We start from the raw sequence: 287039 nt of genomic DNA on the forward strand, positions 1-287039 counted from the left end.
CTAATGCTACTGGTCGGGCAAGCCTGGTCTGGTGGGGCCCCTGGATCACCCATAGCCTCCCATACTGAGACTGCAAACTTCTGCGTGGTTTGTCCAGGCATTCCACCATTGGAGAGGACGACGCAAGGGCCCCATGTGGTCCACCAACCGCCTGGTAACCACCGGAGACAATCTTCCCGAAGTCCCACGTGCAGGTTAGCTCCGCTCACCCGTTGTCCGTCACCCGGGCTTGGACAAGGAGGCAGAGGACATCTTCCGGAGATGCGTCAGAGGGGACAGCGGTGCACCCTTGCAAGGTTCACTCGTTGAGCATGGGGGGGCCCACACTTGTGATGCCTTTGTCCAATCCCTACAATGGGGGAGTCGATGGCAGACCAACCAACCCACTTGCGGAAGCTTCCAACCACTCTCCTGCTGCGATGCTAACGCAAAGACTGACGGGCCTTTCCTGGCAGGGGGCTGTGCAGAACTGTGCAAGCCAACTGCACACGCCAGGACGTACTGTACCAGTCCAGACAAGTGCACCTCGCGCCTCCAGCCCTGCTTTTTTTTTCTTTAAGTTCAAAAACACGGGCTTTACACAACAGCGTTAAAACAATGCATAAGCTGCTTCGCACTGACGGTGCCACTCGCATAGGTGGCGAAACGACTCGTGGATAGTTTTAACGTTGTCGAGTAAAGCCCGTGTTTTTGGAACTTGAGTAATGTCCCCTGGCTTTTGGAACGTCTTCTCACATATTCCAGCTATAGGGTAGCTGGCTCACTGACGAGTGCACTCACCCCACTCACCACTCATGAGTGAGTGGTGAGTGAGCCTTGCTGTCGTTTAGGACTGGCGAGTGTGAGTGCGAGCGCCACTTGCGGGCCTTACCGCAATGAACACCGCTCTTGTGCTCGTACTCGCTGTTGGCTATTTGTAGCAGGAGCCGCTCGCTGTGATGGTTGCAATGGCGGAATTGCTTTTATATTTGGAAGTACTATGTAGTCACTGAGCTCCTGCTATGGTGCACCCTAGAATTAATTCTCTGGTGGTGTGTTGATTTAGAAATATCATTTGGGTGGCCTTCTGACGCCGTAATGCACTCCAATACTGTTCGGTTGCATAACTCGTGGAGGGTCTCCTGCGCACACTCGCATGCGAGGGGAGACCACGAGTGGCGAGCACGAGCGCGAGTGAGTGCGAGTGGTGAGCAAGAGTGAGAGTGGCCACGGTGAGTGATGAGTGTGAGCACAAGTGGGTGCGAGTGCTGGAGGGCGTGTAGTGAGCGTGAGTGTGAGTGAGTGGCGCCCAGTTTTGCCGAGGTACGATTCCACCCCTGATCGCACAGCCGTTCGGTGACCAAGATCAGCCTCGCTTCACCACCTTACGGAAGTGTTGCCATCTCGCAGCGGGAACGATTTGAAAGGTTATCGCCTTAAAGGGGGTTATGGGTTATCGGAAGGGCGGAGTTTCGCCAGAAGGAGCACCAAGTCCCCCCTGCAAAGTCGGACCGACACCCCTGACGTCCCCTCCCAGCTTGGCTTGGAAGACCGCACTACTGCCAGTGCCTCAATGGTAATTTGACAGTGGATTATAAAGGGGCACTACTGCCCTGGGCATTTGAAGCACTGCGTTTCGCTAATTGGCGGTTATAGTATTAGAGGGAAAAAAACCAGGGAAGAAGTTGATCATGGGTCATCACAGCCACCGGAGATGATAGCCAAAGGGACTAAGGGTCGCAAATGACTAGCGTAGGCGAGATGGTGCACGCCATCACCCCAATTCAAAGGGGAGGACATTAATCATCATCTTGGGTTGGCCTTGTTATGCACACCTCTGCCTCCAAGGCAACCAGACAACAGTCATATCTAGTTACTCCACATACGAGCTTTGAATGTGAAGGCATTGTGACTTGGGCATTGTACCTAAGCAGACTGAGAAATTTGTCTATTTTTATTTTGCATAATATGTGCAATCAGCTTTTTCAAGCAAAGGTTGAAATAACCGAATTGAACATGCAATGTGGTGTGTATGCTAAACACCGTACAGTAAAGCCCACCTTAATTAAGGAGTCCTGATGATGATGACCTGAATTCACGTTTACAGGCCACGGGTGATTTGTCCGGCCAAAGAGCAGGTGTGTTTGTAGGCACACAATAGTGAGCATTAAGAAAACACTAAAATTATATTTAAATATAAGAAAATGTGGTTCATATATAAACAGAAGCAACACTAAGCGCAGATGCACTTGTGAGGTGCATAAAATGAAGCTCAGACTCAGTTGTCATTGTGCCTTGCATGTTTACCATCAAGCTTTGCATTTTACATTTTCGTCAAGGAAAGGGAACTTTCATTTTTCTTCCAGTTATTATTACTCTTTATATGCTAGTAGCCAAAGTTTCTGGCCTCATCGCCATGGGGTGTAGCAAAGCAAGAGTGCTTGTGTGGTTTTCTCGCAATGTAGCAGCAGCCTACAAGCCATCCATACTTTACAAGCTGTTCACTTCAGTAAGAAGCAAAACACTACCACACTACATTAGCAGTGCATTCGAATGCATCCACACTGCGCTGGTTTCAGTAAACTGCACTCAAATTTTAGTTTGCAGCATTTATCAGCAATGGAATGCTGTCGAGCAGCTTGGCAGTCATTAATATAGAAATGACAAAACACCACGGGAATGTCAAAAATGTTTAATCGCCTCGTCATGAACAGAAAAACTGCCATGCAACTAAATGTAGCCAAAAAGAAGCCATGAGTTATGTTTAGCAGCAAGCATATACAGCGCTTCATTTAAACCTGCGTCCCGCACGCCATAACTTATCCGATGCCACAGGGTAACAGAAGTAACAAAAAGTCGTGACATGATGTGGACACTTGATCGTTGGGCTATGCAACCACCTAACAAACAAACAAAAAATGCCCTGCACATCAAGGAAAAGACTTGAGGCGCTATATCGACCACTGGCAACACATTTCGTAACTGGCCAAGCCGTGACTAAAAACGCAAAAATGCCTCGCAAGGCAAAAGCCTCACTTGTCCCATTACGAGGAAAGGCGGTGACAACCGCCATCACCGAAAGATGATCACAAAAATATGTTGTGAAACACGCGGAGTGTCACAATAATAAAACGGAAAAGTGTGCGCGTCTTTCAACTTATAAATGCTGCTTGAAAACATGTAATCAGTCCTAAATATGTCTGCCAAATTTTTCCAACACCTCCAGTATCAATCATGACAAATGTGAGCTATTGCACGTGACCACGTGGATTCAGTTTCACAAAGAAAAAAAAAAAAGAGGGGGGGGCACCGAAAGAATTACATGAGAAAACACCACTTTACGCATATCGTGTTGACTTCACAGATCTCCCTCTTTTGCATACAACAGTTGAGCAGAACAAAATTACAGAAACGTGTTGCCTTGACACGTTGACAACTGCCCACCCACACCTGGTAACCTACCCAACACTACACCAAGCTGACTTTGCACCTCTACGCAGCTTTCAGGGATGTACAAGGTCATAATTGACGGTACATTGCAGACAGCAGTACAGCATACGTAGTTTAGGCTGCCTTATGTGCAGTCATAACTTCGCAATGTTGTAGCAAACAATATGCACTGATCCGTAACAAAAGCAGTGTCTTCCATAAGTATGGCTTTTATGTCGTGGACACAAAGGTTCAGATGTAAGGTCTGAAAGCTAAAAAACAAAAACTTAGGTTAACAAGATGCTTTTCACAAAACTACATCCACTCTCTCGCCATTCTTGCTCGGCCTCTGAGGTGAATAGTAGCATCGCTGGGCTTTATATTTGCTGCAAATTAAACACAATAAATAACCTTTATTGTATCCCACAACTCGAAAGGAGCCGACCCTCTTCAGTCGACAGGTCTCTCCAAAAAGCACTTCATTCTGAATGTCCTTGCAACACAACCGCACGAACAGGTTGACCACACTGTCCCTTCAACGTTTAAAGTGCCCAAAAGAGGCGTAATCTTGGTGTTCGACAGCCAGCACTTCCACACAATTCCTCCTGACCAACAAAAACTCACTGCTAGAACTTGCCTCGCAAACACCTTGTCAACCGAAAATCCAAGCTGTGTAAAGTATGGCGGCTGGCCCTTAAAAAGACAGTATGTGAGGCCTTTTGGGCTTACAAGCTGAACAAAAAACACGACGCACTGATGGTGGGGATGAAGAAGATGATGATGACGACAGTTGTGTGGTAAGACTGCACTTTTTTTTCCCAGTCAGAGAGAAAAGTTCAGAGCACACTCGTCGGCAAATGTTTCCCTTCTGAATGCGGGCCCGTAGTTGGAGACAAGCCCTGCTCCTTATTCGAGGCTGGCCTCGTAGCTCCCCCTCACATCCCCAGGTTGCCGCTGGCGAAGATGTTCTGGGGGTCGACGCTCTGCTTCACCGCCCGCAGCATCTGCAGCCCCGTGCTGGATATCGTCTGCTCCAGCCAGCGCTTGCGAATCTTCCCCACTGGTGGAACGAACGAAAACGAAGCAGACGCAAACACTGAGCGCACTCTGCACGCGACACCCAGCCTTAGCTTCCCCTCGAAGCACACACATGTACGTCGTTCTCCTCGATCAAAACACTGCAGCACCAAAGCAGAACTGCGCAGTAATCACTGAAGTGATTCAAGTGGGACATCAGTTGGAGCCAATGTCATTAGGCTAGGCTCAGTGACCCTGGGCAAGTTCTCAACAGCGGTACAGTGCTTACCAGGCGCCCGAGATGTGTGCAACTTTCACTAATTTTCTGGTCTCTCATTTACAAATGCCATTGGGTTTATCAGCACTGGGGCCACACACTAGGCCTACTCTCATCTACAACACTCAACACTGTCCTCTTAAAGTTCGGAACTGTGATTACTTCATTTATGAACTCGAATCAAAATAATTTAATTTAATAACGACACAAGTTGCAAATACACATTCAGATTGCTTCTGCCAACTGCACTTTACGGTGGAAAATCCAAATGCTTTTGGAAAAAATTCGAAACCCTCTTTTTTTAGGTTGAAAAATAAAAGTAAGGGGGGGGGTTACCTCCGTGATGGTGGGAGATGCTGCCTCCACATGCCAAGATCTCTTCCCTGGCCGCAGCCTGCAAAGCAACAGCAACCCTTCATCAAGTGGTGTACCTAAGACACATTTGCTTAGTGATAAAAACAAAGCAATTTTAGATGGAACCTGAGCCATTGCGCTCACAAGCCTCAAGTCAACGGCCCCAGTCCAACTGCCTGCAAATTCACCTCCACATCAGGGATGCGTTACTCAATTGGACGGTATGGGTTGTTTGACTTGAGTGGGGGTCACCTGTAACTACTGTTCATCGATTGGTAGCCACACGTTCAGCAGCGTACCAAAGCAAATGTGTGCCAAAATCCAAATTCGGCCCTCCCCACCTCCAGAATACAAAGGCAGATTAATAAAGGAGCCTGTTAAGTTTGGGAATTGCATCACGTAATTGCAATGTCAATGCGGCGGTGGTGACCTATAGACAGACTGCAACACACTACAGGCCTGTTTTAAACTGGGTAATTCGGGGAATGACTGGAAACGGTGTGCTGCCTGGACATAAATTCTCCGGCCTACCCGCTGCAGAAACATGAATGGTGCGGCACTGCCGGCTATCTGTAAACAAACTGTGACACATATTGGCATGTGTGGTTTGTGGAATGTATTGCTTGTTGGGACCTTTGAGGCCACTCTGCAATCGGCGTAGCGACACGTCAAGACTTGGTTGGTTTGCTTTTTATCTTTTTGTGGCTTCCGGTGCGAATGTTTTCTTGGTATTGCCATCTGGTTTGCGTGGGAACAGGGAGGAAGCTTTGGAGAGTGTACGGGCCACGTGCCTAATGATGAGCTCCACCTTTTGGCTGCCACGAGGCCTATGAACATCCAGAAATGAACAGCCAGAACAGCCTCTGTCTCTTCGGTTCCGCGTTCCTTGGAGGCATGGTTCCTTCAGTAAAATCAAGGTGCTTTGTGTCGAATGGGAGGGAGAGCCATGCCTGATGCGGGCTCTCCTCGGGCTCTGATCTGTGACGTTGCCTCGTCAGTTGTAATTGAGCTGTAAATATTGTAATAACATGCAAATATCGTCGAGCAAACCGTCACCAGCTACGTGCCTTGGACCAGCGAGCCATCTCCAACATCCACCATCACTCGACCAATCCCCCGCTTGGGTGGGAAGCCTAACTGCACCTCAATACAAGTTAGGTGCATTGAACCATTAAGGTCCCAATAACAATGGTATGACGTGAATGCCAACACAATGATAACGCTGTTCTTAGTTTTCCCCCAATTTCACCACTGGTGGCATCATGTGGCAAGAAATTTGAAAGTTTTCCAATATTTGTCGCACTCTTTTAATGAAAAAGCAGCGCCCTGTGGGCTGGGAGCGGCCGAAAGGAGTGGGCACCTCGATCTTCTCGTAGGCGTGCACGGGGTCGGCCACGCCCGAGTAGTTGAAGGCGAAGTAGAAGTAGACGCAGGCGCCCGCGTCGTACGTCTGCGTCACGCGGCACGAGGCCAGCGGGGGCAGCGACACGCCGTGCTGCCGCGACTCCCGCAGGATCACGTCCTTCACGTTGCGGCACAGGTCCACCACCCTGCACGCAGGGCCGGCCGCCCCCACGAGTGAGGAGAAGAAGAAAAGGGCGGCGGGAAGGAGGCTGCACGACGCTCCCAAGGACAAGCCTTTTCTTAACTCAGAGGCGAATCTGCACTGATGTTACTTATAAGCCATGCTTCTGCGTGACTGCACGTTTAAACAAGCCGACCTGGAAACACGAATTGCTCTCAAGGAAAGAGTTCGGTAGACATCAGCATAGAGGTACTGCACTAGCGTAGAGGTACCTTACAAAAATGGAAGGGCCATTCGCCTGGCTCTAGTTCTTTGGTGCCACTACACTGCATGCTCGTTGCAGGGACAGGCATGGCGAATGAGAAATGATGGGGTACCCAGGTAACAACACAGGCGCTTTCACCCAGAGGCAACACCTTGCATGAAGATGACGATCCAGCACGGAGCAGCGGCAGGCACCACCACCGCTGTAAGCAGTTCGTGGCACCGAATCGCAACTCACCGGTCCCATGGCACAGACGTCTCGAAGGATTCAGCGACGACACTGAAATCCAGGCCAAGGTCCTGAAGAAGGGCAAAAAAACACAAAAGCGCTTCAGCCAAAACGCCATACCTTTCTCTCTTGGCCACTTTTTAAATTCCAGAAACGTCACATCACACGTATGCCATGATTGTATTTATTTATAAAACACTGCAATCCCTTTTTGGGATTTTTTGCAGAGTGGGTTGCAAGTCAGGAGAACATTTTATGCTACCAAACAAACAAGCAAAGTCAATACATAAAGACAAAAATACGCACAAAAAGAAATCAAAGCAGAACAAAGCACTAAAAATTCCACAGTAAAAAATTACTCAAACGTATGCGGGGTTACAGGGCTTTGATAACCAAATCAGAGCCTGAGATGACTTGGCAATTCAGCGGAACGTTTCGGTTCCACCATGAACGGTAGTCGTGCTGTTGTATAGTGAACCGAACTACCCGTATTTTTGTGGCAATAATAAAGCCACCTCTTTATTGCCAAAGTGTTGTAGTCACGCACGAGTTCTCAAACTTGTTCATGAGTAGGGTTATCACCTTTACGAGGAAAAAAAAAAAGAAGAGAAACCATCCCTTTGGGGGTGCGGGGTTCGGTATATAGGAGTAAAAGAGTTGAGAGTTGGGCGAGTTGGTAATGATGCATCTCGAAAAACAAACTGCGCACAAATTAATGGGGACAAGAAAACATGAAGACGGCACAAGCGCAGACTCGCAACTAGTTTATTATTGCACAATTCAATTCAATTGCCACGCTCCCAATGGGTCACAGTTCTCGGCGCACTCAGCCGAAAATACAAAAAAAAAAAAAGTAACAACAAAACCACAAAACGAATTTTGAGGCGCACGAATGGCGAAAAATCAGCAATGATAACCGCATCATACATGGATTAAGACCCCCTCTCCCACCCCCAACACGCATGCCCAGAAGAGGCACCGAAATAGCGCTCAATGTGCATCTAAATATGCGACTTCTCGATAAAGCAGGGCGATAGAGGGATGACTGATGCAATCAGAACCAGCTTTTATGATGTGGCTGGCTTCTACAATTTCTCCCGTTTGCTGGTTCTTATGCCGGAAAAGGATGGCTGTGCGCTCAAACACAGGGACGCAATCAGGTCTGCATGTGCGGCAATGAGAAGATAAGTGGCTCAGGTCACGTTTTTCCTTTGAATAGTTATACAGTGTAGACCGCTTATAACGTATGTCGCGGGAGCCGCAAAAATCCGCACTATAAGCGGTACCGCACTATAACCAAAACACGCGCGAATTCAACCACATCGCCACCTATCTCTCAAGTCAACCTAAATTTATCATCACTCAAACGCACAGCACTTAAAAACGAAGGCACGGTCTATATTTCGTATTATTATTAACATCAGCCGCTGCTGCAGGGCAAAAGCGCAGTCTCACAAACGGCGAGTGCGGCTTTAACTTCCGTTGTGTTTGTGTTTTGAAAGACCATGGCTGCGTTTTTAGCGTCTATGAACAGATGCCGCAAGATGTGATAAAAACGCCAGCGGGATTTTTTTTTACCCCACCTTGTGTTCACGATGCCGAAGGCGGCTGCTTATCAGCGCAACGTACTCTTCGGCTTCGCGAAGCCACCGCGAGCGCGGAATCGTCGATACGAGCACGAAAAAAACAAAACAAAACAAAAACTCACGCGCAACACCGATGTGCACGATTCGTGCGCAAAAACGGGCCATGCGGTTAACGATTAATAAAATCAACTTGCGGCGCGCGGATGGGGAGTCTGTCGCTATCTTCTGAGGTGCATCAAGCAAGGTCAGTTGTGGTTATCAGGTACGCACGAACTAAAAGGTGCCTATTTTTTTTCTTTGGGTGTCTACGTTAGAGGGCAAGGGGTGCACGCTGCGTCAGGTGGCCGATTTCACCCTTTCTTTTTTCTTTTGCTACCCTAAAACGATGCCTCAGCTGCGCCGGTCGATCAGCAGACCCGCCGAAAAACCGCACTATAAACGGTATTGTGCTTCGGCCAACCGCATCTTAAAGGAGCACTGACACGAAGATTTTATGTTACACTTTTATTGCTTTTATCGATGCTTAATGGCCTGGCGAACCTGAAACAGCACTTCAAATACTTCAGCGCGCGATAGTTATTTATATTGAACGGCCTGAAAATCGTTTGTTTCAAATTCCCGCGCTTTCATCCCGAACGGCGCATATGACAGAATCCCTGACTGACCTCACCGCTTTGTGCGGACATCACCGGCGCCCGCTTGAGAGGGTGTTGCACCCGCTCGCCGCTCGTGGGCCCGCGCGCGTGAAGTGACGTAACGAGTTTTTGACGAGCGCTTCCGCGTCACTTCTTTTGGCTTTCCCTGGATGATGTCACGCTGATGTCCATTCGCTGAGTGCCGCTCCGCGCGCTGCTCCGTCGGCGCGATAAATGAGATCCAATTAAACTATGTTCTTCGCGTCGCAGGCCGCTCATATTTCAGCCAGGGTATTCTGTTGAGTGAAGGAAGCGAACTGTGCAATAATATTAAAGCCGAAAATTGGTGTCAGTGCTCCTTTAAGCGGTATGCTTATGCATTGAGTTCTATGGGAGGCAAACCGGTGGTCGCAAAAACCCGCGTTATATCCGGTCCCGCACTATACGCCTCGAGCTTCGCGATCGCTGCGCCGCCTGCCGCCGCTTCTCCGCGGCGTTGACGGGATTTGCGCTGCGTGACTGATAGGGGCTCATGCAGTGTTTCGGTTCTATTTCGCTTCTTTTCGCCTTTCCGTGCACTAAAAAAACTTGTTATGGTGACGACTATAGGCAAAGAGTACGTTTAGGCCACTCAAAAAGCAGCTGCGTCTTCGTAGAGTACGCGATCGCCTGCAAGAGCTACCCGGGGACGCGGTTCTGCGCGCTTCGTCGCCGCTCATCCGGGCGTCGGCGACGGCAGCAACATATCACCCATGTCACCTCCAAAACATCAGGCACAAATGAATTCTACTGACGCCTAATTTATACCTGATACTGTCACAATGAGAGGTTGGCTTCATTTTGCAGCGTGGACAACGAATGCGGCTTCGTTTCGCATATATACGCCGCAGAAAAATATGTTTCGGGGATGTGATTACCCAATCCCGGACAATAACGTATGCCTTTAATAAGAATATAAACTATGCGAAAATGTAAAGTATATTCCAAGCCTGTGCGTCGTTAAATATGTGCCCACACACGCGATATAGCAAGAACCAAGGAAATGAAACCACGGAAAAATAAATGTTGTGCCAATGCGGAATTTAGAAACATATTAGCTCGAACGGAAATGAAAAAAAAACAGTGCAGCTTATGGCATGCTAAAGACATTCGTCTAAACTTAAGCCAGGTAGGTTCCACTAGACCAACTGTACGCGAAATACACTGCTATTTCGCGAGACATCGGTGAGGGGGGGGGGGGGGGGGGGGGGAGGGGGACGCCGTGTACAAATGCGGAGCGGAATCAAGCAATGAACGTTTTAGTAATCCCACACATAAATCTCGCGTTCACTTTCCTTTTGTTTTTCTACTTCAACGAAGAGCTGATCGTACGGCGGACGCATTTTTGGAAGTATACAGGGTAGGCTGTACAACAAGCGATGAAAGGTGTCGTTGGAAGAGTGTGGTATGTGATAAGGCCCTATGATTTCAGTTTCTGGTTTATTCTGCAGGCTCCCTGTGCCATATGACGATATTTCGAAGAAGCATTTAGTCGCGGACGCGAATTATATTGTAAGCCCGTCTCCGCGCTGCTCGCAGAGGGTATATGTAGCAGATGAAGGTCTGCGGGCGCTCACCTCACGACAAGACGACTCTGTCGTGTGCTGATCCCCGAGTATAATTATGCATTGTCCATCGTACTTTTGTTGAATATTCCCGAAATTAACACAGACTGGCTTGTAAATGGTGGTGATCAATATCTGAGGTATAATATTGGCAAACGTAACTGGTGTGCTGTCAGGTATGAGTGCTCCGCTGATTATGTAAACGCACAAAACCGATTTAAATAGTAGTGTACAGCCGTAGCATGAACATCTGAGGAACCGGTGGTTACGAAGACACGGCTAGTAAATTCATGTCAGTGTAACTACAATCGGCTCCATCATACGCCGGTTCCGCGACGCTGGCCTGTGACACACACCTGGCGCTTATACAGACCGAAAATACCACACTAAGATCGCGTCGGAAACATTTACACTCTCGTAAACACACCCCATTTGCGAACAGAGTGACTGCTCCACACAAACATGGATTTCAAACGCCCACAAACGGTAAATCTCAGTCGTGAACGTGCCGCAAAAGCAGCGGCGGCACTGGGGAGCGGGGCGCGGACTCCCGCGCCTGCTTTCGAAACGGGCTGCTAGGGGGATTTCAGTGGCGCCCCTACAGGCCGCGCTCGAGGCGTATAAGCGGTTACGTTATAAATGGTCTACACTGTATTCTTTAAGCCTGACATTCAAACACCGTCCCATTTGGCCAATGTATACTTTGCCACTTTGCCACAGGCAAGTGGTATCAAATAAACGACCCCCGTAGCACACGGTGCGAACTTCGTTTGGTGATTAATGCCACATGTCCCCTGACGGTTTTTTGCCTTTTTATTAACTCTTGCACAGATCTTCCCCAACTTATTAGGAGCCGAAAACACTACGCTCACGTCAGACCATCCTACGGGTACCGTGTACCGTGTGCTACGTAACGTTCGTACCGTGTGCTACACATATTGAAAGTTATGAGATTACAGAAAGTCAACACTCTCAGTGCTCGGGTCAGTGTACACTACTCAAGCACTTCTCATTGGCTAAGTCACAGAAGACTGTCAGGAGACCTGCGCACTCACCCTGATGTAAGCGATGACAAAGGTCAGCATGTAACCCCGCATGCCATTTTCCTCTCCCGCCGCCAAGCCACTGAAGAACAAGAACGCCCAACAGACAAAAAAAAGCAAAAGTCATTGGGGTCATGGAAACACAAATTTAAAGTCAAGCCTTCAAACACAATTTCGAAAGAACAGGCCAACCATTGGTTGGAGACACGAGCTTTGTAATCAAAGCAAAATTCAACTTGGTCTACGTTAAAGTAGGCACAGTTCATTGGTATTACCAAACTTGCAGCACATGAAATGCGCAACTCCATAAAAAAAAAAAAAAAAAAAAAAAAGAAGAAAGAGACAGAGAGAGAGTTCTGCCCAGCTCTGCACCAGAGCCACAACTCAAAGCAGTCATGATGGCTGAAGCTACTGCAAGGATTCAAAAAATCTTGTCTGATGGCTAAGGGAGGAAGATCGTTCAGGACATCTGCCCTAAAAACCCATCTCGGGCATCAATAAAGTCACCTCTCTCTCTCTTGGGGCTTAATGAGCTCAAGCTAAACCCGGGCTATAACGTGCACCGTTGTGGACAGCTCCAGATTGACTCTGGCCACCTGGGGATCTTGAATGTGGGCCGAAATCTTGAACACACGGCTATTATCGGTTTTCGCCTCCATCAGAAAAGCACCCACCACAACCAGGATAAAACCCGCGTCCTTGGGTTGAGCAGCACAGCGCCTTGGCCGCTGAGCCATCGTGGCGAGTAAATGTGCAACTTTGACAAGCAAGTACGTATGCATAAATAGAAAAAAAGAAATTCTCACCCATACTTGGCAGCAATCTCATAAACGCGCCTTTCTTGAATGTCAACATCCTGCAAGGGAAGCAGAACAACAACTCTTTGTTTCAGGACCACTCCGAAGGATTGCACAGCTATACTCCGTTACAACTCAAGAACGGCACCACCTCATGTAGTGTATAACTACGCCAAAGCGCCGGACACGTGACGTCAGTGCGCGCGCGTTTTGAAAGGGGTTTGCTATGAATGCGTGATATCGTCTGCCTTGTCTCACGCAGTTTGTTTGTCGTCACTGGAGTCGTTTATAAGCATATACGCCGTGTTGAAAATATTCCCAGTAACGCCCTACTTGCACCATGCGGAGAAACATCCGGCTACGGTGATAAGGCACAGCGGCAACTCCCGGTGCCGTTCTGTAAGTTGTCGCCGAGTGTAATATCTTGAAACAAAACAACAACAACAAAAAAAATCCTTTGCTCGCCAATAACACTGCTGGGCCTACAGTTGGGGTGTGTTAACGTTTAAAAGTTTCACATATCAAAGCCAGTGTTATGATATCCGATACGGCTTACAGTCGAACCAAACAGCACTTTTGGAAAACTTTCAACACTTTCAAGGAATTGTGAACTTCATAAACACAATTACGGACAGCTGTTGTAATGAACTAGGATATATGAAATTATGTTGCTCTAAAAGAGAGAAATGTCCCGCCAATGAAACACGAGAATGAGCCCCTGACATATCGCATGTTCAGTAGTACTACGATTGCCGGCAACATGTCCAGGCTTCCTGCAATAGCGACAAGAAGCTTTCCCCCCGTGCACAGGTGACGTGCAGCTGAACGGCCAGACAGAGGACTGTGCTTTGTGGAGCGGCTCTCGGTATCTCCCAGGCACTGGGCCAACTCTGCCCTGCTGCTGCTCTTTTGCCCTCGCGATAACGCGATACTAGCACTCAGGCTGCCCTGCCCAACACCCTCCACATAAGAAAGCCAAACGACATTTCTTTCTTTTTCTTTTCAAACTGTCGTGTCATTTCTCCCTGTGTAGGACATAACGAAGAGTGTCAAGCTTGTCTAGCTTTGTACGCCTCGGCAGAGATAAAGCTTTATTGACACGAAGATGTTCACACTGCTCCCCGGGCAAACCTACCAGGGACATCAATTACCATACACCAACCTTGGTCTCAACTTTCTGTAGGCTCACATAAGGCATGACATGCCCTCAGCAGCACCGGTTGTTACAGTTCATGTGTATGCGGGAGCGCCGCAGCCATTGTGTTAAAAATAACATTCGCACGTTGTCACTACTACGACAAGGACCCACAAGCAGGGGGTTGCAGAGCAAAGCCATGCCACAAGGGCATGCCTGGGAGATTCTATCATTCGGGCTAATTTTTGGAGGTCTTGGCTTGCCCCACGTGTTGAGTTGCCTACCTGGAGCTTACATGAATGTTGACCAAAATGTTACTTTCGTGTTACCTTCCTCCTTTTTCCCTTTACAGCGGAGCGGTACTAGACTAGGTTTCCGTCCATTTTTTTTATGTCCTCGCATCAAAATTCTTTGGCTCAGTGCCTCTGAGGTGCAAGGTGTTCCATGGTAATGAAAGAAAACGAGTAGTAGAGCAAGGCGTAGGAGGCAAAGCAAATTGTCTCAAGTTGCACGAGAATGAAGGTGCTCTGTTGAACACGTGGTGATACTAGCAATGCAAGTCCACCATTTGACTTTGTCTGCACAACAACCCATGCGGCCCAAACCATACTGCACCCCTTTTAGTCTGTAACCAGAGGTGGCTACTAGTCCCACACCGTGATCAGGCCATCAAAAACCAAGTTAGTGTTTATGCCCACACCTACAGGTGGTATGAATCAAACCAGCAGGCGTCGCTCAAGAAACAACAGCCTCTTGCAATCGCATTTCACAAGCCACATAACGGTGTTTCTGCATTTTTTGCACACAACCACCGAGTCTCCTTTGCTATCAGCTCCACTCTCACCGCAAACTGCTCAGGCTGCAATCATTGATTGATTGATTGTACGGTTTAACGCGCCGACGCAACGCAGGCGATGAGGCGCGCCGTAGTGGAGGGCTGCGGATTAATTTTGACCACCTGCAGGGGTTCTTTAACGTGCGCCGAAATCTCGAACACACGGGTGTTTTTGCTTTTCGCCTCCATCAGAAAAGCGGCTGCCGCAGCCGGGATTCGAACCCGCGACCTCGTGCTCAGCAGCGCAACGCCTTAGCCTCAGGGTGCAATCAAGCACTTATCACTCGCGTGCTCTGGTTGTCCCCATGGCACCTCCCAAACAAAATGGGCCACAGCAATGCACGCGAGTGAGGGTACCACTCCGGCACAATATTTTACACTGTGCATGCACTCATTGGGAATTCACGTTTCAGCACCACAGCACCAATGTCCCGCGTGGCTGCTTGCACAATCGTCTAGCGCACAGACACGAGGCAGCTAGGCAAGCACCGCAACTTGCCTGCTTGCTGCCCTCGAAGAGCAGCGTGGTGACACAGATCTGCTCCGGCTGGAAGCCCTTGATGCGCGTCACGTAGAACTTCTTGAAGCCGTCCCAGAGCGGAGCCAGCAGCGAGTTCGCCTCGGGCTTCAGAGCCTGGCCTGCCGGGGGTCGTGGTACAGGCGTGAAAGGAGGGCAAGAGGCGGCATTTTCAAACTACTGCTCTGTGGTAGTTGGAAGGGGGCAGCGATGATGGCTGGACAAGCAGACGCAGTAGACCATGGCCAAAAAGAAGTTGCCATTCATTGTGGAAAACACAATAGATCGATCACTTAAATTACGTTTTTTAACAAATTTCAACACCGCTAAATTTAACTATGCACACTCTGAGTCCCTTGAATGCAAACGTTATGCTACACGGGTAGTGTGCACTGCAACCGAGTTAAAAGAGAGATAAAAGGAAGTGTGGGACTTTGAATGAACCCACAATCTGTTTTTGTTGCTGCTGTATGCACTGCTTGCCACATAATGGTTTCTCCCCATTCGACTTGAAGAGATGAACCTTGTCTGGTACAGCCTTCAGAGACCATCTACTTTGCTTAGGACACAAGTGCTGCATGTCGCGGAGGCCTAACTGAAATGCTGTCCCATGTGGGCAGCAGTTTTACGTGATTACCATACAACAACAGTCCACGGAAAGTCTGCACAATTTTAATATTTCTCACGCATGGGTGAAACAGGATGCTTTGAATTTTCAGTGATTTGAGAGTTGAGGGAAAAAAAAAAAAGACTCCCACAACCCTATAAAGTGCAATAAAGGGCTTACACAAAATTGCTGCACACTTTGGCAACCTAAATTTGACAACTGCACTCCTTGAGGACACAACATGGTTCTGTTTTAAAACAGCCACAGAAGCAGTACAGCAAGAAGCGAGCTTGACAGCACAGCCGCATGGGCTGGTGCCCCAGGTAAATGTCCCTTTCTGGGCTCCTTCGTTGCACAGATAAAGGAGAACATTTTTATCTTGGCCGTGGAAGCATACTATGCCAAAGAGGCAAGGCAAAAGACAGCAGGCAAAAGGTGCCTGTTAAGGAGGCACAAACAGCAGTGCGCATTTCAATTAACCTATTTGCCATGCAGCCATCTTCCCTCACTCTTGCAGCAAAATCGGCCCTCGGTCGACAACTCGCAATTCTTAGCTGCATTTGTTTGAAATTCCCAATACTGGCTGGTCCTTCATTACCTACTTAAAGTGCTTGGGCAGGAGGAAATACTCAGATGTGTGGAATTATCGTTTACATCGAGTCATTTAAATATGCCCCCTTGAGAACTTTTTGGAAGCACTGTGCATTTACTTTGCTGGATTATCAACTACATCAAACTGTACTTCTCCACCCACTTAGGGTGAAGCATATCCCGGTTCAGCAGTATGTACCAGCATCCAGAGAAACGTGCACAGGTTTAACCTAACACTTAGGTCCGATAAAAAATTGACCCAGACTAGACCTCAATCCAGGAACTACACTGGCGCTCTGACCTGTCTTTTTCAGGGTGTGCGCTAAAGGGTGCGGACCATTAGCCATGTTCTTGCCACCATGATAGGCTGAATGTTTTCTCTGAACCCTCTACAAACACAATAATACTTGACAACACTGCAATGTGCCAGCCACACAACTGCTAGACTTCGCGTTTCAACAGTCTCTGCCACGAGTAACTCCATTTCACCCTCCACACACAGTCTCTGTGAACCTCGAAAGAACAGACAACAAAGCTGCAAGACTTTTCCCAAAACTACAGCCTTCCAAATACAGTACAACCTCATTAGAACAGACCATGATAGTGATCATGATTTCAGTCTGCTATAAAAGAAGTATGAACAATCCAAATACTGTTACTACAGACTTTTACGGAATCATGAATGAAGTCTGTTATAACAAGAGTTTGGACTTTTCAACTGTTAGAAACAAATAAAAAAACTAAGCTGGTCATTTCTCGAGATTCAGTTACAAATTAAACAGGTTGGTATTTTAGGCCAACAAACCTTCAGGATGAATTGGGTTTTCCAGCAGTTTCATCCTCTTGTGACACTATGAAGCACGTCACAAAATGACATGCATGACTCTTACATTTGCTGGGCTCATGAGAGGGCATACATTTTTTTGTTTTAATGAAGGTAACTTTCATATAATGATCTTATCTGTTGCACTATAGCACTGAAATTCTAAATCCTATTGCTTGATTCCCAGGACATCATACCTATGCATACTGCAAGTGGATGCAAGAAGTTTCACTTCTACTAATTCACAATTATTTTTAATTGTTTCAAATTGCTTTCATTTGATCACAACTGTGAGGCAGCAACACAAAAACTGAAAACATACGTAACAAATGAATGGTTGCCTGCACTTGAAAAGTCCGATGTAGAGATGCAAAGGTGGACTTGTTAACCTTTCAAACTGGTCTGTTATATCCGAATGTATGTTGTAACAGAATCTGCAGTAAAGGAAGTTTAATCAATGGCACAGATAGGAAGACCAACCAAGCATTGCAAATCAGTATGTTGTATCCAAATATCTGTTGTAAGCAGATCTGTTGTAACGAGTTTCCACTGTACCCGCTTTTGTAGTCTGGCAACAATTTATGTGAGCCACCTCTCTCGGTTTCCTTATGCAGGGCCGCACTCACCAAAGACAAACTGCTGATTGTCCATGAGACGTATGGAGGCAGGCCGGATGTTCTGTGAGCAACAGAAGAAGGGAGATGCAGCAAGTTTTGTTACGACGTAGCATTAAACGCATGCCCCGTCATTCACTGGCACATCACCAAAAATTTTTTAATTAAGAAGACACTTCAGGGCCATGCCTTAAGCATCTTAACCAAGAAAAATTTCCTGATAATCCACACATGGTAAGTGCTATGTCTCCCTAAGCTTGATTGTACTTTAGCATGGGCACGGTGTACTGAGGCACCATCTTGAAGCATTGCGAGACAGTCCAGCAGACTACACAACAGCCTTTCATAACCTCATCCTTTCCTTACCACAAGCAGTTGACCATTCTTGGGGTGTACAGAATTTTTTTTTTCTTTTTTCACTGTAAATTTCACTTTTGCACATTATCCAGCACATTAGAAGCAGGCGATTTAATGCTGTTCCTAAATAATAGGAAAACAAAAAGCTTAATTAAAAATTTCTGTGCAGTCATCATAAAGAATTATAAAAAGTTATAGGTATTTTAAAAGCAAGTGATAACCAAGAAATATTCAAAATTCTGCCAATATACATTTTAACAACGCTTCCTAGAAAAAAGAAATACATGAAGTTGTCTTTCACAGCTTAAAAAAAAAAGCCCACACCTAGGCATGCAGCAATGCCTCCTTCAGATGTGAGACTGCCCTTTTTTTTGTGAATTCTTCTTTGAGATAACTGGTGTTTGTTTTCCTGTTGGTGTCACCAAATATTTACAGAGTAATGCGAAACTTCTATCCCCTACCTATGTTCCATTTACGACCAGCACAAGATTCTTGGAAAACCACACAGGGGTCAGGAAACTATCAGATGCTGCACACGAAACTAGGCGACTGGCAGCTTGGCAAATTCATTTTGCCTTCACAGTTGAAACTGTATTTCGCCCCTTAACAGCACCCTGCCACGACTCACAATTGAAGCCCCAATAAATGAAATTGGGTGTGGACAAGCTAGAGTTGAGGCTAGCATGTCTCTTCAGAGCAGCTGTTGCACGGCGAAACTGGTTGAGTATGAATGGTGCATATGTGGTCACCGTAGAAATGGGAATGACGTCACGACTGTTAGAAACTTTGCGCGAACACCAGACCTCTAAAAGCAGCCTTAGGAGGGCACAACCCATAAGCATCCACAATGAAACTCAAGGTGAATGCTCACAGCTCCCGCAAAGTTTCTCCGAAAAACACTTTGCAGCGACCCACGCTGCCCAGCTGGCGCCTACCTGCCGGGTGATCTCCTTGAGGAAGGCGACGCCCGGCTCGAAGGTGGGGAACACGATGGAGCCGTAGCGGCGGCACTCGGGCAGTGGCCGCACTTTGAGCACCACCTGGGTCACCACGCCCAGGGTGCCTGCACCAGCCACCCCCCACAGGGGTCACCACCCTCCTCTCCTCCTCTGCCAGCCGCTCCACCACCGTGCCACCACTTCGACACCTCTCCTTGTTTGACACTCACATTTCCAGCATAGACAGCTAAGAACTTGCAGGTGATCACAAGGCAGAAGTTGACCGGCACTAGCACGGTGAGGGGCCCTGAAGATTACCGGTTGGAAGACAATGAATATAGTACGTAACAGTGGACCTCCTTGGCAGGCCAGTTTTGGCACGTGATCTCGTGGCAACACAACTGCAGTCGTAACATTGTGCTGGTTCTAGTACCGAAATTCAACCAGACTGGACATTCACACGCACATTTGTTTCTTCTACACCTCACAAATACTACTATAGATAACATATCTCGCTATGCGATCAACTTGAAGGCACCTCATGCAGTCGCACGTTGAGACGGCTCAAGATGGATTTGAATGGAGGAAAACAAAACTGTCAAGCAATTATTAAAGTTCCCCACTCTCAACTCTAGGGACCTCTGGATGCTGTAATTTGCTTCGCTGCCTGCCGACTCATTAAATACTTCAAAGGTCGGCTTGATTTTTTTCTGCGCAACACTTCCATAAATTATTTGTATAACATAAAACAATCACACATTCTCAGCTTAACAAGGCCGACATATGTACACGTGTGGTGCAACATTGCTACACCAAAGATGAAGAAGAGACAATATTACTTTCCAGTATCCATTTTCCATTTGTATTCCCAATAATCACTGAGGTGAGTTACAGTGACTTCCTCACATACATTAGTTTTTCGCTGCCTGTTTCATCACAGCGTGGCTTAACCCCTTGTGAGACCTTGATTACCTCAGCTCGTCACAAAAAATTGTGACAATCGAGGTTACCACTTCAGGGGTTTTTTGCCACTTTCTGAATGGCCTTCACTGAACGGAGGTTGTCAAAGGGCGTGTCTTCACTTACAACACAGATAGTCGTACGGTCTTGTTTTCATGCACTCTTACTGGTTTGTAACAAACTGCGTTACTGTGGCTTTCTATCTGAGCAGTACTATGGTCCACTTGCACAAACAGTGCTGCGCCTTGTGTTCTCCCCCACTTTGCAAGTGGTAGGGGCCACCGCTGCATGGGGGAGGGAACCGAATGCTACCGCCGCTGCCACCCCGAACGCCCCCTCACCCTCTGAGCCCAGGACGAAGTGGTGGATGTCGGGCCCCGAGGAGAGCCGGGGCACCTGGCAGCTGCGCTCGACGGTGCCCGCGGGGGTCACCAGCCGCACGTGCACCACCAGGTCCTCGATGTTGCCGTAGACGTTCTTCTTCATGCCCGACGCACGCGTGGCCACCCAGCCCCCCAGTGAGCTGAACTCGTAAGAGTCCGGCTCGTGGCCCGTGCACACGCCGTGCTCCGACAGCTGCACCCAGGGGGACAAGGGAGGACGTTACAAGGACGTTGCGAGGACATTCTGAGGACATTTCGAGGGTCTAAGGCGGTTAAAAGCATCTCATTTATGTAACACGATCTCTCTCTGTAGCTACGAAATCTGTGGTTCTTTCCACAGTTGGAACTCTTTCCTCTGGCTTTTGGTAGCAAACCACTGATCTGGACGACTAGTGGTGTAACCAGGTTTGGCTAGTGGTTTCTAGTGGTTGGCAACTAGGGTTGGCTAGTGGTGTAACTAGAGGAATAAAGATTCCTCTCAACAGCCAACAGAGCCAGCTTGCAGTCAACACCTTTCATGTTGCACTGTCGTCAGCAGTCAACACCTTTCATGTTGCACTGTCGTCAGCAGTGATTACTGAGGCACATTGATGCTTGAGTGTGCCATTACAAGATACTAATCATGGGGCTATCAATTCACAAAACAGCAGAGTAATCCTGCAAAACTGTGTTCTACATCCTGTAGCCACCTATAAAAGCGCAATCTTGGTCAGGGTGCGCCAGAATCACAAGTGAGCGAACGGGCCGTCTGTGTGGACCACAACACTCAATTTACCCGCCACCAGCAGTACACAAAACAGTTCACCCCAGTGATTCTTTATTTATCAGCAAACTAAGGGGAATAAGGATTGTCTTAACATTCTCAAGACATACTAATGACGATAAAAAGGGCATCACATTCCTGACTCTCTCTCTTACCTGCCTCTCCAGGTCCTGGCCAATGATGCCAGCCTCGATGTTCGCTGTCATGTTCACCTTGTCCACCCACAGGATACGATTCTGCAAGAAGGGCAAGCGTCGCTCGCTTGCAAACCAACACCACCTCACAAGTAGACAGATCTCCGAACTGGTACACCGGTACAACCGAGCCAGTCCTCCTTGGTACCACGCGGCATACCATTTGGGATGTGTCGAGGGACACAATCATCCTCGTCTCCCCGGACGGACACTCCAGGGCACCGGACACACTGGTACCGCCTTGCAGCAGCAGGAGAGACAAAAACGGGCATGCTCAGAAAAAAAGCGCGGCAAACTTCCTTTTAGTTTCAACAAGTTTGCTAATACAATAGAACTGAATCGCACCCTTCACTGCTTGGCTCTAGAACTGCAGCATGCAACTCGATTATCAAAGCAAATGCCACTGTTTTTCTGCAGACCTGCAACTGGCTGCACTGCCTTGATCTCGAACTCAAACTCTGGGTGCGTTCCAATTTTCTCTTTAGACGGCTTAGTTGCCGACTTCACGGACAGCCAGCCATTTAAATTAAGCACCGTTTCAATTTGAACGAAGCAGTCAACGAAGACTGCTTCGAGGAGACGGCATCAAAGTCAGCAACGATGCAGGCTACCTACCTGTCTAAGCTGATAGGTGCCGCCAGCACCACCTTTTTGCATATTAATGTTGGAACAAAAGCACTTGTTCCTTCATTTAAATATTTAGTATAATTTACTAGTGCTGAAGATGACTGTCTATTTTTCAAATTACGTAATGTTTGTAATAATAACGGTAATATTATATACGAAACTTGATGCTTGCGTTTCTCAACATGTCTGCTACGAGGCTGTCGTCTGCGTTGGTGTTGCATTTGGGTCCGCGGTGCTGTTCCAATTTTATTCCTTTGGACGTCTAGTTAGACTGCTTCGTAAGCTGTCCACCAAGCTGTCCACCAAGCTGTCCGCGAATTGGAACGCAGCCTCTGTAATAATGCTAAACCATGTTCTGTCCTCATTCCTGCAGCAACCGCCTGGTGAGATTACCAGCAATCCTAAGTAAATTATCTATTTTACAGTAACGTCATGAGGGACTGCGGTAGACCAAAACAAAGCCCCCGAACTCAGTAAGCTAGCACAGAGCACTCCACAGCCTTGCACTCACCGCCAAATGGGATGATGACGACGTTGTGACTGGCAGCCGACAGCACCAGGCTGACGACGTCCTCGTGAGATGCTAGCAGGGCAACAAAAATCACCATTACTATAACCACGATCATTATCATCATCATCTTCACCATGGTGAGGCAAGGCACAAGACGAAACTGCATAAATTGGAGGCAGCGGAACTCTGCCGGTGGACTCACTCGGCCACACAACCAGGTCAGGAATGCGCGCAAAAGAGCCCTCGCGTAGTATGAAGATCTCCCTCATGGTGTGACCTGGCAGAAGAGAAAGGTTGCCAGAAACACTGGTTTAAGACTTGTTCCGGGGAAATTTCGCGGCACAAGAACCAAATAGTCGCAGCATTATTCCTTTTTTTTTTTTAATCAAGCCAGGCCAAGAAACGTCGGGCATCAATGAAGCCACACTGGGCTCCTACTGCTTGTAACGTGTGTTGATGCAGTAGTTGACGCTGCCTCCTTTTTGATGGCTGGGACTGAAAACACTGCACTCTTTTGCACCCCTGACCGTAATAGTTCTTCCGTGTTTGTTATTAGGCAGTCTGGTGTAGCCCCCCAAACTCAATAGCTAGATAGAACAAATTGTTTCAAAGATTACAGTAGCAAGCTGCTGAAAGAAAAAGTTAACTAATCTATAATGTCGAAATGTTCAATTTTTTTTTACACAGAATGCTCTATTTGGATGGTTTCAAGTGAGCTCAGATTCTATGCTTCATTATGTGTAGTGTCTGCAGTGTTGCATCATTTGCCTGCCATTGTGACAGTAACACAATGCCGAGTTAATGGATGTTGCCTACATGGATAAAGTGCAATGTTGCTTAAACGAAAACTTTTCAGGGTTAAAAAAACAAAAATGAAAGGAAAGCATGTCCCCCCAAGACTGCACACTATCTTGCCTTCACATTTCCACAAAAAGATTGTTTCCTCCTTTGTTTTACCTACCAGTGATCTCAGCTGCAACACTCACACCACTACCTTGCAATAAAATGCCCCATTCTGAAAAAGACCTGCTTCAAACTGAGACAAGCATTGCCATAGTGAGTGCTTTACTGGAGGAAGTGCTAGATTTTTCAGCCCCCTAAAATGATCCGGGCAAAAGTTGCCGTCACTCTTGGCACCAGAAAAGAATAATAAAATAACAACTCAATCACCGGAATTTGTGAAAACCATGTGGCCTAGCTAATGAATGGTTGAAACCACGAATTCTTTAACACAAATTCCGACCGTAGCACTGCAAAAGCCGGTACCAGTTTGTCCGACAGAGATGTCCGACAGAACTGCCGACTGAACAAAGCGCAGCCTTTTTTTTTTTTTTTTTTCTCAACCAGGAGGTACGAGCACGCCCCCTAGCCCCAAATACCGCAAAGCGCAAGGTCCTGACCGTGTGCCCTGAACAGCCGGTCCTGGCCGTCGACCGAGTAGGCAATGCCTGCCTGCCGGACGTCATCGAGGAACGGCTGGTTGATGATGGGCGCTGGGAGCTCCTGGTCCGATGGCGGTTGCTGTTGCCGAGAGAACAGGGCGAGGCACACAGAGTCAGCATGGCTCCTAGTCCCGTGAGAGCACAGCAAAGCAGGGACGGACACTTCGCTTTTGTTGGCTCTCGCTCACGACAGCAGTGTCTCAAACCTTCCTTCGACTGCCAATTCACGGTGTGGGTTTACACCGTGTCAGTAAAGGAGAGGCTTTAAAAAGTGGTTCATCACATGCACTAGCAAGTGCTTTTCTGTTCACCAAACCATGCTGTGGTCATTCATCTTTGTTTGTCGGCAATACCTCCCAAAATTTCCCTTCGAGGAAAATAAAAAAAATGAAAAAGATTTAAAAAAAAAACAACAAAGATGAAAATTAGCTTTATGTATTTTCAAAAACCCTCCAGTGTGGTAAGTGAACTGCATTCAAGTCCAACCAGCATAAAACTTTTCCAAATGCATGTAAATTTGAAACCAGTAAGCACAGGTGAACAAAAAAACACCGGAAGCTTCGTGTTTTGCAACGTCTTGAAATATTTAAAAATAAACTCCACGACAGCTTTTCCCCCCCTTCCACAAACCTGCCAAGAGAAACTTGGGCGAGTAGCTCTGAAACGAAGGCTTGTGGAAGCCTCACAGTTTGCAAAGCACATTAGGCTCTGTGAATTAGGCCTCAGCTGCACAGCGAAAATTCCCCTGAACTGCGTCTTTCTTTCCCACATTAACCCTTGCGAGAAGGCTTCTGGCTTTTTTTTTATTTTACAGCACCAAAGTTGCACGAAAAAGGCTAAACGTTAACGATGCTTACAAATAGTGGTAAAGAAACCTTTGCGTTCTGAACTAAAAGTCGGCTCCCTTGGAGGCACTTGGGTACTTTCTACCAGCCCCACTGCACAAATATAGCTGCACTGCACTGGCTGAATGCCACAGAGAACATGAAATCTCGAGGACCCTCAAGCTTTGCCTATAGGCGTGGGACTCGATAGCATTTATGGGGCCTCACTTACATTGCATGCAAACTTTCAGAGCCTGTTTGCACGCCATCTGCTGGGGCAGCACCTCATGCTCTTGGGGGTTTCACTGCAAGCGGGGGCTGTGGGACTTTTCACTCACGGTCCACGCCGCTGATGACGCTCTTTTGCGACATGGGTCCCGTAACGCTGCGTGTTAACACCCTTCCACCTACTTTTTTTCTTGTCTTCTTCTGTCGTTGCTAAATGCCAGCTGATCTATGTAGTACTGCCCCATGTGAAATCTGCACTGCAGTACAATGCCAACGTCGACGCAGATAAAGTCAGGCGCAGCGTGCGTGTCGTCTACAGTTGGCACTGCTAACAACGTGCGGCCATCCACAGCGGACAGCTGCACTTCCGCTCCCTTCCCGACGGGTCCCTCCTCCCCCAAGAAAGGGGGCACTCACCCGGGAGCACAGGCGGATGGGGTTAACGGCCACCGTGGAGTGGCAGCCTTGCAGGGAGGGCAGGCTGCTCACTATGGGGCCCTTGTGGCCACAGCAGCAGCACAGGCAACGCACAGGCAGCAGCAGCAGCAGCAGCACGGAGGTGGTGGGAGAAGGAGGAGGAGGAGGAGGAGGACATGCACGAGACACGGGGCCACAGACGGCAGCACGTTCTCGCAGCTTCATGCTGGACAGCGAGCAAGGTGAGAGAGAGGCAGCAGGCACAGCACACCACCATCGTGCTTGGCACACCAATGCAAGCTTCCCGCCGGTCACAGGAGATGAGGAGGGCACGCATGCGCGTGTGTGAGGCAAGAGAGAGGGAGGGCGTGCAGTGCAAACGCTTGGTTCCTTCATCGGCTACAGCGCTGACCTTGTGCACAGCTGGTGACGGCGGGGGCAAGGCCAGCCCCCTCGCACCACCTTGACACGCACAAGCACAGTGCTCCTGGGAGCCATGGCGGGCAGAATGATGCCAGTGCAAAGGAAGGCCACATAATGACAGGCTGCACGGCAGAGGAACTGTTTGGGCCAATGTTTCCGACCTTTGGACAGCGTGGAAGATTACAAATGATAACACCAACTACTCAGCTGATGGCGATCCTCTGCTCTTGTAAAGTCTGCTCTTCAAGATCAAGTTTGTTTCCGGGTATTACGAACGGATCTTCACTGTTTTTTTTGCATGGCACACTGCCAAACAAACGAATGATCACACTCTTCGTCCGTTTCCAGTGATTGGACAGAGGCACCAGAAGGGGCACTGCTATCAGTACGCACACATTCTCCATGCCCCAAACGGATTTGCTGCATCTAACCTTATAATGTGCATCTCCATCCTGTTGGCTTTAAGCAACTCTAGGCAGACAAGGCTCGACAGAGTACTCGACTGTGCTACCAACTAATGCTTCTACGCCTCAAGGTAGACTCCAACTGACGTTTTCAGATTAGCTTTACCAACTATGAGGTTAACCAACGCTTTAGACCCAATCTAAAAACATTGACCCCGACAGACAGGGGGTGCCATTAAGACACACAGACAAGAAACGGATCACGACGTGTGTGCAGGACGGGAGGGCGGGACACGAGACCAAAGAAGCGAGCCTCTCACCAGCTGGCATCGAGTATGCCGGCACAAAGGCCGCAGCAGAAAAGGGAGAGAGAGAGAAAGGCACATGTGAGGCAACATCTCGATTCATGGGGCCTGCTCTCTCCCGAGCGTGCCTCCCTTCTGTCCCCCTCACCTGCGCTGGAATGAGCACGCTCAGGTCCACGCCCAGGGCCGACTCCACCCAGGCCTTGAAATGCGGCAGGGTCTTGTTCCCTATCTTGTACCTGCCTCAGTGCAGCGCCGAGAAAAAAGGGAGGGGGAAGAGAGAAACGACACAAATGGCAACGGACTTCGAAGGCCAACTTTTTGCTGTGTAATTCAAGTGTAGCTTAAATAGCATTTTTTTCACCCCTTGCTTTAGCGATGGCTATGAGGCAGTGTATATATGTACACACAAATACAGTGAATCATCAAAAAGATGGCCACAGCGGCCGCTTTTCTGATGGACGCAAAAAACGAAAACGCCCATGTGTTAAGAGATTTCGGCGCACGTTAGAGATCCCCAGGTGGTAAAAATTCATCCAGAGTCCTCCACTTCGGCGCACCTCATTGCCTTTGTAGTGTCAGTGCACTAAACCTCACAATCAATCAATCAATCGAATCTGAGAAGTTAACAATCCCTTCACAGGGGTTGACAGCCAACAAGCAGCACTAGATGTATTCGGCAATATTCAGACAACACACAAGATAGCCAATTAACGACTGACAAATATAGTCATTGCCACTCCCAACAGTTCTTTTTTTTTTTTTCCTTGTTCATTGCAGGATGAAGGTCTAATTGTTTCCTAATTGCAAACTTGCCATGGTAATCTGTCGACATTTGTCAGATACTACATCCCCCCACACAGCTCTTTGCGCGGTACCAATGAGGACAGTGCAGACACTTCATACAGCCTTCGCTTCATCAACGGCTCAGACAGCCTCTTCTAGTGTCTTGATCTCATTGTGACATGTGCTCAACAGCCTACCCGTGTTGCCTATCCTTGCTGTATGTGTGTTTAGGTGAGCTGCCGAGTCAATTTTTGCTATCTGTATTCACGCTTCTCATCATGAATTCCCATATGTTCCAAAATCCTGACAGGAAGCTTCCCACGTGGCACAGGTGTGGCCATTCTAAACTGGCTCACTGGGAAAACCAGTTGAACTCCCTCGGCAATCCAGAACTTGACCAGATGAGAAACAGGCCAACATCAAGTAAACACACTGAGCACCGGAACGCAAAGGTGAGGTTCAGAACTGCCGCTGAAATTCCCCAAAACCGCTAAGTTGAGCAGAACAACTTCCTACACTCGACCGAACCAGATTTGCCTAGGTACTCAACTTCAGCTCCAAAGTGCAGGGATTACTTGCTCTCCCTTTGCCCTTTTGTTGTTTTCCTTTCATTCCGCTGTCAAAGGAGGGAGGAGAAACTGTGCCGAACTCCCGTACCTGTCCCCAGTGAAGGAAATGTGGTGCGTGGTGCCATCGACCACAAACTTGGAGTCCTTGTAGCCCCAGCCGTTCCACTTCAGGAGGTCCTGCCTGCGGGTTTGAAAGAGAGAGAGGGGGGGTAAAGAGAGGATTGAGACTTCGTCCCTCTGATGAAGCATTCACCAACTACAGCTACCAGCCCAGAGAATGAAGCACACAAAGTACGTAAACGTCGAAACGCAGAAAAAGAGACAAGGGGTTGAAATTGCGAAAACGGGAGCTCCCACAGATGCTGTACATGGGTGCTGCTGCAAACTGATGCTTTTTATTTTGATACATGCATGCGCACATAGACACACTTTTTCTAAGTTGCCGTATTTTCACGCGTATAACCCGCACCAAAAATGCGGCAATTTCAGTGGTAAAGAAGGGGTGCCGATAATAAGCGGGGTATCATCCATCGGGCATGGTCAAATGCTACCCCCCATAGCAATGGCAACCATTATCTTCTCCCTTATGGTGACTTACAGTCAACCGTAACGAAATAGTACCCATACATAGTAGATACGACAACGTGCCGTCTGGACTCCTCTCCGTTGTGGTGCGCTTCACTGCAGTGCATTTCAAAGTCAAAGTCAAAATCAAATTTATTTTTGAGTACAGGTATACAAGCATATTAATATACAGAAGAGGGTCCCAGAGTCCGCAGACTGTAACGGGACCCTCTATAAAAACGCACAAAGTGAGTTTGTCGGAGCAGTGATTAAGAAATAAACATGAGCAAATCTACGGAAGAGAGAAGAGAAGTACACATAACTGCATAGTATTATGATTAGCAAACAATGGTTTAAACTAAGTTACATATAAATGCACAATATTTGAAGCAACAAAACACAATGTAGTGCAAAGCCGTAAATGTAGACGTATAGACAAGTGAATGTCAATAATAACCCCCCAAAAAAAAATACAGTGGAAGTCGATACTTGAAGTTAATTACAACAAAAAATTTTTCAAGGAAGTTTTAAAGCTTGTTATAGACGATAATGATTTTACGGCAAAAGGGAGGCTATTCCAAAATGATATTGCAGCGAAGCAAGTTGCCGTAATTAGTATGTACAGTCGGTAATAAGAAGTTGTTATTTGCGGCAAACCTGGTGAAATTTTTAGTCCTTAAACTATTCAGATCAATGGAATCGTATGAAATATAACTGTGAAGTAACTTGTAAAAAAAGAGGCCTAAATTGTAGTGAAATAAGTTGTTTACAGATAGAATTTTATTTTCACGAAGCAGAGCTGAAGCTGAGGAACGATGTGAACTGCGAGTGATAATGCGAATACATTGATTTTGAATGTGTTGAACTGATGAAACGTGGGAAGAGTAGGAGTTACCCCAAGAGGCAATGCCATAATTAATATGACTGTGAACAAAAGCAAAATACAGTGATAATAGTGCTTGATGTGGAAAAAAGGGTCTCGCCTTTAACAATGCACGGATGCCAAATGCGGTTTTTTGTTTAAGATGAGAGAAATGAAAACAAAACGCGAGACTAGGGTCGAGCACAATGCCAAGAAATGTGGTATGGTCACATGGAGCAATGGGGTAAGTTCCGAGCATTAGGTCGGGGACGATTGTGACCTGTTTCGACCATTTTCCTGTATCCGGCGTCATCAGAAGGCCATCATCCCTCACAAGATTCATACAGCAGAAATCGTACACCTGTTAAGCATTGACAGTGTTTTGAGCAGTGCACTATGCGCAGAAAAGTTTGTTTCTTTTTGTTTTTGTTTTTGCACCTAGCTACAACTTTCCAAGCTTCTGGTTGGTCGGCTTCCCCACTGGGGGGACTGCGGCTCGAGAACACCGAGGTGGTGCCTGCGTTAGCTGCAAATGCCTGAGCACATAGCGCGTATACGCAGTGGATGCAAAGATGTGCTCCTCCCCCGAGCTTAATTATGCCCAGAAACATGAAAAGCAGGCCCAGCCGACCCCGGAAAATAAAAAAAAACCTTTGATGCATTCGTGCTTCGACACTAAGAGTTGCAACACTGTTCAGTTGCTTTTACTACGTGGGTTTTAATTTGTTTTTTCTTTGCTCGGGGTAATAAATTTATTTAATGCACGTATACGTTGAAACGGTCATTCACTACCCAGATTTTCTAGGTTTCCTGTTTCACCAGCCCCTAAACAAACCTGGCTGCAGCCACTGACACAGCAGGATGGGGTGTAAAAAAAAAGAAAAAAAGAAAAGAAAGAAAGATACTGTTAAACAACAACTACGGTTCGCTGTCAAGTGGTGATGGCCATACTACAGTATTCGAGAAAAGAGATACATTTCCAAAAGATCATTTAAAAGAAGAGATACATTCAGAAAAGAGAGAGGAATTCCTGCGTACACAAGGTGCACACGAGAAAGAAAAGGAAGAGCAGAAAGGGTAGAATAGTTACAATCTGACATCCCATGGTCCCTCATTATTTAGGTAAATGAGCCTCCCCCACTACCTCCAAAAAAGATAATAAACAAAGGAGAGAAAGATCAAAAAACATCATCCTTATTTTAAGCGCTACAAGTAGCACAGACAAGTTGACGCTTTTTGATGCAGCCCAAGCAAAATAAGCACCGTACAGTCCCTCTTTCGAAATGGACGCTTCTGGACTGCCGCTGGCATGTGAGCCCACCGATCATCCAGCTCAATGTCCCCACCAGTGAGATGAGAAAAATGCACAGGAATACATCACAGCAGCCAGCACAACTGTCCCACCAAGGCGCTTCGCCAGTGCAGCAGACAGGGCAACGGCACACGGGCATGACAGAGGGCACAACCATCGAGCCAGATGCGGTCGCTCATGCAGGAAGTGCACAGGAGCAGTTAATCAAGCCGCCGCCGATGGGGGCACACAGCTGCAAAAGCGCCCAACTTTCCCGCTGCCCGAGCAAGCAAACTGAACATCAAATAAAGCGCAATAAATCAAACGGGTGCAGCTACTGCGACGAAAGGATGTCTACTGGTCTGCAGCATGCTAGGTTAACACTCCCATTAAATGCATTCCCGTTTATGACCGCTTTTTAAATGTAGGAGGCAAATATATGTGGTAGGTAATTGAAACAGATAAACAATTTGGAAAGAAAGAAAGTGGAGAAAAAATGCCCGCCTGGTGGGATCCAAACCCACGACCTCCAGAATGCCGGTCTGGTGCGATGACCACTACGTTACCAGCGGGGCTATTTCCCCCTCCACTTTCTGGGGTATTTATGTTAAGGTATTTTTGTTTCCTGGGCTTGTGGGTGGTAGCCAGCGCCACTTGGACTACTCGGGGTGAAGGGGACCTTCTTTTGAATTCCCGGGCCGTGACTCGAGTGTCTACGACATGCCGAGAGTGGTCGACCAGTGTTGAACCCTCTTAAGCTACCTTTGGCACCAAGACTGCCAGAACAGCGGCCCTCACTATGCATGTAGTGAATCAGAATAGGAAATGAGGGGCTCGTTGAAAATAAGACAGAAATAAGATTTGGCAGTCAAGAAAACCTCGGAAAGCAAAGGGGCAGGATGTGGTAGGTCATTAAAACAGATAAAGAATTTGTAAAGAAAGAAAGTGGAGAAAAAATGCCCGCCAGGTGGCGCTGGCTACCACCCTCAAGCACAGGAACCCAGCACTACTGCATCAGCTGGGGCTTCAAAACACAGCACCCTTTCTTTCACTTTAGTTCTCCAGTTATAAACACAAACAAAAATCGTTTTCTGGTACTAACGGGTGGTGATGGGACGCACTAAACATTATTTAACACTGTGAAATTAATTGTTTACCCATATTACAGAGGAAACAGAATGAGAAAGACATTGGCTCTGGCATAAAGCATGAACAGACAACAGCCAAAGCACATACAAGGGGGACGCTGGTTATGCGAGAGCTATACAAGACAAAAACCAATTGAATTTTATGCTTGAACCTATTTAAGGGCAATGAACGTTATTTCTAATGCAGGATGCGGTCTTGCACATGGTAGAATACATGACCATACGGAGCGTTGAACATGCGCCCATGCCTGTTTAACACCTTTTCAACATGCAACATAGAACTGCCACTCCTGCCAAAAGCGGAGGAAAGTAATAAATGTGTCGGCAGGCTGGACCAAACGGGCCCTGCAGAGGTATCCCAAAATTCTTCCTGCATGTAAATTTAGATACCTTCGGGGTTAAAAATTTCAAAGAAGATCCCCCGATGAATCCATTAGGCTGCATTTTTGTGTCGGGTGCTTCTCGTGTCACTTTGCTCTCCCTGAACCAACAAACGCAACACTAAATGGTCCCAAAACCTTTCTAAGAGTACAAAAAATTTTTAAAAATCATGACAGCTGGAATTGGAACACAGACCACCCATTTTTTATTACCGACTACACTGTCGTGCCATAACCCCAGATCAGCCTTGAAAAATGGAACGGATGCCGAACAGAACATTTTAGTACCGAGATTTGTAAAAGTGTATGAGTAGCAATTCTTTTAAACAAAAAATTCACTGGCATGTCTCATACTGTGCTGCAGTGTCGTATCAGAGTTCTTTTTTTTTTTCTCTCTTCCATATAACTCTGTTGGCCCCCGTGTCATAATTAGATGACACCACACTAAATATCCTCTGCTGCCTTAGGAACAAAACCAAAACTGCCAGTTTTCTGGGCAAAAGTTCTTCAAGGATGCCTCTGCGGTAGCCATCCCCATTGTTGCGTTTCCGCGGAGCTGGACGCTGTGAAAAAGAAAAAGCTCCAGTGGACACAGGATGGGAAAATGGGGCGGGTAAGAAAACTAAAATCCTGCTTTGTAAAAACATCTAAAAATCTGCAAATACTTGCACTGCCAGCTTTAAGTTTTTTTTTTTCTGTAGGCTCAAGGTGTCGTAGCTTTTAAAACAAGAAACAAAATTTTCCATGGAAAAGAAAAATGATGTCATACGTGTAAATTATTAAATACCTGCACCACCGCTCAATTTTTTGTCTACGAGGTCCAAAACTACCCGAAAACATTCCTTGCTTGAAACAAGAATTCCAGGTCTGAAAGGGGCATGACATTGGCATGAGAGGAAGATGACTGCCATGTTTACATTGGTTTTCATGGGACACCTAGGCAGTTCTAATAATTCCAAGTACATTGTGCTTCCCGGACAGTCATCCGCTGACCATGGGCGCATTTTTCCGGCAGTAATGTAGGACCCCTCCTTGGCTAAGGCATGCTGCTGAACAAGAGGACGCGCATTCGATCCCATCAGCGGCTGTTTTTTCGCAGGCAGCAAACGAGAAACTCCACGTGTGGAGACTGTCCACTATGGAGTGCCTCATGGTCCAAGTGTAGCTTCAGTGCACAAAACTGGAATTTTAGACAAGATAGCTTCGATGCTGGGCCGTATACCATTCGTAGTGGGTGGGAATAATCCCTGGTGGGGTCAGATCAGTGTAAGGTCAGTGTAAGACCAGGGCTGGTCAGTGTAAATAAAAACGACAGAACACCTACAAAAAGGTGACACACAAAAAAATGCATGTGTAGCAACAAGTGCGTGAAGTGTTGCTTTCGCGGCTTGTAGAAGATTTCTGCTCTGTTGTAATCATTGAGACATTGCTCACTCAAGTCGAGCCTTTTTCTAAAGTGCGCATGAAAACCAAAGTTGAGGGGAACCGACATGTGGGAATGCTCCGTCTCCACTGCCTTCAATTAGTATTGATTCAACCACGATTGAACAGGCACTATTGATTCAGCAACAGTCTTTCGTGGTGCCAAACGTACGAATAGGTGCATATCATGCGAACGCTACGTTATCCGGAGGGCAACTTATAGAGGGGTGCGGCTTATACCCCAGAAGATATGCTACTTCTTTTTGAAGTGGCACTGTAGAATTGTTCATTGCTTCCGTTCAGGCGGCAGCTAATGATGCCAGGCTCTGAGGACGACTTTGCTATATTATATGTTCTATATTCTGCTATATTCTCTGAATGTCCAGAGAACACTTCAACTCCATTAACAAATTTTTAAGAAAAAATAAAAAGACAATTTTTAAGAATCCCAACCGATACGACTTGTGTCCAGAAGAATATAAACGAGAGGCTCGTTGAATAGCGCGCCGTGACGTCGGCAGGAAAAAAAAAGAAAAAAAACTTTTGAAGTGCCGAACGCGCACAGGTGCTGGCCATTCAAATGCCTGTCACACCCGACGTTGATGTGCGCGGCCACTACGTGTAGCATCTGCACTTGATAATTGATGTGCGAAAACACAGTGGGTGAAAACGTAACGGGCGGACAGTGACACTGACATGACTACCTGCAGAGCAAACTTTGCCACTGCAATTTGGTAAATAATACTTCAAAATATTTCCACCGGATAATTAATGACCAATCCTATCAGTTATAATTATCACCGAACTGAAAAAATGTACTTAAGTAAACAAAGTACTCTGCGACTGAACTTTTCTCTTCTCTGTCTCCTGCCACGAAACGAGTAAAAATTCCCGGCATCCAAGAATTGGCATCTGTCCCTGATACAACGATGTGGCAAATCCCCAACACGGTTATTAAAAAAAAACACTCACAATAAAACCGAACAGGTTACCGAAGATATCCTGATCGACAAGATACATTACGCACACCCAGACTGGAAAGTGCGCAAAGTTACAGCAGCGGAAAGATAGCGCGCACATGCCGCCAGCAGCGATTATGCGCTTCGGCGAAAGTTCGTTAACCCCTTCGAGCTGGCCGCAACAATTTCGCTGGTCCAGCAAGTACCCCCAAGAACCAACGCCGAAAGAACCGAGCAGCCGCACTACAACACTGACGGTACTTCTTTTTTTCTTGTTTTGCCCGCTCACCGAAATCATATCTAGCGCCCCGCGCGCGATTCTGCACTCACTTAAGTCAATCGACACACGCTAATCGAACGCACTGAACGCGTGAGAAGTACATTTGGGCTTGCGCGCCCGCGGAACGTGCGAAGAGAAGAGCAAATGTGTTTTTCTCACCTCCTCCTGGGAATGGTCGTGGGTCTGGCGACTTGCAAGTCGGGGCAAACGCCCTTTTCGGCGTCGTTCTGGGTGCGCGCCTCGTCGGATTCGTTGCCAGCTGCTCCTTGTAGGTGCTTTCGGATGGTATCCAGTCGCTCTTTCGCCGCCATCGTCCCGGGGAGCAGAGATCAAGCACAGAGAACCGACCACTTGCCCAGGTGCTTTGGTAAACAGGAACAAGCGATCAAGAACGGGCGGCGGCGGCAGCGGGTGGATTAGCTTGGATTTGTGCTCGCTTCACGTACACTGAGCCATAGTTTGAGCCAAAGTGATGAACTTATTTCACTTTGCCTAAATTATAACATCATGCCAAAAAATTATAAAAATATCAATAAAAACAACATCAGGTAACCAAAAAAAAGTTTCATAATGTTTTCTTCACATATGTGCAAATAATGTGGTCAATTATTTTGTATTTTATATTAGCCTTAGTTTAGAAAGCTTTTAAAACGTGATGGGGTCGATACTACAGAGATAAATGCTAATGTTGAATAACTGAACAATATTTTCCGTGTTTGCGTTGTCGTGAACTTCAATCACTTCAGTTGCTTCAGTTGCATTTATCCATATATACCCACAAGCAACTTGACTGGTTGATCCAGCAGGTAGTACAAGCAGTACAAGTCACGTGACATTAGCGGCTGCTTGCCTTTCCGTTCACCTTCATCGGAAGCTGCAATGGCCATCGGAGACTACCCGCCCGAGTACAACCCCCGAGTCCACGGGCCCTACGACCCGTCCCGTTATTATGGAAAGCGTACGTATTCCATCCACGAGCAAGGTCACTGTATCGTGCGATCACGTCCATTCGAGGCATCAGCGTTGGAACTGTAGTTCGTGACCGACACCTAAGCCTCGCCGGTCGGCTATCTCACCAATGTTTTTCGGGATGTAGTTTACTTCTGGAAACAAATAACCTGAGATGTCTCGTGTTTCATGCCTCTGCCTCGTAGGGTTGGACTGAGAGGTAAACCTCCCAACTCAACTGAACCACCTGCTCAAGCCTAATGCTACTTGCCATTCACTCCTGGATTTCAGGGAACAGAAACAGGTTGTGCGGAAAAAAATGTGGTCGACTGAAATTTTTCTGTCTCAGCTTTACCGCATTTCAGGTTAACACTGAGCAGTTCCGCAAAGTTTTGAACTTCAATAGTCCATAACGGAGTAATTACGGCTTGGAATAATTCGCTCAACAAACGTAACTTGCTATCGTCGGAGGATCTTGTGTTGCGAGTAACTTAGGCCAATAAAAATAGTTATCAGCTTCGCACGTGCCTTAATGGAGCGTTTCAGGGCCTACCGTTAAACAATTTATTCTGCAAAAAAAAATCCAGCTTACAGCTTTGCCATTTTATTGCGGGCTCCGATGAGAGCGGTATGTGAATGCGAAGCGATTGAAAGTGCAATCGTGGGCGCGCGGCGTTTAGAAATTGAAGCAGAGTTGACGAGAAGGTCTGTTACCTCGCAGAATGGAAGCCTTGCAACAAGAACAAGTATGGTAGAGCTGTTCATTATCATGAACCTTATGATCGTGAACCTGTGCATGAAATACGAGACTTTCATCCCTTATTTCGGGCGTAATCTCTGGAGAGAGAGCGTATCCCCAATTTCGGTATATTTTGTCCCCGTCTTTTAATGAGACATGCTCCCAAGTGGTGTCAAATATAGTTAAATGTTTCTATTTCCGCCCCATTTGCAGGAAAGGTGTGCAGTTCTGAAGCAGAGGGCCATTTCTCAAAGTAAAGAGGCAGCGTGAAGGGTTGCCTATTCGTCGATATTGATGAGTGCGAGGTTTAACATATATTATAGAAAATACAGGCAAACCATTTAGGAAAGGAAATCTTATGTGTGTGCATCAGGATGGGCAAATTGGAAATGATCATGTGCGCATTAATGTCCACCTTGATATCGTTTATGTGCACTGAAACTTCATACGTACCTCTTTACTTTTGGTAGGAACAGAGTCACCATAGCCGGGAATCGCCCCCACCTTGTTGTGCTTGTTGTCGAATAGAGATCCCCTTAGCACTGGAGCTCTCTTCAGCTCACTCTGCAGCATGTTTGGTTGCTCTCGGTGTCGCCTGCGCTCAGTGTTGTGGCGTTGTGCTAATCGTCTGCTTCCTCCTTTGTGACCAGCGGACACCCCGTTCTCGGAGCTGCGCCTGAGCGAAATCGGCTCCTGGCTGGCGCGCAGGGAGAAGTCCCCCAGGGCCGTGGCTGGTCTCTTCAGCAGGGGTGAGTGGAAGCAACTGGGACACTGCTCTCGGCTGGATGCCGGTTTCGTAATTTCTCAGGCAGTAGTTGTAGGGGTAATCTGATTCTTTGCGTAGTCTTCCCAGCAAAGCAGTGGGCGTGGCTTCCTTACGTGGCCACCAAAGGTTTTGTTCAATTTCTCTTAAAGGAGCCATGAAGACAGAATACAAGTTTGTTTTATTCGAAAGATTTCGCGTTTTATAGCGCCCCCAGCGCTTGTCCGGCAACAAATGATGGCGTATTCACTGAGAAATTTATCAATTTAGGTTAAAATTTTGATTCTCCCGCCAAATCGTAGGTTTCGTAGTCACAAATGACGTCAGAAGCGCGTGTATTCACGCGAACTTCCACTGCGTCATTCGGGTTTGCGGCCTTGCTGTCCGTCAGCCCTCCCAGATGGCGCTGCTATAGTCATCCACGAACCGTTGTCCACCATTGCTTTGTTTTTGAGCGTATTTGCACCTGGCTTGTTTTTGTTACTGTAAAAAGTGATCGTCTCATGAAACCTGGGGTATCCTCGACAAACAGGGTCACGTAAGACAACGCCGCTTACGCCAATCGGCCAGTGTCCTGTAAAACAACTTCAAAGCGGCAGAGTGCTGTGCAGCTAAAAAAAGCATAGTGCGCCCAGTACCAACAGCAGTGCGCATCGGTACTTCTATGCTTACGTGCGCTTTTGAAACTTTCATTGTTTACCGCACCATTCTTACTGCTGTAAAATGAATATGCATTACACTTAAGCGCAAATAGTTCGTTCGGAAAGCCTATAAGCCGTGCCTAATTTGCGTTTACTTTTTCCGTCCTCAGCCAATCGTACAGCTGTGCTCATGTGACATCATAGGTTCTGTTGCGGGAAATGAGCTAGTGCGTCGCATGGCCATTCCGTTTTTTCCTAGTTTTGTAGCTTATTTGCAGGAAGTGTGCGTTAACGGTTGTTCCAGTATGTTTCTATCGAGGCAATCTTTCAAATGAACCGAACTTGTGTTTTCTCTTCATGGCTCCTTTAAAGCAGTGGCAGGGGTGGGCATTGATGACTACAGGTCGAGGGCTAAAGGGTGGGCACAGTAATTCGGGGCTGTCTCCTGCTGTTCGCTTTGTCTGAAAATCTCTAGTCTTCCTGATACGCATGTTGCAAAGCTCAAGTGGCAGGATGTATTGTGAATACAGGCCCCTTACTAAAGCCATAGTATGGCCAGTCATTGCAGACTGTTTTCACCAGCAAATGGCATCCTGACCAAAAAAATCTGTGTAAGTGTGTTTGCATTGCATGCAAATTTTGTCTGCCTGCTGTTCTGAGGAGCTTTCTGTGCCCTCACGAAAACTAGAGTGAGACAGCAACTTGGGAAAAGTGCTGCTACGTACACTCTCAAATGTGGGAGCAAGTTGGCCTGCGCCGCTGAATTACAGTGCGAAGAACACTAACGTGCCCCCTGTGGTGGCAGCAGGAACAGGACATGCCGAAACCCTGGACATGGTATTGCTTGACATGTACATTCTTCTGGTCTGTGACTTGCGAAACGTAAAGATGGATTGGCCGAGATAGTCCAAGCGTTGTGCCGAACGCAGCAGTAAAGTCAATGTGTAAAAATCTAAGGTGAATGTGGTCGGCAACTTGCACGCTTTTGAAGAGAGACCTACCACAGCATGTAGATACTACAAATCCGGCTGTGTTGCTTGAGATGGGGAGTTGCATTTCAGCAGGTTTCGACTTGAATCACACATTTTATGTTGGTGCACATCATCACTCCTAAGAATAGTACTGGCGACACATATACAGCAGCAAGTGGTGAGTGTGGCATTATCAGAAGCACGGAGGAATAAGCGGCAAGGCTGGCTGTTGGCAATGCCAGTGATGTGATAGCTGCACCTAACTGTGCCGAGAGGTAAATCTTGCTACAAGGACTCTGATTTCAAGCAATCTGCGCAAATCTTGCGCCAAAGCTTCGTTTTGCTGGGCTTCCTCGATGTGGTGTGCTCTTTACGCCACGAGCGTTGAAGAGGAGGGAATCTTGGAGTGTTTTCTTGTGAAAACGCGCTGCGCATGCCACAGGTGCGCTGCCGCTGCCGCGGAACACCCGCACGCTGCGCGCGGCGCGGCCGACGGCGACAACTTGGCGGTGGCTTCGGCTGCGAAGTGGTGTGGGGATCTTAAGCGACTGCGTCTAACAGCATTCTGAAATGCTGCTCAAGCCACACACGAAGTTGCTTGTGCGGTAAAAGAGCCTATAACGGTGGCAAAAACGGTACTATAAACCATCATCCGCGCTGCTAGTGAAAACGCCCATGCAATATCTGCAACTCCCGAGCCCTCTCTGGTGATTTCTCTATTATGCCACAGTGACTTGTTTGTGCGATTGGTGCTTGGCTACCAACAACCGCCAAGAAATGTGGCTGAGCTATTAGGGAGGCCTCTAGTTCCATGAATGGTAACAAGCAGTTAACACGCTGACAAGTACATTTTTATTTCTGTCCCATTATTATGCCTCTCCTGACCATATCTGAGATTTCGGCGCACGTTAAAGATCCCCAGGTGGTCAAAATTAATCCGGATCCCTCCACTACGGCGTGCCTCATTGCCTGCGTTGCGTCGGCGCGTTATACCCTACAATCGATCAGTCAACGCATAGTCTTGAAGTTCCAAGAAAGAAAGGTTACTCAGCTTTGACCTTCAGCTTCATGTGTTCTCATTTTGAAGTTTCTTTTTTACTTTGTCTAAGGATTCCCTGCCTTATTTCACTACTGACTTTTCCTCTGTTATTTCAGTCTTGTTGTGCACTCATGTGAAACGTTATGGTTGGAAGCTGTGTCACCCCTGCATTGCAGGAGTCACTCGGACCTTGTGGGGCCTTGCAAAGAACCTGCGCCTTGTAATATGGCCGTAAATGTTGCCCTTTGTCCTGTCCTGTCCAGTTTGGCTGCTCACTCGTGGGGGTGTTCCCTCTCTCTCCCCCTCTCCCCATTCCTTGCAGCATTCTGGCGCTGGCAGATGAAGTACATCCAGCCCAAGTACGCGGGCATCACTCCGGTGGTGCAGTTTGCCGTGGCCACCTCGCTCTTCTTCTACTACCTCAACTACGGCAAGCTCAGTGAGTGGGCCCTTCTTCACCCCGGCTTTTGCACTACGGAACGGGGTGGGGAGGAGGGCAATAGTGACCTGTGTAGTCGAAAGACGTGAAGGTTGCGGGCCGTGCGCCAGCCACGGTTACATCAGCAAATCTTATCCTTGTACAAATCAAGGAAACTGCGCAGATGGTTCGAAGCACCTGTGCCCGAGGATTGGGTTCCTGTTGGCATGCATGCGTACCACAATGGTTGCCTGTCTGTCCTTTAAAACCAGCTGCTCTCTTTGCACGGCGCTCCTGGTCACTGCATCTGTGGGCAAGGAATAGTGTGGTGTGCCCTTTGAACACTGCAACACACGTCTTTGTAGTGCAGGGATAAGTATATGTAATAGTGGGTGTACTGTTATTTGTGTTAGCCACAAATTATAACTCTAGCTAGCCTACTAAATGGACACTGAAGCACCTCGCACGGGAGACGTCGGGCAATTTCAGCGACATTGAGTGGTGACATGGTGCACCTCAGACCCCTGTACGTACACTCTGTTCAACCGTGGTGACGTGCTTGGAAAACCATGATTGGTGGTTGTCGGGCGGCCCTGGTCCTGCTCCTGTTAACTCCCCGTCTGTTTGCCGAGCAAGGATCTCCAAGACGTGGCTGGGTGCTGGGGTCAAGCTCAGTAGACTAATGAGCATGCCGTCCCCAATTGTATATCCTGTGCTCCCTACTAAACTGCACTGCCAAACGAGGGTGGTACGCACCTCTTTCAACTTGCAACGGGCACCTGGAGAAAGCCTGGCCGAAGTAGCTAGCCGAGAGCTGTCCAACAGCCTCATCAAGCAGAATGTCATAGGCTGTCTCCAAATTGGTCCACCCCCACAGACAATTCAAATACTCCGTGAGCATAATTTCCAGAATCAGTGTGGCCAAGGAAATGGAGCCTGAGTTGCTCAAAGGCATGTACGGTGAGGGTGTAGCACCATCAGACAAATTGCAATCTGCAGGGACAGCAAAGAAGTCCATATTAAACATGCCATATGCTGACGTGATCACAGCACTTTGCTCGAATTTACTTCATCTGGTTACGCGTCCTTCTGTATGCCTAAACTGCACCGGGTTGCACCCAACCCGTCAAGTGACCTGCAAACGATATGAAAACCAGCATCTGCTTGCGCGCAGAACATGTGTCCCTCTAGGGATGCGTGGCCTAAGGAGCCATATTCATTGCTTCAAGGAATGGCACTGATCGTTTCAGCATTGACAGGAATTACTCCCGAGAGTCGCAGCATCCAAGCACAACCAATTAACAATGCCAGATACAAAACACTGGAGTAACTCTGTCCGAATACAAAAGGAATGGCTGAAACCATCGTTTACCGACATTGCAGGGGCCTAATGAAAATTGTCGTGACGTATGCAACATCCTTTGGGTGCGTCAGCCTACTCCAATGTGCCTGCAAACGGCACGTTTGAACCCCGAAACCAACACAGTGCAGTTTTTAGAGAAGGCAGACCCCTGCACTACGCTCCTGTGGAGGTGTAGTCCTTGTTGTCTATCTGTCTGTTGCATCTCTGAAAATAAACGTTCAGACAAACTTCAAAGCTGTTAGTGCACTTGTGCTTGGTAGGTACTTAGCTCTGCTGCAGGACGAAGGCCTCTCTCATTGTCCTCCACCTGCTCCTGTCCTGCACTGCTCGAGTCCACAGTTTACCCCTGAATTCTCTCATCTCTCCACTGAGTCGGTGGCCTTCCCCTTCTTCTAGGCCAGTCTCTCGCTGTGTTGCCCTGGTGGTCCGTCGGTTGTCACTTAGTCTCGCTACATGGCCAGCCCAAGTTCGTCTCTTTCTTAATTTGAACTGTGATACCTCCTACCTGAATTTGTTCCCTGCTCCTGGACACTCGTTTTCTTGCCATGTATCTTACCTGGTCCTCAGCTACTAAGTTGATAATTAAAAAAAAAACTAATTGGCTGGGTTAATTATTATTGCGCATGTTGAGAAGGAGCCTTGGGTGGTCCAAATTCAGCCGTAGCACACAGCTATAGTGTGCTCCGTAACGGTGGCGTAGGTGTGGCTCAGAAAAGCTCAAAATTCTAAATAGACTGCTTGAACCATTCGTACTGACGAAACGTTTCAGTGCTCATCGTTGCCCTTGCAGGGTTAGTTTGCTAATGCTAAGTGCCAGCTAATAGAAAAGGCCTTGCTCTTCTCCAGTGCCTTGCTACTTAGCATGAGAGAACAGAGAGGACATCTGTGCTAAGGTGTGGTGGCAAGACTGTGTGGCTATGGGGTGTTGCTGAGTTTGTGCGAGAATGCGACAGCTTCAAAGGTTCAAAATGTCGTGTGGCAAAGCGCCGCCACGCTTGAGGGTAATTCAAAATTTAATTTGCAAATTTGAGTAATTGGGTGCCATTTCCTGGTATAGTTTGTTTGTTCCAATCCATGTTCTTAACCCTCTGTTGTTTTCCAAGGGGCTACCATAAATTTTGGTCGCCACGTTTTGTAGTCAGCCAGCAGAATAGCTGAAAGTGTGCTCCCAGAGTTGCTGATTAGCCAATCGGCACCTATAGTTCACACCACAAGCTGCAAGCAGCACTGCGGAGGCTACATTGTTGTCAGTAGAGCGCCCGATGAGGGCGCCTAATTCACCGTGAAGGGGGTTTTGAAAAGACCTTTCAGTCTCCCCTGTCGGCAGGTGGCACAGCAGGGCGCCGGCGCCTATTCTCGCTTTCCTTTGCGGTGAGTTAGGCGCCTTCAGTGGGTGTTCTATTGACAACAATGTAGCCTCCATAGTGCTGCTTGCAGCTTGTGGTACGAGGTATGTGCATGCAGGTTCAGTTGTGAGGAGGACCAGCTCCTTTGTGTGCCATGGATTGCCACCAGAAATCAGAGATGTGCTGTCAGAGTTGGTGTTTGTCCTGGATGATTTGCCAAGGAGAAAGCGGGTGCTTCTTCTTCTCACGTGTGCACGTTTGATTTTCAGAGCACGAGAGGCATTACAAGTACCACTGAGGTGCAGGAGGCCGGCCAGCGGCTCTCGTAGGGCGGACCAAGATCAGCGTTGCTGGCGTCTGCGACCCTCTAGATGAAAAGTTGTTTGAAAGTTGGCGAGCGAGTAAAGTGCCCCCGAAGCAAGCTGCACTGCCTCCTTGCTTGACTGACTTGCTCCCCCACTCAGCTGTGGGGGCCACAGGCATGGCCAGAAAGTTCCTTGAAAAACGGATTTAAAGGGACCCTGCAACACTTTTCTAAATCTTAAATGCTTTCAGGATGTAATCAGCAAACACATCCAGTACTTAGATTAGGGGGCCGCAAAGTACCTCAGCCTGAAATTACTGATCCATGCCCATCAGATAACTTGGAAACCAGCTCAAAAGATTTTTTGTTTCCAGAGTCTGGGCGATCTTTGAGTACTCGAGTCACATCATTACAGCAATGTAGCAGCTATTGGCCGCTTCGTGTCTGTTGCAGCAATAAGTGCATTTGATAGCCATCTTCGAGCAAATCACACGGTGCCGCTGCGTGCTGTTGATGGCTACAGCTTTGACAATGCTCCCAGACGCGAAGGGAAGAGTGAAAGTGTTTATCGAAAGTGTTGCAGAGTCCCTTTAGGTGCTGTTTCACAGAAACCAAAGACACCATGCACAATGATACCCTTCGAAATGCCTGTGCATAGAACAGAGAACGCTCCTGCTTAAGTCGCCGAAGACGTGTTATGGCCACCGTTTGCCCCCAGACACTGCAATCTCTATGGTCGTTCAAAACCGCTCAAACATGGCCATCGGGTGCAGGCAGTCCAAAGTTTGCCGACTCGCACGTCTCGGTTATTCAGGCTCTGTTGAACTGTTCAGAGGTCATCAGCCACTGGCAGCAACCGTGCTTGGTGGATTTTTTTTTTTTCGTGACAAAAGAACAAACTCTGATGAACAAAAACTGAGCAGTTTTGCCAGATAGTTTTTTATTGATACATAGGCATTTCTTTACCATGTCCTGTCCAAAGCTGCTGAAGTGGACATGGATTCTGCTTGAGAGCCACCTGTTACAAATTGATTGTAGATGCTAGGCTTGTATGTTGTGGGTTAGAGCTACTGGCGAGTATATATTGGAATAATTCCGAAGCCTGCGTTAATATAGGGCAATGTACCTTTTACTAAAACCATTACAAATCAAAAGTGGAAGTTGGTTTCCCTTGCAACACCACAACTGTCTAGAAGGCTAGGTACGCATAATACCTAACCGCAGTATGTGACAATAGGGGCATGCGGGGAGCTTTACACATTTTTTGTCCTCAAATTCAAGTTATGTAACAACAAACTGATTGCCCTAACTTCACTACATTTTAGGGTGCAAAAAATTTTAAGTTATTGGCGCGAAAAACAAATTCATCCATTTACGCACAGAAGCTTCGCATGCATGTGTCCCAAAAAATACTCCATTTTACTGGCCCCCCAAAAATTCACACATCTGCACCCGCCGCTGTTGCTAATTTCCTTTAGCATCAAAATGGTGGTTTGCAAAATGCATCTCTGCCTTTTCTGACAGTTCTGTGGAGCCTGGCTGACTGGATTTCAGCCAGTGTGCCTCGTAGCCTTGACGATCCCCAACAGTGTTGATGGCCCCCGGCTTCAGTGACCACGAGAGGATGCGTCTGTGCTTTTGAACCCAGCTGAGAAACAGAGCACACATTCTTGGGCCACACCTTTCTCAATGTCGTGCAGTGGCTAGCTGTAGCAAAAGTCCGATCAGGCATGGCAAGGGAATGGTTTTGAGGGTTACTCTTGCAAGGCCGACCAATGTGGACACCTGGCTGTAGCAGATATTGGTGGAGGGGGTGATTTTGGGAAAGACGGGGCTTTGTGTAATTAGTGAAGTGTCCGATAAACTTGCCCCTGTTAACTTTATTTATTGATTGATTGATTGTAGGGTTTAACGCGCCGACGCAACGCAGGCGATGAGGCGCGCCGTAGTGGAGGGCTCCGGATTAATTTTGACCACCTGGGGATCTTTAACGTGCGCCAAAATCTCGTACACACGGGCGTTTTTGCTTTTCGCCTGCATCAGAAAAGCGGCCGCCGCAGCCGGGAATCGAACCCGCGACCTCGTGCTCAGCAGCGCAACGCCTTAGCCACTGAGCCACCGCAGCGGGTAGTGGCGGTTAACTTTATTTATTGGATAAGTGCCCACAAACAGCATGATGCTTCCAGTGTGGTGCACAGAAGAAACAAAGGAAAGGAAGATGTGCACAATGGAGAAAAAAAGAGCATAGAAAAATGAAAATAACATCCGTCATTACATGGCCGACTCACCCACGATTCTACAACACAAAAGAACACACTCTCTGGCTTTAGACACATTTTTAACGGCTCGGACAAAAGTGCTGTAACGGTCAAAGATACTCAGATCAGGCGCTTCAAGTGAGTTGTAAAGGAGTCGCATTCTCTGGACAGGACTTTTATAATTGACGGCAGGATAAAATAGTGGCGAGGAACGGCATCGCGTGGGGACATTGAAATTGGTGGGCGTTAGCAAATCGGCAGAGTCAACAGCACCATGAATGAGCTTGTGAAGCAAGCACATATCGAGGAGTGTTGTTCTGTCACTCAGTCTGCTTACTCCAATGTGGTCAAGTATTTATATATTCTCCTGAAAAGGTAGCAATCGTAATAGATCATAACAATCATAGCAAGTCGAGTTGGGTAGTGTTGAGGATAGCAACAACGTTTTGATCTATCTCTTCTGGTAGTAACAGGCCCATTTTAGTGTGTGCAAAGCGAGTTTGCCAAATCTTGCTGTCTCGCACCACCGCCGATAGCTGCCTCCCAGCTGTAGCCCCCGATGCGAAGTCTTGCAAGTTTGGGTCTCCCTTGGGTGGTAGAGGGGAGGTGGGAGGGAAGTCGCATGCATGACTCTGTGGGCTGAACTCGTGACTGCAGGCACCCAGGCTGTGCGACACTGGGCAGCGTGTGTGTGCCACTTGAAGGGCAATTCCTGGCAACGACATCAGGTGCCAATTGCAGGGAAAATTAACCGTGCTCTCTGCGAGAGGTTCAGAGCACCGCAGACTTGTGATGCAGGTCTTCCAAAGCCATCACCAAGTGCCTCTTGCTTCGTTGCAAGGAGGTCTTTCTAAAATTAATTCGTACTTCATGTCACTGTTACTGTCACAGTTGTGACCAAATAGGTGGGCCTCTCACCAGGACGCTCTCTACATGTGGAGCAACAGGCAGTTCTGTGTTTACCATCAGATTTCGACTGTACATGCTGTTCTGATTGAGGTGACCCCCCCCCCTCCCCCCCCCCAAGGATCTATTCCAAGACCTGTACTCTCCAATTTGAGAATGCCTGAATGGCATACTTGAAAAAACTTGCCTGCTTGATTGGGGGCACTTATATGCATGCCTGAGCATATGATTTTCGCACGGCACAGGTTTTCAAGCTTGAACTACAAGTACGCTTTACCAGCCGCAAGCAACATCTGCTGAAATAGCACTAGACAAAACTGGACTCGGCTACTTGGTCATGGCATCGCTCCCATCACCCCTTTCGAATCCCCTCCGTCGGGTGTGTGCTGTTAAATCCCCATCATTACCGTGTACATAATCATGTCATTAAACACGAGAACCCCATTCCAGTCAGCCATGACACCAAACTGTGCTGCCTATCTCCTCTTGCCCTAACAACCCCCTCTCAGTCTACACAAACACCGCCATTTCCACTGAGCGGCCAAGTTCAGCTGCTTGGCATTCCAGGGGGAAGCTACTGTAGTGCTGAACACAGTGCACCTAGGTCCAGCAACAGCGGAGATCCTTCTTGCACCTGGCCAACAAGTAAGGAGGAAACATGACCCATGGTGCCCTGTTTGTGACCTCAACAAGACCCACCCAAAACTCCGTGTTCTCCACTGCAGCCTAGCGTACCATTACAGAGCTCCCCAAACATAATTTAATTACAGCCTCGCAGCAGGCAGCTCCACTCCATCCTGTTGATCTTGCCATGTGCACAACCAGGCAGGCTTCGAAAGATAACACTATTGTGGCATGAACTCGCACTTGTGGTACATACCCCATTGCGATACCTGACACACCTCCCCACTGGACCCATAGATTGCAGTACTATAAATGTAGCCACTTTGTTTCATGTGGGCCGACAGCCCTCTGTATTAACCGCCTCAACAAACTCAACAGATTCCGGGTAAATGGTGAAATTGACACCTGCACAGACGCCAGCATATGCAATCGTGAAGTTGGGCTGCCCTGGAATTCACTGCCCACACAACTTGGCACAACTCCACTCATCTACAATTCACAGCACTCGAAGCTAACTGCAAGCCAGTAGTAGGCCCCCAACCACATCACCCTGGACACCCACTGTCTCATATTAGTCTGCTTACCAACTCATTCCATTCTGTTTGTGAATCACGACCCCCCCCCCCACCAATCGCTCAACCCTTTTTTTAAAGCGGAGCTTTTCACCTCTACCCCCCAAGGGTTCTGTCGCAACCATTGGCGTCAACAGAAAACTCCCATAAACAAATAAAAGAAGTTACTGGAACCACCGGGAATCGAACCTGGAACGAACAGAGGAACAGGCAGAGCTCGTCTTACTGATTGAGCTACGAGCCCACGCGAAGATTGAAGGCACACTCATTGAGCGCATCCGTGGGTTTACCCCCTGCATTCTCGCTGAATGCCCCGCGATGGCGTCGCCTGACCTCTCGCGCCGCTGTGTGCTCCGCCCATGGCACGTGTAGTGGCCCTGTGCGCACCTTGCACATGCGCTAGGAGTTGTAAAAATTAAAGGAAGCTCCTATGAACACATGGCATCGCACTTGTCTTTCGTCTCTGCCACCAATCTCGTCGCCTCTGTCGGCAGTGACAGAGATGGAGGGGAAGCGAGAAGCGAACACCGGGTTTGAGCTCCCTTTAATTTTATATATATAAAAAAAAGTTCCCGCTCATGTGCTTCCCCAATACAAGTCAACCAACCACTGTTCATGAATCGTGCATTGATTTAACCTGAGAAAAGTATATCTCTTTGAAGTAATAAAGGGTGTGGTTAATCGCATTTCACCTGTCTGTTTTCACTCTTTTTAGAGCCACGTGTGTGAATTCAAGTGACGTCGCATGGGTAATTGTTGTGGGTGTCGCTTACAGCTTCGCTTTCCAACCACCTTCACAGGGTGGATTGGCGCGCATTTTTTCTCATCAAATATGCATACTGACCTGCCCCTATGTAGAGGGGTCCCTGGCAAGAAACCATCTACTGCTCCTTCACCTATCGCGAGATGCCACTGTTGCAGAGAAGCCAAGAAACAGATACGCCACTCCTCGGGGAACCTTCACTGATGGCCCAAACCAAAAATCTTCCTTACACGAAAGAAAATTTGAGACCCACCTGGAACGCAGCCGCATGGCTATAAAGGAAAGGCACACAGCTTTCTCGGAAACTTTGGAGTTGCGGAAAAATTCATCCCGGTCCACGGTATTCCTCAAAAGCTTGCCAGCAGTGCTGCGTATACTCTGTTCCAGCGAAGGAAATTCCCCAAACCTTCTTCTTAGATTTACATTCGGTGAAACGACACTCGGAGCAGACCTCAAATAGCGTTCACAGGGTTTCTGGAAACACGGAATAGAACTCGGCATCTGACTCTTCTCTAACAAGAGTGCCCCAGCACCGACTTTACCAACTTCGTTGACATGCCAATCCAAAATCTCAATAACCCTCTCCTGATTAACCTCCTCCTCCCCCCCCCCCCCAGTAAAATAAGCTACTACTGCTCTTTAGTCTTTGCCATACTGCAATGTGCAAAGGTAACTAAGGTTTCTGCTGTTAACCAAGCTTGAAAACTTCGATTCACCCTTTCTTTTCTAAACGAGCTCGCGCATTTTTTCTGGATAGCCCTACAGCTACTGCCGATTGCCATACTTGTATATGTAAACGCTACTGCACAATTACCAGATAGGACCAAAAACTTATTTTGAAGAACAGTTTAGGATTTCCAGAACGATTGGCACTGCATTTTTTCATAGTGTGAAGTATTTGGGAATAAATTTCTCATAAATTTTGGTTAACCTTATCAATACCCTAGCAAAATTTTTACGCTACAGTGACAAACTAACCACACAAATTCATCACCAAAATGCCCGTGCTCTTGCAGCGTACAAATGCCGAGTGATTAAAAAAAAAGTTGCCAGCACAAGCTTACTGAATCCTGGAACAGCAAGAATGCGAGGCAAAGAGTCAGCGTGATATCGGATGAACGACGGCAAGGGGCACAACATGCAGGAAATTCTGCAGTGCAGGTAAAGAAATATTCACAAGCAATCTTCAATAGCTGTTGGCATGCTATTCGCATTGTTGCTGCCCCCACAGCTCCTCTCATCTTCCTCAGTTTGAGCGAAGGCCACATTACAGCCTTGCTCCCTTCCCTAAACTTTTCAATTTGAAAGTCCCACCGCAGAAAAACGAAAATTCTGACAGACCAAAACAGACAAAACCACAGGCCAAAACTGGGAAAGCTAACCCAAGAATGCTAACTAGCAGTAGAAAAAATTTCATGCAAGTTTTTGCAATGACTTCACTGCCCTCACAGTCACTGAAGCGTGGAAGTTTGCAGAGGGTTTGAACATCTTGGCATTAAGATAAAATTTGCAGTCTTTTTTTTTATTTTTAAAAGAACAAGTAGAATTAACAAGCTCTTGAACGAAGTGGCTGTTTTTTTTTCTTGTTTGAGGCCCACATTACGATGTTACTTCCAACATTACTTCTTTGCTTGAGACAGCACTAGACGGCAGCAGCTTAGCAGCTTCATTCCACAGCAAGCCGTGTTCACTGATGCTTGCTGCTACAGTACTGTGTACCTTTCAAAATTACTTTCACACTAACATAACTGCCTGCGTCTCTTTTTCAACCACAGTACTTTGCAGTCAAAACACAGATTCCATGTAGCCGTCTAACCCAACACAGCATAAATAATCCACATGACCTGCAACTCAGCTGCTTGCATTTGCTGCCATGAAAGGAAATGGTAAAAGCCGTGTTAAAAAAAAAAGTGTACAATCTCAATGAAAGAAAAGCGGTACACACTAGGTGTTTCGTGTCAGTTTTTTTTTTTTTTTTTTTCCCGTCTACCTTTTTTTTTGTGCTGTACTCCCCAACGCTCCTCCGAGAGAGTAAGACGCAACACAGTGGCGTGATGTTTGATAAACAACCGTATAATTCGTTACAGTAACTGAACAATAGCGCAACATCTTGACAGACCTTTTTCCACGCGGTTTTGTACAGCATTTCATTCTTCCCGCCGCTGACGGCACGCCATAAACCCGGTGTTGCGTGCGCAAGACATCGTCCTCCTCAACGTTTGGGCAGCACACCACGACGCCACCGTTTGCGCACAAAAAGGAAAAGTTCTCCACGATAGGTGGGTCAGAGACAACCAGCTACAAAAAGTCACTGCTGCAAGCGCAAAAAACACGACCCAAAAAGTGTGTTAACGGACATACACTCCCGAGAGGAAAAAAAAATGCGTGAAAAAAAGTCTCCTTAGGAGATCTTGCATGCGCACACTGTCACAGTTCTCTGCACAGCCCCGTTTTCAAAAGGGAGGTGGCACACATGACTGCGCCCAGCTGCAAAAATTGCAGCACCAAAAACGAAACAAAAGTGACAAGGGTTGCGTTTGTTACATCTCAAGCATCATCACCTACTAGACAACTTAATTCATTACAGCAGCAACATGTGAATCGAGACAGCTCTACTAATTTCGGAACTAAAACATGTCCACATAAGATGGTTTGGGGTCTGCGCTATTAGATGCTTCATCTGATGGGCTGTAGAGTGCGATTCACACTTGAGGCAGACAGTATAAAAAGAACACTCATTTGTTACACACAACGCCCTTAACTGCGGAGGCAAAAAAAAAAAAAATCTAGCAGGGCTTGAGGCACAGAAACAACATGACCACAACACTGCCGGTTAAATAAAAGCGGGGAGAGATTGTGCACACGACACATTGAAAGAACTTGTCAAACTAAACACTGTTTGTTGAGTCAAGTTCAGATGCCTTGCCCGGAAAATTTTAAATATCGAGAGAGCAGCACACTTGCGACTTCCCTGACCCTACGTATTCGCTGCAACTTCGTACAAAGAAACCACCCTATACACGAGAGATGAGACGACAGCGGCGTCTTGGTAAAAGTTCCTTCCTTGGAGAGGCATGAGAAAGCATCCGCTGCAGGTGAGGTATCAAGAAATGTGCGGCAAGAAAGGAAGCGAGCTTCGTCTTGGGCGCGATCACGTGCAAAAAAACGCGCACTGCTTTCAAAGTTACGCGGCCAACAGGCATTGAGAAACTGTTCCACCCTAACATCGCTAGCAATAAACAATTCGGTGCAGCCGCAAGATGTCGCTGTTCCCGATGCGAGCTACACGAGGGAAAAGTTGTCATCAAAATGCGCACCAAAGGGGTTTCACTGCGCGTTAAAAAGTTTCCCCATCCGCATTCACACCTGCATCGCACCCGATTCCTCTCATTTGGCAACTGTCAGTCAGAGAACAAGAAACGCTTGCCACAAGGGCCTAACAGCAGCACACTAGGCCTAAATGGCAGCAGACGGCCGTAGCCGTATCCACACGCACGAGTTCCTACACATACTGAAGCTCCGTGCAAAGATATGTTCGGGCCTCTCAACTGTCGCGTATTAGCAAACACTCGACGCTGCAAAACACGAGCTCGTCGCCACCAAAAACAGAACTGCTGAGCCTTATTTATGCCAGCCGCTGCCTCACCCACCTCTTGTTGTCTGTTACAAGACTTATCACTCAGCAGAAATTCCAGCTTTCGACATAAAACAGTTGTGTGCAAGCACAGGCATTACCTACATCACGAGAGAAAAATTTCTTTTCTCAGAATCCACGGGAAAGTAATCCTTGCAAGGCCACGAGCTTCACAAGTGCTTTTCCTTCGACACAAAACGAGGGCTCATTTAGAGAATTTAGACAGATGATGGCTGAAATGAGAAACATTCTCAGAGAAATTATATTATAAAAAACTAGACAACTCAGTGCAAGCAATTTGAACAAGCTCACAAGATGGCTTGGCACCGAAAGGCCACTTCTTGCAAGCAGATCGCCATTGAGACGACGGAACAGTATTGCAATTCTTTCTGGTGTGAACGGGCAAAAGAATTACAGCATCAGGTGGACAGATGGCAGCTGCCAACGTTCTAAAAGCGGCTTCTGCATCCTGGCCAACAATATTCGTTGGCTAGGATGTGCACTGTAAACTAAACACACCAAACAGAGAGGGGTGAAGCTACCACACCGCAGCTCCTGCAACCAGCCCGCCATCGGAGACACACCCCCCGCAGGTGGGAACAAATTTTTAAATGGCCCGATCATTCATACACAAACGACGCCCGTGCATCTGCAGAAAAGGCCACACCCAGCGTGGTTAAGTTTCCTCTGCAGCCGACTTGCACAACTGCTCAAGTTTGCAAAGTGCCAAGTTATTTGCAAACGTTATCTGCACAAAACGTGCAGAAAACAGACATGGGGGTGAGTACAACCGGCCCACAAAGTAACTCGGCACAACGCAACCACCCCAAAGGCACCCGGCCAATTTTTTCCATGCTGCCTGCCAGCGATGTCAGGTGGGGGGGCAGTGAAAAACACACCTGCAGCCTGGCAGACTCCCGAAGTTGTTCACCGAGCGTTTTGTAGAACCGAGAACCGACATGTCAGCGGAGGAAATTACCAGACACATTCTACGAACGAGAGGGGAAAAGAAAGAGCGGCTCTGCCTGAGTTCTGTCCAGCACCTGCTCGCAATGGCAATTCTTTCGCGGGTGGGGGCAGCCACCACCACTGCCATCATCATCAGCTCAGCCAAATATAACGGGACGCAGAGCTACAGCAGCAGCAGCAGCAGCAGGGAGAGAGAGAGAGAGAGAGAGAGGCTTAGAGGAGGGAGCAGGGCCGGCGCTTCTTGGGCTTGGGCTGTGGGCAGAGCACGGCGCGGATGGCCTCGTCGAAGACGTTCTTGAGGCCCTTCTGGGTGAGCGCGGAGCACTCGAGGTACTTGACGGCCCCGATCTCCTTGGCCATGGCCAGGCCCTGCGGGTAGGTGATGGGGGCCAGCTTGCGGTCGCGCAGCTTCTCCACCGTGTCCTTGTCCTCGCGAAGGTCCAGCTTGGTGCCCACCAGGATGATGGGCGTGTTCGGGCAGTGGTGGCTCACCTCCGGGTACCACTGCGCCGCACAAGCGGGGGAGGGCATGGTCAACCACCGCTTCCAGGGGAGGCGCGCAACTCTGCGAGGCCCTGAGAAAGGGACGCGACAGCGCACTCACCTTTGCCCTGACGTTTTCAAAGGACGCCGGGTTCACGAGGGAGAAGCAGATCAAGAACACGTCCTGCAGGGAGAGCCCACAAGAGGAAAGGTGCTGTGTGGCAAGCTCCACAAACCAAACGGGATCGCAACCTCCAGAGCAGCACAAATCCTGCCGTGGTCCCTTTTACCAAACAAAACCCTTCCCCCCTTTGAAACACATCCTGAGCTCCAAAGATGGCCACTTGAAGGGCCAGTAAAGGCTCATTAAAACATTGTTTGGACGCCAATGGCAGTCTCGTTTCATTTTCTCAGCTTGTGCGCAGTGAGCACCCTCTCTCCGTCTAATTTCTGTCGCCTTTCACTGCCTCGTCTTTCGCAACAACTAGGGGGAAAAAAACAGCTCACCTCTCCCTGCTTTGTGACGAGTCTTTGGACATTATAAATTGACAATATAGCTGCACCCGTCCTAGCAGCAAATGCTCATGTTCTTCACTAAAAGCTGCTTGATGCATTCATGGAAAATTTGCAAGCCCTTATGTCAATGTCCGTCACAGCTCGCCTTCCACCGAGTTACTTGAACTGGTGGTGACACACAAGCCGCAGGATGAAGAGTGGTCGACTAGTGGCACCCGTAAAGTTTTTTGTTATGTGCCCACCTACCAAAAAGCACTGTGGCTGCTATGGGTGGCAAACTCGGCATGGTAGTCAGAGCGCTGTGAAAGGCTGGTTGCACCATCTGTGTTCAGCTTCATGAAGCACAGGCAGGAGTTGATCTAGCACTTACAAGCTGACCGGCACCCTTTTTTTTTATTGTCACTGCTATGACTGTTTTTGGGTCTTCCATGTATTGATAGTGAAGCGACCCACAAGGACTTAAACATGCCGAGAATTAGCTGCACAGTACTGGATGCTCAAATAAAAGGCTCTGAAGATGCCTCCGTACTTTCTAACCAGCTTGGAACATGAATAATGGCCAGTAGAAGGCCGCAGGGAACTGCTTTGAGTGGGTGCGTTTGACGTGTTAGCAACGTGGGCACTGGCGAATCAGCTGTGAGCCTCTGACAGCAGCTGCCATCGTCGCTGGGAAACTTCATCGAGCAGACATGTGAGAATTGTCAGTGGACATGTTGATGCAGCAGCCAAATAGGCATTGGTGAAGTGGCTGCGACCTTTTGACATCAGCTGCATTCAGTACTGAGTGGGCTGGTCTCCAGGCTCATGTTCAGCCTTAACACGTGGCCACCTCAACACTGACCTAACTACGGGCAAAGCAACAATAATCTCGTCGAATGTTGAGCCGCGTGTGTCAGTTGTGGCCGTTTTTATAACTAGGTCCGCATTCAGCCAGCTAGTGGTGTCAGGGATGCTGGCTCCAGTAGCGTTCCAGAGGCCCCGGGTTCAACTCCCATCCAGTCCTAGATTTTCCAGACTTTCTATTCGACCAAATTTCATCGCTTTTATTCTCTTTTCATCGGCGGCCATTTGAGGAGACGCCTCACTGCTGCAGTCGCCAGACAGTGGCCTTTGTCGTCAATGGAACAATACGCAGTTTTAGCATATCGTTACCGTGTTTGCGTTACCGTTTACCGTGTTACTGGAAGAGAGAGAAACAACTTTATTGACAGTCCGGCATGGGATGGCGGGTGGGGTGAGGCGAGCGTGCTAGACAGCCTGGGGCGGCAGCCTACTCATGCCAACCCGTGAGGGTGATGTTTTCGGCTGCTGTCTCGCCAGGATGTCCAGCACGTGCTGGACCAAGTCTCTTTGGTCTCCAGGGTCTTGGCTTGTGATCTTGCAGCGCATGGCAGGAGGCATTGCTTCGTCTAGTCGGTCTGGGGGGGTGCAGTTCCAGAGCAAGTGTCTCTGGGTGGCTCTTGCTTGTTGACATTGTTGACAGATGTCTGTTGTATATACGGTGGGGCATATGTGTCGTGCCAGTACGGGTGTCCATATAGCCTGTGCTTGTATTTGTCGTAGTGTAGTAGCTTCCTTACGGGCGAGGTCTCGATGGGGGGGGGAAAAGCATCTATTTGTTCTGTACCACTGGAGAATGTCTCCGTAGGAGGTGATGAAGTATTCATCATCATTGGACCGAGGTGTCGGGTGAATCGAGGGGGGGGGAGGGGGGTGGGGACCGGAAGCCGCTGGCGACAGTGAGGCCTGTGCCGGTAAGTTACCGTTTGCGGTACCTCTCGCGCTGCGCAGTCGACTCCTGCAAACACGGTAATGCTATGCTAAAACTCTCTAATAAATACTCTCACATTCAACTCCTACAGGGACTCCATTCACATGTGTTCAGTGTGGCCCCACGAGCACAAATGATGCTGACAGTGCCCGAGCACAGTACAGTGGCCAATGGTGGTCGCCAGAAGAATATTAATTATTTTGCACACAGGCAATTCTTTTTCCACTAGTGCCAAGGTGAAGCGCTAGGAAGACCCAGCAAGAAAGGCGATGTCGATGACACTGTCGCCGCCGAGATGACGATGATGCGATGATGATAGGGTGCACACCCAGAAGAGGGCGATTGTCCACATGCTAAAACATAGCCTGTACCGCTTCTCACAAGGCCTGCGGCTTTACACAGGGCTCACTTTCACCTGGAAGCATGAAGTATCGTGGTACTGTCTGATGATGATGATTTCAGGTTTAATGGCGCAAGGCCGACAAAGGCAAAGAGCGCCATGTCTGCTACTACACATATCCTGAAGCATGTAGTACCTTATACACATACCCGCCGCGGTGGCTCAGTGGCTAAGGCGTTGCGCTGCTGAGCACGAGGTCGCGGGTTCGATTCCCGGCCGCGGCGGCCGCTTTTCTGATGGAGGCGAAAAGCAAAAACGCCCGTGTGTACAAGATTTCGGCGCACGTTAAAGATCCCCAGGTGGTCAAAATTAATCTGGAACCCTCCACTACGGTGCGCCTCATCGCCTCTGTTGCGTCGGTGTGTTAAACCCTACAATCAATCAATACCTTACACACATCATTTCAAACAAAGCGACATCTTCCAAGAACTGACATGTTCAGCTGGCAAGACTTTATTTCTCTCACAGACACTGTTGGCCAAAAACTGACTTCAGGCTCGCTCTAAAAGCACAGCTAGCAGTTGTACTGCAATACAAGACTGACGCGAGCATTGGAAGACAGTTATTTTTTTCCGCGAAATGCAGTGCTACTTTCAGAAATGATCCCCCGAAATGCTGCAACTTCGACAGACTTTTTTGGGGTTTAGAAAGTCTTGAAACTGCTTTTTTCATTGTGTCTGGTAGTCGTAGCAACTAGCGTAGCAGTGCCCCCCTCGAATGCTGCTACAATGGCACACACTGGCCACGCTCACCGTCTGAGGGTAGGAGAGCGGCCGCAGTCTGTCGTAGTCCTCTTGGCCGGCTGTATCCCAGAGGCCCAGGTTGATCGGCTTCCCGTCAACCATCACGTTGGCCGAGTAGTTGTCAAACCTACACAACAAGAAAGGAAGAGGAAGAGGAAGATAAAAAACACCAATGTACTCCTTCCTTTCGAGAAGGACGCATTAGCAAGTCGACGTTTATACGCATTTATTTTAACACGAAAGTGTTTTATTCAGGGATACACAAAGATGTCACTGATGTTATATCCATCACAGAAATGACGGCAGTACAACGAAGCAAGCGGCCTGTCAAGGGTGCACCCCTGCACACAGGGTCTTCTTGCGGGGAAGGAACCTTTAGTACTAAAGAGTACATTATACTTTGGGTTGTTCGTTTTCGGGTTTTGTATTTTAACACGAAAGTGTTTTATGCCGGGACTAAGATTTCACTGACGTCATATCCGTCATGAAAACGACGCCAGTGTGCCTTTGCCGAAGTGGCCTGCCAGCAGGATGTCGCTCGCCAAGCACACCCACAAGACAGCCGCAGGCCCGCAAATCATGCTCAGCTGCAGATTTCGCTGCACATTTCACTTTAGTGTTTCACCGATTTTTATGACAGAGGAATCAAACACAGATTTTTTAATTTTTTCCCCATATCAGGCCGACTGCTGGACTGCTCACAATGGCAGGGGACAAGCAAACGACATAAAGAGGTTTGTTGAAAGCGCAAATTCACTCAGCTGAGAAGACAGTTGGACATGCCCTGAAACTCAAATTAACATCTGGAGGAACCAGTGCTCGCTGCATGCCTGTCCTTTTGCATGACCACTGAATAGGTTACTGATCCACAATGCACCTTGTTCGATGGGGTAGAAAGACCTTTGCTGCTAAGTGATAGAAAGCTTTTCATGCCCTCTGTAAGTTACATCTTTCCTGATATTTGATTATGCCTCTCGCTTTGTAGCTACTTCTGTGTCGAGATTTCTGGCAAAAAAGAAAAAAAAAGATTACTCAAATTTCCAGAAGTACTGTTCAACTACCACATATGTCACATTCAGGGCCAATTTTTTGTCTCAGAGTCCAGAGATTCAGGCCCAGACGTGACGCACACTAGCACAATGTGTCAAACAAAAAAAGGCGCAAGGGTAACTCGACACTTCTCGTGCCAGCACACACCTTCCCGGTGCCATGCCAGCTCCACTACCCGAAACACTCCGTGCCATTAACTTGGGCAAGGTCTCACACACGTCTGTCTACTGGACACCTTTTCCTCTCCGCACACTCGTTTCAAGAAGCGGCAGCACTTTCATCAATCGTCACCAGAGGAGGCGGTAAGAAGGCGGGCGGTGCCCGGCACTCACACTGTGGGTATGTACTCGCCGGGGAAGGCATTTGTGGTGTAGCTGATCAGCAGACAGGTCTTACCAACGGCGCTGCACAGGGGAGGCAAAACGGGAGGGGGAGAAGAGAGACACGCGCACGTTAGTCGAGCGAGAACACTCAAGCGATGCACGATGCTAAAGAGATTCGACCGCACAACCAGCACAACCAAAACAGAAAGCAAAAAAAAATATTTGCGCAAGTGACCGAGTCAGAATTCTTTCCAGGGGCTCACCTTCACACATACACCTCGGCACAAGTTTGCCTTAAAGCCCCCAGGACTTTTTATTAAATACCTCAGATCACCTATGCATACTTACAGGGCCACACTGTAAGGCAAATTAGCAATTATGGATAAACGGACAGATTTCTGTACCCAGGGAATATACTAGAAGGAACAGGTAACGCTGAAAATTTGCACACTAACTGAGATGACACTCTGCCGGCAAAGAAGAAACGCAGAAGCTGGAGTGGTAAAGGTTGGCACAAGCTGCACTTTCTGCCACTATTGAGCACCAACGGTGTCGGCTACACACGAGCTGTACTTGCAAGATTCTAGAAAGTTTGAACACGCAGTGTAGTACGGCTTTTTTAAATGTCATCTATTCAGGCATAACGTTGCCCCAGTGGCCTTTCAGGGGTGGATTACAGCACAGGAAACAGTTATAACAAGAAGAAATAAGACCGTGCCAAACAACACAGGCCCTTGCGTAGCAGCAGACGCGGCGCCCAATTACTGCCTTCAATTTTCACCAACTGAATTCTGCCCATCAGCTCAGTGCAAATCTATTGCACAGCATTCACAAATGTACCAGTTAGCTCCGAATGAGGTACTCCATTGAAGGCTTTGAACATGAAGACAAAGACAGCCATCCAAAGCCCCTGCAAGTTCATCATCGACTGTTCCTACAAGTTGCACCATTGTTGAAGGATTTTGCCAAGAGTTATTTTATTGTTTTTTGCCTTTCAGGTAAGTGTATAAAAATTTTGATATGGCATACTCAAAGTCAAGAAGTTTGCAACATACACAAGATAATGTAATGGGGCAGCAAATTTCAATTTTTAGCTTGTCCCAAAATGTGTAAATCGGCACAATTTGGGCCACTAGGGCAGCCACTTGGGCCACATTTTGTACATGTGAAGCCTCAATGATGATTAATAGTGGTAAGGTTCAATTCATCAATTTGCATATCAATATAAAAGTGACCAATATATCTTCGAGACCGGTAAATTTTTCTTTAACGTGAATATTTGGCAGGAGAGAAATGACACCGTTGTGCATTATGTTTACACCCAGCATTTACAAGACATCGGGGATAGAGATTTAGAGTTTATAGGTATACCTCAAGATAGACTACCTTCCTTAAAATCGCAAAATTCGAAGTTTACCTAGTAGCAGTTGACCACACAACACATTACCACACAACTGAACCAGCAAAAAGACAGGTTATATATATATATATATATATATAAAAAGTTAGTGTGACCCTATAAATCCGTGATCGTACAGATCTGACATTCATGACAATGCTACACGGATGATTGTCAACCTGCGGTCAGTGACACGAAAAAAAAAAAAAAAAATGGTGTTGGGAAAGACACCATAGAGTTGGAAAAGGTTTTGGTGCAATACCAGTTTGTACTGTCGGGAGATATCTTTGATGGTTCATTTTTTTAACGCGGAGCGCTCTCTGCCACACAGATGGCGACTGTCCTGTCACCAAAACGCGCTGCAGGAAAGCCAACTTTACACAGTGCGTTTCACGAAACGATGCTGATAAGCGAAGGCACAGCAACGCCTAAAGGAAAAATGCTTCCTGTGGATAGAATTGCACCATGGTCCCTCGTCTTACGAAGACAACGTCTATCCGATCGCACCATTTTGACATCTTTGCCATTTGACAAAGGGGCATCTGAATTTTTTCTTTGTCTTTTGCGGGATACCTGTCTCAAACCGTAGGCATTTTTCAGGTCACCCATGAATTACACTGAAATTTTTCTGACACTGCAGTATCAGGTACCAGGTAAAGGTACCAGGTACCAGGTAAAACACCCGTCTCGCGGGTTGTATCACACGGCTCACTTGAACACGGCCCAATTTCCCGTCCTTTGCATCCTGCTTTGATATGCGCAACCCTGACCGCTTTGCTGCTTGTCATGACCGACTGTTGGCATTGGCTGATAATGGCATTTACATTCCCGCAGGTACCATTACACGAAGCCTGAAGGAGATAAGCATTTAGAGATAAGCATCACATTATCAACGCAGCAAGAAGTACGCAAGTTGTTAAACAGTACGAATGTCATCTAAAATTTCCACCCACAGGCTGTTCTATATGTTTCGTACAAAGAATAAACATCCGTGCTTGGTGCCACTGATCGCTTGGACTCAGTTGATTAACCTTCATACACCTCAGTTTAAGCTTGGCCATGCCAACTTTTTTTTTTAATGACAGCTGGTGAGCAGATTTCATACACCTTTAAAAAGGTACTTTATTCTTCTTCTACAGCAATCAGTGCATGAACACATTCCAACAAACAACGAAGTATGGACTTTGCTCTGATGTTAACCCGATATTTCCCTCACATTTGCACCCCCTGGACAACATTCACAAGAGCCCAGCTGATACCAATTTCCGCCTTGGACATTCGCGACAAATAAAATGTATGGTGCTGAAATTTTGTCGTAGCACGAAACACAGTTTCTATTAAGGGGAGGTCTTAAATATGCAGAAGAAATATAATTTAATGGACGATCAGTTAATTCCTCCTAGTTTCTTTACTTCCTTCACTCAACACTAACGAAGGCTTAATTAATCGGCAATTTTGTATGCGCATGCTTGAAGTCAAAGCATACACATGTATACACCTTTGAGAGAGCAAAAAGCAAACGGCCCGCTAAACTGAAATGGCTCTCACTCATTAAATCGCCCAGGTGACATGTAAAATGCCTTAAATTTTTAAAACCTTGCGCTCAATCATTACCACCTTTCTGGTAACTGTTCCCAACGTTCAAGCTTTCAATCATTTGAATCACAGTAAATAATAACGATTTGATTACATTATTTCACCAGTAAAAATGATGCTATTGAAAGCACCACATGTATAAGAAAAGAGCACCTCAAAAAATTACATTTCTGTTGATTTGGAAATGAAACTTCTTGTGAAACCCATTGGCATGATAATCAGCCTTTTACGGTTCCGGATGTTTAGTTTTTCCTACACGTTTTTGTAGCCTTGTTGGCCTTGTAAGCCTCGTCTCATTAGTCGTCAGCCGTGTTAGCGCAACGAACACAACATCGCAGTTCTTGTCTCAGTCATTCGGTCTCGATTCAACACGCCGAGGTTACAGGGCTCAGCTCCTGCTGCCTCGTTCGTGCCGTCGTGGTGCTATTCGCGCTTAATTACTGCGTTGCTGTCTTCCAAATTTGGTGGCTCGTAAGTTGAGGCCTCTAGCCTCCATGAAGATGCAGTTGCAAGGACTCCCCAACAAAAATAATTGATGCATTTTGTAGTGTACAGCGACTCTTTCTTGCCAAATAAACTTTGTGAATGCTGCACCTAAACCTCTTGTAGTTTTCTTGCTTTCTGAAAAACTATCAGCTACTTTCACCTTGTAGTGCTTTTTCAGTCCCTCGAAGTTCCGTTTATCGAGAGTCTACTGTATTTTGAAAAACGTTAGTGAAAAGAACTAACTGCTCAGCTTCAAGCTTTTGTAACAATAACATATTTGTACGCCCAGAATTAAACAAAAAGAAGAGCAATGTAGCCAAACGGGCAGGTAGGTTGATGAACTAGCGGCACCCTTTTTAAAAACAGAACAAAGGAGTGCGTGGCGGGAGTGTACCTACCAACTTCACTCATTTCGCTGCAAGATGCACAGGAATAAAGGAGCCTTATTCCTCGCTTGGCAAAGTCTAAATGTGCACTTCTGGTGTATGCGGTTGCCCGTATGAGTGTCACCCCTAGCTGTACGATACTCAGAGACATAGTTCTCAAACGCGGACACCAGACCACCGGGGAAATTAAGGAAGTACACTTTATCAAAACAAATGGCAGTGACTGCATCAGCCAGGCTTCGACTGCTATGCATGAAAGGAAATTTAGTTCTTCGCAAGGATCGATGAGAGTGAAACGGGGGGGGGGGGGGGGGCATCGTTATTATCAGTTGACGATAAGATTTAACGTGGGCTGACTGCGGGAACAGGAGAGTCGGTCCCATCACAAGGCAGGCCTGACAATGTCTGATGTAAAAAGTACCAAGAATGAGTTGAAGGTGGGCTTTTCCACCTATTCTTTGCACTTTTTCCCACCCCCTGTTTATGGTCACTGGCCAATGCTTCTAAGTGGGTGTGGACTGACACAGGCAAATTGTCAACGCCTATCTCGAAACCGGAAACTTTCATCGCACTAAACAATGTGCGGAGTCATTAACATCTGTTCTGGCACTCAGGTACCTGTCGACGTCCCTTGCCAAGTGGAGATGTGCAGAGTGGGGAGGGGTACATACTTAACGCATATCACCGCATCATAAGCGACGGCCATGGAGGGAATTTCATGTTACAAAAGTGGAGCTTACATACAAGCGAGATAAAAAAGGTTGGTCCTCCTAGTGTGCAGTAGCCTGTAGATATGGCCACGAATTTCGTCTCCTTATGCCGGATGCCGTGAAACTCTGCATTTCGTGTCACGGCTGCATGCTCGACTGTGTGCCAAGGAGCGAGAACAAGGGGGGGAGCGGCTTATCTGCCATTTCACCAGTGAGTAGAGTGTTTCCGAGCATAAAAGACCACTAGAGTGACACGCCACATCCAGTCCCTCGCAGCACCGTCCCCTCCCATCATCAGGAACCAGACCCACAGTTACCCCAAAGCCAGACACCCCAGAATGACGCACATTTTAGAGACCACTGCTCAGTGCGACAAGAAGCCAGTAGTGTGCACGATGAAACGGAGAACTACCTGTTATCCACACCTTTGGGAGCTGCTGTTAACTCCGTAAATTTCTGATGAGCTGATAAACGCAGGATGTGCGAGGGCTGTGTTGACTGTGAAATCACGAAAGATCCCGGCCAAAGCGACACTAACAGCTTTATTTTAACAATTAAACACCACAGTGAACCGTGCATTTTCCCCCAAGACTGTGTGTGGCAAAACGCACCGCAACTTGTCAAAGGCAAAAGGTACAAAGGAGGTGAGTACATGTACAACTCCGCCTTCAACGAGACAGCACAGGCTTGCTCCCAATGTTGCTCCAATGGCAGGCAACACTCCGGCAACGCACAAAGCGGTCCCCCGACCCACTCCCCCCCGTCAGCGGCACGGATAATAGCACACACCAACTCGTCACTATCTGCCGCAGACAAGTGAAGAGTGTAGCGGCAGGAAGCCTGACACACTTGACAAGCACTCTCCCTTGGCGGGGCACAGCGTAAGAGTGGCAGGATGCCAGGTCGCGCTATCGCCTCCAAACGTCACAGGAAGAGAGGGGACGCTCTCCGCCGCCTTTCGTCACAGGTGCTCCCCGCACTGGTGAGCTGCTCTTCGTTGTGCATGCAGCATGCCACACTAAGTGGTACGTAGGCTGACCGGCTGCGCGCGATTATAGCTGCCAGCACGAATAATTTCCATGCAAGGGTAAAAAAATTGTCCCTTAAAATATGCCTAAGGGGGACCCCAAAAGCAACAGCATGCAACCTTGCTCTATCCGAAAGATTGGGCAGTTCATGACTCCCTAGAATATTTTTTGGAGGAAAACAACGCTTCCGGTACATAGTGACCATTTCCTGGTTAGTCTTACGACTTAGCTGGTGGGGAAGACAAGAAACAGGCAGCCAGTAAATGTGTAGAGCCCAGCAGAAAGTGGACGTTAACCCGTCAATGGTTTAACCTAACGAACCGTTGGGAGCGTTTCAGCTTAGTAATAAGTTCCGTGCATGCTTGAAATGACAAACCCCAGGCACAGGTCTAAATTTCACTCGAACTGGATGGCTTGAGCCCAACTGAACTCGCACGTTGCAATGAGAAAATCGGGTTCCTGATATTTTTTTTCTTCTTCTAACTCGCAGCACACACGCAGACTAGAATGACCGTCACTTATGTGTCACTCTATTGTAACAGCCACAAGGAAATGGTGCCATGCCCTTGGCAAATTTTTGTCCCAAACAATCAGACGATTTCTACACCAATGAGTCAAGAAATGCCTTGGGGGACTGCCATACCACCGCTGATTTTTTAAAAATTACTTAGCTTAATTAGACACAGTGTTCTGGTAAACATATTAAACAGTGTTCTATTTGTAATTTATAGCATCCCGACACTGGCTGACGGGTACAGCCCAACAAGCCTGTTTGGCTCGGGCTGACCCGCCATGTACTCTGTACCTCTACGACAAATAGTTTATTATTATTATTATTATTATTATATCTATCATGCCAATGTGGCTACCTCTTGACCAAAGCAAAGTTGCGTGCCGTCTTCAGAAGACTTGGGATGTTTTTGACACAAATTTTTCGTTGTAAAGGGCGGCCTTACGACATCGCCTAGACTACAGACAATCTGAAAATCTCCTACAGCTGAAATGAGGATGAATGCGCAGTGCTGCACACAGAAGCCCTCATAGATACACCCTTGCTACGCAGCAGGTCAGTTGAGTCCTGGGAGTGCAACTGCACGGGAAGCTGTAGTCAGTGTTACACCCACGAGGCAACACCCCTTGCACCCAACAGGCAGCAACAGCAGCACTGACCACCACCAACGGGCAAAGCCCAGCAGCGCGTCTTTGAAAAACAGGGCAACCTTTGCGCACGCAAAGAAATGGGCCCTCGGCACGTCCCACAAACCGTGCCCTGGACAAAAATAACAACGGGCAGGGCCATGCACACCCATGTTGACATAGCGGGCACGCCTGCGGCCCACTCTAAACAACACATCCTGCACTCCCAGACACGCACAGCCTGCCCGTACGCCGCTCTTAGAAGCGACGAAAGCAGCAGTAAATTTTGGACCCCACTTTTGAGTTGCCCGGCTCTTCGGCCATGACCACTCCAAAAAAAAAAAAATGCACATAGCAAGGGGGAAGGAAAACAAGAAGAGTTCGGACCGTAGTTTATAGAGTCTCTGTTCATGAATTCTCAGGCTGTAATTTGCTGAAAAATCTGCACAGCTTCGTTCATTAATTGAACAACTGTCAGGGCAGTAGGCACAGAACGACGACTTCACCGTCAGCGCTGACAAATTTTCACTGCTCGCGCACAAAAAGGGAGCAGCGGCCCCCATCCTATGGGCCACCTTGCCACACACGCCATTTTCCCAAAAACGATACTCAGCAGAACTTGGGAAACTGCGCTCCCTGCTTTGCACCGACAGCGAAGATTCTAGGCAGCTGCAGCACATAGAAATGGACAGGAAAAAGCACCAACTGCCTGACTGAAACAATCAGCAGCTTCGCTCCGGACATTTTATCTCACCAGTGGTGCTTCAACACAGTTACTATACTGTTCAGCTTGAATTCTGAGATAAGCTCTGAAATGCTACAACATGAAAACAAAAAAGGCTGACATGCTTTTTGTGCCCCGTGCAGATGTCGGTCCACACACTGCAATTTCCCCCCCTTATCAGTGACTAGGACTGTCGCAGAGGGCACTACGATGGCATTTTAATGCGCCGATTGCACGGTAAATCAGAATTACTTACTAACTGCACGCAATCACGTGAAAACTTTTGGAATTTTTACCCAAGTGGCTGAATTCACGGTAACTACAGTACACCAGAAATGGTCCTGGGCATGGTACAGCCTATCTGCCAATGGCAACACCACACGATTCATCACTACAAACCCGCATTATTGAACAGGGTGTCCAAGTCAAGATCATTCTGATCGGCTTTCGAGTGGCACAATAGAGAGAATTTCTGGGCATAATGAGTTGCACATTACACCTCGGAGATTCTACAAGTCCGTCCGTGTTAATGAACCTGCGTCATTTACTAAAAATTGCAACTATCTGAATGACCACAGGACAGCAGATGAGTGCTGAGGGGCAACCCCAGGCGACTAATTGCCAGTTAGCTCCAACAAGCAGGCATCACCGGAGTACAAGTAATCGCAGAGGCTAATCTTTAGAGGTGAAGTAGCTGCTTACAAACTTGCACTAGAAGGAACTGACACGGAAAAATGCCCCGCTCAAACTTCCTGTAGAGACTGTGAGGGTCTCCAAGTTTTCCCAATAAACACTTGACAAGTAGTGCCCTTTATTTTCTGTGGGACAAACTGCAGCAACTACTACGCTGTCACTTTCTTCGAATGTGGTAGATGAGATGCAAACTTTGCGTGTGCTGCAATTCTAACAAAGGATGGACTTTCATTGGAATTTCCTGAATAAAACAAAAAGTTGGGTCCCGGACCCCTTCTTCAACAAACACAAATGGCAGTACAGAGCGTCTAAGCGATGGGTGCCAGTCACCTCTGTGAAGCCAAACCTGAACTAAGCCATGCAAGTCTTGGAGCTGCTAAAATAAAGGATTCCTCTTTCGCATTCCCGCCCTTCCATTTTCCCCAAACTAGCCCGGCCAACAGCTGCGTGGAAACCATCAGTAGCGACAGCACTGCAAGGTAGTCCCTCTTGGCAACACACACGCAAGGGATGCATGCAGCCACAGCCCTCGAGTTAAATCTAGGAGGCATCAAAAGGAGGAAGTGCACGCCAGTGGCTTCCACCAGGAACAAGACCCGTTATCCAATCTTCCTTCACTGAACTTCAAAGGGTTGCACGCACAAAGCCAAGATCCTTCGTTCACGGCTTTTACAATTTTGTAAATCTTGGTGGGAAGTACTGAACCAGCCAGGCGCTGAGCAGTAAATAAAAGTGATTTAAAAATTCAGGTTACAATCAACGCACAAGAACATATAAACACCAGTTTCCTCGGCCCTATCAGGAAAAATAATTGAAGTTCTTACGCGAACCTCGCATGCATCAATTTTTCGTACATAAGCTCGATGTCTTTCCCTCCAATAAAAGTTGCTGAAAGTCAGTGTTCATAGTGTGTCGTTCTGTGTGTGTCTGCGCTGTAAATTCTGGTCCTGAATCAACAAGCACAACAGGTTCTTATAAACAAAATATCATTTAGCAGCATTCCACACACAGCAGCGCTAACAAGGTCAGCTTACCTAATGTCTATGCTTCTGATGGGCCATTCCCACATTAATTAAGAATGAAACATGCTCCAACTGGTAATCACGAAAAATGTTGGTGGGATATTTGCTCCAATGCTTGGACTTGTGTTTCAACACTTCAGCACTTCAACACCCACCTCCAAGAAAGCTAACCAAAGTTGCCATCTTGTGTTGCTAAATGGTTAGACCACAGCCCATGGCAGCCATTTTCCTGATGGAGGCACAAATAAACGCAACCATATGTCGAGATTTTGGAGCAAGTTGAACATCCCCGGTTGGTCCGGTTCATTTCGTTGACCTCCACTAGAGCATACTTCATAGCCCAATTGTGCCCTTGGTGAGTAAATTGTCCCAAATTGCTTGGTTAGAAGTTCCTGCTAAGCCTCAAGTTGTCGGCATATTCTCACTTCACTAGAGAACCATTTTTTCCCAAACGTATGGCCTGATTGTCAAAAAATAATAAGCATTTTCATTCGCAAACTTTCAGTGAGAAATCACATTCACCCAGATTTTTACGATCATTGTATCGGGGAGAAACGTCGCGCAACAAGGTGTCTTACCATAGAAAACAAAAGAACCCACACGCAGCCCCACACCCCCCCCCCCAAATTGATATTTCTGGCCTTGGAAAAAAATCAGGGCTGAAAGTGCTGCCTTTTTTTTTTATTCTCGTAGAACCGGGTTCCCTGTTGCCACACTTATCTTGTTGGACAGGGGAATCGGCAGCAGTGCTGGCATAGATGGAAAGCCACGCCTGGCAGAGGGGGGGGCCGAAAGTTGCGTGTCGGAGCCGCCCTTGGGTTAAATTTGGGAGACCCACTTCCGGAAGAAAGCAGAGAAAGTGGGGGACCCTCCAGCGAACAGCCCCCCGCAACAGGATGCAGAGACGAGAAGAAACATAAAGAGAGAAAACAAGAAAGCGGGGGAGTGGAGGCAACCGATTTAGAACCTTCGACCCGAGCGTCGCCCACACTGCTCAAGCTGCCCCGCTTCCTCAAGCGCAGGTGGGAACGGGAAATTGTTGCGCAAAACGAAACAGGGGGTATCGGTTACTCGCTGTCACCAACCACACTCCCTCGCTCTCATTGAACTCGTTCACTAACCAAGCAGGATTACGCTGCCTCGCAGCAGCTAACAAGCCCCATTCTGATCGCAGCTTTGATGGACGCAGTCAACCTAGCCTTTCTGGTGTGCAAGCATAGGGGGTTGACCACGAGAAATCCGTCCCCTCTTGTAAAGCTCGCAGGCCTCACTCAGCATGGGTGAATGAATGCAAAAACAGACGACAGCACAGTGGAGAAGAAAAATTGCCCCTATATGTGCTCGCTTCACTGCAAATGCCGTCAAAAGACGAGTCTTCTGGCGCCCCTGCCACCTGACTGCCTGTCCCCTCTCTCACCCGCCAATCTCTCGTGCTCTACCGGAACTCTTGTCTCAGTCCTCTGACAATTTAGACAGTCAAGGTTTGCTCAATTCAATTTTGGCGTGCAATCGATTGGACCTGCTGTTACCATTTGGCTTGGCACTCAAGCCACAAACTCCCGGCTTGAGTGCGAGCCACTCTTGTTTTTTGCCACTGAAATAGTGTTTTTAATACATTTTTGCATTTGCTATCCTAACAATTACGCCCACATCAAAACTTGATTAAAAGAACAGTATCAGACTTCACCACGGAGCAAGATAAACAGGAGCGCCGGCTTTGCTCTCTGACGGGCCCTTAATGTCCATCACTCGCAGAGCACAATGTAGATGGCGCAGCGATTGGGCCGCCGGCTAAGCGGCCGGCGTTACCCGTGCGCCGGCGGGCGCGTTGGCAGGCGCATTGGCGGGCGCGTTGGCGGAACGCATTTCGTCGGCTTTTGTCGTCTGCTTCGGCGACGGCAGTTTTGGGCACGGAGTGCTTTGGGTCTGCTTTGGCGCCGCTTCGCGTTTATTGCGCTCCCCCTTCGCACGGCTTGATTAACTTATTCGACAGCACCTTCTGGGTAACCCGGACCCGAAGGAATTGAGTGGTCGTACGGCAATGATACGTTAGGATTGGTTTGCATGGCGGGAAAACAAAATGTAGAGACCACATATAGACATATGGCCGCTATGCAAACACTACCTTTTGCGCAGTGCTTGCCGAAAATGTGACTCCGTTTTGTAAATTTGTGAATACCAATTCGGCAGTGTTTTAACAGGTTTTACAAAAGGGGAAAGGAGCAACTGGTTCTGATCAATAGCGATTATAAAAGTTCCCGCAGCTTTCTCGCAGTTCTCCAACTATAGTCCAAAACAGAGTGTGCCTAGAACATGAACCGGCACTCACACGCTCATCAGATAAGAACAGAAAGGCGATAACATTACCCGCGACTGCCCGCGACGTGGCAATCTGCTCAAGATCAAGGCCCTGACAGTGTGGTCTTTTCACAAGCCCTCATTTCGCGATATTTGAATTCGTCCGGACCCTATATCTCTGTGGTGGTGACTTGCCGAAAGAAAAGGTTTAACGAGCCGGCTGTTTTGCTGGTCAGCCGCTTAAAGGAAAAAAAAAAAAAAGAACGCTGGGAAACCTGGTAGGCCCAAAATTGCAGCCATACAAATCGTAGCATTCTATTTGGAGTCCGCGGCGTTATCGATGAGATAACACGACCGTAGAGCAACAGTGAACATCGGGCGGTAAGCTGCGGCATGAGTTACAATGAAGATTGCCTTTGATATTCTTGGGTGCCTTATCAAGCTGAGTGTTTTCGTATACATAATACTACAACAGGGTAGCCGTCCAATTCAGTCATTGGCACAGAAATATGTGTATCACTGCCGTTTGCCGATGGAGAATCCGGGTGACCCTTGTAAGCATTGTTCGTGCACAGAATCAGCATAAATAATTAAGCACGCGGCTGGTGAGCGGGACAACAACAGAGGGTAATTTTTGCGCTGCATCAATTTGTCGTAAGCAGAATCACGCTAGACTGTATGTTGTGGCATTCCATATTACTCTTGCTCATTCTTTGGTGCTTCTGAAATCGTCATCGTTCAGTTGCGTCTTACATCTGCTGGGTTAGTACAATATATTTAGCGGGTCTTCATAATGTCACAATAAACCCTCCCTGATAGGGAATAAGCGATCGCCATGTATGCGGTGGCGTGCGATTATCTGCGCCGTCTATTGCGGCTGCGCACGGGTGTTTAAATTCCGCGCGTGCACGCCTTCCTCCTGCATAGTAGGACAGGCAGAAGACAGACGTCGCTGCTAAAGAAAAGACGACTCTGGGGAGAGCGAAGAAGGGAAGAGCCATGTACAGAGGCACAGCGACGAGAGGGCGAACGTAGGAGCAAGAGAGCAAAGGGAAAGCTGGGCGGCCGGCGGTGCGGGGACATTATCAGCCCGAGCAAATGATTTTTTCTGGGCCACAGTCGGTGCTCCTCTTTATATCTTGCTCCGTGGACTCCACTATCGATAACACTTGTTTGAGCCTTAGTGCCACAAAGGTAAGAATGCACTACCTATGCAAGAAAAAATTCACGGGCGTAATTTGCCCAATGCGACAATTGCTACTTCCAGGATTCCCTCGAAAGGCACACCAGCCTTGCAAGCATCGCTGTGCAAGAATGCAAAGGGCAATGGCCAGGATTCGTCCAGCTTGGTAGAGGAGGCAAGCGGCAGTTGGAGTCTGTCAGGATTGTCACGTACTCTGGATCACTGTGGGTGGCCAGGGCGATTGCAATTCCTCCTGCTGCTGCGATGTCGTTGGTAGGGGTGGTGGTGGTAGCCGAGTTGACAAGGCACCCCATGGAGTCGACGACGTGTAGGCAGAGTGAGAGGGGTGTGAGGAGGCATCCACGTATCGAGTGTCATCCCAAGATCCGTACTTGGCAAGTAGAGGTGGGCAGCCAGCGCCTTTCGGCGGCCTTGGTTATACGCTGGGTGCATGTGACGAAGTATGGGGGTGACAGTTATGTGACGGCAGATAGCTGGTGGGATGCCCGGTGGAGGGAGCGGATGGCCGAGAAGACTGGTGGTTGCCAGAAGGAGGCGTTCTTTATGGCTGGTAAAGTGCACCTCAATGAGCACCTCGAGGGTGTTGTGAACCCCGAGTTGTTGCAAATAACGCAAAATTATGAGAAAGAACATTTGTAATAAACAGGCACTATTTGTGTGCTCGCAACACCCACTTCAACAATGCGCGTGCACGTTGCTGCTTAAAATGTTCACCCAAATTCGTTTTTGCACTGAAGCACCCGCATCCTGAAAGGCCCGTGTCCCAAAAAGACAGTACCAAAATGCCCCATACCAAAACGACAAGTGATGACGTCAAACGCCAAGGTACATCTGAAGGTGAGCAGGCACTTTTACTTCTAAGGGACAGACAACAGATTTTTGTTGAGTGTTGTTAAGGGCATCGCTTGAAGGGGCCATGCAGACAAAATACAAGTTTGTTCTATTCGAAAAATTTTGTGTTTTATAGTGCCCCCAGCACTTTTCCCGCAGCAAGTGGTGCTTTATTCACAGAGAAATCAATCAACGCAAGTCAAAATTGATTCCCCCACCAAATCGTCTGTTTTCATGACATCACAAGCTGATTCAGAGCCTTGTTTACCGTTAGTCAACCAAGATGGCGCCACCATACGGCCTTTGTTTTTGAACGTATTTGTACCTGGCTTGTTTTTGTTAAAGGTAGAGAATCGTTTCGTGAAACATGGTGTTCCCTTGACAGATATAGTCACGTAAGACACCGTCGCTTACGCCAATCGGCCAGTGTCGTCTGAGACAACCCCAAAGCGCTGCAGTGCTGTGCAGCTAAAACAAGCATAGTGCGCGCAGTACCAACAGCACTACGCATCGTTACTTCTACGTTTACTTTTGTAACTTCCACTGTTTACCGCACAATTCCTACTGCTATAAAAAGATTGTGCTCTAAATTTAAGCGCAAATAGCTCATTTGGCAAGATTATAAGCTCTGCCTAATTTGCACTTGCTCTTGCTGGGCTCAGCCAATTGCACAGCTGTCACATATGACATCACAGGTTCTGCTGTGAGAAATGAGCTAGTGGGTCACATGGCCATTTCCTTTTTTCCTAATTATATAGCTTATCTGAGCGAAGTTTACGTTAAAAGTGGTTGACTTCATTAGTTGTAAGGTTTAATGCCCTGACGCAATGCAGGCGATGAGGCGCACTGTAGTGGAGGGCTGCGGATTAATTTTGATCACCTGGGGACCTTTAACGAGTTCCGAAATAACGTTATAAGTGGTGTCAGTAGGATTCTAACGAGACAATCTTTTGAATTAACCAAACGTGTTTTGTCTGCATGGTCCCTTTAAAAACAAGACTGAAGGACTCCAGTGACAATCGCTGAACTTTTTCGTTCTTTTCTGTTGCATTTTGAGCAGCGACAGCCCGTTTCAAAGGGCACAGCCACCATCATCACCACCATCATCACCACCATCAGTAACATACTTTTAACTGCACGTGAGATGAAAAGAGGCATCTCAAAAACTTGTCTCCGGCTACAACAACACTAAAATGTAACCTTTCCTACTCCTTTATGTGGCTTTTGAATCACGCGTTGAAAAAAACGAAGTTGTGTGGACACGTACGGTGGCGCCGCCTTTCAGACGTCAGAAATTTTAGTGCAAAATTAATATTTGCGCCTGTTCGTTTAGAAATTGCTTGCAGTTACCTCAGTATATAAAATGCCGGCTTTCATATAAGCTAGACAACATGCACTCCGGACTCTGTATTTCTATTTCCGGTGTTGTACGTGCAAATCTTTGTAGGTAATATGCATTCATTTTTTTTTTTTAAGTTTCTCATTTATTTCACCGCACAAAGCATCCAGGCAGAGCATTCGATTATGAACAGTATTTGAAAAGGCCCCGGAACCACAGTTCTGGACGTGATGAAATAAACAAGAGCGAGTGTTCAAAACAGTTACAGCAACATCCAAGGGTGGTCAATCATTTGAGTGCGACTAAAAAGAACACAGAACAAAAGAAGTTTGATGAGCTCCTGCAGAACTTGATTGTTAAGTTCATGCTGCCGCTGCAATTTATTGAGGAGGACATTTCAGGAGTTTGTGAAAGTTAGTGTAACAACAGGAGGAGGAGGAATAAACTTTATTTCTATATTAGTTTCAGAGTAGGACAGTTTTTTGTTTTTTTTTTTGCTTCAGGGGGACTTACCTGACCACATTCCTGTCAGACTTACTAATGCATTACCCACAGGCTTAAAAAGTATCGAGCACTGATATGAAAAGTTTTACAAATCGATAGAAGTGTTCCGAACGGCCCAGTCTAGAATATAACCCTTTTACCAAGATAAAAAATAAATGAGAAATGATTGCGATTTATCCAGTGTTCACTAAATGGCACTAATCTAGCAAGCAAGAGTTGCATCTATTTCAGTACACCAGTCACATATCTCTAAAATAAGCAAACTAGGCCGTTGCGAACAGCGGTATGTGTTTGTAAAGCCTTTCGTATGGGTGCACGATGGCTTTTAAGTCCGTGCGTCCCGAAGTAGCAAGCCCCTTACGAATCATGTTAACAGGCGAGTCCCGTTTAAACTTTGTTTTATTGGTGCGGTTACGAGTAACGGTGCATGTTTTCAGGCTCGTGCCGCAAAGTCACGCTAATGTCTCGTAGGACGCTTGGAAGAAGAATAGGCAATGCAATTCAAGACAAACTAGGCAGCATCAGAATTAGACTTACTAGCAGCGACTAGTGTGCAGTACGGCGGATTGGTGGCCCACTTCCATGAAGAGCGTCATGGGCGCGACAGCACACTGGTAAAGTCATACCAATTTCTATACGTCGTTTTGTACATGAAATGGTGCATGGGCATTTCCACGCATTGTGATGCTGAAAAAGATGTGTGAAGGCCAATTTTGTAAAGGGTTTAATTTACCCTTTGCCTGAACGCAGAATTCGATACTTAGATTAAATATTCATCAAGAACTTTCAGACTGACTGACACTTTTGAATGGAGATCTGCAGGTCTAGCATGCAAATGCTTCATTGGAGAGCATTCATGGGACCGTGTAGCAGACTTGCTCTCGGATATCTATGCAGACTTCAACCTCGAAACGACCAAGATTGTAGGCACCGTGAGCAACAACAGGAGCAGCTTTGTGAAAGCTTTCAAGGAATTTGGAATTGGTGCCACAGCTGACGGCATGCTTGCGTGTCACCATAAAATATCCTGTCTCTAAGCCATTTTGTTTGCAGCGAGTTCAGCTGTATTTACATAATCTTTAGGTTCTTCACAGATCGCGAAGTTGACGTTTTGCTTTGTACGATGAACTTCCCGGGCCATCGCTCCCTCATCGCCTGAGGTGCACACCCCATTCATTGAGCCTGGTGGGAACCGCTGACATCAAGAAGGCCCTCGCCAGCAGCCCCGCGTGCAGTCGTCTCCACGACGCCGACATGGCGAAATGCGCTCTGCATTGGGGCTCATCGAATCGGCCAAACTCTGCAGAGGTGGCGACATCAGTTCTACCGTGCGCCACGCGTTGGCACTTTTTCTACCATGCCCTGGATGTTCTGCTCCCGAACAAAACAAAACAAAAAAAAAACTGAGGACACTTTCCTCAAAACAACTCGAACACAGAGTTTCTGGACGGGCATCAGGGTTTACTCCACCCAAATGCTGCAGGTGAAGCACTTTTCCCCATTTATTTCTCTGAAAATTTGTTTGCGCTCATCCAGGGTGTGAAATAGCCGACATATATGCAAAATATTTTGCTTTTATTTTCCTTCACAGAAACTGCAGTCTTGCAGAAAAGCTACAGCAAGTACTACGGAGCGCTTCTGCCAACCCTTGTCACAGTAGAAAAGAAGCTCACTACGATGAAAGGAAAGGTATGGAATGGGTCAGTCATACTCGACAGCTGCCTCTCGGTCTTGCAGAAGCGGTTTTCCGGGCTCTCAAGGATGAAAAATGACGAGGCAGTAACGACATCGTGCTCGCACCCATACTTCAAAATGCCGTGGGCCTCAAACGAAGTTGTGAGAGCTTCAGATTTCGAATGCTTGCTCTTGTGCGCTGCAGAAACCTATGGACCACACCATAAGGGCTCGTGCAATGAGGCGTCATCAGCTACGATGAACCACGGCTTCTACAACTTTGAAGATGAAGACTCCCCGACATCAGGATGGTCAGAGCAGACGCATGTTCGAGTAAAGTTATTCGATACCTAGACGCCCGAGGAAGAATTTCACCAGGATGTAGGACTTTCCAGTCATGAAGGCTGTATTTGTTCGTTACAAGACAAGCTCGCACTCTTCTGCAGCGGTAGAGACTTTTCTCATTTGTGAGGCTTGTGCTCAGACCATATCAACGTTGTCTGGAAAAACAGCCAGTTTGAGAAGCTGCTTTTGCTCAAATGAAACCAATATCTTTTTCTTGTGCAGCAAGTGAAGTTTAGAGCATTTATTCTAGATCATGCCGCTGAAATAAAAAAAAGGGGGCATTTCAGTATCTGCATTCCAGAAAGCCTTTTTTCCATGTCTGCAAAAGTATTTCTGAAATGCTCCGTTACGTCCAAACTTAAGTGTATCTCAGAATATGTATTTTAGGCGTCCAACGCATGTATCGGGATAGTTCTATTCCAGAATAGATTTTGAAGCGTCTCTGTCCAGCCCTAGCAGGCATGCGCTGCAAATGCTTGCTCCCACTTTTTTGCCCACTCCGCTATACAGTTAAACCTGGATGCAACGAACCTCTTTGTGAAAATTCCTGGATCACTTCCCCAATGCCGGCCCCATTGAAACCCACGTGTTTGCGAACTCTAAGTAACGAAGCCATTGTGATGCAACAAATTCTCTACCCGCCGCGGTGGCTCACTGGCTAAGGCGTTGCGCTGCTGAGCACGAGGTCGCGGGTTCGATTCACGGCCGCTCTTCTGATGGAGGCGAAAAGCAAAAATGCCCGTGTGTACGAGATTTCGGCGCACGTTAAAGATCCTCAGGTGGTCAAAATTAATCCCGAGCCCTCCACTACAGCGCGCCTCATCGCCTGCGTTGCGTCGGCGCGTTACACCCTATACAATCAATCAATCAATTCTCTACCCTGATCAGCCACTTTTTCTGAAAAATTGGCTGGAGAAATGCAGTAATTTAGCGATCTTCGGCCCGCACTGAAAACTAACGTGAGTTTCCAGTGTGAATGCGTTGTCAGTTAGGTGCCAGAGAACTGCCAGTCAGCGTGTAGTCGCTAAGGCCCCTGGACCTAGTAGTCGCGCGTCTCCACTGCCATCTGTGGTGTCAGTTCGTCGGTAACGAGTTCTGCTGCTAGAGAGCGAAAAGTTGTCTTTTCAAGACAAACTCGTATTTCAAATGCCGTCACCGCCCGGTACAGTATCCCAGATAGCACCCTCCCAACAATTTTGGGTGCGGCAAAGAGCATCAAAAAGTTTGCGAAAAGGCGCCCTTTCAGTACAAGTGTTCTTTAAAACGGTTTAAGGCACCGCAAAGTGTCAAAAAACAAGAGCGATACTGAAGTTATATTTGTGAATACAGGGGTGAGTGACCTTGGTCCTTCGGAGTGCCGTATAGTGACTAAGTTGGTGGGAAAGCAGTACGCCCAAATCAGGCAGTTTTTCACTGCAAAATAAATCCTTCAAGGGTGAGTTCACCAACACTGATGTCTACTAGCATACTGGTTTCACTGCTGCTTCATTCACGCGAGCCTCAACTCGAAACCTGCAAGTAACAAAAAATTGCGATTTTTTTGTCGACTTCGTTGTAATCCGGTTTACTGTATTCATTCCTGGGACATCATGACGGGCCCACGAGAAATCAGTCTCGCCCGCTCCCAAAACGCGCCCACTCCTACATCACGGCAGTAGGATAACCATCCGCCCAACCCCTCCCGTTTTCCACGCCCCGTACTTCGAAACTGGAGCCCGGACGGGCGAAGAAGCAGGGACGCAGGTGCGGGCGGAGCGGGAGGGTCGTCATCCCGCGCGAATTTCGTCCAACTCCGCCGCGCGGGGTAGTTTCGCATTACGGCCGTCCAAACCAGCGAGCGAGCACGATGGCTTTTTCCTTCTCGGAAGGTGACAAACAGTCGACACGCGATACCGTACATACTCGGGAAAACGTCGAGTGAGGAGAGGAAAAAAAAAGAAAGAACTTCGATTGCGAAACCGCAAAACCCGGCATTTTTTCACCAGGAGGTTGACAGGCGCTTTGAAGATTTTCCTTTCCATTCAAGCCGCGTCGATTTTCCAAACAAGTTATCAGATCATTGCGCGTGCACTATCCCGCGTTATCAGAACGTCCGGCCGCCAGCGTTACGCGGGCGATTGTTCCCCGCGGCAATTAAGCGCCCCTCATTAAACCTCGCAGGCACAGATTTCAAAACGCGGCACACACCCACGCACATTTGTCATCGACTGCAAGCGAACAATGGCCGGCTGCGGAAACGAAGCGCCACACTTCTTGCAATGAGCTTTTCTCGAGTGCTTTACACACAACGTCGTGTATCGCGTGGTAGTACGCGACCTCTAAAAACTGGGACAGGCGTATTTTGGTTGCGCCGCCGTTCCTTCGGCGTTTTCGACGGCATTCCCTTTATTGTTTTTTTCGCGTTCTTGCGTAAACCGGGCCGAGTAGGCGTCGGCACGCGAGTAGCAGCGGCGAGAGAGCAGCAACAATTTATGTCGTCTGCGACTGGCGGGAAAGGGCACGCCAGCCTGACATGCCAACACATCTACCTACGTCGGTACGAAGCGACCTCGGCGCAGCGTACGGTCGCTCGAGGCCATATCAAGCCTTCCATTCATTCAAAAAGCACAAACAACAAAGAGGCGAAGCTAGGCGTTGGTTCCTGCTACTTTACATCCGAAACCAATCGAAGCCACCGCGATTTCTTGGCAACGAGAAAGAAGCATCAAATTGGCGGCGTTCTCTGGGAGAACGGACACCGACGATGAGACACCCTCGCCGACTAATCGCGGACTTCCTGCACGGTGGTTTCGTCGCGAGTAGTAGTTCCCCACGGCCGCAAGTTGCGATTCCGAAGCGACGCCTCAAAAGCCAGCCTAGATTTGGCTTCCGAACGACGTCGGAGAGAGGCTGCCGAGGGGACGCGACGATTCAATCAGCTCAACGGGCGGAGAGTCCGTTTTGTAAGCGAGAATTACACACGCGCCGTGCGGGAAGTGAGTCGACGGAAAAGAAAGCAGAAAAAGCGATAGAAACCGGGGCTGCCAAACAAACCCACAATGCTTGCTTGCGCCGTCGAGGGAAGTCGGCGCCGAATTCTTTCCGCCGGCGTTAACATTTTCCGGACGGTAAGTAAAGCCGACCGGCTAGGCTAAGGGGAAGGCACAAGAAAACGGGTTCCCCGAGGCGCACGCCGACGAAATTTTAAAGACCAGAAAACCCTTTCTTCTCCCGCGGAGGGGTCGCGAACAACATCCAAACAAGAAAGAAACGCGAGAAGTTCCAGCAAGCCACTGAGTTCATTCGGGTTCCCCCATACATCACACGCCAGCACGAGGACGCACCGCTACCAAACGAAGGACGGCACGAAGACAGATTCAAGCACACAGAAAAGAAGGCGTGGTGCTGGGGGCGCCCAAGAAAGGCGCTTTTTTTTTTTTTCTTTCTCGCGAACGTAAAGTCGTGCAACTCACCCATCGCCGACGACCACGCACTTTATCGCCTGCATTTTACCACGCTCGATGCGTTAACTGTTCCGGGCCACTTTGAACCGAGTCTCCTCACAACGTCGACGAAGGAGGTACGACGGCACGCGCAAACAAATCGCCTCACCACAGCCACCGCACCAAAGCACCGCAGCAAAAACGCTCCAACAGAGCCGAGTAAAAACTTCACCGCCGCACCAACCACACTCCCACAAGAAGCTCTCCACTCACTGGGCGGTGGACAAAATGGCGGCCATATATAGAAAACAAAATGGTGGACAGTGACATTTTTGTCCCTAGTTTTTGACAACTTTTGGTACCTAAGAAAACCGTAACATGGTTAACAAGCAACAATACGTATGTTTAATTTTATTTAGGCAACTTTTTTCGCAATTTGTGGATTAAAATGTGGTAAAAACGCCTCAGAAAACGCTTTTTATGTGTTTGTTTGGGGAATTAGAGTCGACATGGGGACAGCAAAAGGAACACTAGCGCCCCCACAAGGATAGCTATCTATGGCGTTGATGGAGGAAGAAGTATGCCAGCCTTCAGTCGTAAAATGTAAATAAACACTCGTGTTCTGCGCCGTTTCAAGCTCGCACCACCCAGACCGCGGTCTAATAGCAGCGGAAGAGCGATGGCAACTATCTGGCAGCAAGTGCTGGCCATTGACGCCCGCTACAACGCATACAGATCGCCGAACGACCCGAACTTCCGTGAGTTTCGGTTCACGTTTCTGTCGCACCTGTCTTTTCGGACGCTAGCGAACCGTCGCATTGAAACGCATTGACGTGCACATATTTCCAGCCAGTGTCTTTGAATTGCAGCAAGCCTACAGTGGCGCTGTTTCGCATTGGCGCAGTAAAGCGAAAACGAAGCGAACTAGCGGAAAAAGCTAAGCTGTGACATGTGCGTCAGCATGACTAGCATGGCGCGCGTTTCGTCTGAAAAGAACTCGCGCTAGTGCATCCTGTTTTGCTGTTTTCATATGTTTAATGTCATTAATGTTTCAAGACCGGAATATCTTTCGATTGAGTTTATTTGATTGCCGTTGGGTGGGTAGTGCCGTCTGAAGCTGCGCGTTTTTTGTTGTGAGTGCACACTGCAAGCTTTCTCAACACGAACGCGCGTAGAGCTTTGTGGCGCTCTTTCCCCAGTGCTTTCGCATTATACCTTGGAGGCACGCGGGCAATCCTCCGATTTGACAAATTTGTTTTCAGATGAAACTAATTGTTAGGATCGATCCATCAGTTCAAAGTGCACGTCTGGTACACGTGCCGTTTATGCAAATCTGTAACGACTTTTTCGTGCAGGCACCCTGTACATACGGAGGCGAAGCCAGCTACTCAGGGAGTCGCAAAAAAACGAGGTAACAACAGTGCAATTCTCTTGCCACATTCGTGTGCGATGGCACTTAATCAATGCCGGTGTATAGGCGTATTTCTGACACTCGTTTCTTTCGCCTTGCTTGCTCTGAGATGGCGAGTGTTTTGAGTGATGGATGGATAGCCTAACTTTCCTCTTTCTGCGTTTACCTCCTCCTTCCCGTTGGCCGCGGCTGCTGTCAACGGCTGCAGCGATGCGTTACATTCCGCAAACAATACCTCCGCCTGCGTAGCCAGCTGCTCGCCCAGCGCTATGGCTTGGCTGTGGAACAGTCGTAAGTGGGCTCTTTCCAGCTTCTTCACGTATGCGCTGTGTGCGCGCTTTCTTGCCCTTGCTATGACGACGGGAATATGACCTGGGTAAAGTGAAGCCGTGGTGTTGTATTACCTCCTGTTTCCATTTGCGGGGAAACATAATATTCTTGCATTGACCCTCATGGGCTGCTGGGGCGGAGAAGCGAAAGTTTAGGTGCGGGGTCGTTGATATGTATACATATGTGGACCTGTTTTGAACTGCTTGAGGCAAAAACAGAAAACACAGCGAGTAAACGTGAGCAACTAATGCGGGCCAGACGTGTCCATGTGTGCTGTCTTTTGTGCTGTTTCAGCTTCCTTACGAGACCGAGCTCAGCGGACTGCGCGTCTAATGTGCTGTGAAAGTGCGCGCTACAGGTGTCGAGCGTGTCATAACATCTATTGTGTTCCCGTACACACCCCTGCCGAAGCCCTCAAAGTTCTTTATGCATCACTGCGTTTCCTCCTGTGGGGCGTGAATTTATTATCAACGTGTTTATAAAAGGATATAAAATGCCAGTGGCACTCGAGAGCTTTGGCATTTGTAGTGCAGGGTCTGTTGCACTCACAGACATCTCACCTCCATTTTGCACTTGAGCTGACGCACTTATGTGTTGCATCTATTGAGAGTACAGAAAACACCGCAAAAGCTAGATGTTGCTATGCCAAGCTGTTGTCACAATATTATTTGAACATATAGGGTTTTTTTTTGTTTTGTTCTTAATCTGTTTTTTAGGCAGCTTAGATTCATGGTGGCCAAACTTACATTTGTTTTGTGACGTACACATAAAACTGAGGCTTCTGGGAAGACATTACGTACTTTGAAAAAGTAAACAAACGATGAGATCAGTGCTTTTTGGTGAAAAGCTGCGATTGGGGCGAGAGCACTTCATTTAATTCGGACCTGTTAAACTGGTTCGGACCTTTCTAGGCTTGGCGTGCACCTTTTATTTGTTGTTATCTGTTATTATCTCTTTGCCAAATCAAAAATGCGCACCATGTTTCTATTTACATCCTTATTGCAGGGCTCAATGTTACACATTCTGTGGCAATACTTTTACAGAAAGAAATGCTACATATTGACCTAGTGTTTGCTTTGGTGTTAGCAAGTATTTTGTGTCGATCCCTTTTTTTTTTTTTACTTTAGTCTGCTTTACTATGTCATCCATTGCTATTGTGCCATTGTTTAATAAAACTCTCTTGGCATTACAGCACAACTTGGACTACGCTAACAGGGCAAAAACATGATAATAATAAAAATCGTCATATATTTGCACTTTTAGTGCGGTCCAAGTACTGCTGTAGGGCCAAAAAGAGCGTATTGCTTAGTAAGCCTAACCACTAGAGAGAAAAGAAATCATAAGTTGAGCCCATTTCCTCAGCAAAAAAGCATGGGCTTGACAAAAAAACACGGTGCAAAGTTCAGTTAAATTTAATGGGCCATTATGCCGGTTTACATGTCGAAACAGTATTGAGTGTGCGCGTGCATGTGCATCAGGAAACAGGTATGGCGCGAATGACACTGCTGCCAAAAAAGTCGGTTCTTTGTTGAGGCACTTATCAACCAGCTTCGCAATTGCCTTGGCTCCCGCGATTTCACGAATAAGCTGTGTTCTACCATGGGAAACAATCGTGCAAAAATTTAGAAACTAGGTTTAGAGCCGCATTTCTCACAATCTATTGCCAACAAATTGCTGGTGTCCGTGTTGACGTCATTCTGCTCACGTGACTGTTCACTGATGCCACACCCAGTTTGCCCAATGCCTTTGTTGTATGTAAATTCATGCTCAGGTTATGAAATACTGACTTTCCCTGAATGCTACTTTAAAAAGAAATCAACTTGTTTTCTACTTCTGGAAACAGACATACATTAGAACTTGTTAAACCATTGCTGTCAGGCAGGTAAGAATCTCTTTGGGAGGTAATAAGGCTTTACTAATTGCTTTTGACTGATTAACGCAACGTTGTGAACTGTGGGTGAAAGGATTGCGTGCGTCTGATTTAAGCAATACTGCCACTGCTATTGCATCAAGGCGTGGCAAAGTGCACTTAATTAGGTTGCATGGTTGTTGCTTGAAGTTTGCGTTGTGACACAACAGACGAATGGGAGTGTCGACTGCTTGATTTCTATTCGACAGAAGTAACCGGAGCCGAAGCATGGGTGGTCGAAGCAACAGCCGAGCAACACTCGAGGTAAGTAGGACGTCTCTCGTTCTTTTCCGTGTGTCCAGTATACAGTCACTGAAAAAGTTGTTGAACACGGCAGGGACAGAAATGGACTTGACTAATGGAACAGTAAAAAAAAAAATACGTTGTTGGTAAGGCAGAATTACGATGCTACACAGTTCCAGTGAGTGTTGAAACATCAAAGAAGTTACAATTTTTGGAGGCGGAAAGATCCTCTTCCTCCATTTGGTAACGCCAGTGTTTGTGCTACATTGCTGGGCTTCCCTTGCGTTTGCATCGCCAGCGGTTTGAGTAAAGTGCGAGGAACTCTCGGTAAATCTCTGTTGCCCGGTTAGTAGTTGTTAGTGGGTAATTGTTAATGTTGTTAATGGGTAATTGATGGGTAGTTGTTAGTGGGTAACGGCTGCGTGTGCACATGATGTGCTTGTCTGCTCGTTCCGTGCGGGTCATGAGCACATCCAAAATTTGCCCCCAGTAGCTTGCGGGACAGTTCGTTTTTCCCTGCCTGCATCCCTGGCAGGTTCGCTCCCCTTCAAAGGCTGCAAACTGATACCAAAAGTGGTTTTCCAGCAGGAAATTGCCTGGGGGTGCTATTTTTAAAACGTGGACGGACAACTGATGTAAAACACCGGTTGCATATCAACTGTTGTCAGTATTGGCAAGGCTTCAGTCCAACAAGGTCTGTTGAAAGGCCAGAAAAAAACAGACGATATGACAATACTTTCGGCACGTTTTTGCCTTTCCATAGCATTACAGCAGGAGGGCTGTGTTAGGGTACAATAAAAAGGCGTTAGTGGAACAAGCAGCTTGCTTCACACCTGTCTCAAAGCAAAGCGCAGTTTGTTGAAAGTTGGCATGGTGGCACCACGGTCGCAGTGGGTTGGTTTGTGCCAGTGAGAAGGACCATTGGCATATGGCAATTGCAGATTGGAGCTTGCGCTGTTGTATTCGGTCATTTGTTCAGAAACGGTGCATAAATGCTGCTACTGTTTGTTTCACTCAAGTATTGATGTGCCATGATGTGATGAGCCTTGGATACGTAGTGAGGAAGTGTGAATGCCTTCAACTTGCCCTAAAGCAAAGCTTTGCCACTGTTACATGCCGGAACGCCACTTTGGCTACGCAGTATCGAAGTTGAAAGGGAGCTGCTGTCACTCTTTACACTTCCGAAAGATTTGGTTCCTGTGAATAAACAAGTTTACCTGCTGTTGCTAATTCTGTTGACTTGGCAGTTGGTCTCATGTGTCGGGGCATTAAAACACCGAAAATGCTTCGGTTCAAAGTTTGCACTAGATGGCGTTTGCTGTTTAGCCAGCAGTAGGGTGCCAGCGTACACGTGTTCTCCACCCTGTGCGGTGGACGCGTGAATCAAGGCACCCTAAGCCAGCAGGTGTTTCATTTTTATTTCTGTATGTAAGTGATATACTTCTAAAACAAGCGAGCTGGGCCTTTTGGAGTGTTTTCATCTACCTGTAACCCATTGCATATTGGTGACGACATTTAGGCCCGTGGGCCATGAATCAGTCCCCATAAGAATTTGATGAGGTGGGTCCCCCTGAAAGGACTGTGCTCACCCTTGATGAATCCATAACCCACTGCACAGTGATGCGTGCGCCTTATTGGCCAGGTGCTTCTTAGGCAAGTTGAGCCACAAATTTTAAATTGTGCCTGAAGCAGGCTAAGAGGTTGTGCAGCAATCCAGGACCTTTGGAATGCATATGCGACACATTTAAAAAAAGATGCAAAAAAAAGAGAGATATTGCACAGTAGTAGATCTCTAATACTACTGCCGGCAAGGATGCAAACAGAAACAAGAACGAGGGTTAACTTACAAGTATTTTTTGCCCAAACAATCCACACACTTTAAAGTGGATGTGCAGAAAACTGGTGGTTCAGAGCAAGGAGCTGTTCACCCAAGAGCAATTCCTGTGTGAATCGCTAGGCAATATTTAGCAATTCTTACAGCGTGGAAAACAGAGGCACAGAACATTGGCAGTTCAGGGCAAGGAATGCTTCGTCTCAGCGTTTCCCGAGAGCGATTTGTACCAATTGCTACGTATCTTGGCCATGTTTTGCAGTTATCGTTTTGCTTATCACGCAGACGTCCGATTCGTCGGAGAACCGGCTGGGGGGGACCGGCGAGCTGTCTCGGCGGGGCTCCTTTGGCAACCAGCGCTCCCTGCTCACCAACGAGGGGCTGGTGCCGACGTACGCGGCCGAGGCGAGCCGGTGGGTGCCCTGCTGCTGCTGCCCCAGCATTGCACAAAGTGGAAGAAAGATGGGGGGGAGAGTAAAAAAAAACACATAGCTTGGGGTATGTAATGCTGCATCTATGGTTGATAAGACCATGGGCCTTCTTAATTATCAATCCTGGAGCGTCATCAGACTGCCCCTGTTGCGATCCAGTACTCGATTTTCCCGTGTATTCCTGCTAAACCTCCAGTTGGGATACAGTCCTTGGACTGCCCATGGAATGTCTAGGACTCTAGGACTGGTAAATCAGAGGCCACACATATATCTTCACGTGATGTGTGAGGAGCAAAAGGTGCATGGAAAGATGCAAAGAACTGAAATATACTGGTGCTTTCTTTTTTTTTATGCAATTTCCTGTTGTCCATACGTGTTGTACCATGGAGTACCACCAAACACAAGAAAGTTTGGGTTCCATGGCATCTTCTAAATTTGTCCCCATGGCAAAAACATTCTACAAAGGAAACTGCTTCTTGCACAAAGGTGGGGCTTCAGCTTAATTATTTTTGCCTCTACAGACGGTTATTTATAGGTGTACGATTTGCGTGTCAGTGCAAGTTGTAGACGGGAAAATTCAGCCACTTTACCACCTGTTCATTGTTTCACCCCAGCCCCAACTTGCATCGTGATCAAATTGTTGTGCAGGTAAAATCGGCAACAAACCAGACATGGCAGCTTTTACTACAAAATTGAGGAATGATTGGTGTCAAAAAGTTGACACTGTTTTTTTTTTTTTTCATAAAACTGAAGCTTCTTGCACCACAGTTCATCGTGCGTTCACGGTCACGTAATTACTGTGTCTCATTCATGCTCCTCAGATACTGTGAGTCTGCGAAGTACTGGAGTAACAAAGCACAGTGATTGCAGTGTGTTTTTTAAAGCGAAGCTTTCTATGCTACACTGGTGCCATCTGTCGTTACACCCAGTACACACTGGGGAAAAGCCAACTTACACAATGGGTTTCCACACAGGCACATCAAGCGCCTCAAAAGGAAAAGGAAAAAAAAAAAAAAGAACGCTTCCCGTGGTTGAAATTGAACCTGGGTCGTCAGCGGGATGAAGCCCACTTTTACAATCCCACTGCGCCATTCCGGCATGGTCAAAGCAGTTTGGATTTGACTTTCACTCAGGTTGCATGGGTGAAAGCTTTGCGTTTGAACCATCTTTCTCTTAAATGCAAGGAGCTTTGATTGGTGTACACTGATCACACTGTTAACCATTCAACCTCATGCACAAACGTTGCAGTCACAGTGGCACCATCAGACCTCTTGTCTTTGGCAGATTCTTTTAGCTACCTGCCGCAGTGGCTCAGTGGCCCAGGCGTTCCGCTACTGAGCTCGAGGGCGCAAGTTCCATTTTCGGCCGCGGCAGCCACTTTTCAAATAGAGGTGAAAAGCAAAAACGCCCGTGTTCGAGATTTCGGTGCACACTAAAGATCCCCAGGTTGTCGAAATTAATCCGGAGCCCTCCACTACGGTGCACCTCATCACCCGCATTGCGTCAGCGCGTCAAACCCCACAATCAATCAATCATCATAAGGTTCTTTTATAGTTAGTGCATGACCCAGGCCTGGTCAGTTTGGCTGTTGAGGAGAGTGCCTAAGGATATTTCAACAAATGGTGCGCTTAGTCAGTGGCAACAAGTCGGGGCCTTTGCAGAGTGCACTTATTCTCATCAGGAGGTTTATTGAAACAGCCCTGATTCATGCACAAGGGCAGTGGCTTTCAGGGTGTGTGAAAGCCTCAACGTATGTCTTCCACGGTATAATACAGTCTAGTCCACTTATAACAATATCCAAGTGCCAAGGAAATCGTTATAACCGATGATTGTTATATGCGGGTTGCTAAATAAAAAGACGTAGCAGAGCTCAAAACATTTTATTTGCAGGGAAGCAAGGTTGTACTGCTACCTATTTGTAGAAAAGAAGCCATACTCGGTCAGCTTTGTTTGCTGCACATGAAGCCGGCGCACATCTTTTTCAAGAGCATGTATAGGTGCTTCACCTAGCTGAATGAAGGGTACTTGGTGGAAACGAAGTCCCTGAGAGGCTATCATGCGTTGGGCCTCCTACGAAGGTGCTACTCGAGTAGGCTGTGCAACCGCGTCGTCAGAGTTGTCACTGCCACTGCTGTCCACAGCACGTATCTGCGCAACAATCGTCTCTTCAGTGAGGCACTCAGACATTTCCAAAACATTGGCCCTGATGTTTGATTGCTGAAAAACAGGTAGTTGAAGAGGCACCCAGTCAAATTCAAAGCCGCAGGTATGGGGACGGAGCCAAAGGAGCGGCATTGGGAGGGGTGTTCGGAAGGAGAACTGTTCCCCTCCCCCTCTCGCTTCCACGTAAGCGGCGCAGTTGACTCGTTTTCTGAGGCGTGGACAGGATGCGAGGTGCATTGCATCGCGTGGTGTCGGTGTGGTTGGCGTGGAGAGCCGGTGGCAGCTCACATTTTCACTGCTTGCTCTAACCGCATTCAATCGTTATATCCGATATCGCGGCACTGGAGAATTGTAATGAGCGGTTTATTTTCCTATGGAAAGTATACAAAAGTGGACGGTGCCATAGCGGTTCGTCATTGTATATCCTATATATTGTTGTAAACGGTATCATTATAAGTGGACTCGACTGTATACGTAAACAGGAAAATTTTGGCCTGTGTGCCGTTAACTGATAGAATCAGCCGGAAATGTTACTGGTAGGCCTGCTGACTACTAGTGGGTCACGGTGGAGGCCAGTCTTGGGACGCACAGGTCATTGACCGATAATTTGAGGCCCACAAGTTACTGGTAGTCCACAGGTAGAGCACATGACCTCTGGGAAAGGAGAGAGTGGAGGGAGAAGGGCAGGACATGGGGAACAGGGCGGGAAATGAATTGGAAGGGGCAGGAGAGGTAGAGTCAGGGGGGAAACCAAGAGGAGAGAGGGGTGGGAGGGGGAAGAGGGGGAGGCTAAGATGCGTGAAGAGTGAGGGCAGGGGGAGCGAGCACTGTCTTGTAAGGGCAGCGAAGCCCTGTTCCGACGGCGTTTTCAGCAAAGCAAGCTCATAAGTGCCCTCCCTCCCTCTCGCACACTCTGTTTATGTGCAATTTTGCATTGGTAACACTCCACGGGACCGTCAACAGTTTCAGAAGGGGACAACATCATGCGGTCTGTTGGATATCTTCACCAGCACAAAAACCCTGTGCTGCTAGCCACCAGCTTTGAGTGCAACTGCCAGGCGGCTCCAATCCCTTAATTCCTCCTCTCCTTGTGACGTTTTTGGCCACACACACAAAAAAAAATGAAAAGAACAAAGTTGCAAACGGGAAAGCCAATCTGTGGTGTTCTCGTTGAAGTGAGGAAAGCATGGCAGCCTTTCTCATGAAACATGAGGGGCCCAAACGCATGTTTTGATGCATCTGTGGAAGCAGAATTTGAGCGTACACGTAAACAGGGTGGTTGTGAGCACGTGGCGTGGGAGTGACGGTGCCTCTTGATTCGAGCTTTTTCACCTGACCCTGGCCGTTGCGTGCCATCAATGCAGGGCCATTGTGGGTGGCACAAGCATCTCGGAGAACTACGCCTTTGCGGGAGTCCACCACATTTTTGACCAGCATAGGGACGCCGGTGAGTGTGGCCGACCTTCGTTATAGCCTGCGGGAGAAAGGGAAAGAACGACAGCATTCTCTTTAAGATAGCACTCGGCCTACCTCCTTGCAAGCATCTAATTTCTTGCTCGATGTGTTTGTGCGTGGGTCGACGACGCAATGAAAAGATGTTTTCTGAGTGTATCCCTCAAGGCTGTGCGGTCCTCCTGTTGCTTATGAACCACCATTGTCTGGATGTCGTTTAGTTAAAAGGTTTCTCCTGGCAATTGTTTCCAAAGGAACGACACGTTATATTACCGCAAGACAAACAAGAAAGGCAAACAAGACAAACAAACTTCGTTCAACTGAAAAGAACACACAACACCAGTGTGCTTTGGAAGATGAATGTTGACTGACTGACACATTTGAATTAATCTAGAAACATTTGTTTGCTGGCCGTCACGATGTCTCGCAGTTTTTGATAATTTATGGTGCAACGGTGGCTATCCATGTGTGCTGTGGTGCATTCAGCATAACTGCCTGTGCATAGCCAAGCTCTGTGGCAATCTATTGAAAGATGCCAAACACTTTTCCCAGTGTCGATCTTGTGTTGTTTGGAGTCGAGTAATTCTGGGAGTGCTTGTTTGCCATAAAAACAAAAACCAATGCTTTTTTTCCCCTTTTTGTCAGCCACTAGAAGGAATTATGACACTGGCTGCAGGCTAGGCCTATTGAAACAAATAAGTCAGTGTGAATCAAAACGTGAAATTTAGATTTCTTGAATAAGATCTGGAGACAACACAAAAAATTGAAGAAGTGTGCAGCCCGTTTTGCCGAAACTTGATTGTTGAATTGAACTAGTGCTTCCTAAAAGTGATATCTGTTCAACTGAAATGGGTGGCCAAAGAAACAATGCTTTGTCAGCAGGGTGCTTTAAAATAAGATTACTAGTTCACTGTCTGAAATGTACACGCAAGTAATGCTTGCTTGGGCAGCAGAAATTTGCTACAAAAGGTAATGGGCAAAATAGCAATAGACAGAAAAAATCGCATCGGTGCATACACAGGATTGCTTGTTTCCAGGTTTTGTCATTTTGTGAAATAGGGTGCTACTTTTGAAAGTTGTAAACTGGAAGAAAATCGGGTTTTGCAGCCGAGCTGTAAGTGTAACTCCCAAATTTCTTTTTCCATGCTCAGATCAAGAAAAGCTGTTCCCCTCTACATCACTTTGGTACACCCTCCCCCCCTCTTCAGCCAAAAGATGGCATGTGGCCCCTGAAAAAAAAAAACGCTGTGTCTAAAGGTACGTCGGACGTACCCGCAGCATTTCTTAAAGATACGTCGGACGTACCCGCAAAATTTCTTAAAGATACGTCGGACGTACCCGCAAGATTTCTTAAAGATACGTCGGACGTATCCCCAAGATTTTTTAAAGATACTCCACGGACGTATCCGCGAAACTTTAAGCACGTGTATTCGGTTTCACTCGGCCCAAACGTGCAGCGTACGTTCAGCGTTTTCTCGCGTCGGCGTCGCCACGTCGCGTCGCCAGAAATGCATGGCGACGCGAGCTGAATTAAACTCCAGCGACGCCGATGTCTACGCTCGCCAGATATCGGCGTCGACGCAGCGCGAGAGAGCATCGGAAAGCGAGCGGCAGCGTCCGTCTTCGCGTGGTTTGGGGTCGTTCCTTTCAGCAGAAAACAATGAATTTCTTTTTAACTTACGCTAATCGGTTGCCTTGAGACAAATTGCAAGCTATTTCTGTTCGCAAGCGCTCATCCATTTGTGGCTTGTTCGGCTTTCATCGGGGAGATCGGGGATCTGCGATAGCTTTGTGTGAGTTAAATGAGGGAGCTCTGGTTACATCGCATCCAGTATTAGCATAATGTGGCTTGTCAGCAAGATCGGTGCGTGACAAGCAAGTATTGTCACCGCCAGAATTCTGGCGCATTCCATTCTATTCGTAGCTCCCGTAGCTTGCGCAGGGAAGACCGGGGATGTGCGATAGCTTTTTTTGACTCAAATAAGGGAGCTGTGGTTACATCGCTTGTAGCGCTAGCATTATTGTCCTCGGCTCCAAGATCGGTGCGCAAGAAGCAAGCGTTACCACTGCTCAAATCTCTCAAATACGACCAAAAGAAAGAACACCCGACACTATTCGTGGGCAGCCTCAGTTGGTACACCGAATTCTGCAATCCTCTCCGTCCCCTCGCGTGGTCGAGCGGTGAAGAGCCGGGCTTCTGTTTTGAAAGTACGTGGTTCGAATCCTGGCAAAGACGTCTTTTTTTTTTCGGCGAGGGTTTGATCAGTTTTTTTTTTTATAGGGTACAGACAGGGTGCCAGAGTACCCTGCCTTCCAACCTACAAATGACGTTCGACGGTAACCTCAGTATCAAGGCAGCGCTGAAATTTGTTTTGCTTACAATTTGAATTCATGAACGTGCAGCCGGTACGCAACATGAAGGTTAAATCAAGTAGCAACTAAAGCAGTTGTGCGAAGTGCGTCTTCGTTTATCATTCTATCTTATTTTGTTCTGATTTGACCGTGATGGCTCGAGATACATTTCGCAGCATTTCAATATTTGCCCGCCAACATACTTAGCAATAAATAAAGACTCCAAGTGATTTTTTTTTTTTTGCTAAATCTAAAGTCTTGATAATTGCAGTTCAAGAAGCGACAATAACTGCTCATAAACGGCTTCAAGAGGATGGCATACGTGTCCAGCAACGCCCGCCGACGCAGCGACTGGCGCGCGACTTCGCCGGTCTCCTGCGGGCCCGCGCGTTGACGCCGAACGACGCCGACTCTCGCGCGACGCGTGATTTCGCGTCCATGTGGTTATAGGGCTTTAAACAGAAACATATGAGGAAAAAAAAAAGAAAGATACTCGCGTCGCACATGATTTTGTTTCCCTCTTGCGAGAACCCGTAGTGGTCCGCATTCGATCGAAGGCTCTAACCGCCGAAGGCTCTAACCTCAGTGAAGGCTCTGACCGCCCCTTCAAATAAGGTCCAACTAGAGAACACGAGGAAAAAAAATACATTCTGCGTTAGGTTAGGCATCGTTAGATTCTTGGCTTATATACAGCGAACGCGTGATGGTTTTGCGGTCGATGGTTCGAGATAACCACGCTAGTTTCGAGCAACGCCGCTTTCGAGCCACTCTGGGCCCTGTACGTCCGACGTATCTTTAAGAAATCTTGCGGGTACGTCCGACGTATCTTTAAGAAATATTGCGGGTACGTCCGACGTATCTTTAAGAAATATTGCGGGTACGTCCGACGTATCTTTAAGAAATTTTGCGGGTACGTCCGACGTACCTTTAGACACAGCGAAAAAAAAAAAAGTCTTCTTGGCAATGCATGTCTGCTTAGAAGTGAAGCCGACTTTAAGGAGATCGATGTAGGCTCAGCCTTTGCAAGCTGGCTTTCTCACGTGTCTGTCGCGCAGTGAAGCCTACTCACAATCCCGGTGAACTCTTTCTTGTGGCCAACCAGTAGCCCACAAACCACTGGTCATGCACCTTCACAGAGTGGAATGGCACTTAATTTTCTAAAAGTCCTTCACTGAAATTTCAACTTGGCGGTCACCAATAAATAAATATTATTCGGCGGCATCAACATCTTTCCAGGCACAAAAGGCCTTGACACACGTCAAGTTCACTGAAGGAACGTTAACAGTGTTGAAGTGAGGTTGTAAAACTTCCACAATGCTGCCTTCATCGTGTTATGTTTGAGAGCCGCTGTTGTGTGTAATTAGCATGCATGGGGCACTTGATGCCGGCTGCAAAGGTGACTACGAAGAAGTCTTCTCCGATGTCTGTGAGGATGTTCGTGCATTTATATTCTGGAATGTGTAGTAGTTTTAAAACCCTTCTCTAAGCAAGTTGTCGTGGGCTATCAGCGAAGTAAACTGGATTTCGTCATAACCGAACGATTCACTGCGAGTGGCTCTTGATTGCAAATTAGCGCGTACTACTGAACCTTGTGTCCTCAGAACGCCATAGCTTTGCCGGAAGAATGTCGTTTCAGGCTGCAGCTTGTTTCGTGGCCGTAAATAATTTTGTTCATGTGTGGAGAGCTTAGGGGAAAATGTGGTATATAATACGGTGTTTATGAATGCCGTTCCAGGGGAAATGTTATCGGGCAATCGTACCAGTAAAAATGAAAGATCAGAGTAATAGTGTCGTGCTGTAGTAAGCCCTTGATTCATGTAACCTATTTCTGGAAACACATTTCTTGAGAGCTTCGTCTAGCTTGTATTCCGAGCATCAATTGCTATGTGCCTCAAGAGCGTGCACGCGCGTGTGGGCGCCCTTCCTGGCTGCAGTGACCTCGGTGCGCTTTGCCAACAACGAGAAGTACCTGCTGGGCTGCTGCTCGGCGGACGGCAACCTGTCCATCTGCCGCCTGGACCCTCCGTGTGTGCTCTACTTGCTCAAGGGACACCGCGCCAAGGTCTCAGGTGGGCCCACTGCTGCTCGTTTGGGGCCGGACCCCCCCCTGGCGTAACGTCTCCCTCTAACATCACAGTGAAATCTTTTAAATACCATATTTTCCGGTGTATAAGTCGCGGTTTTTTTCTGAAATTTTCGTTGGTGCGTCTTATCCACCGGTGCGACTGATGTATGGAATAAAGAAAAATTGGGCCCATCTCCCCGCGAGGGAGACTCGAGTAAATGCGTCGCATAGGGGGTGGGTGTATTGCGTTAACGTTTAGTGTTTGGGGAGTTGGTGGTAGTGAATGCGCTGTATCAGCAGCTTCTTGACGTAGTTTGAATGAGTCAAGGATATAAGGTGTGTTGCTACCCTTTCATTCTGTGTCGGTTTTGTGGCGCAGTGGGTAGAGCACCATGTACATTGCGTTCCGCCCGCAGGGTCGAGGGATCAAAACCAGGCTCCGGATAGTATTTTTTTTTATATGGTGTAGGGGGAGGGGTGCGGACTACGACTACGGACGTCAACGCGGGTGACATCGTGAGTTACTGAAATGCTCTGCATTTAATAAATCCGGTTCGCGGTGGCCGCGCATGGCGAGCGCACGTCGAGACACAGCTCTATGGTGTAAATCAATCCCAAGCCCACCGCTACGGCGTTTCTCATAGCCCATATGTCACTTCGGGACGTTACACCAAAGAATTTGCAGCTTTTTCTAGTCAAAAACAATGATAATGGCCTGCGACAAGCGCGCGCCACTTTACGCCAAGCGCAGTAACTACAGTTCAGAATAAATTCAAAGTAACATCAAACTGGGTTGCAAAAACAAAATGCAGCTTATGAATTATTACAGAGAGTTACTCTGAAGGAAGTAAACGTGCTGCTAATTTTTAAAATGACAGCTTGCGGATAAGTTTTGATTTTCGGGCCGCTTACGGTCGCGTCACTTCCGTCCGCCATGACAACTTTATCGCGCTGATTTACGACAGCACGCAAAAGACGCGCGACGTTTGGAGAGGTGGCCAAATGGGTCTCCGACTCTTGGGATTCCATTTCTACAAAAACAGTTGTAGCCAGGTTGATAAAGGCCAGAGTAATTCGGTCCGCGAGTGGTAATGATGTTGGCGAAGAAGACATCAGAGAGTCGGAGGACGACAGTGATGCGCAGGTGGAACTCCCACTGAAGATACTGAATTGTTTGTTAGCGAGTCTGAGGAAAAAGACCTCAATGGGTTTGCCTAAACACCGTCCGTAAGTACATGCCATCTGTGTGTATCAATAAACCATTTTTGAGAAGTTAGTTCTGTGTCTAGACTTTGGATGTTATATGCCCATGTCTAGTCCTCCTTACAGGGGCATGCATTAATAGGCGGCCGCCGCTGCAACCATCTACTTTCGCCGCACTTTCTAATGATCTGATTCACTATGAGTTTACCTAATTAACAAGTGCGTCTTATATACCGGTGCGTCTTATACACCAATGCAACTTATATACGTTTTTTTTTTTTTTTTTTCACGAAAAAACTGTCATTTTGAGGGGGTTGCGACTTGTACAAAGGTGCGACTTATAGACCGGAAAATACGGTAGTAAAGCTTCCTCAGTGTGTATGATGGGGAGACATTCTAGACCTAGATGTTTCAAGGCCCCAGTCTCGCCTCGTTGGGATTGGCACTGCCACAATGATTTTTGTGGGGTCTTCCACACTGGTGGCATGTTAGTGCCTTGGGCAGCTTTGGCATGTTATACGCCTTACATTTTTTGTGCGTGCCCTTTGGAGGGTGGCATAATCATTAACCTTAGTGGTGCATTTGTCCAGAACTCGGTGAATGGCCTGGCCACAGGTGCCGCCGTCGGCTCCATGCTGGACTCGGCCGCCGACCGTCTGAGAAACTATCGGTCCACTGAATAAAGTTTTATCTCTCTATCTCTAAATGGGGTTTCGAAGCAGTTCTTTTGGTAAGGGTGACACAGTATCAAAGCAGGTTTAAACTCTCTGAGGACTAGGGGTGTGGAGCATGTGTGCAGTTTTGTTTCAACTGCCAAGTGCACGTGCACCTGCTTGGCCACTTTTTCCTCGCAGTCTTTATCTTTTTGTCTTGGGGTGTACTGGTGGACCTTGTGTGAGCAACAAAAGACAGTGCGGCTTGTGAGGGGTGGCAAGGGATGGTGGAAGAGGCAGGGAGCTAGCTATGCATTGGTAAGATAAGGATAGTTGAGGACAAGGGGTGGATTCAGCTGGCTTGGGATGGAGATGGGTGGAGAGGCCTTTGAGCTGCAGCGGGCACCCAACAGCTGATAACGGCGATGGTCAGTTGAAGGTGGCAGTGCACGTTGCAGCAAAATAAAATTAAGCGAAGGTGTATGACGTGGTGAATTACTTACTTAGCATGGCACCACATGTGTCACCCCAGGGGGGGGCTGCATTTTACCACAGCGTCCCCCACATCTGGTAGAGGCATGCTCAGTTGGCTGACCCACCCTGGTTCCTGGTTATCGACCTGTATTCTGTCTCTCTCTCTTTCTCTTCCCTGAGCGAGTACACAAGTAAACCTGAAAGAAGAATGGGTCTCTTGGCATGATTGGTGTGTGCTTGCGTGCGTGTGTTCGTGCGGAAAGCAGTTTACGGTTTTCTGCCACACCATCTGTTAACAGAAAGATGTATCTCGGTCATGTTATAACGGCAGTTCCAGCGCCAAACCCTGTGTGCCTTCGGGTGACACCGTCTTTGCTTGCATAGTCTCCATTAGCGCAACTGATCAACCAATTTCGCGTACCAAACAATATCCACCAATAGTAACTCCAGCACTCGCTGGAGTTCCGAGCACCCGTGTGCAGTTGTTCCTCAGTTTTTGTTAGTGCAACTGTAACACACATGGATCCGAGCACCCGTGTGCAGTTGTTCCTCAGTTTTTGTTAGTGCAACTGTAACACACATGGATGCCTCGTTATTTAGCCTCGCTCAGGGAACAGACCTGTATTGGAGCCTGCTTTGCTCTCAGTAGTACGACCTGTGCTTGGCTGGGAGCACAAGTTTTAGGGGTGAAGCCCCTTAGTGTCTTGGGCTGTTGCCGTCTCATGTCGTCGTTGTAAGTATTGTCTCATGTAGTCACGGTAGTAAAACACTGGGACACTCATTTATGTCTTGCGCTAGAACGTAACGTGCACTGAAAAGGCACCGGGACACTTGTTTTTCAACGCCTCGCGCTGGAACACTTTGTTCTTCAAAGGCACAAGACTTCTACAGCAGAGCTGTATACCTGCACCCGCCAACGGTTTCATCTCCGTGGGCAAAAACGCCAAGTCTCCAAGAATACACTTGTACACTGCACGCTTCGCCCCTTCCCAGGTTTCACGTTAGTGGAGGTGTCCCGGGACTTTTTTTCTGTACTCGGGTACGTGCGTCACAACGTCCCAGGCATCATCATTTGCTCACACACCCTTCGTTTGTGTGGGCAGTAGAGGCATCTCTTTTCCCTCTCTCTCCCTTGGTGCAGGCTTTGAGTGGTCCCTGTCCAACGACCTGCTGGTGTCGGGCTCCCTGGACGGCACGGTTCGACTGTGGGACGCCAAGACGGGAGCCTGCGTGCGCACGGTGCCAGACCCTGCGGGGGCCTCCATCTACTCCTGCGTCTTCCAGCCGGCCAACAACAACATGGTCGTCGTATCCTTCCTTCCTTTGGGGGCGGGGGGGGATAGGGGCACGCCATGGCGCAGTGGCTTCTGTCAGTATTGCAATTGGCAGCAGTGAACGCCTTCAGGCTGTTCCCCAACATTGCAAACACGAGAGATGGGTAGAAGCAGTATGCACCGAAGTTACTCACTTGTAACGTGCACCTTTTTCCCGGAAAATGAGTTCCGAAACAGGGCCAGTGGTTAGCTGACACTGTCCGCATTGCAGGGTAACCATAATCGCCCATTCTAGCGGCCTAAATGTCATAGATTGTGCAGACCACGGCAGTGCCAAATACGCAAAAAATTGTTACTACCAACATCTATCTCCTTGCACGGAACAAGGGTGCCTACTGCATGCAAGGTATGACAAACTGCAGCAGTGCACACTCAGAATGAAATTGTGAGATCTCCTTCCGGTGAGCGGTGGGCGTGGGTGTGTTGCATGTAAGGTGCAAAAGTTAGTGTGAGGGGCTCTGCAGGGCGTTGCAAGGGCATCTTGTGGCTATGAAAATTTGTAAATAAAACTAGGAGATGGTGAGAGCCCTTGTTTATATAGCCAGTCCAGAACAGCAAGTCCATGCTTTCCCATTCTTTACCCTGATGAAGGAGAAAGCAACGAAAGCACGTAGCACTGTGCAGCACACCCTTTTCCACAGAGGATTGCTGCTCCGTGACACCCTATAGCTGAACTTCTTCAAAATTTTTTTCGTGTTTTCACACCTGCGTTTGGAAAGGCAGCCCCCCAAGGCCTTAGAGTATGCTGCGACTGGCGGTGACGAGAGCTGTCCTAGCGCTACAATAAATGTTCTGCCACCCATAAATGGATTAACCTGTAAGGAGAACTTTTGCGCTTTTTCCTGGTTGTGAAAAGCAGGTGCACAACAGACCTGAGGGCACATTTGAAAAATCACCTAGATTTGAAGGTCGAAGGTTCCAGTGGTAAATTGTACTGCTCCCTTTCAACACCGAGCTTTCTGTTTTGCGTAGAGTTAAGCAGTTTAACAGCAACGCTGTGTCCTGCAGCCAAGTCGGAGGCTGCTGCGTCTAATCTTTCTTGCGTTTCTTGGTAGCCACACTGTGTTTTCTGTTTTGCATAGAGCGTAGCAGTTTGACGGGACAGCTGGGCGGTGTGCAGAAGCGAGGCAGTGCTGCTGTGTCTGTCCTGTCGAGTTCCTTGACCTTTCGTGTCCTCGCTAGACGGGCAACGAGAAGGGGCTCGTTCAAGTGCTCAACATTTCCACGGGCATCTACCTCAAGGTCAGCCACCTTGCTCAAACACCATCTTCCCCGAGAGACTTCAGAGACAAAGTGCAAGCTTGTTTTAGTCGCAAGATTTCATGTTTTACAGTGCCCCCCGTGCTTATCTGGCAGCAAGCGATGCTTTCTTTGCTGAGAAATTTAACGATTTAAGCCAAAATTGTAAATCTGCTGCTAAGTCGTGTGTTCCGTGATATCAGTAGTGACATTTCCCAAGGAGACAGTGAAATGAATGTTGACTAAGGCTGCAGCCAACGGCGAAACGTGTTTTGTTGCCTTCTTTTCCATGTTTCCCATCCCAGTTCATCCTGTCGGCTTACTAGATTGTCGTCACAGCTGACTCCACAAAAATGATGCGAGGGAAACTGCACAGGCGAACGCTTAGGGAATTCCAGGAAACAAATAGCTAACCAAAAGGGATCGGAACGCAGCCTACGCAATTCAGGCTTCTAGGCAGTCAGGGGAAGTGTTGCCGCTTACCCCAGCGTTCCTCTAAACAGCTAGTGCTGCTGTCCCTAGCCTGTAACGTACGTGGCACGATCTTTCCCCTCTGGGTACGCGCTAACAACCATGTGTGCCTCGTTCTTTCCCAGAGCAAGTACGAAGTAAACTTTCTCCAGGACGCAGTAAGCACAACTTGCATGACCTTAGGAACATTCAAAGAGTTAGCGCACGGTGTCTACGAGAGGAGTGAGGCTTATTTCGCAGCGATGGCCTGCGAGCTCACGTGTTTATCACCAACAGTTCTTGTGGGAGGGAGAGAGAAAGAGAGGGCATTTGAATGAGCGCAATAGTGGGAGTGGAATCCTAGTCTGATATTCCATGTGTTGCTCTAGCAGTCTTCATCCGAGTCACCAGAAGGGTCCGGTCCTTCGGTCAACAGCTGGTCAACAGTGTCTCCTACAGCTCAGGAAAGGAATGACTGAAGAAGGGTGGCGGGGCTGGGCTGTGAGCGCATTCCAGAATTAGTTTATGTTGGAGGCTACCTAGCTGTGGTCAAAATTTGCGAAGAGCAGTGTGCGGTGTGGGAAACAGTACAATGATTCAAACTGGGTGTGTGTACACTTGTTTGTGAACTGTTTGTAATTGCCGGAGCACTATTTCCTGAGTTTCGCTGAGGGATGGGTGAGGGTACGGAGATTTTCGTCTGGTGGTCTGGTAAACTTGCCTGATAGGTGAGGAGCAATGGAAACGTGGAGGTTGAAGGCTTAGGTGGAGCTGGTGGCTTCTCAATATTTGTGATGGCGTGTTAAAAAAGAAGCTTTATCAGGTAGAGTGTGCATCTGTCTGGCCATTGACTCAGACTAAAGTGAGATGAGCAGCTGAGGTAGTTTTGTTCTTTAGCTAGCGTACATCTGCAAAAGATTGCTATCCCACAATGCACCACTCCTGGATAACTTGTGGGAGGGAAGGTTTTTTGTACTTTTGGAGGGGAGGATTTGAAGCTTTTTTGTTTAGTTAATGTAAAAGTTGGTATTATGCGCCAGTGTTTTTCTTAATCATTAGTGCTGTACTCTTGCTTAAATGGGCGACCTTGGTTCATCTTTGACGTGTACTTGAATTGACTTGTACTTGAATGCCTTTCCAACCACAATACTGTGCGGCCTGTCATTCAAAATTCAAGGCTCAGCAGTGAGTTTTTGCGACTGGCCTAGTACAATGGTGATCTGAAAGTCGCCCTTCTTTTAGTTGTAGGTTGCAACTGTGGTTACCTCTTCCTCTTTTTCTTCTTCTTGTGTGTGCTTTAATTCTTTTCATGCTGATGGCACTCACAAGTGCCAAAGTGGAGTAAATGAACAGAGAGTAGAAATCGACAAAGAAAAGGAAATGGTCAAGGAATTCAGCTCGTCATCATGAAGCAATCACTGAAGTCTGACAAACGCGCAGTTTGAAGTTGAGGCTCAGTATTTCACCAATTCACTTCCACCAGTGCCTAGACCGAAAATTGCTTGGCCATTGCTGTGTATCACAAGTAGCCACCATGGGAACTATCCTGCACAGACTTAAGGCACATTCCCACTGGCGATGCGCCTCGTCGCGCGACGAAAAGCGACGTCGCGAAGCGACGAGCCGGCCGTCGCTTTTCGTCGCTTTGCGACGGAGGAGCAGATCGCTCTCGGACGGCGGCCCCGCAAAACCGGTAAGCCAATCACGGCCGCGGAGTAGGCTGACATAGCCGGAAACGAAACATTTCTTTACATCCGGTATGCAAACGCTGCGGGCGGGCGGGCGAGGACGAGCCGCCGCCGCCACCGCCGTTGGCTCGCTCGGCCAGGCGCTTGGCCCGCTATCGCTGTACCCGCCGGGTCGGGCCGACAAGCAACTTCCCGTGTGCATCGGTTCTTTGGTCAGTGGCTTCAGCGTACGCGTGCACTAATCAACGAATAGCGTGGAACTAATCAGTGTGGAGAAGCGTGTATGGATTGTAAAAGCAAGTAATCATCGTATAGAGCTAGGTGGACAGCGAGACGGTAGGTTGACTTGCAGCCTCATCGTTATATCGGCGACTGGTAAACACGCGTAGAGTTCGGTGGCGTCAGAACTTTGCGCCTGTGAAAAGAAGCGACATTTGTGGGCCGTGATGCGGGTGTTGTAGCGTGAAAGCAAGCGTGTGCATTTCTTCGTGCAATAATATGTTGAAAAGAGCCTTCTTGAGTTTGTTATTTTCTGCTCCTCCCGCAACCCGCAATTGTTTTCGGCATTGCTCCAGGTTAGTAGCATGTGTTTTAGTTTGATTTCTACCTGCTTTTGTCGCGTAACATCATTTTCTTTGACTGCGAATGGTTGACGCACCAACGAGGTCGTACAAGTCGGGAAGCAGCTGCGCTGAACGCAGTCGCATCATCGCTCATCGCAAGTGCGAACACCCCCTCAAGGCCTCATCGCGCGACGCGCGCCGTCGTGCGACGAGACAAATCGCCAGTGGGAATGTGCCTTTAAAGTGGCATAGCACCGGGCTACCGTCTGGCTGCCTGTGGCAAATAACTGCTGTTGCAGAGTCATGCATGTGTACACACGCAGTCTTGAGAAGTAATTTTTTTTCTCTGTTGCTGCTTTGCTCGTTGACTGCCATGCCCGCGTGCACTCCTCCTGTGGCAGGGGGGCAGCAGCACGACCACTGGCTGCGTGCTGTGCCTGACCTTTGAACCCACGGGAAAGCTGCTCTGGGCCGGGGACGACCGGGTGAGTGGGATGCCCTTACGCTGCTGCAACCGAGTAGCAAGTCTACTCTAGTCGGGGCCTCTGTGGTTCCAGGTGCCAGCATTACCAGGATGGCTTGGCACCGCTATCAGAGTGGGAGGAATGCAGTTGAACCTCGTTATAAGAGGCACGGATGTAAGAGACAATCGGGTATAAGAGACGACACGGTTCATCCACATGGATGCCCTGTCTTTCCCATTACTTTGACCTCTTTTGCAAAGGACGTCGGATGTATAGAAGACAGTTGGTTTTCAAGGACGAGTTATCCTTGAATTTCGGTCAACGATCTCGCTTGTAAGAAACATTTTAACTTTAGATGAGCTGCCACCAGTCACCAACTGCAGTTGTGTCCGTTGCGGAGTCAGAGGGGCCGACAGAAGACACCCGCAGTTGCTATTCACAGTCGAACCTCATTAAAACGAAGTAGTATCGGGTCAGAAAATTAGTTCGTTATTTACCTGAAGGAGGGTGTGGCCTTCGCCTGGTGGCTTCTTTTCACAGTCTGAGCGGAATGGAGTTTTTCAGTGTTTACGCAATGAAGTACCTTAAGCTACTAAAAAATATTTGTTCTGTCTCACTTTTTTTAAATTTTGCTTTTATTATGATAGCTGTGGAGTTTTGAGCCTCGCGGGAACCAAATATTTCTACGTTATAGCCAATATCACGCTGCTCTCGAGGTTTTAGTTTCGTTATAAGAAGAATAGGCGTCGTTGAAATAAGGTGGGACCAAACAAACTTTGTATTCGCTATATCCGATATTTCGCTATATCAGTGTTCGCCATAACGAGGTTCAACTGTATTATAACTTCAGCAAACACAGAGTGGTTCAGTCAGCTGTGAAACGACAACGAGAAGCCCTGCCAATGGAAATGGAAACTAAAGAATAAGGTTAAAGCTTACCACCGTGCGTATGAGCACGACCGCATATGTGGGCTTCTGCGCAAGCCAAGAATACTGGGAGTGCGCAGTGGGCTCTCCCAATCGTGTAGCTCCCAATCAAAGAGCATAGCAGATGTTAAGTCCTGCAAGCGTGATGAACAGCCAGAGCACACAGCGGAAGGAGCTGCACGCCCTGGCTAGGCTTGAGAACTCGACATGTACGATTCATCTTCCGCAAACAGTGAATTGAAGAGAAAGCTTGTGCAAGCTGTTGTAAAAAACAGTGTAAATGCAGTCATGCAGCAAGAACAAAGATTCAGAACCATTTCATAAATTCTGGGGGCCAAACATGAATTAGAATAAACCGTTCGCAACGTGCTGTAGCCTTACTTCGTGCTCATTTTAGTCTTAGGGTGCTCACATTGAACTAGGGGTTGATCAGTTAGTGAAAACATGGTTCCCTGCTTGTAAGAGACCTCTCATATACCGTATTTACTCGCATAATCCTCGCACTTTTTTTTCTGAAAAGTCAATGTGAAGTTAGGGGTGCGAGAATTATGCGGGGAAAAAAAAATCCGGTGCACAGTGTTGCCAATTTGCCTTCTGCCAATCCCGCTAAATGTAGCGGTCATTTTTTGTATATGTATGCTCAGTGTTGCCAACAGCAGCTATTTCTTTTTATCTTATTGTAAACAGTCTCCCGTTGATCAGTGATCATGAAAATGCCGCCAGGCACGCCGAAGTGCCTGCCTGCGGCGCGGTTGCTGTGTTCGATCACGTACTCTATCGCTTTCAATTTGAAAGCGGCAGTGTAGCTGGCGTTCTTCCCCATGGCGAAATGGCACCAAGCACAAAACAAACAGATCGGCACCAAGCATAAAACAAAGTGATCAAAAAGTTCTCATAATGGCAGCGAGCTATCCACCACTGACGCGAGTGACTCACTGACTGCTGCTGCTCAACGACGGGACCACGACGGCGACACGACGACACGACAGCGGGCAGCGCGAACGCCGTCTAGTTGCGCGCACGTGAAACCGGCTCAAGGACAGTGTGAGTAGCGTGTTAGGGCGCCTGTTAGGGAGTAGCCATGGAGGTTGTTAGGGCGCCTGGATGGCCTTGAATACACAGCGCTCTCCGCCGAACGGAGAGGCGGCGGGGGAGGGCGCGTGTTGGAGAGCGCGTGCACCATGCGGGTTTCGCGAGCAGGCAACTTTCGCCGCTGCAAAGTTGGGGGTGCGAGGATTATACGAGGAACCAAAAAATCCAAATTTTGCTGTCTCACATTAGGGGTGCGAGGATTACGCGAGTGCGAGGATTACGCGAGTAAATACGGTAAGTGACAGAATCTGCGCCTTGGTATGTGTCTCTTATAAAGGGGTTCAACTGTAAATGTGTTTCTCCGAGTGACTCGGCAGTGCCAACGTTCCTTTCCCCATAACAGCCGAGCAGTGTTTGACCCTGTTAGCCACCAGAAACCCCAGCAGTGGAGTGGATGTAACTGGTTGCTTTTGGATGCCAGTAAAAGCCTTGTGAGCAGAAGAGTTCACCGTGCCTCGTTCCCTGTGTTTGCAGGGCTACATTGTGTCCTACCTGTTTGACCTGCCAACGGGGAAGCTGACCAAGGGGAAGCGGTGAGCCCCTTTGTCCACTCTTGTTGTTGTTGCTGGGATAGTCGTTGCAATCGGAAGAGTCATTTGAGCAGGGAGGGACTTTGCAGTTGCAAGGGGCATGCTGCTGGTCACTTCACTTTGTAACTTCATTGGCATGTGGTCACTTAATGTATGGCAGTAGGTAGTTCCCATTTGGACGTATCCTGTCGGTACTTGTGTAAGTACTTAGCACAGCTGGATCCCGATCTGGTGCCAGGTGGCAGAGAGGTTTGTGTTCAGTCACCAAGTGAGGGGAGGACCAGATGTGTCATCTGGAGGTTCGAGGGGTTGTGCCAGCGGTCTCGCACCAGAATGGAGGGAAACCGAGACCTTGGGCTTAGAATGGGTAGTGTAACTGGTGCTGCTCTCTCCCGGTATTTTCCAAAAGCTGACATCCCCAATTGTTATTTTGGTTTTTGCATGCCCTCCAAAGTCGCTGGCACCAGCACCCACTTGGCATGAGTCACGTGACTGCCACTGTGTGCTTACAGGGCTAGGCTGCTGCCTGGTGGCTTTCCGAGTGCTCTCGCGGCATGTGTTGAGATTTGTCTTTGCACTGTTCTGTTCTTCCTTGGCATTGTAAAGCATGCTGTAAGCCTGGCAACCAGCATCAGATGTGTCCGTGTGGGTGTGGCAATGTATTGTTACCGTGTGCTATCATTACTCCCTCCTTGTATTTGTGAAGAGCAGAATGAGAAGTGAGATATTTATACCGAAGGAGTGAGTAGTGGTAGCTTGAAAGCAAGGAATGAGCAGGCACTGATAAATGACTGAGCTGTGTCAACCAACTCCCTCGAAAGAGCAGCCCCAATTTCTTTCCCTTCTCTTCAGCCATCCACCCCAGCTTTGGTGGCGTCATTGCTTATCATTGCAAGGGATCTAAAACTCCCTGTTGGGAATGTCAGCGACAGGGCAGGCGTCTCCCATTTTGAAAGGTGCTCGAGCAGCAGCCGCCGCCTTGGTGACGTAAATGTGGGTGGTGACCCCTCCCCCTCGCTCCCCCCCCCCTCGCTTTGTGCAGCATGATGGTGGCGGAGAACTGTCCCATCACGTGCCTGTCTGCCCGCCAGTGGGCCAGCCGAGAGGCCAGGGACCCCTCCGTCCTCGTCAACTGTGGCCTCATCAATGCCCTCATCCTCTACAGGTGGGCACTTATGTGGGCGCACGCTCACTCCACTCGCTCCTGCTGAAACTGCGACGATGTACGGACTTGTGGGCCCAGTCCTGTGCCTCTCATGTTAGGCGTGTCACAGTGGGGAGGCCTGGGGTGTGCCTCGACATTTCAGCACCAGTGGCTGACTCGCCTAAAGGCACCAGGGGCACAGTTCTGAGCTATGTCCGTTTTTGCAGCAATTTTAATTGTGGCAGAGTTGCACTTGCGATTGCCTGCAACCATGACGTGAACAGAAACCGATGCCCCGCACTGCTTCTGGTCACAGCCGGTCGTCTACATACTTTCATCCAACCATGACCCACTCGAAGTGGTCATTTTGAATCAAACACGAAATGGGCAAAACTGGGCATTGTTCCCCAGAACAGGGTGCAGGTTGGGCTCATTCAAGAAACTGCTTTCTCCCTGTGACAAGGATGGGCCACTTTAGTGCAAACTTCAAACAGCGCAAGCTTCTGGGTACCAAGGAGAAGCAGTGGTGATGCACCACTCACTTTCTCGCGCTTTCTTGCTTAGACCTCGTGACATCGGCGGGACCTATTTGTGCATGGCAGCCAGCCACCACCAAAAAACATGACTGGGCAATTGTGTTGCTGCCTTTGGTTTTTAATTCGGCTGTAACGCTACAATGCTAACTCGTGGTAAACACTCTGATGACTGTGCTTTTAGTATACCCCATTATGCCACTACTGATGTTATGTGTTGCGAAATTTGAAATTTCTTCAGTTCTTGTTACCTTTTTCCGGTTTGGAAAACATCGTTAGGTGCTCAGATGGAGTGAGTTATCAAGGCTGAGCTCGTTCAAATTAGGCAAGGTTGGATTCTGTCTTAATGGCCCCTTTAAATTCCACTCTGCAAGGATATTTGGCCCCAGGTGATGGCTAAGACGTCACAAATCCGTCTTCCTGCGCAAATGTTGCAAGAACTCACAGAGCTGTACCTTCCGATTGGCTCGGATTCTCGACTCTGAGCCAGGTGCTCTGCTTGAGGGGCACTTTCACAGAAGGGACTGTCACGTAAAAAGAGAGGCAACTCTGCCATGAATGGGGCGGAGGTAACAAAGCAGCCTGGCGGGACCTGTCTCCTGTGTGCTCTCAGCGTGCAGGGCTCGGACGGCAGCCTGCTGCTGAAGCGCAAGTTCCACGTGAAGCACCGGTGCCGCACGCCCGTGCGCAGCTCCTTCTGCCCCATCATGTCCTTCCGACAGGGGGCCTGCATTGGTGAGTGGTGCATGTTCATGTCCCAGTTCCTGTTCTGCAGACGGCGGCCTTTTGGCAACTTTAGGGGTCCTGGTCGCCGCCAGGGGGCGAGGAGTGCCGACGCATGTACACGTCGCTCCGCCTTTGGACTCCAAATTCGGCGATATTTTGACCCAACGTGACAAGAACTTATCATCACAAGATCCGGGAAGGTCACCCGACCATGTGGAACTAAAAATCACAGGTGGGCGACCATTTTTCCAGATTTCGTGAAGCTTTTTCGAACATCGACGGGAGCCGCCACGCTAACCCTATCCTCGCTTTCGGCCACGCCGGAGCGGGGCCGGGCGGGGCCCGACATCGGCGGGTCCCCTTATCGGAGCGGCGCTAGGACAACGCCCACTCAGAAAGATGGCCACGGCCATGCGTGTGGAAGTAGACGGCGTGGAGATTGATCCACAAACATGCACAAGATCAAATGGATGGAGGACGGCAGGAGAAAGAATCAAGAAGACGGGCGGCGACGCGGTAGGCCAACCGCCGGCGCCCGGCAACAACAGCGAGCGCGCCAAGGCCACGCCTTGCCGCCCGCCCATTAACAAAGGCAAGCTGTTGAAGAGAGCACGTATGCCGGAGCTCCCGCGCGGCGATATGAAGATAATCGTGCGGCCGCGTGGAGGACTCCGGGCCGGCGACGTGACTCGAGTAGAGCTGTGCAGGGCTCTGACGGCTGCGGCGCAGATCGCAGCAGAAGATTCAAGAGAAGACGTGGTGTGTCCGAACAGCCACCAGAACATCCTTGTAATCAGCACACCAAGACGGGAGAATGCGGACCGCTACACATCGGTGGAACGAATTGACGTCCGCGGAACTACGCACGAAGTCTGCGCCTACGAGGCGGCCCCCCACGGCACGGTGAAGGGGGTCATTCGGGACATTCCTCTAGAAGATACCGCCCAGGATATCCAAGAACAGGTCGTTCAAGACTACAACCCGACGGCACTCCAGGCCAACCGCATCGGTAGGTTTCGGTCTGTGGTTATCGCTTTTGCGGGGCAAAAGGTGCCAAGATACATACGATATGGCAACCTTCTGATGGAGTGCACATTATACCGCAAACAAATCGAGGCCTGCCATGCGTGCGGCAGACTGGGGCACCGTATGGATGTGTGCCCCAACCCCCAAAACAAGATCTGTAGGGGATGTGGAGTAGCCAGGCCGGCGGAAGACCACACCTGCGAACCCAAGTGCGGACTGTGCGGCGGAAACCATCTCACAGCCGACCGAGTGTGTAAAGCTAAATACAAGACTCCTTACATCGTCCGTCAGAGAAGATGGCAACGAAGACATCAGGACCAGCAACAACGAGGACGCAGCCGGGACTGTAGAGGTCCTGCAGGCGGACCCCAACGCAGCGGCAGATCAAGATCCAAGACCCCCGCTAGGAGCGCTGACGGTCGCCAGCGCAGCCGCTCCCGGTCAAAGTATCGGCTGCGGGGCGGCGAAGATGGCCGTCAAGGACGCTCCCGGTCGAAGTCAACGAAGGGCAGCAGCCGCCGATGGGAGACGGCGGAACGAGCGGAGCCAAACACGCTGAGCGTCTCGAGACGCCGGAACGGGCCCGGGAACGAGGAGGTGCCGAGCAGGACGGAGCGGTCGAGATCCCGAGGAGGAACCGGAGGCCAACGCGGACCAGCCGACACGAAGGTGGGCCGGGCGAGCGGGTCTCCCAAAACTCGCACGTTCGATAATGAGTTCCCCCCCCTCACTTCCCCTACCACCCCCACCCAGACAACCCCCAAGGAAAATGCAGAAATCGTAGAACTAAAGCAAATTATTACTCGCCAAAATGCCCAAATACAAGAGCAGAACGCTCAAATCAGAAATCTTATGAACAAGATAGAGCAGCTGGTCGCCAAGTCAGGGCAGGCTACTACAAATGGTCAGGAAGGAACAGCAGCTGTAGCAGAAGGACCACGCAAAATACCGCGCAGGAGGTCACCCCCTCCGACTAACGACAAGACGCCAGAGCAGCCAGACCAGAAGCAGGAGGCAATGGAGGCCGAAGAAGCCCCAGCCAACAAGCAAATTGCACAACCCCCAAAAGCCGCGGAACAAATGCAACTTACCCAAGGGGAGTCTGCGATCCTAACGGCGTTAGGACGGATAGAAGACCGCCTTAATACACTAGAAGCGAAACACGAAAAACAGGTATCGCGAGTTGCCGCGATTAAAGTTAGGATGAAATCCGCATCGCTGAAACGCGACCGGACGGAAAGGATTAAAGAGGCCATAGCAAAACGACGTGGCCGGCTCGATATGATCAACAAAAATGAAGCAGAAAATAAACAGGAACAGTAAGCGAGGGGGAACCAGGGAGCCCACAGCGATATTTCAATGGAATTGCAGAGGCATCCGAAACAAAGATACGGAGCTTATGTTATATATGAACACACTAGAAAATCAACCTGCCATCATAGCACTACAGGAAACAAACGGAAGACCGAAAATCCCGGGGTATGTTACATACACCGACCCCACAGGAATGGGCACTGCAATCCTCGTAGAGAATCACGTGGCGGCAACCCAACACGTCACGGCTCAGGCAGGATGTGAGCACACACTCATCGAAGTACATGCAAGAGAAATTGGAAGCAAGAGTAACGTATTCATAATGAGCGTTTACTGCAGACCATCTCAGAAGCAATATGATTTCGACCGCGTTGTGCAAGAGGCGAAAAGGTTGGCGGGGACCAGGCCGCTCCTGATCCTCGGCGACTTCAACGCCCCGCACACGCTATGGGGGTATAAATTTCAATCAAAGAGAGGCAAAGCTCTCGTAAAAACAATGGAGGACCAAGATATGGCCCTATTGAACGAACCAGGGATTCCAACGCGAAGAGGGAACAGCGTAGCAAGAGACACTACACCCGACCTGTCGTGGCTGAGTGGGTCGCTCGACGTCACATGGAAGTGCGAGGACGAAGACCTGGGATCAGACCACAGCATCATCACCATCACGATACGGGGACCCAACTTCCAAGCCAAGTTAGGAAAAGTACGAATCACTGATTGGGACAAGATGCGAAAATACACCCAGCAAGGGGATGTCGAGGAGGAACCCGACGACAGAATAGCAGAAGGACAGTCATACAAGGAGTGGGCCGACAAACAGAAGCAGGCACTTGAGAAGTTCACGCAAACAATCACGACGACAACGCAGACGCCTTTTGTCGACACCAGACTCATTCGCATGTGGGCAGCCCGACACTCGTTAACCAAAAGGTGGAAGCGGCAGAAGCGCAACAGAAAGCTAGCCCGCTGCATAGCCCTACTAAACACGCAAATATCCGAATATGCAGCAAAGCTTAGCAAAGAAAATTGGCTGAAACTATGCGACAGTCTTCAAGGCCAACTCTCAGTGGGGAAGACATGGAGGCTGTTAAGATACCTCATCGACCCTACAGGAAGTAAAACAGCAACCAACCGTACGTTGACGAAGGTGCTAAATACGTACGATGGTGATGGCAGCAGACTACTCAAGGCTTTAGCAGACAAATATCTCCAAACGGAAAAAGTACAGTACCCAACCCCGGAGGGATATGAAGGACCCGAAAATGAAGACCTGGACAGGCCATTCAGCATCTCGGAGCTCTGGCTAGCTATCGACGAGAGCAATAAGAAGAGCGCCCCAGGAAAGGACGCTATAACATACAAACTCCTGACCAACATGAGCGGTAAGACGGTGCAGACTCTCCTAGAGCATATTAACAACGCATGGGAGAGCTCGCAGCTACCGCCGGAATGGAAGGAGGCGGAAGTCCGCTTTATCCCCAAGCCCGGCAAGGCCCCTTCCATAGAAAACATGCGCCCAATCTCGCTCACCTCTTGCGTTGGAAAAGTGATGGAGAGGATGGTCCTGCGCAGACTACAAGCCCACTTGGAGGAAACGGGACAAATGCCTGGAACCATGTTCGGCTTTCGGAAGCACTTTTCCACGCAAGATGTCATGCTCCAACTACAGGAATTGGTCATCAAGAAGGCTACCCGAAACAGCCCAAGGGCAATCTTAGCCCTCGACCTGAAAGGGGCATTCGACAACGTCACCCACGCCAGCATACTTACAAACCTGAACAAGACGAGGTGCGGACAACGGGCCTACGGTTATGTCAAGAACTTTCTCGCCGCAAGAACGGCTAGCATCGCGGTTGGCAGCGAAAGGTCGGACCCTATTAAGCTTGGGGAGCAGGGCACCCCGCAGGGGGCAGTTCTATCACCCCTGCTCTTTAATTTGGCGCTCCTACCGTTGCCCCGCATGCTCGAGCAGATAGAGGGCATAGGACATGCCTTCTATGCAGACGACATCACGATATGGACTGAGCGAGCCGGATCGGATGGGTGGATTGAAGAAACCCTCCAGCTGGCAGTGTCCACAGTCCACGACTATGCCAAGTCATGCGGTCTGAGCTGTGCACCACAGAAGTCTGAGCTCCTGGTGGTCCTGCCTGGAAAACCCAAAAATACCCCGCCACCAACCATTTCAGTCACAATAGATGGTACGGTGATCAAACCAACAGAGCAATGCCGGATCCTCGGTCTCCTCCTGCAAAACAACGGCAAGGCGCATGCTTCAGTAGGCAAAATTAAGAACAGCGCAGACAAAATTCTATCCATGCTCCGTCGGGTGGCTAACAGGAACAGAGGCCTGAAGGAGGACGACGCCATCCGACTGGTACAAGCCTTCGTAATCTCGAGAATTACATATTCGGTCCCCTACCTCAGTCTCACCAAAACGCAGAAGAATACTATAGACACGATTATCCGCAAGGCAACAAAACAGGCCCTAGGCATACCTATTTATTCGTCAACCAACCGGTTGCAAGCCATGGGCTTACATAACACGGTCGATGAGTTGACAGAGGCCCATCTCTCTAGTCAGCGCGTCCGACTAAGCCAAACAGCCCACGGACGCGTAATACTTACCAAAATAGGATGGCGCATAGAGCCAATGCCTACAACAACGCCCCTGACCGAGAAATGGAAAGAGGTCATACACACAAAGCCCCTTCCCCGTAACATGACCCCTGGGAAGGACGATGGCAGGAGGGAAGCAAGATCACTAACCGTTTCCAAGCAACTAGACGGACACCCAGGAGTCCTCTACACCGACGCCTCACTACAGAAAGGCAGCGACCGCGCGGCAGCAGTCGTGACTGACAGGGAGCGGCTTGTTACCAGCGCCGCAATTAAGACCAAAGACCCAACGACGGCGGAGGAAGTGGCCATAGCCCTAGCACTCGTTCAACCGGGGGCAGAGGTAGTGGTCACAGACTCCAAAAGAGCGTACGGCAACTACCGGAGGGGGACGATCTCCTCAGTGGCGGCTGCAATCATCTCCAAGAAACGAGCACCGGGGAGAGCCATAGAGCTCACGTGGGTGCCCGCCCACTCAAAGGTAGCCGGCAACACCATCGCCGACTACCACGCCCGAGCAATGACCCTCCGGGCAGGGCACGACGCAGACACCCCAACCCCGGTGCTCACGTACAGAGATATAACGAGATCATATCGAGAAGAGCGGTGCACCCTCCCTGAGCCACACCGCACCCTGACGAGGGACCAGCAAACAATACTCAGGAGACTACAGGCAGGGTCGCTCACGCACCCCGTCCTGTTACATAGAATGTATCCCGAGAAAGAAGAGGACACGTGTCCATTCTGCAACAACAGCACTGGCACTCTTGCACACATAATCGCAGAGTGCACTAAACCCCAGGCACCCCTACCCCCCACCCCCCTCCCCAACCCCCCACCCCCACTCCACGAGCGATGGGAGACCTTGCTGGCCAGCCCCGCCCTGCAGACTCAACTTGCGCTAGCGGCCAGGGGCCAGGAGCTGCTGGCCACATACGGGTCCCGAGAACAGGGAACCGCCCCGTCCGGCACTTAAAGGTGCCGCCGTCTTTTCGGGCTCCAATAAAGTCTACTACTACTACTACTAGGGGTCCTGCCCATGGCATGCATACTACTACTTCAGTAAAATTGACAGTTGGGCTAGTTGGTGTTGATACTACATCGTTAAGTAGCGCTTGAAACGGGACGACAGTAGAGAAGACAGAGCGCCGTCGTGTGCATCTTCTCTACTGTCATCCCGTTTCAAGCGCTACTTTACGATATACTACAGTATAGCCCACTTTTAGCGAACCCGGTTTTAACGCAATAGCGGCTATAACGAACAAATCTTCGTTTCCTGTTACCATTGGTATACAGTGTAGACCATTTATAACGTAACCGCTTATAGTGCGGGACCGGATATAACGCGGGTTTTTGCGACCACCGGTTTGCCTCCCATAGAACTCAATGCATAAGCATACCGCTTAAGATGCGGTTGGCCGAAGCACAATACCGTTTATAGTGCGGTTTTTCGGCGGGTCTGCTGATCGACCGGCGCAGCTGAGGCATCGTTTTAGGGTAGCAAAAGAAAAAAGAAAGGATAAAATCGGCCATCTGACGCAGTGTGCACCCCTTGCCCTCCTCTAACGTAGACACCCAAAGAAAAAAAAAAATAGGCACCCTTTAGTTCGTGCGTACCTGATAACCACAACTGACCTTGCTTGATGCATCTCGGAAGATAGCGACAGACTCCCCCATCCGCGCGCGGCAAGTTGATTTTATTAATCGTGAACCGCATGGCCTGTTTTCGCGCACGAATCATGCACATCGGCGTTGCGCGCGATTTTTTTTTTTTTTTTTTAATGCTTGTGTCGACGATTCCGCGCTCGCGGTGGCTTCTTCGCGTGGCAGTGGGAGGAGCCTGACAACTTGCACCAATGGGGAGACGCGTACCTAATGGCGGGAGATTTGAAGCGCTCCGAGCCGGCTAGCCGCGCCAGAGATGTTTAGGCTTACCACCGCGGTATTTTTTGATGGGCGCTCAAGCAGCGTGGATGGCAGTTTATATTCCACTTTTCGCCCACATTATTAGCTCTTTTCTTGCATGAGCATCTTCGCTTGTGCCCCGTGCGGCATTTCAGCGAGCGGTTATAAGCGGTCACTGGAACTTACTGGAACTGCCTGCACCGCTTCACGGCCAATGCCGACGCCATGTTGCCGCCTTTTACCGCGCCACCCACACCACGCCAGTTGTATCCGCGCTGGCGTGCACTGCACGTTTTCGCGATACCAAATCTACCACGCGGTTCACGCTTTAGAACGTTGTTGCAGATAAGCCACCACTCTTTCCCTTTCCGAACATTCGAGCCACGCGAAGCCGAAGATTTCCACCACTACAGTCGAACACGGATATATCGAACACGGGTATATCGAATTATTGTCTATATCGAACTCATAAATTATCCCCTTGAAAATTCTGTGTAAAAGTATAGGAATTCGTACGTTTATATCGACCCGTATTTTTCCCGACATTGCGTATATCGAACTCCAAGCGAGCTGGAAGGTGCTCTTCGGTGGTCGCTGCACCCCCGATTGAGGTTGGGGAGGATGTGCAGGAATGCGCGGGCATTGCGAAGACTGGCTCGCGGAACTAATCCTCCCTACCGGAACGAATTTGGGCTTGCCCAGTCGGGTCCCGCTACCGGCCGCCGTAGCGTCAGCGGACGGAGCCCGGTATGCTAAATCTCTCTAGGCACACAACACAAGTCCGAACGCTCGGAAAATGTGACAGTGCGAGGTAGGAATGCCCCGACTGCGCACGTCCTCTTCTTTTTTTTTTTTTTTTTTTTTTTTTTTTTTTTTTTTTCTGTGTGTGGCTGTGTACGTTCCTCGGCTTGCCGAAAAAAAGTTTTTTTTTTCTCTCTCTCTGGGTCTGTCTTCCCCCGATGTTGTCTCTAGAAAGGGAAGAGGGAACGAAGGCGCTGGCGGCCTCCTCCTTCTTTTGCATTTGCTGCTGTTGCTGCTGTTTGGCGAGTTGTCCCGCACCTTTCGGAGATCATTGTTTCTCTCGGAGATGACAATCGCGAGCGCTTTGTTGGAGTCCGTTCAGAGAGCCTTGGAATTGTTACCTTCAAAGCTCTTGTGGTACGTGCGCGTCATGGTGTGCGAAGGCGCAGCGTACTGCTGGAATTTTCTAGTTGTGCAGCCTCGAGAAGATCAAGACCAGCGTCTTTAATTTCAGTTCCATGACGAAGAAGCAGGCCAAGATCAGCGATTTTTTTTTTTTTCACGGAAATAAAGCGTCCTGTTGCGTCGTAAGTGCGGAATTAGTTGTCATTCTTGAATGCGATGATCGGTAAGTGATCGTCCGCCATAGGTGAGGTCTCAGAGCCCATATTTTTTTATATCGAATTTTTTATATATCGAACTATTTCGCGACCCCCTTGGAGTTCGATATATCCGTGTTCGACTGTATTACGTTGCGCTGATAAGCAGCCGCCTTCGGCATCGTGAACACAAGGTGGGGTAAAAAAAAATCCCACTGGCGTTCTTATCACGTCTTGCGGCATCTGTTCATAGACGCTAAAAACGCAGCCATGGTCTTTCAAAACAAACACAACGGAAGTTAAAGCCGCGCTCGCCGTTTGTGAGACTGCGCTTTTGCCCTGCAGCAGCGGCTGATGTTAAAAATAATACGAAATATAGACCGTGCCTTCGTTTTTAAGTGCTGTGCGTTTGAGTGATGATAAATATAGGTCGACTTGAGAGATAGGTGGCGATGTGGTTGAATTCGCGCGTGTTTTGGTTTAGTGCGGTACCGCTTATAGTGCGGATTTTTGCGGCTCCCGCGACATACGTTATAAGCGGTCTACACTGTATATAGATTTTCTGTCCAGGTATAGCAAAAAGCGGATATAACGAAGTGATTTCGGTTTCTCGTTGTGTTTGTTATAAGCGGGCTCGCCTGTACTACTTCACCGGCCACACTAAAAAAGAAAAGAAAAGGAGCTACACATGTACAACAGGGAAGTGTGCTCAATTCTGCTTTGTTGAGCCATTCTTGTCTGTGCTTGAGCTATCGGTATGTCGCCAAAACTAGTGTCACTAAACGAAGGCTTTAAGGGTAGCCTACTTAGTGACTCTACCTGAAACCAACAAGCTCTTCAGGGTATCAGTGTGCATGCAACTGGGCATGGGCGTGGTGCATTGAAGTACAAAGGCAGTGATGCATCTTTTTTTCCCTTCAAAACTTGCATAACGACTGGTAAAGCGGGGCTGTTCATTGTAAGATGTTGGCAGCTTGGCATTGTTACACTTTCGATGTAGCGGCTACTCAGGTGCTGAGGAGTGTGTTTCGGAAGTGAATTATGCTTTAGTTGAGTAAGCACCTGTTCATTTGTTCCAATTATCATGCGTCCACATAATTCAAGGTGGAAATACGCAACTGGCCTCAACTGAAAAGCAAGTGGTCTCTATTAATTCCAATTGGTTTCTTGTTGGGAACAACTGGGACCAGTTGTCTCCCAGTTAGAAAGAGATTACACAATTCTGCTGAACGCAATGCCACAGGTTGCAATCCCAGCCCCTGCAGTAGCATTTATGACGCAGCTGAAGTTAAGCGAATGCCTGTTTGGGCGTAGGTCACTTCAAATACCAACTAGGGGAAGTCAAGGTGTGGCAAATTGGTGTGTCAAACACCAGCCTGGAGCACAAAATCACTAGCCACTGGTGCAAATCAATTGCATTATTAAAGACGATAGTCTTTCTTGGGCTACTTAAACCCAGAAATTTTGGTCTGTCTGTATGTCTGTCTGTCCGTCTGTCTGTGACTCGATTCAGCCAACCGGCCAAAGTAAAACAATGCCTGCGCAATAGTCTTATATAGTCACAACTAAATGTACCCGTCTAAGTCCGGTGTAATGTTCACACTTGTCAACATTGTTGAAGAAGAACAAGACGTTACGCAAATATAAGACAAAAAATTAATACAGAAGTGATATTTGCAGTGTTCCTATATCATACATGCTTGACTTTTGCGAAATTAAATACTTCACCAACTTCAGAAAAAAAAATCACTCCGTCGCCTGCTGTCGCCCGCGCCACTATAGGTTCTGGCGCCATTTTAAGAAATCAACCGGCAACAGTTACGAAAGGTTCCACCAGATAGGTTCCACGTTCTGCTTGCAACACACGTGGAGTAGGGAAACGCGGTTCTATAAACATTGAAGTAGGGCGCCTCGATTCATGCACGTCCTCGCCGTACGGCAGCATTGGCATCGAGACACCCGGTTTGGAGTAGTGGAACGCGGGAAATTAAAAATGATTTAACCAAACCTTTAGCGTCTTTACCTTGGGAGGAGCGTGATGCAAGAGGAACAGCATGAGAGGTGAGCGGGAAAGCGAATGGAGGCATTTACTTGGCAAAAGTCGATAAAGACTGTCGTCTTTTGGCGACATTTGCAACGAAAGGAGCAGATACGCAGCCAATTTTTAGTGTTGCTGTCCTTAGAGGAGAAGGAACTATAGCCAGAACAAGGGCTACGTTTAAAACTGACCCATTAAAATAGCGCAGAGTGAACGAGTAGCGAGGATGAGGTGCCCTGTCGAAAGATTCTTTTTGCCATTGAAGAGAACTGGTTAACGGGACGGGTCTCAATTTCCGGAAAGGAGCACATCTTTTGTTGGGGTGCTCAGGCAAAGATGTAAGGGTTCCCCCGTCAAGTTCAAAGTGGCTCCAAGGGAAGCCGGCACACAGTGCGGTCGTTGCTGAAGGCATGAAATGTGTTTCTGCCACTTTCCCGACCGTCTTCTGCAGTGACCGGCAGCGAGGACCAGTGCGTGAACTTCTTTGACGTGGAGCGGGCCAAGCCTCTGCTGAACAAGCTGCAGGGGCACTCGGCGGCCGTCCTCGACGTCTGCTTCAACTACGACGAATCTCTGCTCGCTTCGAGCGACGCGCTCGGGATGGTCATCCTGTGGAAGCGGTCGTCAGCGTGAGGTTCCTTCCGGGACGTGGTGGACACCTCTAAATTTGGGTTGTGCTGCGCGAACTCACGAGCAGCTACGTCTTTACAAGAGTACAAAGTGTGAGATTATGAAGGGGAGGTTGCGGGCGAGACATGTAGGGAGCTTTAGGACCCTGCTGTCACTACCTATTCCGAACTGCAGCCTTGTTCTTGGCTGGGAAGCTTTTTGAGTAGATCTGCTCACAGGCATACACCCAGCGTTCCTCTATCCATCACAGGGACCCTACATTGTATTTTGGGGACTAAGATGAGTAGGCGTGGTGGCAACGCATCGGTGTCCGAGATTAGAAACTAGTAATGACTGAAGAACCACTACACAGACAAGAGCGCAGTTACTGGGACAAGAGGCGAGACCTTTGTCCTGTCTGTCTTTACTGCTGTTTCTTAGAGCATCATCATATGCCAACTAGCCCAAACCAGGACTTTATTGTTATTGTTTTGCACTCTGAGGGAGTTGTATTTGCCGCAAGCAGCCTCCTTTAGGGCAGCTGTCACTCAGTATTTCGCTCCTTAGTAGGTTGTTGTGGTGGTGTAAGCATTCCATCAGTAAGGTTGTGTTGCAGCAACATCTGTTTAACCGACGTCGTGTTGAAGAATCTGTAGTTCCGTGGGGATGGTGCGGGACTTGCAAAACAATGTGGCACTTTTCATTCGGCACAAATATAAAAGAGCACAGGGCAAAGTGCATATTATTTTCTGGAATCTCACTCTCTGTATCGTTTCAAAGTGCCACGAACCCCGCAAATGTTTAGGCCAACTGGCCAACCAACCCGTTACTGTTGAAACTGAGAGCCGTTAATGGTTGTAATGTAATGTGCGCTTTATTATAAGATGGTTGCTTGTCAGGTTCGTTGCAGCACAAGCAGAAGACATTTCTGGGTTGCTGTTCAGTCACTACATTCCCTTATTGTGTGTGTCAAATGCTGGAAGACATTGCCAATCTTTGTATCATCTTGTCACAAGTGTCTTTCATTGAGTTGTTCTTTACACTGGTTCATTTATTCCAATTACGCCAATGCCCTTGCCCACTTTGTTGCACCTGGCCGCGTATTTCCAAACGCTTCGCTGTACAGAGCACCCACGTGACATGTCTGTTCGCGATATGGTAATTACACGTCATCCTTGGCTGCGCCCCAAACCTAAAGCAATCTAAAACATACCAAATCACTACTATTACCAAACCAAAACATAGATTTTAGTTTAGAAAAAAATAAATTAAAATTAGAAAAAAAGGTAAGCAATGAAAAAACATCAGCTCCAATCCACCCTGTGAAGGTGGTTGGAAAGCAAAGCTTTAAACGACACCCACTAGAATTGCCCATGCAACGTCACTTGAATTCCCACACATGGCTCTACAAAGAGTGAAACCAGAGATTCGTTCAGCCGTTACCTGTAATTCGCGGGGGCAGTGTCCCGAACGCTACAGCAGCGTCGGCCACGGCCGGGCTAGACTGCCACCGCTGTAGCCCAGCCGTGAGTTGGCAGAAAGAAAACAGAGAGGAGTGTCTTTGGAAGGGTGAAACAGCGGAACCTAGCCATCCTGATGTGCTAGCCACCGCACGACAAAAGCGCAGACACCGAAACAATTCGGCATGTGAGCTTAGTGATTCCCGTTTATACCGATTTAAACTAGTTGTTTTAGTAAGCTTGAGAATTGCGAGAAAGCTGGGGGAACTTTTATAATCGCTAATTATCAGAACCAGTTGCTCCTTTCGCCTTTTGTAATACCTTTAAAAACACAACCGAATTTGTATTCACCAATTTAGAAAACAGAGTCTCATTCGTGGCAAGCAGTGCACAAAAGGCAGCGTTTCTCTAGCAGACAGATGTCTGCATGTGGTTTGTACATTTTGTTTTCCCGCCCTACAAACCAAACCTTAACATATCTTTGCCGTACGGCCACTTGATTACGTTGGGTGCGGTTTACCCTGGAGGTGCTGTCGAACAAGTTAAGCTGTGTGAAGGCAGCGCACAATGGGCGTGAAGCTGCGCCAAAACAGGCCCAAAACAATCGCCGCTAAAGCAGATGACAAAGCCATGCCGCTGATGCCGCTGCCTTCGAGCAGGCACTTCCGCACGGGGAACGCTGGGTAAATTCGCCGCACCAGCTACAGTTTGCTCCATGAGTGATACCCCCCCTCTCCCTCCCCCTCACCGCCGCCCTTACCGCATTGGGAGTTCGTTGTCCCGCACGCCACGAAAGAACCATTGGCTGGTAGAGCTAGAAAGCTTTGCTTTTAAAAAACTAAGACATAGACCTGCTGGTGCTCGAACCCAAGCCGTCAGCGCCAGTACTCGGCACTTTACATCAAGGCCACAGAGCCCGAACGGTAGGCTCCTCTTAGCAGGCGCTCAGAAGGATAGTGCGCACGACATCACACGTCACGCGAGTGCTTTGTGCCGCGAAGCGTTTGGAAACACGCCACCTGGCCCTGCATTGTGCAATATGAGCTGGAAAGCCGTTTGAGGGGATGCATAGCTCCAACCACAAGCCGGAATAACGATTTGCACAATATAATCTCACTCTGTTTATCACCTGGCACCAATTTTCCAATGCAAACATTTGCCCTGAGACCAGGCATTAAAAGCTTCATTGATTTTGTCAATTAGTGGAGTTTTAATTCTCACGTTTAATGCCTGCCTGAATAAATTACGGGCACAAGTGGCATTGTTGTGTCCGTCATGGTTTCTTCGTATAAATGTATAAATTAACTTGAAACTCCCTGCATATTAGTCTCTGTGGTTCACAAAACCGCATGGAACGCGGTTGAATGCAGGACGACTACTTTGTGCGGGCGTGGACGCGTGAAAGAGGGGCATGTAGTCCAGGGCATGGCCATTAAAGATGCTGGTTCTTCTACTGTATCTACTTTTATTTACTTCTGCCAGCAGCGATTGGATAAGCGTATCGAGCAAAAGTGTTAAAGGAGTATTGACACGAAATTTTCGTGTTACGTTTTTTCCGCTGCTATGGGTGCCCATGAGCCCACTAATCACAGAATGGCACATTACGCAGTCAATCGCAGTGAAAACAATCATTTGCGGAATCGTTTATTTGTGTCAGTTTCGGTTTCGACAAAACGAACGCTGAGTGGCTGCCATGACAGGAGGTAGCACCTGACGTTACTATTCTTGTTGCACCGCTGCCGGTTTGGACGCGCGCACGAGCGAGCACATGCGTTTGCCCAGACCGGCCAAGGTCTTACCATCCCCACGCGCGCGACATCAGCCCCAAAACCACGACGTGTACACACGGTGTAGCAGCGCGCGCCAACCGCAGCCAGCGCATCGGCTACGTCACGGGAGCCCCCGACGTCTGCAGTTTGGGGCAAGTGGCACATGATGTCGCGTCGCCCCACTCTGAGCTTTCTCGTGCGGGCAGAGATTAAAATGGATTTAAAACAAGTTTTACTGAACGGCTACTGTTGAAACTTCCTGGGAGGTATCTCCTGATAAGAAGGAAGCATTTTTGAATTTTCGTGTCACTTGCAGCATGACAATTTAATCCCAACAAGGTTCTGTAGTTGCTGAAGTGTGTTCAGTTCTCTCTGGATAAAAAGTCCCAGCTAGCAATGATCATTTGTGGCGAGCGCTCTGCACAAATGTAATTCTGCCCAGTGGGCTGGTACCGTATGGTGTATTTTACTGCCACTCCCCTAGGTAGGACGTACACTGCGACTCGCTTCATTAGGTCAAGGCTGAGGGTTCTTACGATGCCAAATATTGTCGTGTCTCCTCTCCACCAGGTTCAGTTGCATGCTGGGAGCACTGCACTAGCCCGCTTTGTTGTCGTAGCCGTGTGCTGGCCAGTTCAGTTGGAGGGGCATTCTAACTGGGCACCTGTGCACAGGTGTGCTTGCTACCTTCGTGCAGTCGTTGAAAGCGTTTTAGTCGCTGCTGTGCGCTGGCAGCATTCGTACCAACACAGCAGATCGTCCATACGCATTTTCATGCACATGCTGTTGCGGCTGCAGTAGGCAGTGGTAACGCCAGGCCAGGGTAACCATGGGTATATCCAACAGATGCAGCAGGTGAGGGGGCAGCTGATGCAGAATGTAAAGTAAACGTGGTGATAGGCTGCACCCCAGACTTAAACAGACCTAAATGGTACCAGCAACCTTTATTTATGAAAACAGCGTGTGAAATTGATCTAGGAAAATATTTTAGATGCAAGGCATCTCTTACACTCGGCCTGTCCTTCCATCCGGCATGCATGCGTCCGCAACCCTTCTCCTTTCCCCTCGCCTGCCAGCTGCGTTAGCGCGTTCTTCTCGCCATGCCAGCTGTGCGTTAGCGCGCATGTGTGTGTGTCGCTCTCTCATTACTCTCTCTCGCGGAGCGGCTATATAACCGCGGTATCTGCGGCGCGCTCCTCAGTCGCTCCGTCAGTCGCTCTCGCTGCTACTGCTCCGACTGCTGCTCCACCTGCTGCTCTGATGAGTTGAAATGGACACTAACATGCCTGCTGCCGCGTTGGCTGAACGCAACCGTAACCAGCTCCAGCGAATTGAACCCCATGAGATGCCTTGCATCACCCCAGGGTTCCCCTGGCAAGAAGATGGTGAGAATTTTTTATAAAATAAGAAAGGCAAGAAAATTGCTGCAACTGCTGGGGCTTGAAGCCAGGCCATTGGTGTCACGACCTGCTACTCTACCTCGAGGCCAAAAGGCGAGCTCGTTAGCAGTTTCTTGAGGGAATAGCGGGAGTGTAGAAACTGGTGTAGAAACCAAGTGCAAACCGGTAGAAGTACCCACTGGGGATAGGAATACATATTGCGGTCAGGGGAAGTGTCATTCTACTTTCTGCACAAGTGATGCACTGTGTCATTCACTGTCGCACCGATTATGTATTTACCTCGTGTTCCTCCTCGTGTCATTTTTTGATGTTCCAGAATAAACCGGTGGTTTTTGTTTCTCATGTGTCGATGCTGTTTCATCAGGCAGGATTGGGCTAGCCAACCCTCCACACATGAAAGTGGTTCCTTCAGCATGTAGATTAGAAAAAAAGCCTTTCTTGTTTGTCTTGTTCTGATCTTTTTTTTTTTTTTTTTCTGCAATAAGGCAAAGAGCCACCTGTTCTGATTGAGCGTGTGCGGCGGTGAAGACGCCTCCCTGCGGAAAGCGAATGCACTGCTGGTAACAAAGTGCACGGTAGTTTATTTCAATCAGTAGAAGGGAATGCCCGCATCAATTTTAAACGAAAGTACATAGTAGCATTTCCAGAGGCTGGGTGCGCTTCTCCAAGAGACACGGCGCACAGCCGCTGTTGGTCCCCCACTCAGAGCTGGACTTTGGCCTCAATGTGGAGCTCAGCCTTGAACGGCTCCAGGGCAGGGTTCACCTCCTGGTCCACAAACTCCTTCACCTGCACCGCCCAAGGCCATCATCATCATCATCCACAGCTGGACAGAGCCTGTTTTTAACTACCCCCAACCTTATCCGAAGTACTACACTTGAATACAAGTTCAGAACGTCAATAGCTCATAAAGCTTATTCTCCACTGAAGTGGCGGTCTTGTGATGTCAATGCACGTGCATGTTTTGAAAGGAGATTGCACTTAATGCACGACATCAGTGTCCGCTTTTTCTCATCCAGTCTATTTGTCGTCACTGCAATACTTTAAGAGCAGATTAAGTTTGAGAACACCCGGAAATGACTCGTGCCATGTTTGAAATGCTGCAACACGCTCTTTGTGCAGTGCTGAGGAACAGCTGGGTGCAGTGACGAGCTGCCATTGTTTTTTATAAGTGGTCCCCGAGCACGGCACAAAGTGCAAGATATTGACTTTCCAACGAAGTACTCGGGAGTGGAGCCATTGTGCAGTATGGGGCAAATGCATACCGTAATCATTCCAACAAGAAATACTTCTCCTCTATTCTCAACCTCCAAAACAGCTGTCCGGTTAAGCCAGCCCTGCAAGCACCGCCACGCTCGAAGGTTGGGCCCACTCGGCCGCGCCAGTCGCATGGGAGGCCAGCCCGAGTGCGCCACTTGCCTGCTCGGGAGCTCGCCCCACGAAGGAGGCCGGGTTGAGCAGGGCGTTGAGCTGGGCGTGTATGCGGGTGAAGTAGGGGTCGGCACGGATGCGCTCCACCAGATCATTGGCCAGGCCCTTCTCCTTGACCTGGGCGGCTGCCTCGTGCGACAGCACCCGGATCCGCTCGTGGCAGTCCTGCATTCGAACAGGAGGGGAGAGAGGATGCAGCACTGCGGGGTACCAGGTGGGCCCCGTAAACTAGGAAGGGTAGAGCGTAACGTGAAGAGGAAAACAAGTTCAGAGAAAGGAAAGCCATGGATGGACATCCGGGCAGGAAAAAAAAAACTGCTTTTTTATTGCAAGGTTTCCACGATTTTTTTTGCGTGAGGCACATCGGCAAAATTTTCAGTGTTCTGTATTCAGAAAAAGTGATAGAGGAGCAAAGAAAACAACACAGTAAAGACAACACGCAGAAAGCATGGAGGAACAACACTGGTCACTTTGCCATGGAGGAGCGCAAGCTTCAACTGCCTTGACAGGTCTTGTGACTCCTGCGACCACTTTCACAACCTTAAAATGGAGTCTCCTCACAGCCAATTCGCAGCAGAGGGGAAGGGATAAAAACATGCACCCCTTCTTCTAACGACAACGATGGCTGAACACAAAGCTTCCTCACGAGGGATTCCTTGGGTGTCGTCCGAGTTTGGACTGACTCGCAGACGGTTTGGATTCGCACGTAGTTTGGATTTGTGATTGCAGTGGCTTTGACCTTGACCCTTTGCCATTTGATTTCGCTCGAAGAAAGCTTCACGGTCAACCATCGTCATAGTTAGACAGAGGGGTGCACCATTTTTCTGTCTAATTCTGCACTTCCATGCACCCCCTCTCCAAATCCAAACGGCTTTGACCATGTCGAAATGGCGCGATTGGATAAATGTCAGCTTCATAATGAAAGGGAACCAAGTACCATTATGACTACGGGAAGCATTTTTTTTCTTCTTCCACCTCACCCGTGATCATCATCATGCAAAAGTTGGCTTTCGTGCACTGCATTTTGGGTGAACTGAAGGCAACGTGAGTGAAAGGCAGAAAGTTGTGCTTTAACAAAAACCGCTTTTCTGGTGGCTGCCCAAGTGACTGGTCCACAGCCAAGTGATCTACAAAAACCCAAGGAGAAGGAGAGTACTATATTATCGTGCGTATAGCCTGCACCAAAAATGGGAAAACTTCAGTGGCAAAATAGGGGTGCGGATAATACGCAGGGTTGTTCCTTCAGTGCAGCTTCACGGCAATGCGCGTCGTGCCATGAAGCTCTTGCGCAGTAACACTGACTAAGCCTTCCATGGCAGCAATTGCGCAAAACATACACGGACAAAGAAGAAAAAAAAAAGGACGAGAACACTCTAACAATTGAATTTTATTAGTGAATTGTGACTTTCGCCTTGCAGTCGGTGTATTCTACTTGCTAAATATACGCTTTTTCTGTCAACATAGTATGCGATGTGTTGCTTGAGCAGTAGCTTTGGTGCAGCCTTTTCTGTATGAAATGTGTGGGCAGTACGCGAGGATTTTTCAGATTATATGAAGGGGCAGGTTATACATGCGAAAATACGGTACCTGTCGGTTTCCACCGGCCTTGACCATGGCCACGATGATGTTCTCGGTGGCCATGAAGGGCAGCTCCTGTTGGATGTGGGCCTTGATGACCGCCGGGTACACCACCAGGCCCTCGCACACGTTCTGCAGCGTGTTCAGCACTATGTCCGCCGTCAGGAATGCCTCCCCAAGGCTGATGCGCCTGCAGCGATGGCAGAGGGGGTTCACTTCACCTGACCCACAACCCGGCACGTCTCGCAGCTCTTTTTCGGCCTTCGTTCGAACAACCAACAGCGTCTTGTCTGCTCAGGAACAAAAAGGGCCGGCCATTTCTTTGTCCCGTTTCTCTTACATTGCTTGGGCTGAGCCGGGCTCTACTCCCTGTATGTCCCATTACCAAGATGGCGCACAGAAGATCTTTCTTTTAGTTGGCTTTCAGTCTTTGTAAGGCAACTTGAGGTTAGCCACGGCATGCTTTTGTGAGGACATCGACACCCAGGTAAAGTCGAGATCGTTTGGGCGTGGGCATCCAGGCATGTGAGCATTTGGGCATGCAACCTGTGGGGACCCTTGTTTCCCTACGCCTCGCCTGCACATGTTTTCGCGAGCTGGGAGCCGCCATTTTGGGCAGCCGGCGCGTCACGTCAGCCGTGACTTCATGCGACGCGCCAAACCGGCTCGCCGCGAACGTCTGCGCGAGGGTGCGGGGGAAGGGGGACCACTTTGTCGCCTTCTTTCGCGCCACCCTCTCCCCGACCAGGGGAAGACCTCCTCTCCCCCGGAGCTTACCTGCGAGACGAATGCGCATTCCACTGGGAGTCGACTGGGTGATTTGGTCGGAATCGGCTGGCTCAGCAGTGCCTACTCCGAATGCCCCGATGACAGGGAACCCAGTTGGCTCTACGGACTCTGCCGAGAGATTCCGCCCTGATCGGTCACACGGGATGCCTCCCCTGCTCCCGCAGCCGTAATGACGGATATCGAAGTCCGAGTCTTGCGGCTTGAGCGAGAGACGGGAGCCACTGTCGCCCCACAAGCGATAGTCGTGTTGTCTGGTATATGCCCTGTATCTGCCGGGCAATAAAGCCTCACTTTGGATTGCTAGAGCCTGTCTACCGCATGTGAGCACCTGAACCCGTGCGCGAGTCTTCGGATTCCGCAGGGCTAGTGTACGGCGCATAGCACTGTCCCTAGCGAAGCTAGCCGGGGTCCTCTGCTATCCCATACATTAGCCCACAAACCGTTTGGGCATGTGGGCATTTTGCCATTCAGGCACTTGGGTGTGCGGGCGTTTGGGCATGCAAGTGATTGCGCGTGCGGGCATGCGAGTATTTTGGCACTTGGTCATGTGAGCATTTGGGCATGCAAAAGTAACAGCGTGCGAGTGTTCTGGCATTTGGTTGTGCGAGCTTGTGGGCATGCAAGCGTTTCAGCATGAAAGCATTGGGCCCGAATATTTCGGCATTTGGGCTCTTAGGTGAGCGAGTGCTTGGGCATGTGAGTATTTTGGTATTCGGGTGCATGAGCGTTTTAGCAGGGGGGCATGCAAGCATTTTGGCATTTGGATGCTTGGGTATTCAAGTGTTCTGGTGTGTGGGCCTTTGAGCGTGAGCCTTTGGGCGTGCACGCCTCTCAGCATGTGGGCATTTGAATCTTTGAGTGTTGCACATGCGAGCATTTGGCCGGATGGGCTTGCAAGTGTATTGGCATTTGGGTGCTTGCACATGTGAGTGTTTGGGTATGTGGGCCTTTGAGCAAGTGGGCATGTGAGCATATATGGGTATTTGTGTGTGTGAGCGCTCGGGTGTTGGGGCATGCAAGCGTGTGGACGTGTGAATGTGGGAGCGTTTTGGCAATTGGGCATGCACACTTTTGGGCCTTTGTGCACATAGGTGTACGAGCATTTGGTCATGCATGCATTTGAACATGTAAATGTGGGAGTGTTCTGACATTTCTCCGCTCATGGTCTAAATGAACAGTCAAAAAACTATGGACGCCATGTTCCTTGACTCCAGAACGAGGCATGTCTCTTCTTAGAAGTCGGACCAAGTGAGCAGCCTCAAAAGGCTTACCGAGCTTGAGGAGACCCAGTGTCCTGCCCAAGCTCGGAACAGCCACTTTCATTGTACATAGTGTACATTTGGACTGCTGATTAAATCTCACTTCGTTGACTTCACCTCCAAGTACATCCTTGGCCTCTTCCGGCGAGCCGATAAAACCCCGAGCGGCGTCCTTGTGACACCTCAAAGTAGATTGCAGCTTTAATGCTAGTGTTTTAGCTTGCTAGGTGAGTAATACCACCTCTTTACAGCCGCAGTTTCCGCAGTCTCATTCCCCTCTAATACGCCACCTCCCATCCACGCAAAGATGAGGGGGGGGGGGGACAAAACACAACAGCCCCAAACAAAAAATTAAACCCAGCTCTATCCAGCATGAAATCTGCTGAAACAGAAGGCTTGGGGCGGCTAGAATGTCAATGGCCACTCACCCAAGAATGGCAACCCTGTCACTGTGAATATTCTACGGTCTGTGCAGAAAAATCGGCAGCTAAACATCATCGGTGGGAACCTAGCTTCTACGAGACCACTGAGCCCTCTATCGATTGGTCTGAGAACCACTCGTGAGGCAGCTCCCAGAAATATTGACATAGGCCATTGGCGTATGTGGGAACATGCTCCTACCACTGAGTGACGCATGACTCGCAGCAGACAGACGAAAAGCTCGACCTACAACACCTCCGCTTTTAAAAAAGCCCCCCTGCGCACCGGTTGGCGCTGTCGTCGAGGGTGCGCTCCATCCACTGGGTGGCCTGGGTGGCCAGGGGGTCGGCCACCAGGGCCATGAGGTGCCGGGAGAGGGCGCAGCAGCGCTCGCTGCGCATTGGGTTCCGCTTGTATGGCATGGCCGACGAGCCAATCTGCGTCTTCTCAAAGGGCTCCTCGACCTCCTTCATGTGCGCCAGCAGACGAAGGTCCGTGCAGATCTGCAATGCACCCAGGGGAGAGGACCACAGCGGCGCGGGGTGGGGTGCGGGGCCCACATAAGACGACCCAGAGCAGACTCAAAAGAGCACAACACATCGTAACATCTGAGGGAGTGTCTCCGAAACGGCATTACTTCAAGGCACTTCATGCCGTCCACAAAGTAGTACTTTTGACCCGCCGCGGTGGCTCAGTGGCTAAGGCGTTGCGCTGCTGAGCACGAGGTCGCGGGTTCGATTCCCGGCCGCGGCGGCCGCTTTTCTGATGGAGGCGAAAAGCAAAAACGCCCGTGTGTACGAGATTTCGGCGCACGTTAAAGATCCCCAGGTGGTCAAAATTAATCCGGAGCCCTCCACTACGGTGCGCCTCATCGCCTGCGTTGCGTCAGCGTGTTAAACCCTACAATCAATCAATCAGTACCCTACCACTCCACTTTTTAAGAGGTGGACCTTTCTCGCAACAAACTGTCACCCACGAACTCTTAAAAGGTGTCCTCCGCACATTCTTGTTTGAGGTACACTGCCTTAGGGCCGACCTGTAGACGTCCATGCAATGTGCAAGTATTTTTATTTTTTCCACATGCATTATCATTTTGAGCTTCTACGTGTGACTGTTTTGTCTGAAATTAGTTGCCTTGAAAACAGCATTGTAAAAAGCATGAAGAGACCGTCAAAACTTTTTCCTTGTCAGAAATGTGCGCTGGGCAAAGTTCTTGGTATTGGGCCTACAGAAAAACACGAGCAAATCATCCTTCCCTTGTGGAACAGTACACACTTTTCCACCACATTTGCAGTGTGCGTAGTTGTTATTGTACGGGCTAAGCATAATCTTAGTTTCAGTGCCCCTAAAAGAAGCTCGTGCTGAGGCAACATGAGAGTGACAAAGTGGAATCCGCTGTTCACTTAGTTTGCGGCAGAGCTGGGCAAAGTCAGTAGCATGAAATAAACACGTAAGGAGCAAAAGTGGAAGAGGAAGTCCTGAATTGAATAAACATTGCTGCATGAACCCTGTTCAACGCAACCAGGCAGGACTTGTCTCCCATCAAATCAAATAAATTTGAACGGCATTCACTGACGTTATGTGCACCAAACGCCCACCTTGTGAACCGAGGCACCAAGGCTAGCCAGTGCCGCCAGGCAGTCGACGTCCACCTTGCGGGTGTACGTCTGGCCACAGATGATGTATCCCCTGCAAGCACAGAACACGCACTGAATATGGACATCCATTTCGAGATAGAAAAAATTCCCCTGCACCTCTGCAATGAGGTTAAAATGCACAACGCATACGCTTGTGTTCCAAAATACCTGTTCTCATTCATTTCCCCACTTGGCACACAATTCCAAAAGCTGGATCCAGTATAGTCAAAGTGGGACTTGGGTCAAGACAACGCAGTAATGAAGGAACTGGGCTCGGCAGTGTGGCAAACTGCACTGACCGGCCGGCAAGACGGAGGGGGAAAAGCGAGCGACGCACTGCGAGAAGCCGGCCATCTTGGTGACGAGGCGGTCGAGCTCGGTGACCTTGGCGTGGTCGCCCTCGAAGAGCTGCAGGAAGCTGGCCTGGGTGCCCGTGGTGCCCTTGACCCCGCGGAAGCGCAGGTCCTCCCGGCAGCGCTCCAGGTTCCGCAGGTCCATCAGCAGGTCCTGCATCCACAGGCAGGCACGCTTGCCCACCGTGGTCAGCTGCGCGGGCCTGGAACACGAGCAGGGGCACAGGGGCACACCCCGGTCGGTCGGGGAGGACGAGGCGTGTCCTCCTAGACTTGCCGCAACATGGGCATGCTTTTCTGGACTGCCCACTCCACGATCGGCTCCACTTAATTTGGTACGTTGCCACAAGGACAGGCGTGGCGGCAGGAAGGTCTCAAAGGACAGCACCACTGCCACACTTGCAACAATCAGCTGCTGCGGAACCAGCTTATTCAGCCGGCTTAAACTTTTAGTTTGTCCTTGAGAGGAGGGCATCGAATCCCTACCCAAGCTTCCTTGACCCCTAAAGGGCCTTAGGTGACAGTGCACATGCCAGCAAATTCCCAATGCCTCACTTGCTATGTACTGGCAACAATGCAAACACACAGTCTGGCCCTGCCTGCACATGACAAAGTCTGAGCATGGATGTGCTAGCTTCGCAAGACCAGCTATTCCAAATACATATTTGAGCTTGATTAACCGTTTTCAAGAAACAACAGAAGCGCACACAATGACCTGCGAACTAATCCGGCAAGCAGTCACTTGTGCAGTCATTGCAGTGGTTATGTCATGGTTCTGCAGCCTGTGCAGTACTAGTTCACAAACCTTCATAGTATTACTCAGGGTGTCTACCAACTGGAAAACCGGGAATTCTCAGGATTTTGAATAGTCTGGAAAAACTCTGGGAAAACTCATGGAATTTCTGCTTCTATCAGGGAAAATTAGCTGTACTTTACGAAGGAAGCGAAATTCACAGTAATGCTGGCTCAAGTAACAGCAAGTCAAAACTGGACAGCCCTCCAGAGCCGTCACTGATGGCATCGTCTGAAGTCAGTGGTTCCCGAGACAACTCGCTTCATACAGCTTGCAAATTCCCCCCCACCCCGACCCCTGTAAGCTCCTCTTGTGTTCTGGCGTTTTTCCCCAATTCCTGAAATGTGGAATGAGACGTTGCATGCCACGATAGCTTGTTGTTGCAACGTAAGGGAGTCTACAGGGGCAGGGGCAGTAGTAGCTTTCGATCCTATGCTGGAACACCTGACACCATCTACTGTGGTTTCTAGTTAATTGACGCACGTTGCGAATCTTTGAGTTGTGAATCTGGTGTAATAAAAAAACACATTTATCTTAATTTTCAACTTTAACAGCTGTGTTCAAAATACGTCAAAGTATTGCATACAGTGGAACCTCGATGATACGATTCAGGGTGTTACGAATTTCAGGATGATACAAATTTCTGAGAACTCCTGGCAAAATTGCGTCGTTTGCAATGGGAAAATTTTCGGCTGTTACAAACAGACTTTCGTGGCCCGGCGGATGGTACAAACGAGCCCGCACGGCGCCCGACTGCCGAGAGAGCAAGCAACGGCAACGTACGGGCTCTCTCTCCCCTTTTTGTCATTTTTTCTCCAGGAACGGAGAAAAAATGACAAAGAATTCTGCTCACAAAAACAAGTCGTGCACGCCACAGGCCACAGGCGCGCTGACACCGCCGCAAAACAACCCGCACGCTGCGCGCGGCGCGGCCGGCACCGGCAACATGGCGGCGGCTTCGGCTGCAACGTGGTGCGGAGCGCTCGAGCGACCGCTTCTGACTGCCCTTTAAAATGCCACTCAAGGCACACACAAAGTAGCTTGTGCGGTAAAGGAGCTGATTACGTGGGCGAAAACGGTAAGCTTTAACCTCATTTGCTCCGCCAGTGAAATCGCCCATGAAATATCTGCCGGGGTGGTAAGCCTAAACATCTCCAGTGGAGTTGTCTCGAGCGCTTCGAAACTGCTGCCATGAGGTGCACCCCTCCACATTGGCGCAAGGCGTCAGGCTTCTCCCACTGCGGCGCGCATTGCGCATCAGGCACAATTCTAGCACAGTTTCGCAGGCACAATTATAGCACGCGTCGCTCTAGAATCGTGCCCGGGGCAGTTTCTGACCAAGGCAGATGCTGCTGCGAGGGCGGAGTTGTCGATGCGAGCGTGAAAAAATCGCACGTGCAATGCCGACACACACGAATCGTGCGCAAAAATGAACCATGCAGTTCACGCCTTCACTGTTGCGGCGAGTAGTGCTTGGGCACCGCGAGTGAGGAGACGAGCGCAAAGTTTTACACGCTCCAGGAAGGACTGCTCGGCCACGGCCGCTCGATTGTGCGCACCTCCTGTGCGCAGTCAAGCGGCCGTGGCTCAACGACATGGAGGTTAGAAGAAAACAGAAAAAGATCACGGATTTCTTCACGCGAAAGTAAAAAAAGAAATAAATGAAAACTTTTTCTAGAGTTCAATTTTTTATCTGTGTTGGCTCATACGAATTTCGGATGATACGAATATTTTTCACGGTCCCGCGAGACAAGAGCCTTAATGCAACATACAAGTGACTGTATACCCCAAATATGCTCCACAAGTCAGGAAGCCCATGCTTGGTGGCATCAAGTGAGACTCGTTCGTTTCAAATCTCAACGAACAGTGCCCTTGTTATGGCAGAAGAAAAAGTAGGGGGAAGATTTCGGGCACCTTGCATGCAGCAGAACAACCAAGCTCAACCAGTACAATGACAAAACAGAAGTGGCACGTCTTCTGTCTGTTCTCAATGCTATGACCTTCGTAATTACGGTCTGGGCACTTTCTTCGTTCATGCGTCATTCACTTTAGCTTTATGAGAGAAAGAGAAAGAGAGAGAGAGACAGCACTCACTGGAAGTGGGTGAAGCCCAGCGTGGGAAGGTTGGCGTACTCGGTTGCGAATTTCGACAGCCGGTGGATGCACCGGGCAAGCTGCACACAAGAACAAGGACAATTGGGATTTGCACCAACACTCGTTACACGACAAGCGTGCAGCACGTAACCACAGTGTGCAGACTGCTCGTAATTTGTATTGTGGTAGCCTTGAAAATCCACACTAAGTGGTACCACACTACGAATTAAAAACGTGCACAAACTGGCTATTTTTAAAAGCCTTATTCATTTAGCATCACTCAAACCAATGCCACTTAAAAACACAGCTTCTAGTGTTTGTTTCCTCACAGTGGCTGCCGCTGCACAGTTTTCCAAAATCGTGCATGCGGCTTCATTTTTTTGTTTTGAGGGAGCATGTTTGCCATTTCTTGGTGTTTGCAAGAATGGATGTTATGGCGCCAGAAGCTAGGCAGTGCAGCAGGATCAGAATGAAAGCCTCCGTTGTTACTTTCTTTTTCTGCATGCTACCTGATTTAGTGGTGATGCAAAAGCTGGTTACTCATCAGTACAACATGCCAGCAGTTACAACTCGCTATCTTCAGAGGTACGCCAAGGGAAAGGGCAGCTGATTTACTACACGACTCCACACAGAAGTGGCAAACCAGAGAGCCCCTTGTTTTTCCTTTTCAACAGCCAAGTTAGGCGGTAGCAGACACTTTGCCAAATGGTTCATTCCTCCTTTTAGCAGAGGAGCTGTGCAAGCTTGAGTTTGGTCCAGCGGCGTTAGCAAAAAAGAATACCCAGAAAAAAAAAACTGCATTGCCTGTAAAGGGTGCATCACTGCAAATAAGGAATTATAACAGTGAAGCTGGCTTTTGCACCTGCTCGAGCGTGAGCACAAGCGGCTCACACTCCTTACTATACCACTTTGAAGGTGATAGTCTTTCTTGGACAACCAAACACAAAAGAAAAGGCACAGTTTGAACTCGCAGTGAAAGGCTGAAGAAACAGTGGGGCGGGGTTAGACCAAGCTTTTCCCCCCTGGGATCTGCTGTCAGTGTGGGGGACCACCCGGAACTGCCGTGTCAAATCCGGCTAAACTTGGCCCCACCGCTCCACACTTAGCCTAGTCTAGTAAGAACATCGCAAAACCTAACAGAAGTAGCAGAGCCTAGCAAAGCCTAGCAAAACCGGAAGACGCTAGATCAACCCCCAGCTTCGCTGTTTCTCCAGCCTTGCAACACTAATGCAAGCTGTGCCCATTGTTTTGTCTTCCGTATTTTTGAGCCCTGAAATTACCCCCCCCCCCCCCCCATTAGAAACTGCACTATAAGCAGTGTCGTGCATTGAGTTTCACGGAAGGCAGATTGCTTCGTCACAAGAAACCCCATTGTATCTGGACCTGAACTGTAGGCAGCTACGTTACAAATGGTGTTTAGTGTATCAAGTAACCAGATCTGCATCAAATTATGAGGGAGAACCATTAGACAAGACAGGCTTTACTCTATCAAATAGGACGGCCTAACATACACAGAAGAAGGTGTATTGAGAGAAAAAAATGGCATTCTAGCAACAGTAAAAAAACTGTGTACTCCTGCCACTACGACCGCTACATGACCCACACTGTAAAAGCGCTTTGCTGTTTTCTTTTTGCAGTTGTCGTGAGAAAGTGCTGAATGTTTGGAAATGTTCAGCACAAAGACAACTGCTTTAGTCGAGGTGGCGTACTTTTGTTTTTCCTTTGACTGGAAATTGGAAGAAAGAAAACAGTATTGCTGCAGTCTTGTTTCTCTTCCACAGTGCAAACATATGATGCCTTTTGTTGGCCACATGGGTCAATTGTCACTACCACTATGCTCAGAACATCAAATCAGTAAAGGTGAGCAAATAACAAATTGCAGGCTGCAAATCAAACATGAACCGTAAAAACTGACGGTAGATCGAATTGAATATTTTTGCATATGAATAGTAAAATCTGACAGCAAGTTGAATTGACAATTTCTGAATATGATTAAGTGTACTTGAGAGAGCTTCAAAAACACCACTTGAAAAAAAAAAAAAAAAGGCAACTTAGGCAGACAGGATTTTCAACATCTGAGCATCCCCGTACTAGATATTTACAAAAAAAAAATATGGTACGAAAATTCAAAAATAAAAGATCGAGACAAGCAGGCAAAGTGGTGGCAAAAAATTATGGTGCACACTGCCATGAAGAAATTTCTCAGCATGCTATGAATGCAGAAGTATATTTGACTGGCTGCAGTCCCTCCAGTCATTGAAGAGAGGCTATAACTGATAAGTACTCACTCATGACGCGATTTACAGGGAATTTCCTTGTTGACTTATAAATTTTGTACAAGTAGCATTCTACTTCGGTTCACATACAGCAGACTTAGCATAACGCTTGTTTTGCTCAAAGCTTGCACATGCTTCTTGCACAAAGCTTCGGCGTCCTGCAAATAAGCCCACCAGAAAGAGCATGCCATGCAGTGAAGCTTAAAAGTTTTCTCGTAGTGCAGCAAAGCCAACTTTTACTGCATTATAATTTGTAAAGTCCCGAATATTTGAAAACTTCAGATATACTTCCAATGATAAAACTGGGCTGCAAATGGAATAAAATAAAAAACATTATTCACGAAGTATTGAAATTTTTGAATATTCACGCACTTCTACGAATGAGCCATTGTTTCCCCCAGAAGAAAGAAAGAAAAGTTTCCAAGTATTCACGCCTTTTTGCGCGCAGTTCAACATGGGATGTCGTACTCTCTCCTCCTTGGCATACAAATTTAAACAGCACCAGGAAGAAAGGTGCGCAGAAAACAGCACCACAGCCTTCCTTTATTACAAAGGCTTAGACATCCGCGCTGCAATTAAAGGCGGCTAATATTAAAGCAAGATTAAGCATCACGCGGATTCTTCTACTATTACTTCCGACTTTTTTCAGAGCAACATGCAGTTTGCTTTAGCAAACACACACATGCTTCCTTTTATTCCGCAGCTCTGGCAGCTTTGTTTTCAAAGGTGCTTTTCCAGCCTCCATCGGTTCACAGCACAAAAGTGAGCCCCCCTCTTTCCCCAAGCTATGCCAAGCAGTCTTCTTGTGACGTGTGGCACATTGTGCTACAAGGCTAACAATTAGTTCGCAATGTGTTAACTGGAGATCACGTTCACAAGACAAGAGCCAGCCGCCGGGACCAACATGGTGCTAGTGCAAGCAAAGTTCTTAACCATTTGGTGCAAAGAGCCGCTCACGGAGCCCATTTATCAAACACTGCCCCCTGGCTGAACAACTAGCCTGTGAGTTACCAGAATCGCACTTTACTGAATCGCAAAAAGTTTTAAATGTCTTTTTTTTTTTATAGCCAAACAAGTCTCATGATGAGGGGAAAAAAAATGACCGCACAGCTATAATCCCACCCTTCAAGATGGATAATGCCCTATCATTTCACAGCCTCTTATGGGCAGTTAGGATGGGATGCAATTCCCATTTCGTTCTTCACTCGAGTAGGTTAGCAAAAAATACAAGGGGTGCGGGGGGTGGCTAACCAGGAGGGTTCCCGCACACTCCAAAGGCTGGCTTGCGCAGTGCGGTAGGACGTACCTTGGGCGTGAGTATTCCGAAGGCCTCCTTGATCTGGATGAGGTCCTGCAAAGGGAACAGAGCAGAGAACGGTTGGCACGGTGTTGCTGCCCCACAGCGGCAGGTGCTGTAGCACACTGCTGCAGCTGTGACGTCACGCATTTTTAGTCCGCCTGTTCCTACGGGAGTTACTACTTCACGACACCATCGTGCACCAATACAGAAAGTTTTGCAAATTCCTGAAAATGCTCCAAATGGGCTGGTTTGCTTATTTCGGAAATGTGTCATTTCTGTATTGAAAAAAAAAAAAAATCTCGCATGGGCGACTGCTAGCACCATCTAATGAAGATTAGATAAACTAAAATGCATTTCTTGTTTAGTTTTTGTTTCAGTAAAGATGTGCAATATTTCTTAACGGGGGACACTGGTCTTAAAACAATTTCTTTTAATTTTCAGGTGAACTCTGTGAAACTTGTCAGTCTTGCTGATTTTCTCCCACTGATTTCAGATAGGCCATTATTTTCTGGCCTAATGTTGGGCATAAAACTGTAATCTTTATATTTTCCAATACTACGAACCCTGGTGAGTGCAATAATCGAAGCACCCGCCGCGGTGGCTCAGTGGCTAAGGCGTTGCGCTGCTAAGCACAAGGTCGCGGGTTCGATTCCCGGCCGCGGTGGCCGCTTTTCTGATGGAGGCGAAAAGCAAAAACGCCCGTGTGTAAGAGATTTCGGCGCACGATAAAGATCCCCAGGTGGTCAAAATTAATCCGGAGCCCTCCACTACGGCGCGCCTCATCGCCTGCGTTGCGTCGGCGCGTTAATCCCTACAATCAATCAATCAATTAAGCAATAATCGAAGCAGTTTTTTTATGCACCGCTTGGAACTAATTTTACAGCTCATTAAACTTCGGTGTTTCAAATGGGCACTCAAAATGGCTCCTTGGCACTGGTGCCACCTAAGTTCAATGAGCTGTAAAATTAGTTCCAAGCGGTGCATTGAAAAAATGATTCTATTAGTGCGCTCATGAGGGTTCGTAGTATTGGAAAATATAAAGATTACAGTTTTATGCCCAACACTGTCTTGCCTATTGTTCCACCAAAAATGGCTAATTATCGCTAATTACCCTGGGAACTAATTGACCAACTGAGAAAATAATGGCCTATCTCAAAATCAGTGGGAGAAAATCAGCAAGACTGACAAGTTTCACGGAGTTTACTCAAAAATTAAAACAAATTGTTTTACGACCAGCGTCCCCCCTCAAAGAAGCAAACTAGGCAGCCTGTTGGGAGCAGTTTGATGGATCTGTCTGCCCGCGATGCTTTTTAAGCCCGTCGCCCATGAATTTGCAAGTCCCAGAGGAATATTCGCAGACGAGTCCCCCTTAAGGGCTGGCAGGCAGCACCTCGTAAGCAGCTGTGCACATCACCACTAGCAAAAGCACAGGACAAGGTCCTTGTACGTGCACCTTACTCCGCAGTGCTCTACGCAGGCTAACATCTTAGCTTTCCAACACAGTGTTGTGGGAGAACGAAAACATGTTTTTGCTGGGTAGCGGAACGTGAAAGAAATTACGTCAGTCCAGACATTTTGTTCACTTGGAACTAGACAAGGAAGACATTTCTCACTCTGACAGTCATAGGCGGAGACTATGGGGGGGGCTAGGGGGCCGAGCCCCTCCTCCAGTGTTTTTAAAGGGGGGGGGGGGGGGGGGGGGGTGCTCGCAGCAATGCTGATCCCTGCCCAACCTACTACCCAAATTGCCATTACCAATGCCATTACAGGTTAACGTTTCTTTAGAGTTGCCTCTGCCTTTTCACTTAGCATTTTATTGGGTCTAAACGCTTACTGCATCGATGAACTGGTGCAGACGTGGATGGCTTACTTTCATACTTTGCACGCATTTGTTCGAATCCTTACAATAGGAGGACAAGCGCACTAGAAGCATGTATGTTGATTGTGGGGTTTAATGCGCCGACACTTCGCAGGCGATGAGGCGCACTGTAGTGGAGGTCTCCGGACCACTTTCAACCCCCCGGGGATCTTTAACGTGCGATGAAATCTCGAACACATGGGCGTTTTCACTTTTCGCCCCCATCAGAAAAGCGGCCGCTGCAGTCAGGAATCAAATGTACGTACAAACATATGCACGTATGTGTATGCATGTATGCATACATGATGATGCATAAATTTTATCATCATCATAAGCTGCAAACCGGGGGGGGGAATGGGTTTCCTGTTTGCAGCAAAAGTGCGGAGAGAGAGAGAGAGAGCAAAATACAGCAAGACACGAGTGATCTTTCAGACTATCCCTGTAAAGCGAAAATGAGAATCTGCACTTAAAGGGGCTATAAAGACACAAAATTAGCCCCATCTTCCCGAAGGGAACGCTGAGTAGATGCGGAGCATCTCGGAGTTCCGTTGTGTTTCCGTTGTGTTCGTAGAACTTAATCGGAAGAACGGAGTGAAGTGGAGTCAACCGCAGCAAGCGCTGAACTGAACGCGCGCTACATGATTCACATTCAAGGTTGAAGGAGAGGAGACGAGAGGAGGAGAGATGTGCAAGCGCCAAGCATTCACGCCGACGAAGCTCAGGGTCTGCCGCTCGCTTCAAGCGTTTGCACTCAGCGCCGCGTGCCCTTCGCTGCGCAGCTTTGTCTTCAGTGGACGCAGTGTTGCTGTTAGTTTGTGGGGTGGTGCTGACGCTTGCTTACGCCAACCCACTAACTGACGGGACTGTTGCTTCCCTCACACTTCATCGGAAGAACGGAGTGAAGTGGAGTCAACCGCAGCAAGCGCTGAACTGAACGCGCGCAGCGCGCTACCCGATTTACATTCAAGGTGGAAGGAGAGGAGACGAGAGGAGGAGAGATGCGCAAGCGCCGAGCATGTGCCGCGAAAGCAGAAGCGAGAACGCGGGAGAAGCAAAAGTGAAGTGCACGCAGCTGGTACGAGAGAAGAAGTGGCGGGAGTATCGCGCAGCTGTGGGAGAGAGGGAAGGAGGAGAGTTGTGCATGCGCAGTGTGAGTGCGGACGCCGACGCGGGACATGCCCAGACTATAAGATGCTCCGCATCTAAAAATTTCGTTCAGTATGAAAGAACTAGTGTTCCTAGCTCACTCAACGCCATTCCAGCCATGAAAAAAATTCTTAACCAAAAAAATGGCTGATGAATGTTCAAATTTAGCTCCTCAGTGACATAATATTGGTAGGAGTGAGGTAATATGGGCCAGCACTGAAACATATTTATCATACCATTAACTGTGTGTTGGCGTTCAAGTGATACGATCAATGAGTACCAGAAGGCTCACTACAATTTCCAAATCATGTTCCTTGGCAATGGCTTAGATAGGCGGCTGCCAATCACACTAGCAAGATCCTGTGAAGTCGTAGAGGAGTGGTGAGGAAGTGACTGCAGAGTCGCCCCTGCATCATCCGTTTTCTTTAATATCTAGAGTGTATGTCTCAGCTTTGCGACAAGGCTGCTACTGCTGTTAGCAGGACAATGCAGGCTGCTAATATTTTGTCTTCATGGCCCCCTTAAAACAGTTGTCTCGCCAACAAGGCTACTCTCCCTACAGGCCTACAGGTGAGCTGGCAAGGTGCAGTCTTTTAGCAGCTTCTTTCTGTCCACAAGATTTGTCAATTTGTTGCAAGCAAACACAAAACAGCACTCGGGGCAGGACAAAGCAGGAGGCTCTCCGCACACTGTCCGCTCAATCCAGTCTTGGCAACTCAAAGGATTAGCCTCTCCCCACAAAACGACGCTGCAGCATGCCAAAAGACTGGGGCACCAGCCATCAACCACAGCTGTCAATGCTTCTGCCACTGGAGTCACACACCTTGCTCAGATGTTGCCAACACCTTTTCAGCTTTCTGTGGCATTTCGCGTTCCGTCCAGAAGGGACCCGTGCTAAGCTTTTAACAGCAGTGTTGCACGAGGAAAGGATGCATGGACTGCCCCACCCCAGTGCAATGCCACATTGGATCCTCTAAGGCAGCCAAACCATCCAAGGCAAGATAAAACTGCACATTTAAATTCACAACAACAGAAATGGTTAGCGGTTAGTCATGTGACTGCAAGAAAGTGTACCACCACTCTATATGCACCTGTTTTGCAACCTTTTTGTTTTCTGTCATGCAATGCTCTAGAGCAGTCAATTTTATGATCAACTGGATCTTATCAACAGCTCTTATGATCAACGGGAATGGGATGGGAGCCTATCAATGGGAGCCTATGGTGCCAAAACAACACCCGGTGAAGGGCACTAGACTAACACAGACCGGCTGGCGGCTTTTCCACGAATGTCAAGTGCACGCAGCAGTGAACTGAGCCAGCAAGCCCAAGCAGGGCAGTTCAGCGTGCCAGCCACTGAGAGGGAACCCGTATCGAGCTCAGGAGGCAGCATCAATACCACACACATCGTTATGAACAGCAGCCCTTCAACCAAATGACTGACCTGGGGCTAGCTGAGGGGGTAGCCATTGCATGCGGCTTTGCAGTTTGAACGTGCCCTGCTCCTAGGCTGAAAGTATGTGCATTTAAATTCCCAGCAGCTGTATTTCAAATGCACATGTCGCTAGAAACTGACATATACATCATGTACAGTCATGGACAGTATGAGCTGAAACACTGGTGCAACGACCGAAATATGCTGCAGCAGAGCTAGACTTGTTTCGTCGTTTGGCTAGCGACAAAGAAAGCGTGCACACCGATCAGTTACTGGGACTCCACTGTTTATGAACACGTTCACCGCGTTATGGGTCACCGGTGGGTCACGGCCTGTGCAGCAAAGTTACCAGCATGCATCTGGCTGCAAATGCGATAACTTCAGCACACTTGAACGCAGTTATGTGATTCTTCTTGAGAGGTTATAAATAGCCACAAGACTACTTTTTTCATATTAAATGCCGTGACCCACCGGTGATCCACGACGCACTCAATGGGAATGTTTTCAAGCTGCGTGCGGTGTGACTCACCGGTGACCCACGCTCAAGAACACTCCGTGATGTGCTGCCACCTGAGGTTTGAAAATGCAACCGATGTATATTTATTTACTTATTGCATTGGACGTGGGGCAGCGCTATTATTTTCAAGGAGCAGGGTGGCTGCCTGTTTCTCCGCTGTGTTGCTCGCCAACATTTTGCCACAGTTTCTGAAATACATTTCCTTCGTATTTTCTGTCCCTTGTAAACATTTTAGCATTTTTCAAATGAACGCGCCAAAACACCAGCAAGAAAGATCGCAGCGCCGTCTCTTTTGGAGCAAATGAAACAGGCATAGGCGCGTGACCCACCGGTGGTTTGCACCGCCCCTGGGAGGTATGCCATATGGCCCACTGGTGGGTCACTCTGCATGTAGAACGAGACCTCAGGAAGGCATGCCACAGCAAATGTGTGAAGTGAAGCAAACTGGGCAAGCCCCAGTTCCCCAATGGCACCGTGACACAGGTTCAAAACATGACAAGTCAAATTACGTCAGGCACTCGTGTAACCCAAGAGGCACCTTTAGCGTGTGCAGTGAAGTGCGCGTCCACTTCAACATAACCATCTTTTACAAGGTGCGTAAACCAGAACAGGGCTGTCTCCCGCTGGTTCTCATGCTGTTCGCCTTCCAAGAATTGATCGAGCTCACAAACATTCTTCAGTACTGGTGTCTCAGCTTATGCTGTTCACAGTGGCACACAGTGTGTGTGCTCGATGCCTTTTAAAAGGGCCACGAAGACGAAACACAAGTTTGGTTCACTTAAAGTACTGCTGTGTTGTGATAACTATGATGGCAATTCTACCACAAACTTCCAATAGATAATCGAGATACTGTATTAATAAGGAAAACACGCGAAGCAGTGGCAACTCCTCAGCCCCTTTCGGGTGATTTCTTCATGGCCTCGTTTGTGCGATTGGCGGCTGCTGGCATAAGCCACCACCACGAAACATGTCTTGGAAATTGAAGTGGGGCCTCTGGAACTGTTCGAAAACCTTTCACAAGAATGCTAACATGCACTTGCAACACTGATGAAAGTGTTTTTAGTGCAGGCCTGTATTACATCTCTACTGCCCATGTTACGTCACGCTAAGTGTGAAATGTGAAAGTTTTTCAGCGTTTCTTGTATTAAAACGAGTGTCGTTCATAGCTCTGAAGGAGCCGAGGAGGTTCCCAAAGGCCGCTTCTCTTAAACGAAACGAAGCCGCATTTTGTGCCTTCAAGGCCCCTTGAGGGCAGCACTCTGTCCCCGTAAACTGCCCGAACACTGTGGGGAGGAGGAGCGGGCCATCGCACCGTGTTGTCGCCCACGTAGCAGGAGGTGGCGCCCAGGTGGATGATGGGGGCCGCCTTGGGGCACTGCTTGGCAAACACGTGCACGTGCGCCATCACGTCGTGCCGCGTCAGCCGCTCCTCCTCCGCCGCGGCCGCAAAGTCCACCTTGTCCACGTTCTCCTCCATCTCCTTGATCTGCTCGTCCGTGATGGGCAGGCCCAGGCTCTGCACACACAGGTCCCCGCTCCGGCTCAAACACCGCTTCGAGCTCCGTAAGGACTAAAGTGTGAAGCCTACGTAGTTGGCTCATGCTTACGGCAAAACAGCCCTAAAGCAGGATGAAAGGACAAGGGAAATAGCACCCGTGTTTGTAGATTTCCCCATCCTTTCGTACTGCTCTTGGTGCTGTTTTTTCCACAAGAAGGGAGCAGACAACCCCTCACTTACACCGTACTGCTCTTCCACGCTTCCCCATCACCCGCTTCCCCTGACAGAGTATGTCTCAGTGCAACCGTGTTCTATACATCGTGAGCGCCTCTGCAAATCCCAGAGCTTCAACAGCACTGCATGGAGTTCACGGGATGGAGTGCACTGTCAATCTAGCTGGCTCTACCCGCTTATAGGCGGCATCTTCACAGCCCAAAACAGACAGGACAAAGGGAGAAAAAAACACACGACAAGCGCGGAAAACACAGAAATTGTTTTTTCTTCTCTCTTTGTCCTGTCTGTTCCGTGCTATGCAGATGAGCATTTACCAATCACCCACTTTTCAACACAACAGCACTGCAGTTTGTATGCGGCAGCAGGGACGAACAGGCTCAACTGTGGTAGAATACTATCAAGAATCTTGCATGGAACCAAGTCAAAGAGGGACAAAGGAACCTATACATTCAGCGCATCGCTGGTTGCCAGTGGGTCAATCATGACACATTTTAACTGTCCACCTCTCACCTCTCATAGTATCCGAAAAAAATGCAAGAAGACACGCTTGAGCTGACATCTGGCAGATTGCAACGCAGATGTGTAGAGAGCACTTGTCTATCTAGCGATGTGCACAAGCACGTTGCAGCCACAATTTTTGAAAAAATGGCAGTGAACGAAGCACAAGGGTCGCAATCATTTGATGTACAGTCAAACCTGGATATGACGAAGTTGACAAGAATTCACATTTTTTTTCGTTACATTCAGGCTTTTGTTACATGCAGGTTTCGAATTAAAGCTGACGTGAATGAAGCAGAAACGAAATCAGTATGCTAGACATCAGTGATGCTGAACTCACAATTGTCAATTGTTCAAGGATATATATTTCACACTGAAAAACTGCGTGGTTCGCGCCTGCTGCCAATACATGGCCTACGAATTCACAAACGCAACTAAGCATTACTTTAGCTTTCTGATACTTTTCAGGGCCTTAACGCATTTTAAAGAACCAAACTTATGCTGAAAGGGCGCCTTTTCACGAACTTGATGCTCTGTTATGCACTCAAAATTGTCGAGCTGATGCTAGCTGCGACACTGTACCGGGCGGTGACCCTCTTTCTCGCCGGCGGAGACGGCATTGAAAATTGCGAGCTTGTCTTGAAAAGACAAATCCTTTCGTTTTCAGGCAGCAGAACTCATCACCCACGACCCCATACCACAGATATCAGTGGAGAGGAGACGACACACTGACAGGCAGGCCAAGCACCTACCCGACATCGAACTCGCACGGGGAAACACACGGGAGATAGCGATGAGGGCAAAATTCACTAAACGAGTGAATTGCGCCAGCTGATTTTTCGGAAAAACGGCAAAAAGCATTGACTCATCAGCGTAGCCAATTTGTTATATCCAGGTTAGCCTTTGCAACTCCTTCGTTACATGAGGTCACAAACACATGGGCTTCAGTGAAGCCAGAAATAGGGAAATGAAAAACCGTTAAATCCAGTTACATCCAGGTTTAACTGTAATACTCAATGTGAACCAAGTTACCAGCAGCACACTGAGTGCAACACTGACCGCGCATTGATTCCTCGCATGCAATTTTCTCCTGCACACATTAATTCCCCCGTTTATTTTAGCCTGTGCAGAATATATGGTACCAAGTCAACGAATAAGAGGGAAGACCATTGGTGTGAAAACCAGGTATTCATGCCTCGTACGGACTAAAGAAGGTAGCCAACAGATATGACATTAATTGTAGGGTTTAACGCGCCGATGCAACGCAGGCGATGAGGCGCGCTGTAGTGGAGGTCTCCGGATTAATTTTGACCACTTGGGGATCTTTAACGTGCGCCGAAATCTCGTACACACGGGCGTTCTTGCTTTTCGCCTCCACCAGAAAAGCGGCTGCCGCGGCCGGGAACAGATGCAACATGCTCGGCTTCGCATACGATCCAGGGACAGCACAAGATGAAGGACTACGCTGCCAAACAGAAACTCCGAGGCGTGAACACACACCTTTTAGTTAGCTAAGATACCGAGGTTGTTTACAAAACTCCAGGGACCTGTGGGAAGGCCTACACAGGGCAGACGAGTAGGTGCCTTAATCAGCAGCCACAAGAAGACAAATGCATGTGAACAGCTCCAAGACCCAGGGAACTTGGCTGATTATTGCGAGAACTGTAAAGCACAGCAATTCTGCCCCACTCCCACAACAGGACAAGAAAAATCAGTGAAAGCATACAGTGCAGCGACAAGTGCCATGGCACATCTGTCAGCCAGCACCCGTGCTTTTCCCAACGAAGAAAATACGACTTGTGTGGGGAAGGGCAGCGTGTGTAACAAGATTTGAGTATGAACCAGAGACCATCAAGGTAATGGCGTAAATTATCGGGGGTTGATAAGGCACCGTTACCTGCTATGCTTCTGTGCTTTTATTTCACTGTTTTTCGAAAGGCCCAGAAAATGAAGTCAGTTTTTACTTGCACTTCTCTGTGCCCATATCCTCTACTTCCTCAACCCGTATTAAAGCAAAGCTTTCTACCTCTACCAGCCAGTTCTAACAGTTCCTTCATGGCGTGCACGACAAGAAAGTCCCAACGCAGCTGCGGTGTGGAGGGTGGTTTTCATTCACAGAGCACAGTGTAGATGGCGCAGCGATGGTTACCCAGCGTTCCCCGCGCGGAGGTGCCTGCTCACACCAGCGGGCGCGTCGGCGGGACGGCTTTGTCGTCTCCTTTAGCGATGGTTGCTTTGGGCCTGTTTTTACACAGCTTCGCGTCCACTGCACGCTTCTTTCGCAAGGCTTGATTAACTTGTTCGACAGCACCCGATGGAATTAAGTGGTCGTACGGCAAAGATACGTTAAGGATTGGTTTGCAGGGCGGGAAAATAAAATGTAGAGACCGCATACAGACACCTGGCCGCTAGAGAAAGGCACCTTCTGCGCACTTCTTGCCCCGAATGGGACTCCCTTTTCTAAAGTGGTGAATACCAATGCGGTTGTGTTTTAACAGGTATTACAAAAGGCAAAAGTAGCAACTGGTTCTGATAAATAGCGATTACAAAAGTTCCCTCAGCTTTCTCGCAATTCTCACACTTAGTAAAATTACTAGTTTAAACCGGTATAAATGGGAACCACTAAGCTCACATGCCGAATAGTTTCGGTGTCTGTACTTGTGTCGCGCGGTGGTGTATGCCCGAGTTGGCACATCAGGATGGCTATAGGTTCCGCTGTCTCACCCTTCGAAAGATGCTCCTCTCCGTTTTCTTTCTGCCGATGCACAGCTGGGCTACAGCGGCGGCGTCCGCCCCTTTAGCCGGGCCATGGCTGACGCTGCTGCGTTCGGGACGCTGCCCCCGCGAATTTCAGGTAACGGCTGGCCGAATCTCTGGTTTCACTCTTTGTAGAGCCACGTGTGTGAATTCAAGTGACGTCGCATCGGCAATTGTTGTGGGCATCATTTAAAGCTTTGCTCTTCAACCACCTTCACAGTGTAGACTGGAGCCAATTTTTTATTGTCTTTGTAAAACAATTGTTTTGATGGCAAAGACCTACCAACTAACATACAAGCTGCTTCCATCTGAACTCTCAATGTCCACAGCCATTTTTAGCCTCGCGAATGCTTTCACAATGTAACATGATGTTGAACCTAGAGGGAATATTTCAGCACTGTTTTCATTACAGAGGCTGGCGCTATTTCGAACTGGGATTTCAGTATAGGAAGCCAGGCTGTGCGGTAAATTGTTTTGCAATCTGCAATAAATTGCCCTGATATAGTATAACTGAAAAAGTATAACGACTCATTGATTACTTTGGAAATGGTGAATTTTAAAACACTATTAAGCGAAAATTTAACCCAAATAACCTCCACAATAAATTCAGTTCCAAAGCTGCTTGATTTTTACCGGTTTTGCCGATCTGCTTTTGCAATTTAGGTCTGCTTCACGGATACCGTCTGTCCACGCGCAGTCTTATCGGTTTGTCTAGACACCGGTCAGAAAGCCGTCTGCTGTAGGCGAATTCGTTTTGAAGGGGTCAAAGACACGAGCACACCAAGTGGCTGCCGCCACTCACTGCGTTTACCTTCTCGGCTGTAGCCAGGTAGATCCACAGCTTCCTCCAGGTCGAGAACTTTTTCTGGTCGCTCCACACGTACGACATCTCCGGGCTCGCATAGCGCGAGGACAGCGGGGTCTGGTACTTGGCATGAGGTCCTTGGGAGCTCATCATGTCGGGACAAGCGGGCTGTGGGCAGTGACAAATCGAAAGGTACGATCCGCGAAAAAGTTACCGCTTCACGGGAGCGAGTCTAGGTCCTGGCGTAGGTCTAGGTCAGATGCGCCTGCCCGAAACGACCTTGCTGCCGGCTCCTTTTTTTTCCTCGTCTTCCTCCTCACCACGCCAGAGGCATATAACGTATCTTATCTGCGCGACATCGCGCGACAACTTCAGCGGGGTCACCAGTCGGCCGGTCGCTCAGTTGTATCGCTCGCAGTTGTGTTTGCGCCGTCGACAGCTTGTGCGCCGACACAGTTACGCCGGACCACTTGTAATTACAAACCTGAATAAATGAGTGACTAAGATGGCAATAACGGCGTCATGTATTAACGCTGCACCACATGAATCGACAGATATCGAAAGCACCCAATGCGGCCCAATGCAGAACCGCAAAAAACGAGGTTTCGAATTGCGAACTACTGCTACTGGTATGGACGTATGAGTGTAGTAGCAGTAGAGTAGTAGTAGTAGAGAGCAGCTTGGCAGAAGAAAGTGTTTTCATTTTTTAAACATAAAGCACGACACAAGCATAAGGGTTGCCAAATAATTTATCTTATGTAACAAGTAATTTTTATGCCCAAAACAGTGACAGTTATATTTATGTTGAAAAACCTCACGGAAAGTTAAATCACAAAAAACCGCCAGGGCCGCTAGTTGCCACCTCTCTTTCAAAATGGCGGATCAAGATTAGTTTCGAAGTGGGAGGTGTCTTTCCCACGGTCATCCCGCTGAAATTCCTTGTGTTGCCGTCGTCGAGTCGCCCCTGTCCCAAATCGACATGACGCTCACGGACGGCGCGTGAGTTATTCGTGCCTCAGTAGCACAACTGCGTCGCATGATCGTGCGGCTATCCGTGTCAGAAAACGCTGCCGTCGCAAGTTGCCGTACGATTGCTGTGAGGCCGTCCTGACACGAATGTGCGCCGTTTCCGCACCATATCAGCCGTGAGACCGCTCTCAAATAGATCTGGGTGAACAAGCGTCGTCATTTTTCGTAGCTTTCTCCTTGCACTACTTCGCACGGGCAGGGGAGGGACCAATTTTTCGCGTGGCGTGCGAATCTTGCGGTTTTCACAGCTGCCAACTCTGGGAGCTCGTCGGTCGCGACCTTGTTTGCGAGTGAAAAATCGACACTCCTTGACTTTCATCTCCTTTCGTAGGCTTGCTCGCGTTTCGGTTAATATGGTCACGATGTGAGAGCATGTCTTCTTCTGTTCGATTTCTTTAGGGATAGCGACTTACCAACTTTTACGAACGGCGTGTAGGCAGTTTGCAATGGTCCACTCGGGTGACTCCACAGTAGAGTGTACGAGTCACGCGGATATCAGACAGCTGCGGGTTGCATTTTTGTTAGCTTTAATCCAATGAGTCATTCAGAGGGATGGCAGCATGCCTGAGGAGCAGCCCGCAGGCTTTTTTTTTTTTTTTTTCACGAACAGTCTTGCGGCTGTGGGCTTTGTTCATCATGGTTGATGCTAGGTGCCGTCTTCACTCGTGCTAGTCCAAGAGGTGACATTGCTAAAAAAAAAAAAAGGGATTTTAAAATGCATGCACTTCGCAAGCCTTTTAGCGGTACTGTAATCGCTGCGTAGACGGGAGCTATAACGGGCGCACGCGAATGGTTTGGCCGGCGGATTAAAAAAAATTGACGGCCAGTCAAAAGTCCTGGGGCGGGTGGACAAAAATGACGCGGTTTAGACTGAAAAGGCCGCAAAGGAAACCACCTAGCTGGCGGTACGGTTGGCATTTCGTGCCCCTGTGCCGCCTATTCACCTTTTCTTTTTTTTTATTTTGCAAAACGCACTGGTGCCGGCTTTGTGCAAGGGTGTAAAGCCTACCAATGTCGGCATGAAAGTTTCAATGATCGTGGAAACGTAGTTTAACCACAGTCCATGAAGGAACTATAGAGGTAGCCTGCAATGACACAGAAGTGTGTGTTAGAAAAGTGGTTGAAAGCTAACTGCAAGCTCCCGTTAAAAGACAGCTGAAAAAAAAAATCCATGAAAGCAAGATCACCTGAACAATGGAGGATCTCAATTAGTTTGAATGAAGATGACTTAAACTGGAAGCATGGAATAGAAAGAGAAGAAAGGAAGTCACTTGTGACATCAATCCTTCCAAGTTAATGATCTGGGATGTTGGCTTCATTCAACTTCATCTGTTTTTGTGAATCACTATGTCGGCTGTTTACCTGATGGAGGCCACATGTCGAGATTCAGGCGCATGTTAAAAATCCCCAGGTGGTCAAAATTACTCCCGAGTCCTCCACTATGACACGCCTCATAATTCAGGAGCAGCTTTGGCGCTTCAAACCTTCGAAGTCAATCAATGTTTGCTCATGGCCTAATATGAACCTTAAGCTTCTTGGGCAAGAACGAGTCTTGCAACCAGTAGCAGCAGCTAAGGAGAGAGCCCCCAAGCAGTGGTTAAGATGGCGATCAAAGTGTAAGCTAATGAATGGGGATGCCTTGTGTCGAATGTGCACGTATCAAACTTGACAGGAACGGGATGGAGGGTGCAGAGCTTTCGTAGCGTGGCTTTGATGACTCACAAGGCCCTCTTAACAGAATTCGCTTTAGGTGACTAACTGCTGAGAGCTGTATGCGGTGTTTCCATCTTATGCCCAGCCCACATATGAAACCAAGGTCGTACACAGTCATAGCGGGTGGTGAAGTAGGTAGACTGTCTGTTGCTGCAGCACTGGGGCTCTTTCCTTGCTAGTATAGATGAGTCACCAGGCAATAGAACTCAAGTTGAACCTTCCTCAAGGGGCCCTTAGAGACTTTACGGAAGTGCAGACTTGGGTATAAACACTGCAAGGTATGTGTGAGACAGGAAGAAGTCACTGTTTCAAGCCAGTCTCACCCGACCACAATGCCTAGGACTGTGTAACTGGCAGATTCTGTGGCTTATCCGCCAGGCTGTTCATTTGTAACCAGTTTGTGACGGCCCATTTTTAGATGAAAACTGCATTTACCTTGTACTCTGTGGGAAAGAAAGAAATAATCTCAACTTCCAGATGTTATTTTTCCCTGCTTAAATTCGTGCACAGAATCTTCTTGCCTACAGCAAAAGTAAAATGCGCCCGCATGCTTCATACAATACAACACTAAGTCGAGGAGGAGGTTGTTGTCACCCCGTGACTCAGCAGAACACCATTTGTTGAGTAGCCCTAAACTTCCAAAAGAAGTGCTCCTTAGCATGCCTAGTGTACTAAATCACTCCCCAAAATAGCAAACAGCTGGCTAGCTCAATATAACACTCTCGGGCTTGGTAATTGGAGGATTTTATATGGTTTAGGCCAGTCTTGCTGCTCATACTTGAACTGTGTTTGATCACGCAGAAAAGCCTGTTGTGTACACTTTTTTGCTGAGACTGGCTGTTACACTTACGCCGCCTTCAGCAAGTGTTGAACCCCTGGCGGCGTTCGTTCCCTTCCAGGCGCAAGCGCCAGCGGTCATGTGAAGATGACGAGTTCATGCCCATCTCCAAGAAAATCAACAACCTCAGGATACAGTAAGGCCCTGCGCTGCACTCTCCTCTCTTGCCTTTGACTGCTCCCTGAAAGTGTGTCGTTGTATGGTCACCCATTGAGAGTGAGTTGGCGAAGTTCTATTTTAGGAGACGTAGATGGGGACACGTGAGAAGAAATGCCCGGTTAATGCCCCTTTTGACATCTTCATTGCACTTGGCTCATCTGCGAGGAAAGGGATAATTGGCCAGCTGCCCTTAGCGCCAACAGCATCTTGATTCTACCCAGGGTTCTGCTGCTTGTTTTAGTGAAGAGTAGTTGGTGGTTACAGGGAAATAGGCAAGTTTTTGCGTGGAATGAAGTATACGTCACGTAGGTGAGGGTTCTCTGATGCGAGTAACTGACAGAAATTTGCTGTAGTGACTTGCATTAAGCTGTGGCCCCAGGTTGATTTGCCAGGCCTCTTAATGCGTGCCTCTGAGTGCATTCGGGGAAAATGTGTGCGGTATGAGTAACACGTTTCTAACGAGTGTCGCCTGGTTGTTGCCTGAAGGGGATTTTTTGGGGCTGTTGCATTGGAATAAAGTCATATTCGTAGGCCATTACTGACACATCTTATTTTCTGAGTTCAAAATAGCGGAACTTGAAGGGGAATTTATGCCGTCTAAAATGAGCTTACTGGTGTTGTCTGTGTCTACTTTTGCATGACCACGGTAGCACTAAGTGTAGTTTACCAAATAATGCCACTCTCCTCTATTTGGCTTGTAGCCCTTCTCTCCTTCTGGTGACTTACCACACTTGCGTAGTAAATGGAAGGTGTTGCAGAACCATTGAGACCAGACAAAGTGAAGCTGACAAATTACGTTATTTCGTCTATGTGAGAATTTAATGGCCTTCAAAAAATGTGCAAAGCACGTGTTCAGTAAATCGAAAAGTTTGTTACAGTGAACTTTAGCACCGTATTTAAGCAATGGAGTGCTTAGCTGTTGGAAATTAGGGTTTGTGCCTAGTTTGGACCGTAAATTGGTAGTTCATTGGGGCTTGGGGGAACCCTTCGTTCCTATTTTTAATAGAGATTTCTCAGTCCATCGCATCAGGCTCTTTGCACACATCAAACCAAGCTGTTTTGGTTTCTTGTTTCTTTTTTTTTTTCCCCAATTGTAACTCTTTGTTAGCTACGAGAGAAAAACCGGAGTAGTGACCGCCAGGCACCACATGCGCAGATGTTAAATAGTTATGCGTGGTCCATCTTGACAACTTACTGTAAAGCACGCTTCACTGCATTTGTGTGCATGAGAAGGAAAAGCCAACTTCACAAGGGAGACATGACTGCATTGAACTTAAAGGGGCCATGCTGACAAAGTACAAGTTTGTTTTTTCAAAAGATTTGGCATTTTATAGCGCCGCCAGCACTTCTCCAGCAGCGAACATTGCTTTATTCAATGAGAAATGAATCAGTTCTAGTTAAAATTTTGATTCTCCCACCAAATCGTGTGTTTCGTGACGTCTGCGGAGATGAACCAGGACAGGTCTTCAAGCACACGTTAGTGCGCTGTTTAGTCTGCAGTGGACTGCTTACCGTCAGTCCTCCTAGATGGCGCCACTATACCACTCTGGAGTGCTGTCCCCACTCGCTTTGTTTCTGACCATATTTGCTTCTGGATTGTTTTTGTTACAGCTGGTAGTAATCGTTTCGTGAAACATGGTATGTGCTTGACAAACAGGGTCACAAAAGAAAAGAGAATGTCGGTTATTTCAATCAGCCAGTGTCGTGCGAGGCAACCCCAAAGTGCCGGGCTGTTGCGCGCTTATAACATGCGTAGTGTGCTCCACCATTCTTACTGGTATAAAATGAATATGCATTATATTTAAGCAACCTTGTAGGCCCAGCCTAACTTGTTTTTGCTTATGCCGGCCGCAGCCAATCGCACAGCTGGGCATATGACATCATAGGTTCCATGGTGGAAACTGAGCTAGTGGGTTGCATGGCCATTCCCTTTTTTTTAAATTATGTATCTTATTTGAGCGAAGTGTACGTTAAAAGTGGTGTCGGTATGGTTCTAACAAGGCAATCTTTCGAGTGAGCCGAACTTGTGTTTTGTCTGCATGGCCCCTTCGAGCCTGAAAGCAAGTCCTGGGAAAAGCATTTCAGCCCAAGACCTTGTAAGCATTCGTTGTAAACAGGACAGCCCGTGGGCACAAACCTTCTCCAGAAATGGGTTAAAAGCCTGAATGTAAGAAGCTCTGTGAGTGCATTTCTATCCAAAAGCACGTCTCGGTGTCGAACAGTTAAAACTAAAATGCTGCAGTTCATGGCTGCGGTTATCAGCATGGCTTGGAAGTTATATCTGCAGCGCCACTTGAGTTCACATTGAGCATTCAGGAGTGATTGGTCAGCATATTTTTTTTTTATAGGTAAACTTGTCATATTCAACTCGCATAGTATAGAGATACGTGTCATCAGGCGAAAGGAACATTGTGGACGTTTTTGTTTTTTTGCTCAGGAATTGCCACCTAGAGGCTTCGTATATAGGCACTTATTTTGTTTGAATATTAGGAAGCCTGAAGCTTTAATTTAACTTACACATTAGCAGTTTAGCAGCGGCTGGGTGGGAAACTAAAATAGACAGCTCTTTCGTGATCTGTGCAAATTGCACCTATCTTGCCAGGGGTGTAAACAACTCGGTTGAACCGCGTTGGCCGTCACAAATCCGTCTGGCCAACTAGTACTGCACCCTAAGCAGGCGGAGGAAAGGCATATCCGCACGATGAAGGGAAGGGGGCCCTTTTTTTTTCACCTCATCACTGCTCCTTTATTTACGAGTGCTTTCAGAGCTGGTTGAGGTGACTGTCAACATTGTTGCCACAGAACTGCATTCATTAAGACGTTACTTGTGTACGTTGGCCTGGCTGTCGTACTTTTGGGAGAAGTTTTTGTAAAGACAAAAAGTGCAAGCAGACATTGGTGCATTGCAATCTTCACAGAAGGGGGCGAATGCCACATCAACATGCCTTCACCTGTTTTCCCACACCTTTCCATAAATAGGCAGTGTGGCCGTGCCAGTTGCTTTGAAATTATTTTGATGCACTTGAAATGTGTCGTAAAGCCTTATCAAAAAAAAAAAAAAAAGTTTGTGGTACGCCAACAGCAAAGTGCAAGTGCATGAATTGCCAGAAAACATATTTTGAGCATATAAATACTATTTTGTGCATTTTTTTTTTCTTACCCAGAAGTTTTCCCTGTGCATGTATTTTCACTCTAAGGTGTCATGAACGCATTGTTGCATAAGCCAAAGCCACCTGGTTGGATTTGCGTTTGCAGACAGTTGATTTGGTTCCTCAAGATTTCATGCTTTTGTTCCGTGTGGCATTGTTGTCTGAATGATGTCGGTTGGCAAACAACAGGGATGGCTCAGTCAAAGCCTCTTAACTGGACTGTGGGCCGTTTCACGTATACGTTGACGCGTAAGCACCAGGTGGTGGAGATTGCACGCATCTCACTAATTTCTTTCTTTCAGCCGCAGAGCATACTAAAGAGGTGGCAGCGTTTACATAAGCTATTCTTGTTGTATACTTCAAGTGTTTACCCCCAAACTGCGAACCTTTAGCAGGAAAAAAAGTAACGTATATTGTTTCCCTCACTCTTGCCGCTGCATACGGTGAAGATGTGCGCATTTCAGTTTGGTCACATGTGCTCGCGAAATGTTTGGAAGAATATTAGGCCTTTGACGCGGTGCTGTCACGAGCAGATGAAGCTGCACATGACAGAGTGCCATGAAAGGAAGAAGAAAGAGTTAATGAAAGACGCATTCCGACTGGCAACATTTGAAACGTGGCTGTCAAAAGGCAGCAGTTGCAATAGCATTGTTTAAAAAATGGATTCCTGGATATGATTGGGTACAATTGGGCAGCCTACAAAGTGGATCTTGGTACAACTTGACGGGCACAAATAATACTTCAGAGGTAATCACAGTTTCCCAGCTGGAGAAAGATGCGTTACTGAGGCTGTTCCTTTCAACAGCTGTGCGAACGTGCAAAATAACCACATGCGTGACTCTTATCTTTGGAACTGGAAACTGATTGCACTGAGGGTGCAGGAAAACATCTTAAGAGGATACAAGCACAACACTGGCAGAGGTTGGCACGTTAATGCGTCGGCTATTGCAAACTTCTGCTTGCACGTACATAGTAAGCATACCATTTATAGCAGGCTCCAATTTGTGGCCTTATCTCAATAACAAACTTGAAGGGTTTTGGGTTTTGTGACACAAATTTATGCGCCACATCCAGCCGTAGATGTTGTCTCACTCAACATAGCTACATAATCAACTCCCATATTATCTGCAGCATTAAAATTGTTTTTTCTTTTTATCGCCGTCTGCCGTGCTTTTCACTTTTCCTGCCACTGTGCATCACAGATTTTGTTTAAGTTTTTTTACCTTTGTGCAACTTCTTTCTCTTCTCCTTCCTGTGTTTTGTGCATAGTGTGCCCCTCACACCGTTCTTCATTTTCCTTTCCATAACCAGGGCAAACTCCAGTGAACCTGCAGATGATGACGTGAGTGCATCACCACTTTTTTTGTATGACTGCATTTGTATTTTCGAGCACTGCTGCTGCTTTGCTAGAAACTGAAAGTCTTGCTTGTGATTCAAGATCTGCGTCTTCAAAGTTCACTCTCAAACAGAGTAGTGTGCTACATGTTCGTCCCACAATGCAGCTTCAACCGCCAGACTAATGCAATGTCAGTATATTAATCAACAGGAAAGTAACAGCTTTTTTGTTGTGATGATTATCATTAGCTGTGTGTTCATAATATGGGCACCATTGAGCTCGGAAGTGTGACAGCACTTGTACAGGTGACCCCTCGTGCGGCTTATTAAAGTTGGGAGCCCGAAATTTGAGGCCTTTTCCCTAGATTCCACTTCTGGTTAAATTGACAATATGGAGTAGTGCGAGCATTTCACTGTTAATCAGATTAGGTTAAAAGCAGCCCCCCCTCCCGCCTCCTTTCAAATCATTTTTCTGCCATTTCATCACAACTGCATTTACTTGAACTTGGGCAGCCTCTGTTCTAACCCGATAACCGCTGCTTGTCTTGCTTAGGTGTGAACTCTTAATTTTTTTTTATTGGTGGCAGCCATAAATGCGAGATGCTAATGTTTTCACAAGCATGAGTGTTCAACATCACGCCTACTTTCTCCCATGCCCGCATGGGTGTACCCTTGTGAGCGCACCTGGCAAACAGCGTGCTTACTTACGCAGCATGGCTGCTTCCTAGCGTGACAACTATCGAGCAGGTTCCAATATGTGGTCAAGGGCTACATGACAGCTGTTGCCAATCTTGGATTACTTCATCTTGTGGTGTGACTAGTTACAGATGTTCAAGTTTTTTTTCCCCGGCTGTGTTCGCGTGAAATCGTCGAATGTGGTGTTTACAAAAAAGAACATCGGTCTAGGTTGAAATGCGTGGACGTACTACTGAGTGTGGGAATTTTCCGATAATTTGCCTTCTTAGCGTGAGCGTGTTCGATTGCTGCTTAATTTTCTCGTGTGCTTAGGGCACTCAACTTGTCGTGCGTAAAGTAAGCGCGTGACAGTTCCTACGTCCCCATTAGAAAGGGCCCCCCTCTAGTGAAAACGGTGAATTTGCGGGAAGTTCCCAACATTGAGAACAGCCACCTCCTGTACGCAACTCAGCGTTTCCCGTTAGGGTTGAATGAAGCGTCGTCAAGCGTTTTGGACGTGGCGCTCATCCAACCCCCCTTGTCTGGTTCATGGCGCAGACGAGTTCCTCGGTGGGCTCCTGCCCGGACCCGGGCCTGGGGCTGCAGCAGCACGGAGAGATGAACGGCACGGACAACCCCCACTACGGCGCCATCAACCGGCTACTCTACGAGGCACACATGCAGAGGCAGCAGCGCATGCTTGTCCCGAATGGCTGCCCTCCCCCCGGCCCCAGCCAGCTGTGATGACGCCCCTCCCCTTCTCCCCCCCCCCCCCCCCCCCTTCCCCCCTCAAACTCCCTCCGTTCCTTGCCATGACCCCACCAAAAAGAGACTTCTGAGGGACGCACGGACCAAGTGTGTTGTGGTGAGTTGTGGTGTCGCTCAAGCACCGACGAGGCTGGATTTGTTGCTGGTTGGACGGTGTGTCCAGTTTCGAAAGGACAAGTAAAAGCCCAGGTGCATGTGCTGGGTGGGTGCGGACTTTGACGAGTGCCCTGCGAGTCTCAGGTATCCCCTTTGTGCGTTTTCGCAGCGACCGTGACCTAAAGTCTTGCTGTCGGAATGAACGTCGGTTTTTTGATTGAATGTGGAAAAAAAAAAAAGAGAAAAAGATTGAGGTGTGACGCTGTTGTGACTGGATTGTGTGTCGTGTGTGAGCAGTGTGGCATGTGGATTTTCTTTGAGAATGTAGAAAAATGATCATTTAGATGTGGCAGTATTGTCACTCAATTGTGTGTCATGTTGGAGCGGAATAAGTGATTGTGTTTTTCTCAGTGCGCCATTCGTTGTAAAACTGTGATGCTGATTTTGCAAGGAGTCGGCAGAACGGGAGCGTCGAATTGAGTTTGCGGTCGAGGCTTTTGTCTGCTGCCCAAGCAGCCTTTGTGTGTGTTCAACAGGGTGGGACCATGTGAATGAAGCGAGCCTCTGTTGGGCGAACTCCCAGAGTTAACGAAAAACGCAGTGTAAATGGAGTATTGTGTATAGTAGAGAGATCAAACTTCGTCCTCTGGTGACCCCGTGACCTCTCGCATTTGAAACTGAAACATGACAAGTGTTCTGTGATTAGGTCTACGTGCGAGGTGAATAAACACTCAGTCAGGGTGGTTGGGATGCCGCAACGCTGTTTTGTCATTTCTAGGACCCAGAAATGGCTCGATAGAAACTGTGGTTTTGCTCAGGGCTTGAGCTTAGAGGCAAGGCTTCTGGGGAGGCTGCGAAGGCGTCGTGCTTCTGACCAATAATCACTGACGTTGCAACAAAGTCAGGTCGGCTCATCTCAAGGGACTGCACCAATATTGAAAGGAAGTTTACCTGCTGGACTTTTATTGTGACGGGACTGCACTTGTCTGCGAGTATAAACTGGCAGGCTGGTTGACAAGGCAGGTGTTCTACCGGAAGTGCCGAACCACAGTCGGAAGCTGTTCTTTTAACCACCACAACTGCGTCCCAAGCGGAAGAAAATATTGCAAACATGGTTGAAACTGGAACCCGTAAAGAATTCTAAACAAAAAGTTAGTCGTTTTCAGTAGTACAAAATTGGTCTAGTTGTATTATACTGGGCAAACACCGAGATCTTTTCAAGAAAATGTCGAGAAGTCTTAGACCATTCTCAGCCTTGGCTGTTGTTTTTCTTCACTGCTAAATGTTAGAGAATTTATTTTGGTGCCCTGTTTCTTCTCTCTTCTCTTTTGACATTTGTACGTCTGTACAGTAGACTCTTGATAAACAGAACTTCAAGGGACCGAAAAAATTAGTTCCATTTAACAGGTGTTCCGTTTACTGAGATAGTTGTGTTAAAGTGCAAATTTATGTGCGTACACAGTCTCAATACTGTTTCATCAAACTCTAAGCACTAGAAGGCGAATATAGCTGATAGTTTTTCAGAAGGCAAGAAAACTACAAGAGGTTTAGGTGCAGCATTCACAAAGTTGATTTGGCAACATTGAGTCACTGAGCACTACAAAATGCATGAATTATTTTTGTTTCATGAGTCCTTGCAACTGGGAACTACGGGCCTCAACGAGTGCTTATGAGCCACCGAATTTAGAAGACAGCAATGCGGTAATGAAGCGCGAATAGCACCATGATGGCACGAATCAGATGGCAGGAGCCAAGCCCTGTAACCTCAGCGTGTTGAATCGAGACCGGACGACTGGAACAAGAAGTGCGATGCTGCATTCATTGCGTTAACACGGCTGACCACTAACGAGACGAGGCTTACGAGGCCAACGAGGTTCAAAAAAAAGATGGAAGAAGAAAGAAGAAACAAAAACGAAACAGCCGGAACCGTAAAAAGCTGATTCTCATGCCAGTGGGTTTCACAAGAAAGTTCCATTTCTGATTCCGTTTACACGGGGACGTGGAAATTTTAGTTCCTATAACTGAGAGTTCTTTTACGTTATCTGAATACAAAATGAACCAACTTGCGGGCTACTGTTCCGTTTAAGCGGTTTCCGTTTATTGAGATTCTACTGTAATTGACCGCTAGCCTTTGATCAGCTTGTTAGTGATTAGTGAAGGTGGTGGCAGGTTCCACCCCCGATGGTGTATTTATGTTTGAAGCACACCTTTCACTCTCCCCTGCCCACACGCTAGCATGCTTAAGAGTGCATTTAAAACTGCTCCAGTGCTGCCCGAAGGAGGCAGTCACTGGTGACCTTTCCTCTTCAGCCAGGCAGCGTGTCTGTTGCCATGCAAAAAAAAAGAAAAAAGAAAGGCAGCTGCCGTCACGAATGCAGTGAGAGCAGTCTGCAACACTGTTCCCGTTTCACAGATGTTGCCGCACTGCAGGATAGCTGTGATGTGAACTGAGCCGGAGATTTTTTTTTTTTTCCATTTGTGTGTTCTTTAGCAGAGCAACATCTGTGCAGTTGCACGCAGCTGTTGTAAGCAGTGATGGATACTGCTGCTGGGCCCACGAATGCCTCCTGTGGACTGTAAGGGTAGAATGCTTAGGGTGCGCGCAGTGTTTCAAGCCCTTCATGCCACTGTATGATGTTATGCTCGAAATTGTCTTATGTTGTGTGTCTGCCATGCTCTGTGGAATGGGGAGTCAGAATCATTATGGGCCGATGAATATTAAATCTTTCTGGGCTATGAGGTGCACCGTAGTGGCTGGCTCTGCATTAATTTTTACCAACTGGGAATCTAGCACGGGCGGAAACCTTGACGCGAGGATTTTCACTTTCCGCCTCCATCTGAAAAATGGCCGCCGTGGCCGGGATTCAAACCCGCGTCCTTGGGCTCACCGGCAAGCTATTCAGCAACCATGGCAGGTGCAAAGGGTGAACAGTGATAAATCTAATTTGCCTAATTGACCCCCTGAACCTTTTGAGTCCTGCCTCAAAGGTTACTCTCTGCCACCTGGCTACTGCAAAAGATGAATGTAAAACCTTGGTTTTCCTAGCAAGGCCAGCTCTTTGCATGATAATTAAATGTTTAGAGAATAGCAGAATGGTACTTTACATGACCTCTATTGTCGACTCTGCTGCTATCAAAGTATTTGCAGTGGTAGCAAGCAGAAAACGCCTTTCAACTGGTTTTCTTTTATTTTTTGATGGTGGTTAAAGTTTGCCAATAATCTTGTTGACGTACATTAGCAGGTTGCTTGCATGTTCTTACTTGCTCTCTAGAAAAAATTTTTAGTTGCTGCTTTATTTTTTCACGTCTTAATTAAGCCGAGCTTGCAACTCTTCCAAAAAGTTTCACCACACGCATGTCTTAAAGGACTACATGCACAACTTTCCCTTCATGGGACGGGGACCTCAACAAAGCCAAAGGTTGAAATATGTATTCTGATAGAGTATTGCGCGATGAGGATTTACTGAGTGGGTGAATCAGTTCACTAGTCTGAACTGGTCCGCTAATGGCTATAATTTTACTTTTGGTTTAACCGAAATGAAGTTTTAACAACTTGAGGCTCAACCAAATGGGTTTTTTAAATGTTGGGGTAAGGCCCTTAGCATTTACTATGCTTTCAGTAATGTGTAGTTGGTATCCTACGAAAGGCTGCTTCCAGTTGTAGGAAGGGAATTACTGCTCTTTTATCATTTTCTTTTGAACGTATTTTATGTGAGTAGCTGATTTCTTTGCAGCAGAGTCTGCATCCAGCTGAAGTGTTCATATGTGTGTGAGATTCCCTGATTGTGTTATCAAAGCGACAGCTCACGCTCGTCTAAATGCCTTTACATTGTTTAGTGCTTTGGATGCCGTTTTCCAAGTCTAAATTTTCTCATTTTTGTGTCTTCTACTTCCCATAATCACTGCAACCCTTCCCATTTTTGCAGCAGCATTCGAGTGGTTTCATCTCTGCCTAAAGCGAGGGAATCGTTTTTGGGCGAGGCCTGTGATTTGTATGCTGGTATTGTCCATGTGTGTGGTGGCAGTTTATATGTGACAGCCGCTTGTAAATAATGTTTAGGCTAGCGTCTCGAAACGTGTCTTATCACATTGCACTAGGCCAGCCTTGAAATGATCGTTGCACGCCAGTTTTGCTCACCATTTTTAACCACTGTGATGTGCCCGATGTGGAGTGTGTTGCTTTACGAAACGTGCGCATCTGTGATTCAAAGTCAACATGTGCATTTGTGGATGGTTTTTTTCTTCAAGTCGAAATATGGTAGAAATGTAGTTTTGAGTTAGTTCTGTCGTTGCCTGAGCTGTGATCACAGCAAGTCCCGAAAACTCAAGTTGTTCGCAATCAACTTTTAAGTCACAGTTTCTGCACAACTCTACAGTCGCGACTCCTTATCAAGAGGTTGCCACACGAGAGCTTTTTCTCCGTTTTCCGTTTGCAAGTTTACGGCCCCCACTGCTGAGCAGTTGTTGCACTGATCGAACTGAACTGCGAGTTAGTAACTGAGGAACACCATCAGTTCGTGTGAAACAGTTCCTCTATCGCAGGTCTTCTTGTGTGAGCGTCTAACCCAGCGGACTTCTCCTTTTTTTTTTTTAATCTCTGCCTCCTGGCATGGCCGTGTATGTCCAGAATCACAATTTCAGCATCAAATTTCGCAGCTTCTGGGAAATTCCCAGTGATGGGAAATCTGTGTGCATGTTAGGGGCTTGCACCTTGACTTCTCCAATCGTTTTGTCTGCCTGGAAGTCTTTCCCCCCTGCCATTTGTACTGATAAGTTTCGTCATGCACTTTTTACTTTGTATTGATAAGTTTCGCCATGGCTGGTTGTGCGCAGCACATCCATTTTTTTGCTCTTTTAAGACGATCTTTTCTCTTAGTCATTTTTGCTCCTCTTTTACATGACTGTATTGTGGCAATGTGTTTGGGATGTTTCCTGGTAATTTTGTCGTAAAACTGAACAGGCCAGACTGTCCATCTTTGAAATGCTGAAATTTGCGGAGGATTCGCAAGTATTTAAACGAAAGTAACTGTGCATTTATTTGAGTCGTGGCCACATTTTCGACAAGTTGTGTAATACGAGTAGAGGTGGAATGCTTGAATTTGAAAGTTAGTTGGGCATGGCTGCTTTGTTCTCGTTGACTTAGAGGTCATAGTCGCCTTTATCCAAGCATCTAGCACACAGTTCTACTTCCCATACCGGTCTGGAACAGTGCGCTGTGTCGTTCCCACTATTGCCGCACCTCAAATGTCTCAAGTGACAACCAGAGGCTTAGGAGTTGTCTGTTACACCACGAGAATGTAGACATGGTGTTCTTTAGATCATTTTGGGGTAGCCTGTGCGGCTGGAAGGCTTTTCATCATCTGGCTGCTAACAGATCTTGGTGGGCTTTGCTTTTCTTGCCGATTTAAAATTACCGAAGTGCTCTGGAAAATGAAATAGGGCATGGGAATGTTGAAAAAGGAGTGCACCCACAGCATCACGACTGTGTTGCCGGATTGTAGCCAGTGCTATCTAATGCAGCCACTGATTGTGCACATATTGCGGAAAGAGTTCCTCCAAGAATTTGTATGGGGAAGTGTAGCGTGTGAGTGGTGAGGATGTGTTCAGAGGAAGCTGAGGTGTGTGAATCTGAATGCCCCATTCTCGTCTGAAACCATTCGTAGGGATTGCAGGTGTGTGAACGATCGGCCTTGGAAGTGGGTCTTGGTTTTGATTAGTCGGTTTGCATCATTTAGCTGCCCACGTGAGGTTTGCAGAAACCGAAAAAGCAGTTGTGTGGTATATGTAAGTGACAGTGAAACTGTCTGCTCGCTAAGTTGCAAACTTTTTGTCGCTGCCGTTTGTTACTGCAACCAGACTACATTGCCACACAATCGCCAAATGTGCGTGCTGCCATGGTGTTTTAATGGGCATGAACACCTGACCTGTGAGGCAGGCTGTGCTGTAAGGGTGTGAGCACAGACAACGTGCATGGAAATGTGCTCGTGAGTGTTTTCATTTTATGTGGACAAAGTTTAATGGTACATGTCTTAAGATTCCATACCGGTGTGCATGTTGAAAAGCCTGGGTGCTTCACTGTGAGCTAGGGCGTAATGATGGATAGCCAACCTCATAAAGAAGGAATCTGAATTCACACCACACGTTTGGCAGCAGTGTGAACTCCAACAGTGCTAAGATGTAAGCACAGAAATATATATACAGAAACCAACTGTGCAAAGCTTTCAATGAACCAAGCCGCAGTGAAGTCCCCTCTGCAAGGAGCCCTAAGGTACCGGTGACAGACGGTCATTACCAGCTGTTCCTGGCATGTCCTGTTGGGCCCAAAGCATCACTTTGCACTGGAACCGTGTGCACCACCACCAAAGCAACAACAGAAGAGCCAGCGTGATGTGGATTCAAGGCTGTTAGTATTTTGTTCTCAAATCTGGGGAGAATGGGGGTTTCTTTTTTTTTATTATTATTTTTGTTGGGGTAGCTCCCACAGAAGTGTAAACTAGCCAGTGGCTCAGTCGTAAAAACAAACGGAAATGGTGAGAATGGTATTGTAAATGGGGGTCTCCTACGGCAATTGCTGTCCGATTGCGTCACCTTTGTGCACTTCTGGTGTCATCCCGAAGCAAACCACTCTAGGATCCCAAATGTGCAAGAGAAGTAGCTTTTATTCTTTTTGGGTTGAAGGTCAGGGAGTATGCTTAATGCTGGAGTACGTTTACCTGTAGTCAAATTGTCACTTGCTCGGTGTGCCAGCTTGTCGATGAATTGCTCACTGTGTGTGTGTGTGTGTGATGCGTGTTGTCACTGTTGTGACTTTTTTTTGCTTGCTCCCACTAAAGCTGCTATCCTTGCCACAGCTTGTGGCCTTGTACCATATAGTGTGCATGTAAAGAGTGCAAGGGATTATGTATACCTAAATGGTTCCACTGAGCGGTGTAGTTTCTTTCTGTCAAGATGTGTATTTATTTTGACCATGTACATTGTCACTTGTACCATATTGCTGTACATACACACCTTTTGCCGTAGCTGCGAAATAAAGTGCGTAACACAAGCGCAAGCTTCTTTTGGCTGCTGTTACGCTTGTGTCAGAAGTATGCACCTGTTATTCTGTCCTCCTGTCATCGTGTTGCTGGCTGAACCAGCACTGAAAGCATTTTTTGTGATGCTGGTGACAAACCGGTAATTCAGTCGGCCAATTTCACTGGCAGTGCCTGTTTCAAGTTTGTATGATTGTGAAGATATTTTCAGAGATAAGAGTAGCGTCATAAGCTTTTTTTTCCCTGGGGCTCACTAGCTTCTGCAGGATCCCTGCAAGACACGGAAAATGTGTTGCAGTGGTTTTCTGAAGAAAAAAAAACTAAATACCTCCGGTTTGAACTCCTTGCATCCATTCACCAGGTGAATGTTGCACCAAGGTTGCACTTATTGCCCATTCGATGGGCTCCCTTGGTCAGCTTGTGTTAATTGGCCTTGCCACATTTTGTCTTGTAAACCAGGGGCCAGCTATGTGAGTTGGTATGTGGAGGTGCTCCTGACAGCAGCGCAAAGGGCAACGGGGACAATGGAAGCAAACAAGACGAGTGCTGCGTTGCAACTGCTGTATTTGTTGGTTTGCACAAAATATATAAACATCGGCCTTAATAAAAAGGAAGAAAGAAAAGCACAACCACAGTTAATTCGCGCCCTCGTCCCTCTACCCCACAGCCTCTTGTCAGTGCTGTGGATGCACTGCTACCGCACGCGTCCTCCATCCCAATGTACAATGCCTCAATTGTTTTTCTCCGCGTGTGCTTGGAATGTGTATAAAGAACAACTGTGTCTTTTTAGCACTCGGCAACAGCCCCATGTGGTGCAATGGTCAGCAAGCTAGCTTGCAGACCAAGAAGCATCGTGGCAACAGCAACAAAGAGGACAGATACGAAGGAAGCAAACAAGACGTGTGCTGACTCATGCTAAAGCTGGTTTATTTCTTGACTACACTAAACATATAAATATTGGCCTCAACAAAAAAGCGGGAAGTGCTTAAGTGTCCCCTCAATGAGCCCAGAAGGTCATTAACAGGCACGTCCTACGTGCCTGTTAATGCTCGGCTATAGTTCAAGTCGGGAACGGGCCGGATCTCCTGCGCCGCTCAGTTAAGCGAGAGTTCTTGGCTCCCAGCTCCCAGTGGTTCTTTGGCAGAGTGGCTCTCTCCAGGAACCGCCGCTGAACGGCAGCTCGCTCGATCAGAGAATTGTGCTGAACCAGGTGGCTCTGGACGACTCGCGTCGGCACGTTCCAGTGGGCGTATAGGCCGACCCAGCCGGGTTTTGTGTGCAACTTTCGCGTCATCTATTATCGGTGCCAAAAAGCAGACCCGTCTCGCTTCGAATGAACTGGGAAAAGTACTGTTCATAAACCACAGTTTAAATTTCATGTATTAAAATGAGGTTAATTCTTGTAGCGTGTTTTCAATAATCATTTTTTTTTCTGGCGTCATAGCTCACTGGTAGAAAGCATTTTTTGTCAACTAATGAAGTTGAAAAAATTTACATTTTTTTTTATATATCGACCGAAAGTGATCTTGAAATACCGCAGACACATAAAAACCTTTGCAATGACAAATACACCGGATGCTGTGACAAAGAAAGGCTTCCATAAGAAGAAAAAGTTCCCGCACTTAAATTAAAAAAATAATTTAGACTATGCTTAACACAGGTTAATGAACCGCTGGGCCGTTCAAATGAACCGCTTCACTTCAGTGAACGGACCCACGAACGGACCCGTTCTGAGCCGCCCACTCAAGTGAGCAGTGTTGAGGAACTGGGCCCCGGGCCATGGCACCACTCAGAACGCTTTAATTCCCACCTCTACTTCTCTAACCAATGATGGTGATAGTCCTACACTCTTCCTCGTCCTCTTTCCTCAACATACTCCCGCCCGGAAGAGCATAGGACTATCACCATCATTAGCGAGTGGAGGAAGACGGTGGGAATAAAAGCGTTCTGAGCAGTGCCTTGGCCCGGGGCCCAGTTCCTCAACATTTGGTGCTGTGAAACCCGGGAGGAACGGCCCAGTGGACTACATGACGGCGTAGCGCACCTTCAAGGCTTGCAAGGCCTGGGAAACTCCGTATACTTTGTGATCCCTTCATCTCGGAGGCCTTGCCCTTGGGCAGCGCCCGCCATGGCCGGTTGCTCGACGCTCCACACCACCTACACGGAACCCGGAGACGACGCAGAGGACGCGGGCCAACTGCTACGGCTCAGAGTTACCCTCCGAGTACAGATTTCCGACCTGGTCAAAGCGGCAGACCACGCATTGGGGCAGCGCCCTGTGAAACCATGCAGGTACGCTGAAAACCCTCTACGAATCCGCACAGCAAAAACAGATCACCCTCGTACAGCTCGACAATCAGGTCAGAAACCTATTGGATATTGATGATTACACAAAGGAATATAAAGAATCTGATTTATACCTCGGAATGATTTTTCGAATTATTTTCTTGCTTCGAGACACGTTATCAAAAAATGGCTACGTGTGCACAACCCCGCAAGACAGTAAAGGCAAGACTTCGTGTAGACCCGCTGAAATCGTCACTAAAGGTGGATCCCTCCGAATGACACGCAGCGTTCCACTTTGCCTCTCCAGTTACCTTTGTAAAACCCTTTGTCTCTGCCAACGAATCGCTGACAGCAGTGACCCTGGAGGCAGCCACTAAGTCTTCGGTATGCGTCGCAAACTCAGCGTCTTGTGTCGCTCTGCAGCCGCTGAGCGAGCGCATACCACAGGGAAATGAAGGGGCCGACAAACTAGGAACAGAACCCGTCGAGTGTGTGAAGGAGCATTCAGCTCAGGCTCAACTGGATGGGAAAGGTTCCCTCGTGAACACCGTGTCAAATCGTCGCAGGACAGAAAAGCTTAATCCCAGGGAAGAAGACAACGTTGGACTGGCCGACTTGAGGTTCAGACGGTAACTACAGCTGAATCCAAACAACGAAAAGGGCACCCATTCCCGCGAAGGAGTGGGATGTCGGCTGCTGTTTACTTTTACCGAAGGAAACGGCGACCGAATAACCAGGAACCGACCGGGAGGCGACAAGGACAGCGACCGAGACACCGGGTACCCCAGTCAACCTGGTGTTGCAAGGAACATGGCCCCAGGATAGCCCACTATTTAGCCGATACCGCCGGCCAGAGCTTTGATGAGCTTCCGTTGCCCGCGCTCAACAGAGCAGTTACTAGGAAGCGACACCACAGCTCAAAGCATCGTTGGAGAAGGAAGTGACGGACGAGCTGAGACCGACCGGACGAAACGATCACAACTGGCCCTCATTTAGTTTAGTGGTGTTTCCTCTACAGATTCTCTGAATGCCTGCACAAGAACTGTTGTCGCGGGCGGGAGTATGTTGAGGAAAGAGAACGAGGAAGAGCATAGGACTATCACCATCATTAGCGAGTGGAGGAAGACGGTGGGAATAAAAGCGTTCTGAGCGGTGCCATGGCCCGGGGCCCAGTTCCTCAACAAGCAGTTCTGCTATCTCTACTGTGCTAACTCTATGGTGCCTAGGATCCAGCAGGTCGTCTTCGACTACAAAGCAATGTAGACGAAAATGGCATGCGAGCGTAGCGCCCCCTAACCGACCTAACGGCGCCCACGGGATCGCAAAACCGTAGAACCGTGCACGACCGCTCGATTTGAAGCAGCGGGCGCAGCCTGCTACGTGGAGTAAAAGCAGCGTGACTCAACTAGTTGCTTTTGCCGCCTTCACGAAAATACTGCTACCGAGAGCGCGAAAGGCGGATCCAGGCGCTCGCGAATTGAATCGAGGGCAACGTGGGAGTACGAGCGAGTTAGTACTCCAAAACCCAGGACGAGGGAGCGCTGGTCCTTTGTCTCCCTCGTCCTGCGTTTTCTTTACTGCGCATGACGGAGTTATAATGAATCGAGGGGCTATAATAAAAGGCTGCGTCTGCTGCAACCCGGGGCTTCCGAGCCGATTCCCCCCGAACTGGCTGCTGCGCCCCACGGAAGTGACGTACGTCAACAAAAAAATTGCGTAATTGCATTACATTGCAATTACTTCAATAGTATTGCACATATTTTTGGCAGTGACACATTAATATTACAGTATCAAGATTTATTTTTAGCCTGAGTTTATTGTCTTTTAATATGACGTCACCTAGTCACCGTGACGTCATAGACATGCTTTGTAGATGTTTGCATTATATTTTTCTCTGCGAAACTCGAGTTTGTTATTTGACACTCGCGTAGAAGTTGTGTAAACAAAGCACTTTTTATAGATGTACCACGGGTTTTACGAATGACCTACGGACGAGCGGCATGGAGAAGAGGCCGAATTCCATCGAAGAGCGAATTTTGGCCCCGTACTGGCCTACGTACGGGTAGAGTTCACTCTAGTACGGGCTTGTCTGTTCCGTGGTACGTCTGTTCCGAGTTTGTTCTGTTGGCCTGTATATTCCGGCTTCGCGCGGTGCCGAGGCAAGCAAGAATGTACGAGCGTCGGCGTTGTGCGGAGTCGCTCACGAGTGGTGCGGTGCTGCGCTGTGTTTTCGTTTCATATGAGGTGTTCAGCTCCAAGCGTCACCGCGCTTGTATCTTCTGCAGTAATTCACAGTCTTCAAAGTCCGATGACTATTCGTGGCAGCAACGCGAAGTGCTGGTCAGCGCTTGCGCAGAGCGCAATGTTGTCATATCAAATACGTACGTATCAGAACCAAATGTTGCCCCAAAATGTGCAGTGAAGTACGAAGCACCGTGTTGCCTTCAAAACGTGACCGATGTGTGTGGTGCGTCATAGTTTTCCAGAAGTTTGTTTGTGTGAAGCTGCTGGCGCCGCAGTCATCGATGCTATCATCACAGTCATTGTTATACACGGTGTTGTGTCGGTATCACAACGCGAGGCAAATACTTTGATACTGCTCCGTACTCGACTTGCAAGTGTCCAGATTCGTGTCGCTGCAGGAGTGTATACGTAAATAATCAGAGCCCCATCAGCTAGCAATGGTGCGTCGCAGTGACAGCGAGTTTTCGTTCGTTCGCTTCAACTTGCCGTGATCCCTGTCGTTACAAGCGTGGCCAAAAAATGCGCCGGATATCTGTCGTGGGTTACTGTGGCATTTTCCGTGTGTGTTGTGTTCGTGTGCTCCAAAATTTACGATGTCGCCAAACGTACGTGATCGTGCCCATTTATGACAGGCTAGGTGGTGCGTCAGTGGCTTCAGCAATAACAGATGCTACGTGCTGTGTTGAACTGTTATATCTACATTCTAAGCATACCATCTAGGTGACCCTGCGTAGTTGTTGTTTCTATTTGCTCTAACCTCAGTTGCCTTGTTCATCTTTTTTGCAGGGTATTTTTATTTACGTGTGCACGCAGCATATTAGCACTAAATAAACCTTACACACTTACCTGTACATGCCATAACCCTCTTTGTAATCACGTGTGCATGTGCTACTGTTACCCTGCAGTATTTCGTCAGCTACTGTGCATGCTAGCAAAGATTGTTTGCATGTCGTTCTGAACCATTGCTAATAGCCTGAATTTCCTTTAGTATTACTAGCATACCTTTTTCTTCCTCACCTGCTGGCTTCGTGTTGCTTTTAAAAGGAATGAATGATTTAACGCTTATGGCGGACAAACTTGTAAAAAACAATACACGGGATATACCTGCTAAATTTCTCAATGGCACAAAGCACGTACACTGATCGCACACGCTAAAAGTATGTCTGACGTGCTCCACACTCTTCGTCTGCCCCTCAACGCAGTCATGCTTGATTTTTACCCAACCGGCAAAACCACTTCTGCTCACTGACGAGCCAGGGTCACTGTCACGCCCACTTCACAACATATAGTGAAAGCAGTCTGTTCTGATTTTTACCCAACAAACCAAACCACTTCCACTCACTCACTGACTAGCCATGTAGAGTCACTGTTAATAATTAATCGTTACTAATAATTCAAAAAATCCAGATGTAACTGTAGCGATGGTGAAGGCGGTAGTGAAAGTCCGGGGTGGGCGACTTTGACGGCGCTTGTGGGTTTCAGTGCATTTGGACTAAGAACGGCTCTCACGGGGTGGAAGCCCTAACATCCTTCTGCTCGCAAATCCATAAAATATTTCTCTGTCTCGTTGTTAATGCAATGCAAAGTTGAGGCCATTGAAAAGCACCATCCGAGAAACATGCGAAAGCGTTGCTTTTGCCTCCGTGGAATGAACCAAGGTGGACCCGCTAGGTATATCTGCATCTAAGCATACATTGGGCGCTACTGCGCAGCCGACTGGTACCCGTTGGCAAACCTGCTTCCCACACAACAACACAAACACATGCCTGTTGCATGCGGCCTGTGCGCATTTTGTTTGTCTGCGTGGAATGGAATGGCTGTGCCAGCGGGTCCACCTTGGTTCATTCCACGGAGGCAAAAGCAACGCTTTCTCATGTTTCTCTGATGGTGCTTTTCAATGGCCTCAACTTTGCATTGCATTAAACAACGAGACAGAGAAATATTTTATGGATTTGCGAGCAGAAGGATGTTAGGGCTTCCACCCCGTGAGACAGGAAATAATTCATGAAGCACTGCAGGGCAGTGCAACAGTCGCCAGAAAAAGTTTCCATCGGCAGACTCGCATACTCGAATGGCAACTGGCAGTCTCCATGGTTCAACACAGTGGTAATTCCAGTGTGCCACCAATGCAACAAGTCTCTCCATAGTATCAGGAGATTCGAATATAGGTTAACAAGGGCGGTGTGACAACTGTCGCCGTGCTGAAAAATGCCACAACAGGGCTGTATTGTGCACAGATTTTTGTTGCCACTCCCATCCCACCTAGTTGTGCCAGCTTCCAAGTTTACCCCGTATCATTTCAAATTAACTGACGTTTGCTGGTGTTTCATTGATAGATGCAAGCACCAGTAAAGTGTGTCTGTCATCTTTAGCACTAAAATCATGTTCTCAAGGGGAAACCGAGTTTAACGAGGTTGCGGACATGAAAGCTGGCAGTGCTCATGGGGGTCGTAGCAGAAAAGTTGCAGCATGGCGTCGTGCTGTTTTTGCTATGTTGATGTTATAAAGCGCATGGTATTTATATGGGTCATACGTTTCAAACAAGGCACTAGCTGGAAGTCGTTGCTGTCCCTTCCCTTTGTTACACTTTATAGTCGTGCTCTTTGTTTGAAAAAATTATTAGAAACTAGCTAGTGTAATTACAATTATAGAACTAATTTTCTGTGAAGGAAATGCTGCCTTGTGCCGGCTAAAGGATATACACTGTTTTGGCTACACACATCATAAGACAAGATAGCAATGCAATACTCTACAGAGCCCGTGCACAAGCTGCTGCCTTGCATTGGTCTGACCCACAGAATTGACAGGAACAGCTCCCCAGGACTGATTCCGAGCAAAGGTTCTGGCTCGCTCATGCCCCTCAACTTAACAGAAGTCAATGAAACCTTGTTACACAGGCTGCGGCTTAAAGTAGCATTGACCTGAAAGTATCTGCACACAATCGGACGCGAGGACATCCCAGACTGCCTTCTGTGTAAGGTTGTACAGAGACAATTGATCATTTGCATAGTTTTTGACCAAGGTATACTAGTGGGTGAAAAGACCTTGAAGCAGCCTTACTACGCTTGAATGCTTACCCTCTGTCTGAACGAAAGATTTTTGGCACGTGGGCTGACACGAAGAAGCAAGATCGAGCTGTCAAATCGCTGCTTGTCCTGTCAGGACTCTTGGGTCTATGTGGTGAAATTTCACAAACTGGGGAACTTTTTTTTATGGTCGGTAAATAAGTTATGCGAATTATGCAGTGATTAGTCTGTTTCTGCGCCCCGTACATGCTTTAAGTGTACAAAGTTCATTGGTTGATTTCACTGTCATTTCTCATACCCTCAGTATTCAGTACCTTCCTTGCCCCAGTGGCATTTAAGTAGCAGGCCCAAGTTCAGTTTCTCAGGCTGGCCTCTTCTCCTTTCAAAAATCTTTAACTATCTCTACCTCTCTCTTGCCAGCATGCCAGGTGCTTGTAACGGTTTACTAGGATTCGCAACGGTCACCATACGATAAAAATTTCTTATGACTACTTTCATTGCTGAAGTTCACTGCACTCAGTGTACTAGGGTGTTTGGCGCACAATAGTAATTATGACTGCAGACAGCCTACAGTTCTTAAAGCCCACATCGAAATCCTGCCACAGACTCGTTCTTGCCTTCACTTCGATAAGGCTGTCACAAATGGGTTGATCAGCCGAACATGCTGGAAGGGATGTTTTTCTACACTCTGAATTAATGTTTGATCATTGTGCATACATTAAATACATTAAAGCATTTTTGCTGGTTCTTCCTTTTTATCTCTTGACACCCATTGCAACCAATGGGCTGGTAAAAGCTGTGGCTTGTCATATGTGTTTCCAGTTCATAATGGTGCATTCTGCTTGTTGCCAAAGCCAACTGCAGAAAAGTTCTTCAGCCATAATGCAGTGCTGGCGATGGTCTTTTGTGGGCTATAAAAGCAAAATGTACTGGTTGTTGGTCAAATAAAGTGAGCCAATTTTAAATGTTTCTTCCCAATGCCGGATGTGTTTTCTTGGAGGTTGTGTGTTTGCTTAGTCCTTTTGGGAACAGTTGAGCATGTATGGCTCATGAGACTAATCAGCATTTGAAGGTTCATGGGGCAGGTACAACTTGTACAGCTGGTGAGCGAAGGGATATAACTATTACATTTCCGATTTTCTTGCAACATGTCACTAGCATACAACAATTAGGATTTATAATTTAGCTGCAGTTCTTTTTTACGACAATACTGCTATTGTGCTCATTATAAAATTAATAGTAATTACGACCAGCCGCCATACGTTGCTGGCCGTAATGTGTGCGGCGTCATCAGAAAACGTGTCATAGTTACTCCCGCCGTTTACCCCGCACGTGTGCACGCGTTTTGCGATGAGCGTGCGGCATCAACCTGGCTTGCCCGTGGTGCTCGGAAAAATACCAGGAAAACAGTCACGTACGTCTGCGTCACAAGGATGAGCACAAGACACCTCGCAGACGCCCAGCTCGCGAAGCCGGTTCTACCGCGTGCCGACGCATTTCACTTTAGGAGGAATGGGAAAGCCTGCGGACAAAGCAATCCGGGTCAGCCAGTCATGCATGCGGAAGATGGATATGACGATAATTTTAGGGACCTTATATGACGATGACTACTACTGCCACAGTGAGAAGCGACGACGGAACACGTAAATAAACAAATTTCGCAATACGTGGTGGTGTGTCATTCAGTGCTTCAGGAGGATCTAAAAAGAAATCCTCCAGCTCGCCTTGCGTCACTTAGTGCAAGTTTCGCCAGTTTTAAAGACGAAGGTGTAACATCAAACGCGAAAACTGACCGTACATTATACGTTGAGTCGGCGGGGCCACCGCTGTATGGACTGGTGTACTTGAACTCATTTCGCCAGAGCAGCAACCAAATCCTCTCACTACGGCGCTAAACCGGCACCTTGGCAGAATGGAACCTTGCTGCCACGTGCTGCCAGCTGCAGGTGCACGTGGCAGCACGTATACGCGTAAACGGATGCGCACACACAGCTCTGACTGCTGGGGAACTTCAGCGTGATGAGCATATCCAGTCTGCTTGTCAGAAAACGAAGGCCTGTATGCATCTTTCTTTTTGGACAACAAACGTCACATGGTTGGCCGGTTCTTCATCACTTGCAGTGGTAGGCTGTTGGACAGCTGCTGCTATGACCAGAAGCAACATGCGCACTACTTACATTGCGTTTGTATACAAATTATGTGCAACAACGCTTTTATCAATTTGGTGTTGACAGGAGCTGTGGGCGCAGTTTATGTGGTGTCCTTACCAGCGTGTGGTACAGCGCTGTGCTCTCGCTGTTTATTAGTTACCAGCACAATTTTTACAACGGTGTGTGAAGTTGGTGAAATGAAGTACAGTGTATCTCCTGGATTGGTCGGTGCTTCCTGCTTCGGCGTGATTCTTTCCAGGCCATCACTAACAATTAAGGGTGGCAAAGTTGTGCTTGTGCCAGAAAACAAATTTTTTGACACTTTGTGATCAGTACTTGTAGCACTGCAGTGTACCAATTGTAACTTTGGAAGCTCGGAAAAGTTGGTACAACATGACCAAATATACAGAGTTGTAGGCACGACGAAAAGAGGCATATTAACACGCGTTTACTCCAAACATCTTTTTGTCTCATCTAATATATTTCAGGCCTCTTTTGTCCCAGCTGTGCTGATTTTACTCCCCAAAATAAGGCACCTGCTGGTCTTTTTATGCACAGAAAGTATGGTGAGGTTTCAAAACATTTCAGGCTGCTGCGCCAAAAATATACGGACAAAAACGCTGGTGTTCAGCGGCGCGTACTACAGTGCACCAGAGTGGAAGATCAAGTGCACTAGGCATAATAAGACCCAAGAGAACTCTTGTCAAATGAGGGCCTTCAAAGGTATTCCTTCGGCCTATTCTTCTCCCCACAAAAGCCACAGATTCTATGATCTAAATGGGAGCGCAAGCAGCCTTTGTGCAACACTATTTAGACCTTTGCCGGCAGAGTCTTCAGCCAGTGCCCACGTTTGAGGACACAGACCCATGATATGGGGCGCGCACACACCTTCCAAAAAAAAAAAGAAAAGTGCGGTTACAAATTAAAAGCCGGCGAATTTAAACGTGCAATACAATCCTCCGAATCCTCCACTCGGAGTGGTTTTGCCTTGCCCGCAGGTGCGCCGTAGATAATACAACACTGAACGACAGCCGATGTACCAAGGAGGAGAGTTATCAGCCTACGCTTACGGCGCGTACAAAAAGCGCGTGCTTTTCATCGTAAACAATGAAAAGCACAGACGACCTAAACATGAGTGCCGGCACGGCCGCTTTGCACGGCCGGCACGGTACTTCGTACTAGCGATCAACAACGACGACCAAATCCAAGAAATAATAACAAAAAACAGGTGACGTCATTTCCGTGGGGCGCTCCAGCCAGCCCCGATCGGGCGAGGCTGGAGCACCCCGGGGGAAAGGATCCCCGGGGTGCAGCAGCCTTTGCCATAATAAAACTGTGCGCCACACCCTCGCTGTATGAAAAAAAAAATCATACAAAATAAAAACAGGTATCAGGGCCTTCAGATTTTGACATAAGACGGCTTACATTTCCCTGAAAACGTCGTCCCAGCAATGCATGTGTGTTTGAGGTGAAGCCGACTTCAAAGGGACCCAGTGACGCATGGCCATCTACGGAGGGAGTATGGTTACAGAAAGTGGTATTAACACTCATTGCGAGACCAATTATATGAAAATTGCCAGCAAAACACTTGGAATGTTAACCTCGAGGTTGTGGGTTCATATTGTAACGAGGATGTTGGGCTCGGTACTAAGCCAACGGGTATGCGCCGGTGCCTGTGCTGGCCATGTACATGGACTGATGAGCGCTGAGAAGTTAGAAGTCGACGATCGGACCCGACGAGAACGGGTTTTGAAGATAACGACGTTTTTTTTTTCTTAATTGCGATATTATGCCCGTTGGCATAAATACTATGCTACAAGTGTAGGTTAACTCCCGTTTCGCGAAGAAACGCAAGGAGGGAGCGGTGGTGGGTCTCCATGTCTACCGATGAAGGTCAGGTGGTCTGCCAGCGTGGAGGCCTGTGCCTCGAAGGTGTCGTGTTCTGGCCGCTTGCAATGAAGGGCACATCCGCAGCATATGTTCTGTGTACGCAGGAGCCGTGCAAAAGGGGCAGTTCTGCTCGAACGGGGCATGGTAGCGTGGTGGCCACTCGCGGGTAATACAAAAGGCGGACGTTGAGGTGCGCTCGTCCTTTCACTACAAGCGAAAGTTAAGGTTCAGTAGAAGCCACAGTTCACAACGCCGGTACTGTCACGGAGACCTGGAGGCCAAACAGCGGACCCACACACCTAGCGACGTATGGTGCTAACTATAAGCGCCATCGGGAGAGAGGGCTACACCAACACAAAGTCTTGGGTCTATTCGATTCAGCCTGCACCTCTTGAACCAGTTCACAGCGGTGCAAAGCGGGTTCCGCCATCGGCGGAACCAGCCCTGCACTTTTGTCGTCTGCTTCTGCACCTCCTCGGCAGGGAGTGCAGGCAAAGCCATGAACCCGTCCTGCACCCGTCGGCACCACCGGTGAATCGAACGGCGCGGTTCAGGTGCCGCGAGCTGCACCGCTGAAACGAATGGCGAAGTGCGGCACCCCCTGAACTGGTTCACGCGGTGCAGGTGAAACGAATAGACCCCTTCGCAGCAAGACCACTGGTCGGCGAATTTGGCTAGTTTAGGTTTCGCAAATTGGGGCGATCCTAGCGGCAGGGTGCTGCGGCGTGGCCCTTTCCTTTCCCTCAGCGTTTCTTTATTTCCACACCGTCCATGCTTCGTTGTAGGATAATGGTGATAAAATAAACGACGTGAACCAAAGAAAGACCAGTTAAGAGGTGGGCAAATATTCCCCTCCGGGATTTTTTTATCGTGACCAGACGTTCTGTGTAAATGATAGCATATAGCTGAAAGAAAACCAAGCGGTCTTGGAAGAGACCACGAAGAAGTAGTAGGTTAATAGTTGGGCATTCTTGAGCAAGACGCAATAGGCATTAGCCAAGGGGGAACTGCTTCTATCGGGAAGAGGACCAGCACTACTGGTCACTGCACTTAATCCAGATAAAAAGGATCCCAGCCCCACCTAAACGTCATCCCGAACTCGCATGATGCGCGTGCCACCTCTACCAAGCAGGCCTGGCACCAACTCAAGCCCTCAAGCCCTCAAGCTATCGCACAAACGTCCTGAAAAGGCTGAAATCACTTGGCCTGAGGCGCTTCTTCAAGCTTTAGTGCAATCCCACCTGTTTATTTAAATAAACGTTTATCCTCTATCTATCTATCTATCTATCTATCTATCTATCTATCTATCTATCTATCTATCTATCTATCTATCTATCTATCTATCTATCTATCTATCTATCTATCTATCTATCTATCTATCTATCTATCTATCTATGTCTCTCTCTCTCTCTCTCTCTCTCTCTCTCTCTCTTCTCTCTCGCACACACCATTTTATGGGCCCCCGGTCGTAACTGGCCTTGCACGGAATGATGGGAATGATGCAGCGCATGCCGTAGCCCGCGATCTCCATTTCTGGGCGCTCCCATCAGCACGGCCGAACCCAGGTTCCTCACCTCCTCCCCTCTTCGCGATTGAACCCACACACAGTGCGATTATCGCGCACTACTTGCATTTCAGGAGGCGATAGCCTTCCTTCCCTATAGACCTACGAGGAATACGGCCGGCGCAGGGTCTAAACCGACCCCTATTACAACCACATTATCCTCACCCGCCCTCTAGGGCCCCTCGAGGCAGACGTGTAACCTCTCCCTCACCGCCTAACATTTCCGCCCACACAACTCACATCCTTCGTTAAACCCCACCCTTGAGCAGTGGGAGACGGCGCTGCCCGGATCATCATCGCCGGGGCATCAGCAAGTCCTCGTGAACAGAGCACAGGAAGCAGCGCGGGAACGCGGCCTCCTGGAATAACGACGTTGGACACACGCCCCTATTCTCCATTTCATGCCAATAAGTGCTTATTACGCCTACTACCCTGACCCAACCTCAAACGGACCCTGTTTACCTTTCATGTTCGCATGACCACTTGCCTATGAACGTTCGGTACATTTTATTACGGCACACAAAATTGACTCGGCAGTTGTGGCACTATATGCAGACTGTCGATCGTTAGTGGCAACTACGGAAGATTAACAAAAAGATGATCAAATCATAGGGACACGCAGAGGAACACGCTGCTGTTAAAAGTAGCCGGCTTGTGAGGCTACACCTTTGCTATGAGGCGCCTCGTAGTGGAGAGCTACGAGTTAATTTTCGCCACCTGCGCGAGATGTTTAACGTTCTTCGCCGAAACCTCGCATACGGGCCTTTTCGCTTTTAAGTGCGAATGCACTTCTTAAGCGAGCCTGAATCGTCCGCCGCCGTAGTCCGCATAGCAACAGCTGCGGGTGCACGCGCTCCTCGTCTTCCTTAGCAACGGGGGGAGATTGCGGCGCGGCCTGGCCGCTGACATGGCACATACCCACGTGGGGGATTGGCCAGGAATCGGGCGTGAGAAGGGCTAATGCACCCGCTTAGTACTGACACGAAATTTCAAAGCTGAGATCCGCTCTAGCAATCAAGTACAACGACAACACAAATAGGTGTCTGTGAATAAATGCATCTTTCTTTCTTTGTAGTTGTGTGTGTGTGTGTGATCTCTCTTTCGCGAACATTACCGAACCGCGCAAATTCAACTCGTGCATTCGCACTTTCACATTCTTCCCCTCGGGGAAATGCGGGGAATTTTTTTGTCTCCATCAGTAAAGCAGCCACAGTGGGCGGCATAGAACCCGCGTTTTGGGCTCAGCAGCACAAGGCCTTAGCCACTGAACCACCGCGGCGTGTGTGTTAATGGTAACATGATACTTACCCACACGCCTGCACATATCCACTGTGGATAATTGGAGAATGCTTTGCAATAGACAGGAATGTATGCTGATGCGAGCTCTTGCTGCGGAAGCTGGATAGGCTCACTCACTCACTCACTCACTCACTCACTCACTCACTCACTCAATCAATCAATCAATCAATCAATCAATCAATCAATCAATCAATCAATCAATCAATCAATCAATCAATCAATCACAGCGCAAGGTTGACAACAGTAAAAGTGGCCCATAGTAAATCTGAGCCCGTTACGTGATGGTTGCGATCAACGCCTGCACGGGCCAAGCTACCCAAGCCGACAGCGCATGCTGCAACAACGCCACTGCGGCCGAAGAGTTGGCTATCGCCCTCGCCATGACCGAACCGGACTGTGACACTATCCTCAGTGATTCACAACAAGCCCTCTGCAACTTCGCAAGAGGACGCATCAACCCCCAAGCCGCCCGCATTATAGAGCGAACAGCAATCTCGCCAGGCCGACGCAAGGAACTAAGATGGATCGCCGCCCATGCGGGAAATTGTTCACCGTATGCACCGAACCACAATGAGACGGCCCACAGGGAGAGAGAGAGAACAAAACTTTATTAAAAAAAAATTCCCCCGCATTTCCCCGAGGGGGAGAATGTGAAAGTGCGAATGCACGGTTGTCGGCCCGCTTGCGGCGCTTGCGCTCGGCCCCCGCAGCCCACCGCCTCGCCGCCTTCTCTTCCATCTCTTCCATCGGGTTTGTAGTATCACGTGTGTTGTTGATGATGATGATGATTAGTGGCTTTCCCTTTGAATCGGGGCGTCGGTTGTCAGCAATCGACTTGCCTGTTTTATTACGTTTACATGCCCTACTCCCAGGTTAACCTATAGATTTGCTTCCTCCCTCCCATTTCTCCCTCTTTTCTGTTTTAAACTCCTCGCCCCCACCCCCCTTTTTTCTCCCCTCGCTGTTCTAAATTCTCGTCCGCATGATTACTCAACCTGCGTACCCATCCCTTCCCTGCTTTTCCTCCACCACCACTCCAGTCGCCTCTTCGCCACCTCTATGGCCTTGAAGTTGAGGTTCCCCCTCGCCCCAAATCCCAAAGCCTCCGCCAGCGTCGTTTCCTCCTCACCCCACGGTGGCCGTATCTCTGTGCAGCTCCTGACAATATGTTCTATAGTTTCTCGATCACTGCCGCAGCATGCACACGTTTCATCCTGCTGCCTGTAGCTACCCGTGTATGCCCGGGTTCTCAGGCACCCTGCCCGTGCCTCGAAGAGCAACGCACTGCCTCTCGTATTGCCATAGAATCCCTCCTTCTTAATTTCCCGTTTCTCTGTCCTATAAGTCTCCAGGGTTTTTTTCGCTTCCATTCTCTCTGCCCACTTCGTCGTCTCTGCTGCCTTTACCTGCTTTTTAACTGTTGTGTAAACCCCGCTCTCCCCTACCGACTTTCCGTACCGCTTGGTCAGCTGTCTGGTCCTCCGTCTCCACCGCGTGTCCACGCTCCTCAAATACAGGTACTTAAACACCCTCGCGGCCCATCTTTCGTCCTCCATGTCACGAAGTCGCTCCTCAAACTTTAGCGCTAACCACATGGAGCGATTTTTCCAGCGTCGCGACGAGCGACGCGACTAGGATCCGCAGTCACCGAACCGAAGTCGCTCGCCGAGGCAACCACATGACAGCGACGGCTCGAGCGACTGAGCATGCGACTGAGGATGGCGATTTCAATGTTTCCGCACTGCGCATAGTAACGCGCTTGGTACGCTGGATGTGCAAACATTTTTTTTTGTTCATTTGTCATAAAAAGCATGACTAAAAAGTATCACGCCTTTCTACCTTGCTTTTTCCACTTCATTAGGGAGTTTTAGTATAGCGGAAAGCACCACTTTAGCGCGCCCATAGCGTTAGCGGGCACGCTAACCGTAGCATAACGAGGCGCTATCCGTTCGCGATTGCGGCCCGCAAAACGTTAACGCTACAGCTAAAACTGGCGATTTGTCTCGTCGCGCGACGGCGCGCGTCGCGCGATGAGGCGTTGAGGTGGTGTTCGCACTTGCGATGAGCGATGATGCGACTGCGTTCAGCGCAGCTGCTTCCCGACTTGTACATACGACCTCGTTGGTGCGTCAACCATTCGAAGTCAAAGAATACGCGACAAAAGCAGGTAGAAATCAAACTAAAACACATGCTACTAACCTGGAGCAATGCCGAAAGCATTTGCGGGTTGCGGGAGGAGCAGAAAATAACAAACTCACGAAGGCTCTTTTCAACATATTATTGCACGAAGAAATGCACACGCTTGCTTTCACGCCACAACACCCGCATCACGGCCCACAAATGTCGCTTCTTTTCACATGCGCAACGTTCTGACGCCTCCGAACTCTACGCGTGTTTACCAGTCGCCGATAGACGAAGAGGCTGCAAGTCAACCTACCGTCTCGCTGTCCACCTAGCTCCATTTACAATCCATACACGCTTCTCCACACTGATGAGTTCCACGCTATTCGTTGATTAGTACACGCGCACGCTGAAGCCACTGACCAAAGAACCGATGCACACGGGAAGTTGCTTGCCGGCCCGACCCGGCGGGTACAGCGATAGCGGGCCAAGCGCCTGGCCGCCTGGCCGAGCCAGCCGAGCGAGCCACAGAACAGGGCGAGCCAGCGGCGGTGGCGGCGGCGGCTCGTCCTCGCCCGCCCGCAGCGTTTGCATACCGGATGTAAGGAAACGTTTCGTTTCCGGCTACGTCAGCCTACTCCGCGGCCATGATTGGCTTACCGGTTTTGCGGGGCCGTCGCGCGACGAGGGAATTCGGACCGAGACCGATCGGCTCCGCCGTCGCAAAACTCCGAAAAGCGACGGCCGGCTCGTCGCTTTGCGACGTCGCTTTTAGTCGCGCGACGAGGCGCATCGCCAGTGGGAATGTGCCTTAATCTCTAAAACTGGTGTGGGTTAGCGATAGCGCACGCTTTTCCTTCTGCGCCTCGTTTCTCGGCTCCAACATGAACGCCGGGAAGAATTCGCTTTCTTGACGTCGTTTTTCCCACACGGGTCTCACCCAGTGTGAGCGGGAGCCTTCTTGCTTCAGCTTCAGCGTGTACACAAGCTTTGCCACGCAAAGCTTTCTTTGCCGCTGCACCGCAAACGTCGCCTGCGTGGATTTGCAAAATCTTCCCCCCGTTCTCTTTCAAAACCGGAGGTTGCGTGCTTACGTAGGGGCTCTCCTATTGGCTAGTCGCTGAGGCGACTTCCGGGAGGCGAGCGACTGTTTCTGGCGGCCCAGAACCGAGCGATTCGATGAGCGACTTGGTGCGCGGCGAAAAGTAGTTCGTCGCTAGTCGCGTCGCGCCCCAAGTCGCTCGCAAAATCGCTCCATGTGGTTGGGGCTTTTATCTTGCTCTGCGCCTCCCTCGCCTCGAAAGACGACCAGCCCATATCCCCTTGTACCGCTTCATTTGTAGTTTTACTGTGGGCCCCTAGGGCCAATCTGCCTACCGCCCTCTGATTTACTTCCAGGCCCGCTTGGGTCTCTGACTTCATGCACAGAACCGAATTAGCGAAAGTTAAGCCCCAACCACATGGAGCGATTTTGCGAGCGACTTGGGGCGCGACGCGACTAGCGACGAACTACTTTTCGCCGCGCACCAAGTCGCTCATCGAATCGCTCGGTTCTGGGCCGCCAGAAACAGTCGCTCGCCTCCCGGAAGTTGCCTCAGCGACTAGCCAATAGGGGAGCTCCTACGTAAGCACGCAACCTCCGGTTTAAAGAGAACGGGGGGAAGATCCACGCAGACAACGTTTGCGGTGCAGCGGCAAAGAAAGCTTTGCGTGGCAAAGCTTGAGTACACGCTGAAGCAGAAGCAGGAAGGCTCCCGCTCACACTGGGTGAGACCCGTGTGGGAAAAACGACGTCAAGAAAGCGAGTTCTTCACGGCGTTCATGTTGGAGCCGAGAAACGAGGCGCAGAAGGAAAAGCGTGCGCTATCGATAGAGATGCAATGAAGTGCAAAAAGCAAGGTAGAAAGGCGTAATACTTTTAGTCATGCTTTTTATGACAAATGAACAAAAAAAAAGTTTGCAAACATCCAGCGTACCAAGCGCGTTACTATGCGCAGTGCGGAAACATTGAAATCGCCATCCTCAGTCGCATGCTCAGTCGCTCGAGCGGTCGCTGTCATGTGGTTGCCTCGGCGAGCGACTTCGGTTCGGCGACTGCGGATCCTAGTCGCGTCGCTCGTCGCGTCGCTGGAAAAATCGCTGCATGTGGTTAGCGCTTTAATCCTGGTACCATGACCCCTTTCCAGACTCCCCTTACCACCTCGTATTTGCTGTATCCCCAGAGGGCTCTATGCTTCATTATAGCCGCGTTCCGTCTTCCTTTCGTATTAAGGTGAGCCTCATGCGCCTGCGTGTAATCTTCGCTGTTGTTCAGCCATACTCCTAAATATTTATACTCTTTCACCAATGGTATTTCTACTTGCTGCACTGATACTGTTTTGTGCTCCTCGCCGTCATTAAAGACCATGATCCCCGATTTTTCTCTGCTAAAGGATAGCCCTAGGTGCGTCGCTTCTTCACCGCATATATCCATCAAGCCCTGCATACTTATCCGGTTGTCCGCCATCAACAATATGTCGTCTGCATACATTAGTCCCGGAACCCGTTGTTCCTGGCCGTCTGCCAGCGCCCCCTACCCTGTGTTAAGTGGACGTTCAGGGACAGCCCTAGGGGGTCGGTGCCCGCCCGCCATGGAGCCGGCTGTCACATGTATCCTGTACCCTACTCTCATGTCTTAATTATTAAAGGTTATCACCTACCAAAACGTGAACAACGTGTACACCACGCAGTTATCAAGCCGCTATAACGCCGCTGAGTCGCCAACGCACGCCGCTGACGACGTACCTAGTTTGAATGCGTTAAAGATATAAGGCGCGTCACTAACGCTGATATCACGTCGCGTCCGTGGCTTGGTCGGTAGAGCGTCGCGCTGCGGCCGCAAAGTCCGCGGATCGAAACCTGGCGCCGGATGCTGTTTCTTTATAGAGGAGCACTGCGGACGCCGACGCCGGCGGTGGATGCTTTGGGGTCGCTTATAAAGTGCAAGAAAAGGAAACCGGGTTAGCGAGGGGGCGTGGCGGAGGACCAGAGGTCGCCGCGACCGCCAGAGCTCGGCAGGTGACCAGCACTTGGCTGGACTCCTCGGAGCTGCCCAGGGCCTGCTCCCAGTGGGATGAGGAGGGGAGTGGGGAATATGGGTCAGCAGGACATTCGCAAAGAGAGTGATACAGAGTATCCAGCTGACCGCACTTGGGGCAGTGGGGTGTGTGGAATTGATGTGGATGTGTATGTAGCCCACAGGGAAGCGCGCGCTCTCACCCACCGCGCCCCCACCGCAAGTGCCCGTCCGGAGTGGGAATGGTGGACGGCGGCTGAAGACTCACCGAGTGGATACGGAGAAATCTTCAAGAACATGAGGGCTGCTCGCCAGCTATACCCCTCACCCCACAAATTGCTAAGCAGGGAAGAAGACGCGTACACCTACGACGCCTCCAAACTGCGTCAGTGCTCACACCGGCGCTCCTCCATCACATGTACCCCGACGATTATAACAGCGCACAGTGCGACATCTGCAAACAAGGTACGGCCAATCGCTGGCACATCCTATGGGACTGTGCAGCCATACAAGACGGCGTCAGCTTCACAGAATACTCCGCAGATCTCCAAATCGCCATCGCCTCAACCAACAAGTCGGATCAAGAGTGGGCCATCCAGCAGGTTCTCAAGGCGCTCGAAAGGCACGGACTCCGCAAAGGGGTCCCTGTCGAGTAGGGCTGCCCAAGAGGATGCAACGCACGGCCACGTTGAGGTCGGCCCGTCAACCGGGCTTTACCTACTGCAGGATTTACCCAATAAAGTCCTTTCCATCCATCCATCCATCCATCCATCCATCCATTCTGTGTCCTCTATGAATGTACTGTTAATCCAAGCAAAGGGACTCACGAGTCGCGCATACCCGTATAGAGTGCGGTACCCGTTGTATTAAACGTACTTCAGGCTTTCGGGGCTTACCGGATTCACCGAACAGTTGCTGGGGTTTTTGTAGCGAGCGGCCGCTCCTACTTCTTCCAGTATCCACCATAGAAAAACTGCTGGTGGAAAAGGAAATCCTCCGTCGCGCCACGCGGGCTTTGCTTCCACCGCGTGGAACTGACCTCTCCAGTGGCTCGCTCGTTGGGAGGAGGTCCTGCTGCGGAAGCTCCGGGTTGGGGTGGCGTTATCCCCGGCAGTAACCCACGCTTGGCCTGCCCGTTATCACGCGCCGTTTGCGAACACCTGCCCCTTGTGTGTGCTTCGGTCCCCATCACCAGTCTCTTCTTGGATTTCTCTACGTAAGGGGTGCATGTTGTGCCTATGAAAGCTTTTTATTACTGTAGGGCAATCTCTAGCAAAAAAAGACTATACCCATGATGCACGTACCCTTAGGGATAATTGAAAAACACTTTATTGACAGCATAGTGCGCTGTTGCTGCACTTGTTGATAGTGATGCTGCATGCGCGTGTGCCAAGCAATCAATGAGAATTAATCACTCACGTATACAGCGCAAGCAACATCAGTGTTGACCTCGGGAAATCTGTGCCGGCAGTCTGAATACTGGGTGCACGTACACTCTGAAGCCTAGCCAAGTTTTGCAAAGACAGAGCAGGACGCACCCTCCACTGGAGGGTGCGTCCAGTGGCGAACGTTTTTGAAGCCGGTACTATTGGTCTCCCTTATTTGCCTGGCCAGACCGATTCCGACTAGTTCCTAGGCAGCCCATAACTGCTCTTGCAATAGAAGTTCTATGGGCAAATAAAGTAGAATGCTGCTTTCGAGCAATTCTGAGCAGTAAAAAAAAAAAAAAAAAAGAAATAAAAGAGACCTTGTACTCCTTTCACCCAATACTCCGAGGTTGGCGCAGCCAAGCGGTTTTAACCTTTTATTCGAAGCATTTTCAAGCATTCCACGCGCTGCCCCAGGAACCGGAAGAGTCTTCTTGCCCGTCGTTCCACCGCATCGTGCTTTTTTCAGTGAAACGATATTCTCACGGAGAGAAGACAAGGACGACACAGCTGCGCGCGTTGTGCGTGGCGTTACTGGGTGCTGTGATCATGTAAATATATCGCTTCGCTTTCCGCCATCGTTCCTGTCATTCGTCCTGCCGCCACGTGACAATATCGAAACAAAAAAATTCACAGCATATCCACGGGGTGAATGATGATGAGTGGGCGAAGCTCCTGAGGGGAAATCATCGGTAAAACCGTGACTCTTCAGTGAAAGTTCGCCCACTACATCTGTGTCCGAACGTAACGTCTAGAAAGTCTCGCTTAAACCGCGCGTCGGCACCTTGGGGCTGAGCTCGCCTGATGCGTTTTGCAGACGCCTCACGAGCTCTCACTGCATCGGGGTCTGCCTGCCGATACGCGCGCTTTCTCGCCGCTTCCCGTTCTCTGACGTTTTGGAGATCCTCTTCGCGCCGCAGCCGTGCCTCTTCGCGTACGGCAGGGTCCTCGCGCCGTTGCCGTGACGCTTGGGCCTCTCGTTCTCGAACGCTGGGATCTTGGCGGCGGCGTCGCGCAGCCAGACGACACGCTTCGGCCTCCCGCTCTCGTACGGCAGGATCTTGGCGGCGGCGTCGCGCAGCTTCACGGAGCGCTTCTGCCTCGCGGGCTCGCACATCTGCAGCCTTATCCATCGGGCGACTCCGAGCGCGCGCCAACAGCGAACGGATTTTATTACAACGCTCCCCGCCATCTAGTAAACAATCCAAGAACTAAACTAGAGGTAGCCACGCCATCTAGTAAACAATCCAAGCGCATCTTTTCATCATATACAAGTACCGCCATCTAGTAAACAATCCAAGAACTAAACTAGAGGTAGCCACGCCATCTAGTAAACAATCCAAGAACTAAACTAGAGGTGGCTACATACATACGTCGAGGATGGACAGACCCACGCCTTAAGGAGCTTCGCCCCTAAAACTCTCATTAGACTAGTCCGGGATGAGCGGTGGACCACTAGCGTAAGAGGGCGGATCCGAGGGACGGGTCTAGAAAAAGGGGAAGGCCAAGAAATCGATGGAGGGACGAAACGTACACCGCTCCGTCTTGCGACGACGATGGTTGAACGCGAAGCTTTCGCGTGGTGGATTCCTCGGTTGGCCAATCCCAAAATCCGATCATGTGCTCCTCTGGAGGTATAGGCCTAACGTTTGGGTCACGGATGTACGGCGCGTTCTGTACCTGCTGCTTGGCGTTCGCTTCGACCATGTCGAAATGGAGCAATCGGATAGGCGCCGGCTTTGTGACGCGAGGGGCCCAGCTTTCATTCCGGCCACGGGAAGCGTTTTTTTTACCCCACCAACGATAATTCATCATCGTCGTTAGAGGAATTTGGCTTTACTGCAGCCGGTGTTGGGGTACAACGGCATCAGTGCGGATACTGAAGCTTCGTTTTCATGACGAAATTCGTAGGCAGTGGAGGGACTCGAGCAGCGCAGGACAGGAGCGGTTAAAAGTCGATTGGAGAGGCGTTCGTTCTGCAGCGGATCTGAGGAGGCTGTTGATGATGACCATAGTTGACATTGAGTTCGGTTTTTGAAAGTTTTGGGTTGCGTTTAGGTTAGGTTAGTTTGAGGTATGGTTGTGTTAGGTTATGTTGCAACAGCCTTTTAATTTGCGTAAAACTGGCGAAAGACCTTGCAACAGACTTTGCCCCATGGCCTGCGTATGTGAAGTTGAAAGTCAGCATATATTTGTCTCGGTGGGTTTTCCCCAGGAATTGAAATTCCCAGCTATTTAATAGGTAAATCGTTGACATAATACCAAACATCGTGCACATTTCCCGGGTTTGTCTTTTTTCAGGACCCGAAGCACGCGGCGCGCGTGGCCAGGGCCGAGGAGCTCGACGACGAGGAGGAGGCAGGCGGCCCGAGCGCATAAAAACCAATTCCATGTTCTCTCTTTCTGCTTCCCACGTGATGTTAGACTGCTCATTATATTCACGGCAAAGACTTGAACTTTTCAACAAACTCCCATTAGATAACCGTCGTGTGGTGTGTTTAGCATCTTTAGTAGGATTATGGCCTGATGCAGGGCTTCAAAATAAGGTTGTTCGTGCCCTGAATGTGTTTTTTACCTCAACAGAAATAGCGACACAGTATTAGTTGACATATATAATTTTTATCGTCACTCAGTGACCACCAACCCAGGAGGACATTTTACAGACAACTTTTAGTACTCGCGAAATTGTGCACAGTGGACTAGTATAGCCGGGTGTATGGCCCTGTATTGGTGAAATGGAGTAGCCGGGAGCACATTCGCTTACAACCTCTCCACTCAATAAACCAGTTAAACCACACATAAATAGCGAGGTGTATAATTTTCAGGTGTTTTAAGCGGGCGCATTAGCCCTTCTCCCGCTCGATTCCTGGCCAAGTCACCAGGAACAACAACAACAACCATAGTGCTAGCATTTTGAGTCCTCGACAGGTAGGCTTCAGGCCAGGCTTCTCGATATGGTCGGCGCACATAGACCTAGAGAGCCGCCTTCATCTGGCTCGTCGTTCCAAAGAGGCCGCAGCGCTTGTGACATTGGATGTGGCCAAAGCTTAAGATTGCGTGGAACATGGCATACTTTTAGAAAAGATGGATCGATTATGTTTTTCCGAATATATTACTTCGTAGGTTAGGATGTTTTTAACCGGTCCCGGGTCGCAAATTCTTTATTGCTCAGTGCGGCGTTACGTCCTCACATTACAATCAAACGCGAGGCTTACCTCAAGGATCCGTTCTTTCTCCGGTTTTATTTAATGTCTTACTCAGCGAGGTTCCCGTTATTACAGTCGTACTTGTATGCTGACGATCTGGCATTTTTTAGCTCTTCAAGCAATATACATGTCTTGTTTCAGTCACTGCAGCTTTATATGTCGACCTTAGAGTCATGGCTGGATGGCCTCTGCCTATCCTTAAAGGTCGACAAGTGTGTCCTCTTGGCATTCCCAGTGAAAGACCCAGTTTCGATTGATGTGACATACAGACAGAAAAATAATACCGCAGGTTACCTCTCTGAAATATCTAGGAGTGTTGTATGAGAGCACTCTGAATTGGCGTCCTCATATTGACTTCATTGCGATGAAAGGGGGGAGAGCGGTGTCCATGTTGCAGATACTTTGTAATAAGAAATCGAGTCTGCGCAGAGACGTCCTCCTTATGCTCTATCGCATGTACATGCGCCCTATTCTGGAATTCGGCTGTATCCTTTTTCTAGTTATCCGTTCTACAAGCTCCTACCATTGATTACTTCAGAAAGGCAAGCGTTGCGATTGTGTTTGGGATTGCCAAGGTACGTCCCCATTCGGGTATTGTACTGCGAGGCTAGAATCCTTCCTCTGATGTCTCGTTTCAGGGTGTTGACAGTAGAAGCATACCTTCGTGGAATGGAATTGCCTATATCACGATCACAAATGGTTTTTGTACACTCCCCAGCATCCTTTTTTCCCAATCATGGCCCATGTACAAGCGTCCACAGGTAGTGTTCGCCCAGTTCTTGCTCACCCCTTTAAATATCAACATATTATATGTACCTACGTTTGACTATCGCACTGCGATGGTGGACATTGATTTCAACATTTTTCCCTCAAATGCCAAATGCTTGCCTGAGAGAACGATATCTCGCCTTCTAGCAAACTACCTAGAAGAGTTCCCGACACATGTGGTTATAGCCACCGATGCTTCTGTTCGAGACAAAAAAAACTAGTGTAGGTATCTTTTCACCTGCGCTTGACTGGGCATTTCCTCTTCGTCTTCAAAACTTCACGTCAATATATTTGGCAGAATTTTTGGGAATCGCGCTCGCTCTTCGAAAGCTCAGCGAAGAGCATTCCCAGGTGATCATTGTTACGGATTCTTTTTCGGTCTGCTCCGCTTTATCTTCACCAACCGTTTCTCCACTTCGCCGATCGCTGTCGATGCTTATACCGGCACATGTCAGGGAAATCTGTTTGGTCTGGGCCCCAGGGCTCAGAGGTGTTGAACTTAACAAAACCGCTGATTACCTGGCAGGAGTAGCACTGAATGGTCCTCTCGTTGATACTGTGCCCCCGATAGCCTATGTTGTTGGAACTAGGTTTCGAAGCTACAGTTCGCTGGACATGTAGCGTCCCACCAGACAGCATCGCTGGCTGCCCTGACATTGAGCATCTCGGTACTCTTGGAAGTGTGACTTTGCGCAGTCTCGACTGTGCGAGGTCACACTGACCTGCTTTCGATGTCGAACACCTAATTTGAATTTTTATTTACACCGCGCACGCATAGCGCCATCGGCCATCTGCGGCTTCTTTTAAGAGGAGGAAACACTTGACCACTTCCTGTTGTCTTGCTGGCTGTTCTCCTCCCTCCGAAATCGTTACCTGGAGGTTCCCCTCCGGCGCCTGGGTCTCGCCTTGTCGGTGCCTAATTTATTGTCATTTGGGGCAGTCGGGCTTGGTTGGTGCAACGGGGATGTTTTTCGCGCTCTTCACTCATTTATTGCCGAAACAGGTCGCTTGCCTTGTTAATCAATCGCATCAACCAATTTTTATCGTTTATTGAAATACCTGTTGGTACAGTAGTATTGAATTTTTTTTGGCTCCGAAATTGTTAGCATCACTGTACCTTATTTTCCCTTCGTTTGAAACTAATTACTAAGCTTCTTCAAAAGTGAAATCTTAATAAGACTTGGCCAATCCCCCAGAGTGGGTACGCGCTAATCTTGTTCCGGATCTAACGAACCAACCAACCACCACCGCCGGCCTGCGCGCGAAGGGGCCACGGTCACCAGCCTCCCGCTCCCCAGGCGCAGCCCTCGCTCCCTCGGGCCCTCGCCGTCCCGTCCCTGGCCGCCGGGGACGTGCGGCGCCCGCCGGCCGACGACGCCGGTAAGCGCGGCCGGCAACCGAGGCAAGCCTAGTTCGATCTGTATTCCGCGCGGGAATTTCGGCACTTTAAGTCCGCTGACCGCATTTTCTAAACCTAAGCCTGCGTACTTTTTTTTGTATTATTCTCGGTTTGTCTTTTTACGCGTCTACGTTGTTCTCAGCCCTAACCCCCCCCCCCCCCCCCACCCCCAACCTTACCACCCACCGCCTTTACATCAACCTTGCTTGAGGAGTAGGGCTCAGAAGGATTGCGGTGAACTGTAAAACGCGCGATTTTAGGTTGGGTTTCTATACCGCTCTATCGTTTGCATAGTAAGTAACTCGACTAAAAACTAAATAAAACGAAATTTATTTTCATAAGGGTGGTGTTTTTGGGGTGCAAGTTGGTTAATTTAGGTGACTTTAGGTGTACGCCAGATGAAGACTGGCTCACGGAGTTAACGGTAATTGCCTTGATAACGAGTTGCTGGTAGCACCGCGTCCCGTTTACTTAGTGTGCCCCGTTTAATTAGTTAATTCAACCGAAATTATTCTCTTGAAGACCGAAAACGCGCAACTACACTCGCTCATGTTGCTATAATGTATAAGGTTGATGTAAATTCTTTCTTGTTTTGTTTTCAACAGTTATGCCAATAAATCTACTATTATAACAATGAAATTTCGTTTACTTGTCGGTGTACTATTTAGATCGCTGCCCCATGGCCAGAAATACGTGCCTAGATTGTCTGGTCGCACCGGATGCGTTGTAAAACCCCCACGCAGCTTGGATGCCAACTGGGCAAAATTCAAAACATGTACAGTCATAGACAAATGAAACGAGAATGCGGTAATATAAACCAGAACACGAAAAATAAAAAAATATGGATAGCGTAGATAAAATTATGGCTCGCTGGTGAAATATTTGGAAAGACACATTTTCAATCCTGGGGCCTGTCTTGCTAGTAAAGCCACATGTCAATTTCCACGGAACGAAATGGCGCTGTTTGTGTGCTCTGGTTTATATTTTCATGTTCTGTACTCAATGCTTCCTCGATTTAACTGTTCTCGACTTCCTGCAATAATTTACCCGTTTCGTTGGACCCGTTAAATCCAGGTGAGACTGTGCCTAACTGTTCTTTCATCAGTTGTCCAACTTTGTGTGGCGGTGTGAAGTTCTGGTAATATCAGCTGGAGCCTACAGCTTCATATTGGCGTGTTTTCTTATTTTGTGCATTTGTTTTCATGCATTCCATAGACCCCACATTTCCCCGGTTCTGAGTGCGTACTGGTCAATGGTAAATATTATGCATTGATTGCTCCATCTGTCAACTGATCGATTGGCCGTTTGGTTTGGCGGTTGGTCGATGTGTTGATGGATCGGTTGACTGATTGATTTATTAATAGATTTATTAATTGATTGGTCGGTAGATAGATCGATTGCTTCTTGGTCTATCGAGGGATTGGTTGATCCATTGATTGATTGGCAGATTTATTGATTGGTCGATCGATCTATAAACTGATTATTCGATGGGTCGATTAATTTATTGTCGATTTGTCGATTGATTAATTGGTCGATTTTCGAATGATTGATTGGTCGGTTGGTCGACCGATTGTTTGGTTATTTTATTGATTGGTCGATTGACTGACTGGCCGGTCGATGGACTGGTTGATCTATTCATTGATAGACGGAGTGATTGGTTGATCGATCTATTGATTGGTTCACTGATAGATTGATGAATTGATTGATTAGTTCATTGATTAGTAGATCATTCGATTGATTAATCAATCTATCGACTGACTGTTCACACTAAACTTTTTTACACCCTTCTTGGCCGAAAAGGGTGTAAAAATCTTCTCCCATGGCTAACACCCTTAAAAGGTGTTCTGGCACAAAAAGGGTGTACGGATGAAAAAAGGGCGTTGAACTCAACACCCTTAAAAAGAGGGTTGACGATGCTCAACGCCCTAAAAAAAGGTGTTGAGCATCCTCACACCCTTTTTTTAAGGTGATGGCACGCGCAGTGGCAATATCGGCGGAGCGCGCAGAATTCAACACATGTACAGTCAATACGCATAAGTTACTGTTAGAACACAAATGAATTGAGAAAGAAAACCGACAGAATTAAAGCTGTTTTTTTTTGTAACAATAACTTTATTTACAAATATATACAGAGCCGTATGCAGTATTACAGTGGTTTCCGAGCACATCAGAACATGGCTTCACTTAAACATAAAAATGAGGCGATCGGCTATCATGCGAGGAGAGGGTCAGAATGCTTTCCAATCGGGGAGTATTGCCCGCGAAGTCACAGAGCGTTTGTGAAACTTAAGCAAGAGAGAGAGAGACAACTTTATTAAGGCCTGCACTTTACCTACAGGCGCCCGAGCCCCGGTGAGGGGGCAGCGCCGTCGGCTGCTGGCGTTTGAGGGCCGCCAGCGCTAACTGGACAGCCTCCCGCTGTGCGTTATAAGATCGGTATGTGTTACAGCACTTGCTAGGCGTGGCGGTAGCACGTCCGTAGCACTGTCTTCTACTGCACAGTTCCATAACATGTGCGCCATAGTGGCACGATCGGCACCGCACACCGCACATACGTCGCTTGTGTATAAGTCCGGGCACACATGTTTTGCGATTACAGGTGTCCACATTGCGCGAGTTTGTAGTTGCCGTAGCATCGTTGCCTCTTGCCTGGTGAGCTGTTTGTGAGGCGGCGGGTACTTCCGCCTACCTTCTCGGTACCAGCTCATCACGTCTTTGTATGAGGTAATTGGCTCCATGTCTTCGTCGTTGATTTCCTCCGCGGGTTGGGGGGTGTGGTCTGCGCTGCGACTAGTGAGCGCACCCGCCGCCCGATCTGCCCCTTCGTTGCGGTTCTCTCCTGTATCCATTGGTCCCATGTGCGCCGGGAACCATTTAAGCACCACCGGCATTGCTCTTTGTGTAAGGGTCCTGCACACCCTGGCCGCGCATGGAGACACGCTGTTTTTGGCAAAGTTCATAATCGCGCTTTTCGAGTCGCTCAGTATCGTTGTGCAGTTTGGGTTCGCGAGCGCCAGCGCTATGGCTAGCTCTTCGGCCTGTACTGGGTCCCGTGCCCGCACGCTGCCAGCCGTGCACAGCTTCCCGGAAGTCGCCGCAATCACGGCCGCAGCATACGTACCCGGCCGACCCGGGTAGGTGGCGACATCGACATAGTAGGCGCCCGTGTCTGATGTATGTGTGGCCGTGAGAGTCCTGGCCCTCGCTAGCCGGCGCTCCCGATCCGCTTCTGGGTCCATGTGTCGTGGAACCGGTGGGACCTGCAAAGAGCGCAGCAGCCCGCACAGCAGCGGCGACCTGCCCCCACTCTCCCGCAGCCCCCTGCAGAGTCCTAGTCTGAATAGTATAGATCTACCTGTTTTGGTGAGTGCTAGTCGAGCAAGTTGCGCGGTGCGCTGTGCTTCTGCGATTTCAGCTAGTGTATTATGTATTCCTAGTTCTAGGAGTCGTTCGGTGCTTGTGTGTGAATAGAGGCCTAATGCTACTTTATATGCTTTGCGTATGAGTGCGTCAATCTTCCGGCGCTCCGCCGCTTTCCAGTTGTGGAAGGCCGCGACGTAGGCTACGTGGCTGATTGCGAACGACTGCACCAATTTCCGCAGAGTGTCTTCCTTCATGCCTGCATGTCTCGTGGATACCTTCCTCAGGAGTCGTAAGGCCGTGGATATCTTCGTGTCGAGTTTTGCAATGGTAGTGCCATTATGTTGTGAAGCTTCAATGTGGAGTCCAAGCACTCGGAGTGTTTTAACGTGCGGGATGTTTCCTCCGTCTTTCGTCCGTAGATTGATATCTGGTTGGCCATGATGTGCCGTTGGTCCACGTGGTTGTATGATGAGAAGTTCGAATTTAGCCGGTGCACATACGAGTCCCGTGCCCTGGAGTTGGTCTTCTATTTCGTCTATTGCCTGCTGCAGCGATGCTTCGATCTCGCCGTCGCTGCCTCCTGTCATCCAGAGAGTGATGTCGTCAGCGTAGATGGTGTGCTTGACGTTCGGGAGGCTTTGGAGGCGTTTAGCTATCCCGATCATGACCAGGTTGAACAGCAGCGGCGAGATCACTGCACCCTGCGGCGTGCCGATGCTTCCGAGGCTTTTGCTTGGGAGTTCTATGTCGCCAGCAATGATGGTTGTAGTACGGTCCGTTAAGAAGTCTTTAATGTAGGCAAAGGTGCGTTCTTCCATATTTAGTTGTGATACTTGTCGAAGAATGGCTGAGTGATGAACTCTATCAAACGCGCTCTGTATGTCCAGGCCCAGCACGGCGCGGTTGTCCAGGGTGTGTGTTGGTCGGTCGAGGACTTCATGCTTGATGAGGAGCATGGCGTCTTGTGTGCTGAGCTTGGCCCTGAAGCCGAGTATCGTATCTGGGTAGAGTCCTTCTGCTTCCAAGAACGCCTGCCAGCGATTCATTAGCACGTGTTCGAACACTTTCCCCATACAGGATGTTAGAGAAATGGGTCGCAGGTTCTCGATGTTCGGTGGTTTGCCTGGCTTCGGAATCAGCACTGTTCTTGCGTCCTTCCAGCTTCTGGGTAGCTTGCCGGTGCGCCAGCATGTGTTGTAGTATGCCGTCAGCGCCGCCACCGCAGCGTCGTTGAGGTTGCGTAGCGCCTTATTCGTTACCCCGTCCGGCCCCGGTGCCGACTTGCAGTTGATTGTTTGAAGCACTGCGCGGACCTCCCATTCCTCGATGTCTGCATCCAGTTGAGCATTTGAGGCACCCGTGTAGTTCGGGAGGGGGTCCGGCGGGGTGGACGGGAGGTATTTGTTATTTAGGCGTCTGCAGACCTCTGCTTCGCCAAGCGCTTTATGTGCTTTGTATAGAGTGCGTGCTAGGACGTGCTGTTGCGTTCCTTTCGTCTTATTTTCGTCAAGCAAGTGGTGTAGCAGCTGCCAAGTGCGGCTCTTGTGCACTTGGCCATCCGCCTCTTGGCAGACCGCATGCCACTGTTGCTTACAGAGCATCGCACTATGCTTCTCAATGTCCCGATTAATCGTAGCGATGCGTTTGCGAAGCTTGCGGTTGTGCCGCTGACGTTTTCATCTGTTCTTTAGTGAATTTCTTGCTTCCATTAGGTGTGCCAATCGACTGTCTACGTGCGGGGTATCTTCGTCTGTCTCCACTTCTGTTGTGGCTGCTCGCGCTGACGCATTGAGAGCGCGCGTCCATGCCTCGATGTCAGTGATTTTGATTTGCGTCGGCAGGTCAGTGAGGGCTTCTCTGTATTTGTGCCAGTCTGTTACGGTCTGTTTGCGGGTTGTTGGCGTTCTGCCGTGCAGGGGTATTGTGATCTCTAGGATACAATGGTCACTGCCCAAGGTTTCGCCCGGGTTTCGCCACCGAAGGCCGGCTGACTTACTGAACGCCAGGTCCGGGTTTGTATCGCGTTGCACGGACGTGCCATGTCGCGTAGGTACTGATGGGTCATTCAGGAGTTGGTAGCCTGCTTCAGTGGTTTCCTCAAGCAGGCTACGTCCTTTTGCTGTAATTTTAGAGTATCCCCACGCTGTGTGTGGGGCATTGAAATCTCCGCACAGTAGCACGGTGTGGTCCTCTGCTAGCTGCTCCACCTTGTGTATGAAGGTCCGAAATCTTTGTTGATGCTGCTTCGGATTGCTATAGATATTGAAGATGAAAGTGCTTTGCTTTTGTTTTCGCCCTGTGACGACTTCGACTGCCAGGAGTTCGAGAGCGCTGTTGTTGGGTAGATCGTGTTCGATGTAGTTAAGTCCTTTTCTTATTAGAGTACACACTCCCTGCCCAGCGCCCTTCCCAACCGCTCGCGCGCTGGGTGGGCTAGCGTATGAGCGGTAACCCGGCAGGCGTGGGGGATCTTCGCTGTGCGTTTCTTGTAATAGGATTATGTCTGGTCGCCGGCTGGACTGTCTGATGTGTTGTTGTAGTAGTGCTTTTTTTCCGTGCAGACCATTCGCATTCCACTGCCACACAGCTAGCTCATGCGTTGATGTTACTCGGGCCATGTCGGGCGGCGGTCTGGGTGTCGGTGGTGGGTAAAACTATTTGCCTTGCCATGGCCGCTTGTATTTTGAGTAGTGTATTCTGTACTGTCGGGAACATTTGTTCCACTTGGGTCAGTCGGGTAGCGATGTCAGCCGTTGATGCCTGTAGTGCTGCTAGTCTTATGTTGGTCGATTCTCTTTCTGCAGTGAGGGAGGCTTCTGTGTGGGTGAAGCATTCCTCGAGATGTTGAAGGCGTGTCTCATTTGCTTGAGCTTCCGCCCCGGTTGCTCGTCTCCTCTTCGCTCTAGGTTCGGGTGCGGCAGCTGCGGTTTCCTCTTGCGTTTCTTCTTCGAGCGGCTCTTCAATTGGTGTTTCGGTGGGCTGCTCAAGCGTTTGCACTGTCACTTGGCGTTGCGCCGGCGTTGATCCCTGTTCTTGGCCTCGGTTGGAGAGGAGCAGGTCAAGCTTTCTATTCATCTCCTGTAGGCGCCTGTCCTGCTCTGCTAGTTGCTTCCTTAAATGTTCGTTTTCTTTACGAAGTTGTAGCACTTCGGGGCTGGCTTGGGGTGCGCCCGGCCGCTGTTGGTGCTGCGCGGCTCCTCGATTCGTTCGCGATCGCGCCATGTCAGCCCACGACGCCGCGCCTTCCCCGAATTGGCTTTTGCGAGTGATTTTGTTGTCCGGATGGGCTGCGCCGTCTGCCATTGGAGCGCTGCCGGTTGCTGCCGCACGGACGTCAGCGCTAGCCATCTGTGCCGCTGCGCCGCTCGGTTGCAGCTGCGGGAATTGCGCTAAACCTAATGGCGGCTGTTGTTCCGCCATGTGCTTCTTCTCCCAGCGGCGGCGCGTCACCACGTAGGGGATTTTATAGCGGTTCCTGCAACCCGCGACTCCGGTGGGGTGCGCTCCGTTGCAAAGTTTGCAGTGCGGTTTGCATTCTTGTTCATGGCTGGGGCTTGGGTTTGGCGCCCCACACGCAAAGCATACCTTTGTGCCCGGGAAGAGGCATACATCGGTTCTGTGTCCTACCTTGCCACAGCAGTGGCATACTTCAAAGTGCTGGCGGTATAGGCTGCACTTGACTAGCATTGCACCGTATTTTACATAATTGGGCACTTTGGTGCCCTCAAAAGCTACAATGACCGTGGTTGAGTTCCCTATTCTATGTGCTTCTAGTGCTAGCGGATTGGCTTCATGTATTATATTATCCTGAATTTCTTGATGTGAGTCGGTTAACGATATGCCCCTAATGATCCCTTTAGTGGTGCCGTTTGGTGCCGAGAGGTATGCGTGGACCTCATATTCTCTGTCTCCGATTTTTAGTAGACTGATTCGTGCATATTTGTCGGCCCTTGCCTCTTGCGGGGTGCTTACTACAATGATGTTTTGTGCTACGTTAGTACATATAGTATCCTCTCGTGACTCTTGGAGTGTTGTGCCTGTCGCCGCGAAAATGGCGGCCATTAGCTTTGAGACCTCAGTACGTCCCACGTTAAGTCCGCCGCGGGGCCTGATGACTACTTTGATATCCTCTCTCGGCAGCGTTCGAGGCATGCGCGCTGTCTTGCTAATCTAAGTGGTTATCCTTTTAACAAATTTTGCTTGCCTCACCGCGGGGGCTGCGAGAGTAGTGGTTGAGGCCGGCTCACCTTTTGCCGCGTCGGCCGCGCGCTGTCGATGGCGTCTGCCGGCCACCTGCCAGCCCTCTGTGTCGGTTAGCGCCAGGTCAGTGCCGGCGACCGCCACCGCTGTATTTCCCTTGTTGTAGTTAACGATCACGTGCGATGGTTGAGAGTCGTGCTTGGTCTCCGTGTTGTTGTTGGTGTCCATCGTCGCGTTCTCTTGGGGGGTGGTGTCCATTGCGTCGCGTCGGGGGCTGCCGCCGGCGTGCCCCGACCCGAGCTCGCGCTAGGCCTAAGTTAGGCTTAGCTGGCCGTCCGCGCCTTGGGAACTTCGTTCGTCGGTGGAGAGAAGAGAATTCGTTGCACCTCACCGAATTTGGGGTCAGTCGTTTCCTTGGGTCAATGCGCGTTGCTCTGTAGCGGAAATTCTTCGATGAGATGAAAGCGCACTGCACAAATGGGCATATTCTACGGAGCCGACGCAACACACGTCTGCTCGCCGTGGCGACCGCAGCGCCCCTCACTTAAGCAAGAGAGATTGCCAACAGGGCTACTGTGTCATTGCACAAAGTTTGAAGTGAACGGGATAGAGGGAAGGGAGAAAATAGAGCTCTTGGGTGAAGCCATTTCTTGGTATAACTGGGCACCAGCATTACCCGGGGCTAGCCCTCAAATTGCGTCCCATCTCCTCTGCTGTCGTGACTTGAAATCCATGAGTGCTCGCGTTCCCCGATCCAGTGCGTCGCGTAGCTCGGAGTCTGCCTCATCCCCGTCGAGGGCGGCAATTGCCCATTGTGCCTTTGCGTCGACTTTTGCCCTGTGACTTGAAATCCATGAGTGCTCGCGTTCCCCGATCCAGTGCGTCGCGTAGCTCGGAGTCTGCCTCATCCCCGTCGAGGGCGGCAATTGCCCATTGTGCCTTTGCGTCGACTCTCGCCCTCCATAGCGAGTGGAGCCCTATTACGCGGACACAGTCGCGAAGGAGCGGGCTTTCCGAGGCCGTGTCTAGGAACTTCAGATTTGTCCAAGTGATTCTCCAGCGCGTGTTGAAGGAGCACTGCAGCTCATCCCAGAAGTAGAACGCCGTGTTACAGTCCATGAATACGTGCTCGGCCGTTTCCCTCCCTCCGCACAGCAGACAGTTGGCCCCTCCCGGCAAAAAAAAAAAAAACGCGTTCCTCCTGGCTTGCCTTTGTAGGCAGTATACACGTGTGAAAGCGGAAGAAAAAGTCCCTCGAGCCAGTCGGGATAGGGAGCTTCCGTACTCGCCGCAGGACGTCACTTTTCGGCCGACCAAGGGGTGGCAGGCGGTACATGGGCGGTGGGAGGGCCTGCTCTACGAGGTCCCAATACAGCTTCCTTGGTTTCACTGAGCAGAGGTATTCCCACGAGAAGCGCTCCTGTAAGAGGGCCACCGCCCCCGCCACTTCTCTGCAAAAACCTGTTGCACGGGCACCACTTAGGAGCTCCGCTGTTGTTGCGAGCCAAGGGGCCAGGTGCAACGCGCCTACATTTTGCAACTGCCGCACCAGAATGAAACCTGTACAGGGAGTATGTGCTGTTCTCGCTTTTATATCCAGCAAAGGAAAGCCCCCGATCGAGTCGGTGGGCTTGTAGCAAAAAACAGATATTTTAGCGCTAATTTTGGAAGTATGGATTTTACTATGAGAATATACAAATCAACACGCGGATTTGCAAGAACTTTTTAATAACGAGGTGGTTTTTCTGTTTTATAACTTATAGAATTTTATTAAATACCAAAACAAATCTTTTTCGCCTCCTCAACACCCTTTAAAAAGGGTGTTGATTATTTCAACACCTTTTTTCCTAGGTGGGTGTAAAGCTACAAATTAGGGTGTTCGAAACTAAGAAAAAGAGCGTAAAAAAGGGGTGTAAGAAAAGATTGCCAACTAAGAAAAAAGGTGAAGAGACCTCCAAATTTGGAGGCATTTTGTACCGGTTTACACGGGTGGACTGAACATTTTCTACAAACGGGAGGTGTTTTGTATCTCACGATGTTTAATGCAATATGAATCGGCATAATTTATTACCAGTGAAGCTCTTTAAGCTTGAGCTAGTTTCGGTGACGTTAGCAAAAAAATACAAAGAAAAAGAACTGCTGCACCTCTAAAGGGTGCACCACCGCAGATAGGGTATTATAACAGGGAAGTCGGCTTTCGAGCTTGTTAGAGCACAAGGGGTGTATGCATATGCACACCTCTTACTATACCATTTCAAAAGTACTAGTCTTTTTTTTGGATTCTAAAAGGCAAAAAAATGGCGCAGCTTGCAATAGTGGTGCAAGGCTGGAGAAACAGCATAGCTGGGGGCTGACGTAGCTTGTTTCCCCCTTGGATCCTCTGGCAGCGGGGGGGACTCTGGAACAGCCTTGTAAAATCCGGTTAAACTTGGCCTCACCCCTCAGCGGTCATCCTAGCTTAGCAAGAACATTGCAAAGCTTAGCAAACATAACAAAACTTAGCAGCACCGGAAGAAACTCGGTCCCCAGCTCCGCTGTTCTTTTTTTGCAACTGAACACCTATTTCCCACCGTGCCAACACCCTACAGAAAGCCAAGCGTGTTGCAGTCGGTAAACACCCTTTTCGCCACACGACTATGGCCTTATTAATTTTGAAGGTTCAAATTGGTGTTTCACGTGCCAAAGCTAAACTTGGGGCATGAGGTGCACCGCATATAGAAACGAGCGATCATTGCATACGAGCAATTATTTTTTTTGCATTTGAAAATTTCTTGCGAGTAGAGAAGTATATGAGGGGATGTCTTCTTCTTTAAGTGTCATTATGCATCCAAGCATGGCCTTATTCAATGAACAGCCGAACACCTTTTCCACACCCTTTCAACACATTAAGAAAAACCAGGGGTGTTGAAGTTGATCAACACCCTTTTTTTCACACAAATAGGGTGTAGAGCTAGAAAAAGGGTGTTGAGATTCCAGAAAAAGGGTGTAAAGGCCACCGAACACCCTTTTTCCACTTATGCTACACTCTTTTTGGCTAAAAGGGTGTAAAAAAGTTTGGTGTGTTTGCTTGATCAACTTGCAATTGATTGATCGATCGATCGATCGATCGATCGATCGATCGATTGATTGATTGATTGATTGATTGATTGATTGATTGATTGATTCTCTACTACTGAAAAATGTCGTGTTCCGCGACCAGTATAGCCCGAAATCCTAAGAACTGAGGTATGAAGCGGCGGGCAAATACAATCACCGTTCACGGAAGAAGACCACCATAATATAAGCCTTAGCTGCTGCTCTGTGTCTTACATTATTTTTCGCGCACGTAGCAAGGTTTCCTGGCATACGCGGAGTGTAGGGGGTAAGGGCGGATAAGTAACCCCTCGGCGTTCATTTGTGCCATGAAACACGCGCATGCGAGATTTGCAGTCGGCTTCGCAAAGTAAAGCAATCCTGTCGGGAGAGAATTGACGACACCGTTTAAACTTGGCTTGTTTCTTCCTGATCGCAACTGAATGGTTACAAAGATAGCGGGGCGTTTCTGTGGGTAATTTCACAATTACCCGCGTAGAAGCCTAAGCGCTGGCTGTCGTATAGCGGTGGAATAGGAACGAGGTCACTTACAAGCATAGGGCAGATGGCACGCAGCAAACAAAAATAAATGCCTATAGAAACTAAACGTGTCGCAACGCATAGAATACAAAGTCCGCTTATATCGAAAAGCTCGAGGATTGTAAAACAGTTCGATATAGCAAAAATTTGATATAGAAAGAGAAGCAAAAAAAATTACATGAGAGCATTCTTGCCGACGGACTCACGAGCTAACGCTGAGCTCTTACCACCCTGCAGTTCAGTATTGATACGACACTTCCTCGGAAAGAAAACAATCATGTATTGGGGCGAAAGAACTGCGTGAGTGTAGCCTGCTTTTTGGAGCGCAACGCGTTACTGGTGACTGCTTGCTCCACGGTATCTTAACAGTCGGCAAGCACAAGACCGCTGCCCTCAATGGCACTGCAGTATCGCCTTAGCAGGGACACGGCACCGACGGCTTCGTCCTTGCTCGGAAGCGCTACGGAGTCCTCGGCGTCTTCGACAGAGCGGAGACAAGCATGGCTACAAGCGAATAACGGCGGACCCAACGAACCGAGCAAGTGCGGGTAGCGAGCGGCGCGGACTTGAAGTTCGGTGACACCGCAGCCCGCAGCGCCCAATGTGGCGCTTCTAGCTCCAATGGCATGCATGCGTGGAGCTGGTACACTCTTCCACGGCCGGTTTGGAAGCGCCCAAGCACGCGCTGGAGTCGCAAGCGACACCCGCTCCACCGCTGCGCGCCAATGCATTGCGGGAAAGCCTGCCGCATGCCTAAGGAGAGCGAAAAATCCCGCGCGGGAGAGTTCGATATATCCATTGTGAGCAAAATCGCGTTCGATATAGAAAGTTTTATATGCATGTAATGTTTACCAGAATTACACAAGGGTTCGATATAGGCAACAGTTCGATATATCCGTGTTCGATATAAGCGGGCTTTACTGTACTGTGCTCGGTTACAACTAAACGTCAACAAAAGTCGCCTCTGCGCCCCAACCCCACAGGTGGCTGTGTCTGGGCGTGGCGCAAAGTGTGCTTTATTGGCGGTGAGATGTTTGAGTGGCGCCCCCTTTCTCTGTCGTCGGCTTAGGGACTCGCGCCGCTGTCGTCTGCTACACTCCGTGTGTGAGGGGCCGCAGCGCCTGTGCTAGAAATCACCCGCTTTGATGCTTTAGTGCATTAAAAAGCGTATTTCAAGTAATTCTGTCATTTTGACAGCTGATGACACATCTGAATAATTTCAAGCTGTATCAACACGCAAGGAGAGACAATAATTTTCTTCACGGCATCGGTCAGAAGATCGCGGGTAACCCGACCTTCAGAGTTCCTCGATAAGTATTCAAATGCGTAGGCTTCCCTACAGTACTTTTGAGATGCTCTTATGGAGACTCAACAGTCTAATGCTGAGTAGCAAGCAGCGGGCCCCTACACGCGCATCGCAGGAACTAAAGTGGCTGTCTTCTATTTCTTTTGTTGTTGTTGACTTGTATCAGATAAGTGCTTTTTCTGTGCCCAACGCATTATTTTTCTGCGCCGTCACAAACGTTTTTAGTAGGTTTGGGGATGTTTCGGAGGCTCACAAAGATCGCATGGATATTTTCTTCAGGCTGTATGGCATACATTCACTTTTTTCACTAATTGGCTTTCGTTGTGGCTGCTAGATACAAACTACTCCAGGAGACAAACTACTCCAACAGCGTTGATACAACCTAGATACAAACTAGTACTCCAAAAGCGTTGGCCATAGCGCCAGGATAGGAGGCTTATTCAACGGGAGATCAAACATGAGCGTACACGCGAATTTTTTCCCAAAAATTTTAGTTACGCGCAAGCCAAGGAACAGCACAAAACTGCAATCTGTTTTCCTCTATTCTCGGTTACAACTTAATAACGGCAATGGACGTTGCCGCTGTACCTCATCACCACAGCCGGATGTTACTCCGAGCGGCGCAAGTAGTGCGTTACCGGGAATATTTTGAACATGGCACGAGCCGTTGTGTGAGTTTTTGGACCTAATATACCTATAAAATACCGCAGCGACGACAAAAAAAGTGAAAAGGGCATACGACATCACGCATTCATAGAATCTCCTTTCAAAACGCGCGCGCCCGTTGACATCCGGGTCTGTCGCTTAGGCGGAGTGATCTCGTACATGAGCTATTCCCGTTCTTAACTTGTTACCGCGTATAGCATGCGTACTTCGCGAGAAAAAAAATTGCAAAGGCGGTAAGCGTGACGCATGATTTCCGGCGAATGCAGTTTTTTCGAACTTTGGGGCTTTGTGCACGGCAAGATGTACTTGTTCTGAATAATATTTGTTTGAAAATGAACATTACACCGACATGAAAACCAGTTCAACGCAAACGTTCTGTTCTGCCGTGAACAAAACGTTTAGAAAAAGATCGTGTAATCAAACCAGACGGTATACGCTTATTTTGATGTCCCCTACCTTTGTGTCTGCTGTAGCAAGTCACTTGTGATGGGTAATGTCGGCCACACTTTTCTAAATACGTCTATAAAATATCGCTCGTCTAGAAACAATATAAATATGCGCAAGAAAGTGTTTTTTTTTTCAGTGCGTAGCTAGTCTCGATTTTCTTCAAACTTGGGGAAACAAGCGTCCTCAAGAGGGCCAACAACACTGCTGGAAATTATGTTGCATTATTTTGATTTTATAGAAATTTCTAGCGACTGAAATCATGCGTCCGAGGAGTTTCTCCGTGCTGTGTGCTGCCCTGCTGCTGCTGCTTTCGGGGCTTCTTGCTTTGATAAAAACGTCTGTACGCATTCTGCGGCCACACCAGAGACGTTTCAACCTTTTACGTGCTTCTAAAAGGGACATCCGCGTTTTTATTTTTTTTTATCTCGGTGTTTATCTGAATAACAGCTACGTCTTCTACAGCTACGGTGTTTCGAACAGCTTTCTATATCGAACAGCTACAGCTACGGTGTTTATCTGAATAACAGCTTGGGTCTTCAACACAGCTACGCCTGTGTTGAAGACCCGGCGAAGAGCCCGCCATTGCGGGCAGAACTTTTCTCTCAGCAAAAACAAAGAACAGTGTAACAAAACACGTTTCTAATGTGTTGACTGCCGTAACTGCCCCGGTGCCGGTCACTTGTTAAGTGAAGGGCACTTTATAGGTTCGCCTTGTCGTCGTAGCTCACTAACGGTCGACGCGACTGCGGAATCAGGCAGCGCAGCGAGATAACGGACCCAAGTAGAGCCTTCTGTATACCGTCGTCAGGGGGTCACGCTGAGGCTTCGAAAGCCACGCGGTCTAAATAGTCGCAACCATTCGAACCTCGTGAAGCGCTGGCGCTTGTCATACATCTCCCTGTTGTTTAGCGCAAAGAAAACTGCAGCTACATTTCAGGCAAAATCTGCGCTCGCGCAAGAAAAAAAGTGGCGCGTTCGAAATGACGCCGAAAACTCCAACCGCGCAAGAAAAAAAATTAAGCATTCGAAATGACGAAAAACAGCTCCAGCATATGAAATTAAAGCAAACACAAAAAGAAAATAACTACCGCTGGGGCAGTTTCAAGCAGGGGGCACACGAGCACTGCGAAGACAGAAAATTTTAATGGCATGGGGTGGTAGCAGTGAGCGGGTAACGGCGGTGCTGCCCATTGTGGCGAATCACTGCTCTGCACTTCCGACAGCTTTCACATTGAGTGGAACGGCTTTAATTTTTTGAAAAGGGAGCGGTTGTTTCAAAATGGGTTACTTGTTTAAATTATAAAAAAATTGAAGCTGCGATTCAAGGCAACGTCGGCAAAACACCGACATTTTCCAGGACACGCCTAGAGAGCGCAAAGTCGGGTGCGCAATTTAGTTATAACATGGTTCCGGTCGCAGCAAGATTAAAGTGAGAGAAAAAATCTTACGCGTGTGACTTGGCATGGAGGTATTTATTGAAGGGAATTAAGGCGGATGCCCGGTAGTTCGCTGGAAAACGTGGCTTAGATTCAAAAGCATCTTTCTGGCTAAGCTTCGCTGAAGACATGATTATCATTAAAATCAGAATGAAATGCTTATAGCATTTTTGTCACAACTTGGGCGTTCGCACATTCAAACACGACACACCAAATGTCTTGTATAGGGCAAATGAAAGGTCCCCGTTGCTACTTTGATATGTAACCGAAGAATAGACAGGACTGCTTTGTATAGACTACAAAACGGATTTGACAGCTCAACCTCTCAGGTCCTTTATCACAACCGACTTTTTACCCCGCCTCGAGATATGTTCACGCGCTCGCACCTCCCAAAATAGGCGCGTCACAGCCACGGCTGGCATCTTGGTTGGCCGTTCGCAGAAGCTGGCTACCTTATTGGTTATTTCAATGGTCGGTATATCTGCCCCCGCGACGAAGACAGATGTGATTTCTTCGTTGGAGCGCACCCAACACTCGTCGCCTCTGGAAATGCGCCCGTATAGGAGAGGCAATGCGCTTTTCATTATAGTTACCATTAGGACGTCAATATTCCCCCTTCTGTTGCATCCGCCCAGCACGGTGGCCGTTGCGGCAGTCGTTACACCAAAAAAACTGTTTTATTACCCTGTTCTGCTTTTGCTAAAAGAAAGTTACGGCCGCAAAGTCGGCTTTTCTGGCGGGTCTTCATCACAAGCTAGCTCTTATTCAGTGAAACATCGAAAACAAACAAGATTTAAAAATGTGGATTTCTGTTTTAGGACACAAAAGCTTGAAAAGGCTCTGATGTGTCCGCCGAATGCAAACACACTTTTTTACCAAAGCGCGAAGCCAAAAAAGCGCGGCAGTAGCGGAGCACAGGAAAACGCGTTTCGAACGCATGCTTTAGTGGCTTATTTCGGTGCAAGAAATATAATGCAACATATTAGATGCAAAGCATCTCTTAGTCGACCCTCCGTCGTCCGTCGGCGTCCGGCGTCCGCACCTCTCCTCGCCGTCCCCCTCTCCAGGCCAGCTGTGATAACGCCACTCTCCTCCCCGCCGCTCCTCCTCCCCGCTCGGCTCGTCTCGTGCCTCCGAAGACAAGACTGCACAGACGAGAGCTCGCGACGCCGAACGTAATCGGCAGCGTCGAGCAGCGGATTCCTCGCTTCGAGAACGAGAAGCCGCTTTGAAACGCCAGCGGCGAGTAGCCGATCCAGATGGGGCTCGGCAACGTGACTGTGACAACTCTTCAAAACGCCAGCGTCGAACAGCGGATTCCTCGCTTCGAGAACGAGAAGCCGCGAAACGTTCCCCACTACTCGATAAATAAAGACATTTAATACGCTACTACACGTGTCTTTACTTTAACAACCAATTAACACGCTACTACTCCACGGCTTTGCATCCCCTGAGGGTTCCCACGTGGGAAGATGGTGTAACTTTTTTCAGCAGTGTTGTTGGCTATCTTGAGGAGTATTGTTCACCGAGTTTTAAATGCAGAGCATTTCTTAGCCTCGCCTCTTCATGCGTCGGACGGCGTCCACAGCTCCGCGTCCGCAGCAGGTGCGCCTCTCCTCCTTCCCTCCTCTCTCTCAACAGCAGCTGGCGCGCGCATGCGTCGTAGTCAGCCCGTTCGCTCCGTCGCGGTCTCGGCGTAACAGGTGCGTGATAGCAGCGCGGTGGGGCGTGGAAGGGCACGCGCTGCTTGCGCATGCGCGCTCTCCCCCCCGTACTGCGCGCGCTGCAAATATAAAGCGGCTAGCGGTCGCTCGTGCTTCAGTCACTGCGTTGCTCCTTCCTTCCTTGGTTGACGCTCGCTCCCAACGCAACTACGACCCAACTACCCACCCTAACGCGACTTTACTCTCCTCTCTCTACCCCAAACCAACACCAACGCAACTACGACCCAACTACCCACCCTAACGCGACTTTACGCGGCGTTAACGACCCCCAATTCTCTGTATTTACTCGTGTTCCCCTCGCGGGAAGGCGCGGGAATTTTTTTTTAAAAAGCCTCGGTTATTTCTGACAGGAATTGGTAAAACATGAAAGTGTAATGTGCAGCAAAATCTGAAGCTGAGCATGTTTTTTGCCGGTCGGCGGCTGTATTGTGGGTGTGCTTGGCGAGAGACGTCTTGCTGGCGGGTCGGTTCGGCAAAGGTGTACTGGCGTCATTTCCGTGAAGGGTATGACGTCAGCGAAATCTTGGTTCATACCACCATAAAACACTCTCGTGTTTTCGGGTTTGATACATAAAACCCGAAAACGAACAACCCTACTCTGCAATGTACTCTTTAGTACTAAAGGTTGCTTCCCCGCAAGAAGACCCTGTGTGCAGGGGTGCACCCTTTACAGGCCGCTTGCTCCGTTGTACTGACGTCACTTCCAGGGCGGATATGACGTCGGTGAAATCTGCGTGTCCGGCAATAAAACACTTTCATGTTAAAATTAAGGGCCGGATTTTCCAACTTTGATTTTTAAGGTTACGCATTAAAGAAAAAAGCACAGCAGTGAATTATTTATTGCCTATAGTTATATTTTTTTCTGGACGGTCGATATTTTACAGACGTATTTAGAAATATGTGGCCCATGTCAGCGAGTTTTAGTTTAGCGTTTGTTGCCTTTGCAAAAAGAAAGTTACGGCCGCTAAGGCGCTCTTTCTGCCGGGTCTTCATCACAGGCGTAGCCGTGCTAGCACTTTATCAGTGAAACATCGCAAGCAAACAATATTAAAAACGATAAATTTTCGCCTTACGCTACGTCAACACTGCGTGGGGAGTTTTAGTAGAGCGTCTCATCAGTTTTGCGTAGCGACACGCTAACGCTTACGGCGTCATGTCTTGAATAAACTGCGAAACGACTCGCCCATCGGCCTATCTCACCGATCTGCCAGCGGAATTCCTGGACTACTTACACCCGCCGCGTGCCCCAGTGGCTAAGGCGTTGCGCTGCTGAGCACGAGGTCGCGGGTTCGATTCCCGGCCGCGGCGGCCGCTTTTCTGATGGAGGCGAGAAGCCAAAACGCCCGTGTGTACGAGATTCCGGCGCATGTTAAAGATCCCCAGGTGGTCAAAGTTAATCTGGAGCCATCCCCGACGGTGCGCCTCATCGTCTGCATTGCGTCGGCGATGTATCCGTAAAAGGAAATTGTACATCTCAAGCTAGAGAAAACCCGCACTATTCCAAACCACTTTCTCGAAGCAAGGCCACGCTTGCACTGTGCCATAGTTTTCGTTGCACGGAGAAAACTACTATTCGCATGTATAGCATGAGGTGTGTGCAAGCCGAGTCAAGCGAGTTCACAAATTCACTTCAAGCAGAATCACTTCTGCGGTGTGTGGCGCTAGGGCTCCTTGTGTGGCACTATGTAAATGGCGATAAAGGCAAGTTTCACCTACAGTTTTACCGCAAGTTTTTACACTGTTTGGACACTTATGCACGTATGGGATGCAGAAACAGTTGCAAATTAAATGCCTACATGAATGCATGTAACTGAACATTGTGTGCCCGTGTGGCTGGCTGAGGCAAGTTGTCTTCTTACAGAGCATTAAGAACAAATAAATCTGCTTCATTGACTTATTGCTCATTTCATTTGCTCTGCATAATTCAGCAGTGCGTCTGTTTAGCTGTCTGAGCCAAATCTGACTTATGATACAGCAGTGAGGACAGGAAAAGTTGCTTCGGTGTTTTATTTTTAATTTTATTCTGTTTAGCTTCTATCTGGCTATCGGATGTCTTACGTAGGAATTAGGATAAATAGGCTTGTCTGTTGTCTAATACAGTGGATAAAATGTAGAAGCACCACGTTAATAAAAACCCCCAAAGCTTTGGGAAGGGGAGACAATGTTGGTTTCAATTGATCCTCCATGTATGGGAAAATTTCATGTAGTGCATCTTTCGCGAGGTAGTAAATTTCTTCCTGAACATATGATCCGATTCTGGCTCTTGCGTAACAAGAAAAGCATGATATGCATTGACCAGTTTCAGCGCAGTGATGTGTGCCATGTGTGTGTTTCCATGCATCCACTCAACCGACATGTCATACATCAACCAGTGCAGATAACTTTTCATGGTACAGATCACTAAGTAACCCTTCAAACAGTACAGATCACTAAGTAACCCTTCAAACATACTTCATTGCCTGTGTTATGAATTGGGCATCAAAATTGATGTGCTGTCAATGTGATTTACACTCCTAATATATGTGTAGACATTGCATGTGTTGAGTTATGAACAGCGCTGCGGCAAACAGCAGCTTCGGCTTGGCATCCACGATGTTGAGCACTGCTGGAGCAGCGAACTTCTCGTTCCAGCAGCCACTCTTGACGCTGCAGTGAGAATGGGTGAAATGCTGACGTGTTTCCCGCCCTGAATGCTCTATTTTGAATTTATAGCACGTGCATGCAGATGACCATTGCAGCAGCAGCTTCTTAAGTGACATAAACACAAGGCGAGCAGTGCCTATATAGCTTCAAAAAGCACATCTCATGCAAGAATTTGATTTGGTGAACAATATGCATGTACATGTGTTGGAAAAGAAGAAAGGTGGTTTATTTGATTTTAGTTCTGCGTTTCATGTCTTCGCATGCATTGTTGCAGCTGGTCATACTGGTGAAATCTATCACTATCACTGGTGAAATGTCACTATCGCGAAGTACAGCTTATTCACGTAGCAAAGCGAGACAATGAAATTTAACTTACAGTGGTAATACTCGTGTGGAATCTATTATCATAGACAATGCCAACTCAAAGCACATCCCTATTCGTATTTAATTCACCAAGGCTTTTGTCTGAAACGACAACTTGAAGCACCCCAACAAAAAACAGGCGACGAAAACATACCAGTCGAAATTAACACTTTTAGCAATAGAATCTCAGCGCAACCGAGAATCAAAATAGAAAAGGTGGCATAATAAATCACATCACGCAGCGAAGCTACAGCTCGAACTCATTCACGGTCAAAAAGCGCGAAAATTCAGCTTCTTATACCTGGCGACTTGATCACAATTTCGGCGAATACGCTTGCGCCTGGCATGGACTTGGGAGACAAGGCTCGACATATGCTAAAATGAAATGCAGCACATCGCGCTGTTTGCGTTTCGTCCCGTGCGTAACTCTCCATGGCGTTAACGTCGTGCGCTATGCACAGCAGTAATATTTACAACTGACTGGCGTAATTTACGAGAAATAAACAAGGAGTTATCATCCCTGTTGCAGTCACTGGTGCGATAACGTGTGTAGCACAGACACAGGAGGGACTAAACGGTAGAACGAGAAGCACTTCACGCTCAAGGCCAAACGCCCGCACAGGAACATGACGGCTGCTTTGTATCACAAAGCTTACACAGATTGCAGTACCTGCAGCGGCGGCTGTTTCCCGGCAACACCGAGCGCCAGGCAGAAGAAGAAAACATCATAGCGATTGTCGTTACCGAGGATGTTAAGAACACTGCACACAACACGCAAAGAACACGACTGAACAGCACTAAAAATCACCCTCAGAGAGCCCGACGACGCCGATTGATTGACGCGAACAGCGGTGGCGGCCATTTTGGTAGAAGTCCGTAAGCGCGCAAGAACACGCTCTGTGATTTCTTCCGTGAGCGCGGCTTGGAGGTGGTCTAGCGCGACGTCACGTTGATACGGCGACACCATTGGCTGTATGGGGGTCCTTTGATGAGGAAAAGCCGCATTTTTCTTGAGTTGTATCCGAGTATAGAGGAAAACAGATTGCAGGTCTTGGCTAATCCCTGGCTTGCGCATGTCATAAAATTAAGGAAAAAACAAAAATGCGCATGTGCACGCATGTTCAATCTCTCGTGGCATCAGGCAGGCGGGGAATTTTTGAAGTGAAAGTGAAAGTTGATTTCATGAAAGCAATACAAACATATACAGACGAGGGTCCCAGAGTCAGAAGGCTGAAATCTTTACGTCCGCAGATCAGGGCATGTGTGTGTGTGTGTGTGTGTGTGTGTGTGTGTGTGTGTGTGTGTGTGTGTGTGTGTGTGTGTGTGTGTTTGGGGGTGGGGGGTTGAGTTGCCAGTGTCAACTGTGTCTCGGGTACAACCGAGTTTTACAAGCCCACTGTAATGCTTTCGTTCAGATACTTATGTAGAGAGAACGCACCACGTGAGAGCCTATGTGCTGACTAAAACGGACCGCGCCGGGTTCTCGCGTATTTTTGTTGAAATTTTGGGCGACGTCCAAAATAAATATAAAATAACCTCACGGCTAAGTTCGCAGAAGTTGGCGGTGAGCCTGCTTTTAGTGCAACGAGCGAAACCACAAGATAGGGCTTTCGGCTTTGCCGCCCGTGGTGCGGAGAGTTAGCGATGGCTGGTGGGAAGTACTGAGCGCCAAAGGAGAACTTAGTGCGCCGACGTACTCAACAATGCGGGAAAGAGGGCTGAAGTTACACATACTCGCAAAGTGGGACATTTTCTCAGTGATTGGGCCAACTTAATAATTAGCAATGGACGCTGCAGCAGAGCGCGTTGTTAAAGTATTGACACGAGACTTCCGAATTACGTTTTGTTTGGCTGCTGTGGGTGCCTACGAGCCCACTAATTATAAAATGAGGTCGCAAATTAAAGCGTCAATAATCACGACCTTGTTTATTCGTGGGAGTTTGGTTGTCGATGAGGCGAACGCCGAGGCGGCCGCCATGATAAGAGGACGCGCTTGACGTCACTGTTCTCGTCTCACTACGGCTGGTCTGGACGCCTGCGCCTAGTCCGGCCGTGGTCGCACCCGCCGGGCAGCATGACGTCAGTCACAAAACTGTGACGGAAAGTTCAAGGCGGAGCAGCTCGCGCCAACAGCTGCACGCGCTTTGACTACATCAAGGGAACCCCAAAGTCGGCAGTTAGAGGGGGCAAGGCGCTCAACGCGTCATGTTGATTCCGATGTCGAAAGAAGACCCGTTCTGAGCTTTCTCATGCCATAAGAGATGAAAGTTGAGTCAAAATGCTTTAATGAGCCGTTATTGTGGGAACGTGCTGTGATATACCTCCATATACAACGGGAGCTCTTTGCATCTCAGTTTTGAAATTTCGTTTTAGTACTCCTTAAAAGGGACACTGAAGGGAATTTATCAAGCTCCCGTTTTTGCTTGCACTACGTACACTGACTCAACTTAACACACTTTTCATCGTTTATCCGGTTGATAAGTCGTTAATTATTTTATATAGCCCGAAAGAAGAAACACTACCATGCGCAGTCTGCGGCGGCCGCACCAACTAAGCCTGTGACGTCGGGAGGAGGTGCACGTGATTGGACGATGCCCAAGATTAGCATTCAAACAACTTTAAATTTCGGTTTTGCAAAACAACATGCTTGACATCCGACGTAATCGTTGGATGGGCATTTTCGATATCTCTATAATCGTCCTACCGCGCTTCTGCCATATTGTCGAGTCTCCCAGGACGGTTTTGAATCGTAGCAATCACTAGCCGAGGCCTACGCAGTGGATGAACGCCCTCCACGTCACCGAAGACGCTTCAATGCCATGCGCTTTTCCCCCATATTCGGAGCTTGCCTCACTCGTGCCTGTATCGTAAAAAGCGTGTTCGCACCAGGCCAAGGTTATGCTGATTACGGCCAGTGCCCACTGCCCTCAAGCAGTCGCTGCTTCTTGCAACAGCACGCCAACAGCACTCGCTAGCGCGTCAGTGTCAGTCTGCGCGCGTTCTGCGAACTCGTTCGTGGAACAGTGATCGTTACGGTCCAAAAATGGTGAAATCAGTATAGCAAACATTGGCCGAAAACGGAAAGATCAACTTACAAAAACAAAGAGAGAACGTACCCTCAGAGATTCGAACTTGCGACCTGCAAAACAACATACCTGGCGCTTCAGACCACTCGGCCACGGGCCAGCGCTGGCGGCATTAGAAATATAAGGCATACAATGTATAACCAGTTTACACTTTTATTTAGTTTTAGTATTCCAGGCAGCTTAGGTGACTATTAGTTGTATAGCGCTCGTGCAGTAAGCGTCCCCCAAATTTCCACAATATCTCACGTCTGGCAGTCGACTTTCTTACAGAAAAAGCATGCGCAGATGTGTGGATACAGCTTTGCTGTGTAAAAGTCTCTTGTCTTCGAAGCACGAGGGGTTCTAGTTCGAGGCGTAAACGAGAGTCTCGGTGTTTTTCTTTTTTTTTACTACGCTTTTTTTTTCTTTATTGCATATTGAACAAACAGTCACGTCAATGACTACGACGCTGGTTTAAAACACATCAGTGTCGGTTTAAAACCTGCTCACCGAACTTTGGTGGGCGAAAACTATCATACACATCGAAAGAAGACAATTCTTCCAAAATTGGAAACCACGTAAGCTCCGGGCACTGCATATTAATTACGCGTTACGAAGCGCTCTAGCGCGAGGCGTAAACGAGAGTCTGGGTGTTGTAGTACCATGACATGAGACGACGATTACGACGACGGGAGATGCCAACAGCCCCAGCCCCTAAGCGGCTTGGCCCCTAAACAGAAGTAGGTGCTGTATGAAGTGGAGCACGGGAGCTGAGGCCGAACCACATAGGAGCGCCGAGACACCATAGCTGCACCGGCGGTAAACGAAAGGAGCAGAACACGCATGCGCGCCTGCCGACGGTGATAGCATTAAGAAATTTTCGGTTTTTCTTCATTAGGCTGCTTGGTTTTATTAATAGCTTTTTGGCAAGAGATTTCCTCCTCCTCCTTACAGTTGTTCATTTCGTAAAGAACATAAGCATGTACCCCATGCACGATGCATGTGCTCAGCCATCTCACAAGCATCAGCTGCTTAAGTGGGCTGGGAAATTATATGTACTGTTCCTGTAAATAAAGATTCCTATTATTATTATCCGCTCGTACAGCCGGCTGTGAGGTAGTTCGGTGCGCCAAGACAGCACATGAAAGAAAACAGCGTGTTGACTGAGTCGCGAAACGTTTTCGTCCGCGGCCGTACAACCGAATGCACTGAAGAGGCAAGGTTCTCGCACAATGGTAAAGACAAACGCAAGCGAAAAGAAGCAACTTGTAGAGCATACACGCAACTACACATCGAAACTTAGAGCTCAGCGGACCGGCGCACGCCGTCAACGCTGCCGCCTAAAGACCCTCCAACTCGCGACCAGAGCGCCCACCCGGGAAGGCCCAGTCGGCGCAGTTCTGAAACTGAGAGAGAGAAGTGATTTGGTGGAAGAAAGGAAAGGAAAGTGCACTGGGGATATTATTGAGCTCAGTAGGGAGCTCACCTGCATACAACCCAGTGCGGTGGGGAGGGGAAGAGGGGATAAAAGACTTGGGAGGAGGTTAGGGGTGGAATAGAAAAGGTGTGAAAGAGAAAGACAGGAAGAAAAGAGAAAAACACTGAAATAAACGTTGCACGACACGACCGCGCCGAACAGCACCGCCAGGCGCCGCCTCAAATGGTCTACAAAATAATGCTGAGCATTATCCTGTGGTCTGGTCCACAGAATAAAGCTGGACACTATCCTGTGGTCTGGTCTACAGAATAGGCACTGCGTTCAGAATTTATTAGATGCGACGCTCAGAGAATCTCTTGCCGGCGGCCCTGTCCTTCCTGCGTGCGTCCGTTGTTGTCCGCGGCGTGCGTCCGTTGTCCGCAGCCACTCTCCCGCTCTCCTCTCCGATAGCGAACACTCTCTCGCGAGGGGCATTGGATTGGATTCGATTGGATTCGATTGGATTCGATTGACTTGGCTTGGCTTGGATTGGATCTGGATTGGATTGTATTAAAGTGGATTGCGTTGGATTGTGTTGCGTCATAGCCGCGGCAGACGCACTGGCGCCGGCGCGTGCCCAGGTGAGAGCGTGTGCGGCCCAGCGCGCTCTCACTCCGCCGGTGGGCGCGCTGCGCGCGGTGCTGCGCATGTGCAGTACTCTCTCTCTCCGCGGTTTCCTCTGCTTCGGGCGCGCTGCGCATATATAGTGCCTAGAATATAACCGGTGTGCCGCTCTCCGGCGGCCTTTCGGTCGACGGTTGCTCTCCGCTTGCGCTTGAACCCCCCTCAGCGTCGCATCACACCAGGGTTCCCGCGAGGGGAGGTGGGCGTAATTTATTTTTCTACTAAATAAATTTGTGCAAACGCACTCAGAGTGGTCTAGACATGGCCTATGGACTCTGGACTGCAATTTGCGCTAGTAATCCCGCTATGTTTACGAATCACTTCAGTGTCCTTTTAAATACACGGCCGCCCGTAGTACAGGCTGGGGCATGCGAGTTGCAACCAAAATCACGAGCAAACACGATTGGGAATCACAAATACGGCGCTACTCGGAAGCGTACCAATTGCTCATACTCAGAAAGTAAGTAGCGCGTCACCGCTGTGGTGTTGTGACAGGGCTTCCTAACAAGGAATGTCGTGCGTAACCGCATGATACTCCGTAGTTGGCGCTGCAAAGCTTCTGCCAATTCTCAGACTATAGTCTGTCCTGAGCTACTGTAACGCAAAAAATTCACCCGCATTTCCCCGAAGGGGAGCATGGGGAAGTGCGAATGCACGGGTGATGCGAAGGAACTCTTCTTGGCCAATCGCCCTAAGTGGGTATGTGGTGGGGTCGCTTTCGCACTTAAAAACTCTTCTTGGCCAATCGCCCTAAGTGGGTATGTGGTGCGGACGGACGGACGGCGGTGGACGCGTGATTCAGGGTCGCTTAAGATAATACTGATTGTGGAATTAAAAGCTATTTAATTCCACACTAGCCTGGTCAAAGTTTCAATGACTTGTGGGCTTGGCGCCTCATGATCCCGATGTATGCCATAGGATTCAACCAGGGCTTCAATCCCATCTCGGTGAGGTATATTTGTGTACAGAGAAGTTACATCTATAGTTACAAGGAAGGCGCCATCAGGGATTTTTATGTTGTTAATTTCCCGTAGGAAGTGGTTAGTATCACGAAGATATGCCGAATGGGTAGCGAAGGAACTCTTCTTGGCCAATCGCCCTAAGTGGGTATGTGGTGGGGTCGCTTTCGCACTTAAAAACTCTTCTTGGCCAATCGCCCTAAGTGGGTATGTGGTGCGGACGGACGGACGGCGGTGGACGCGTGATTCAGGGTCGCTTAAGAAGTGCATTCGCACTTAAAATTTTGATGTGTATGTATACCATGGTGCGATTCAGCCCTCCTCTCAACATTTAGAATGGCTTCTTAAACAAGAAGCTTATATAGGCAAGGAATTTTCAATACACTAAATACAGAAACATGATCTATATTTGTCTGCATGGTTCAGCAGAAAGAAAACATTACGCATATCTGCGACAAATCGTCAATACACAGGTTTTCCTTGCAGTGTTCTTTTATTTCTGCGATAGAAAATAAAAAATGCGTCCAAAACAATGTTTTCGCCACAAAATATAAAAAGGTTCGCGTGAGAGCCCCCACCACGTGGAACAAGCGGCGTGCCCCACAGTACGAAAGGTTCTCTACAGATGGTGCGGCAGTTGTGAGAACGCGCGAAATTTGAATTCTAGCAAACCTCCGTCGCGCTTATCAAGAACGATCCAGAGGGGAAACAACGTAAGAGGTATGCGGGGTATAAAAGGAAGGCAGTTACGAGGCAGCGGCGCCAGAAGACTATCGTCTTTCAACGACATTGGCAGCAAAGCGGCACAATACATGGTTCTTTTTTTGTAAAGCACTCCTTTAGGGTGTTTCGTAGCAGTATCTCTGCGAGTCGGAAGTCCATAGCCGCGGTGTCGGCAATCCGCGGCCCGCAGGCCGCATGTGGCCCGTGGGGAAGTATTACGCCCCCCCTCCCCCCCCCCCCGCCAAACCTCCCTCCCCTTGTCATAACCTATCTACATGAAGGCTTACATGGCGATTTTAACCTCACATGGGGTTAGACAGCAACAAAGCAAGATCGCTTCCAGTTGGCATCGACCCCAAAATGCACACTTAGCCAGATAACGACTTCCTTCCTTTCATTCCTTTCAAGCAAAAAAGCTCTCCTCTCCTTCTCAATTTCCCTACCCCCTCACTCAAATCTGCTGTCCGGCCCTTGCTGTGCCGGCTTTATGCAACTCGGCCCTCCACCTCCTAAGCTTGCCTACCCCTGCAACAGCCGGCCATCATATAATTTACAGGGGCTGCGTACGACGTTTGTCGGGGTGTTTAAGGAATACACCTTTTTAAAAGTGGCCCCATACCTTAAGAATTTCCGCCAGCCAAAAGTATTCTACATGATCTGCTACGGGAAGCCTTCTGTAGCGCCGGCTATCAAACCACGTGGTGTCGTTCTTTTGTATTATCACGGTTAGTGATATCGCTAAAAGGTGCATGGCGTTTCGAAACACGGCTTTGCACGCGTCATCTGGGCTTTTTTCTCTAAGCTAGTGAATGCACAGCTCCGCCTTAGAGCTTCTTTACTGAGTAAAGTCTTTTGCTTTTAATTATTGCATCTTTCACTTTTCAGGCTTGAAGTTTCTGATAGAGACCGCACCGAAGCGAAGCCGCAAACATGCCGGAGTTGGAAGACGATGACAAGAAAGGAAAAAAGGGCGACAAGAAAGGCGGAGGCAAGGAAGATTCTAAGAAAGGAAAAAAGGATGACAGCAAAGGCAGCAAAGGTGGAAAGGACAAGGGTGGAAAGCCCGGCAAGGATGAAAAGGGGAAGGACAAGTCTCCTAAGGGAGCGAAGCCTGCCCCAGAAGACAAAAAGGCGTCTCCCACTGTCGTGGCTCTACCCGAAGACAAGACCGAAAAATCCGAAAAGTCTGACAAGTCCAAAAAATCTGAGAAGTCCGAGAAGTCTGAATGCAGCGAGGGGGCACCAGCCAAGAAAGGTGCCATGAAGCCTTCTGATAAAGGGAAGAAGGGTATCCAGAAGATACCTCCACCGTCCGAGACGTTACTGAAGGCAATTGCCGACGAGGGTCCCGTGTATGCCGAGCGATATTACAACGACGAGTACGAGGACGACGAAGAGCAGCGCACCTACGTCGAGGTCGAGATGTTCGAGCATCGGCTCTCCAACACGGGCTTCGGAAGTCCGCGCGGTCGGGGCCGTGGACGAGGCCGGGGTGGGCCGGTCATCTCGGCTCGGGGCGGTCGCACCGGTTCTCCGCCCCCATTGCACCACGAGTCACGGTCTGTCCACGACGAATACTACTACGAGCAGTGCGACCCAGAGGCGCAGCAGCAGCTCTACGGGCGGGAACGTGAGGACCAGCAGTATCGGCGGCAGCAGCCTATGCGCAGGAGCGTGACTCAGGTGGACACGTACTACGACGAGAGCAGCGGCTCGCACCACCTCGAAGGCTCCTACTACGAGATCGCGGACGACGCCACGCAAGGGGGCCGTCCTGCGCTGCAGAGAGTCCAGGCAGTGCGGCGTCCTTCTTCCCCGCTCTGCCAGGAGCTAGCCGAGCGTTCCTCCGTCGCCGTGGCCATGAACGTAGGGCATGCGGGCCCGGTGCCGATGCAGCAGCAGCGATCACGCTCACGCGGTCAACTGCCTCCGGTGGGTCCCACGCCGGGACAGCGGTCTCGGCCGTCCTCTCGTCAGGCGTCTCGGCAGGCCAGTGCGACGCCCATCATTGTCCCCGTGACGGCCATCATCGTGGCCACGGATAACGCGGACACCCCGCCGCCTGCTGGCCGCAGAAGCCCCCGTGGCCAGCGAAGCCGCGACTGGATCGATCCTTAGAACCACCGAACGTTTCCTCGCAGCAGTCACCCGGGCGGCTATCAGGAAAGCTTTTTTTTTATCGCGGGACGTCGCGCGTGTGGCGGTGCTTCTTCGTTCGGAGAGAAAAAAAAAATTCAGTGGTAGATCCACGTGACCGAGCCGCAAAGTAGCCAAAAGTATTTCGAGAACTGCGTTCGGAAGTGCGTTTTAAGAAACCTTCAAAATTCAGGCAAAGGAAGCGCGTGGTTTTCGATATGAACGTTTTGGTGGATGAGAAATTTGCCACTCTTTGGGGACGCCCTGCGAAATAAATTGCTTCAAGAGCCTGAGTACGTATGTTTTTATTATATCGAGCGCGGGACTGCCACAGTTCACTTGTGTACGTGCCATGAATGCGAAAGTGCGCGTTGAGTATATGCAGGGAAAAATCAGAGGTCCCTGCCGCAAAAGTCTTGTTAATCAAGTTTCACATATCATTAAAAGCTAAACTGCGTTAGGACTAATCGCTTTATAACGACATGGTAGTTGAAACAAATGACGGGTGTCCGCACAGTGCTTTAAGTAATCGCTCATTGTCTTTATTTCATCGAAAGCATAAGTAGGTATAACAGCTAGATGAAGTCTGGAAGACATTTCTCAGTAAAATCGGAGTTCTTTTTAGGCTGCGTGTAATCTCACGGCAGCCGTGAGAATTACCTGCGGGAAATCCACACTGCAGTTTCCGTAAAAGCTCTTAGGCCTAACATTAGCTGAATATTACCTCACAACGAAACCTAACTTAGCCGAACCTCCCCGAACCTAACCTAACCTAACGTAGTCTGAGCGTATCATAACCTACCCAAATCTAGCCTGACTGTGACAAACCTAACCCTTCCCAATGACACAGAACACATCTACGTTAAACCTAATCCAACCAATTCCAATGCGACAATCTCTTGATATGGTAACCAGAACAAAAAAAAAAGCACAAGGAGAATCGCGATGAGCTAAAACCTTAAATTAAAAACACAAAAATAAAGATGGAGTGGAACCTGGACCACCTCGTTTCGAAGCAAGTGAGTTAAAACAGCGCCATAGGAGCAGCTGTAGGAATGGGTGTTTAGGGAATTAGTCCTAGAGAACCTCCGCTTGCCGTGATTAGCCAGTCGGGGGAGACTGCTGTGAGAAAGTTCTCGCTCGTAATTCTCCCAGTGGCCGTGATAATCCTCTACCTTTTTACACTTCGAAAGAACAGGAGTGGTCCAAACCAACCGGTCGGCGGCGAAAGGAATTTTGCAAAGCTGTGCTCTCCCCATTAGAGCGTTATCATAAATTCTACAAATTCAAGAAAGAAAAAAAATATTGACTTCCCATACTCTTGCAGTATCCCGGAACACGTGGCTCAATGTTCTCGCAACGAGGCTGTGGGGGGGGGGGGGGGGGGGGGAGCGCTGGAGAGTCCTCAAATTCGAATAAAAATGTACAGCGCAAACAGGGAGAGCGGACGAGAGAGCAGCGGAGAGGCGCCGACTTCAACTGTGTACTGTGTCATCCGGTGTCCGTTTTTCTAGAGTAATTATGTTTACGGCCCTGCTCCCCCGCTCTCTCCGGCAGCAGCTGGGTCACGGTCGCCGGGCTACGCACAGCCGTCTTGCTTCCGCCACTCCTTTAGGTTTGCTACGTATAATGACCCCTCACTAACTCATCCTGCCGAAGTAGCGCGTTGTAAGAGAGGCGGATTAATGTGAGGACTCGGATATGGTGGAGGCAAGGAGTAAGATCACGCCCAATTAGCAGTTGGTGGGGCGTGCATGTCGGTTGCTTAAAAAAAAAAAGTTATTGCTGAGTGGAGTCAATGACTGCGTGTATCTTTTTTCCCAAGGTTTTTGTCAAGAGCACAGCCTGCATAAAACAAAACAGAATGTCTGGTTGGGCTTTATCAAAGAAGACTAAACCATGAAGGAAAAGACATTCTTGAGTGTACACCTGAAAAACATGCCTTCATCGTGAACATTGCTAGTACCAAAAAATTCAGATACGTGGTAATTAATTGCTAAGCCCACATTAGTAAATTTGAGCGAAATTTTCATTTTTCTGAAATCAGCATATAAGGTTGCCATTTATTGGCTGCATGTTAGGCTATTCATGACACAGCAATTAATTAGTATAGAGGAGAGCCCTAGTGCGTTTAAGTGTTCCAATATGATTAACTATGATAGCCAACTGAGCTATCACAACTGTGCCTGAACACATACACTCTGTCGGACAAACACTGTTGGCAATGCTTGTGGCTCTTTTCTAGTTGAATGGGAGGCCGTGATGTTCTCCGACCGTCCAGAGGCCTAAAACAGGATGACACATGATTGCCACACAATGAAAGAATGGACATGATTGGGTGCACGAATGTTACAAGTCGGACAACACCACATTAAGCTAAAACCAATGCCCGCATACGCCATCGTTAGTAACATCGCCAACAGCGGCGCACTCCACATGGCGGGGTGGCCAGCCTCAGCAGCAATTAAGCGTGGGGGTGGCCCATAAAGTGGCGCATACCCACTCAGGGGGATTGGCCAAGAAGAGTTTATTATTATTATTATTATTATTATTATTATTATTATTATTATTATTATTATTATTATTATTATTGTCACCCTTGTCACCAGGGCGAGAACTCCGGTTGTTTACAACTGGACGAGAACATCATTCGGACCAGCATCAAGCGGCTCAAGCCCTCGCTTTCTTGTGGGCCAGATGGTATTCCTGCTGCAATCCTAAAAACATATGCAAATATATTCGTTCCTGTGTTCACTTCAATATTTAATAACTGTCTCCGGTCGGGAACGTTTCCTCGCTCGTGGAAAATCTCTCGCGTATTCCCTGTTTTCAAGTCAGGCCTAAAAACTGATGCTATAAACTATAGGCCTGTCTCGCTGCTTTGTTCTGCCTCTAAAATTTTCGAGTTATCTCTTCATACGGTCTTGTCTTTCTCATTTAAACATGTCCTCATTCCTAATCAACATGGATTTATGCGTGGTCGTTCAACTTCCACGAACCTTGTATGCTTCATGGAGCAGGCTGTCCCAGCAATCGTTGGTAGAAGCCAACTGGATGTGGTCTACTGTGACATGAGCAAAGCCTTTGATGTTGTCAACCACTCGTTATTGCTTGCAAAGCTCACTCTGTTAGATGTACACGCTTCTTTGGTGGGTCTTATACGTTGTTATCTCAAGGAGCGATATTGCTATGTAAGTGTTAACGGTCAAACATCATTTAGGTACAAAGCAACCAGTGGTGTACCCCAAGGCTCCGTTCTGGGTCCCCTTCTTTTTTCCATTTTCATTAACGATGTTGCTTCTGCCATTCAAAATTCTTCTTTTTTGTTGTACGCTGATGATATAAAAATCTTTAGAGAAGTGCGTAGTGTTCAGGACTGTAATTCCCTTCAGGTTGATATTGTGTCATTCCATCGTTGGTGCACCAAAAACGACCTTATTTTGAACCCTTCAAAAACTAAAGTTGTCTCCTATAGTAGAAAAACTCAACAGCTGCAATACCCTTATGAAATTGCAGGCACCACACTGCCGAGGGTGACCGAAATTTGGGACTTGGGAGTACTTTTTGATTCTCCTCTGACTTTCTCTTCCCACATTGCACAAATTACCCGTCGGTCTCTTCGTTGTCTGGGTGCTGTTTGCAGGTATTCTAGAGAGTTTAAAGGTCCGCTTCCTTTCTTAAAGTTGTATTCGGCTCTCTGCTTACCTCTTCTTGAATACGGTTCTGTTGTTTTGGAATGGAACTTGCAAGTCCAATAGTTACCGCATCGAAAGGGTTCAAAATAAGTTCCTTTCTATCTTTAGGCACCGTTTCCGTCATGTACAAGAAGACGCAAATGGCAGCATGTCTTGTCTCAAAAGTATTCCTTCCCTTTGGTGTCGACGAATGAGAGCTGACATTATCTTTCTTTATAAACTTCTTCATGGTGGTATTTTGTGTGATGACTTGGTTGCACTTATCAATGTCAGCTTGCCGAACAAACTTTTCCGAAGATTTCGAACTTTCAAAAGAGATGCTTTAAGTAGACGACGCTCGTGCATCTGCAGAATACAATGTGCATATAATGAATATTCCGATCGTCTTGATATATTCCAGAGCTCTTTGTCTTTGTTCTCTAATGAATTGAAAACTGTTGTAGCTTATGTGCCTTTATGTCATTTATGTGGCGTATTTCTGTTCCATATTTATTTTATGCAAATCATCATCTTGCTTGTTTGTTTTTCACTTTTCCTGATTTTGTGTTGCTTGAATTTCTGTCGGTTTAAGTGTCAGTGCTTGTAATGCTGAACTTCGTTTTTCCATTTTGAAACTTCCTAACATTTTGTTACAAAACCTTTGTTTTATGTGTATAATCTATCTCCGTCATGTTCATTGAGTATTTGCTTGTGTATTTTCAATTTTTCACGTGCCTTCAACGTTTTTGCTGGCCGGGTGTCATGGCTTCTAACACTAGGCTTCCTTTTTTTTTTCCTGTTTTGCATTCTGAGATCTCTGTAACTATTTTTACCTTATTGTTTCTTTCATATATATGGTTTTCTGTGTTGTGTTGTCTTGATTTTAGTTTGTTTTTATGAATGCTTGTATATGGTGTACCAGTACCAAGACCCTAGGGTTGTTCCTGGGCACCAAAAATAAAGGTTGATTGATTGATTGATTGATTATTATTATTATTATTATTATTATTATTCTCGTTGTCTTCTGGGCCAGATGGTATTCCTGCTGCAATTCTAAAAACGTATGCAAATATATTCGTTCCTGTGTTCACTTCAAAATTTAATAACTGTCTCCGGTCTGGCACGTACCCTCGCTCATGGAAAATTTCTCGTGTATTCCCTGTTTTCAAGTCAGGCCCAAAAATTGACCCCATGAACTATAGGCCAGTGTCGCTCCTCCGTTCTGCCTCTAAAATATTCGAGTTATCTCTTCATGCGGTCTTGTCTTTCTCACTTAAACACGTCCTCATTCCTAATCAACATGGCTTCATGCGTGGTCGCTCAACTTCCACAAACCTCGCATGCTTCATGGAGCAGGCTGTCCCAGCAGTCGTTGGTAGAAGCCAGCTTGATGCGGTCTACTGTGACATGAGGAAGGCCTTTGATGTAGTCAACCACTCGTTATTGCTTGCCAAGCTCATTCTCTTAGATGTTCACGCTTCTTTAGTGGGTCTTATACGTTGCTATCTCCAGGAGCGATATTGCTATGTAAGTGTTAACGGTCAAACATCATTTAGATACAAAGCAACAAGTGGCGTACCCCAGGGCTCCGTTCTGGGCCCCCTTCTTTTTTCCATTTTCATTAACGATGTTGCTTCTGCCATTCAAAATTCATCTTTTTTGTTGTATGCTAATGATATGAAAATCTTCAGAGAAGTGTGTAATGTTCAGGACTGTAATTCTCTTCAGGCTGATATCGTGTCATTCCATCGTTGGTGCACCAAAAAATGACTTAATTTTGAACCCCTCAAAAACTAAAGTTGTTTCCTATAGTAGGAAAACTCAACAGCTGCAATACTCCTATAAAATAGCAAGCACTGCACTGCCGAGGGTGACCGAAATTCGGGACTTGGGAGTACTATTTGATTCTTCTCTGACTTTCTCTTCCCACATTACACAAATTACCGGACGCTCTCTTCGATGTCTGGGTGCTGTTTGCAGGTATTCTAGAGAGCTTAAAAGTCCTCTTCCTTTCTTAAAGTTGTATTCAGCTCTCTGCTTACCTCTTCTCCAATACGGTTCTGTTGTTTGGAATGGAACTTGCAAGTCCAATAGTGACCGCATCGAAAGGGTTCAAAATAAGTTCCTTTCTATCTTTAGGCACCGTTTCCGTCATGTACAAGAAGACGCAAATGGCAGCATGTCTTGTCTCAAAAGTATTCCTTCCCTTTGGTGTCGACGAATGAGAGCTGACATTATCTTTCTTTAGAAACTTCTTCATGGTGGTATTTTGTGTGATGACTTGGTTGCACTTATCAATGTCAACTTGCCGAACAAACTTTTCCGAAGATTCCGAACATTCAGAGCAGATGCTTTAAGTAGACGACGCTCGTGCATCTGCAGAATACAATGTGCATATAATGAATATTCCGATCGTCTTGATATATTCCAGAGCTCTTTGTCTTTGTTCTCTAATGAATTGAAAACTGTTGTAGCTTAAGTGCCTTTATGTCATTTATGTGGCGTATTTCTGTTTCGTATTTATTCTATGCAAATCATCATCTTGCTTGTTTGTTTTTCACTTTTCCTGATTTTGTGTTGCTTGAATTTCTGTCGGTTGAAGTGTCAGTGCTTGTAACGCTGAACTTCGTTTTTCCATTTTGAAACTTCCTAAGATCTTGTTACAAAACCTTTGTTTTATGTGTATAATCTATCTCCGTCATGTTCATTGAGTATTTGCTTGTGTATTTTCAATTTTTCACGTGCCCTCAACGTTTTGCTGGCCGGGTGTCATGGCTTCTAACACTAGGCTTCCTTGTTTTTTTTTTTTGCTGTTTTGCTTTCCGGGATCTCTGTAACTATTTTTACTTTATTGTTTCTTTCATATATATGGTTTTATGTGTTGTGTTGTCTTGATTTTAGTTTGTTTTTATGAATGCTTGTATATGGTGTACCAGTACCAAGACCCTAGGGTTGTTCCTGGGCATCAAAAATAAAGGTTGATTGATTGATTGATTGATTGATTGATTGATTGATTGATTGATTGATTATTATTATTATTATTGTTACTATTATTATTAAAAAGAACCAGATAGGCAAAAAGGTGCAGTCGAAGAAAGAATTTAGTATATAGGTTGAAGACAGGAATAGTACAAGAAAGAGGAGCGAGAGAGCCTGATCAGAATCATTTTAGCAAGGCAGACGAGCCGTCTCTGAAATGAAGGAATGAATGGCTTGACAGACATCCCCATGGCAGTGGCCTAGCTGTGAGGCGCACACGTTCACTCGCAAACGATTCTTCCTCGCCATTATCAACCCGGCACAAATGGCAGCAGTGATTAACGAAGCTGTAAACACTGCCTCAACTTAGAGAGCATGCAGCGCAGCGTGGAGTAGCAGCCGCCCTTGTTCTAATAAACTACCAGTAAGACGTGGTTCTTTTTGATGATATCTGAAGCAGTTCATTATAACACCACGGAACGCGGAATCATTGAGAAGTCTGGCACCACTGCGTTAAGCGCTCAATTCAAGCGCCACGATCTTTGTGCACATCGCATTTACAGACCAGCCCACTAATTCTCAAACTAACCAGTTCAATTGAACAACCCACAAACACTGGCACTTGTTAACGAATCCTGAAAGAGGCGATGGCAGTTACAAGCGACATCGTGAAGCGACAAGGCGGCAAATGTGGCGAGACAGCTTACCTGACAGGAAACGACACAGAAGAGGCAGCGACATTCAGGGGCCAGCGCCAAATGAAATTAGCCCTCTCCAGGTTGCAAAGTTGTTCTCAAATACTTCATCGTGAAGTCGAATACATAACAGAAGACGACGAGAGGTCCAATAAATCAAGAACTACGCTTGTTTGACGCCACACCACAGGACGACGACAGACAGGACGATTCGAATACTGTTATGGTGGTTTTACCCGCGCCGCCGCATCACCGCAGCCGGATGTTACTCCGCGCGGCGCAAGTAGCGCGTTACTGGAAATATTTTGAACATGGCATGAGCCGTTTCCCTGATTATAAGGATTTCATATGCTTATACACTACTGCAGCGACGATAAATAAACTACGTGAGAAAAGGCACGCGATATAACGCATTCATAGCAAGCTCGTTTCAAAAACCGCGGGCTTGTTGAAATCTGGGTCCGTGGCTTAGGCGGAGGGATTAGACAATGTCAGTAAGCTTTCAGACCAAAATGCACAAGATGTCACTGCAACCATGACCAAACTGGAATGAATTTGAAGACCGAGCACGTCGATCGAACCTTGTTCTTTTTGGTTCCCAAGATCGCGAGCGTGAGACTTGCGCCGAATCGGAAGCATGCTCCAATTTTGTAGCAAAGAATTAAACATCACAATTTATGCAATGGATATCGAAAGGGCTCAGCGCTTTGGTAAATATAAAGCTAATAAAAACCGACCAGTAATCATTAAATTTGCACACCTTAAGGTTAAAGAGAACGTTCTTTCGAGTGGGCGCAAGCTAAGAGGTTCGAACTACCGCATGTCGGAGTAATACTCACCTAACACACTTAAAGCGAGAAAACTTCCTGGTGAATCTGGAAGGGCACAGCAGCAACCATATAAACTCCGCCATGACAAGCTCATCATGGGCAACAAAACTTTCGTTTACGATCATAAGACTAACAAAGTCGTTCTTCGCCCTTTAAACACATAGGCCCCAGCAGTACTAATCCAATAAGGAAATCATTCTTCTTTTTTTATACTAACATCGGAAGCATTATTCCGAAAGTTGAAGACTTACGAAACCTAATTAGCTCATCAGAGTCAGATTGATTCATAATAACCGAAACTTGGCTTAACCATTCAATAGCAGACTCAGAGCTGCTGCAATATTTCCCGCACTTCAACATTTTTCGGCGTGACCGTACTAACAAACGTGGAGGTGGAGTGCTGATAGACAGTCATAAAAGCCTTCAATGTACAGAAATTAGTGTATCCTCGTGCTTAGAAATTACGTTCATTCTCTGCAATGCTTCCTATACCCCCCGCCCCCCCCCCCCTTCCGATAATGCCGGTCTTGACCGCCTTTTTGTACCCAATTTCCACGAGGCTATTCACTCCGTAACTAAAAGTTTCCGTCATTATCCGATACTTCTCTTCGGTGATTTTAATTTTCCAGCAATATCGTGGAACAATCTGGCAAGCACAGCCGCCAAACTTGGCCCTGAAAGCGATTTCGTCAACACATGCCTAACATTTGGATTAACGCAACTCGTCACTGAACCCACACGTTAAAACGCTCCCTCCTCCAATACTCTTGATCTTATCCTCACTTCCGAGCTTGACAAGGTTTCCAAGATGACGTTCTTGCATGGTTTAAGTGACCATTCAGTGATCCATGGTACCTATACCTCTGTCATCTAACACGCTCGTCTAAAATAATAAAAACGATAGATTGTGTAACAAAGGAAACTATTCCGCCTTAAACAATGAATTCGCAGAATTCGCTAGTTGCCTGCTAGCCGATTTTTCGCAGCGCCCTGTCGAGACTAATTGGTTGCTCTTCAAAAATAAAATCCATGAACTGTTCATAAAATACGTGCCCATCATTACCGTGACCGAAAAAAAAGACATCCCCATGGTTTACTGCCACGTTAAAACGACTCAGCAATAAAAAGAAAAGACTTTTTAGATCAGCAAAACGATTAAATAACATTCGTGCATGGAACAACTACTGCGCTGCGAAAAAATCATTCAGTACGCAGGCTATGAAAGAAAAACGTTTTTATTCACAGACTTTGCCGGCTATGTTGACAAATAACCCGAAAAAAGTTTGGAGCGTTATCAACCCTCACAATTCCCAACCACTAGCATTGTTTGATAATAATAACCTCCCGATCCCCGACAATGAAGCCGCCGAACAACTCAATTAATTTTCTCTGCCATGTTCACTATTGAACCTAACGGCAACTTAACTTCATTCCATCATCGCGATTACGACATGATGCCGGACATCACGTTTTCTCAACAGGGCATTGCTAAATTAATCGACTCATTAAAGCTTACATCTTCTTGTGGCGCCGATGGCATCAACGCTAAAACGTTAAAAAACACAAAACCCATTGTCAATGTGATATTATGCAATATTTTTCAGCAATAATTGTCATCATACGTGGTTACGGAAGACTGGAAATAAATCACTGTATTTTCTATGCTGTCGATTGTGGCTGCTTTCGTTTTTTTTTTTGAAACATTAACTAAAACACGATATATTTGGCAAGCCTAAAAGTTTTTATATTGCGATACGTAATTGAAGAAATAATGAAACCAATGGCGACGCTTTACGTAAGTAATAATGAGAACAATAAAGGTTTCGTTTTGCATACTTCCCCATTTATAATCGCCAGAAACAAGCAAAAAAGCGGTTTGATAAATCCTCACCGCTCACAATTTTTCAAAGAAAGCGTTACCATTTCATATTCACCTAATTACTCTTCCTCATCCTAATTTAACCGCACCCCTTTATTTATGCCCTGTGGTGAAATAAATGTTCAAAAACATGCTTGCCTGACTACACGTAGGCTGCCATGTCGCTACACGAACCACGTACAACTCTATCAGCTTTGAAACGATCTCCATTATTCTCAACGACTTTTTTTTTCATCGGCACTACGAATACGAGGGGTTCCATTCGTGTAAAATCATAGTTACTGTTGTGCGCTCGACCATGTCCAGGCCCGTAGCTATGTCGTGTATTAGAAGCGTGAGCAGCAAGTTAAGCAAACGCACAGAGGCTTTGGTGAGATTCCTCACGCGCATCTACGTCCAAAAATGTTCGCATGTTAAGTACACGTTTATCAACATATGAACGCATTTGAAGAAAAAAAAAGCATCAAGCGCCATTTCTTGAACCCATCCAACGACCACTCATCGTGATTTGAGCAGTTTCAGGTAAAGTTTTACTGCGAAGTTGTTTTTTTTTTAAATTACGCCCACTTCCCCTCGCGGGAACCCTAATGTGATGCGACGCTTAAGGGGGTTCCATTGTGCGTTTCCGTTGGGTCGATTACTCGAATTGCGTGAGCAATCGTCGGGAAATGCGTGAGAGAGAGAGAGAGAGAGAGAGAGCGAGAGATAGAGCAACGTAGCGCGGACGACCGTCGACTGAGAGACCGGCCGGAGCGCGCCACTCCGCTTATATGCGCAGCGCGCCCGAAGGAGAGGAGACCGCGGAGAGAGAGGGCGCTGCACATGCGCACAGCGCGCTTGCGCCGCGCGCAGCGCCGCCCACCGGCGCAGTGAGAGAGCGAGCCGCACTGCGCGCTCCACAGATGTTGGGGGAGAGGGCGCGCTATCACGGCGAGAGGAGAGGGGGTGAGCGGAGGAGAGACGCAGCTGTGCGGACGCGGACGACGACGCACGCAGGACAGGGCCGCTGGCAAGAGATGCTCCTCTCAGCGTCGCATCTAAAAAGCAGCGTCTCGTACCACGCGCGTGGTACGAGACACGCCCCCCTCGCGGTGGCTCCTTCCACGCGTGACGTCATAATGATGTCATAACTATAATAATTGTCATTGTTTTGTGTAGTGTAGTACGAAGTACGAAGTACACATATTTTTATTTGCAGTACAAATTAACGCGCCATTTAACTGCTAAAACTTTTCTAAACAAACAATTTTTCTTCTTGCGGGAGCAGCCGGCGCTGCTGCTGCTGCTGCAGCCGTATCGCGTACCTGGAGTCGCGTATACGAAAGTGCGACAAAGCTCCGATTTTCTCGGGCCGACAACGTAGACAAACCGGAGTTCATACTGTTAGAAGCACTATCTGAAAACGTGAGAAAGTTGTTTGTGACTAAGTATTGCGTGGGGACCCAGCAAGCCTTTCCAGATGGCAGCAAAATAGCCGCTCTCGAGTAATGTTCACCTGTGACCGCCTGGTTATTTTTGGTGTACACCGATGGTACCTGCGTACAGTTTCAGCGTACGTGAGACGACATCGCACAGCCGACTGGCCCCGTTCGAACAAGCTACGTTCCACACAAGAAAAGACACCGTCCGAGCGTAATTCTGTGAACCTTTCGACGCATGTCGGCGCGGCGGCATCTGCTATCAACAGTTTGCACCACGGCAAGCTCAAAACCTGAAATTCAAAACCTGAAGTTCAGAACCGGCAAGGTGACCTGAAATCGCGGTGTGTGTTCTCGAAATGAAGACAACTTAGCAGCGCCAAAAGACAATCGGAATGTACAGTGCCGAGGACGAAGGGTAATGGCGGCAACTGTTTTTTACTAGGCACATGTGCGCATTACAATTACAGACAATTGCGCCAAGAATAGGAAAGGTAATCTTTGGTGTCCCCACACATGTACCGCGTACGTACCACTACAGTAGATCTCCTCTTCTGAAATATTAGCAAGGAAAACTTCCGAAAATCGGGAAGTTCTTATTTTCTAGTGGGCGAAATTGTAGCTTAAAATTTGTTTTACACCCACGATACGTTTTATGAGCAGAAAAGTCTTGTGAGCATGCGCCACAAGCACCATAATTGCGTGATATTCAGCGCTTAAAAAGATTTCCTAGTAGAAACAAAAATTTCGTAGTAGAATACATGATTCTACGACAGTTTAGGGCCTGCGACCTTCAAAAGGTGGACTAGCTAGGCGCTTCATCTCATAGCTACTGCACTAGTATAACTTTCCCATCTCACTGTACCGTGGTATACGCTATGTTGGCCAGACTTGACTGAATCCCTCGAGCAAAGGAAGTTAATTCAGGACACCCAGACAATACGGTCAAAGAAGAGGCTGTACAGGAAGGGTGTACACTTGGCCGGCCATCATGTCTAATACACATACATGCACTCCAGCATATGAAAACCTATGGGTTCTGCACAGGCTCAATAAGCAACGTCAAAGATAAAGATGTGCCTGGAACGTGAAAGCATCTACGGATTGTTTGTGTAAACAGGTATAAGCAGCGAGCATGCTGCAAATGTAATTGATAGGCAAACGTCGAGGCTGTCATGGGGCGAATTTAACAAAAAGAAATGGTGAAAAAGATCCCAATTTCAAACTACATTGATGTTATATGTGCATGCACTATAAACACAGTCATCAGTATGTTAACTGTACGTAAACACTCAAGTGATATGATCAAACGGAACTAGAGGCCCCACTACAATCGCCCAGTTATGTTTCTTTGCAGTGGAATAGGTCGGTATCTGTTAGTCGCACAAACAAGATTCTCTGATGGCATGGAGAAATAGCTGGAAAGTGGCTATGGAGCTCCAGCTGCTTTACACATTTTCTGTAATACTGTTATTTGTTTGAAGTTTGCAATAAAATTGATGTCATTTGTTAGTCCTTTTAATGAACGAAACTTTTCGTGGCCACAAAACAGTGGTCGATAAACAAATGCTCACTTTCTTTGGTGGCTTGTAACGATTCACTAGAATTTCACATGGCCAACCCAAGGAATACATGGCTCGTACACTGCAGGGTAGTGCTAGTCTCCAAAAACATTTGACAGGACGACTGGAAACTAGCGCGGCCCACACGCTCCATAGGTGGAAACCAGTAGCCCACCCACAGAGTGCCATAAAACAGCTAATGAATGGAGTGAGTCTCTGCTAAATATTAGGCAGGTTCAAAGGGTAGGTTCGCATTGATAGATTTTATGCCATCGTTCACTGTGCGTAGATTAACTATTTAACGGGCAGAATAGTCATTTTTGTTATTTCGGACAGTTCTTGAAGGGTTGCCTAAATGTACTTTAACAAAACAAAAAGTGAAAGCTCTCAGTTAGGGATTTTAAAAACATTGTTTAGCCTTTCCAGCAATTGTTCCAGCCTAAAGGAACTCGGCTGATAGTTGGTGCCGACTGTCGTCCTCACTTGCTAGCGCCCTGACCAAGCACATGAATGCAGTGACTAAGAAAGATGGTGACCAAAGTGAGAAGAGAAGGTGGATCCTGTACAATGGCCCTTGATTACCTAAACAGCAGAAAAGAGCGCCTATGACTCACAGTCCACGGCTGGGCCGTTGAAATACCTTTTGACATACATGTACAGGGCATTTACAAACTTTTCTCCAAAAAATCTTATGATTACACACAGTCCCTGTATGAAAGGGGTTTGTTTCTGATAAGGTGGTTGATATTTGCTATTAGTAACAACATAAACTCATCCTTCGTCCCTTTCATTCGGCACGCTTACGAGCTTCCTTTTAAAAACCCTACTGTTTCTACTTCACGTATAAATGAACTGCTTATGCAATATTCTCATATTTACCTATGTTGGAAGTAATCTGTGTTATACCGTAAAATCTGCTGTGCCGAGTGCATGCATGTGTAACATTCTTCAATGGTGTAACGTCCGAAACATGAAGCTCAGTGCTGATAAACTTAAATCAGGGAAAATAAAGCTTCCCATTTCGCTTCTTTATTTTTGTATTTATTCTCTCTAACAAATACCTTGGTGGTAACTCAACTGAGCTCACCTTTTCCCTAGGCCTTTATTATTGTTGTGCTCTGCAATTATACATTCTCAGCTGGAGCATGTCTGCTTAATTCAGGCCCCAACCATGCTTTGCTATTTCACAATTGCAGCTGTCTTAAATGTTGCTGCTTAGGTTTTGCCAATTATTTCCAACAGGCCAATTAAAATCTTGGCATGAACATAAATGCCTTACAGCAATACATTCACATGCCTGTCTTGCAGCAAATCTGCAGTGACAGACACCACACGTTTTGGCCTTCCAGCGTAGCTTTGGTGTCAGCAAAAATTGGATTGGATTGGAAAAACTTCTTTGGGGCCTGCGAATGAAGTCCTATTGCTAGGTCTTCATGACTTGGCGGAGTCGTCACCGCAGATGTAGCCAACCCGGCTAGGGGGCCTCCGCTCCCCGTCACCGGGTCGCCGGGGTCCTCCTGCCTGGCCAGCGCCACAATGACTCGCTGGACAGCCTGGAGTTGAAGATTTTGGTCATCAGTCCGCACCGCCTCCTCGAAGGCAGGTGGCATCGCTCTTGTGTTTGATTCGTCCGGGTATGCGAGGCAATCCCAGACGATGTGCTCGAATCTTGCTGGAGCTTTGCGACACACCCGACAGGTGGCATCAGGGTATATCTACGGGTACATCTTGTGCTTTAGGTAGGGGCTCGGGACCGTCTTTGTTTGGAGTTGCCTAAAGATGACCGCCTGCTCCCTGCTCAATCCTTTGCAGGGCGGCGGGAGCTTGCGTCTGGCAAGTCGATGGGCCTGAGTAATTTCTTTCTAGGTAGTCATTCGGTCTCGTGTGCTGTGCCACAAATGCTCTCCGCCACTTTGCTCGGCGCGGTTAGTGAGTTTGCGCGCACGAGCGTGTGCGGTTTCATTGGGGTTCTCAGCCCGTGCCGACACCTTCCAGGCGTGTGCCGGGAACCACTTGATTCTCGTCTTCCCCATGAGGCTTGGTTGTCTTCGCAGTAGTTTCTCCGTTACGGGGGAAACCCTGCCTTTGGAGAAGTTTTTGATAGTTTGCCTGGAATCACTCAGGACCGTTGTGCAGCCTAGATTTTTGAGGGCCAGCGCGATCACCACCTCCTCTGCTTCCTCGGGTCTCCCGCTTGCAACGCTGGCCGCCGCTCCGAGGTTGCCCTCGGCGTCGACCACCGTCACCACGAAGCCACGTTCGTTGCTGTATTCTGCTGCATCGACGTAGCGGGCTCCAGCGTCCCTGGCGTGGAGCTCCGCCAGCGCCTTGGCCCGTGCTCGCCGCCTGCCCTCGTTGTACTCCGGGTGTATGTTGCGCGGGACTGCATCCACCTGGATTTTGTCTCTGGTGTTGCCACGTAGCTGCGTCTTGGTTCCCTGCTGTTCATGGTAGTTGTATCCCAGCTTGTACAGGATTCTTCTGCAGGCTTTGGTTATGGTTAGCCTCTCTAGCTGCGCCACCCGTTGGGCCTCGATGACTTCGTCCAAGGTGTTGTGTACGCCCAGGATTAGCAGTCGCTCGGTACTTGTAGACTCGGGTAGTCCGATGGCCGTCTTATACGCCCTTCGGATGAGCGATTCCAGCTTTTTCTTCTCGTTGGTTTTCCACTTGTGAAACGCCGCCACGTATGTTATGTGGCTCATGACGAATGACTGCACTAGTCGTACGAGGTTCTCCTCGCGCAGCCCCCTCTTCCTGTTGTAAAATCGTTTCATGAGCCGAATGGCGCTGGCCGTCTTGCCGGCGATCTTCGCCATTGTGCCCCCATTGTTGCCCTTCTTGTTGAGAAGCATACCCAGTATTCTGATGTCGGATACCCTGGGGATCGCCGACCCGTCCTGGGTGTAGATCTTAATCTCATCTCGTTCTCGCCGTTGTTCACGCTGACTGTCTTTGGGCTTGTACAAAAGCAGCTCATACTTACTCGGTGAGCATCTAAGGCCAGTGCCCTCGAGGCTCCCCTCGACGGTCCGCACTGCTTTCTGCGGGACCTCTTCCACTTGGGCGTCACTAGCTCCCTTGACCCACAGGGTTATATCGTCGGCATATATCGTATGCTCGACGTTCTCCACCTCTGCGAGCTGGTGGGCGACCTTGATCATCATCAGGTTGAACAGGAGCGGCGAGATCACTGACCTTTGAGGCGTGCCTCGGCTTCCGATCTCCTTGGCTTTTGTCTTGACATCTCCGGCGATGGGTCGACTGGGAAGCATTCCGGACGCAGAGGGCCGAACGAGCAGAGGAAGAAATCATGGACATAAGCGCCTGGATGGAGATAGTCACTTGTGACGTCAAGGCGGTCATTAAGGATATTACAACGGACGACGACAGGATAGACGGCGTCAACAGCCGGCTAGCCCACCTTCTGGAGGCCAAGCGCTCTATACGAGAACGATGGAAAAAGCAAAGACTTAATAGGAGACTGCGCAAAAAGGTGCCTGAACTCAATCGCAAAATCGAGGAGCACAACCGCGTGCTCAGCAACCAAAAATGGAACAAAATTTCCAATGCCCCAGACGGCCAAATGCATAATAGAAATACTTGGAATCTGTTTCGTCACTTCTTGGACGAAAACAAGACAAAATCTCACCAACGGGACAGACTAGCGAAAATTATGCATCGGGAAATCAAAGAAAAGGGAGCGACGGCGGTGGTGCAGCAGCTACTCGAGAAGTACATCCCCGACTCGCCGAAAGTCACGCACGGCAGCTATCGAGGCAGAATGAACGAGAAATTAGACAGAGAAATCAGTGTGGCGGAAGTACGAGTGGCATTGCAAGAGCTTAACAGCAGGTCGGCGCCGGGACAAGACAGGGTGCCCAGGGCGCTGCGGAACCTGGACGAAGCGTCGATAGCAGCGCTGCCCAAATATTACAATGACTGTTGGAGTACGGGAATCGTGCCGAAAGAATGGAACAGCTCACGGATGATTCTGTCAGCAAAAATGAATCTTTTTCTTGGCTCCTCCGCAGCGCCTTGTCGTCAAGCAGAAAGATCACTCGCTGGTTCGGCTTTCTCGCAGGACTCTAGTGTAGTGCAAGAAAGTATTGCTTGCTTATTCCTTTTTTTGTTGTTGTTTTAATGCTGTGCTTCTTCCAGAAAAATCCTGGAATTTTGTTTGGAAATGGAGCTTCACACCACAAACTGTGCAGAGAAAGTAGAGCTACTCACCCACTTTTTGCACAGCCACGAAAGTTTGGCAGATCACTTCTTATTGACAAACAATGAAGTGTGATTTCTGGCTTAAGGTGCGACGCTGGGATAGTTGGTTACTAGTTGGGGGAAAACACAGCTCTGATAAATGGTACTGAAGTACTATATAGGAAAAGTGCCGTGATCAACATAGTGTCCATGTGTTGGCAGCTTTTTTGTCCAGTTTCTTTCCATTGTTTTTCATGAATATTTGTCAGGGTGCCTTAACATGGCCTGTTTTTGTGTAACAAAAATGTCAACAGCGAAGCACTTATCAATGCTCACATGCTGCTCATTGATACCAGAGCAAAAGTACATTCGGCAGTCATTTTATTGTTAAAGCCATCCATGATCCATACACCTTCCAGCTGTACTGCAACTTTCACAAACACCGACAGACATTCAAATCCACGCAGGTGGCCTTGGCTCCAGTACTTGCACAAGGTATTAAGTAGTACTCTCGGGAGCGGGCAATGTCAAGCTCGACACCAACCATTTCCCCGTAGTTGTACTTGATAAACTTTTTTAAAGCCTGTTGGCGCAAAGGATTGTTTGAATGCCCGCTTTGTGGAAGAAAAAAAAAACAGCTAATGGGCTCAGAACCCTTGAATGTGCTTTCTAGCAGCTGGCTTCTGACGAGACTTGCACCATTGTGAACGAAATGTGGGACATTTTATAATGCCCCTTACCACTAAGTAAATTCACTTGAGCGATTTCCCAAAACAGTTTGCACAGTGCGGAGTTAAAAAGCAGTAGAATGTGAAACATCCCCTCACAAATGGAAACCCTTCCTGTTCACAACCCCAAAGGCGTGGACAGCAGACGCTTAAGCACGCTTCACCAGTTGCGAATGCAAGCATTAGTGTCCAGTCGGATGGGCATATAGATGTCACAATCACTTGGAATTTGTAGATAGGCTGCAATCCTCTGAGATAAGCTCTTTTCATCATTAGCCCATCATGATGAGAGTGAATCAAAGTATTATGGCTGGTTATGTTCAATTCCAACCACGCCAAACACAAGAGTAAAGAAGGAACGAGCCTATCAAAATACATACTCAAAGCAGATGCAGGAGGAAGTTTTGTTGCCTAACCAGGTTAGAGGAGGCAAAAGGCACTGGAGCAAAGGAAAGGGGAATAAAAGCCAAGCAGTAATTGTGAACGAAATCCTGTGGTGCCAGCAGACAATCAACTGGCGAGGGTGAAGGGTTATCCTTTCCATCCGCATCCTTTGCCACTTGCCGCATCTATCCGCATCCTTTGCCGCATCTATTTGAGCAGATAAGAACTTTTCATCAAACTTTCTAGCTGGCAGTTCCGCGTACCATCTGTGGATAATTTAAAGGTATATAAAGCGTTCCAAATCTCTTTTGTGTGCTTTCAATAATGGCTGCTTACAGGTTGCTTAAAATTCGCAGCTCATTTTAAGTCTTGCCTATCATTTCATTAAGACTTTGCAAGTTGAAAGCACAATGGTACTCGAAGCAACAAATTTGAACATAGACGAACAATACCTGAACTGTCACTTGTTTACCTTAGGCACACCAAAATATTTAGCAGCACACCAGACTTCAAAGGACTTCAGCAAAAGTGCCAAACTTTGCTTACAGGCGATCTTATCGGCTGCACTTCTCCCATGCTTGCACAGTTGGAGCTTGAGCCTCCTTGCACAAGAAGCCAGCCAGTCAGCGAATGGTTTCAGCGGTATCTTGAGTAGATGTCCATGGACGGGCAGTTGGGTTCCACCCACGGAAGTGAAGCTGCGCTCCCTGCACGGATTCTGCAGCGCCACGTGCACAGACCGTTTCCGCAGAGTAGTCAGGATACACTTCTCGGCGATAGTAGTACTGCCCCGCGGGAGTCAGTCAGTCAGTGAAAACTTTATTACACACCAGTCAAAAAGGGGGCGTTAGGTGCTCCCTCCCCCCATCAGTCGGCCGGTATCCCTTGGGACTTGGCGGCTTCTAGGGCGAGACCGATGATCTTGCGCTGGGTTTCGGAGGTTCGGCTGAGAAGTAGTGCCTCCCAGGATGCTACGTTTCGGTGCGGTTTATTGTACGAAGGACAAGTCCACACCATGTGGACGAGGTCCGCTCGACCCTTACATTTCTTACATCTTGGATCGACGACTTTGGGATGCCACTTACTATATAGGACTGGGTTCTGGAAAACTCCCGTCTGTAAACGTCTCCAGTAAATCTCCTCTTTTCTACTTAGCTGCGGATCCGCAGGAGGTAGTATCTTCCTCTCCAGTCTAAAAATTGCTGAAGCTACATGCGAGGTCGGATTGCGTTCGATGATGCCATGCGCTACCTGACGACACTCGATTCGTACACACGCTGACACTGCGTCGCTCGCGTTGTCATGTAATCAAAGACAGCTACCTCGTTAGCCACGGCGCGACGCGACGGAAAATATTGATCTCCACGCTTTGTCATTGAGCCACAAGAATCAGAACACAAGGCTTGGCATGGAAGAAGCGAGGCACAAAAGCCGATGGCACGCAAACTGCAAGACAACATGAAGCTTACAAAATATAAACGACAACACGACAGTTCTAGGAGCATGTAAAAAGCGGGGCGAAACAGCGTGCAGAAAAAGATGCGTTAGGCTTACCAAGGCATGCAAAAGCAAGTTCACGAAAAATACCCTATCTAAATAATTACAAGCACACCTACCAACAAGAAAAAAGCGCCGCGAAGCAGCCGAGGACGTAACGATGCGTCAGGCCTGCCATTCGAACCGCGGGCGGAGAACATCGGGACACAAGACGTGAACACCGTGCTGCCGTCGTCGTTTGCACAAATAAGCGACATCAAATGACGTAAATATGACGTATATTTTGTGACATCACAGGAAGTCACGTGATTAGTTTAGCTGGACGTCACTTCTGCGTGGCAGCAGCCACCGCGAGGGGGGCGTGTCTTGTACCACGCGCGTGGCACGAGCCTTACCCTTAAAAAAACTGTGGTTGATTCATCTGTCATAGGGATCGGTAAAGCACGAAAGTGAAATGTGCAGCGAAATCTGCAGCGACGTCCTGCTAGCGGGTCGCTCCAGGAAAGGCGCAACAACTTCGGTCTTGTTTCGTGGCGTATACGGCCGACGGTTGCGTTGCGACGAGCTGAGCTTATGGAACGCGAGAGGTATAATTTGTAGCTTGAATCATGCGCACGCGAACGCGTTCCGCTGCCCGCTGACGTATCTCTTCGCTTCAAACCAGTCGGCGTTCGCGCCATTCACCCATCGGCGCCGCTACAACGCAGCTTAATTACGCCAACTGTCAGCGCTTGTTAGCACCATGATGCACTACTTCGCTTCACCTCTCCTAGACGGCAGCACCATACGCGTCAATGGAACTTTTTCTGGCGGTTCTCCTGTGTTCCTTGCGCTGGCGTCATTTCCATGACGGATATGACGTCATAAAAAACTTGGTGTATCCGGAAATACAACACTTTCGTGTTCAAACCTGCCTTTACAAACATGAATACTCGGCTCTTGAAGCCGTATATTCTGGGTGTCGCAAGTATACACACGAACATTTCGCCACAATTCCACACACACACAACGGATATCAGATCACTTCCTGGCACCGACAAGGCACAGTAGAGTTTATGCGGGAGACATTCACGTCTACAAGCAACCATGAAATCGCCGGTCTTCTACTAAGCTGTCCGCCAAGCTGCGCCAACTGCTGTGTTATGTCATATATGCCGTGACCGGGATTTCAAGCTGAATAAATGAAATCCACTAAAAAGTTGCCGGCGCAATTGGGACGTTATGCTGTCAAATCATGCTCTTCGGGGCTCCACAGCCCCACAGAACAGTTTCCCCATTTGTCCAGCATTCACGCCTGAGGAGGCGGCAATCACCCTCGCTCTTACCCAAACACCCAGACCTCTCGTTATATTGTCAGATTCGCAACCCGCCATCAAGGGCACCATTTTATCACTGCCCCTCCACATTCTTCGCACTCGACCCCCTTCCGAACCCGTGACGCTGCTGCGGACTTTGGCCCACACCGGCATAGACCCACCACCAAGCCCGAGCTTTGACACCCCGGGAAGGCGCTTCTTTTACACCAAAACACGGCGTTACCGAGATGTCCCACTCGGTAGTGCTCACATGCCGGGACATCACCCAACATTACCGCATCCTTCGCTGACAACTTCGCCCTCCCCACCCCTTCCTCACAGCCGAGGCTGCCCACGTGTGACGCCTGCCCCGCACTCTATCAGTGCATACACAACCTCATTTGTATTCCTCTCCCAACTGTCACTTGTGTGACGCGCCAGACACACTCGGACGTCGGGGAGACCTTAACGATGAGATATGCGCCGAGGCTGGCGCAGAGTTGTGCCCCTTTCTGACAAACGCGCGAAGGGTACCGTCCGCTAACGCTACGGCGGCGGGTAGCGGGGCACGATGGGGAGAGCAAATTCGTTACGGTGGGGTGAATTAGTTCCGTGGGCCTGCCTTCGCCATGCCCGCTCATTCCCTCCACTGTTGATCATGGAGGGAATGAGAGCTGTAGTGTCAGCTCTCAGATTTTTAAAATTAGAATTGGGGATTGGATGGGAATAATACACAAGTGTCTAGAATGTGATCCCAGTACGCATCCCCGTCGCCAGTGTGTTTTATGGTTCCAGGTGAAGGTGGGCCTTTTGAATGCGTTGTGGCTTTTTACTTAGAAAACGCGGACTACTGGTGCATGCAGCTCAATGTACAGTGATTTCGACATTGCTTGGCACGTAAAGAGGGTCGACATTACGGTAGTAAGGACAGGGTAAAATGAACTTTGGCATGACGACATACCAACTCAGGTGGATTAGCCAGCAACGACTACAGCTGCCATCAGAAGCAATTGGGTGTTTCACCAAATCGCACTTGACTGCAACTTCACATACCCACCCACAATTCTCACGAACCCATTGGCAGATGCAGAAGTCCAGCAGACACACCACAATGTATACCCTTTCACCCGTGGTATTTCTACTTGTTGCACTGATACTGTTTTTGTGCTCCGCGCTTTCGTTAAAGACCATCATCCCCGATTTTTCTCTGCTAAAGGATAGCCGTAGGCGCGTCGCTTCTTCACCGCATATATCCATCGAGCCGGATAGCCAAGTACCGTTCGTTGAAGAATCGCGGAAGCTATGCGTAATTAGCGCGCATCGAGGGCTATCTTACTTCAAGAGGCTTCCTTTTGGCATAGCGTCTGCTCCGGCCATCTTCCAACGAAAAATCGAACCATTTCTGCAAGGGCTACCAGGCGTGCAAGCTTACCTCGGTGATGTGTTGGTTGCGGAGCGGCAGGGAAGCGGCAAGACCGTGCGAGCGGTACTGCAGCATCTCCGTGAGCGGGATGTAAAACTCCGGCTAGACAAATGCAAATTTAGTCAGTCGTCGGTCTAGCTCGACAAACGTGCAGGAACTGCACTCGTTTTTGGGCAAGCTGTCGTATTACTCCAAGTTCCTGCCGAATATGTCATCGTTTCTTGCACCTTTGTACCAGTTGCTTGGCAAAAATGCGCGTTGAGTCTGGGGAGAAGCTCAACACACCGCCTTTGCCAACGCAAAGCAGTAGGGAGTTTTAGAATAGGGGGCCCCAACGCTCTGGGGCCCCGAAGGGCATTGGGGCGCCGTGGGGCGCATGCGCAGAACCCAAGCCGTCCTTGGTGTTTTTGGTTTTCGTTTTGCGCGGACGCTATTTAGCTGAAATAGCGGGCGCCCCAAAGCTGGAGTTCGCGTCCTTGCGTCGCTCTCGCAGCCAGCGATATTGCGCGTGACCATGGCTGCAGCGAAACCTGCGGCTCGTTTCCCGATCCACCCGATCAACTACGACAATCGCTGAACTGAAGAATTTCTAGATTCCGCACGTCGTTCACAAGTAATGGGTAATGCAGGCAGTCGTGAAGCGTTTTCTGCTCTCGGAAACAGTCCGCGCACACGCCGGCCGCGCCTGCCCGCTCGGCCCACTCAGCGGCTCGAACCGGCGCGGACCACGGCAGCAACAGCTTGTCGCCACTCTTCCAATCAATCTGATCGCGGAAAAGAAGTTCCACATGCGAGAAAGTAGGTGTTAGTGTGGTGAAAAATTGTGCTAGGAATTGTCATCAGAGCTGATTTTAAAAGCGGCGATCAGATATCTGCTTCGATGCTAAGCCTATGCTGATCGGTCGCGGACGTTCGACGGCCCGACCGGCCCGCACGGCACGAGGGGCTGCGAGCGACCGATGGATGGCGTTACCTGCGCGGAGGCATCATTATCATAATCGAAAGAGGCTACGGCCGATGTCTTGGTCACCGATCGCTCAAACCGCAATTATAGCGGAAATAATGTTCCACATGCGAGAAAGGGGATCATAGGTGAAAAGTGTTGTTAGGGAGTGTCATTCGCAGTTGCACAGATATCGGCGAGATCAAATATCCGGAACAGTGCTAAGCCTAAAGTTCCCAACACCCGAGCCGACCCGAGCAACGCACGCTGGTTGCGGGCTGTTGGGGTCGCCCCTCTTCTATTACTCGCCGCACGCGAGCGGGTTGCGTTGGCGTTCCCCTAGCTTCTTGGGGGCCCCAAACGCCGGCCTCCGCTATTCTAAAACTGCCTAGTGCCTACTTGCAGCAGGGCTGCTGGTTCACTACGACCCCGCAAAACCACTGACACGGGAGTGCGACGCTTCTCCGCATGGCATTGGTGCCGTGCTGTTTCATACGGATGGAAAAGTGAACCGACCCATAGGCTTCCGCTCGCGAACGCTGACCAATGCTGAGCGTAATTACTCCCAGCTAGAACGTGACGCCTCGGCCCATGTTTCTGGGATGTCGAAATTTCGCGACTATCTCTTAAACAGAGATTTTACCTTGGTCACAGATCACCAGCCGCTCGTGGGCCTGTATACGCACCTGCAAAACACCCAGCTCGCTCTCCAGACTTTAGCAGTCCTCGTACATTCTTAACTCATTCTTCTATTCCTCCACTTTATTTTGTGCTTCTTCCTCTTTGATTGTATTTCCGAATAGTGCGAAAATACAGGGGCGCCTCATAAATTGTCAGTATGGCACTCGATAGACAATTGGTTCCAAAGCATGCGAAATGTTCTTTAAGTGGTAGTGTAACAAAGGTCTAGGTCACCAACAGGTTTTCGGCCTTTGCTAATTTTTTTATTCCGTATTTATTGCGAATTTATTCCGACAAAGAATGGAGTTGTTTTTATTCTAGCATTTTTCATTCACTCCTTCTTCGGAAGAGGCAGAGATCACCACAGGCACCAACGACAGAAAAAAGAATTGTCACAGTACATTAATAAATGCTGTACATTCAAAACAGAAAAAACGGGAAAAAAATTGAGGCTAGAGTTGCTGGATGAATCCTGCTAGTGCATAAGAACCGTTACTAGACCGCAAAGTATACGTATCAAAGCAAAGTAAACACACTATTCGTTGTCAGTGCGCTTGTGGTCGAGGCTTTGCAGGTAGTCGTTTATAACGTCTCTGAAGTTGACGGGGTGCATGTTCTTGCAGAGCAGGTACAGTACCAACCAATCACCAAGATTGCAACGGCTGCAGGCGCGCTCCACGGATTCCTTGTTGGTTCGCCGCGCACACAGGCGCAGGACAAAATAGCGCACGCGCGGGATCAAGATCAACAGCCTGTACATGAGCACGGTACCAGAGAGGCACGCCAGGACGATGAACCAGAACCAGAGGAACACGTAGATTCTCTCGTTGAGGATGTTGATCGGGAGGGCGCACGTCGCATCGTGCTTCCGCGAGTCCCCTACCGGACCGAACGTGTAGAAGGTACACTGGGTGAGCCTGGGGAACACCTTTGCCATGGGGTCGGAGCAAGACGACCACTCCCACTCGGTGACTCGCAGCACCTCGGAGCCGTAGACAGCATTTGTACGATGACGTTGACGAAGTGGCCCACCTCGGTAGTCGAAAGCCGCACAGGAACAGGTTGTGGTGGTGCAGGTTGGTGGAGAGGTGCTCGACGAGCAACTTCCGGCTACTTCTCTTCGTTTCCTCGGGCAAGACCGGGTTTTTGAGCTGCAGCACGAGGTTTCTGACTAGCCCGCCTTCGACAGCCTTCCAGAAAAGGCGTTGGACGTAAAAAAGCACAGCCTGCAAGAACAGGACGAAGCAGACCCACTGGTAGTAGGCATGGTAGACTTTTTTCTCACCCGACGGGTCCCTGTCAACTTGCGCGCCGATTTCGTTTCGCCGGGGATCCGGAAGCGAGAACGTCGTTTGAACCCGGCAAAGCTTACTCAAGAAGTGCGGAGACACGACCGCCTGCTCACTGGAGCAAGCAACCGGATCGGCGATGAACTGTGTCCCGGCGACCAATATACCAAGGCCGATGAGGACGCAGACGGTCACCTTGTAGTGCAGCCGGGACACGTAGTTATCGATGACGGTGCAGTCACTCTTGAAGAAGCCCTTCACGTTCCCTAACAGTTCATCCATCGTGGCCTTGTCTGCTGGTTCTCCGCCGCGTCCCCAACTGCCACGTCTCAGGTCAACCAATGCGACACTCTCGGAGGTCATCTGTGCGCCCACTGAAAAAAAAACATTTTGCCATGAGCTCCAAAAAAATACGACCGGCTATAATAGCAAATCCGATGTAAATACACTTAGAAGATACAAAATCAAGACTGCAGAACAATTGGAGACTGTTCTGCTCAGCTCCACACCGGAGGCACAACTGACAGCAGTCCGGATGGCCGAAGTCGCCGCGAGGATCCAAGGAATCCTGGCTGACGGATGAAGGAGGGAGACCGTCCAAGTCGTCTACCCTTCAGAGCCTATCTCGGGCATCAAATACAGTCATCTGTCTCTCTCTCATTTTGTAGTGCCACGCGTGCTGTCTATACATTGCCAACGTAGGAGCTCTTAACTTCAAGCACAAGAGGGGCAACTGCCGAAACTGATCCTTCTCGTTGGGGCGTTCGCGTCGCTTGCCTAACTCGCCCTCACCACTAATCAGCCTGCAGGCGCCTAAGGCCCCACTCTGGGGCGCCCTCCCGCTTAGAGAAATATCGTATGTCGTTTCTTATCCTCTGGCGCCGTATCTGCTAGGTTTCACTTCGAAGGATGCTGAGCTTCAGCGACATGTTCGTAAACAAAGTCGCGACGTACGCAAGTCCAGATAAAAAATGCAAAGCGCGCGGCGTGGTTGGAAGAGGTCAAACGCCCGCCGCGACGTGTTATCGCAGTCTTTTAACTTAGTTTGTACAAATGAAGAAAAAAATGCTCAGCACTTCCACTCAGCCAAGAAGGACGAGCAGGGAAACTCGAGCGATGATATGCGGTGACCGGGGCGCAGTCCAAGGAGCGCACGAAACAAAACACGTTTGTTTGGTATTTGAGCTTCAGCGTACTTCCTGTAGTCAGTTAGCCTTACGAAACTTGAGAGAAGTACAGTTTATAGCTGACAAACATGCATAGGGCTGATCGTGTCCTTCCCGTAAAAGCCAATCCGTTGAGAGCAGGTGAAAATTACACAATATTTACAACTTCCTTGCGAACTATGTAGCCGTGAAAATTAGATGAGATCAAGCGTACGTATAGGTGCAGTCGTCTTTGCGGCTGATTGCCGTATAAGGTTCTCTAAAAGACCAGTATACAGATAGATATATACTCCCTCCGTAGATGACCATGTGTTGACCGCAGGCAGTAATTCTGTCACATTTGCACTTTTGTCGTGCACTAAATTATTAACAGAAACTCGACGTAATGACAAAGTTGTCTTTACGGCGACTTTCAGTTTGACTTTTTTTCTCCAGATGCCTTCATTAGATTCAGAGCTATACCGAACATTCTCGCGAAACTGGAGTAGTAGTAGTAGAAACTTTTATTTTGCCCGTGATGGGATTAAAAAGGAAAGGGACGAATGCTTCATCCCCTCTTCCTCAGTCGTCAGCCAGAAGCCCTTGGACTCTGGCGGCGGCCTCGGCCATCCGGACGACCCGAAGTTGCACTTCCGGATCGGGGCTGAGCAAAGCGGTCTCCCATTGCTCCATGTTCGTACAGTAAGCGAGTCGCTTCTAGCCTTTGCTGCAGCATTTTGATTCTGTCTCGCGGGGCACGACCATAACATGTGGTAGAGGTCCGCCCGACCCGCGCATATCTTACAATCTCCTGAGTATAGTTCGGGATAGCAGCGACTGAGCGCAACCGGGTTTCGAAACGTGTTCGTTTGTAACTGCCTCCATCATACCGAGTCCCGTTTACTGAGGCTGCGGTGCGCGGCGGGATACTTCCGTCTTGCCAATCTGTAATAATCTATGATTTCTCTGTACGACACCATGCGATCTCTTTCCGATCTGACGAGTTGGGGTGAGGTGGGGTCGACGTCTGCCTGGCTGATTAAACCTCGGGCGGCGTCGTGGGCCCTCTCGTTTCCTGTCAGACCCGAGTGTGCTGGCGTCCAAGTTACTTGAATTTTTCTTACGTTTTTCGCTTTCGCGAGTATGCTCGTGGTTCGAGGCGATACCCTACCTTTTGCAAAGTTTCTGACGGCCGATTTCGAATCGCTAACAATTATTTTTGCGCTGGTGTTGGATATGGCCATGGCAATGGCCACCTCCTCACCTTCCGTAGGTCGCACCGTAGCGAGCGATGCGACCGTGAGTAATTGTCCCTGATAATCGACTGTCGCTACCGTCATGGCGTCGCGGGCACGATATTCGGCTGCGTCAACATAGACCACGTCCTCAGATCGCTCAAATCGTTTGTCTAGCGCGCGTGCTCGTCCCCGCCTGCGCTTGATGTTGTGGATAGGATTCATGTTTTTTGGTAGTGGGGGAATGTAGAGGTGCGCCCGCCATTCAGGGGGGATCTCCTCTTTCGGGCCCGCTTGTGTTTCGTATGCTATTCCTAACGAACGAAGAATGTGTCTTTCGGTTTGGCTCTGGGATAGTCTTTCGTAATGGGCCGTTCTCTGGGCCTCCACCAATTCGTCGAGCGTGTTGTGAATGCCCAACGCTTCAAAACGATCATTTGCAGTGCTGAAAGGAAGGCCGATCGCTTGTTTGAACGACTTTTTGATTAGACCGTTGATTTTTATTTTCTCGTCCACTTTGAAATTGAGAAAGGGAGTCACATACGTAATTTTGCTTATCACGAAGGACTGAATGAGTCGCATTAGGCTTTCTTCTTTCATGCCTCTGTGTCTGTTTGCCACCCGTGAAATCAATCGCATAGTTAGTTGCGTGCTTTTCTCTAATTGTTTAATGGTTTCCTTATTGTGGCCATTATCTTGAATTTTTAGGCCAAGCACTCGGATACTGGCCACTGTGGGAATGAGTTGGCTGCCCGCGTTGAGCTCGATGTTCGGTGTGGCAGGGTCCCGTTTGCGTCCTCTGCTAGTGGGTCTGTATATCAAGAGTTCGGATTTTTTGGGGGAGCACTCGAGGCCTCCAGGGCGGACGTAATCGATTATCGCATCTATTCCGCTCTGTAACGTGCCTTGCACATGTCCGTCGCTGCCACCGGCGACCCAGAGGGTCACATCGTCGGCGTAGAGGCTGTGATTTAGAGTGGCTATATTGTTTAGTTTGTCGGGTAGCCCCATCATAGCGGCGTTAAATAGAAACGGTGAAAGAACCGAGCCTTGTGGCGTCCCACGGCTTCCCATCTCAAATTGGCTCGATTCGATGTTTCCAATTACTAGGGATGCCGTTCTGTCAGAAAGAAAATTTCTAATGTAATTGTAAACTCGTTTTCCGGTCCCCAGTATCTCGAGGCCCTCGAGAATCGCCTCGTGAAGGACGTTGTCGAACGCCTTGGTGAGATCAAGGCCGAGAATCGTTCTAGTGTCAAGCGGGGAGCAGCCTTCGCCGTCGATTATCTGATGTTTGATTCGTAACATGACGTCCTGGGTCGATAATTTCGCACGGAAACCTATCATGGTGTGCGGGTACACTCTTAGGCAAAAAGGACTAAAAGTTCGTCCTTTCGGGGACTAACGGCCTCTGCCACAATCATTAGTCCCTTTGGGGACTAACTGCGAGGGGACGAACGGTTAGTCCCCCACCCGGATGGTCCGTTCCGATACTCCCCAAGGACGAACTGCGTAGAGTGCAGAAAAGAAAAAAACTTCGGCACCGGCAGGGATCGAACCCCTGGACGCCCGGAATTATACACAAGAAGGCCGACGCGCTATCCGCTAGACCACTTTTTTTTTCTTTATTACCAGTCATCAACACACACTTACAACACAAAAATAACCACACTGCATTTGGTACAACCAACACCGACATTAACATACCAGCCGTGCTTCCGGCTAGGCTTTGTCATTTAATCATCACTTTAGAGAAATTAACGGCTCTAAAAAATCCAACCAATCTGGTACTGGCTGCTGGACTCTCAGCCCCTCAACGAACTGCGTGACACTCTCCCGCAGAAACTGCCGGGCCGGTCGGGCATCCACGTCGCCATGGAGCCACGCCATGCGCGCCCTCCATATGCTGTGAAGGCCCAGGAGCATTATTAAATCGTAGGGGACTCCTTCGTTATTCTCTGTGGGTAAATACCGTATACCATGCGGGGTAAGTGGGAAGTCTTTGTGTAAAGTTCGCTGCATAACATCCCAAAAGTGAACCGCCATCCAGCAGTGTATAAAAACGTGATCTATGTTATCCGGTTGTTTACAAATTGTACAGTCAGTACCCCATGGTGTATCTAACCCCTTTTCTTTTAACCACGTTTGCACAGTAAGTGTCCCCGAATGAAGTTTAAAAAAAAAAAAAGACTTCACCCCCGGTTTTACAGCCATACGCTTAACTCTTTTCAGTACATCCTGCCCTGGGCCTTCTTTGTACAGTTCTCTATATCTTGGTATCGGGAACAGACTGTCGCAAACATCTTTATATAATTTTCTACGTGACACTGTACTCAAATATTCCATCGAAAAACGCCGCCGGGTGGTTGCAGCGGTAGATAATATTCAGGTCTACAGCGTGTAGTTCTGTGCATAACGCAACAGATCCATTGCAACTGGTTCCCGAATTTCTATCTGTGCAAGCGAACGTGACCGCGTTTCGCGCCTTGCACTTAGCGCTTTGCTAGGTTTAGGGACTATTGCTGAGTTCGATTCGAAGTAGAGCCTCACAACCATAGTTTTTCTCGTAAATAACAATCAACTCGTCGTCGCCTGGTTGCGATAGGTAGCTGGGCGATCGGACGACTAATTTGTTTCCGCACAAATTAGCGCAAGCTAAGTGCTTTCTGAGTGTTCGATACATATGTTAAGTGCTCTATGTAACGTATGTGAAAGGTGTCGTCTGTGTGAGTGTCAGAATAAGGAAACATGCCATATTTTCCTGCATCGGCGAAAGCCAATTCGGTATTGCTTAGCCTGAATTCTTCAAATTCGCGTCGCTAGACGATTGCGACTGGGAAATGCAAGCGGGTTTTACAGCAGTTGCAGCATTGTCATAGCTTTGGTGCCCAAGGCAATTATGTACCGAGTGTAAAAGATAACTTCGAGACGTTTACCTGTAGCGAGCATTCTTGTTTTGCAGTTGTCATCAGCAACATGCGTTTTTTTCTCGTCTGTTAAACATATACATATTCATTACGCTCAGGAATCCACTTTTGCTATTGTCACTAATTTTTGCGTAACTGTTAAGGCGGTTGAAAGCTTTCATTGGCCGTTATTACCTTGCACGAATCGCATGCAACACAGCGATTCGCCTCCTTAGGGACCTGCTGTATTTCTGTTTATTCAAACGTTTCTACGTTTCTGTAGGCTGGATTTGGCTTCCCACATGTGTAGGAGCTTGGCATCTGCACATTGAAGTTCGGCTTCCTCCGGAACGGTCTCCGTGGAGCGTTCTACGTGTTCCCGGAGTAGTTCCGTCCATTCGTCTATGTCAGCAATTTCCCTTACATCGCCCCCCGTTCCTAGTTCGGTGTGTCGAAGGGCCCGAAACGCATCCCATTTCGTTATTCCTATTTTGTTTCCCCCAGGTTTGGACGGTCCCACATTTAGGTTCGTAGAAACGATGTAGTGGTCGCTGTCCATACTTTCCTGCGTATTGTTCCAGTGCGCAACGGGCACGTGTTTCAAAAAAGTCAGGTCCGGCGTGGTATCTGCGCTGACGCTGTTGCCAATGCGCGTGGGAAAGGCAGGGTCTGTAATAAGGGTCAAACGTTCTTGTTGGGCATCGATCCCTAATTGTCTGCCCTTCGATATTTCCTTCGCGTAACCCCACGCCGCGTGGGGCGCGTTAAAATCGCCAACTATAATTAGCGCATGCTTTTTGGCGATGTCTAATGCTTGACAGAAAAGTCTCGCGAATCTATGTTTCTTTTTTGGGCTGCTATACACGTTAAGCACAAAAAGACTACCCTCTCCCCTCTTTTTAGTCGGAAAAATTTCAATAAGGACGTGGTCTACGGTCGTCACTCCAGTATCGTGCCTGATTGCCGGTAGGTTTCTCTTAATCATCGTGCAAACAGGCGGTTTAGTATCGCCCTCCCCCATGGTGCTGCCGTAAAACGATTTGTAGCCGGATAATTTTGCTCGGCATCCCGCTTCCTGTAATGCAAACACGTCCGGTGCTTCTCTGTTTTTCTTGGTGTTCAGGAATTGTTGCAGGTTTCCCCTCTTGCGGCGAAACCCGCGGCAATTCCACTGCCACACCACGTATTTATCATCGCTGCTACTCCGACCCATTCCGGTTTGGAGTGTCTGATCTGCTGGTTTTGGGGCTGTCAAACGTCGTGGGTCGGGCGCAGGGTTTGGCCACTTTAATAGGCCCCACGCTCGTGGTAGCTTGAGGCGGCGGGTGCAGTGGCCCCATTTCTAAGGCCGTGATTCTGGCGTGCAAACCTGCTATTTGGTTGTTAATGCCTTGGGCGAACGTCGAGAACATGTTTTCGAATTTCTTGACAAATGCCTCCAATGTACTGTCTATTTTATTTTCTATTCTGCTTTCTAATTCCTCTAATGGGGATTGTTTGGCTGGGGTAGCTCGAAGCTTCTCGTTCTGCTCCTTTTTTTTTTCTTTAATGGCGGGGGGTTTGTTCTCTCTAGTTCAGTGGTCGTATCCATTTCTACCTGATTTTTTAGCTCGCTAGTGGACGCCTGTTTTAGCTGTTTTTGTTCAACCGCTTTGTCAGCGTGGGTATGCTTTAAGCGGGCTATTTCCTCCTTTAAGGCTATATTTTCGCGCGTAACCTGTTCTAACATCTGTCGTATTCGCGTAAGTTCTTGTTCTATTTTGTCTTCACTTCTGGCGGGTCCCTGACCGTCGCTTTTTACACTTAACGGAGCTTTCGAACGGGAGACCGTCTCTGCCCAGCTCACCGTATTGGCGGTGAGCGCGAACACGGGCGGCGCTGCGAAGCGCGCCTCCGTGACGTCGGCTTAGGGATTCTCGCATTTGTCGTCTGCTTCACTCAGGCTCGCTCTCCTGTTGTTTCTTTGCGCTCGGTCAACGTCTGATGCTTTTCCGCACCAGAATTGACGCGTGGGTAACTTTTCGTCATAATAATAGGCTTAAAATAGCATACACTAGCTCATGGTGTCAGTTAAAGTATAGTTTTGGATACCGCTACGGAAGAAACAGTGCCGGCGTCGCCCCATTCCTTGCGAAGCCGGTCCTGTGCGGCGCGCGAAGAGTCGGAGCTAGGCGTCAGCTTCTCAATTAAGCAATCTTTCGAACAAAGGGAACAGTCAGCTGCTAATAACCGACAGCAGTGAAAATGGAAGACCAAAACAAATTCTAGGGCTTCAGGGCTGTTGGCTTTGGCAGAAGGCATTACGATTCCCAGTAATCATATTTAAGGTAAAACAGTTTTTGAAACCTTGCTGAACGCTCTAACGTGTTGTGTCACATCACTTTACGTTGTCAAGGCATGAAAGTTTGCCGACATGCACTATGGGCTGCAAAAACTGTAGGTTGAGTTCCAAATAACCCACTTTGTATATAGGCGCGTGCTGATTGCATACCAGGCATCTAACCAGTATGGAGGTTTGTTGAGCTAAACGAGCCACGTCTGCGTTAAATATACAGTAACACTATGTTTGTTTAGACCTGGAGGGATATTTAGGTACATTTTCCACAGCCATATCTTCCCGATATTCGGATATGCGTTATAGGAAAACTGCACTCAAGAGGAGGAGGAGTAGGAGGAGGAGGAGAAAATTTTATTTACAATTAAATCGAGCTGGTTAGTGGGCCAGGTCCGCAGTTCAGGACAAGAGAGTAAAAGTAATTTTCTTCAATTCATAGAACGCCATCCCGAGTAGAATAGGGTTTGTTCTTTGCGCCTGGAAGTGTTGGAATGCAATAAAGAGCTACTTGGAATTATTCTTCGGTTTCGATTCTTGTAATATATGCAGGTATACTATTTATTGCGTTAGTTGGCGAGGATATCGTGCCTTCAACACCGTAATCATGTCATCATTGTTCGGGTTGAGAGTCAGTTCGTTATGATAACGATATGATTAAATTCGGAGCACAAAAGCCGCCTTCGACTACTGTGGACAACGTTGTTTAGGGCGCGATCGCGGTGGCGTAGCACAAACCTTCTCATTCTATTTGCATGTGCATAAACAAAGCACGCTGCGGATATGCACCTTCTTGCACGCAGCCGTAATGAAAGCCAATTTGTGAAGAAGCAATGTATGCCATACAATACGAAGGAAATATCCACACGATCTTTGTGAGCCTCCCAAACATCCCAAAACCCCCTAATAAGACGTTTGTGACGGCGCAGAAAAATTAATGCGTTGGGCAGAAAAAAAAAGCAAGAAACATTAATCCGATACAAGACAACAACGAAAGAAACAGAAGAAAGCCGCTTTATTTCCTGCTGGGCTAAGAGCGTGTAGAGGCCGCTGCTTGGTACGTAGTATTAGACTGTTGAGTCTTCATAGGAGCACCTCAAAAATACTGCAGGGAAGCCTACGCATTTTGAATACTTATCGAGAAGGTCTGATCGCTGATCCTCGCGAATAAGCTAGAAAGCACGAGTTACACACGATCTTGTGACCGATGCTCTGAAGAAAGTTGTTCTCTATCTCCTCGTGTGTTGCAAACTTGTGGGGGATACAGCTTCAAATTATTCAGATGCGTCAGAAGCTGGCAAAATAACTGAATCACTAGAAATACGCTTTTTAATGCACTACAGCAACAAAGCGGGCGATTTCTAGCACAGACACGGCTGCCCCTCACAAGCGGAGTGTAGCAGACGACAGCGGCGCGAGTCCCTAAGCTGACGTCAGAGCCAGGGGGCGCCACTCAAACATCTCACCGCCAATTGCAGTTGACTTCGCCTCGAGACCCTGCCGTGGGCGACGTGGCTGCGTTGTCTCTGTTCCCTCGGGAGCTTCGGGATCTGGTGCCGGACTCTCGTCTTTCCCCGCCACCTGCAGGTTGCCTCCGAGACTTGGACCGGAAGCGGTGTCGTCCTTCTGTTGACGGTGCATGCGGTCCGTCACTCTTGTTGGGCAGGCGAGGAAAGGAACTGGAGCGAGTCCTCTTTCCATCCTCCTCAGAGTCCTTGAAGTGGCCTTGTGTACTTTCAGATCGGCCTCGGTAATCTTCCGTGCCGTCGTCTTCCTGGTGGATACTAGAATATCTTTGGTGATTATTGCGTGGACTTTGCTCTTGCTGTTCTCGTTGTTGTCTTTTTAGCTTTTCCCACTGCCTTTGCTTGAGAAGGAAAGGCGTTCTGAAGCGTTGTCGGCAGGTCTTGTCGCCGGTTGAGTGGTCTTTACCACACAAGGCACATTTCGGGTCGCACGGGTGGTCCTCCCCAGGGTTGCGCTCGCCACATCCCTTGCAGATTTTGTCTTCTGGTGCTGGACACACATCGGATCGGCGACCCAGTTTGCCGCACGAGTCGCACACTTCGTGTTTCTTCTTGTGGAGTAGACACCTGTACTCCGCTCCTCTGTAGTAGACGAAGTGGGGAACCCGTTTCCCTTCGAATATTATGACGACCGAGTTGGTATTGCCCATTCTTCTGGCTTGTAGTATCGTGGGGTTTTTCTTATACACCAGACTTCGAGTGATGTCCTCCGCCGTGTCGTATGAAGGGATGCGGTGAATGACCCCTTTGACCGTATCTTCTGGTGCAGCTGCGTATGCGACGGTTTCGTAGACAGCATCGCCTACTCTCAGTTTTCTGATGCTGTTGTACTTCTCGGTATTCGCCATGGTCGGCGTGCTGATTATGACGATGTTCTTCGTAGGGTTCGATCGAAGAATGTCTTCTTCCGCTTCATCTCGTGTAACGCTTGCCGCGGCGAAAACTGCGTCTCTGATCTGAGCGTCGCTCAGCTTTTTAACGTTTAGCCCGTCGCGTGGCCTCAGAATGATCTTAATATCTTCTTTCGGCAGCTGCGGAGCACGTGGCGGCTGCGAGTTGCGCGAGCGCTTCGTAAAGAGTTTCGTGGCGGGTGTCGATGACCTCCTGCCACCGCGAGCTGGTTGTTCTGTCGTTAGGCATAGCTTGCTGATCGCTCGACTGTTGCGCTGGCGATGGCTGGACAGCCATCCCGCGTCGCTTTCGAATTCTTCTGATGAAATTGAGTCACCATCGACTTCGATGAATCATTGAGTCATCTGGCTCGCATCTGGTCATGGCGGCCGCATCTCTCATCTGCTCCCGAAAAGTTTCCTTATAATTCGGCAAAATAGTGCTTCTAACCCCTCCGGGGCTGCGGTATCGCAAGCCATGAACCCGGGCGACTCGCGCTCGAGCTCTCCCGAGCGCATGGGCACCACGGAGAGCGGCGACGGACGCGCCGGCGCACCGGCGAGCGTGGAGCCTGACGACGAGCTACAGCGTGCCGGCGCGGTGCCCACGCTGTCCGAGATCGAGGGCTTCCCAGACGACTCCGAGGTGAGCCCGAGCCCCACAACTGAGCCGGCCGTCACGGAGTTCCCCTCGGGGGATATTGGGACCTCACTGAGACCCCCAACGACCGTGGAACGCGCGCCGGGGTACGACGAGCGGCAGCACGCCGACGCCGCAGTGAGGGCGACGCTTCAAATGCTTCGCCGGCAGCTCGACAACTTGCGGAACCTGGACGGGCGTCGGACGGCGCAGGGCGAGCGCGGCCAACTGGTCATCGCGCTTGCCGCATTCGTCATCGACGAACTGGACGCCGTCCACATCGAGCATGAGCGATGCTGGCGGCGAGACGGCGAGGCGACCAGCGGCGCCATGTTGGACGGAGCGGGGGAGGAAGTCGCTGTAGCGGCGGCCATTCGGTCCCTCCTCGCAGCTGCAGCGGCGGAGGAGCGCAGCCCGGCCCCGGCGGCGACAGTCGCCGCGCGGCCTGAGGACGTTCCGAGAAACCAGCGAGCTGCCGGCAGCTACGCGGACGCCCTGCGGGAAAAGCCACGCCGGCGGCCGCGGGGGAAGGGACGGACACCATCACAAGGGAGAAACGGCAAGGTGGCCAGCGCCCTTCGAGACCCTTCCGCTACCGTCGGAGGAGAAAAAAATTCCTGTCGGAGCGAGTGAGGATGTGATAGGCGGCGCTGTGAGCGCTAAGAGCTGCCCACGCGAGGACGCGAGCGCAGCGCAGCCTCCTACAAGCATATCGGGCCAGCAGGCACCGCACCCTGATTGGTCAATTCTAAGCACGCTGATTGGTTGGTTTAAAAGCGGATGTGACGTCATTTTAAATGCATAGCATTTTAGTAACTCACAATGTCACGCGGCGTTCGGCCTAGTCCGCAGCCAGGCCACTACACTATAAAAGAAACAACAGTTTCCGGCGCCCGGATTCGAACCCATGACGCCGCGGGCGGAACGGCAAGTGCCGGGCGCACTACCGATTGAGCCACGCAACCAACACGGATTTCGATGCACCGATAGCGCCTTATATCCTTCACTCATTTATGGTTTGTTTCGAAAGCGCCATAAGTTGTCACGCGCCTCCGCAAGATGGCGACACAGGTTCCGCGATCGAGACTATGATCGAGAGACCCGCCATAAGTTGTCACGCGCCTCCGCAAGATGGCGACACAGGTCCCGCGATCGAGACTATGATCGAGAGACCAGCAGCGCTGGTCGCGTCTCGTGCTGCCGGGACGCCCCGCTGTAGCCCACCGCAAATTTGATGACGTGCAGCGTGTAACAAGAAAACCAACAACCAATACGTAATCCATACGACTTGCCGGCGCACCCCCTCGGAAATGCTGTGCATTTGATCGTGCCCCTCGCGAGGGGGATGTTTATGAGTATGCCAAACGAACTAGCCTCGTCCCGTCGCGAACGCCAATTTTTTTTAAGGATGGCTTTTTTTTTTAATGGGAGAAAGACGTGCTGCCTTGAAGGTGCGCTGCTCTGACCTCCGACGTTTGCGGCGCATTTACTTTTCTGCGGCATGGCGGGCTCGTCGAATGCTGCTCCCACCGATGAGGATCGTCGGCGCTGCTCTGACTGCGACAAGGTGTTTTCGCAACGAAAAGTCATGCTTAAACACGAGAGAAACGTGCACCACAAAGAGGGGACAAGCTCAAAAAGCCACATGAAGTGTGACAAATGCGGTCACAGCGTTACAACTTTTGACAACCTCGTCCTTCACCACAGAGCGATGCACGGTTTCGACGCTGAGATTGTGCAACTGGTCTTCGGCAGCGCTGAAGGTAAGAAAACTTGGAATAGTTTGCTTTTATTTCGCCTACGTTAATCCGCTTCATCTAGTATTGTGCTCAGTGATTTAAGGACTTTTATCGTACGTGACCTTGAATAGCTGTGAGCAGCGTTTAGAAGTAAGAAAATGTAAATATGAGCGAAGAGATATTCATATTTCATTGAATGGACATTAGTGTTAGATAGAAACGATGACTTCATTGTTTTGTTTGCGACTGTGTTACAAATTTTGGTTAGGCCTCAACGCAGGCCTATCAAAAAGTGTCAAGTCCACGCTCAGCGACGTTGCAATTAATGCAGGGCGGTATCTTTCCTGCTGTTAGCTAAACTGAATCAAATGAAATGTAAGCCGACGTATATTCGTCACCGTGTAAAATCAACCTCCGCTTGTTTCATGTTGTGACCGTTCCAAATTTCTAGGCCTAACGTATTAGCATAGTAACGTTCGCAAGTGGCAGTTGCGCGCATTCACCATATTACAACAACATTACGACGCGGAGCCGTGGTTCTGGCGAGTTGGTACATCACTGCAAGGGTTTAAAAGTGCCGCAAAGACGGCGGACCGAAACGGAAGGCGCACGGTGTGTCTTTGTGTTTCGGTCCGCCGTCTTGGCGGCGCTAAAAAAAAATCTTGGAATCAAGGCAACGCGACATAATAGAGAGTGTTAGCATAGGGTTACCGTGTTTGCTGCAGTCGAGTGCGCATGCGCGAGAGTTAACGTGAACGGTAACTTACCGGCACAGGCTTTACCGTCGCCAGCGAGCTTCCTGAGCAGACAAAGTGTACCGTCGCGTATTGAATACAGCAAATGCAGTGCGCTGGGCGCTTTATGCTTGGTGCAGTCTATGAAAGTAATCTTACTTGATGCTGTTTATTACGTCTTCGGGTCTTCCCATGGTGAGGCTGCAGTGTTATGCTGCATCTGGCAGTGTGCCAGAACACTTTTCTCTTAGCAGAGTCTGCCTGCTTCAGAGAGCGCGTCTCCCAGGTGGCGGATAGGGAGGCTCCTACCAAGGAGGCGGGCTAGTATTAGCAGATTTCAACCAGCACAACATGTGCTTCATTTAAAAAACTCAGCCTGCACATTCCTGTTTGGTAAAAGATGGCAGTATCGTTAAGAATAAATGTGTTGTTGTAATTATGGTATGCACTACAGTTGCATTCAAATTGCATGTCATCCCGCGCTGGTAATCTTTGGACTGAGAACTGGACTGGGTGGTTCATCTAGGTTGGCCAAGCATGTTGCAACTCAAGCCCATGCCTCTGCTTGGTAGGAGTGGTGCTTGCACCCGCGGACCAACAGGTGACGGGACAATGAAAGCTAGTGCCCTGTGTTCTGCCACAGAAATCGGTGTTCTATATCATGCTTATGTGTGCGCATGCCGTCAACTTAGCTTGTTTCGGAGCTGAAAATGTTGCTTTGGACTGCCTGTATGTTTTCTTGCACCCCTCATCCAGTGCCCGTTTCCCCCGGTATGGTGCATACCCAACCCTGCCTGAGCCCGTTAAGCTCCAGAGGGCTTCCACCCTGGGCCATGGCCCACCTGGTGCTGCAGCCGTCCACTCACGCTTCGGTAGCATGCTGCCATGGGTTCTTTTTGGATAGCCGAGGAGGGGGGGATTCGGTGCTGCTACAATTGATCACGGCTAAACTAGCAGTGCTAGAAGAGGCCAACTGTGGGGACAGATACTCCTGTACAACAGAAAATGCCTGCTTTTTCTTACGCTGTCTAATGTTTAAAAAAAAAGAAGCAACACCTGGGCCATGAAGCACAGCATAGTGGAGGGCTACGGGCTAATTTAGACAACCTGGGGCTATTTAATGTGCACCGTAATCTTGACACAATGGCACCATCGTATTTTGCCTATTTATTCCCCGCAATTACAGCCTGGCTGTCCTCAGTTACTGCATGCTGCAACCCTCCTGCCAAAGCATGCTACAAAAGAACTCGTGGCCTGCTCAGATTGACGTTTGGGTTTCACTACCGTTGACGGATGTGAAGGCTCGCTTACAGCCTCTGTACATTTTTTTTCGCTTGCTAGGAGTAGACCACATTCACAGGCACTACAAAAATTTCAGTGCCTTGGAATGTCGCCACTTTTGCCTGCAGTTGGATGTGCACTACCCCCGCCTCCTCCCCAAACATGTGCTAGGCTTTTTTGCGAGCTGAGAACAAACTCGTTTATTACCTGACAGTATGGTCACTCATGCTGTATGTGTTTCATTTTTCTGTATTCAGCAAGTTCCTGTTGTCCTGAAGATGCTCCATCCCCATTGCCTGCTGCGCCTATTACTGGACAAGTCACTGGTGCTCCAAGAACTTTCATTTTGAGCTGTGAATGCAACACTGAGGGAGCTGAAGGCATGTTGAGAAACGTGTCGCCTGGGCTGCAGTTGGTGTTTCCCTTATTGCTTGAGATGTGCTCTAATAGGAGTGTTGCCACACTACCTTGGCAATGGGGCCTGCACTGTATTTATACTAATCCAAATAAACATGATTTATTTATCTGGAAAGTTTGCTTCAGAGAGAGAGAGAGAGAGAGAAAAAAAATATTTGTATTTCTCCAGTAGAGGCTGATGTGTGGGCGTTGCCCTGTGGAAGGCGTCCCTAGTCCGGGATGCCTTGACTTCGGCTGGCCGTCCGTGCTCGGGTCACCAACTTAAAGGAGTACTGACACGAAATTTCTATGTTACGTTTTTTTCGCTGCTATGCGTGCCGACCAGCCCACTAATCATAGAATGACAGATTAGACGGTCGAGCGCAGCGTAAACATTCATTTACGGCGTCGTTTATTCGTGCCAGTTTCGGTTTCGACGAAAAAACGCCGAGCGGCCGCCATGACAGCATGTATCACATGGCGTCACCATTCTTGCCGTATCGCTGCCTCTCTGGAAGCGCGCGCGAGCGAGCGCACGCGCGCGCCCAGACCGGCCGAGGTTTTCGCCGTCCCCACAGGCCCGGGCAGCATGACGTCAGTCCCAAAACCATGACGTGTACACACTCCCGAGCAGCGCGCGCCAACCACAGCCAGCGCGTCGGCTTCGTCACGGGAGCCCCGACGTCGGCAGTTTGGGGCACGTAGCAGATGATGTCACGTCGGCCCGCTCTGGGCTTTCTCGTGCGGGCGAAGATTAAAATGGATTTTAAATATGTTTCGCTGAACGGTTGCTGTTGAAACTTGCTGGGAGATATCTCCTGATAAAAAGGAAGCGTTTTACATAGTTATCTCAACTTTGAAATTTCGTGTCAGTACTCCTTTAAGCTGGATATCCGGGTCCGGGCTGGCCAGGGAAGCCCTCCACTGCTCGAAGGTTGGGTTGGAAAGGGGGGGCAAGTCTGGAGTTCGTTGGCACTCCCACAGTATATGGTAGAGGGTGCCAGGCTGGGGACAGTGAGCACAGAGGGAAGAGTGTTGGGTGGGGAAGATGCATCTCTTTGCTGCAGACAGCAATATAGGCCAAGGTGAGAAATGAGAACTATTGAGTGCATGGTGGAGGCTGCCACGAGAACACCTCATTTGAAAGACTGGCAACAGTACCGCTTGCTTATGAACTTCTGCAACTTAATTTCCACGTGGTGGTTCGTTGTGCACCTGCAGCATTCCAAGAAAAATAGCATTCATGCTGGTTTGCATGATGGAAATGTGAGGGTTTTCTGGGTCTTTCACAGCTGTGTCAATTTTGGAGCACCACAATGGGTACCTTGATGGAGCCAACATTTCAACAAGACGAATCGCCTTCAGATAACTCCCCTTGTCAAAGCAATGGCTCAACAGTTATTCCTAATGGTGTGTTGATAGATAAGCACTTTCAGTGTGTTACAAAATTTTGTATTCGCTAATGATCAACCAAACAATCAGGTCGTCCTAACATGGTAGCCTTATGGTTAATTTTGTTTATTCAGAAAGAAACGGATGCTTATCAAGGGTGTGTGCAATGCAGTGGTTTGTAAGTGTTTCGAGAACCATCATGAAACCCATAAAAAGGCAACAAACCTCAAGACATCAGAGATCAAGGCGCTTGTTTTCAAGCAAAAGGAGCTTACATAGTAGCCCCCTAACTTTGCAGTATCCTAAATGGTAGAATGCAGCGCACATGAACAGGTAACAGAATAAAGTCTCTTAGCAAAATGGCTTGGTGCAGGTTGGTTGCCATGGCATTTTGAGTCACGATGACTAATCTTTATGCACAATCAGCCTCCTACTGTCCATTGCACCACAAAGGCCCCTCCCACAGACTTCAAATGCATGCTCTGTCATCTGAATCCATTCCTTTCTCTGCAGCGGCAAGAGTACAGTACAGACAATATTCATGCAGCAAGCACACACAAGTAAAATTGGCCAACGAAGTATTTTTGCCAAAGCAGCAGCAAAGCCTAGAATTATAACGGGGGTCAAAAACACTTCAGCAACTGCATTTAATTGCAGAATGCGTGAGCTTTCCGAGATGCACGGTAAAGCTTACAACATGCCAATGTAAACTGCCTTAAAGCTCTGATGCAGAACAGCAGCAAGTTGCTGCAGAACAAGCAGCAACATGAGGAGGTCGTGCAATGAAGTGTGCATGTCTCGTAGAAACATCTTCACTGCTATTCTTGAATCCTCATTTTAGAGGACTCCTTGCAAAATTGCTAGCCATAATTACTTTGGTTCAGGTTAGCTGATGCTTAACAGTATATATAACAGAAATATAGCATGCAAGCAGAAATGATGCGTTAAGCAGACACAGCCATGCAGCATTTAGTAAATGGAAGCAAGTGTGGCATCTGTGCAAATCAGTGGTTGCCGAAAGAAACAATGTGGCATGGCTATTAGCAGCAAATTTTCCTAGGGCAGAGGACACGCTGAGGCTTGATTGATTGTAGGGTTTAACGCGCCGACACAACGCAGGCAATGAGGCGCGCCGTAGTGGAGGGCTCCGGATTAATTTTGACCACCTGGGGATCTTTATCGTGCGCCAAAATCTTGCACACACGGGCGTTCTTGCTTTTCGCCTCCATCAGAAAAGTGGCCGCCGCGGCCGGGAATGGAACCCGCGACTTGGTGCTCAGCAGCGCAACGCCTTAGCCACTGAGCCACCGCGGCGGGTGGCACTGAGGCTTCATCAACTGGGTGGAACAAACCATTTCTGATTCGTGTTTGGGAGAAGGTGTACATGCAAGTCGAGAATTTCGAAATTAAGAGCATATAAAAAGAAAGTGCAACTCTCGGCCTAGGGCGAGCACAAATCATGGCTGCCTGTACTGCAATGAATGTGCAAGTAGTTTTCTCCACCACCTATTCACCAAGTAGGGTTTTATGCTGACCATACCACTAGAGAGAGCAGGTTACGGGGTGACAAGGGTTGGCTGCAGCGAATCCCGCATGGCAGGCAAATATGTGGCCCTGAAAAGGGCCGTTTTAGCAAGCCGATGGTCTTCAGTGGTGCCTCGTTGCACCTCAGGACGGCGAGCAGTACTGCAGGCAGTCGTTCCTCTCGTGGCCCTTGGCTCCACAGCGGGAGAAGGTGTACTTGGCACCAGGTGCAGCTCGGTCTGGCGAGAGAATGCCCCGCCCGTACCGCCTGGCCAGCGCCTTCACAAGGATCGCGGACATCTCGTCGATGCCACGATCCCTCGACACGTGGTATCCATCCGCGGCAAACAGGGACCGCTTCGGCTGTTTCGTCGCGTTCAGGAAACGGTGCTGCGCACAAATTCAACAACAAAGCAAGCAGACTGTCAGGGCAAATGCAAGCACACTTCACAGTACAGATATTTAATGTTAGGTAACAACAAGACTCGCGAAGAAATGCGAAGCAGGCACCGGTTCACTACTAAGTTCTTTTTAAACCATGTATGCAATTATTTAGTGTGCCTCTGCCATAAATAAGTTCTTTTTATGCCCCTGGTACACTATGTTTTGAAACGACATTCGGCTCAAATGAGATTCGAGCCAAATAAGCACCAAAAGAGACATTTGGGATTTCAAATGCCATTTCTAGCACTCTCGCACGCAGCGTCTTCGATTGGCAATAAAAAATATACTACTGCCGTACGTAAAACAAACAAAATATTTGTTTGTGGAACTTTGTTCACTGCTGATTTACTTAAAATATCAAACAGACATATTTAATTTTAATACTTTCAAAACCAGTGGGTCAGTCGCAAAAAAAAACACGCAAGACAGCAGCCACATTAGAGTAAAAACTGGTGCCTCTTCTAATTTGACATCATTTTACTGCCTTAGACTGCTCCTACATTTCATCGTTGTATTATTGTACGAAAACGGAACGGGGCGACAACAGTGCCACTACAGCACGGCGAGCAATTGTGAAATCTTTCAAATGCCATCGAAATTGTAGTGTAGCACGGGATGCTGAATGACATTCGAAGCACCCGATTTGAGTCAAATGACATTTGGTTCAAATGACATTCGGACCCTAATGTAACCATGTAGCAAACATTTAGTGGCACTCTGCCATTACTAATTTTGAAAGGCGGACTTCGCCAAAGTTTCATACAAAGTGGGACTTTTAGCTCCTATTTCCGGCTCTATAAGCGTACTTCAGTGCAAACGCTAGGGGGTACGGCAAGTTTGATAACATGCATTTCGAGAACACAGCGACGTCGCAGGCGAAGCACGTGGTCGGTCAACATGTTTTCACAACAGAATGGTACCTTCTATACACATACTTCCAGGCAAAACTGGCTAATGTTGTGTACAATTTCTAATTTTTTAAGACAGCGTTAGAAATATAGTTATACGTACCCACTAGAGAACAAAACAATACACGTAGGCCTTGTGGGGACCCTTGTTTCCTTACGCCTCGCCTGCACATGTTTCCGCGAGCTGGGCGCCGCCATTTTGGGTAGCCGGCGCGGCACGTAGGTCGTGTCCTCTTCATGACCCCGCGCGACGCGCCGAACCGGCTTGCCGCGAACGTGTGCGGAGAGCGAGGGGGAAGGAGGACAGGTCGTCGCCTTCTCCCTCGCCGCCCTCTCCTCGAGCGCCGGGGGAGACCTCCTCTCCCCCCGAGCCGACCTGCGGGACGCGCGAATGGTCCGCGGGGACTCAGCCGAGAGATTCTGCCCTGATCGGTCGCCTCGGGATGCCTCCCCTGCTCCCGCGGCCGTGATGACGGATATCGAGGTCTGAGCCCAGCGGCTAGAGCGAGCGACAGGAGCCACTGTCTCCCCGCGAGCGATAGTCGTGTTGTCTGGTGTATGCACTGTATCTGCCAGGCAATAAAGCCTCACTTTGGATTGCCGGAGCCTGTCTACCGCATGTGAGTACTCGAACCCGTGCGTGAGTCTTCGGATTTCGCAGGGCTAGTGTACGGTGCGTAGCGTTCTCTAGCAAAGCTAGCCGGGGCCCTCTGCTATCCCGTACGTTAGCCCACATTGGCGCCCAACCAAGGTTTTTTGCGATGACAGGGCGGCACCCCCGCTTCTCGTTGCTTGATTCCGAAGTTGAGGGCTGGTTGTCGGACGAGATTGCTTGTGGTAACGGCGTGCGGGACGCCACTGTCGACCCGCTGCTGCCCACCACCGCGCTCACGCCAGAGCTTTGTCGAGGCGGCGCCGATCTCCCCGATAACCGACGCGCCGCGCAGGAGAGTTACGGGAGCCATCCCACTTCTGCCGGCGTGAGGCACTACGACAGCGTGAGGGATGATTACCCAGTCCTGCGCCTGTCGGCCGCCATCACTACGCCCAGGCCCCTCTGGGGCCCAGGCAGCGCTATCCTAGCAGGCAACCAAAGCGCCGCGCGGGAGAGTCACGGGAGCTATCATCCCACTCCTGCCGGCGTGCCGCACGGTGTCGGCGGGCGGAACGCTTCTTGCGACCACCTGCCGTCACCACGGGCTGCAACGAGATCATGCCCTCCGGGCCTTGGTCGTAGCAACCCAGCGGATATGTTTGCAAAGGAGGAGCTGCGCCGCAGCTCTAGCGCACCCGACCCCGCCGTGTACGAGCCTCACGGCTCTAGCGGTGCGGCGGTCGCCTCGTTCGCCGGCGTGTTTGCGCCACGAACTTACCCCACCACGCAGACCTCGCAAGCGGTTACGGCTAGGGCGCACGTCGCCTGCCTTACGCCAGCGTTGTCTCGCGAGGAGCCACCCCTGCCTTCGGCAGCAGTCGATCTCGCACAAGCCCTGATCAACGCGGTGCGCGCACAACCGAGCGTCAGGCCTAACAGCTCACTCGGTAGCCTCAGAATACCCGAGTACGGCGGTTACTCTGACCGCATGAGTGCTACGGAGTACCTCGAGGCGCTGCACCGCTATCAGGAGGCGTCGGGTATGGACGACAGCGTGATTATAGGACGTGTTCTGCCTATATCGCTGACCGCCCAGGCTGCACGGTGGTACCGGCTGGTGGGGCGCGACGCTCGTACGATGGGAGAATTTGAAGCGCTCTTTCGTAGCGAATTCCTGCCCCCAGATTACGAGCGCCGCATGTTGAACGAGCTAGAGATGCGAACTCAACACCGAGATGAGTCTCTGATCGAATACGTCAGGGCAATGCAGGAGTTGTTTTTGCTCGCAAAGCCCATGGCGTCGGAGGCGGAAAAGGTTGAGAGGGTGACGAGACAAGCCTACCCAACTTTTGCAGCGTACCTTCGAGGCAGCCAGTTTGCCAACCTCAATGAACTGGCCAGCGAAGCAAAACGCATCCAAGCCGATATACTAGCTGCTCGCAGCTATCGGCCGCCTCCCCCAGCCCCCGCCAAGCTGGAGCCAAGGTGCGCATGGCAAGGTGCGTCCCCACCGCCCATGCCGCGCGCCGCGGCAACAGCAGCGTACGCGGAGAGCACTGAAATAGAGCCGCGCGATGTGTCGGAGCGCGCGCTCGACCCGTACTCGTACGCCATGCGGGCGCGTTCTGACGCCCAGCAAGGCATGCCGCGGCACGGCTACGGCCGGGGACAAAACGCGCATGATGAACCCAACAGCTACGCCCGTGTGGAAAGCTCGAGGGGACCGAATGCGCAGCGCGACAGTCAGGGAGCAGTAGCGCACTCGGAACCCAACCGCTACGCCCAAGTGGCAAGCCAAGGGGCCAAGGGAACCCGTCAGCGTTGCGCGGACAGCGGCCTCCGGCTGCGCAGTCGCATCGCGGCATCGTCTGCTACAAGTGCCGCGCAACGGGCCACTATGCCCGCGCGTGCACCGCTCCCTGCCCGGCGCCGGAAAGGCAGCGCAATTCGGGAAACGCCAGCCGCCGTCGGTGAGCACTTCGTCGCCGACGGCTATGGCTACATTAGGTGGTGAGCCTGAGCCCCTAATCCCGATGGCGTGCAGGGTGAAACGCCCCAACGCACTAGCGCCTTTCATCGCCCTTACGATCGCTGGTCGAAAGTTTGCGGCGTTGTTGGACAGCGGAGCGTCTGCTACGCTGTTCGGCGATGATGTCCTCGCTCATTTGCATCGGAGAGGTATTCGATTGCGAGCTTGCGACATCACTTTCCACCTAGCGAGCGGGAAAGCCAACTCAGGCGGCTCGGCGAGGTTGGTGGTCCGATGGGAGAAACGAGTGCGACGCCACAGATTCGTACATCTCCCGGGCCTCACAGTGCCTGTAATTCTCGGCCGTGATTTTCTGGCTCGTACAGGCATTGTGATTGACATTGCCAACGGCGGGTATAGGCAAGGCGTTCATGCAGCCCTGCTCCCGTTTGCAAAACTTGCCGATGTATAGGAAGCGCCCCCCGCTCCGAATACCTCGCGCGCGCGCGGCAACAACGCAACGCTTTCGGAGACGCTTTGCGCTCCTGAAGCCGCGCGAGCGGGCAGGGAAGCCATGTCTCCCAACCGCGCAGCCGCCGCCGCGACGGCAGCCCCCCGAGCGCCTCGAGCTTCCGGGAACGCGCGCGGGCGCTCACCGCATCTAGCGGCGCCCCGCGTGCCTCCCGAGCGGCGCGCGCGCGGCCTTCACCCGAAAGGGACGTTAGGCCGCCCGCGTCCCGCGCCGTCCGGCAGCCCCGCGCTGCCCGGCGAAGCGGAGGCGGAGCGCTCGAACGCTGGAGCGGAGAAAGCGATTATGAACCCGATGATCGCTACTGCTTCTGGCGACACGAACCACAGTTTGCCGCCCCTGTCGGCCGATCTGTCGGAACGTGAGCAGGCGTGCATATTGGCGTTGTTGAATCGGTTCAGCACCATGTTCACCGAGAAACCGGGTTGTACGAACTTAGTACAGCTTCGGATTGATACTGGTGATGCACTGCCCTGGAAATGCAATCCTCGGCCGGTCACTGAGGCCAAAAGGAGAGCAATCGACCTCGCAGTGGATGAGTTGCTCGAGACTGGTGCAATCCAGCGCTCCGACAGTCCATGGGGGTTCCCAGTCGTGCTAGTCGAAAAGAAAGATGGCACCTTCCGTCTTTGTGTTGACTATCGCCGGCTGAATGAGCTTACTCGGAAGGACGCCTACCCCATGCCGAGTATTGACTCTATCGTGGCTAGCCTAGGTGGTTCTCGATACTTTACCATCCTAGACGCTAGTCGCGGGTACCTGCAGGTACAGATGAGTGCGGGTGACGTAGCCAAAACTGCTTTCACCTGCCACCGCGGGCTGTTTGAGTTCACTCGAATGCCTTTCGGTTGCTCTGGAGCTGCAACTACCTTTCAGAGGTTGATCGATCGTGTTCTCGGGGAGGCAAAGTGGCGACATGCCATGGCGTACCTCGACGACATTGTCGTGTATTCTCGCACCTTTGAGGAACACATCCGACATCTGGAGGATGTTCTCACTAGGTTGCAGGATGCGGGTATCACCCTCAACCCAAAGAAAGCTCAGATTGCGGAGACTCGCGTCTCTTTGCTGGGCTTTACCATCGACAGTGGTCGCGTCTTGCCGTGCGAGGAAAAGGTCCGAGCTTTGCTCGAGTATCCCTCGCCGACAGACATTAAGGCGTTGAGACGCTTTTTGGGAATGGTAAACTACTACCGGCAGTTTATCCCCAATTGCGCGGCTCTGCAGGTGCCTCTGACCGCACTGTTGAGGAAAAATGCTCGCTGGAGCTGGGGTCAGGAGCAGGAGGAGGCCGTTCGCACCCTCATTAAAGCTCTCGTTGACACCGCCGAGCTGCGGCTGCCCGACCTGAACAAAGAGTTGGTGATTCAGTCTGATGCGAGCGATCTCGGTTTGGGCGCGGTGCTGCTGCAGGAGCATGAAGGTGTTCTTCGGCCGGTCGCCTTTGTCAGCCGGTCGTTGACACCCGCAGAGCGAAACTACTCCGTGACGGAAAGGGAGTGTCTCGCGATAGTTTTCGCTCTGCGCAAGTTCGACTTGTACGTCGACGGCGTTGCGTTCGTGGTGGAGACGGACCATATGGCGCTAACCTGGCTGAAGCGCCTGGGCGAGGCGTCTGGCCGCCTGGCGCGCTGGGCTCTAACGCTGCAGCGCTACAACTTCACTGTGCGCTACCGGAAGGGAAGCACGAACGTGGTGGCGGACGCTCTGTCACGAGCCCCCGTTTCTGCTCCACATACTTCCGAAGCAACGCACGCGTGCGAGCACGGAGCTTTTTGCGCCGACCGCTCAAACGAAACCAGCCCCGAAGGGACGGCTGCCGTTTTGCAGCAAAACCCGGGCGATTCCGCATACCTGGTAGCCCCTGTCTACTCATCCGGTATTGCGTTCAGCAGAGAAGAGCTCCTCGAAGCTCAGCAGAACGATCCATTTTGTAAGTCAATCATTGACGGGCTCAGGGAAGAGCCGTGCTCTGAGATGGAGCAAGGTTGCGCGGCCACCGGGCGTCCGGTAACAGCTGGTATTGCTGTCGGCGCCGAGCACAATGCAGCTGGTACTGCTGCTGGTACGTTGGATACGTATCTGCTTGATGCGGACGGACTCCTGCTGCGATACATACCATCGGAGGAGGCCTCTGACCCCTTCAAGGTGGTTATCCCGCGCAGTCTGCGAAGAGCGACTCTGACCTATTTCCATGACTCGCGGGTGGCCGGTCACGCGTGCGGCCCTAAGACTTATTTTAGGTTGTGCAACTCCGTGACCTGGCCAGGCATGAAACGGGACGCTCTCCACTTTGCCCGCTCATGCCGCGTGTGCCAAAGCGTGAAGCCCAGGGGTGGCAAAGCCCCGGGCCTCATGCAGTCGATCAACAGCCAGCAACCCTGGCAGATCGCGGCCTGTGACGTGATGGGCCCCTTTCCGAGGTCCAGCAGAGGTCATATGTATCTCTTAGCCGTCACAGACCACTTTACGAAATGGGGCGAGTTGTTTCCCCTGCGTAAACTAACGGCACGCGCAATATGGGACAAGTTGTCGGAAGTATTCACTCGGTTTGGCTACCCCGCCGAGTTGATAACTGACAACGCGTCCTATTTCACGGCTAAGGTGTTCGTCGAAGCCTGTGCGGCCCTGGGCATTAAGCACCGAAAGACGACGACGTATCACCCACAAGCCAACCCCACCGAGCGGTTGAATCGGAACGTGAAGCACATGCTAGCGGCGTTTGCCGAACAGCACCGGAACTGGGATGCATATCTCCCCGAGCTGAGCTTCGCTTTGCGTACAACCATTAACCGCTCGACTGGGTTCACGCCCGCATTTCTCACTTTCGGGAGAGAGCTGCCCAACCCACTGGAAACCGTTCTGCGGGCTGGTGGGGGGGCGGCCGCCGCTTCCTCGGCCCCGAGTGAGTACGCGGCGCAACTGCGCTCTAGGATGGAGCAGGCGATTTCGTTAGCCCGCAGAAACCTAGGCAAAGCGCGCGCTCGACAGAAGGCCCAGTACGTCAAGGCACACAGGGAGGTCCGCTACAAAGCGGGTGACCTGGTCCTCAGACGCAACCACGTCTTGAGCGACGCAATCAAGGGCATCTCTGCTTCCCTGTCGGCCAAGTGGTCGGGCCCGTACCGAGTCGGGGATGCGCTCACCCCGCTCGTGTATCAGCTGGTAGATCCGAAAGGGAAACCAGTTGGCGGTCCAGTCAACGTCGCAGATCTGAAACCTTTCGTTGCGCGCAGCGACGATTGGGATGATGAGGAGGCAGCTCCCAGTCTGCGAAAGCAGCCGAAGCGCGGGGCGGCGGCCCAACAGCCGAACACCCATCGCTACCGGTTGCGCAAGCGCGCATAATCACCCCCGCAACCCAACGAAGGTAAGCAGTGCGCTCTACCTCTGGCGCCTTCCCCGCGAGAGGGAGCGTGGGTGGTTTTCCCTTGCGTCTCGTGCGGCGTGGCGGAGGATCCCTTTTCCTCCATATGCCTGCCGAAGCGAGAGCGCGGCGTTGGGGGAGCGGGCACGGAGGAGGCTGTGGCCTATCTAGCACCCTCACCCGGTTACGTTGCCCTCCTCTCATCGCAACCACGAAGCGAAACCGCTGGTTTCTCTCCTCGCGATGATAACCTTGGATGTAGTGTAATACCAGTGGCCTCCTTGTGCTCTGGGCGCACGAAATTCCGGGTTATTGAACCGCTGCACCAGCGTTAGGGTTCCCTTTTTGGCCCTAGCCTGGCCCGAGCACCCTGTTTCGCTTTCCCATTCGGAGAGCAGCAGCAGGGAAGTTGGGCGTTGTTTGCTGTTACTCCCGACTTCTTTCCGCAGCGCATCCCCCCCTGGCGTTTGCCCCCGGTCTGGTCCCGTCACCCGCAGCCACACCACGCGCGGCCGGTTGCTGCAGTCCCTGGTTCTGGCATCGCTGGCAGCCCAGGCCCCGTCCTCAGGCCGCCACCCGCTGGACGCGGTTTTACGACGATCGAGATGCAGCCGCCTGAGCCGGCGCTCCTGGCGCCTCCCCGAGGCACCTGTCTCGGGCGCTTCCCAACTGGCAGCACCAGAGTGCTCGGAAAGCTGCTCTCCTGGGCTCGTCACAGGCAGGCCCGCCCTGCACACTCCATCGGGGCCACGCCCCCTGGCCGACCTGCTCCTCTGGGGCCCTCACCACCAAGGCGGCCGGTTCGGCGGCCGTCACTGGGGGCCTAGCGGACGTACCACTGGCTCAATGAGGCCCCTCCTGTCTGTGGAGATGTCGGCCGGCCTGCTGCTTACGCCTGTGGCATCAGCCTGCGGCTTACATCTGCTGCCCCAACCTGCTGTTCCTGGACTGCCCTACCTCCGGTGACTACAAGGACGCGCTGGACTGAAGGTGTGTCGTGAACTGTGCGTGTGGTGTGGCGCTGCTTCGAACTGTTGCGGACTTTGCGGACTCTTGTTGACCGGGGACGAGTGTTATTAATTTTGGGGGTGTGTTGTGCTTTTGCTCGGCAGCGGTTGTCCAAGCGGTGCTGGCTCGGTCTTGAGGAGGGGGGGGGTTGTGGGGACCCTTGTTTTCTTACGCCTCGCCTGCACATGTTTCCGCAAGCTGGGTGCCGCCATTTTGGGTAGCCGGCGCGGCACGTAGGTCGCGTCCTCTTCATGACCCCGCGCGACGCGCCGAACCGGCTTGCCGCGAACGTGTGCGGAGAGCGAGGGGGAAGGAGGACCGGTCGTCGCCTTCTCCCTCGCCGCCCTCTCCTCGAGCGCCGGGGGAGACCTCCTCTCCCCCCGAGCCGACCTGCGGGACGCGCGAATGGTCCGCGGGGACTCTGCCGAGAGATTCTGCCCTGATCGGTCGCCTCGGGATGCCTCCCCTGCTCCCGCGGCCGTGATGACGGATATCGAGGTCTGAGCCCAGCGGCTAGAGCGAGCGACAGGAGCCACTGTCTCCCCGCGAGCGATAGTCGTGTTGTCTGGTGTATGCACTGTATCTGCCAGGCAATAAAGCATCACTTTGGATTGCCGGAGCCTGTCTACCGCATGTGAGTACTCGAACCCGTGCGTGAGTCTTCGGATTTCGCAGGGCTAGTGTACGGCGCGTAGCGTTCTCTAGCAAAGCTAGCCGGGGTCCTCTGCTATCCCGTACGTTAGCCCACAGCCTATACGAGCTCGTCCATTGTTACTTCACCGTTCAGTATGTAGACGTCCCGCATACGCTTCAGGGTGGCCGTTAGCTTCCTGTTCAGCAAGCGACGAGTGGAACTCGCGCTTGCCGACTGGAAGCAACGAGGCAGCACCGTGAAGACGTACACGGCAGGGGCCACCTCGCGCTGCAGCTGGGTCACCAGGGCCTACAACACAAATAGGGCGACATTTAATGTCCATCCCGCCTTCACAGACAAACAAAATAGTGCAAGGGTTTCCTCTGTACACACCTTGATGCTGTCACATATCCGCTGCGGATCTGCGCCGGTCCGATCTAAATCGTTCCCCCCAACATAGAGAACGGCGAAATCTGCCGGCCGGCAACGCAAGCGCGACACTGCTTCGGACAGCCGGGGAGTGTTGTGGCCACCGAAGCTAAATGTGCAGGTCTCCACAAACGGCAACAAGCGCAGCCGCAACCTGCACATGAATTTGAGTTGGCTGTCGCCAACTAGAACTCCGCGTAACGATATCCTTCGAACCTGGCTGCCTAGCGTTGCACTAACGATGAACCACGGTACAGAGAACCGTCCTCTGAACTCACGCTGCCAAATGCCAAATGACTGCCCTGGCAAGAAAAAAAAAATCAAACGTCACATCCGGTTAATGTGTGTGTGACGTCATTTTAACGGACCAATCAGGGTGCGGTGCCTGCTGGCCCGATATGCTTGTCAGCCTCCTGCCCTGGCGCCCAGCGGCGGCAGCCGCAACCACACCGCACAGGACGGCTGGCAGGAGGTCGTGTCGCCTTCTAAACGTAAGAGAGCGGCACGTAGGCTTCGCAACGAGGGGAAAAAGCTTCCCCCACGCCCCACAACCCTCGGGACAGTTCTTTTTCGCCCGAAGGATCCTAGGGCAACGTTCGCGAAGCTGGCGCGCGACGCAATCGCTGGGCAGCTCACGGCGCGGCCTGGCGTGGTGGACGTGCGTGTGAACGCGCAGCGTAACGTCGTGGCGGCGGACGCGGGTACCGAGGAGGCCATGGAGTTGCTACTGGCCATCACCACCATCTGTGGTATCGACGTGAGCCCGCAAGAGCCGTCGTCGAGCAGCACGGGTGTCATCGTGGTCGACGACATAGCGATCACGGCCGAGGCAGTCGCCTCGAGCCTCGAAACGCCCGTGCCGGTGCAGTCAGCTGTTCGCAGGGGGACTGCAATCAGGGTGTCGAACCGGAATTTTTTCGGGTTCGGTTCGGGTTCGGGTTCAAGCCTTTCGGGTTCGGTTCGGGTTCGGTTCCGGAGCACCATTCCGTTCCGGTTCGAACCGGTTCGAACCGGTTCAAACGGGTTCAAACGGGTTCGGAATAAAAAAAATGCAGGCGTGTTTTTTATTGTTATTTTTGGTGATCGGTATTAGTTCCCTTGTCAGGTTTTGTTGTGCAAATGTTTTGTTTTGGCCAAATTAAAGCGATCCTGCAACACTTTTATCAAGTTTTTTCTAAATATTCAATGCTTGCAGAAAGTAGTCAACCTAGACATCGAGTACTAAGATTAGGGGGTCGCAAAGTGCCTCAGACAAAAATTACTGCTCTGTACACATCAGATAACTTAGAAACTTGCTTAAAATATTTTTCTCTCTTTCCTAGTATTGGCCTTCTTCTACCGCTGTAATGACGTCATTACAGTAGTGTAGCGGCTATTTTCCGGCTCTCCTTAAGTTGCGACTCTAAAAAGAAAGCCACAAAAGCGAAGCAGAAAATGAACGTGTATCTGCTGTGACGAGCAAATCACCCGACTGCTGGTCTGTGGTATAGGTTTAGCTTTCGCAATGCTTGCAGATGCACAGAAAAGAGTGAAAGAATTGATCGAAAGTGTTGAAGAGATCCTTTAACAGTACAATCTACTGCAAAATGTTTTCTATTGTAGGTCCACGATTACAACAATAACTGAAGCGAAATAAAAAATTCGCTGGAACACTTAAGGCGTGTATTTGTATGAATGTGAAAGCATTACTCTTTATGGCCACAACTGTATTTTTATTAATTGAATTTTGTTCATTTTTTTATTTTATTCTTGGCTCATAACACTGAACTTTTATACACGCAGTTGTTTTCTTGAGGAAACAAAAAATATTACCAGGCGATTGGGATACTCGCTAATGCGAAATTTGACTGCAGCGCGAACTGCAGTCTTCTCGGCAACGGTGCATAGCTGCTGTGTCTCAAAAGCGATCGCGTCATCGGCAAATGCACGATGGCGCGCGGGGTACTCTGCCGTTATCTCGTTAGGCGTCGTCGCCCTGAAGCACGTCTCGCGCGGTCTTGGAGTTCCGCCCTCCCGCTTATACTTTCGTCATACTGTCATCCTCCGATTTCCGGCTCGCTCTATCTTCGGTGGCGTCTTCGTTCTCTCGGTTGCAACGAGGCTGACGCTGAGGGACTACGCGAAACCACAGGGGCGGGCGCTTCAGGGCTGCGCTCGCTGTAACGCATGGCTCTATATAGCCGCCGCTGTTCCGCCCTGTGTCCACTCCCTTCGCCGACCAGTGACGGGCCGCACATCGTCACCAAATAACGCATCCTCGCCACAGTCTTCTGGAAGGCAAACATGTAGCCTCCTGGCCAGTGGGCAGCGGCCTGGTGAGGCAGCGCCCTCCCCCAGGGCGTCTCGTGACGGACCACCCCTCGTCCCCAAATCACGCATCCTCTCAGGAATCGCCTGCCTGGCAAGCAGGCGGGAAAGTAGTTTACTGGCAAGCGGGCAGTCTTTTTGGCGTGCAGGAGAGCCTGCGCGCCCGCTATCTTTTTTTTTTTTTTTGATCCATCGAATGTCTACGCAGGCACGCGCTTACGCCCCCTTATTTTCGCACAATGAAGCAACAAATTTTGCATTGTAAATAAATTGGTTGGTTTGCTACGCTTTTCATGTACCCCTTGTTTCAATGGCGCTTTAGCTTTGTCACGAAATCATTAGTAGGGCTTCAGAAGTAAAAAACAGTCCGGCGTCGGCGTCAAGATCCTACTGTCAAGCGTGGCTGGTGGCGTTTAGAGCGATTTCGTTCGGCTAATCTTTTATCTGCTAACAGGCCGATTAGAAAGAAAGAACGGCTTTAATGACTCATTGGATGGCGTGTATAGGACGGCATTGGCTAGGGAACCACCGCAGATAGGAACTTGCTAATGGCACTTCAGCGACAGGTGACAGCGAGTGGGGTCTAGCAAAGATAATAGCTTAATGAAGCCACAAGCAGTAGTAATGATCCCTTGTCGAGAGAGAGAAAGTGTACTCTAATTAAATCGAGGAAAAGTTTCAGAGAGGCGTCCTCATTCAAGGGGGCCGAGTCGACAGCCGTTTCCATCAAGTGTAGCTGATCTTCGAGGCCGGAGCTGGCCAAGGCTCTCTCCCACTCTTTCAAAAGGTGGAGGTTGGGCGTATCTAGGGTAGACTTGTCGCAGCCACCTACTATGTGTAAGAGGTTCTCTGGCTCTCCACAGAAGCGGCGAAGTGGAGAGAATAGTGTCCGGTCAAAGAGGTGAAGTCTGGTTGTGTGCGGGAAGGTGTTAACCAGCAGGGCGCGGAATAGTCTTTCCTGGTTAATCGGTAGCGATTTGTGCGTGGAGTAATGAGTTCTACGGGAGAGCATTTATAGTGCTGAGTAATTTCCTGGTAGGTGACTACAGGATGCATGCGTTCGGGCTCGGCTTCATCAGCGCTGGCTAAGCGGGTCAAATCTCGAGCCACGAGGTTGGTGATCCTGTTTGCCGGAGATGCCAGTATGAGCTGGTGGCCATACAATCCTGGCTGGTCTCATTGGTGGACTCTGATTTATCGCTCGAAGTGTTGTGACATGCAATCGACCGTTGGCAAAGTTGCGCCACACCTGCTAGGAGTATGTTATGAGAGTTTTGGCGCCGCTTTGGCTAAACGCACGCGCTATCGCCGCTTCCTCAGCTTTTAGGGGGCTGTGTTCGCGGGTTGGCATACTACAGCGGTGGAAGGCTGCACAACGGTACCACAAAGAAAGAGAAGGTATTGAACAATGCTATCGGGTGTCTTTCGCATCAAACCAGTTGATCGTTCCTCAATTCTTCCAGTTCAGTTGCTTCCTATATTCTTACCTCATATATACACACGTCTGGAAAACCATTTGGTGAATATAAGATATCCATTAGCAATTAGTTATTAACTTCAGTGCGAAATGTCAATCTTACGCGAGAAACAACCTAACAACGGAATACGTGTATAAAGAAAGACCTTTTATAGCATTCATGTGGTCGTCACATAACTTTCCGGCTATTTTGTGCGTAACTAAATTTCCTGATTGGTCGAGAAGGAGAACGCTGCAAAATTTCCAAATGCCAAAGACCCGAAAAATTTCATGTTTGGCCCGACCCTCCAATCCACCTTAACTGACCCGCTAATTCCCGTAATCCTAATTAATCGACACACCAGTCCAACTAATTTCCATTAGCTCATTCACTCATCTCACTAACGCACCCCAGTCTACCGACTAATCAGCATTAATCGACTTTAATCCATGCGCCCCTTAATTTTAAGGTTGAGCAGATTCAAGATAACATGATAATGCTATTGCATCTACTTTAAAAGTGGAAATAAGAAGGCCCCGAATTTTTTTCACTTCTCATGTTCTCCTAGAGCAGTAACCAAAAGACAAGACGGCACTGTACAAGAAAAAATAATGGTGATGTAGAGAACTGATGATGATGATGGTTTGAGTTTAATGGCGCAAGGCTAACAAGGGCAAAGAGCGCCAAAGATCAGTTATTTGATGACAGATGTGCAATTAAATACTAAATTGTATAGTAAGAACAAAAGTGAAGCGAATCCAAGAAGATGGCTCGTGCATAGGGCCAGGATGATTATGCATCATATGAAAGAAGCTGTAAATACTTGACGTCTGATAAAAAACTGAAAAACATGCTTGTTCGAAAGCATTGGGTTGTCGACCAGAGAGAGAGAACAAGACTTTATTGAGAATATCCGGCGTGCGGGTGCGGATCAGGCCACGCAGGGCTTCTCCGAACCCTATCTAGCTCGTGGCTATGTAGTCCTCGAGGGTGGGCCTGCGTCGCGACGTCGGCTACTAGGTGAGTCCGCTCCCGCGGGAGGGTCCCCCGTTCGCTCTTGCCGGGCCAGGGCGTCCTCGAGCCGCTGGATGGCGAGCAGCTGCGCCGCAGAGTCGGGCGAGCTGATGTAGTCCACAATGTCTGGCGGTAGTGAGTCCGGCTCGGCACCGTCTTGCTGCACTTCACAGCCCCACATGATGTGGGCTCGAGTTGCTGGTTCACGCGCACAAACACTGCACTGCACTTGCACATAGTATCCGGGGCACACGCGTCGGGCGAGGGCCGGCGTGAGCACCGTGCGGGTCTGTAGTTGTCGGAGAAGGACGCCTTCGCGTCTGCCCAGCCTCGGGTGAGGCGGAGGCAGCGCTCGGCGCCCCTGTCGGTACCACGACAGGATGTCGCCGTACGTGGTCAGCAGTTCCGCTTGGAGGCCGACGTCTCCCGCGGTCGAGGCGCAGGGGGGCGCCGCACGGTGCGCGAGCTCGCGTGCGACGGCGTCTGCTGTCTCGTTGCGGTTGGCCGCTCCTCCGGCGATGGGTCCGACGTGTGCCGGGAACCATCTGATGCTGGTTGTGGTCGACTTGCGCGTGGGGAGCAGGCGGGCTGCCGTTTCCCCGATGCTGCTTCTGGCGAAGTTGGTGATGGCCGAGCGGGAGTCGCTCAGGATGGTTGTGGTGTCGGGGTCGCTTCGTAGCGCCAGTGCGATGGCAGCCTCTTCTGCTTGCTCGGCGCCGGGGGAGCGGAAGCTGCAGGCGTTCAGGGTGCTTCCGTCGTCCATGGCGAGGATCACTACGGCCACGAAGGTGTGGGGTCTGTCCGGGAGTTGGGCGACGTCCACGTATACCGCCGTGTTGTCTGTAGCGTACGTCTCCGCGAGTGCGCGGGCTCTGGTTCGCCTTCGCTCCTTGTTGCGGTCCGGGTGGACGTTGCGCGGGAGCGGTGCGACGACCAGTTGTCTGGCAATGTCGTTGGGTATCTTCCTGTGTTCGTGGGTGTCTTCCGAGAGCGGCTCCGTCCGTAGCGGGCGGAGGCCGGCCCGTTGCAGGATCAGGCGACCCGTTTTGGTAGTACCGAGACGGGCGAGCTGCGCGGAGCGCTGGGCTTCGCACACCTCTTCCAGTGTGTTGTGTACGCCGAGGGACGCAAGGGCCCGGTTGCTTGTGCTGTGGAGAAGTCCCAGTGCCGTCTTGTGGGACTTGCGGATGGCTGCGTTGATCTTGTCCCGCTCGTGCTGCAGCCATCGGTGAAACGCGCCGACGTACCAATACGTAGAGAACTGTGAGTGTTTGTGTCTTAGTGCTGTTTGTATATAACTACTCACTCAAACTAAAGTAAGTGGAAGATATGGACTTATTGTTGATGGTGTCCCTGAAGACCTCCACAAGCGGAAATAGGTTCATTCGAATTAACAACACATTGAAAACTTCACACGATTTTAAACACCATGTAGATAGAAACTTTGACGAATATATTCATGATATGTCACCTCGGAATATGCGTTCTAACTTAAGACATTCTAAATGTAAAAGATAATTGGGGATATGGGCAGTACCTAACGCAAACTGATAGTATATACGGACAACTTTACATTAAATTGAGGGTTATAATAAGAAGAATAAGAACATATCTATATCTATAAGGAAGGGTGTCAGACAAGGAGACACAATCTCTCCAATGCTATTCACAGCATGTTTACAAGAAGTATTCAGAACGTTGGATTGGGAACAGGTGGGAGTAAGGGTTAATGGAGAATACCTCAGTAACCTCAGATTTGCTGATGACATTGCCATGCTAAGTAACTCGGGGGACGAATTGCAAAGCATGCTTTCCGCACTGGGCGAACAGAGTAGAACCGTGGGCCTGAAAATTAATATGCAGAAAACTAAAGTAATGATCAATAACCTCGGGGCAGCACAGCGGTTTGAGATAGGTGGCGAGGCAGTGGAAGTGGTAAGCGAATATATCTACTTAGGCCAAGTTGTGACCCCAGACCCCAACCATGAGGCAGAGATAATTAGAAGGATAAGAATGGGGTGGGGTGCATATGGAAGACATTCTCAGATAATGAATAGCACCCTACCATTGTCGCTGAAGAAGAAAGTGTATGACAGCTGCATCTTACCGGTACTCACCTACGGGCAGAAACCTGGAGGCTCACTAAGAGCGTTCAACTTAAATTGAGAACGACTCAGCGGGCAATGGAGCGGAAAATGATAGGTAGAACATTAAGGGACAAGAAGAGAGCGGAGTAGGTCAGGGAGCAAACCGGTGTTAAAGACATATTAGTAGAAATTAAGAAGAAGAAATGGATGTGGGCAGAGCATGTAATGCGAAGGCAAGATAACCGCTGGTCATTAAGGGTAACAGAGTGGATCCCTAGAGAAGGCAAGCGTTGCAGGGGGCGGCAGGGGCAGATGAGATCAAGAAGTTTGCGGGGATAAATTGGTCACAGTTGGCACAGGACCGAGGCAATTGGAGAATAATGGGAGAGGCCTTTGCCCTGCAGTGGGCGTAGATAGGCTGGTGATGATGATGATGATGATTATGATGATAAGAAGAGAACATTATGGGCCTAGGGAACTGCAGGAAAATATTTCGTGGTGCCGTCTGGTGAATGGTAAAAATATCTTCAGACCCAAGGTAGGGCACCGAAATGGAAAACTTGAAATTACAGTGTTGAGTCCCCGCAACCGGTTCGGAACGGTTCCTTCGATTCGTTCCGGTTCGGGTTCAGTTCCAAAATGGCGGAAAACATACGGTTCCGGTTCAGCTCCGGTTCCGGCCGAAAATTCGGGTTCGGTTCCGGTTTTCGGTTCGGTTCCTGTTCCGGTTCGACACCCTGACTGCAATATACCTGCGCTTTTCGGCGTCGATCCCCCCTGCGGAGGTAGCGCTGCACAAGCTCCGACGGCCGGTGAGAGTGTGCCGACCGCGACCACTGCAGTGTGGCAGGCTGGACCACGCCACAGCGAGCTGCAACCGCGAGAGGAGGTGCTGGCGATGCGGGGGTTCCCACCTGAAGGCAGCGTGCAAGGCCGCGAAGCCTTATTGCACCAACTGCGGGGGCCCCCACTTCGTGCTCGACCACTCCTGCCCGCGCTGGCAGGAGGAGCGTCGTGTGTGTGCGGAACTGGTACGAGCCCCGGCGCCTGCCTCTCGCATGGGCGTCCGTGCAGCCCTGCGAGCGGCCACGCAGCCCCAGCCGCCCCCTGTCGCACCCGTTACGATGCGCCAGCAGCCAGGCAGCAGCAGTGTTGCATCCGGGACGGAGCGGCAGCAGCACACAGCCCAGCGACAGCCCAGCAGCCAGGCGGCCCCTGTGCGGTCGAAGCGAGGACGGACGAGCTTGTGCAAGCAGCCGGCCTCACAAGAACAGCCACACCCCGAGCCCCGCCATGGCTAGGAGCCGCCGCACACAGCCCCTGGTGCCTACAGTGCTGCAGTGGAACGTCAACTCGCTGCGACCGCGTCGTGCGGAGCTGAGTACGTTTCTGCTGCAGCACGAGCCCCATGTCGTGGCTCTACAGGAGAGCTATGTGCGAGTGGGAAGGGACGGCTCGGGGGTGTTGCGACCGGGCGGGGGCACCCGATCCTTTCTCCGTGGCCTCCAAGATACGATGGGTAGCGTGTATGATGCGAGCGGCCAGCCGGTGTTGCAGCCGTGAAGAGAAGTCCAGAGCAGTAGGATAACGTAACTGTTTACTTCATGGCGAGAGGTGAGCCGAAGCCAAAAAAACATACAATGCCCTGACGGGCGAAGTTACAATACAGGACACGAGCAGAGCGACCGCATGGATTCGCTGCTCCGACAGGAATGAATATCAGCGTTTGTGCTGCTTCTTTTATACCCAAAAAACGCCCCCAAGAGTAACACGCCACGAAATCATAGACACACACACGCACAGTCTTTCCAAGATCGCGAGTCATCTTCGCCCCTTGTGGCGTCCGAGAGAGGGGGGAGAGTGTCCTTGAAAGGTGCCGGGGTCGCGCTATCAACTCTGATCGCGCTGATAGCGAAACGTCTAAGCCGGGTAGGTCAAGGCAGGTGCCTGAAGGTTGTGGCGCTGGCAGCTGCCGGAAGCACGTTGCAAAGCGAGGTGATTGACCCGGCATGGCGAGACACGAAGTACGATTCACCGACACGTGGGCGCACATGGTCGATTCCCACGTGGTCGCTGATGCGGAAAAACACGTGTTGCTGGCCGATTCGTAACAGCTGGCTGGCCGATTCGTAACAGCTTCTCCGCCGGGGGTCCGAGATCCCGATGGATAAGGGTCTTCAACCGTTGTCCGGAGGGATGCTTTCGCAGTGAAGTGCTCAGCAGACGTTCGACTCCAGGCCTGGGCTGTACGACACCGTGCTGGAGCTTCACATGGCCGATCACTGGACGAGTAGTGGCTCCCCCAAGAACGTCTCTGGATTGGTCAGGCAAGCAACAGAACAACACAGCAAGACACAACCGCATCGCCGGCAAGTGTGAAGACAAATCCACACTGAAGATCTACCAGGCTTTTAGTTGCGAAAAAGTACGCTAATAACTAACTTCACTAGTTATATTTTAACCCAGCAGTACTTGAGACAAGTGCACAAACTTGAAAGATGACATTTCGCGTGATTGGAAATGTCCATACAAAAAAAACGTAATCATAAAGGGCGAAACCTGCTTCAGGAAAAAGAATGAACTTGAGAAAGTCAGGCGTCTACAGGCCATTTCTCGCGCCGAGAGCTGCGATTTGAGCTCTCGTCAATGCCTTGAGCTTTTCCCTATCTGTACCGCACTTTAGTTGCAGCCGTTCTCTCAACGCTGCTGTGTCCGCGTGAAATGACACCGGTCGTCTTGTTCGGCAAAGGTCGAGCGCGCGGGATTTTCCCCCGTTCATACGTTAGGCGCGCATGGCTTCTAGGCGGCGTTCCCTCGGCGCGATGCGAGCTCACGGCTTTGCTCGCACTGAAACACGCGCCACAATTACGCGCTGAAGTTTTTGCTACCTCCTCATTGCTCGCCTTTTTACGAACGCGTTCGGCAAGCAAACGCCGGAACGCGTTTACGTTCTCTTCTCTAGGCTGGTCGGTTCCCGACTTCGCTGCAGCCACAGGCGACACCGGAACCTCAACTAGCTCAGCCAATGTTGGCCTATCGATGGGAGCATCAGCTGGGAGTGAAACGGGCACGACGAGCTCTTTAGACACCTTGTAGTTCCCTACAGTCACTACCTCGTCGCCACTCGCGCTTTCAGCGACAGCCTCAGCACGCAAAGACCGAAGCGTGTTCCCGTTCTCCTTCCGCACTGCCAGAACTATACAACCAGGCTGCCCCGTTTCAAAAGACGGCCCAGCCACCCCAGACACCTGAATAGCTACAAGCTCGGCTGGCCGTAGCTCGAGGTCAGCTACCTGAGCTAGTGGCAGGACGGAATCTGCTTGCTCAGTGGCGAGATCATCATGCCTCCCAACTGAACCGTTAGAACCGTTTGCTGCCTCGGCTGCAGGCTTGGCCACAACGTCGGTCTCTTCTGAACTGCCGCCGTCTGAAGAAACAACCTCCGTTTCAGCGGACTCGTGTTGCCTTTCGGTAGCCTCATGGTTTGCGCACTCCAGCGAAACCTCGCCATCTCGCGGGATGTTCTTCCTACCGGTAGCTGTTCCTAAGGCCTCCCGCGAATGTGAACCATCTGAACACTCCGCCGAGATGTCCGAAACCAACACAGACACATTTCCGCTCTCAGTGGACTTACATTGCCCTCTGTCGTGAACCTCCGGAAATGCACTACCTCCGCTGTCTCTCTTAGCTACCTCGCCCCGCTGCTGGGCCGCAACTGTCGCTTCCGACTCGCGCTCCCGAGCGTCTGCTACTGGCAGCGCTGACAAAGTGCTTTTCTCCAGTTGGAGTCCCTCTCGCTCGAGCCTCCTCGTTTCCCTTCGGATTCGCTCGAGGGCGTACCATCGCATCTTTTCCTCGTGTTCTCGTAAAAATTTCTCATGTTCTCGCTTCCGTTCCTCGCGTGCCTGCTTCCGTCTCTCGAGCTCCTCACGCTTGCGCTCAGCCTCCGCCTCGGCGGCCTGACGTTTCGCGGTCTCCCTGCCATTGAACAGCTCAATGCATTCCGACAGCTCATCATCGTCAGCCCCGACAGCGAGTATAGCCTGTATCAGCTCTGGCTTTCTCAGCGCGTCCGTAACATCCAAGCGCAACTCTTTTGCAAGCTCCAACAACTGCGGTTTTTTCAACGCTTTCAAATTCATGGCCGGTCTAGAGTACTGCTTTCCCACTGTTCCAAAAAAAATGTTTTGCGCGAATAACCCACGCCCTACCAGCTATCCTCAGAAGCCTGGTAAAACTCAGTGAAGAAAAGTCCCGCACTCACCCTTGACCGCCGTGAATTCTGCGAAGTCCGAAGCCGCCTTGACGTCCGTGGTGTTGGGTCTCGCACCGCTGGCTCCAGGTGAAGTTGTCATCCCACCGCTGCCACCAGTTGTTGCGACCGGGCGGGGGCACCCGATCCTTTCTCCGTGGCCTCCAAGATACGATGGGTAGCGTGTATGATGCGAGCGGCCAGCCGGTGTTGCAGTCGTGAAGAAGTCCAGAGCAGTAGGGTAACGTAACTGTTTACTTCATAGCGAGAGGTGAGCCGAAGCCAAAAAAACATACAATGCCCTGACGGGCGAGGTTACAATACAGGACAAGAGCAGAGCGACCGCATGGATTCGCTGCTCAGACAGGAATGAATATCAGCGTTTGTGCTGCTTCTTTTATACCCAAAAAACGCCCCCAAGAGTAACACGCCACGAAATCATAGACACACACACGCACAGTCTTTCCAAGATCGCGAGTCATCTTCGCCCCTTGTGGCGTCCGAGAGAGGGGGGAGAGTGTCCTTGAAAGGTGCCGGGGTCGCGCTATCAACTCTGATCGCGCTGATAGCGAAACGTCTAAGCCGGGTAGGTCAAGGCAGGTGCCTGAAGGGTGTGGCGCTGGCAGCTGCCGGAAGCACGTTGCAAAGCGAGGTGATTGACCCGGCATGGCGAGACACGAAGTACGATTCACCGACACGTGGGCGCACATGGTCGATTCCCACGTGGTCGCTGATGCGGAAAAACACGTGTTGTTGGCCGATTCGTAACAGCTGGCTGGCCGATTCGTAACAGGGGGGACTCACCTGCCGGGCTACACCGGCTATCACAGCCCTACGGCGTGTGACAGTGCCCAGTGCTCGGAGGTGGTGTGTGGCGACCCGTCCCACCCCCCAGGAGCCTCGCGTGCCTCACTGTTTGTGAGGAACGATTTGCAGCACGCAGAGCTGGATACCAGTGCGGTGACGACAGTAGTGCAAGAGTGCGCGGCAGTGACGTTGCGGCTCAGTGCGGGTGGTGCAGACTTTACAGTGTGCAGTGTGTACGTGCGCCCTGGACGGCCTTGGGACGCGTGCCTCCTGAATCGGCTGGTGTCCCTGTGTGCAGTCCGCCATCTCCTCTGTGGTGACTTCAACGCACACCACACTGCCTGGGGAGATGGCCGGATAGACGCTCGCGGAGAGCATCTGTGGGACGCCATGCTGCGCCTCAACCTGCCCGTGCTGAACACTGGTGAGAGCACCTTCCGGCGGGGCAATTGCGCAGCCACCGCCATTGATCTCACCCTAGTGTCAGCCGGGGTTGAGGCCACCTGGAGGAGGGAGCCCAGCACGTGGGGATCCGACCATTACCCGCTGCACATCGCACCACCCGACAGGACAGCCAAGCGAGCCGCACTGCACCACGTCACCCACTGGGACCTGTTCCGGCGCCGCCTTGCCGAGCAGGACCTGGGGGAAGGAGCCGAGCTGTTCCGGGGCCTGGTTTGCTGCGCCAGACAAGCCACGCAGAGCTGCACAGTAGCCGAGGGGGCCACCACGCCGGACCTGAAGCTGCTGCAGCTGCGGGCGGTGCGCAACCGTGCGGAGAGGAAGGCCCAGCGCTCGGGGGAGCGGGCGGACTGGACAGCATACCGGCGAGTGGATGCGGCTTGCCGCCGTCACGCCAACCGCCTGAGCCGGCAGCGCTGGGCCAAGCTATGCGTCAGCTCGGAGGCCGACCCACGCTGCCGCCGCCTCTGGGGTATCTTCAACGCCGTCCTGAAGCCCCAGAGAAACCGCAACCCCCTGGCTGCCATGGCCATCCGCAAGCAGGCCAGCTTTGCGGAGTTGGCCAACCTCTTCGCTGCACACTTCCTGTCGCCACACCAGGCGGAACCAGGGCCCGCTGCTGCTGTTGCTGAGACGGGGGAGGTACTTCAACCCCTCAACAACGCCCCTATCACGGAGACTGAGCTCCGCAGTGCCCTCCGCAGCTGCAAGCGTAAGTCGGCGCCAGGGGCGGACGGCCTCACCTACCAGATGATGCGCAATCTGGATGAGGTGGGGTTCGGCCGGCTCCTGGCCGCCTACAACGTCATTTGGGACGCGGGCCGGCTGCCACCAGAGTGGCTGCTAGCCATCTCGCGACCCATCCCAAAGCCAGGCAAGGTCCTTGTGGCAGTCACGGCGTACCGGCCTGTGGCCCTCACATCCTGTGGCTGCAAGCTGCTCGAACGGGTGGCACTGCGGAGGATGGAGGCCATCGCAGCGGAGGAAGAGGCCATCCCCGAGCAGCTAATGGGCTTCCGGAGGCACCGGGCAGCCACCGACTCCATCGCCGACGTCGTGGCGGCCCTTGAACACGCCATGGCCTCCAAGCAGGTGGCGGCCTTGGTGCTGCTGGATGTGAAGGGCGCCTTCGACAACCTGCAGCGTCGTGCCATCTCCCTGGCCATGGAGGAGGCTGGCATTGGGGGCAAGCTGCGGGGCTTTGTCGAGGCGTTCCTGAAGGGCCGCACGGCGCAGGTGCAGGTGGGAGACGCTCTGTCGGCCCCCCAGCCGGTGGACGTGGGCACCCCCCAGGGCTCCGTCATCAGCCCCTTCCTCTTCAACCTGGTGATGGCCGCCCTGCCAGGCTGCCTGCCCAGAGGAGGGGGCCACCGAGTGTATATTTCGGTGTACGCCGGCGACATCGTCCTGTGGGTGCTGGGGCCCAAGGGTCAGGGCCGAGCCATTGTGCGGCAGCTGCAGGCGGCCATGGATGCAGTCCGGGCCAAGCTGGAGGGTGTCGGCCTACAGCTGTCGGCGTCAAAGACAGACGCCATGCTGGTGCATCCAGACGCCGCCGCCCGTGCACGGACCCGGCGCCTGACCATCGATGGTGAGGAGCTCCAGTGGAAGACCAGGGTGCGGTACCTGGGACTCACCCTGGACCACCGGCTGAACTTCCGGCAGGCAGCCAAGGAGCTCCGAGCCAGGGCGCAGCTGGCCACCACGGCGGTGCACAAGATGGTGGCCCGGGACAGGGGTTGCTCATAGCGGACGGCTCTCCGGCTGTACAACGCCTCCGTTGTGGGTTCCTCGTGTATGCGCTGCCGCTGGTGAGCCTGCGGAAACCGACCTGGCGGCAGCTGGAAAGGGATCACCGCAAGGGGGTCCGCGCTTGCCTCGGCCTGCCCCAGAGCTCGTCGTGCGAGAAGACGCTGGCCGAGGCGGGGGCGTGGACCCTCGAGATGACGGCTGACCGGCGGGCGCTTGGCCAAATTGACCGGTTGCGGCGCGCCGAGGGGGGCGGTCCGCTGCTGCAGCGACTGAGGGGCCACCACCGCTCGCGCATGGGGCGCATGCTCGCGCTCTACGAAGAGGTGGTGGCCCCCGTGGATGCGCAACCTGGTGGCCCGGCTCCTGCTCTGACAGCTGAAGTGAGGCTGGACATCCCAGGTCTGCGCAGCAAGCGGCGGACGCCCCCATGCGGACAACTGCAGCTGACACGGGGCGTCGTCTGGGGCGACCTCGAAAGCCACACCCTTGTCTACACGGACGGCTCGGTGCGGCAGCAGCAGGGGTCGGCCGCAGCGGCCGCCGTGCTGGGAGAGGCCACCCGGCAGGCGCGGCTGCCCTATGCCTCATCTTCGGCCACAGCCGAGCTGGTGGGTGTCGGACTGGGCCTGGACCTGCTGCTGGAGGTGGAGCCCTTGCCCGAGCGCTGTGCCCTGCTGTGCGACTCTCGGGTGGCCCTGGCGCGTCTACGGGACGGCGACTCGCACTCCCTGTTGGTGCGGGGCATCCGGGAGAAAGCGGCGCAGCTGGTGGACCGGGGCACTCGGCTGTGCCTTCAGTGGGTCCCCGCCCACATCGGCCTGGACGGAAACGAGCCGGCAGACGAGCTGGCCGCCGGGGCTCACGCGCTGCCTCCCTCGGACAGGTTGGCCCAGGCGGCAGCGGACGACGCCCGCCTGCTCATCCAGTGACACCTCCGCACCGGGCATCCAGACCCGCGGCTGCGTGTCGGAGGGAGTCTGCCGCCTGTGCGGGCATCACGCCTGCCTCGTCGACTGCGCTCGGCCGTCCTGCGCCTCCGCGTGGGGGCCGCGTGGACGTCAGAGCGGAAGCACCGAGTGGGGCGGGTGGCCAGTCCCGCCTGCACTCACTGCCGAGCGCCCGTGCAGTCCCTGCCGCATGTACTGTACGAGTGCCCCAAGTTTGCGGCAGGGCGGGCGGAGCTTCTGGCCGTGCTCCGAGGGGTGCGGCCGCTCGAGGAAC

At 49.4% G+C, this 287039-nt stretch overlaps 7 protein-coding genes and 1 pseudogene across 12 annotated transcripts; 3 read left to right on the forward strand and 5 right to left on the reverse strand.

The window, feature by feature from the left end:
- Positions 1-2655: 2655 nt before the first annotated feature.
- Agps (alkyldihydroxyacetonephosphate synthase) lies at positions 2656-35329 on the reverse strand. The gene is made up of 18 exons (XM_077671389.1): positions 35058-35329; positions 28081-28173; positions 26786-26876; positions 23995-24115; positions 22797-22871; positions 22595-22666; positions 21617-21696; positions 21418-21498; positions 20458-20692; positions 19154-19281; positions 17874-17925; positions 15209-15348; positions 12749-12798; positions 11955-12024; positions 7084-7145; positions 6417-6606; positions 5039-5096; positions 2656-4468 (listed from the first exon to the last, which is right to left on the reverse strand). The coding sequence occupies exons 1-18, from the start codon at positions 35207-35209 to the stop codon at positions 4344-4346; spliced, it is 1875 nt and encodes a 624-aa protein (XP_077527515.1). The 5' UTR covers positions 35210-35329; the 3' UTR covers positions 2656-4343.
- Positions 35330-35716: 387 nt separating this feature from the next.
- Positions 35717-43547, forward strand: Atpsynf (ATP synthase, subunit F). The gene is made up of 4 exons (XM_077671390.1): positions 35717-35856; positions 37236-37334; positions 40322-40438; positions 43396-43547. Exons 1-4 carry the CDS (start codon positions 35778-35780, stop codon positions 43422-43424), a joined length of 324 nt encoding a protein of 107 aa, XP_077527516.1. The 5' UTR covers positions 35717-35777; the 3' UTR covers positions 43425-43547.
- A 7058-nt stretch (positions 43548-50605) lies between these two features.
- Rac1 (ras-related protein Rac1) lies at positions 50606-79543 on the reverse strand. The gene is made up of 5 exons (XM_077671391.1): positions 79271-79543; positions 58452-58523; positions 57079-57196; positions 53761-53823; positions 50606-53660 (listed from the first exon to the last, which is right to left on the reverse strand). Exons 1-5 carry the CDS (start codon positions 79303-79305, stop codon positions 53370-53372), a joined length of 579 nt encoding a protein of 192 aa, XP_077527517.1. The 5' UTR covers positions 79306-79543; the 3' UTR covers positions 50606-53369.
- Positions 79544-79793: 250 nt separating this feature from the next.
- On the forward strand, positions 79794-122268 carry LOC144138891 (WD repeat-containing protein 13-like). Of its 4 annotated transcripts, XM_077671394.1 has the most exons (14): positions 79794-79998; positions 80596-80651; positions 80860-80942; positions 83100-83154; positions 85250-85377; positions 88923-89005; positions 93297-93431; positions 96899-97065; positions 98274-98333; positions 101433-101516; positions 103989-104047; positions 105087-105209; positions 106335-106456; positions 117144-122268. In XM_077671394.1, exons 1-14 carry the CDS (start codon positions 79920-79922, stop codon positions 117323-117325), a joined length of 1416 nt encoding a protein of 471 aa, XP_077527520.1. In that variant the 5' UTR covers positions 79794-79919; the 3' UTR covers positions 117326-122268. The 4 variants fall into 4 exon arrangements, with proteins under 4 accessions (XP_077527520.1, XP_077527522.1, XP_077527521.1 ...); XM_077671396.1 differs by lacking the exon at positions 80860-80942 and having other exon boundaries at positions 79922-79998; XM_077671395.1 differs by lacking the exons at positions 79794-79998; positions 80596-80651; positions 80860-80942 and adding an exon at positions 80945-81027.
- A 223-nt stretch (positions 122269-122491) lies between these two features.
- Adsl (adenylosuccinate lyase) lies at positions 122492-147197 on the reverse strand. The gene is made up of 10 exons (XM_077671392.1): positions 146612-147197; positions 142126-142329; positions 135867-135911; positions 132285-132364; positions 129382-129600; positions 129006-129096; positions 127693-127910; positions 124949-125129; positions 123350-123526; positions 122492-122719 (listed from the first exon to the last, which is right to left on the reverse strand). Exons 1-10 carry the CDS (start codon positions 146756-146758, stop codon positions 122633-122635), a joined length of 1449 nt encoding a protein of 482 aa, XP_077527518.1. The 5' UTR covers positions 146759-147197; the 3' UTR covers positions 122492-122632.
- Positions 147198-147447: 250 nt separating this feature from the next.
- Positions 147448-163413, forward strand: LOC144138892 (uncharacterized). 2 transcript variants are annotated; one of them, XM_077671399.1, is made up of 4 exons: positions 147448-147604; positions 150247-150321; positions 154805-154835; positions 156062-163413. In XM_077671399.1, exons 1-4 carry the CDS (start codon positions 147585-147587, stop codon positions 156245-156247), a joined length of 312 nt encoding a protein of 103 aa, XP_077527525.1. In that variant the 5' UTR covers positions 147448-147584; the 3' UTR covers positions 156248-163413. The 2 variants fall into 2 exon arrangements, with proteins under 2 accessions (XP_077527525.1, XP_077527524.1); XM_077671398.1 differs by lacking the exon at positions 147448-147604 and adding an exon at positions 147651-147750.
- Positions 163414-242167: 78754 nt separating this feature from the next.
- On the reverse strand, positions 242168-244845 carry LOC144138893 (innexin inx2-like; annotated as a pseudogene). The gene is made up of 2 exons (XR_013315995.1): positions 244567-244845; positions 242168-244431 (listed from the first exon to the last, which is right to left on the reverse strand). The product of XR_013315995.1 is annotated as an innexin inx2-like (transcript).
- An 8292-nt stretch (positions 244846-253137) lies between these two features.
- LOC144140039 (uncharacterized) lies at positions 253138-254445 on the reverse strand (the record flags this gene model as incomplete). Its single annotated transcript, XM_077672250.1, has 1 exon — positions 253138-254445. A coding segment is annotated over one exon (1308 nt), but the record flags the coding sequence as incomplete, so codon positions are not given.
- Between the last annotated feature and the right edge of the window lie 32594 nt (positions 254446-287039).

The sequence above is a fragment of the Haemaphysalis longicornis genome, unplaced genomic scaffold (genome assembly GCF_048455015.1).
Source record: "Haemaphysalis longicornis isolate Haplotype H1 unplaced genomic scaffold, Haemaphysalis longicornis Haplotype H1 scaffold_5, whole genome shotgun sequence".
NCBI lineage: Eukaryota > Metazoa > Arthropoda > Arachnida > Ixodida > Ixodidae > Haemaphysalis > Haemaphysalis longicornis.

Bases quoted from the DNA above. Each gene is read 5' to 3' on its own strand.
- Agps (XM_077671389.1), bottom strand. From the start codon at position 35,209: ATGGCGGCGAAAGAGCGACTGGATACCATCCGAAAGCACCTACAAGGA. The intron at 24,116-26,785 runs GTGAGGGGGACA...TCTCGGCAACAG, and splicing joins GCGTGCTCATTCCAGCGCAG to CAACCGCCATCGGACCAGGA. The intron at 15,349-17,873 runs GTGAGTGCGGCC...GACCCCCGGCAG, and splicing joins CAATCAGCAGTTTGTCTTTG to GCCAGGCTCTGAAGCCCGAG.
- Atpsynf (XM_077671390.1), top strand. From the start codon at position 35,778: ATGGCCATCGGAGACTACCCGCCCGAGTACAACCCCCGAGTCCACGGG. The intron at 35,857-37,235 runs GTACGTATTCCA...CTTTGTGACCAG, and splicing joins GTCCCGTTATTATGGAAAGC to CGGACACCCCGTTCTCGGAG. The intron at 40,439-43,395 runs GTGAGTGGGCCC...TTTGATTTTCAG, and splicing joins CCTCAACTACGGCAAGCTCA to AGCACGAGAGGCATTACAAG.
- Rac1 (XM_077671391.1), bottom strand. From the start codon at position 79,305: ATGCAGGCGATAAAGTGCGTGGTCGTCGGCGATGG. The intron at 58,524-79,270 runs GTGAGTTGCACG...TCCCCTGTGCAG, and splicing joins TGCGTGGTCGTCGGCGATGG to CGCCGTTGGTAAGACCTGTC. The intron at 57,197-58,451 runs GTGAGTGCCGGG...CTTGTTGTGTAG, and splicing joins GGCGAGTACATACCCACAGT to GTTTGACAACTACTCGGCCA.
- LOC144138891 (XM_077671394.1), top strand. From the start codon at position 79,920: ATGGCAACTATCTGGCAGCAAGTGCTGGCCATTGACGCCCGCTACAAC. The intron at 79,999-80,595 runs GTGAGTTTCGGT...TTTTTCGTGCAG, and splicing joins GCCGAACGACCCGAACTTCC to GCACCCTGTACATACGGAGG. The intron at 83,155-85,249 runs GTAAGTAGGACG...CTTATCACGCAG, and splicing joins ACAGCCGAGCAACACTCGAG to ACGTCCGATTCGTCGGAGAA.
- Adsl (XM_077671392.1), bottom strand. From the start codon at position 146,758: ATGATGAGCTCCCAAGGACCTCATGCCAAGTACCAGACCCCGCTGTCC. The intron at 129,097-129,381 runs GTGCGTCGCTCG...CTGTGCTTGCAG, and splicing joins AAGATGGCCGGCTTCTCGCA to GGGATACATCATCTGTGGCC. The intron at 123,527-124,948 runs GTACCGTATTTT...GTTCGAATGCAG, and splicing joins AGGCCGGTGGAAACCGACAG to GACTGCCACGAGCGGATCCG.
- LOC144138892 (XM_077671398.1), top strand. From the start codon at position 147,722: ATGTGCGCCGTTTCCGCACCATATCAGCC. The intron at 147,751-150,246 runs GTGAGACCGCTC...GTTCCCTTCCAG, and splicing joins GTTTCCGCACCATATCAGCC to GCGCAAGCGCCAGCGGTCAT. The intron at 150,322-154,804 runs GTAAGGCCCTGC...TTCCATAACCAG, and splicing joins ATCAACAACCTCAGGATACA to GGCAAACTCCAGTGAACCTG.